Source organism: Apteryx mantelli, chromosome 20 (assembly GCF_036417845.1).
Source record: "Apteryx mantelli isolate bAptMan1 chromosome 20, bAptMan1.hap1, whole genome shotgun sequence".
Classification (NCBI taxonomy): domain Eukaryota; kingdom Metazoa; phylum Chordata; class Aves; order Apterygiformes; family Apterygidae; genus Apteryx; species Apteryx mantelli.
The window spans coordinates 12,253,391-12,541,748 of NC_089997.1; the positions used below are offsets into that span (position 1 = coordinate 12,253,391).

Consider the following 288,358-nt stretch of genomic DNA (forward strand, 5'->3'; position numbering starts at 1 on the left):
CAGTTACTGCAGCAGGAATGACCTCAAAAGCACATGTCCCACCCATGTGCCTGCTGCTGGCCTATCAGTTACTGCAGCAGGAATGACCTCAAAAGCACCTGTCCCACCCATGTGCCTGCTGCTGGCCTATCAGGCACTCCGGCAGCGGTGACCTCACAATCAGTATCCAAGCCGTGTGCCTGTTGGGAAGGGAAGGGAAGGTGAATAAGTTAAATGCAAAGAGCTCCTGAGAGGATAAGGACAGCATCCCATGGAAGGGGAACATAATGCAGTAATGTGAGAAAAGAAAGGCACAATGATATTCAAAGAGCCTAATACAATGCCCAAGCTTTTCTGAGTAGAAAACCACTGAGTAAGTGGAAAAGTAAAATACATGACCATATGTGACAGTCTAATGGCACTGAAATGCATGAAGGTGTGCAATAGCAGCATGGTGGGGTGGTGTAAGATGCAGCATCACTAATGAGAAACTGCAGTGAAATGTGTGTTCTGCTTTGCATAAGTGGTGGTGTGCAATGGACGGGAGTTACAGAGAGATGGCGAGGTGCCAAGTGCCGATGGCCCTGGGCTGTGGTAGTGCTGTGAGCTGTGAGTACTGAGACCCTGCTGCACAGGGGACACCCGTCCCCCTGCCCAGCCTTGAGTGCAGGGCCCCAGGAGTGGTTTGGTCACCTGCGAGGAAAAATCCCCCTCTAGGAGCTGTGCCCAGCAGCCGTGTCTGCAAAGGCAGCAGGAGCAGCCCCTGCAGCGCCATCCCTGGGAGCAGGTTTGGGGCTGGAGCTGGCACAGCGGCTCCATGCAGTGACAGTGCTTGGGGAAGCAAGCCCAGAGAGAAACCACCGTCTTTCTGGCTTGGGCGCTGCTGCAGGGAGAGCGCGGCGCAGGCTGCCGAGGTCACGTGGGCTGTGGTTTGTGCACCTGCAGGCGAGGCTTTGATCTCCCGATCAGCCCCTGCAAGGGAATAACGGGCTGTGGGGTGAACATGCTGAGAGTCGGGGGGGTCTGAACGCCTGGGCTGCCCTGTGTGCTGTCAGAGGAGTGAAATGGCCCAGCTCCCTGCTCCTGACCAGGGCACCCACCGCGGGGCTGTCCAGGAAGTAATCGACGAGCCCGCACTCATGGGATGGGGCTCTGGCCATGGCAAAGAGGCCTTTCACCGCTGCTGCTCCCGGCACAGCAGGGCTGTAGCAGGGTGAGGGGCTGTTTCTGTTTCCTTCCCTTCCTGACACAGCCCGTCCCAGGGGCAATCCCAGCTCCACGGTTCCCATGGTGCGGAGACAGCTGGGCACTCGCACCTTGGGCACTCGGGCAAACACAGCGTACGACATGCCCAAAGCTCCCGGTCCCCACAGTGGGGTACAAGGGGCAACAGACCCATTTCCCCACCATGATCTGCCCTGTCCCACTGGGATGGGCCCCGTGATGATGCCCCAGAGCAGCGACCGTGACATCCGCAGTGGAGCCGTGCCTCATATATGGTCATGAAGAGCGCTGGAGAAGTTCATTGGAGGGCTGGGCTGTGTCAGAAGGGAGATAACCCCTGATAATGTCTAAAAAGGTGCCTGCTGCTTCGATTGGCTCCTCCTGCAGCTGAGCCAGCACCTGCAGATATATATTGGCCTCCCATCTTTGTTGTCCCCTGCGAGTCCCCAGGAACTGTGTCAGGGAGTGGGGTGCATCAGGGCAGTGCTGTCAGGGCAGGAGGCTGCAGATGGAGGCAGAGGGACTCCTGGTCCATCGGGTGCTGTGGCTGCTCCTCTGGGTGCAGCTCTGCTGGGGTAAGTGCCTGCTTCCTTGTCCCACAGCCCTGGGTCCAATGGGCACCAGTGGGGTTATGGGGATCCCTCTGGAAAAGGGGTTTCATCCCAGAAAGCAGTGAGACAAGGCTCAGAAGGTGCTCAAGTCCATCGACCCTGTGCTGCTCTGGATGGGAGAAGGATGTTTGTGCTTCCAGGGCTCCTGTGCTTATGGCAGTTGGTGCCTGGGTGTGCTTGTAGACACCTCATCCTTGGGCACCCTTTGGGGATCCCTGTTCCCCCCAGTGCTGTGCCCCTGGAACTGGCGGTGGGTCAGCTGGTGACTGCAGAGCTCAGTGATCCCCAGGACACAGCCAACCCCCAGGGTGCCCAGGAGGGTTTCTGTGCTGTTCGCTGCCCTGGGGTCAGGGTGTGCCTGGCCCAAGGAGGGGCAGTTTGTGCTCTGCAGAGAGAAGGGGACCAGGGCATCTGCATCCACAGCCCAGCAGAGAGGTGTCCTTCCCAGGGGCCCTGGCTAATGGCAGGGGCTGGGCTCATACCCCATGGGCAAGGAAGGAATAAGCACTGGAAGGATTGTGGGGTCATCTTGGTTCTCCCTTGGGACCTGGAAAGCCCTGGGGGAGGTGGGTGGGCTTGGGTGGTGCCCGGGGCAGGTGGTGGACAGGGGGCTGGGGTCATGGGGGATGCAGCAGTGTGGGGAGGCCTGGGGGTCTGGGGCTGCTCACAAGGTGCCGTGCTGGGAAGGAGCGGGTGCCCTGTGCAGAGCCTGGCATGGTGTCTGGGTGGGCATGGGCAGGGTGCAGGGTGCAAGGAGGTGCCGAGGTCCCTGGAGTGTGAATGGCCCAGAAGGGCTGGAGCTGGGTGTCTCCCAGCCCAGCCCAGCCCAGCCCAGCGGAGCCCACAGGGAGAGGAGGGACCCCGACACTGCCCCTGGGACAGCCCAGCGGGTAGAGGGCTCACAGCCCCCGTGCCTGGGTCTCGGCCCTGGGCAGGGGACCTTGCACAGCTGCAGCGTGGGGCCTCGGCACTCTCCTGACCATCCCCATGTCTTTGTTTGAAGGTGCTGCAGAGGTGAGGCTGGAGGCTGGAGGCAGGCGCTGTGCTGGGAGAGTGGAGGTGAAACACCAGGACCAGTGGGGGACGGTGTGTGATGATTACTGGGACATGAAAGACGCTGCTGTAGTTTGTAAGCAGCTGGGCTGTGGATCTGCTCTCCAAGCTCTTTCGGGTGCACCTTTTGGCCCAGGATCTGGCCAGATTTGGCTGAGCGATCTTGAGTGTCAAGGCACCGAGACGGCCCTGTCTGAGTGCAAACATGCTGGTTGGGGTGGACATAACTGCTATCATGCTTGGGATGCTGGAGTGGTTTGTTCAGGTAAGGAGTCAGCCAGTTCCTCACCTTTGGGGCTGGGCCTGGGATCGGGGACTAACCGGGCTGTGCCCTGAAGGAGAAATGCATGGGTACCGGAGCAGGCCCTGACGTGACTGCTCTCGCTGCCAAGCTGGGACTGTTGCTGCTGCTGTCCCTGGGGAAAGCCCGGGGTGAGCCCACCGCGGGTGCACAGACCCCGTCAGGGTCGCGGGGGCTCAGCCCACCCTCAGGCTGAACCAAAGGGGCTTTTCAGAGAGGAGAAGAGCAGGGCCTGGGGCAGAGGAGCAAGGTGACGGGCAGCACCTTGCACCCCGTGCCCAGGGCCGCCCCATGAGGACCAGCCCCATGCAAGTTTGGGGCCTGGCAGCTGCGAGGCCCCTGACTGCTCCCTCCCACATCACCGCACGCACAGGCCGGCCCTGCAGGGTCCTTGGGGCTGTCACAGCCCTGCGGGGAACGCGGCCTGTCCAGGCAGCACTGACCCGCTGTCCAGCTGCTCCTGCCGGCCCTCGGCTCCCCACGCTGCCCCGTGTCACAGGGCTTTGCCAGCACTTGCTGACCCTCATCTGCACCTGCTTTTGCAGCGTGCGCCGGTGTCAGCCCAGGGCTGCACATGGATCTCCTGTTCCTCTGCCCGGTCGCTGGCCGTGACGTGCACAGCCCCAGCAGTGTGCTGTGGCCCTGCCTGGGGACACCTCTCCCCAAGCACGTGTCGGAGGAGACAGCTGGCCCAGACACCGACCCGGTTACAGCTGCACCATTTCTGTGCCTGGGACGTGTCTCCCCTCACAGACACCCCAATGCCCCAGGACACCCCCGGGAACAGGGAGCATTTTGGGCTGCTCTGAGGCGATTCCCCAGCCTGCCTCTGAGCTCTGCAGCACCTGGGCCTGTTTTCCTAGTCCAGGCACTGTGGTGCTGGGGGCCTGTGCCAGGCAGCGCTGGGCTCCTGGGGCAGCAGTATTTGCCTGAGCAGTGCCTGTGGCTGTGGGTCCAGGATAGACACAAGCCCTGGAGTGCGGTGTGGGTGTGAGAGGAGGTGCAAGGGGCCCCGAAGGGTTTGTGTCATCAACACCCACGGACAGCTGCTGTTGGGATGTTCATGGGTCATTTTGGATGTGGCTGCCTTGGGAATCATGTGGGATGCAGGTATGTAACTGTTGGAAGCCTCTGGGAACTGCCTGTCATTGGTGTTTTCTCCAGGATTTGTCCAGCTGGTTGGAGGGGCCAACCCCTGCTCAGGACGTGTGGAGATCAGAGATGGAGACCAGTGGAGAACAGTCTGTGACTCACACTTTGGTCTCGAAGCTGCTGACGTTATCTGCAGGGAGCTGCAGTGTGGCACAGTCCTGTCCATCCCTGGGGCAGCTCACTTTGGAGAGGGAGTCGGTGCCATCTGGGACGAAGAGCTGCAGTGTGTGGGGAATGAATCCGTCCTCTCCTCCTGCCCCAGGATGTCCCTCAGCAACCAGACCTGCACCCACGCGAACGACGCTGGTGTCACCTGCACACGTGAGCATTCAGGGAGGAGGTGTGAAATGCCTCCTGTGAGCTGTGCGCTGCAGGGTAGGGGAGCAGGGAAGTGATGGTGCTGAGCATGGTGTGAGTGCAGGAGGGGTGGAGTTGTTGTCTGTAATCTTAAAATGACATGGAAGGAGCAGAAAGGACTGCTATCCCTTTGGCATCTCCTTCAACACCTGAGGGTGCAAGAGTACAAAGCCACTGTTAAAATTATCTGTTCTCATTTGTTCATTCACGTTACCGGTAATGAGCAGCAGGAGTCAGATTTCAAAATTTTTAAAGTTTTATTGCTAGCAATAAGGTACCTCTTGGCTGGGAGCACAAGAAGGGACCCAGCAGCTTTTTGTTACAACTTTTAAGCGATAGTAAGTTGTTACATATTCAATACTTCAGTTTACATAACCAACCAGATCTATCCACGATTCTTAGGTCTACCAATTCCCTTCCCATGTTACAGTACGAGGTAGTTCTGTGCCAGCCTTATATGGTTCATCTTATAATTATTCATTAGCTGATTTGCACCTCTTCTGGTGTTACCTTTGAACAACTGTTGTACTGCTGGCTGGATTTTAGTGGCTTCTTTGCAGATCTTCAACTTTGTACAAAAAACAGGGCTAAGGCAAGGTCAGATAAGATGTTCTGCTTGGAAGGCACCCTGACCTTGCATGTTCTTTCTCTGCAAAAGTGGAGTATAGTGAAAATTTTCTTAACACCATCTTCACTTTTCCTCCTCTTTCCCCAGAGTTCACAGGATTCAGGCTGGTGAATGGCAGCACTGTGTGTTCGGGGCGGGTGGAGATCCAGGTGCAGGGGACCTGGGGAACCCTCTGTGACTCTCACTGGGACATCTCCGACGCCCACGTTCTCTGTCATCACCTCAACTGTGGATTTGCCGAGTCTGTTCCTGGAGGAGGGCATTTTGGGAGAGGAACCGGCCCTGTCTGGAGAGACACCTTCCACTGTGATGGGACCGAATCCCATTTGGTACAGTGCCCTGTGACTGCCCTGGGGGCCTCCTCATGCTCACGTGACAACGATGCTGGTGTTTTTTGCTCAGGTGAGTGCAGGGAAAATGGAGGATTAACTAAACTTGCCCCTTGTGTGTGACATGGCAACCCAAAGCTGGGGAGCCCATGGCAATGACAAGCTGAATGTTCTTCCTGGAGAAACCCTGGCTTCCCATGGAGGGATTCAAAGGGCTTTGCCGGCTCAGGTCTCTGCCTCCCCAGGGCAGCTGGTTCAAGACCTGCAGACTGTCGCCAGGCCTGGGCTCCTCTGCTGCCCTCCTGCAGCACAGGCACAGGATGGGACTGTGGGACACAGCTCCACTCACTGCAGCTGTGAAGGACCCTCCGCTCCCTCCTGCGGCACACAGCCCCGTCCCAGACCACAGAGAGCCCTGCAGACCCTGATGCCACCGCCTGCAGGGGCTGCTGTGGGTGCGTCCAGCAGGAGCAATCCCTGAGGCCGAGCTGCAGAGCGGGGCTGGGATTTGCCCTTGCTTCTTGTCAGTATGAACCCCAAACTCATCCTGTTTTTTAAGAAAGGCCCTCATCCCTCTACTTCCTGCCAAGGACACAAGCTCCACATCCCTGATCCCTAGGGATGCAGAGGGGTAGAGACATGTGGGTTCTCCCCTGGGTGTCTCAGCAGGGGTCAGTCCCAGCATGGAGATGGAGCAAGGCTTGTGCTCATCCTGTCCGTCACCCAGGCCGTTGCACAGGCCAGTGCTTCCTCCTGCTGAAGCTGCTCCACATTCATCATTAAGGACATGTCTGGTGGCTCTGGGATTTGCCCTCACCTCCCATGCTTCCCTAACCCTGTCCCTTCCTGAGAAACAACATTTGTAGTCAGCAAGGTTTAGTGACTGGAGGAAAAAAAAAACTTGGAAAACTTCCATCCTCAAGTTCCTCACTGTGAGCCAGCTACAGATGGGTGAGTCCCTGGGTGTCCCAGGGCATCAGAAATGGGAGACACGTGGCAGGGTGCAGGGCTCCCCGGTGTCACAGAGGGTCCAGGGCACTTTGCCTGTTTCCGAGCAGGATCCTCTGAATCCCTGTGGCTGGTGGGTGGAGGGAGCCGCTGTGACGGGCGAGTGGAGATGCTGCTGCACGGGACGTGGGTCAGAGTCCTGGATGACCAGTGGGATGTGAACGATGCCAGCGTGGTGTGCCGGCAGCTCCAGTGCGGAGAGGCAGAGCGAGCCTACAACCCGCCAAAGTCTGAGCGAGGGACGGGTCCCGTGGGGCTGAGAAGGGTCCAGTGTGCAGGGAAGGAGACTCGCCTGACCCTCTGCAACACCTCCCTGCCTGAGGCAGTGCCAGAAGGAATTGCGGAGGATGTGGGAGTGGTTTGCTCAGGTGAGTCACTGACAGTCCCCAACACACTGTGCTCCCCGGGGCCGCGAGGCCCTGACAGCTGGGGTTTCTCCCGGCTGCAGGGAGCCGGCGGGTCCGGCTGGTGAACGGGACAGGGCGCTGTGCCGGGAGAGTGGAGATCTACTATGAGGGCACCTGGGGGACCGTCTGCGATGACTCCTGGGACCTGTCCGACGCCACCGTTGTTTGCCGCCAGCTGGGCTGTGGGGTGGCCACGGAGGCGCCCGGCTCTGCTCATTACGGGGAAGGCTCCGGGCAGATCTGGCTGGATGAGGTGAACTGCTCCGGGGGTGAAGCTGCTCTCTGGGACTGCCCTGCCGAGGCCTGGGGGCAGCACGACTGCAGGCACAAAGAGGACGCAGGAGTCGTCTGCTCAGGTCTGTGTGGGGAGCAGTGGTGGGAGCCTGGTGCTTGGGGAGGTAGGGATGCAGGGAGAGCAGGGCATGGCCGAGCCTGTCCCTGGCTGCCCTGAGCCCCCTTCCTGCCCCCATCCTGGGGACATGCGTGCACAGTCCTCACTGGAGCTAGTCAGGGTTATAGGGAGAGCCCAGACGTCCCCAGGGCTTAGAGGGGAGGGTAGTGCTGCACATTGGGGACTTCTCTCTGCTCCCTTGGTGAAACAGTGACTTGCTGGCAGTGCCCTCTGCCTGTCTGAGCCCTGGGGTGTCCAGAAGAGTTCCTGCTCCTTGCAGTAAGCCTTCCTGCCCATGGATGCCATAGAGTAACCTGGGGGATTTTCATGGATGCTTCAGGTTTCTCTCTCCTCACCCCAGGACCAGCTTGTTCCCCCCCACTTTGTGCCTTTCCTTCCAGAGTTCACGGCCCTGAGGCTGGAGAAGAGCGACGGCTGCTCTGGGCGCCTGCAGGTGTTCTACAATGGGACATGGGGGAGTGTTTGCTCCAACTCGATGACTCGTGACACCATGTCCCTGGTGTGCAAAGAGCTGGGCTGTGGAGATGAAGGGTCCCTTGAAGCAGACCTGCCGTATGGCAGGATATCTGGCCCCACATGGCTGGATCATGTTGAGTGTGGGAAGATGAACAGCTCCTTTTGGCAGTGCCCCTCTGCTCCCTGGAAGCTGCAGTCATGTGATGACCAACGAGAAGAGACTCGCATCATCTGCAGTGGTAAGGCTGGAGCCACCTGGACACAAAGGCTCACAGCAGGTCTTGCTCCCTGTTCAGCAAGGTGCAATGCAGAGAAAGAGCTTGGAGTGGCTTTTATGTTCCATTTCAGACCACTGTGCTGTCAGTGACACAAACAAGACTTCATCTCTCAGAGTGACACATGTCCATCAGCAATAGCTGTCCTGAGTTCCCTGCATAGCCCAAGGAGGGGCAGAGGCACCTCCAGGCAGGGTCTCCTCCAGCTCCCCTTGCACACCTCTTGGAGGTGCCTGTTGCTCTGTTGCCCATAGAGAGGGCCCAGACAACCACCTTTTAGCTTGGGAAGTCCATGCAGAGCATCCTGCTCATGGCTGTGTTTTGCTGAGGGAACGGGAAGGGGGAGAGTGAAACCAGTCCTGGTGGCTGAGGGTTATGCAGGAAACAGGCAGCATGCAGGGCACTGCTGGCAGCAGAGCTCAGAGAAGCCTCCCCTCTGGGAACATCCTTCTGCTCCTCTGCTAACCAGGGAGCCTTTGGGGGTGAGCAGGCAGGGGTAAGCCTTCAGTGCTGTGCTGTTCTCCCCTGAATTGCCAGGGATCCAGCTGTGTCCATGAGCAAGGAGGCACTGGGAGGTTCAAGCACAGGTCAGTCCTGCTCCTGTCCGCATGACTCCCATGAAGCAGCCCCTTCACCACAGCATTTCCTTCTGCAGGGAGACAACCAGAAGCCACTCCAGCCCCGGTGGCCAAATGTCCCAACTCTACGAACTGCACAGGTAGCTGCTCCTCCATGTGCCCTTCTCACTTGGCCAGGCTCTCCCAGCTGCCCCAGTGACATGGGGGGTTCTGCATTTTCCAGAGATGGAAAAGATTCGTGCTGTGGGAGGAGAGGACGGGTGCTCAGGCAGAGTGGAGGTTTGGCACCGCGGCTCCTGGGGGATGGTGTGCGATGACTCCTGGGACATGAAGGATGCCGAGGTCGCCTGCAGGCAGCTGGGCTGTGGCCCTGCTGTGTCTGCCCTGCGGAAGGCTGCATTTGGGAAGGGGACAGGTCCCATCTGGCTGGAGCGGGTGGAGTGCAGAGGGACAGAGCGATCTCTCTGGGACTGCTGCACCCAGCCTGGGGACAGCGGTGCCTGCCAGCACAAGGAAGATGCTGCTGTGAATTGCTCCGGTGAGTGGCAGTGCTTCGTCCCCTTGTTCCAGGACATGTTTCCCCAGCTGTGTCCTCACAAGGCCCCTGAGCTCCTCAGAGCAAGGATGCCCCTGGGGAGGTCAGGTGTCTGGTGTCAGGTGGGGAGCAGCTGTTGTGGGTCTGGGTGTCCTCAGGCCTCTGCCCGTGGGACTCCTGCAACCCCTGTAAGCACATCCCCTGGTCTGACGGTGCTGTCCTCCCTATGGCCCAGAGCAGAGGACCCTGGGCCTGTTATGGGGACCCAGAGAAGGACAGTTCAGATGGGACTTTAAGGGGATGTCCACATACACACACACACACGCACACCCCTCTATCTCTCTCTCTCTGCTCTGCAGCTGCACCGATGACGACAACGTCACCTCCTCAAGCAGGTAACCTCCCCTCCTCCCTGGGGTTGATCTCTCTGGGGCAGGTTGTGACCTGCAGCCCGAGGGAAGGGGCTCTGTGCTGGGGTGCGAAGCCCCGGATAGGAGGCCCTGGGGTAGGAGCAGGTGGCTTTGGGGAGGGCTTTGATTCACCCAGCAGGGTGGGAACTGCCCTGTGACCCAACCCGGTGCCCCCACCCCCTGCTGCCGTGTGTGTGGGGGGGGGTCAGGACTGGGATGTCCCTGGACCCCCACTTCCACCAGGCCAGGGGCTGCCTCGTCCATGTCCCTGCCCATGCAGATCCCATCCAGGGCCGTGCAAGGGACAGCGGGAGAATCTCGGTGCCTGTTGTCATCTGCATCATCCTGGGGGCCCTGCTCTGCCTGCTGCTGGCCCTCCTGGTGGGGCAAGTGCGAAGTGCCAGGGCTCAGCGCAGAGGTGAGTCCTTCCCCATCGGTCCCAGGGTGGGCGATGCCTCTTGGCAGCCCCGCGGGTGCTGTGGGGTGTCTGTGAGGGGCAAAGATGGAGCTGGGGTGGGGGTGCTGCCTCCTGCCCTATTCCCTGCCCCTCCACTGTTGGGCTGTGGGACGCCAACAACCAGGGGAGGAGAGAGTCCAGATGCAGGAGGAGATGGTGATGGGTGAGGAGAGAAATGGCAGCAAGAGGCTGGGGGAGACGGGAGCAGCAGGAGACATCTGAGGATGCTGCTGGCTGTGCTGTGGGCAGCGCTGGAGGGGAGGCTGTGGGGCAGGAGCGGTGCCGGGAGGAGCCCAGGGCAGGGGGTCTCTCAGTGCGGGTGTCTGGTCCCCAGGCTGCTCTCTCTGCCCAGCCCTTTCCACCCCTTGCAGGGCAGGGCCGTGTTATGGACCCATCTGGTAGAGAGCAGGGAGCTCCCCAGAGAGAGGAGCTGTGGGAGCTGCTCCAGGATCAGACCAGGGACCAGACTCGGGACCAAAAGGGGCATGGGGCTGTCTCTGAAGGGACAGGGTGAGGGTGACGTTGTCCCAGACCATCTCCACAGGGATGTTGCTGTCACTGGGGACGTGGCAGTGGTGCCTGGACAGAGCAGTGGGGCTGGGCTGTGGGGTCAGTGCTGGTCTGGTCTGGGGGGAAGGGCTGGGTGACCACATCGGAGTCTGGTCTCCTGTCTCCACGTCCCTGTGCCGACCCTGCCTCTGTCGCCAGGCTCCAGGAGGTCTCTGGAGCCCTTCTCTGAGGCCGTGTACCAGGAGATCGACTACAGCTTGACATGGGAGAAGCAGGCGATGTTCGGTCGCTCAGGTCGGTGTGGGTCCACTTTGGAGGGAGCACATCTGCAGGGCCCTTTCCCCCAGCCCTGACCCAGGATGGGACCTTGGCAGCCCCCAGGCCAGTGGTCCCCACAGTGCTGGGCCACGGGGTCTGTGGGGAGAGCAGCCCAGGGAGGAGCTTCCTCCTCACCAGCTCTGCCCATCCCAGCCTGGGGCACAGCTCCTCCCTGCCTGCCGGGCTGCCTGTCCAGGTTTGTACCTGGTGGGTGAGGGAAGGGGCTGTTCCAGGGCAGCTCCGAAAGGCCCTTTGAGATGGGGTTTGTCCCATGGGAGCAGGACGAGCCCCGAGCCCTCCTCCCCATGCAGTCCCTGCTGTGTGGGTCCCCGTCCCCAGCAGTGCTGGCCATGAGCAGGGTCAGCAGGGCTCACCCCAATAACACCCGCTGCTCCTCTCGCCAGGCTCCTCTTTGGAGGGGTCCCTGACCAAACTGCAGCCCGAGCCTGGGGACAGCGAGGAGGAGGATGGTCCTGGGTCAGCACCAGGTAATGGAGGGTGAGGCAGAGGAAGGGTTGGTCTCTCCTCCCTGTAGCTGTGTGACCAACAGTGGTGTCACTGAGTATCACCATCAGGGTGGGGAGGAATCGCCCTTGGGAGTGACTCCAGAGCCATGCAGAGCATGTGAGGGTCACACATGCCTGTCTGAGCTGGGTGTCTGCAGCCCTGAGCCCTGCGGGGTCGCAGGGGGACTTCCTGGGCTCAACCTGTCCTGCCTCCGGCAGGCCCTGAGCTTACCTCAAGGAGCCATGCCTCAAGGCACCAGTGTCTCCACAGCCAGCTCCAGTGCAGAGCCCAGCACTGCCAACCCCGTGGCTGGGCGAGAGGGATCCCCGCTGCCATATGCATGCTCCCACAACCCTGGGGGAAGTGGGACGGATGCTGGGTCTCCTGTGGCCCTGCCAACACCAGCATCTCAGCCCCTTGTTCCTGCACATCCTTCCTTCCTCCACTCTGCAGGAGGGCTCTTCTCATTGCCACCAGCTCCCCTCTCCTTTCAGATGTCCCTGTCCTGCCCAGAGGTGACCCAGCAGATGGCTATGATGATGCCAGAGAAGTCTCTGACCCCGGGGAGGATGTTGTTCCTGGGCAGCGAGACTGGGAAGGGCCCAGGGAAGCAGAGGAGGGAAACAGGCCTGGGGAGGCTCAGAGAGGTGAGGGGGAAGTGCAGTGCTGCCGGCTCCTGGGGTGCCGTCCCCAGTGCCCAGAGAGTCACTGCATACTGAGAGCCCGACCTCCCGGGACAGGGAGGGAACCTGCGCCAGGAGTTTTCCTGGTGGGGAAACTGGGGTGGGATAAGGGGCTGGACATCTCGGGACAGTAAGAGGAGGGAGAGGAAGGGGATTTACAGCCCAGGAGGGGCACGTGCATGGGGCCAACTGCAATGCACCGGCCTTGCTGCTTCCAGAGGGGAGCCTGCACTCCTGGGGAAGTGATGGGGCCCCAGGAGCCAAGAGAGATGCCCCATCCCTGCTCCCCACAGACACAGGGTACGATGATGCTGAAGAGGCAACTCTGACACATCCCCAAGAGGACACCAAGGCTGAGAGACTGGACCCTGGTGCCCAAAGGTCCCTGAGCCCGGGGCCAGGAGAGCCCACCCCTGCCATGCAGTTGGGTGCACCTGGGATGGAAGAGAGGTCTGTGCAGCTGGGAGAGCCGTGAGTGCCAGAGACCAGTCTCCCTTCTCCCACTGGTAGTGGAAAGAGCTGGGCATTTTGTCTATTTTTATTTGTCTACTTCTATGCCATGCATTGGTATTTGTTCTTATTAAAACCATTTGGGAGTTTGATCCAGAGCTGGTGCTTCCCTCCCCAGGTGTCAGGGTGTCTCCCCGAGGCTGATCAGGGAGGGTGAAGCACCAAGAACCAGCAGTGGGGAAGGGACACGTCTCAGGACCAGCAGGCTCTGAGACAGGCTGTGCGCCTGCAAATGCCCATGGACCCTGGAGTGCGGGAATAGTGAACAGTCCAGCTGGAGGATATTCCTGCTGGCAGAGACATTTCCATCCTGCAAACCACACGCAGAGCTTCCAGCCAAACTGGGTCTCTCTGCAGGGTCCTGTAATGCCCCCCTGGGCAGGGAGGTCCAGTCTCCTCACCCTGGGAGTGCCGCTGCTTGCTCTTTTCCCAGGGGCTCTGCCTGGACCACCCTGGTCCCAGGCAAGGATGCCACCACCGAGAGGCAGTGACAGGGTTGGTCCTGGGCTGTGGCCCCACAGCAGTGAGCCTGGAGGTGACAGCAGAGCCCTGAACACCCCAGCTAGCCCCAGAGGGACTCATTGCCTGGGGCTCATCTCCCCACAGCAGTTGGGAGGCAGCTGTGCTTCCCACTGACCCTGCACATGGTGCAGAGCAGCTTGTTGGGGTGCCAGAGGCTGGGATTTCCCCTCCTGTGGCTCCACAGGGTCTCCCATTTCCAGGGGCTGCTCCTGGCTCCCGTGGCCCTCACGGACCCCCAAGCACTCCTGGCACAGCCCAGAGCTGGCTCCTTCCTGGCAGGGGCTGTGAGGCACCAGGGCTCGGGGAAGCCCTGGGATGCCCCCCTGCTCCCATCCACCCCCAGCCCTCTGCCCTCCCACTGATGGGCTGCAAGGGTAGAAGAAGGAGCCGCCTCAGCTGGGGCACCAGTTTGGCTCTGTGCAGGGGAATATCTGCGTGCAGACGCAGGGGACGGGAGCAGTCAGTGACAGGAGAGGACATTTCCTTCAGCAGGGTGGGAGGCAGAAGAGGGAGAGGGCAGTGGGCTGGAGAAGGGACCACCACAATATGCGGGCTCCAGCCCAAAGTCACGGTTCAGCGCCTGGCCTTGGAACAGGCCCATCCCTGAGGATGCTCACAAGGGCATATTTCCATGGAGAGAAGATTTCATGTCCACTCCTAAAGCAATTGCTGATGGGAGCTGAGAGAGGATCCCTGGTCCTAGGCCGGGTTTTAACCAACTGTGCCCCAGCGCCCACAGGTGAGAAACCCCTCACACAGGAGCTGAGTGGGGAGGAGGGTTCAACAGCTGTGCAGCATCTGGCACCCAAACTGCCCTCCCTCCTCCAGCCAGGGGGGGTGTCTCCACACCCCACTGGCTCTTCCTGATGGGTTCCCCATGCCACACACTGATGGGCAGTGGGGCTAAGGCCAAGCACACAAAAACACACTCCGCCTTCACCCTGGCTCATTTCTTTTCCTGCACTGAGCTGACACCTGAGCTACTGGGAGAGATCTCCTGGAATGGGGAGGAGTCACCAAATGCATCTGTATCTGTATCTATATGATCTATATCTATATGTAAAAAACATTGGGATTCTGTGACTAAACTGGCAGTTTCTGATAGTAGCATTTTTTTCCTGCTTTAACTTTCCTTTCCTACACTGAAATTATGTTCCCTACTTTTTCCCTTGCATTTTTCCTCTTTCCTTCCTTTTATCATCCCCCCACCCCACCACTTATGCATCCATCCTCCACTCATTTACTGATTTCAGCCTTGGCAGGCACAGGAAAGCATGGGGCCATGCGACTGCCATCAGCTCTCCCTGCCCAGCTGCCCCAGCACAGCTCGCCTCTCCCCCGCAACGGGCACCATCAGGCCGGGAGACAAAATCAGATGTCTCTGCCCAGGGTCTGGTGCCTCTCTCGGGGAGGCAGAGGATAACGTCCCCAGCCCCAGTGCTGCCCAGCGCTGGCTCTGCTTCGCAGGAGGGTTTCAGCTCTGGGTCCCAGGAGGGGCAGCTCTCCTCTGCCCCAGCAGCCAAGCCACAGCCCGGCAGTGGGGCTGTGTGAGCCCCCTCCATCCCCCCAGCCAGGGCAGGGCAAAGCCAGGCTCCCTGCTGGGAACAGCCACAGCTCGGTAGTGCTGCAAACAGCAGGACCCTGCCCTCGAGGAGAGGAGGGAGCCAGCAGCTGTCACCAGCACCCTCTCCATGGTAGTGTTTCCCCATGTCGTGCTGGGAGCTCCTCCAGCCCCAGGCCCTGTACTGACCCTCCATGGGCAGCAGCATGTCCCAGGGCTGGGGACATCTTGGCTTCTCTCCAGGACAGAGTGCTGGTGCTGGGGACCTTGCAGAATGGCAGGGCCGTGTGTGCAGAGCTGAGAAGGGATCGCGAGAGGAGCCTGGACCCACAGTGTAGGTGGGAGGGAAAAGTACCAGCACTGCTCAGCGAGGGGTCTCAGACATCTCTGTCCCACTGACCTCAGGGCTCAGCCCCAGCAGCACTGCATGTGCCAGGGCAGGGGGACACTGGGGCACAGAGGGGCTCTTGCTCTGGGGCAGACACCTCCATGCTGGAGCACCCGCTCTGCAGGGACCTCGTCCTGCACCAGGTGCCCCCAACCAGCCTCTTCTGCCCTGGAGCTCTGCCCACACTGAGCTGTGGCAAAGATGGAGATTTACACCTCAGGACCATAGCACAGTGCAAGCAAGGGCCGGATCCTGCTCCTTCTCCTTGCTGCTCCCAGACCAGCCGCTCTGCCCTTGGGGCTGGGCAGGGGCCCTGCATGAGCCCTGGGCTCTGGGACTTGCGCAGCTGCGAGGAGCGCAGGGCTCAGCTGGCGCTTGGTGCCATGTCCAGCCCTCGGCTGTGCTGCAGGAGAGCTGGGCTGTGCCGGCCCCGCTCAGGGTCTGCCCTGCCCTCCTGCCCCTTCCCGGGAACACGGCCCTGCTCAGCCTGGCTCTGGCCCCACATGTACTGCTCTCTGCCAGGGACACCCATGGTGTCACCAGCACAGCCCCAGGGCGGTGGGCAGGGCAGGGGTGACCCTGGGGGCTCTGGGGGGAGCTGGGGCTCAGATATCACCTCTGTCCCCAGGACCTGGTGACTCCCTGCTGGCAGCCCCTGCCCTGAGACAGCCCCCTCCCTCCCCAGCCCCTGGCCCATCTCTCCCTGTGGGAGATGCAGGGCTGAAGCCTGAGCCTGGTAGGAGTGGAGGTTTCCTGTGCGGCGGTGTGCATGGGCATGCGGTGCCCATGTGCGTTACCCACCTCCACGGGGGTCTCACTCTGCGAACACCCTTCTCCCATAGGCTTCCCAAAGTGTGGTTGGGGACAAGTGGTTCCTCCACCATGGGGTTAGCACCTGCTCAACCTGTCCTGGGGCTGCATCAGGCCCTGCCCTGCCCAACAGGGACATGCAGGGCTGGGCTCAGCCCTCACATGAAGGACCTGCTCTCCCCAAAGGGCTGGAGCACGAACCTCTCTGCTCAGCTGCAGAAATATCACTACACTCACATCCATGGACATGGGCCAGAGATGGACAAAGAGTGACAAAATGAAGACATGCCTGTTCTATCCCTCAGATGATGTTTTTGGCATGCCCAGCAGATATTTGCCAGGTCCAAATCTCTCACCCTGGCTGCAGGAAATGGCATGCCTGCTCTGAAGCTCCATGCAGAGCCCACAGCAGGGGCAGAGGGGCACAGCACAAGTGCCCGGGTCCATAACCAGAAGGTGATGAATCAAAATGATTTATTTGCTTCACAGACTTTCAGAGACAAAGTGTTTGTTAAAAAAAAAAAAAAAAAATCTAATTCCTTTGGATATTTTGCTTAGATAATGCTCATTTGGGGAATCCAAACCTCTTGAACAAGATTGTTTGGTTGCTGACCAGCTGTTGATGGTATTCTCTGTCACAAGTGTCCTTGCAATAGCATCTTCACCTGGGTCAGGTGACAGTCCCTCAGGGGGGTGTTTCAGTGAATCCTGATAATCCAGCTGGCCTGTGGTCCCATGTAACCACTCCAGAGCACGCACGATCCACTCCCATTGATATAGGACTATATCGGATAAATTTGAATGTCATCCTTGTATCACAGGCATAACTTCAAATCCAAAGATCTTGCCACACTGCAAAAGAAGTGACATCCTCAACCCAGTGTTGTCTCCCTTTACCTGCCTTCCCTCTCCCTGAGGTCTCCTTTCAGCTCGGGGGAGTTTTCTGATGTTCTTGATGACCTCACAACACCTCCCTGCTGACCTACATGCTAATGGCCAATGCAGCTGATGCAAGGAATTGACCTCACAATAAACATCCAACACATCGCTCTAACTCATCTCTCCCTCTCCCCTCCCCTGAGCTCTCCTCTCCATGGGGAAGGTTTTCTGACCTGCTTCATGACCTCACAGTGCCTGCCAGCTTGCTGCCCAATCAGATTGCTGCAATAGAAGTGACCTCACAAACCAGCTCCCAGTCATGCTACATCTACATCTACATCTACATCTACATCTACATCTACATCTACATCTACATTTCCCTGCCCCTGCCCCTGCCCCCTTCAGGAGCTCTCATCTCTCCTGGGGGCTTCCTCCTGCCCTTCATGACCTCACAGTGCCCACCCACCTGCCTGCTGCTGACCAGTCAGGCTGCACTCATAGAGGTGACCTCACAATCACTATGCCAGCAGTATCATGGTCATCTGCCTCTCCCTCCTTCCTCCCTCCAGGCTCTCATGTCTACCTCAAGGACTTTGTCATACCCCTGATGACTTCACAGGCCTGCCCACCTGCTGCTGGCCAATCAGCTGCTGTGAAAGGAGACACCTCACAAACAAAGCCACCAATGTCACCTTCACCTGTCCCTCCCTCCTGCCTCCTCCCAAGCTCTCCTTGCTGATGGGCAGCCTCTGTGATGCTGTTCATGACTTCATAATGCCGCCTGCCCGCTGCTGGCCAATCGGGGAAGTGTAATGGAAGTGACCTCACAACCAACACACCAGCCATTGTGCTCTTGCCTGCCTCTCCCTCTCCTGCTCCCACTCCTGCTCCCACTCCCACCTCCTCAGCTGCTGAATCAGCTCCTGTCACCTGCAGTGACCCCAGTGCCTGCTCACCTGCTGCTGGCCAGGAGCTGCTGGGACAGGAGTGACTCACCAGTGATGTCCCAGCTGGCACCTCCACCTGCCTCCCCTCTCCCCTCCTGCTGAGCTCTCACTTCCTGTGGTCAGGTGCATCTGATGAGCCTGATGCCCTCACAGTGCCTGTCTGCCTGCCCAGGGCAATCCTGCTGCTGCAGCTGAAATAACCTCCCAGCCAGCATCCAGTCCTCTCACCTTCATGCATGCTGCTGACCCTTGTCTTGCAGGGCTGTTATCTCTCCTGACCTCTCAGCTCCTGCCTGTTTGCCTACTGCTGGCCAATCAGGTTGTTGCAATAGTAGCAACATAATGATGTCATTTCACCTGGGCAGGCTTTCTGATGATCTGCCTGGGCTCCTCCCACATGGGAGCCTCCACTTCCCACAGGACACCCTGTCAGAGGGCAAGCCTGCAAATTCTGGAGAGGAGTAATGCACCCTGTTCCCAGCCCTCACCCTTATTGCAGGGGAATGGAGATTCAGAACAAAAGCTCCCCTGGAGATGCTGGGGATTGAACCCAGGACCTCCTGTATGCAAAGCAGGTGCTCTTCACTGAGCTACATCCCCTAAGAGCCTGCTGAGGGGTGGGACATACTCTTGTCCCATGATGTGCCTCTGACAAGCTGATGTGCCCTTGACAAGCACAGCCCTGTTGGCCCCTGGTGCCCTGAGAGCCTCAGCAGAAAGCAGCATTTGAACCCTCCTGCTGGGCCACAGGCTGGGATGGGGGAAGTTGAGATCGCCTCTCAGCTGGGACTGGTCCTGGAGCAGGGCTGCATCATGGAGTGCTGCCCCTTCAACATCTCTGTTGTTGATGGGGGCAGGAGGAGACTCTTGCTGCAAGTGCTGCTCCCACGCTCTGGCCCTCCCAGGGAGGGCTGATGGAGAGGAGCAAACCCAGAATCACAGAATCACAGAATCGCTGAGGTTGGAAGGGACCTCTGGAGATCATCTAGTCCAACCCCCCTGCTCAAGCAGGGTCACCTAGAGCACATTGCACAGGATCGCATCCAGGCGCGTTTTGAATATCTCCAGAGAAGAAGACTCCACAACCTCTCTGGGCAACCTGTTCCAGTGCGCTGTCACCCTCACAGTGAAGAAGTTTTTCCTCATGTTCAGATGGAAGCGTCTGTGTTTCAGTTTGTGCCCGTTGCCTCGCGTCCTGTCACTCAGCACCACTGAGAAGAGTCTGGTCCCATCCTCTTGACACCCTCCCTTCAGATACTTGTACACGTTGATAAGATCTCCTCTCAGCCTTCTCTTCTCCAGGCTCAACAGGCCCAGCTCTCTCAGCCTTTCCTCATAAGAGAGATGCTCCAGTCCCCTAATCATCTTTGTAGCCCTTCGCTGGACTTGCTCCAGTAGTGCCACATCCCTCTTGTACTGGGGAGCCCAGAACTGGACGCAGTACTCCAGATGTGGCCTCACCAGGGCTGAGTAGAGGGGGAGAATCACCTCCCTCCACCTGCTGGCAACACTCTTCCTGATGCACCCCAGCATACCATTGGCCTTCTTGGCCACAAAGGCACATTGCTGCCTCATGCTTAACTTGGTGTCCACCAGCACTCCCAGGTCCTTCTCAGCAGAGCTGCTTTCCAGCAGGTTGACCCCCAACCTGTACTGGTGCATGGGGTTACTCCTCCCTAGGTGCAGGACCCTGCACTTGCCTTTGTTGAACTTCATGAGGTTCCTCTCTGTCCAGCTCTCCAGCCTGTCCAGGTCTCTCTGAATGGCAGCACAGCCCTCTGGTGTATCAGCCACTCCTCCCAGTTTTGTATCATCGGCAAACTTGCTGAGGGTGTACTCTGTCCCTTCATCCAGGTCATTGATGAAGAAGTTGAACAAGACTGGACCCAGTACTGACCCCTGGGGGACACTGCTAGCTACAGCCCTCCAACTAGACTCTGCGCTGCTGATCACAACTCTCTGAGCTCTGCCATTCAGCCAGTTCTCAATCCACCTCACTGTCCCCTCATCTAAACCACACTTCCTGAGCTTGTCTATGAGGATGTTATGGGATACAGTGTCAAAAGCCTTGCTGAAGTCAAGGGAGACAACATCCACTGCTCTCCCCTCATCTTAGTCATCTAAGCATGACTTCACAAACGGGAAGTCATGGTTAACCAACCTGATATGTTAGGATGACTGGCTGTGTGAACAAAGGAAGTACAGTGCATGCTATACACCTCGAATGTAGGAAGACCTTTGACATGCTCTTCCATAACATCTTTGTAGCCAAACTGGGGAGATGGGGAAAGGAGGAATAAACAATGGAGGGTGTAGGAAATGAGCTGTAGGCTGCCTGGCTGAAAGAGTGGAGAACAGTGGTGCAAAGTCCAAATGACTAATGGTTACCAGTGACATTCTTCAGAGGTCAGTACAGGAGTCAATACTGTTTGGTTTTATGAATGATTTAAATGGTGAGACAAGAGTGTGCTCTCAGCTAGTTCATGGATGATACCAAGTTGGGGTGAGTGGTTGACATGCTGCAGGGCAGGGCTGCTAAGCAGAGGGGCAGTGACAGGCTGGTGATACAAGCTGACAGGGACATGGGGAGTTCAAGCAAGTCCTGTCCCTGGGGTGAAATAAGCCCATGCAGCAGGACAAGGTGGGGCTGACTGGCTGGAAAGCAGCTTTGCAGGGAAGGACCTGGGAGTCCTGCTGGACAAGTTGACAAAAAGTCAGCAAGGCGCTCTTGTAGCAAAGACACCCACCCTTATCCTGGGTTGCATTAGCAAGAGTGCAGGCAGCAGGGCGAGTGCAGTGGCACAGACGAAATATCCTGGCAGCATTGACCAAAGAGAAGGAAAGTAAAGAAAGGGCAGAACTGGCAGACTACCAATCTCGGAGAGAGAGGTATGATCCATGGAGTGCCCAGGTACTGCAAACACTTTAAAACAACCAAAAAAGGGCATTTCTGCCAGTTGCCGAGTGGCTGGAGCTGGATGTGCCCAGACTTGCTCAAGAGGGAGAGCTCCAGATGGACTTCTGATTTACTCTACCTCTAAAAGCATGGCCGTGATTATGCTTTTTTAGTGATAGAACATGATTTTGCAAGTCTAACTTTTTAATTAAAGCATTAGAACAAACATTCAAGCACACCAATGAGGGGAAAAAAAAAAAAGCCAAAAAACTCATTTCCATTGGCTTCAGTGCCTGTAGGATGAAGCCTGAGTTTGGTCTGAAAGAGAAAAGATTAGGACTGGATGTCCTGAGGGTGTCTATTAACTACTTGATGCCTTCTGTGCTCTCCAATCATATCTCCCCTCTATTCAGCCCTGGTGAGGCCACATCTAGAGTACTGCGTCCAGTTCTGGCTCCCCAGTAAAAGAGGGATGTGGCACTACTGGAGCAAGTCCAGCGAAGGGCTACGAAGATGATTAGGGGACTGGAGCATCTTTCTTATGAGGAAAGACTGAGAGAGCTGGGCCTGTTTAGCCTAGAGAAGAGAAGGCTGAGAGAGGATCTTATTAACGTGTACAAATATCTCAAGGGAGGGTGTCAAGAGGATGGAACCAGACTCTTTTCAGTGGTGCCCAGCAACAGGACGTGAGGCAACGGGCACAAACTGAAACACAGACAGTTCCATCTGAACATGAGAAAAAACTTTTTCACTGTGAGGGTGACAGCGCACTGGAACAGGTTGCCCAGAGAGGTTGTGTATTCGCCTTCTCTGGAGATATTCAAAAGCCGCCTGGACGTGATCCTGTGCAATGTGCTCTAGGTGACCCTGCTTGAGCAGGGGGGTTGGACTAGATGATCTCCAGAGGTCCCTTCCAACCTCAACCATTCTGTGATTCTGTGATTTCCTAGGGTGACACCTCAGTCTACGTTGACTATTTTTTCCCTTGCATAATAAAGCAGAACTGTGAAGAACTGAATCTAGGGAAATATCATGCCGATAATCTGGACAGCCTGGGGAGCCCACTGAAAAAGTAAGTGGATGTGCAAGAGCTCACAGCAAAAGCCTGGAAAAGCCAAGTGGCAGTGACCCTCCCAAGGTGCCAAGGATCCCAATCCTTGAGCCACAGGGTTGGATGAGAGAGAGAGGTGGATGAAGAAAGCAGAAACAACTCATAAGAGGGGGAATGCAGGCCAGGAGTCCCACTGGGTAAACATCTCCAAATACAGGTGGATTTTACCCCCTCTCTGGCAAGGCTGTTTCTTCCATGATGAGCAGCACCTGGGGGAAGGAGGGTCTTTTCCTGACTCCCCTCATGGGATAGAGGGAAGCAGGACTGAGACAACTCTTCCAGCCAAGGCAGAGTTTCTGGGCCCTCAAAGATTTCAGTCTGGGACCTTAAAGTCCTGGATGGCTGAAGACTCTGAGATGCCTCTAATGTGTGGCTCACAAGGGACTTGAGTCACATCACAGCCACCATTGAAACACCCCCAGAAGCAGATCCCATAACATCTGGCCTGAATGAGACCTTCAGTATTTCTCTGCCTTTCTCCCTGCGCCTAGAACTTTATTTTTAGCTCCTTAGCCCTTGGGAGAAGTCTCGGCTGCTGGACTGGGGAAGAAGGCACCAGTGACTGCCAGCCCTGCCGCTACACTCGGGATTTCCTTCTGTTGAACTAAACCAAGTCCCCAAGTGACCAATTCCGCAGTGTAAGTGCCCGTGTATCCACACTTTTCTCCAGTCCAGGAAAAGGGACTGCAGGTGGGAAGGAGCCATCTCAGGACAGGTGTAGAAATGCCTCCGGTCACCACCATCTGCCCCAGGGATGGGTATGAAAAGAGGCCCTGGGGCCAGTGCCCACTGACTGTGCACGTTTCCCTGCAAATACCTCTTTTCTGTTCCAGGCTGTGGGGATGGAGGCCAGCCTGGACACACGGAGTGGCAGAGCTATGGGAGCAGCGGCCAGGTCCTCCCCGCTGAACAGGGACAGATGGGGCCTGGCCTTTCCTGTTCCTCCCAAGCATGTCATTTGAGCAAGTGCTGGAAGAACAGGCCTGGAGGGATCCTCATGGCACTGCACTGCCTGAGGTTGTGACAACTAATCGTGCCCCTACTGCAAATGCTTTCCAGGCCAGGCACTTGGGGACAGGCAGGCGGCAGTGTTTATGGGAGTCCATCAGGACCATGACCTCTGGGTGAGCAAGGAGGCCTTGGGCTCTTTCCACCCTGTAGGAGAGGACTTGGAGAACTGGAGGGAGGTAAGAGAGGTCCCATGGCTCATGAGATGAAGGTACTGACATGTGCCTGGGACCAGGGCCATGCAACCTCCTAGGCCCTCTCCCAGCCCCTGGGAAGCCACTGCAAAAGCAAGCAAATCCTGGAGAACAGCCTTCCTGTCATTCCTGGGAGTCAATGACAGGGTCATTTATGTGTGAGAACATGACAGGCCAGCAGCAGGGACAAGGCCTGGAAGTTGATCGTGAGGTCACTTTTGCCTGACTACTGATAGCCCAGAACTAGGCACATTCCTGGGATACTTATTCTGAGGAAAATTCTTCTTTTGGCCGTGATAGGCCAGCAAAAGGCTCTTGACTCAGGCAGGTTGTTCTGATGTCACCTCAGTTTTTGACAGAGATGGGCAAGAAACAGTCTAATGGCATGGATGTTGATTGTGACGTGGTTTCTGCTTCAGGAGCTGATATGCCAGAAGCAGGCAAAAAAGTGGGCTTTGTGCTTGTGAGCTCACTTCTGCCTGAGAACCTGATAGGCTAGCAGCAGGCTCAGGTTCACAAAAGTGGCTGTGAGGTCACTTCAGTCTTAACAGGTGTCACGCTGTCATGCTATGAAGGTTCGATAGCAACGACTGAGACAGTAATATAATAATAATAAAAAAGATGTTTATTTCCTCACACAAGTTCTTGGATTAGTAACATCCATTAAAATAATGCGATTACTAATTTAGGAAGGATAACACAAAACCATCAGTTACTAATTTAGAAAGGATAACCTGAAACCATCGATTACTGCGTTATTAATTGGAAGGACTGCTTATCCCTACTTGAAAGCTTTCTTGTTCACTCTCCTAGTGAGAGGGCTCTCAACCTCGAGGAGTTACCTTAACCCAGCGTCCCAGGAAAAGGGGAGGGGGGGGATACTCAGGGTCCAGCCGGAGAGGATGATCAGGTCACGTTCCCGTCCCTGCTCCAACTCTCCTAGCTCCCAAGTCTCTTTTTATACGGCTGGGGCTCTGGGCAAACACTGCTTTTGCTGACTTTTGCGAGTTTCACAGTCACAGGACTGTCTGTTTGTCTGCTTGGGGGGACCCTGCTAGCGAGGCAAGACCACAACACCTCCGTATTGCTTCTTCCCTCCCCGGGGGTCCGTGCAGATTCCAGGTGGCAGACTTCTTCAGTCTTGTTAATGCTGCCATTCCGCAGCCTTGCGCATATCAATCCTTGCGCATATCGGTTGGTAGACGACTTTAGTCCTGTTAAGTCCTCTGTTCAGCAGCTTTGTGCACGTCAGCTCTTGTGCTATCAGTTCTTCTGCGTATCAATTGACAAACTTCAGTCCTGTTAACTCTTCACTCGCCCGTCAACAGGTGATAGGCCAGCAGCAGGAACACGGCTGTGAAATTGATTGTGAGGTCACTCTCTCTCTGAAGATGATAGGCTGGAAACAGGCTTATGACTTGGATTTTGATTGTGAGCTCACTTCTTCCTGAGTACGTGATAGGCCAGCACCAGCCACATGGCTCGGATGTTGATTGTGAGGTCACTGCTGCCTGAGTACATGATAGGCCAGCACCAGCCACATGGCTCGGATGTTGACTGTGAGGTCACTTCTCTAAATACCTAGCAGGCCAGCAGCAGGCACAAGACTGATTCTGACTGTGAGGTCACTTGTTTCTCTGGAGCTGATAGGTCAACAGCAGGCTCTTGGCTCATGTACGTTCTCCTGATATCACCTCTTTCTCTGCTCCTGACAGGCCAGCAACAGCCTCACAGCTTAGATGTTGATTGTGAGGTTGCTTCTGCCTCAGCAGCTGGTATGCCAGAAGCAGACAGACAACTGCAGTTTGTGCTTGCAGGGTCACTTCTGCCTGTGCACCGGATCGGCCAGCAGCAGGAGCAGCGTCAGCAAAGCAGCTGTGAGGTCCCTGCTGCCTGTGCACTGGATCAGCCAGCAGCAGGAAGAGCATCAGCAAAGCAGCTGTGAGGTCACTGCTGCCTGTGCACCGGATCGGCCAGCAGCAGGAACAGCATCAGCAAAGCAGCTGTGAGGTCACTTCAGCCTGAGCAGCTGAGCAGCAGCAACAGGGCTGTGAAATGGCTTGTGAGGACACTGCTGTCTCTGAAGACGACAGGCCAGAAACGTGCTGGCCTTGCAGGGCTGGTCCCTGCTGGGCTGGGGCTCTCCAGAAGGCCTGAGCCACCCCAGGCTGCGCTGGGCAGGGGGCTTGTGCCGGGCTCCCACTGCCGTGGATCCAGCAGGGTGCCTGGAGTCCACTGAACAGCCTCATCACCAAGTTCACACAAGCAGGGATTTGGTTGCTTTGTTTGGGATATTTTGCACGCCGAAAGAAAGAGCCTGCTGTTGCCTTTAAAAACAAGTATTTATCAGCCTGTACAAAAGACCTATGAAAATACAGTTCATGGAATTGTGTGGTGACTCTGTTGTTCCACGCAAGTGCTCTGTCATGAAATATGTATATATACATATGTGCATATAGATGTATATATAAATACACACACACATATATGTATATACATATACACATTATATATATAGTGTAGGGGTCTAGGAACTACAGAATGCATTCCTGATCATCATCTACTTTTATTCTTAGGAGAACAGACATTTTCAGCACTGGAGAAATATACTGAGGAAAATCATGATATTTAGGAAAGCTTTGCAGAGACTTCAAGAAATGCAAGAGAATGTATTTCAGCACTAATTGAGAAGGTGTACTAGTGCAAGTGGGGGATATGGACTATTTAGGGACTATGAGGACATGTTGATTTAATCCATAGTATTCCTTCCGTGACTCAAGACCAAGGAAACATGTTGTCTAGCCTTTTAGATAAAAAAATATATATATGAGTTTGTGTAGCCATCTCTGCCTTTCTAGGATTGTTAAAACAGCAATGAATTATGTAGCAGGAACAAAATTGAGAAAGAGTTTGTTAAAACAGCATAAGAAAAAGCTTGAAACAATGTCAGCATTTGTTACCTCTAAGCCTCTAAGCTTATGTTAATTTTTTTGATATTTCAATGTGGAAGTCATTTAAACCCTCAGCTGAAAAGTGAGGTTGGGTTGTTCCACTTGGGTCAATCATTTATCTCCATTTCTGTTACTGTGCTGGTCTGGAAAGCCTCTGACCTACTGAACTCAGTTAAGTCTCTAGGATCTTTGACTTGAGCTGGTAAAGGTACCGCAGTGCTGTGGTGGCAAAAAGAAATGCTGTCCACAAATGTATTTCCTAATACTAAAGCAGCATAGCTAGAAAGCTTATTTGCAGTCCAGGTTAGCAATCAACACACAAGGAAAGATGAAACCAGTGGAATGGCTGAACAAAATAAGTATCTTTCATGCACTTATGGTAATGCTGTAACTTCACCTATCCAATTTGCAATTCTTTAGATACAGCTCACGTGTTTCAATGCTGATGCTTTTTTCTAAAAATGTTATTCTGCTCCTTCTTCCCCTCCCACCTTCTTTGATAACTGTTGACCAATTTCAGCTGAACATGACAAATGTAGAGATTGCAATGTTTTTGAACTCCTGGCATCACAAAAATTAGCGTCTTGGTGGTGAAGAGATACCCATGGGTGTGTGCTGAGAGAGAAAGCTGTAATTCTCCCCCATAGCAGCTACCTGACCCCTTGCCCTGCATGCATTTGGCTGGCCAGTGCCCATGTGTGATGGGAGAACCATCACTTGCCCAGCCAACATGGTGGGGACCAGCAGACATGGTGGGGATCAGCAGCATTGCTTAGGGGAGGGATGGTACGAGTCAGCAAGGAAATGGGCTTTGGGAGTCGTCCTGATCACTGAACAGCTTATTCCTTGCTGGAGGACAGAGAGTATTAACAACAACAGCAACAAGTGTTGGGGAAGGGGAAAGAAAAGACAAGAACGTTAACATCTTTGTCTTCCTTGGTCACTTTATTTTTAAAATTCTTGCTTGATAACTATTGTTCTAGAAATGCTTCTTGCCAGCCACCATAGTACAGGCCAGGGTTCAAAACATCTGGAGAGCCAGGATACAGGCAAAGGTCTCTCTTGGAGCCTGCAGGAATACATGCTCAGGAAAAGCTTGCAGTTCATACCCTGGACCTGTCAGCTCTGTTTTTTAGCACCACATCCCCTGAAGAAAGATGCACACAGGTCTCTCTTCACTGCTTTAATCTCACAGGATTAACTGACTCAAGTGAGGTAGGTGGAATCCATGGTTAAGGAAGTGGCCTGGTTTTGATGTCCTTTGTGTTATTTTCGCCTGAAAATCCACATTTCTTTTAGATTGAATGAAATAGAGCAAGGATGTTGTGCATGGCCATATTTTCCATTCCAAATTAAACAGTCAGAAGGTTGCTGGCAGCTCAGGCAGCTGGAAAAAGCTGCTCATAAACCTCTCTCCATGGCCAGAACTCCTGCTGACCTCAGTGGGATTCAGACCGTGGTTTTCATGAACTCGTAAGACGCTGTAGCTCCCAGTACAGCTCCCAGTAGCTCCATCAGCCTGATGGCATGGCATGCACTTTTTCTAACTTTTTTTTATAATGGTGTAATGCAACCAAGGATTTTTTGCACAAACAAATCTGTTTTTTTTTTCCTCCTGTCGTTGTACTGAGGAGGAAATATTATAACACACCCGTCAGTTAATATAAACATTTCCTTTAGTTGAGTACATTTACCAAGCACAGACAATGCCACAGCCTGCAATGCTGCACTGTAGGCACTAAAAGCATTTCAACTCTCAGAACACTTCTATCTGCACATGTGTGTCTTTTTCTTAAGGAGAAAAAGCATAAATAGACTCAGTGCTGTTTTGTTCCTTTTTACTTTTAGGCAGGAAATCCATTCTGTTGTTTCACACCCCTGTATTACAGCATCTGGGCCTTCAGTAGAAGCATTTGAGAGCTGTGACAGTATGGACAGACATGTTACATGGTTGAGGGCTCATCTGTCACATAAGAGGAAGATCTCCATTCGGGTTATGTGATGGTTGTCCCTATGGTCATCTACCAATAATGTCTAGTCAGTGCCCACATGTACCAGCAGCATGTGCTAATGTGCTTGAGGCACCACGTACAGGCAATGGCTTGTGATGTTCCTGACCAAGAAACCTGGTCTGAAGGAGCCTCTGGAAATGAGGCAGCAGCCTGTGAGCTGGGGAGCTCTTCAGACAGCTTGAAGGCTGGTCACCTCTGACAAAATGACCTTTGAAATTATGATTCATGACCAGGCGAATAGCACAGTGCCTGCCCTCACCTTTCCTGCCTTGCGCTCCAGACTGACTTGGGCACAAGCCCACCCTGACCTGAAAACTCAGCAGTCCCAGGGGTGCAGCAGTGCAGCCAGGCTCATCCACCTTGCTGAAGGGCTCAGCTTCTTTTCTCAAGCACACGCCCACACGAACCGAGCTGTGAGACTCCTTAGGAGTGACCTTACATCTCAGGAGCTCTGAAGTCACGCAGAGGTTAAGGTCCATTTCTGTCTCTGTAGCTATGTCTGTAATTTAATCAGAGTAGAAATTATACCCTATTATAAAGTAATTGTTTTGTCTTGGCAGGTGTGTTCTGACACTTTGTCTCTATGTACTCTCTGGTTGATACAGTTTTCATCAGTTTACATTTTACATCCTGTTTACATGTGTTTACATGTGTTAGTTTGCATAGATACATAGTTATTAGTTACATAGCAGCCTGTTCTACATGGCTCAATATTCTCCTACAAACTTCCTTTTCACCAGCACGTGGGAAGCCCAGAGGACAGCACCAACTATCATTTATGATCCACATGTCCCTGTGTGCTGGGAGGCTGTTGGAGTCTCATGGGAAGCTACATTACCACATTATTACAGAACAGTCCAGCATATGCACCAGTTTTGTTGCTTGCAACTTCAGATGGATGGATACGTATATTTTCCAGTTTCATTTCATTATCCTTTTCCAGTTTCATTTATGTGCCCTTGAAGCACCTGAATACTGCACTTTCCCAAGCAACTGGATACTGTTATCACAAGGGCACCTACCTGAAGATCTTAAAAGTTGCTTAGGCAGAAAACAAGACTGAAAACATTTGTCTAAACTGTTTTCTGAGTCAAGAGATTCACTGGGACCCAGCCTTCTCCTGCTTCCCACACACACAGGCTTATTAGACAGACCTCTAAGTTTGCCTAGGAGAATCATGCCAGTGATTTTGAGATGGCTATTTATATCCTGCGCCCAGTGTATGCAATGAGTGCAATGTAAAAGGCAACCAAGATGTGTTCACTCAAAGCATACCTTCCCAGTCTGCCACTGCAAAGTATAGGTGCTACACTGTTCATCAGAGAAATCACTGAGCATTTCAACGCCTTTTTACAAGCTTTAAAAAATTACAAAATTTAAAAAATTTACAAAATTACAAAGATCAATCCCATCTTGTGTTTTAGTGACTTTAGGAAGACAACTACCTCGATTTCTATCAGCAGACGTCAGGAGGAGTACAGCCTTCACTTTCCAGACATCTGAGAGTTGGCCTTAAAGGAAGGTGTTTAAAAGATGAAACAGGTTACTCTCCAGCTGGTGATGTCTTCCTGAATATGGAAACACAAACCCTAACTGGATGCGTTTACCATCAAATGCTTTGAAAGTGCATAACTTGGATACTGTTGGTAAATTCCTTCTAAAATTGAATACGGAAATTCCAGCATGTCAACAGTTTCTGGCATCAAAGTGGGTCCATTTTCTCACAGAAGACGCAAGCAGTTCAGGGCTAAGTCCCCAGGTCAGGGGTCAGTGCTGGCCCTGCAAACAGTCCTCCATTTCCTCAGGATGGGGGAAGTCATGTCGCTCTCTGATGTCCAGTAGCCAAGGTGCAAAGGTTCCACCTTATCTTTCCAAAGAGGATGAGAAAAAAATGGATTTAGGATATAATAGTTAACATAGGCCTCCTCAAAGAATTCAAAGCCCTCAAAGAGTTCAAAGCAGTACCTCAAACACTGACATCTTTGAGCCTCTGCCTGAAGCCATTCTTGCAGTTCCTTCAAATGATATCACCAAATATCATGACTCATGCTGTCCTGCTAGCTAAAGCCTTGCAGCTTCTCCAGAAACTTTTGCTGCTTCCCCACAGTCCATCTGCCTCCTCCCATTTCCACTTCATATCTTTAGCAGTTCACTAAACTCAGTCTACTAGTCCATGTATCCAATCTATCTCCAGATAGACAAACTGGACTTGATAGGAAAGGCTTTCATTCCTTCTTAAAAAGTTGCAAGATATTGGATTTTGTCTCCCAGAATTGGTCGGCAATAGCTGAGGAGAAAAGGTAAAGGTGGGAGGAAGAAAAAGGTATTCTGCATTTCCAGGTAATACTTAAATACCAACTAGCAAAGCTAACCTACTGTTGTTTAGAAGAGAATGTCAATGAAGAAAGCAGCAAAACATTTGAAGGTTTTGGTTTCCTTAATTGCAGTACTTTTAACCTTACTGAAAGAGAAGAATTTAAAGTTCTATTTCATCATGCTGTGAATTGAGTTTTGCTGATGATAGAGAATATATACAGCTAACTCTTAAATCTTCAGATATTGTGCCCACAAAGGGAACCACCTGGTCTTTCAAGCAAAAGATTACAATTGACTTCTAACAGATAACCCTCTCCTGCTTATACACTAATCAAGGTCACATGTACATGAAACACTCAAAGACGACAAAACCCCAAAGCACCTTTTTAAACCAGGACACTTTTGGAGTATACTTTCCTTTGATCACACAAGTCACTAAGCCTTTAACTATGGCAAGGAATTCCCTCTACCTTGAATCTACATATAGTCTGCATTTTAAAAATTCTTAAGAACTGGCTTTTTACTACTACTATAAAAGCTCAGTGTTGGCAGAAGTTTTTCAAGCACACAAATGTATTGCTGCCTCAGTTTACCTAAAGATAAATTCAACAGAACCCATGTCCTAGGTTAAAGGAAGGCAAAGAAACCCCATCCTTGCCTCTATTTATACATTTTCTGTTAGGGGGGTTTTCTTTCTGAATAGCCTACTGTAAAGCGCAGGGGCAGCAGAATTTTACATAAAAATATTTAGAGTTTACGCCTAACCTCTCCAAAGAAATCCAATTGCTCTTAAAGAATCAATTCTAAAAGTCCAATGGTAGAGAGCCCAGTTAAGAGCCACCAGTGCCAACAACTTACATATTATGCCAACGCATTAAGTATTGCCACTGTATAGACTCTCTACAAGAGCAGGGAGGAGAATGCTTCACAGTCGGGCACTTGCTCCTCCTCTGCAGTAGATTCCTGCGCAAAATGTTGCTCATCATCATCAGCGGAGGATGGGGAATTGCTGCTGTAGACTGCGTGTTTCCATCTGCAAGCATTTCAAAGGCAATAACAAAAACAAGATTAGGTCACACTAAGTCAAAAATCAAGTGCAATCTACCTCAGAAGGTACTGTGAGATCTATGACATTTCCAGCCCATTATATGTATTTGTCGTGCATCTGATTTCAAACTGCATTACATGTTCTTCCTGGGGAGAGCAAAATTCCATCTTTGTTGGGAAGTTAAAAAAAAAAAAAAAGGCACATGGTACTTATATGCAGCTTGACTTTGGCATATGATAGGCCAGAGCCTTGCAAAGTAACTGTAAAGCCTTGCAAAGTAACCATATTTGTGAATCTATTGCCCCTGATTTCCCCTGAACTTCATGTTCACAGCTGTTACCAAAACAGCAGGACAAGTCAAGAAGGGAGCTCCTGAGAGAGCTTCAATTAGTTACGATGCATACAGGAGGATAATTATGATGCATACAAGTTTTGGCTTGAACGTTTTCATAGGTTTTTATTCCCCTTGTTCAAGTCTTGCACAGGCTGCAGAACATGGGCGAGGTACTGCCTTCACGAGGTATTGCATAATTACCCCTCTTCCTCAAGGCATGATCAGCTCAACTACTGCAACATCCTCTTCTGTCCTGAAATACAGCCTTGCCCCACTCAGATCCATTCAGAAAGTTGCTCTAAAGATCATCTTCTGAACTTATTCCCTTCATCACAAAGCGCATTCTCCTGAAACCCTTCAAGTGTCTTCTCTCACAGCAAACAGAGTTGCTAAGGCCTTTCATGAATTACCCTCCTTCCTACATTATTTCCCACTGAGTGCCCAGAAAACAGCTCTGAATTCTGAGCCAGCCCTGACAGCACCTCTCACTGACTAACCCCTCAATACAAAAATGCAGAAGCATGTTCTCTTCTCACCTGCCACCTTCACGCTTGGCAAAAGGTTTTCATATGCACCTGGCAGTCTTCCTTACCTCCTGAAAATTCTTGCTGGGCTGCTCAAAACTCATGAAAACTGTCAGGCTACTGCTGCAGTGAGAGCAGTGCTCATCATTCAGAGTAGCACTGTGCATTTCCTTGTATTCCCACCTCTTGACAGCCATCTCTTGCCTTTTCTCTTGTGCTTGGTTATAAGCATTTTGGAAAAGGACTGGTTTTGTTTGCTGACTCTCTGTCCGGAGCTTACCGGCAGGGCCCTGGAGTCCCTGACTATGGCTTCTAAGCACTAAGGCTATACAGAAATGTGAATAGATAAAAAAACATCCAGTAGTTCAACTCATTTCAGCTGTTTCAGAGGAGGCTTTTGGCCAAAACACAGTAAAGAAAATTGAAAGCCAGAACTAACCTGCACTGCCATCTCGAGTGTCAGCGATTTCCTCATCAGTTCTCCTCGGGAGTACGTATCCAAGTTTTCCTAATGACAAGAAACAAGGAGGGTCAGTCACAAACACGCAGAAAATCTGACGTATGCACACTTGGTGCCTACACAGTAACTTTATCAAGGCTCTGCATGGACACAAAAGATGAGCACGCAGTTCTACGATGCAGAAAGCAAGGAAGCATTGCTGGAATCCAACCATCTAGTTTTACCTATTTTCACAAGAGGCACATTCTGTTTTAGGCCTATATCTGTCAGTCTAAGAGAGATGAGAAAATGGATGCATATTTTAAGACAAGAAGAAAACCTGTACTTTTAAATTTAGTTCATGGCCTACTTTGTCTCTCTGTTAACATGTTGATTCATGGCCCAGGACAAGTTTTTTTTTTTTTTTTTTTTTTTTTTTTTAAAAAAAGACATCCACAGAGATTCCTGAAGTATATGAATTTATCTTTGCTTTTTATCCTAGAGTTCACAGAATCACAGAATGGTTGAGGTTGGAAGGGACCTCTGGAGATCATCTAGTCCCACCCTCCTGCTCAGGAAGGGGCACTTAGCACATGTTGCCCAGGACTGTGTCCAGATGGCTTGAATATCTCCGAGGTAGGAGCCAACCACAGCAGGCATTGCCCACACCAAGGCACCTAGGACAGGAGCCTGGAAGGTCTTGAAGGTGCTGAGCTTCAAAGGGAGCTGAGCTGACAACACAAGGGGAAACAGATGACAACACGAATCAGGCAATCGGAACACCATGGTGTGCGTTCGACTAGCTGCAATACGGCTGTTGGCATCCAAGTGTGCTTAAGGAAGGCAAAGCGTTAAGAGAAAAAGCACGAGTCAACTTTCAAGGACAATTAGATGTACAGGGCTGCCAGTTTATGGGGGACAGTGCAGACAGCTTCCTAACACTCACTGCTGAGCAGGAAGCCCAACTCTGACAAACAGGCCTTTCAAATATCATGTGAAAGTTCATGAGCACGGAAGCAAGGCAGCTGCTAGGGGTTTAATGTCCACACTCCACACTGGACCAAATTAGGCCCCTAATTCCAGCACCTACTCAAAAATAATTACAAAACCCATATATCTGCATAATAACATCAGACACGAAAAAGAAGTACTTGTGAACTATTCTTTAAATAACAAACAGGGTTAAAAAAAAAAAACCCTCTTTGGGGCAATAGTAAATGTACACACATGACATTCTTACAAAGTGCAGGCTACAGAAGAAAATTGTTTGTCAGCAAACCAATTTAACCTGACCTCTCTGCAGGGCACAGTTCAGGACACCCTCACAAGTTACATACCTCCAATTTTCTAGAGAAGGTCCAGAAAAGAAACTACCTTGATAAAAACAGTGGAACGGGCCTTGTCCAGAAAAGATGTGATTTGCTTACTTGGTTTGGAAGCTCTGCCAGCATAAAACAAACAAACAAGAAAACAAACAAAAAAAACATACACACACACACACCAAAGAGTTACAAAGGGATTATTTAAGAGTCTTGTCTAAACTCTACCTTAATTTAAGTAAAGGGCTCCTAAGGGTGCACAAGGAATTTATCTTCCACCATTACTGCAAACGGCAGGACTCTACAAAGGTCACCCCTAGGAGAAGTGAGTTCAGACTACGCCTAAAACAGTCACTGGCACACTGAAGGCTCTCATTCACTTTCAACATGCATTTTCCCTTTCACAAAAACCTTACAAAGCCACTTCAGCCAGTAACTAGCCAGGAGGGTTGTTTCCCCGAACCCCCTTTTTTTTCCTTTCTTTCCAGAGAGAGCTTGCTGTATCCTACAGCTTCCGACAGAAGCTATATTAGCATAAATGCTCCTGCTGATTTAGACTTCCTCGACCAAAAGATCTTAGACTTGCGGCTGAAATGCTCTCGCTGCTGCCCATGGGGAGAGGCACAGAGCCAGAAAACAATGCCTGGAGTCCAGGGCACTCTGCTGACGTGGGCATCTCTCCTGCTGGCACTAGAAACAGAGCATCCCGTCACATTCACTTTGCACAGATTATATGTGACTTCACAACCACAAATTCACAACCACAAGTGACCTCAAAAGCACAAACTGCAGCCACATGACCTGCATTGGCCTATCAGGCACTGAGCCACAAGTGACATCACAACCACAAACTGCACCCACAGGACCAGCACTGGCCTATCAGCCACTGAGCCACAAGTGACATCACAACCACAAACTGCAGCCACATCACCAGCACTGGCCTATCAGGCACTGAGCCACAAGTGACATCCCAAACAGAAACTACAGCCATATCACCAGCATTGGCCTATCAGGCACTGAGCCACAAGTGACATCAAAACCACAAACTGCAGCCACATCACCAGCACTGGCCTATCAGGCACTCAGACACAAGTGACATCACAACCACAAACTGCAGCCACGTGACCAGCACCGGCCTATCAGGCATTGAGCCACACGTGACACCACAACCACAAACTGCAGCCACAGGACCAGCACTGGCCTATCAGGCACTGAGTCACAAATGACATCACAACCACAAACTGCACCCACATCACCAGCACGGGCCTATCAGGCACTGACACACAAGTGACATCACAACCACAAACTGCACCCACATCACCAGCACGGGCCTATCAGGCACTGAGCCACAAGTGACATCACAAACACAAACTGCAGCCATGTGTCCAGCACTGCCCTATCAGGCACTGAGCCACAAGTGACATCACAAACACAAACTGCACCCACAGGACCAGCACTGGCCTATCCGCCACTGAGCCACAAGTGACATCACAAACACAAACTGCACCCACATCACCAGCACGGGCCTATCAGGCACTGAGCCACAAGTGACACCACAACAACAAACTGCACCCACAGGACCAGCACTGGCCTATCAGCCACTGAGCCACAAGTGAAATCACAAACACAAACTGCACCCACATGCCCAGCACTGGCCTATCAGCCACTAGAGCCACAAGTGACATCACAACCACAAACTGCACCCACAGGACCAGCACTGGCCTATCAGGCACTCAGACACAAGTGACATCACAACCACAAACTGCAGCCACATCACCAGCACTGGCCTATCACGCTCTCAGCCACAAGTGACCTCACAAACACAAACTGCACCCACGTGATTAGAACTGGCCTATGAGGCACTGAGCCACAAGTGACATCACAACCACAAACTGCAGCCATGTGACCAGCACTGGCCTATCAGGCACTCAGCCACAAGTGACATCACAACCACAAACTGCACCCACATCACCAGCACTGGCCTACCCAGCACTGAGCCACAAGTGACCTCACAACCACAAACTGCAGCCACATCACCAGCACTGGCCTATCAGGCACCGAGACACAGGTGACCTCACAACCACAAACAGCAGCCATGTGCCTAGCACTAGCCTATCAGGCACTCAGACACAATGACATCACAAGCACAAACTGCACCCACAGGACCAGCACTGGCCTATCAGGCACTGAGCTACAAGTGACCTCACAAACACAAAATGCACCCACGTGACTAGAACTGGCCTATGAGGCACTGAGCCACAAGTGACATCACAACCACAAATTGCAGCCACATGCCCAGCACTGGCCTATCAGGCACTCGGACACAAGTGACATCACAACCACAAACTGCACCCACATCACCAGCACTGGCCTATCAGGCACTGAGCCACAAGTGACCTCACAAACACAAATAGCAGCCATGTCACCAGCACGGGCCTATCAGCCACTGAGCCACAAGTGACATCACAAACTCAGACTGCACCCACAGGACCAGCACTGGCCTATCAGGCACTCAGACACAAGTGACATCACAAACAGAAACTACAGGCACATCACCAGCACGGGCCTATCAGGCACTCAGACACAAGTGACATCACAAACACAAACTGCACCCACGTGATTAGAACTGGCCTATCAGGCACTGAGACACAAGTGACATCACAAACACAAACTGCAGCCATGTGACCAGCACAGGCCTATCAGGCACTGAGCCACAAGTGACATCACAACCACAAACTGCAGCCACATCACCAGCAATGGCCTGTCAGGCACTGAGCCACAAGTGACGTCACAACCACAAACTGCACCCACAGGACCAGCACTGGCCTATCAGGCACTGACACACAAGTAACCTCACAAACACAAACAGCAGCCATGCAACTAGCACTGGCCTATCAGGCACTGAGCCACCAGTGACCTCAAAACCACAAACAACAGCCACTGGACCAGCACTGCCCTATCAGGCACTGAGGCACAAGTGACCTCACAACCACAAACAGCAGCCGTGGGACCACCACTGGCCTATCAGGCACTGAGCCACAAGTGACCTCACAACCACAAACAGCAGCCACATGACCAGCACTGGCCTATCAGGCACTGAGGCCCAAGTGACCTTAGAATCGCAAACAGCAATATCGTGTTTCCTTGTTCCCTGTCATTTATAGATGTAGAACTGGCTTAAGAGTGTGTATCAAAGGAAGTTCCTTGCTGCTTGCCTATCCCATTCCAAGGAAGTAGTGACTTCACAGGCTTCATCAAAGCCACGTCCCATCTGCTGGCCTATTATATAGGAAGGCCAGAAGGACCTCACAGGCGAAAAGAGCAGCCAATTGCCTACCCCTGCCCTCTCAGTACTGAAACAAAAGTGACCTCACAGTCTGCAGTGAAGCCACGTGCATGCTGCTGGCCTAGCATGGACTGAGGCACACCATCCCCAGAAACACAAACACCATTAACCTCCATACTGCTGCTCTACCAGGTGCTCATGCACCTGTACAAAAAGGAGCAATGTGCCTGCTGGTGGCCTAGCAGATACTGAGGCCGAATGACTTCACAAACACAAACAGCAGCAATATGCATCGAGCTGGACTGTCAGGTGCTGAGGCTGAAGTGAGGGGAGAGGAGAAGCTCACCTGGGCCTCTCGCATGTCCCCTGATTATGCTGTGATCACTCCATACAGAAAAGTCTTCTGCAAACCGCTTTCATCTCCTGGCAAGACTCTCTCCACATCATGGGACAGCTCCACTCTGGCACCCTGCGCACAAATCACAAAAAGCAACGATTGATCTTGCTTTTCCTTTAGTGCCATCAAGTCCCAGCTGGGAGCCTTTGCACTGCAGCACCTGCACAATGACAGCAGCATGCCACTTCCATTTCTAGTGCATTTCTAGGGACAGAGATCAGCTGAGGGAGCAGCTGCACTGCAAAGGGTTTCTGACACTGTCACATCAACTCAGCACTGCACCAGCCATCAACCTGATGTCAGACCTCTGCTCTGCCACCTACTCTACAAACACACTGTCTCGGACCCACAGACCTGGCTCTTCTGCTCGATACAACCAAGTGCCAGCAAGAAGAGATGCATGCAGGACACTCACCACTTGCACACTCCCCAGCCACTGCTCTGCTCACTGCCTTCTCTTGTCTCCTCAACCCAGACACACAGCAAAGCTCCTGCAGTAACCCCACAAGGTGGCCAAGGTACTCTAGGCTCACAAGGCCTCTGCAAATGAGCAGCACAAGATCAGGCACAGAGATGGCCCCTTGCGCGATACTGCTCTTTTCGGAGGGAAGGATCCTGCTTGCTTTGGGCACAGCAGGATGCCGCTTTCCACGTCCATCCGCTCAGGAACCTCCACCTAGGGATGGGGGCATGGGGATTTTCTGTAGTAATACAAAAGATACAGATAGAACGCAGAAACAGTTGAGAGTCCTGAAGGCCTCCTGAGCCCTAAGTAACCTCGCTTCCTTTCCTTTAGTTACTTACACAAGGAGCCCCAGGGAAGGGAAAAAGGGTGCAGAGGCTTTGACATGAGGCCCAAGCAATGAGACAGCCCCACACTGGACGGCTGCTGAAATGACAGCTGTCCTGGCTGTGCAGCCTTTGCAGCAGCAGTCCAGGCTCCACAGCTGGCTTCACAGAGCACTGAGGGCTGGGTGCCACGGACAACCTGGCCCTGGGCACATCTTCACCCCTCGCAGAGCCAGCAGCCCAAGAGCTCTGAGACTTCCTCAGGTCAAGCCACAGAGGCTTTGGGGCACTCACACAAACGCACTCAGGACATGCTGGCATTTAGTATAAGGGTCTTGGACTCATCCTATATGGCATCACAAACTTTGAGGAAAAGGAGGGGACACAGCAGCATTTGCCGAGTGGGCTGGCAGTAACAGCATTTGTGGGACATGGAATTTGCAGCACAGCAGAGGTACCAGGAGGTGAACCCACACCCCAAGTCACCCACGGAAGCCAGGCGCATTTATGGAAGCCTTCGCATCCATATGTAGCCTCATCTCAGTCACTTGCAGCTGCTTTCACAGAGGGCTCACGATGTTGGCAAAGATGTTGACAGGTACAGGGACACACCCTGGCATCCTGCCTCCACCCTCAGGGGCTCTAGCACTGCACTGGGAACCTCATGAGTGGAGCAACCTAGAAAGAAAGAAAGAAAGAATCGAGTGTTACTGGCAGTTCTGCTGGCCTTACATAGTCACAAAGCAGGGGCAAATGTCTCCCCTCTGTGCTGAGCTGTATTGGTGAGAACACAGCCAGCAGGGCCACCAAGACATTCAACCCCTCTTTTTGGCACAGGGGAGACCATGTCCGTATACCAGCTCCCAGTTGGGCTCTCCAGTTCTGCACAGGCACTAACACACAGCAGGGAGTCCAGCACAGGGACACCAAGATGGTCAGGGGCTGCAGTGTGGGGCATATAAGGAGAGGCTGTGAGAGCTGGGTTTCTCCAGCCTAGACAAGACAAGGCCACGGGGGATCTTCATGGTGTGCACAGCTACCTTATGGAGGGCACAGAGAAGACAGAGCCAGATTTTCCTGGAGGTGCACACTAACAGCACGAGAGGCAACAGGGACATATTGGACAATGGGAAATTCTTCTTAGATGTTAACAAGAAACCTTTTTCTCCATGAGGAGAAACTCAACTGTGGCACAGGGATCCAGAGAGGTTCTCAGATCTCCATCCTTGGAGATAACCAAACCTTCACTGGACAAGGCCCCAAGATACCTCCTCTACTGGCACCTGCCTTGAGCAGGGCATTGGAGCCCTACCTCCAGATGTCTCCCCCATTGCAGTCTCAAGGAATCTGCTATTCTGAGACTCTTGACAAAGGGACCAAGGCTTTGGAGATGCCGCCTCCACCACTCACCAAGGACAGGCTTCTCAGAGCCACCCATTGCCCTCAGAGGCCTGACTTCTTGTGAGGTGGCACCTCCCCTCTCTGCAAGGGTCTGCGTAGGCACAAATTCGATTTGCTTTGATTAACTACCCCTCTCTCTGAGGGACTGGAATGGATTAGCGTCTGAGATGGGAACATGCAATGATGATCCAGCTTCAACAGAAAGCCTTTAAGGAGGGAGAAGATAACTTTCTCCAGCAGAGTCAGGAAAATCCCAAAGACTCACGGAAGCATCAAACCCTTCCCAAACTGCAAGCCTGAACCTCAGCTGACAGAAAACACCAGACTGCAAGCAGCCTTGGCTTGCACCACGATGCTCCAAGGATGCAACACGGTCACCAACAGTCCTCATCCAGGTCTCCCAGAAGGACACCATGATGGCAGGCTGGGCTCTGGGAGCAGAGCACTGCTCTCTCCAGCCACCTCCTCCCAGGCTGAGCAGAAAAACACTGGGACCACCACCTGGCTCCATCACAGGACATCTTGCACTGTAACATGCCGCTACCCCTGCACATCACAGAGGCTTCGCAGACAACACACACCTCTGCATCAGCGACACACAGGTCACAGCTCCACACATGGCAGCACACAGGGCACCCACAAGCACCACAAAACACAAAGCCCAACTCTGCAGACCTTCCATTCCCTTCTAGGCCTCCAAGGGCTTGCAACAGGCACTGCCTCTGAACAGCCACTCACAGCCTGGGGCCTGCTCACTTCCCACCTCCAGAAAGCAGAGAAGAAGTGCTCTCACAGCGGCTGATCAGGCTGCTCTTGCCTCTCGCTTGTGCCTCAACTTCTCTGAACAAGAAACCTCTTTGAAAATGTGGACCGTACCTTTTTTTGTGGGGGGGGGGGGGTGACATTCCTTCTGTCTCCTCCAACAGCCTTTGTACCCATTCTCCAATGAATGCATACGTGGACAGAAAATCAGACACCTCTAACGCATTACAGTTCCAAGTGTGTCACAAAAGCAGGTAGACACCTCAAAGACAGAGACAGCATTCGGACCTGGCAGGAAAATCTCACAAGCTCCCTGCTCTTTTGACAGAGACAATTTCTAAAGCACACACAGCCTGGCAATAAGACATTACTAACACCACTGCTCACACCAGCACTAGATTCATTTAGCAGCCTATAAAGTCTACTTGGACTCCCTAGCTGACTGGGAAGAGGCTGCAAGCTTCCACTTAGCAACAAGTGGAAAGTCAAACTCCATCTCCATGTTCACCACAGAACATCATCCACATTTGAAATGTAGCAGTACTAATTCATGATGATGGAGTGGAATAAAATGTGTGTCAGATGATGGGGAACATCGACTTCTGCTTGATTAATGAGTTGCATTTCTGTATTGCTGGAGAGCTCTGCAGGGGTCAATCCCTCCTCTGAGCACATGCAACAAACCCAGAACTGACCTCACCACCAACATCCAAGACATGGGTCTTCTCCTCACCTCCCACCTGCTCACATAGAGGTGACCTCACAAGTCCATAACCCCACCACATGCCTGCTGCTGGCCTATGCCCTTCAGAGACAGAACTTTCCTCCAAATAACTTCCCCAGCCATCAGCTACTGCTGGCCTAGCAGCTACTCTGACAAAAGAGACCTCACAAGCAACGCCCATGCCTAACTGCCTGCTGCTGGCCTAGCAGGGACTCAGAAAGACATCACCTCACGCTCACCTTCACAGCCACGTCTCTGTCACTGGCCTAGAAGCCTCTGAGACAGAAATTACCTCACTATAACTGCCCCAGCCATGAACCAAATCCTGCCTTATCAGCTGCTCCTCAGGCAGAAATGATCTCAAAAACACAGACCCCAGACGTGGACCTGCTGCTGCCCTATCAACTGCTCAGGCAGAAATGACGTCATCATCAATAGCTGAGCCATGTGCCTCCTGCTGACCTGTCAGCTACTTACAAAGAATTGATTTGACACTGCTGATTTTCTGGCACAGTTCTCATAGATGGTGGTGACCTCACTACCCACACTCTGACCATGGGGCTGGTGCCACCTGCAGCTCCCCCTGCCTTCCCCCAAGGCTGAGCCAGCTCCTCAATGGCCTCTGCGATTCACCTCGTGGATTCACAATGCTCACAGTGCACCAAAACACCCATTACGTACTAGTTACTACCCCCCAAAAAAGATAAGCTTTTGCCTAGGTAGTCTCTACATGTAGCCCATAAAAATTAGGAAGTGGAAAAAGGCCTGCAAGTAATTCTTGGCAACATTTTCTAACAGGAGGATTGCTTGGGATGAGCAAGTATGAACCTGAAGACAGCAGGGCCTCATGTCCAAGGCAGAGGGAGAAGCCTTCCCACAACTCAGAAGTCTGGTTCCTTCCCCAATGCTCAACAAAAGCAGAAAATCCTCTACACATCAAGCGCAACCAGCATTCTCCTGTTTTATGCCCTGACAATCTGAAGACACGCAGAAGGACTCAGGCCAGGGCATTTCAATTGGTGAAACCAGCAGAGACACAATTCAGCAACTCTTCACCCTGACCTAGGAGCATGGAAAGAACAACAGCAAGTGCAAGCACTGGCTGGTCATCAACTTTCAAGGCCCTTCACAAGCAAAACAGCTCACACTTACAGAGCTCTTCTGCAAACACCCTTCACCCTGCTGCCAGGCTCACAGGTCTCAGGGCAAAGCAAGAGGCAGGGAGCAAAAACAATGGCTAAGGCACGACATGACATGCAGGGACAGCCTCTCTCAGAGCTACTTGGAAATGCCATTTTCACAACAAAAGACACCACTGGGAAGGGCACCTCGCGAGGACACCAGCAGCCTGCTCACACTTTGCCCAGCACCTCCCAAACGCAGCTACAAGCAGCACCTGGGGGCTGCGGTGGCAGCAGCAGCTCAGGGAAACGCTTTAACAAGGATCCCAGACCCACCACAGGGCCAAAGGTTCCTGCCCCCAAACCTCACCGAGCCGCCCCGGCCCAGCTGCTCGGGGCAGGCCGCCACGTCTGGCTGCAGGGCAGCTCCCCCCTCTGGCCCACGTCGCTCTGGCCCCTGCTCACGGCCCCACCAGCCCCTGCTGCAGCTCCTGCAGCAAAGCAGCCCCAGCGCCAGCACCGCTGCCCCCGCCCCAGCGGGAGGGCACCGCCGCCATTTCAATGCGCCCGCAGCCCCCACCAAACCCACTCGCTTCTCGCCTCCTTTGCTCCCGCTCCGCTTTCAGGTCCCTTTTTTTTTTTTTTTCACATACTGGACTGCAATTGGCTGACAGAGCCATCAGTGAAATCGGTGCCCGCCCTCCTCCTCCTGACAGCCAATAGGAGGGCTGCACTGGGCGATGCCATGGCAACGCTGGGCCCTCCTGCCCTGGCGGCCAGCTCTGCCCCCTCCCCCGCGGTCGGGCGCCATGTTGTGGGCGGCAGCGCGGGGCGCGGCGGGGCCTGGGGGCAGAGCGACACCGTGTGGGCGGGCAGTGCGGGGCCCCGGGGCTGCTGGCTGCCGCGGCGTGGCTGGGCTGTGCGGCAGGGTCCCCGCGGGGCTGCTGGCTGCCCTGCGCCCTGGGTGGCAGCGCTGGGGCGTGTGCTGGTGGCAGCCGTGGCGCCAGTGTGGGGGCCCTGGGGCTGGCTGGGGCACCGGAGCCCGCGGGCAGCGTCCTGCTGCCCCCAGGGCAGGGCAGGGCAGTGTCCTCTCGCCCCTCCTGCCTGGCCCCCTGCCCACAGCAGCCCCGGGGCTCGGCTAGGGAGCGGTGGTGTGGGGTCGTGAGGGGGCTGGGGGAGATGGCTGTGTTGGGCTCACCCCAGCACTGCCCAGCACAGCTCAGAGAAAAATCTTTGGGGTCAGCCAGGACTTGTGCACTGGGGATGGTGTCCCCCACCTGTTTCCAAGATGCTTTCCCAAACATGCTATCTTTTGGGTGTAGATATATGAGCCCAATTTGCAGGAGGACAGGGGCTGTGGCCATCTGAAGATGGCATCTGCGAGCCCAAAACACGCTCTGCCAAGCTGGAAGCATAAAGGATGCAGGGGGAAGGAACAGAGGTTTTCCCAAACATGGAGAACTTGAGGTTATTACAAGGTGAAGGTTTCATTTCCTATATGGACATTTCCATCAGGCTCCTGAGAGCCGCACAGGAGCTGCAGGACACCCCAGCCTCTGGGATGCAGGACCCCTTTCCTCTCAGAGCCAGATCACAATGGGGGACCCAATCCCAGGGAAATCTGACTATGGATTCCCCCCTCCTGTTCTTCCCCACACACACAGCCACACCCCCACAAGGGGATGGAGCTGGCCCAACAGGAGTTTTGGGGCTCAGGGCAGCCCCAGTCCCAGGACCCAGGAGTCCTGGCTGCCACATTGTCCCCCAAGCCAGAGGGGACCCTGAGGCAGGACTCTTGTTGCAGCCCTCAGCCCTGACCAGCCACCGCCACAGCCCAGGATCCACAGCAGTTTTTGCAGCTAACAGTCTCTGTGCGACACCTCAGGAAGGATCTCCCAAAGCCCTTACCCTTGGTGGAGAGCTGCAGGAGCGCTGGGAGCAAGGAACCTTGGTCTAAGCAGATAATATGGGCCCAGCATTCCTCCATCTCGCTTGCCCCCTTGCCCTCAGCTCACCTCTCCAGCCGGGGAGGAGGAAGGACTGTCTTCCCATCTTGTCATCCAAAACTCCTCTCCGATGTACCGCTGCTCCTCTGCCTGTCAGTGAGGGACCCCAACATGGCTCCCGTCCCCCCTCCTTGCCACAGATGACTCCAAAGGGCAGCAGCAGGGAGCATGTGAGCAGTGCCCAGCAGCAGCAGGGCCTCACAGGGAAGTGAAGGCCACCTGCCACGACACCGGGGAGACCTCCCTGTGATGGGGCACATTCCACTGTGACCTCAGCTCGTGTCATCTGGGGACTCAGTAGGTCACTGCCATGGAGATGGCACAGCCAGGGCGAGAGCAGAGAGATTTTCCCCTCATGTCCTGGAAAGCCAACACCTCCTTTCACCACAGTTATTTTCCATAATTCTCTGATAAATCCTTCAGGAATGTCTCCAGATGGTGTCAAAGACTGTGAAATATCTCAAACGGGGCACTGGAGAAGTCACTTTTGCTCCCCTGCACTGACAGGTCTCTGCACTGGGCAGACCTGTGCAGGAATCTGGGGTTTGGGGGTTGCTTTGGGGGTTGGCATTTTTACAGGATCCAAGTCATGTGGGATGAAACAGTGCAAAATGTGGCCACAGGCTGAGAAATGCTTTGGTGATCTTCGAAACAGATTTCTCCTGTGGATCACTCTTTTTGTAGAAGCTGGTTGTAGGACAATATGGGTCAGGATGGAGACTTGCTCCTTTAGGCACCAAAGCAGGCTCTTTGCTTTTAAAAGCCCTCAGCAAGGTTTCTTGGTCTGTGATGCTTGAGAAAGGGATGATCTGCCAGAAGAGAGCAAACATGCCATTAACACACTTCATCCAGAGGGCTTTCTCCAGGACCCGGGTTCCTGCCAGCCTCCAATACTGTGGGTCAGGCTTGATAGCAAACCTGGGGAAGTTTTCCCATTTCCCATGAAATTTGCCCAGCTTTCCGTCTGACTGAGGCTGGGGAAACCCATTTCTCATCTGTGGGCTTCAATTGGTCCTTGTACTTTTCAGTGTCACCTCAGAGCAGTGTTTCTCCCCTGGGAACAGTCCCTGGCACCCTGGATCTCCCACATTTTTGACCCTGGGCTTCTCAGGACATGCCCACGTACTGCAGTGCTGCTGTCCGGGTTCTGGTGTGGAGCGTATAAGACAGTGGAATGTCTCAGGACCTGCATTTTGACTTTTTCAGAAGTTTGTGAGATGACCAGCTCCCAGCTCTGCAAATCTTGCAGAAGGGAGTCTCCATCCCCCTTGAATCCTGTCAGAGATGTGGCTTTCCAAGTCACTGCAAAAGGAAGGACTTGTTTAATTCTTTGGGTTGTTTATTCAATCTGTGGCACCCAATCTAAGACACTGTGAGTCCCAGTTCTGCACCCCAGGGTCTCTGCCCTTTCTCTCCCCTGTCTCCTGTGTGTCCACCCAAAGTCTTCTCTATGCACCAGGGGCATGGGAAGTGTTGCTTTAGGGAGCTCACTTGAAGCTATGACATGTTGTGGAGCTGCAGGCCTGATGGAGGCAAGTCTGGGACGTGGCTGTGCCCCCATGTCCCCTCCTGCTCCCAACCTGAGGATCCAGGAAGGTCTCTGGGGAGAGCAGTGGCTTTGGTGTGGATGGGATGGGTTTCTTGTGACATGCCGTGAGTCCTGCCTGGGTTGCTCTGAACACTTCGGAAAATCCCTCTTCTCTAGGGGCTTCCATCAAGGCTTTTGCATACTTTTGTACAGAAGCACAGCCTGGTCCGGGATCCCCAAGAGCAGCATGGCCCCCACCACAGCCTGGGATCCCCAGGAGCTGTATGGCTCTTCCATTTCCATATGCCCTGACTAATTTGACAATTTTTAACATCACCTTTACAGCACACTATCTGGACATTGTAACATTGTGACTTTGTGACTCCTCCCATTACTCTTTGTTCACTCACATTCCCAGCTGCTGGTTTGCACTTCAGGGAGTTCAAAGCTTGCTCCATCTTTCAGTAGTCTGTCCCTTTAGCCAAAACCTTAATTCTCTTTACATCTAGCCTTTCCTGTCTCTCAAAAAGATTTCTAGTAAGGCTGTCCCTTGCAGACAGTGGACCTCATTGGAGGCAGCTGGGACTTCGCATACAGTCAAAGAGGGTAATTCTTTTTTTATGAAACTATATCAGGCTTTATTTTTTGTTTCTTTGCAGTTAAAAGAAAATCTTTCTGTGTCTGTTTGCAGCTAGTTGTCTAAGTACAGCAGGTGGGAATTGGGGCAGATGAGCTGTAACATTCAGACGTCAGTGGAATAAGGGTAGCTTTTAACCAGAGTGATATAAGTCCCAGGTGGCTGGTGAGAAAAATGGCAGGGTTGGGGAGATGGGGAGGAAGATTGTCCATAGAGTGCCTGACCTCTGGGACACTGCTTTTCCTACATGTCCAGACTTCATCAGGAGACACGCTGGATTGATATCAATTGGAGAATGTTGCCTTCACTTATTCTGAAAGCTGGATAATAATAATAATAAAGTATAAAAGCAGAAGTACTTGTATATTATTGAAGTCTCCACCTTTTAGCTACACTGTTTCAGAGCAGAAAATTGTAATCGCTGATTACGGGAAGGAAGAGAAAATGTGCAGGTGGCTCTGATGCCATGTAAACCCTTCAGGAGCCCTGGGGCGCACTCAAGGGCACACGGAGGGCCCTGGGGTGCACTGAAAGGCACACAGATGGGTCCTGATGGGACCGTGGGGCAGATCACGCACCTTCAGATGCCCCAGAGGTGGCTGTGAGTGCACCGGCCTGCTTGCTTTGCCTTGGGGTTTGCCGCAGGGCCCCACAAAGCATGCACACTCCCATGCCTCTGTCACCTCCTGCTCTCCAGCTGCATCCACCTCCTCTCCACGGCATCCGCGCTCCTCCTCCCGCCCTCACCCTGCAGCCCCCACCAGTCCCAGCTGCCCCAGCCTTCCAGGTGAACACAAGAAAAAGCCATTTTTAATAGGGGCATGGGCAAACACAGAAACAGGATTTCCCAGGCAGGTTGTGGAGTCTTCACCCTTGTGCAAGTCCAATGGGATGTGGCCTGGAGCCACCTGCTTGGCTGAACATGCTCGGCGCAGGGGGCGGACTGGCGATTTGGGAATGCCGAATTCAGAGGTGCTCAGGCCGCACCGGCCCCTGGGCCTGAGCGCCACCACTGCCAGGCTCTCCGCAGGCGGGCGCACAAAGCTCGCATGGTGAAGCCTGCCGGGGATGCTCTCCTGGGGTTTTGGAGGACGAAGAGCGTGTACGTCCCCACGAAGCGGACCGTGGGGCTGCTGTCATTCTCCAAGCGCTGAAGGACTGTGGTGGGAGGAAGGAGAGTGGTGATCGAGCCCTGTATGAGTGGAGACCCCATGCCCTTCCTCAAGAGAGGGCCAAGGGGGAGCAGGGCACGAGGGGATCTGTGTGGGCTCAGTGATAGCCCAAATGTCCCCCAAATTCCCTTCAGGAAGGTCTGCAAGAGCCCTCCGGCCTTGCGCAGGGCATGGGCTCTCTCTGCCTGCCCCAAAACATTGGACCTTCTCGAATGCCCCAGAAATTCCCTCTGTCTCCAGGCCCGGCCTCCTCCCACCAAGCCCAGCCAACCCTGCGCGCCCTACGCACGGCTGCACATCTCCTCCAGCTTCTCCCCACACCAGTCCAGGAGCCGCCCAGCGAGCCCTAGGTGCACACAGCCCATCACAATGCGAGACCCAAGCCAGGGGAGAGGGATTTGGGCCTGGGGAGAGGGACCTGGCACTGAGGAGAGGGACTTGGGGTCTGGGGAGAAGGAGCCAGGCGTTATGGAGAAGCACCTAGGGACTGGGAAGAGGATGCCAGGTGTTGGGGAGAGGGATCCAGGCATTCAGGAGTGGGTGCCAGGAGGTGGGGAGGGGGATGCAGGGGCTTGTGAGAGGGACCTGGTGCTGGGGAGAGGGTCCCAGACATTGAGGAGAGGGACGTGGGCACTTGGAAGAGGGATATGGGGGCTGGGGGGAAGGAGCCAGGCGTTATGGAGAAGGACCTAGGGACTGGGAAGAGGGTCCCATGTGCTGGGGAGAGGGATCGAGGCATTCAGGAGTGGGTGCCAGGAGGTGGGGAGGGGGATGCAGGGGCTTGGGAGAGGGACCTGGTGCTGGGGAGAGGGTCCCAGACATTGAGGAGAGGGACGTGGGCACTTGGAAGAGGGACATGGGGGCTGGGGGGAAGGAGCCAGGCGTTATGGAGAAGGACCTAGGGACTGGGAAGAGGGTCCCATGTGCTGGGGAGAGGGAGCCAGGCATTCAGGAGTGGAGTCTGGGGAGAGGGACCCAGTGCTGGGGAGAGGGTCACACACACTGAGGAGAGGGATGTGCAGGCTGAGAAGGATCTCGGGCCGAGGAGAGGGTCACGGGCACCTGGGGGGTCTCACCGATGAAGTATGCGGCCTGCTCGCGCAGCGGGGTCCGCGGATCTTCCAGGTACCGGCTGCTGCAGTGCACGTATTCGCTGGCCATCGGCCCGGCCTTCTGCACCTGCAGAGACCCCCGGTAGAGGTGTTGGCACCGCTGGGCCTGCTCCCCTCCATGGGACACCCGGCCCCTCTCTAGGACAGGCGTTGGCAACACTGGGCCCATCCCCCCTCCCAGGAGAGGCGCGGGCACAACCGGGACGGGGCTGGTCCAGCTGGGACAGGTGTTGTCACTGATGGAAAAGGTGCTGGCACAGAAGGGACAATGGCTGGCACTGCCAGGACATGGGTTGGCACCTCCAGGACAGGGGCTGGCACTGCTAAGAGAGGAGCAACCTCCAGGACATGGGTTGGCACCTCCAGGACATGGGTTGGCACCTCCAGGACAGGGGCTGGCACCTCCAGGACAGGGGCTGGCTCCCAGAAGAGGTGCTGGCCACACCGGGACAGGGGCCAGCACCTCCAGGACAGGCCTGGCACTGTTGGGGCCTCCTCACCAGGTACGCGCCAATGCGCCAGATCTGCGCTGTCTCGGCCAGCTTCCGGAGCTGCCTCCAGCTGAGGAGCTTTGCGGCATCCACGAGGGCTGCCTGGGCAGCCTGGGGAGGAGCAAGGAGACTGGTGATGGCACCACGGCCAGGCCAGGGATGGCCCCCGGCCGCTGCCCACAGTGTCCCCCGGTCGGCCGTATGGTCCGCCACGGTGCCCTGTACCTGTGCCACGCCGGGGCGTGGGTCTCTGAGATGGAGGAAGAGGGGCAGCAGCCCCAGGCGTGCCAGCTGCTTCATCTGCTGCCTCTCCCTGCCTACTGCCCGGCCCAGCAGCTCCCCGAAGAGCCGCATGGCCAGCTCCCGCACCACACCGACCTCCTGCTGGGGCAAGCGTGGCAACCTCAGCAGTGGTGGTGGTGGGGGGAACCAAAACGGGCCCCCTACCAGCTCCCTGCCACCATCCTCACGTTGGGGAAGAGGTACAGGAGGTCATGGGCCAGATGCACCATGAGGTGGCTGCTTTGCCGTGGGTCAGCGTGGCGCAACACGTTGCGCAGCACCGCCACCGCCTTGGCATTCATCTCTCCGTCAGCATCCTGCAGCTGCTCCACCACGGGCAGGATCAACTTCTGCATCTTCCTTGCCTGCAGGGAGACACGCAGCATTTTCCTCAGACCACTGATGGGGGAAATGCTCTGGACACAGGCACCGGTGGCAAGCGCTCGCTCACCGTGGCGGGTCTCTCGGAGAGGAAGAGGAGGCCGCGGAGCGCCAGCCAGCGCATGATCTGGCACTCATTGCCCAGCCGTGCCCGGCACAGGCTCAGCGCCATCTCCTCGGCTGCTGCGCACAGATCAGGGCACTGCAGCAGCTGCAACAGCACAGGGCCAGGGTGGCATGGGGACCGGTGGCCACACCTAGGACCGGGACCTCGGCACGTGGCATGGCATTCCCACTGCCACCTCCCGCTTGGCCCCAGCCCCAGCCCCTAGTCCTTGTCCTCATCCTCATCCCCCGGCCCTGGCCATGGCCCCATGGCCCCAGCCCGGGCCGCAGACCCTCACCTCCAGCCCCATCTGAATCCCCTCCTCATTGTCCCCTTGTCCACCACCCCTCCACCCCAGCCCTGTCCCCTCATCACCATCCCCACGTCCCCAGCCCCTAGTCCTGCCGCCATCTGGAGCCCTCCATCCGTTCTTCAGAGCACATGGAGTGCTGAGGGCCGGCACGGAGGGTGCTTGAAACACAGGTGACACCTGGGGACTAGCAGAGGCACCAGCAGAGCCCTAGTTCTGCCGCCACCAGCCACCCCTTCCCACTCATGCCAGCACCCCACATCCTACCTCGATGAAGAAGGCCATAGAGGGGATCTCCTGGCATTTGTTCTTGCCCCTCAGGGCCAGGATCAGGTTCAGGATGATCTCAGCACGCTCGCCCAGAGGGTTCCCCCGCACCTGCCTGGCAATGGATGGGAGAGGCACCGCGGTGGCCAAGTGAGGTGGGCAAACTGCACCGGGACCCCATGGGACCCCCAGGGTGGGATGTGGGGCCAAGGAGGGCAGGGGGCTTACCTGGCCAGCAAGGCAACCCCCGTGAGGTGGGTCTCGGCCCGGCTGATCATCTCCCAGCCCCCCCGCCGCTGCATGGCAGTGACCTGCTCCCTGTAGCCGCTGCAGCACAGCAGCGCCTGCATGGCTTGCACCGCCGTCCTGCTCGGAGAGAAGAGCGCTGCTTGGTCACCCCATGCTCCGGCACGGGCAGCGGGGGCTGCACCAGGGCGATAGGGTACCTGACAGGCCTGGGAGGCATGAGTTTGCCCTCGTGGCTGAAGGTGGGGATGTCCTCTTGCGCGTGGACGAGGGTAAAGGACATCTGGAAGAGGAGGGCCACGTAGAGGCGGGGGAAGAGTGCCTTCACCTCCTGCTTGCAGGTGTGCTGCAGGAGGACGATGTTCAGCACCCGGGTCACCTGCAAAGACGGCAATGGCAGCCCTCGCCGGTGCCACAGCTGCGTGCACGGGGAGGCCTCCCTCGCCCAGCGAGCCTGTGGGGCCACTCACGGTCAGGGGCAGGACGCAGGTGAGGTCCCGCACGGTGGTGCCCGGCTTGCAGAGGGGCTGCTCCTGCAGCACACAGAGCAGCTCCTCCAGCACCTTCTCAGCTGCCGACGACTGGGAGACCATCACCTCCCACATGGCCGCAGCAATGCTGGGAACCCGAGCCAGAAAGGGTCAGGTCAGCATCCCAGCATCCCACAGACCCTTGCCACGTGGCTCTGGGAGGCCTGCAGGGAGCCCAGCTCCAGCCCTGGGGCTGCTGCCCTCAGGCTGGCAGCAGGCCAAGTGTACCTGTCACAGGTCGGGGAGCAGCTCAGCAGGCCAACGACCACCTCCCTTGGGTAGCGGCATGTCAGGAGGAGAAGGAAGGCCTTGAGGATGTCCTGGGTTGCGGCCTCACTGATCCATGGCAGGTTCTCGTAGATATGTGCCACGGTCAGCTGCAGCTGGAAGGGACACGCGTTGGCACCAGCATGCTGCCACAGGGAAACCCCTGCCAGGCTCAAATTGTGCTTGAGAGCCCTGGGTTTGGGGACCGTCACCAGCGGGCTGGAGGCTTACGTGCTCTGGCTTGGTGGTGCAGTAGCCCATCATATCCTCTAGCACGCGGGTTGCCGCTGAGGTGTCGTAGGCACTCCTGTCCTTCACACCCTCGATGGCCATGAGGACCACATCTCTCTGTTCAGCCTCCTCACAGGCCTCCACGAAGCAGCTCAGGGGTCCGTCCTCCTCCTCGACCCAGGTCCTCATGGAGAAGCTGGGGCATCTGTCCCCATCCTCAACCCAAGCCTCCTTGGGGCGGCTGGGGGGGTTCGCTCCTCCTCCTTGACCCAGGTCCTCATGGAGAAGCCGGAGCATCTGTCCTCATCCTCAACCCAGACCTCCTTGGGGCGGCTGGGGGGTTGCTCCTCCTCCTTGACCCAGGTCCTCATGGAAAAGCCGGAGCATCTGTCCTTATCCTCAACCCAAGCCTCCTTGGGGTGGCTGGGGGGTCGATCCTCCTCCTTGACCCAGGTCCAGGAGCGGCCCCGGCAGGGCAGGGTCATTCCCCATGCAGAGGGGCTGCGTGGGGCAGGCTGCTCACAGCTCCCGCTCGCCCCCACGACACTTCCCCAGGGGCTTCTCAGCAGGAAGCTCCAGCCAGGGATGACACCAAAGGCAAGGAGCTTCCTGAGCCTCTGCTTCCAGCTCGCTGCTGCTGGCGTGGGGGGAAGGGAAAGGAGCTGCCAAGCCTGCACAAGAGCCCCAGACGCCGAAGCCCACGGAGAGACCAGCAGGTTTGTGAGGAAGCTCAGAAAGCGCCTTCACCCCGCTCTGCCCATGGGCAGCACCAGCAGCACCTCTGCTGGCCCCACCACGCCTGCTGTCACCTCCAGCCTGGAGCCGCCACGAGCCCAGCTGCACCCGTGCCCTCCCCTCGCCGCCGGGACGGCGCTGACAAACAGCCACCGCAGCCGGCACCAAGCTGCCGGGCCGCCAGCACAAGGGCCGCAAGAGCCGGGGGCTTCCGTGGGGCCGGAGGTGGCCCAGGCCGGGCCGCACCTTCCCCAGCAGCTGCTCACACACACCGGGCCGCGGCGCCTCCGGCTGCCCCCGCACGCACAGCCGCTCGCTCTGCCCTGCCCAGCCCAGCCCAGCCCAGCCCAGCCTGCGGCCCTCGGCCCCCGCGTGGCAGCTCCCGGCGCTGCGGCTCGAGGCTCCGGGCGGCCCCGCGCCGGGAGACGTTGCCCCACGCGGCACCAGCCGCCTCTCGCCCCCTCCCTCCCTCCCCGCAGGGCCCGGGCAGCCCCGCCCCTGCCCCGCCCCTCTCCGCCCTCCTCTGCGCCAGTGCGCATGCTCTGAGGGAGGAGGCGGCACTTCCGGCCCTGTGGGGGCGGGGCCTGTGTGTCCATGGCCACCGCCTCTGGTGCCGCCGGCCCTGGCCCCGCCCCCGCCGGGCCCCGCCGCGGCACCACTCTCGAGGCCAAGGAGAAGCAGCTGCGGCAGCGGCAGGTGTTGGCGGCTGCTGCGCAGGGAGCCCGGAGCGACGCTGTGGCCCAGTGTGTGCTCGTGTGGCTGGAGCCTGCGGCGGCTGCCGGCCAGGACCGGGGCCGGGGCCGGGGCTGGGGCAGAGGGCGGTGAGCGAGGGGGAGCGGCGCCAGGCTGGCCCTGGGCTGCGGCAGTTGTGCTGCAGGGGAGCGTCGGCGGGGAAACACTGCTGCCGGGACGCTGCTGCCACAGGATCCCGCTCTGCCCCAGGGCCCGGGCGAGGCTGCGCCAGGGGATGCACGCGCACATGACGGGAGCCCCGGAAGGCCGCGGCCTTTTGTTCAGAAGTGGGCGAACAAGCCAGGGGCCATCACAGCCCTTGGCATTATCTGCCATGAGTGGGTGGCCCTGAAATTTTGTCTCCATCAGCAGCCCAAGAAAGGGGAGACCATAGAGAAGCGCTGGAGGCCGGCCCAGAGGAGCCACCTGACCATAGAGATGGGCTGTCCCCTCCAGGTGACCATAGAGATGTGGCATGGTGTGTCGCAGACCGTCCCTCTGCCGCAGAGACCATGGAGCCAGCGCTGGCGGAGCCAACCCCAGAAAGTGCCCGAGACTCGTGACCCTCCTGAACTCCCATTCTCACCGCGCTTTCCTTTCCACCCCTTCTTCATCCCACGCTACTTCCAGTGCTACCTCCAGGAGAGAAACGTGATTTGTCCCAGTTTCCTGCACATGTTACGTATCACAGCAAATACAGCCCTTCCCTGTTTCTGGGGTTCGACCACAGGTGTGAAACACTGGTGCTGGCTGACGTTCAAGATCTTTTCACGGTACAAAAAGCATTCCCGGCTTTTACATTTGTGCTGCTTTTCCATGCAGACTGGGCACCTCTCTCACAAAATCCTGGACAAACCATTTAAAGACTAACAGCCCGGGCCTTGTGCTGGCCCAGATCTACACATCAGCTTGCAGTCAGGGCACCTTATTCTTGTGCCCATGTTATCTTGTGCCCAGTCTCACAGCAGGCAGAAATGGCAATAATACAGCTATGGAGATGTTTGTGCAATGCCTGACAGAGCTCAAAAATGTTTCTCCACCCAAATACCTTCCTGCCATCCTTAACATGAGAATAATGTTTGTTGTGCAAAAGGAGAAAAGAGATTTGGGATATTTGAGATAGTTGTTTGGCTTAAATATCCCCCAGCCTTTTCTTACCCTTGGACACAATGAAGATGTGTTTAGTAATGTGTAGCAGATCCTCACACAATGGAGTTTTGCTCAGCACGACTGTCCTGTTTATGCACCACCAACAAAACAGTGGCCATTGCCCCTGCTATTTAGCTTGACTAAGTAGTGCTACTTTCTGTGGATGGTTTAGAAATGGAGGGTAGATCATATGGCACTTTCTGTCCCACCCCAGCCACTTTTACGATAAAGGTTGGCAGATGGAAAGTCTGATCAAAAAAAACAAAACAAAACTCCCTTTGACTCTAGGGGATCACTGACCCAAACACTTATAAAATCTCTGTATTTGTATTGCTTAAATCAATAGTGGGGAACTAGAACGATGTGTGCCACAGCTGGTCCTTCACGCTGCAACCCCAAAGCCTAAGCCTCTGTGCCCTTTGGGAACCAAAAGGTGATGGAGAAGCAGGACCTCAACATCAAGACCAAGTGGCTGCAGCACCTCCAGGGCCTGCACTGTTAAAGGACGCTGGATCCAGTGGATTTTTGAATAAAGGGATTCCTGCTTCCTGGTCCACTGCAAGGGATACTGCTGCAGTTCTCTGTTCCCTGGTCCTGCCAGCAGCGAGACGGAGCATGTACTTCCAAGAGGCATACACACACTCTGTACGGACATGGTCGACCACCAAAAAATCACCTCCGGCAGGGGCACAGTACCTTTACAGGCACCACGGAGACATGAGCAGCACTCATAAACATGAACGATACAAATGGCCTGGTCCTGTTCTTGCTCACCAGCTAATCAGACTCAGAGCTTGCAGGAGACCTCACAGGCACCCTTGCACGGGTGTCTCTGGTAGCTGGCTGCCTTGACGTCTGCACGCCTTCCACACATGCACTCACGCAGAACAGCGAGCATGCTCACCCAGAAAAGAGCTAGGAAAAGGATTTAATACAATGATAGGCTACACTGCAGAGAGCAGGTACACAGCCTGGCCAGACAAGTGTCCCTGCCAGCAGCTTGCTTACACATGACTGGCCCCTTTTATTCCCTCTGCCTCCATTTTCCCATGCTTCTTCTTACATGATGCAGCTTGATCCCTCCCTTTCTCCAGCTTTATCCCCTTTGAAATAAACAGCCCATCTCTGAGTACTTTTTTCTTCATTGGTGCCAGTTTTACTGCCTACGTACTCAAGTTTAATATTTCTGGTCCGGTTAGCTAGGTAACCCCTGGTTCATATGGTGCTTCTGATATCGTTACCTCGGTACTGCTGGTGCTGCAAGAGTCTACTCCCCGGAGGATCCCCAATACGCCAGTTATGTGTGACGCTTGTCCTTTTCTCATATAACTCTCCCTTAACCACCGCTGAAATGCAGCCATCGCTCACCGTGCTGTCTGGAACTTGGCAGGGTCTCATTCTGTTCCCTGCAGTGTCCAGTGATTTCTCATAGCCACTAGTTTCTCACACCCTGTTCAGTTATCTCAACCCCGAGGCAGAGCCTAGGCGTCTGCCTGCATCCCCTAACCCTGTGTTGCCGGTGGAGCTGCGGGCCTGGATGGGAAGACCCAGGGCCACCACATCCTTCACTGTGGTGCACAAGGACCCAGCCAGAGCAAGATGACTGAGCTGCCCAGGAGCGGCCAGGTGCTCTGCTGGGCTGAGCTTTGGTCACCCAAAATGCCGTCGCTTCCCTGGGGTCCCACATGAGGAGACAGGCTGCAGAGCTGAACTGGACCCAGTTTTCCTAAAAAGAGTTCCGCCTTGTAGAATTCCCTTTGGAAATGGGATGCTCACACACAAAATTTAAAAGAGCTGTTAACAGTAATTCTGCCCCTCAGAAGCCCTAACAAAATGAAATGCTGATTAGAAACAACTGCCAAGGAGTAAAGCAATGGCAGTGCTTTCCCTTCCCCTGTGCTTTGTTTTTCCCTGTGGACTGCAAAATAGAAGGAGAAAAGGGATCTCTGTGTGCTGATTATTTCTCTAAAAGATGTTTCCTTTTATCAATTGTACATGCTTCTGCCCCTCACTTTGCCATGTAAAGATATGGATAGAGACAGAAGTGTAAAATAAGGTGGGAATATATAATTTCATTGATGGACAAGAAGAAAAAAGTGTGATAGCAGCATACATAGTTTATTTGAAAAAAATCTTGATGATGAAATAATCCTTCAGGAAAGAAAAGGAAGGTAGAAAATGCCTAATTCTCCAAGAAGAAATATGATGTTCTTTTTTTTCCCTCAGGAGAATGCATCCTAGAGTCATCAGTGGAGATAAAGCAGGGCTTTAAACAGTGGACATGCTGACCGTATGTTACAAAACTATGAATTTTTAAAAAATCTCCCTCCAAAGTGAGTAATAAAACTATCGTCTGCAGGCTATCATTGACAAATCAATGAGGCTGTCTTCATCACACTAATGAAACTGAGAAGTGTATTGTGGATTTGAATCCAATGAATTTGAGCCCATTGTAGTGTCTGAGATTAATTTTCGTGCTTAGCATCTTCTGTTATCAGGAAGAGAAGGTGTTTTGAGCTTTTCTCAACAGCCCTTGGACATTGTCCCCAGAGTTTTCAGCTAAGTTTCCTGAGATGACTTATGAAAACTTCCTTGTGTCAGCATGCACTGGCAGTCAATGTCCCAGCCCGAGCAAAGTGTGTGTATGTGTGTGTGTGTGCAACATTTTATCAATATTTTTTGGATTTTCTTTATAATAACCCCCTGCAACCAAGGTGTGTGATATAATACATGATACATAATTAGAATTGCTGTCATGAAAAGCATCATGACTGGGGGAAAAGCCAAACCTTTGCACGGCCAAGGGCTTCCTTCAGGGCCAGCTTCACAGTCTTGTTTCTGAAACTGTAGATGAAGGGGTTTAAGAATGGGTACAGGACAGTGTTCAGCAAAGCTACAATTCTGTTGGTCTCCAAGGAAACCTCTTCTGAGGGCTGTGCATAGAGAACAATGCAGCTTCCATAGACAATGGCTAAGGCAGTGAGATGGGAAGAACATGTAGCAAAAGCTTTCTTCCTCCCAGATGCTGCTGGCATGTGCAGAATACAGTGGAAGATGCACATGTAGGACACCAGGATTAAACATAAGGAACCCAGCACTACAAATGATATCAGAATGGAGTCTGCTTTCCAAAGCAGGCTGGCGTCAGAGCAGGACAGTTTGAATAAGGGGGAGTTGTCACAGAAAAAATGCTGGATCTTGTTGGGGCCACAGAAGGTCAGCTTTGAGAGGAGGACCAGGTGGTAACTCGAGAGTGTGAAGCCTATGACCCACCCAGCACCAACCAGACGGGTGCAGAGCTGCTGCTTCATGATGGCAGCATAATGCAAAGGTTGGCAGATGGCAACGTAGCGGTCAAAGGACATGACAACAAGGAGAGAGAACTCTGTAAAACCCAGGGCAAAATAGAAATAGCATTGGGCAAAGCAGCTGCTAAATGGGATAGTTCTCCTACCAGAGCTCAGAATCACCAACAGTTTGATGGTTGTGGAGGATGTGAACCAGATTTCCAGGAATGCCAGATTGCTGATGAAGAAGTACATGGGGGTTTGCAGGCGGTGATCCACACACACGAGGAAAATGATCGTTGTGTTCCCTGTCACTGTTGTCAGGAATATGAGTAGAAGGATCAGGGAGAGAAACAGCTGCAGTCTTTGATCAAGCCCTGAGAAACCCTCCAGGGTGAACTCAGCAACCACAGTTTCATTTCCTGCTCCCATGCCCAATTTCAGTGCATCCTGCTGAGACAGGAGCATGAAGAAGCAAGTGTGAGAATTTCACAGTCTCAACAAGTCCTCAGAGATTTTACTGTCTTCTTTCTACCTTTTCCAAACACTCACAAAGGATTCTTTCTCACAAGCACAGTATTGTAAAGAGGTTGTGAACTAGTTCATGCCATGCCTGGGAAATTCCCTGTTCACTTTGACTTATTGCAAACATCCATCACATCTGTGTTTCAAAAGGCAACCTAATCTCCCAGCAAAAGTGCTTACTAGTATCTGCAGATGCCAGTCCATCCATGTAAATAAGTATGTTGAAAGTTATTCCTTCTACTTTTCAGTACTTGCCTTTTTTGACTTGGCACTTCTGTGAGGCTGTTGCTTTCAAAACAAGCCAGTACTGAGCATCTCTTCTGCAATCCCCTGCTTTCTTCCACAGCTTCTTCCTCTCTGTTTCTTCAGAAGCACTGAGGAAACATTGTTATTAAATGTCCTGACCTAAATGCCTCGCTTTCCCTTTAGGGGAAGGGGGAAATCTTCTCCTCTTAAAGAACTTAAAGGCTGTCCTGTTGATTATTTGAAATAGGAAGGGTCTGGAACAACAACAACAAAAAAATACTAAGCAGGGTTATATTTTAGAAGTTGGGCACTTCAGTTTGAGCAAGTTAGCTTCCTCCCATCTTGTCAGTGCAGAGAGAGAGAGAAGAGTGTCTGGAAGAGACTGGTAACACTTCTTTCACCTGTCAATTACAGTCTGGGAGGACCCAACCTCTAGAGCTCTCTCTTTGTTGACTATATAGGGACCAAGGGAAAACGAGTACAGACACCAGCTGCTCACAGACACCTCTAATGAAGTCAATAAAACTCACTATTTCTGTCTCCACCCTCTTAATTTATTTAGTAGCTAATTTCTTTTTCAAACCAAAGAACATGTCCAACAGAAGGAAGCCCAAGGAAAACATAGGCAATAAATGCTGACATTATCCCTCCACCTTTGCATTTGGTTTTAGACATATAAAGGAAAGGAGCAGATGACTCCACAAATAGGATGTTTCAAGAGTGCAAGGGCAGGAGGAGGAGATGATGGGTTTTAAGCAGTGAAACAGAGCTTCTCCACAGACTGTGTTCTTAGTCTGCTGGCTGTCACCTAAAATCATGCTTCTCCTGAATGTGCTTTCTTAGAGGAATCTGAAAAGCTGCTGAGAGCTTACAGCAAAGCAGCTTCTCTGCTCACCACAGAGGTAACCCTCTGTTGAACCCTTTTATCAGGCTTTGGTTGGTGCAAAGGATTTGCTGTATTCAGGCCCCACATAGCCAACAATGGAGCTACCATATGCAATAATGACTATGGCAGTGTGAGATATGCAGGTGAAGAAGGCTTCTTACGGCTTTCCCAGAGGGTATTCTCAGGACAGTGCATCCAGTGCAGGCATAAGACACAGGGGTCAGTGTGAAGCTCAGCAACACAGTAGAGGAGAGAGCAAAGCTCATGTTTGAAGGTAGCTGGTGCCCATGCAGGTTGCTCTCCTCAAAGGGATGAGGCCACAGAAGAAAGAGTCTCTTTACTGGGGACACAGGGTACCTTGGTATGTAAGATGGTGGGGCTGAGCAAGGATAGAGATGCCATCACCCAATGGATAAAGATGAGTGTGGAGCACAGCCAGGGCTTCATAAAAATGATACAGTGCGATGGGTTTCAAATGGCCCCACAGCAATCAAAAGACATCACAACAAGCAGGTTGAACTCAGCTGTGCCCAGGAGGATGGAAAGGAAGGTCTGGAACCGGCAAGCAGCCATGGGATGGTCTTAATCTCCAAGATGAGGCCGACAAACCTTTTAGGGGCAAAGGGAACCAAATATCTGGGAAGGAGAAGCTGCTGGGGAAGAGATACGCTAGGGGTGGAACTGGTTGAGCCAAATGATGGCTATCATGACCATATTGCCCATGGCAGTGAGCAGATAAATCACCCATGACAGCATGAAGAAGAGGATTTGCATTTCATGAGTGACTGAAAAGGCCTTGAGGAAGAACTTGCTCACTATGGTACAGTTGGGAGGATCCATTTCAGAATGTAGTCAGCTGAAGGTGTGACAAGACTAACTAATGTCATGCGTGGTGAAATTTGAAACCTGTGTATCATGGATTAGACAGCATGCTGCCCGAGGAGAAGAAAGCAATTGCTGGCATGACAGAAAGTGAACGAGGGGAAGATCTCTGACGTGCAGAAAGGACTGTGCTACTATAGCCAAGAAGATATGAAAATTTTGAGGGAAGGGAGATTGTCAATTAGGGACTAAAATGTAGCTATGGGTTTGACTGCAAGTGTTTAAGTGAGGAGGAAAGAGGCTCCTGGTATCTTGTTGTGAAGGCTTGTGAGTCTGGAGGGCTTGGTGAGGTCTCACAGCATTTATTCTGCCATGTTGTCCGGTGCTGAGGCAATAATTCTCCACATACACAGGTGTGTAGCCAGTCTCTGGTGAGCTCCTTCAAACCACGACTCTGCTTATGGCCTCAGGAAGAACCATGCACCTAATTCTTTATAGATTGCTGCGCTGCTAGCTGTGACCGAAGCTGTGCCAAAAGCTTTGCCCAGCCCAAGTGCGCGGCATTCTCGGTAACAGCATCGCTGTCTGCACCCAAACACGCCTTGTCACGGGGACCTGGTGCACACGCTTGAGGGAGCTCTCTCAGGGCAGTGCTCACAGCCTTCATGTGGATGAAGATAACTTCTGCAGAGGGAGATGTGCTGGAGGGTGGTGGGGGAAACGGAGATGAAAGTTCAGCACCTATGTCTTGTGCAAAGCCATGTGGTACCTCAGCAGAGGGGCATTTGTGGCTCATCTCAGTGCTTGTTGTTTTGGTCTCCTGTAAAACCTTTGGCAGTTGTCTCCATCTGTAGGGGTGTATATGTGACTGAAGACAATGTTTCTCCCAACGACCCTTCATCCTAATGGTTGATATATTCTCTCCTGACCGTGGCACTCAGACTCTCTGCTGATGATCACCCTTTTGGCATCTGTATATGCCGAGGTTTCAAAGCTATACTCTTGAGGATGCCAGAGAAGCTGGAGTGAATAATTCTGGTGGCCAACACAATCTCCTCAGGAGAGGTTCACTTGTTCTTTGAGAGGCTGTAGGTCTGGATTTTGGGGTGCTGAGAACTCACTTCACACTGCAACAGCTGAATGTGCAGTCGTTTCAGAAGGCCGTGCTTCAGCATGTCAGGCACAGAAATCTTGGGATGCGGGAAACACCATGCTGATTATTCCATTGCCCTTTTGTTTTAAAATGGTGTTAGGAAAAACACTGCCCAGGGGCTGTGAAGGCCTTGGCACTGGTTTGCGGGTTGGCCAAGGCTTGCCATGTTCCTTGCACGTTAGGGCTTGCAGGCACAAGGCCATGAGAACAACAAAAAAACACATGAGAAGGAAAAAATCCCGCCATGCAGTCTCTGGAAAACACTGCTTCAGTGGCTTCAGTGAAGGGGTACAGAGCTGCAGTTATCAGGCCCCTCTCATTACCATGATTGACCACAGCATTGCAAAGAAAGCAGAATTTATCTCATTGCAAAGGGAGCTGGAGGGTGGCCCTTGTTTTAGACAAACAGCTATATCCGTTGAGTGGAGCAACTGGCTTTGTGTGACCACAAGGTGGGAAAGGGAGGATTGGATACCGGTGAACAGAGACACTGCAGGTTCATGAGGGGTTAAACAGAATAGGTTTAATGAAGGACTTGCACTCCAAACTGCACAGGGAGCCCCAGGAACCGCGCAGAAGGGTTGATGATGGGAGGCTGCTGGACACCCGGGTCAGACCCCAGGCAGGACTCAGCTTGTTGCATCCTAAGGTCCCCTTACATCTACTCAAACTATTTCCTTGTCTCAGCTGTGCTAAGCTTGAGTAGCTACTGTCCAGGAATCAGCTGGGCGTTGTTGACAAAAGGAAATGTGCCTGCCTGGCCCTGATGGGAATTTGGTCAGTGTGTAGTTTCACACGCTGGGGCTGCTACCATGTGCGCTGCCCATCACTGACTCCTGGCCAGATCTTCCACAGGTGTTCTCTTCTCCACTCCACCCCCTGACTGAGAGAGACGTGGTGTTGGTGCCACCAGTGTGCAGACAAGGTTTGGACATGCTTTTTAGGTATTAGCTTAACTAACAGCTAAGTTGCACAAACAACTATATTCTAGTAAATAGATGGTACATTATAACATATATGCACGCAAAAATAATCAGCTCAAAAGACCAGGAGTATAATGTGTTTTCCCATAGTCCTAAATCCAACAGCCATGATGACAGTCACTGCCAGGGGTTGTACCATGCTCGTTCTTTGGATCTGACATTGTGTGGTAGTTGGAGTAGACTCATCATCTTGTGGACTTCCATTTCCATGGGCTTACTGCAGTGTTGTCGGCATCCCAGCTACCATCAGTGCATGGGGTTAGGATGGAGAGCAGCAATGTTGCGGCTCTGCTCACCACATTCATCAGGTCACAGTTCTCTGGGAGAGAGTCTCCGAAAATGAAGCAAACCACAACATTGCTTTTGGACCCTGAAAATCATCGCCTGATGCTCAAACACTTTCCTGCAAGTCAGCAAGAAGCACATGAAGGGTCGTAGTTGAGACTCAGCTTGCAAAATTGAATTTTTTTTATGCAAATAACTCTGCAAGACCCTTCAGTGTTATGGTCCTCACCTTCCCACATGCTCCTCTCATCCCTAAGGGAGTCATTTCTAGCCTGACAGTTCAGGTGTCCATCTCAGCTGAGCACATTTTGCAATGTGTCACTAGGTTGGTTGAGGCCTGCAGTTTCTGAAGTTCTTGCCAGGATCTCCAGCCAGGATGCTAACTCAACCCCCGTGTTCAGCTGAGCACATACAACTGACCTCACCACCATCATCCAAGCCATGTGCCTGCTGCTGGTCTATGAGCTGCTAAGGCAGGAGTGACCTCACATGCCCATGCCCCAGCCATGAGGCTGCTGGTAGCTTATCAGAGGCTGAGTCAGAAGTGACCTCCCAAGCAAGAACACAAGCCTTGTCCATCAGAGAAGAGGAAAGGCCATCAGCAGCCATGTGGGCTTGCTAGATGATTGTAAGGTCACCTCTACCTGAGCAGCTGATAGGTCAGCCTTTGGCTCATGCCTAAGGTAATTGTTTGTGAGGTCACTTCTGCCTGAGGACCTGATAGGCCACCAAGAGGCACAGAGCTAGGATGTTGATTGTGAGGTCATTCAGAACTGAGTAGCTGATAGGCCAGAAACAGTTACATGGCTTGGATGGTGACTGTGAGATCACCTCTCTCTCAGCCTCTCATAGGCCAGCAGCAGGCCCATGGCTCAGGTGATGATTGTGAGGTCATTGCTGCATGAATACCTGACTGGATGGAAGCCAAGACCATGCTGAGGTCATTTCCATAAGGGCAGGTGAAAGACCAGCAGCAGGCCCATTGGCTTGGTGGGTGATTATGAGGTCAGTTGTGTCTGATCAGCTGATAGGCCACCAGGAAGCTGATGGCTGGGACATTTTTATGAGATTAATTGTGTCTCAGAAGCTCATAGGACAGTAGGAGGCACACAGCCATGAAGGTGCCTGTGAGGTCACTTCTGTCTCTGCATGGACCGTGAACAGGCACATGGGTGGGAAAGTGGCTGTGAGGTGACTTCTATGTGTGTAGTTGATAGGGCAGCACTTGACTCCTGTCTGGGGTAAGAAGTTGTGAGGTCCTGTCTGCCTGAGGACCTGATAGACCACCAACAGGCACAGGGGTAGGATGTGGGTTTTGTGGTTACTCCTGTCTCTGGTGAGTGCCACTCGTGCTGTACAGAGTGAGAAGTGACATGGACAGCCCTGGGTCGTGAGTGGTTTTGGGCCACCGGACTCTGTGTGAGACACGGAAATATCTTTTTTAGTGGTGCAGGCCTGATAATACCAGAGATATTTAGAAAATGTCAATAAAAAATGAAAGAAGAGAGAAATTAAGAAAATGATCTAAAGTGGACAAATGTTTTGTTACACTTTCCAGCTTTTAAATATTTGTGTTCTTATTGTCTTTCTTTGCTTTGTTGTCTTTTTTCTTAATATCCTGGTCTTTTTTTTTTTTTTTGGAAAAGGAAAGTAATTTCCAGAACTGGGGTGGAATGCAATGACAGAGTCACCGACAGCTGGTGCCACTGAAGGTACCCTGGTCCCCTCTGCCCAGCCTCCATCTGCAGCTCCAAGGGGCTCTGGTCTCCCCCAGGTCCCCTGTGAGAGCTGCCAGGCCCAGGCAGGTACCTCCGATACACCAGGACCTCTCCAATTGCCACTGGATGCTTGTGGTGAGACGCCTGAGCTCTGCCTGAAAAGGTGAAGAACCGTTTTCAACATTTAAAGAAAAAAGGGGAGCATCTTTTCCTCAGCTGAAGTGGTAGAATATTTTTAATAAAATGTCAACATTTCCCATGAAAAAATAATGGAAAATTTCAGGAAGGGTATGAATCTCAGGAGAAATAGTGACCTGCCCCTGGCTTCACATTAGCACTGCTCTGTCTATTATGCTGTGGATGTAATCTCACTAATCTTTCACGTATTTTCACCTGTTCTCATTAAAGTGATCATTTATAAAGTTTCCTTTATATCAGACTATCTGGACTATCTGGAAAATTTTCTGTAATTTTCCAGTCTTCCTCCTCCCCTTGCTCTTTATCCATCAGATACCTCTCAACTCTCCAGTTGCTGCTCTGAGCTTCGGGGAGTCTGAAGCTTGCCTCGTCTTTCAGGAGTCTGATGGTCTCCTTAGACAACTCCTTAGTTGTGTTTCTGTCTATCCATTCCTATTTATCAGTCAGAAACAGTTCAAGGAAGGTTATTCCTTGTGGAAAGTGGCCCTCACTGGAGGCAGCTTGGATTTAACATACAGCTGAGGAGTGTATTTGACTTTTTATTAAACTGTATCATATTCTATTTTTGCTTGTTTGCAATTAAGAAAAATCCTCCTGTGTCTGCAAGTAGTTGTCCAAGGAAAGCAGATGGGAATTGGTGTGTAGGAGCTGTAACATTCAGCTACAGACTTGAGTGGAAAAAGGTTAGGTTTTAACAGGAGTGAGGTAAGTCCCCAGTGGCTGATGAGGGAAATGGCAGGGTTGGGGAGGTGAGGAGAAAAGTTGTCCTTAAAGGTGTCATATTGAAAATACTGCTTTTCCTGCATGTTCAGACTTCATTATGGTAGAGACCCTCTGGGTCAGTATGAATTGGAGAATGTGGATATCACTTATTCTGTAAGCTGAAAAATAAAGGAAGCTTAAAAAGCAGAAATCCTTTCTTTTTCAGGTGCTCATTGAAATCTTGCTCTTGTAAATACACTCCTGAATCCTCTCCAATTAGCCACACAAGAGCTGAAGAACTGAGGAAAATTATGGGGAGTGAGATTGGTTGTTAGGGCTTTCTGCATTTTAATGGTGCCTCTGGTGTATTTGGTGCTGAGTCCGTGAACCTCAGGTACTGAGAGGGCATTGAACAAGGCTCCCAAGAAGTTAAAGTCAGAAGCAAATACCAAAGTTTCTTGGAGTGTTAATGGGTCCCACTGAGGGTCGTTACTCACAAAGCCTCCCCAGAGGCTGATTACAGCAGAAAGTTGGAGGCACTAATTGCAAGTAGGCAAAGGGAACATGCAGGTGGCTCTGATGCCAAGTAAACCTGGATGAGTTTTGTCAAGCAGAATGGCCAGGCACTGACAGCCAGCCCCTGGGTAGGATGATCCTTTCCCTCACGCTGTGCTCAGGGCTCTTCCTGGGGCAGTGTGAATGTGGGGGTGTGCACTCCCACCCCAGGATCTCCCTACCTTTACTGATGTCTCTCTGCCCTCACTTGCTTTTCCTTGAGACACAAAGCCAGCAGCTGATCACAGACTCCCTCTGGGTGACCTGTAGCACCACAGCTCTACCCTTCAAGTGACACTTCCTTTTCCTGAAGTCACATCTGAAACACGTGAGCTACAGTTTGTGGCTGTTTCCCCTTCTCACGCTGTTTCCCACTTTCCATCATCTCTGAAACTGCCTTTCAAGCACTCACAAGCTACTACTCTCCTGCCCTTCACCTCCACTTCAGCAGGCTAAAGAAGCCCAGGTCCCTCAACCTCTCCTGCTGGGTGCGGTTCTTCCCCCCTAGGTGCAGGACTGGACACTTCTCTTGTAAATCTTCATGAGGTGCCTGTTGTCCAAATCACTCAAGTTTCTCTCAGTCCTTGTGAACTGAAGTTCCTCTGTGTAAACAAAACAAAACAAAACAAAACAGTACAAATGGGGAAAGGGTAAGCAGAGGTGGGCTGATTGTATGGGAGGAGATCAGCATGGTAAAAGAGAGAAACTTAAAAGAGGGAAGAGAAATAAAAGGTGGAAATGAAAAGTGAAGCGAAGGATTGATCAGGGCTGTTTTGGAGATTTCTGCCAGGAAGCCCTGCATCTCAACCATTCTGACTGGAGGAAGACAAGAAAGCTGACCTCCTTCCACTGTTATGGGGAACCCGTGTGTTTTCTGTGACATTGACTAGTGAAGACCCAGAGGGAAAAGAGTCAGAGACTCCATCAGGGTGGAAGGGACCTCAGGAGCTCTCTAGCCCAATCTCCTTGCTCACAGCAGGGTCAGCTCTGGGGTCAGACCAGGTTGCTCTGGGCTTGATCCAGTCTGGTCTTGGAAACCTCCAAGGGAGGAGACTGCACAGCCTCCCTGGGCAAACAATTCCAGTGCTTGACCATCCTCTTAGGGGTAAAGCTTTTCTTATCTCCTGCATGAACCTCTCTTGTTTCAACTTATGCCCATTGTCACTTTTCCTCCCACCATGCACCATGGTGAAGAGCCTGCCACCATCTTCTTGGTGACCTCCTCGTAGCCATTTGAGGGCTGCCATGAGATCCCTCCAAAGCCTGGAGTTCAGGCGCAAGTTCCCTGTTTAGCCAAGCTGGTCCCCTGACATGTCTGCTAGCTTTACTGAGTATTGGGATGGACCATTCTTGTGCTTGGTGGGTGCTGTCCTTAAAGGCCTGCTGGCTCTCCTGGGCTCTTCAGAGCTGCCTCCCATGGGATTCCCCACCAGGCCCCTGAAGAGGCCAAAGTCTGCTCCTCTGAAGTCCAGGGTCTGTACTCTGCTGCTGTCCTTCCTCATGCCCCTCAGGATCTGGGACCTCACTTTTTCATGGTCACTGTAGGCAAGGCTGACACTGACTTTCCCATCCCTGATCAGTTCCTCCGTGTTTGCAATTTCCACATCCAGGAAAGCATCACCATTATTGAGCAGTCTTAGCTCTGCTAAGAAGTTGTTCCTGACACCCTGCAGAAACCACTGGTCTCCTCGCACTCTGTTGTTTTCCCTTCCAGTGAATGTTAGGGCCATTAAGGTCTCCCCATAAGGACCAGGGCCTGTGACACACAGACTTCCTTTGCCTAAAGGCAGTGGTGGGATGCAGTTGTTTGGGCTCAGGTAGGAAACTTGAGAGGTCCTGAGCTGTTTGTCCAGCAACCACTCCAAAAGGACATGGTTTTCCTGTAGGTCCCATGCTGTATTTGCTGGAAATGTGTGCTTGTGCTGGACACCCCAGGCATCTGACATGGCCCTGCCTATGGCCTGTTTTTATGGCATTAACTCAAGCCTCTGCACTGAATTACATGAACTGTTTGCAATGTAGAGATGTGCATGAGTCTCAGCTCCCTAGTGAGTGGAGCTCTAGGAGCAGTAGTAGGCATCTAGTGTCATTTCAGATGGCCAAGAAAATCCCCCACCTGGCCCCAACTTCATGCTCTAGAAGGACGCAGGTCTCCTAGTTGTTCCATCAGAGCAAGCAGACCCTGACACATGCCTCGCACCACCTCTGTCTCTTCAAATGTCGCCAGGCGTTTGTGTGTGAGCAACTGACTCCGATCCTCCATCTCCACTGATTCTAATGGGAGCTTAGATAAGGCACTCGCATGCAGACATGTCTGTTGGGCACCCTTCAGCTTTGGCAAGGGCAATCCCACCTCCTGTGTGTTTGTGGAATTCAGGGGAGGAATCTGAATCCCACTCCAGCCCAGAGGTTTCTAAACTGGCATAAGATGCCCAGATTGACTCATCTGAATCAATACCTGAACCATGGGTAAATGATCTCCTTTCTTGTCCCTGTCTAGGTGTCCTGCCTAGTAAAGAGGTGGGAATACGGGCTTCCAGAGTGGGACGCTTCCACCTCTAATAGATAACCATCTTCTGATGAGACAAATTGCAATGCTGGAATCAGTCTCTCTTCACTGTGTTGAGAGAGACATCATAGATGATTATTTTAGTCCACCTCAGTGAACATTTCCCAAGAGGAGGGAGTACAAAGGAGAAATGAAGTCACACCTTCAGCTAGGCCACTGTTCCCGAGTGGGGCCAGTCTACTGGGACAGAGGGAGCTCATGGCAACCGGTCAGCACTGCCGAGAGACAGCTCTGTGCAAGAGCATCTCCTCTGCAAAGAGCAGCAGGGCTCCAGGCACTGCCTGCTCTTGCTGACATGAGCTGAGACAAGACAGAGAGAAGCAAAAGGCAGTGTGGAGACAGAGGAGAGCTCACTGTAGAAGAAATCTTCACAGCCCCTGACACAGTAAGTCTCTGGCTGCAGGGCAATGCTACTGAGGTTTCTGGACAGGTCCTCTAAACCCAGTCCATGACTGACAGGATTTTTAAGGATCGCTCTCGCGGCTTCTCCAGTGCAGAGGAGAAGGAGATGCTTCCGAGCAGGGATTCCCTGATACACTGTCAGAGGGACAGGTCATGCTGCTACCTTCTCCCAGAGATGCTGCAGGGGTGTGAAGCCAGGGAGTGCACCCAGGTCTGCATGGGCTGTAGTTCAGAGCAGTGTCCCTGCACCCCAGGGTGCTGTGTGCCTGGGGCACTGACTCTTCTGCCTGCGAGGGTCAGCACTCAGCCTGCCTGGGGAACTCCCCTTGGTGTTGAGAGAAGATGTTCCTGGTGAGAGGACTGACCCCCGGCAGGGCAGGTTCATTCTCCTGTTGAGAGGGTGCTTCGTGGATCAGGGCTGCTCACAGGTCTAGCTCATGCACAGGACATTTCAGAGGGGACTTTTCAAGAGGAAGGTGAAGGCAGGGATTACCTGAAAGAGAAGCCAATTTCCTGAGATGGTGCTTTAAGTGTCCTGCCACCTGGCAAGGGGAAAATGGAGATGGAGCTGTCAGCTTTGAACAAAGGACTGAAACTCCTTAACAGTTTCAATGAGCACTCAATGGGTCTCCTAGAAACTTCTGAAAGTCCCTGCATCCATCCCTTAATCTATAGACAGCGCCAGCTTCCCCTTTGCTGGTCTCATCAGCGTTTATCTGCCCTGCTCCTTAGCACCTCCAAAAATGGGAATGCTCCTGGACAATGCCCTGCTGCTGGGAGGTTTCTGCAGGGCAGAAGTGAGCACACTGGGGAAGGTGTGGGCATTGCAGGGACTGACCATGACTTGTCCAAATCCATCCTCCCACGATGTTTCTAGAAGCAGTTCCCTCTCATTCACTGCCCAGCTCTGATGCCTGGAGCTGTCCCTGCTGGGAGCTGTTTCTCTGTCCCAGTGTCTTTTCCTGGTTGGTGCTTACAGACCCCATCCCATGCTCTGTGCACTTGGTTCTGCCCTACAGAAAGCTCCCACAGGCAGGGCACTGTCCAGGGGCATCTCTGTGCTTGCAGGTCCTAAGCAGCAGATCAGACAAACCCTCATGAGGCCAGAGAAGGTGATGCTGGTGCTGTATGTAGGCTGAGGTAGAGATGAAGGGACTTCCTGAGGTTTCTCTCAGACCTTTTGATCTCTCAGAATTATGGGAGCGCTCAGCTGCAGTTAAGACACCAATCCTGTGTGTCCTGCGTGGTGTGGTCTTCATGGCAGTGAGAAGTGCCAGTCCCTTTCCAACCTGTGAGGCTCCTGGCAATGCATTTCATCAGGTTGGGTAATCAGCTGGCTCTCCTTTAAGGAGAGTCCACCTTTGGACCCTTGACTGTTTCTCTGGGGTGATCTGCCAACTTGGAAGCTGCCCTCCAGCAGAACACAGCTTCCCTCTAGCATTTCTGTGATAGGTGAGTCAGATACACTCTTCACTCTCTCCATCTCTGGGCTGAGAGAGAAGAATTTGGAAATCTTCACTGTGAAACTGAGCAGATCTGCTCTCAGCTCAGTCCGCTTTCTTTCTCAGAGGAACTTGTGAGTGTGATTGTCCTTTAGCTGAGGGAGGTGCAAGTGCAGCACAGCGAGGGGAAAAACTTATTGACAGATCAGATCCTGTGACTCTGTACAAAGTCTCAGCGAGACCTTTATTTCCCCTTGGCATGCACAAGTGCTCATGCTGAGAGCAATTGAAATGCCAAAGATTTCTACCCCGTCAGAGAATGCTCCCACAGTAAGATGGAGGCACCTAAAAACTAAATAAATATATAAACTGACCCCTCCACTGAAGATCATTTTCTGAAGAAAATGGGTTCAAAATGTTGAACAGCCCTTTCGCAGAAGGAGTGGACGTAATCTGCTGCAGGATGTGCACATCAGAGCTAGTCACTTCCCATTCCCACTGCAGTGCCTGGAGGAAGGGTGCGGACGGTAAATTGACATGAGGACAGAGTCTATCTCATTGGAACAGAGACGTCCAGAAAGTGTGAGGTCACCCCCTGCCTTCACTTGACTGCTTCTCTCCCTTGCTAGAGTGGGCGACGGTGTGACTGGTTCAGCTACAGACACCTCTGTTCAAGAGGGCAAGGCTGGGGGAGATGAAGCCCTCACGAGGGTCTTCTCTTTCCGAGACAGCTGGCATGAGCGCTGTATTCACCTCTCATTATGGCAAATAGAGAATAGTCCCACTGGGTCACTAGACCAAGTTCCCTCTGCTGAGCTCACGGCACCGATCCCCAGGTATCCCACCTGTCTGACATTACTGTCTGACACCTCCATTTACACCCCTGGCAGAGCAGAACAGACACTTCTGGAGACCATGGGCATGGGCCCCTGCTCAGCATGGCACACACAGCCAGCACAAACAGAGCTCAAGCAAGGATTCTGAAAGAAGGTGAAGGACAGAGGAAATATGGGGGTACTATGAGAAATGGAATGGGTTTGGCTCGGAGAAGCCTGCTCTAACTTTTTACTGTCTTTTCCTCCTCAGACAGACCCCCATGCCCAGGGGGAGCAAATGTTCAACAGCAGCTCCCCAAACGAGTTTCTCCTCCTGGCATTTGCAGACACGCAGGAGCTGCAGCTCTTGCACTTCTCACTGTTGCTGGGCATCTACATGGCTGCCCTCCTGGCCAACAGCCTCATCATCACAGCTGTAGCCTGTGACCACCGCCTCCACACCCCCATGTACTTCTTCCTCCTCAATCTCTCCCTCCTCGACCTTGGCACCATCTCCACCGCTGTCCCCAAATCCATGGCCAATTCCCTGTGGGACACAAGGGCCATTTCCTACTCGGGATGTGCTGCCCAGCTCTTTCTGTTTGTCTTTTTCATTTCAGCTGAATATTTTCTTCTCACTGTCATGGCCTATGACCGCTTCGTTGCCATCTGCAGACCTCTGCACTATGGGATCATCATGGGCAGCAGAGTTTGTGTCAAAATGGCAGCAGCTGCCTGGGCCAGTGGTTTTCTCTTTGGTGTCCTGCACACTGGGAACACATTTTCAATACCACTCTGCCAAGGCAATGTCGTGGAGCAGTTCTTCTGTGAAGTTCCCCAGATCCTCAGGCTCTCCTGCTCAGACTCCTACCTCAGGGAAACTGGGATTATTGTGGTTGGTGCCTGTTTATTCTTTGGGTGTTTTGTTTTCATTGTGCTGTCCTATGTGCAGATCTTCACAGCTGTGCTGAGGATCCCCTCTGAGCAGGGCAGGCACAAAGCCTTTTCCATGTGCCTCCCTCACCTGGCTGTGGTCGCCTTGCTTATAAGCACCTCATTTTTTGCCTACCTGAAGCCCCCCTCCATCTCATCCCCAGCTCTCAGTCTGGTCGTGGCTGTCCTGTTTGCGGTGGTGCCTCCAGCAGTGAACCCCCTCATCTACAGCATGAGGAACAAGGAGCTCAAGGAGGCCCTGAAGAAACTGATTCAGTTGCTGGTATTTTAGCAGCAAGAAGCTGCCCATCTCTAGTCACAAGCAATATCCAATCTCTCTCAGGCAACTCATGTCTTTTGGGCATTCTGTCTGTGACACTCATGCTTGTACACAACTGCTGGAATTCATCTCCACAGGCACAAAGTCCATCTGTCTGACCCAGAGGCCTTCTGTTCATCTTGAGCTGGCCTCCCAAGTAGCATCTCTGTAATAAAAAGGGATTTCCTCAGTACACTGCCTGAAGGTTGGGCTCTTCTTCCAAAGCAGAGGCCAAGAATGCGCTGAGGGAGTTGCACCCAAAAAGGCCTTTTGCTGCACATGAGTTCTCCATGGGCTAAGGGGGACGCACTCATAGGGTGATGTGTTAGGAAATGAGGGCAGGATTCTGCCCTCACTTGTGGGTGCCGAGTACCCCTGGAGAGGGTGAGTGGTATCTGCCGGGGACTGTCTCACTTATTACAGGGCTGGTGACAGATGCCGGTTCTTCTGGAAGGGAATATGGAGTCACCAGGGGAGCACAGGGCATCCCCAGGGTCAGCGTGTGCCTGGGATGGGCAGTGAGTGGAGACTCACAGAAGCAAGTGCAGGCACCCAAAGCAAAGGGCTAAACCAAAGAATGCACTGAGTGAGGGCTCTGCAGGCTCAGCAGAGCCAGCAGGGACTCAGCAGGCCCAGGGAAGGGACACTCCAGAGCGGTTCTTGTCACCTACCTACAAACCATGGGCTGGGTGCAACGACACGTCTGAACCCATCCTGAGCCATTTGAAATACCGTGTTTGCTTTGAGCATCTTCCACAGCCACAGACCCTGGGGAGGGGGGTGTCAGGTGCAATGCTGCTGGGCCAGCTGGCTCTGCCATGGCCAGCGCAGAGTCACCCCATGGCCCCACAGGCTGCTCATGCTGCAGAGAAGCACTGACAGCCCAGGGCCCTGCGGGGAGCCGGGGAGGGGTGAAGGAACAGCCGGGCAGGCCAGCACAGGCACATTCACCTGGGGAAAGGCTCTCTGGGAAGCAGGGAACCCTGAGCAGGGCTGCTCACCCTGCCCTGAAACACCCCACACTCCCTGTCCCCCCGTGCCCTGTCCCAGCCCTGGTGCTGGCCAGCTGCCCTGGGCTGGGGCAGCTCCAGCCCCCCAGGAGGGGGAAGGGGCATGGGGGGAGCAGTCCAGGGAGTTGAGGGGAGGTCAGCATCCCACTCTCTGGCTGGGAATGGATCTCCAGCTTGGGCAGAGGTGGGGATCGATATGTGGATCATTAACAGGATGAGCACAGGATGTAACATCAATCACAATACGGTGGTAGCTTTTGGTGACCAACCTTTAGAGATATCATACCCATGATGTTCAGCAAGGCTGGTTTCCACTTTTGCTAACCAAATCCATTAACTCTTATAACAGATCATCATTCCTTCTCTTTCTTCTAAGCATTTTCCGATTTCAGACAGATGCTTGGTGTTCTGTTTGAGAAAACTGTCTAGTTGAGGGAAGGTTACTCCAAGTGTTCCTGATGCTTTAAACAGTGCAAAAATAAGACATCATTTGTTCAGTCATATGAGAAGTTAACTAGTAGGTCTGCTTCGTGATTGGGGCAAAAACATATGTCACATTACAATGGCAACTGCTGCCTTACTGTTATGGACAATATTAGGCTCGTCGGCCACCATAACAGGGTCTGATCCTAGGTTCCCACTGAGACAGAAGTTTGAAGTCAGACTGGACTGAAATAAAATTTAATGACACACATGCGGTAATTACAGCTCGAGCTGGGTGCCTCCAAAGAGGGACCCCGTTTGAACAAATCCCTGGGTAATTATACCCTTCCAGTCTAGTATCCACCCCATAGTTCTGAACCAATCATAATATTAGAGTTCAGGATCTTCAAGCTCCCAGTTGGTCCTTTCTGGAGTTTCCAGGTGTGTTCTTTACTTCTTATCACACTTCTGCATAGGTGTCAATGGCCCTTTTACACCCTTTCTTGTCCCTCCCGAATCAGTCTTGTGGTTCCTTTGTTTCTTTCTTCTGCGCTCATCAATGCTAAACTGCTTATTTCTCTCTACAGCCCCCCCACCCCCTTATCTCTCCAACTTGAACTGGCTCTGGGCCTTCTTTTACTTAATATCTAGGTGAATGTTCACAGCTTGCGGCCTAAAGCTTCAGCAAATTTAGCTATTAATGCTAAGCAAATTATGCTAGGAGATTAATTCTAGACAGCTTCAGTCCAATATTCTCTAACAGTCCTCCCTTTGTTTTTATTAAGCATCCCTGCTAATATGCTAAGCAGGGTTCCCCATGTCTTTCGAGGCGTACTAACATTCTCCATAATTTTAGTAGAATTACAAACACTCAAATCACAAAACACACATATTTGAGTGATTACTTGTGTCTACAGTACTGTTATCTACGAATATAAGATCACAGAGGGTTCTCATACAAACACATCCTTTTCCACTATATACAAGTACAGTTTCAGGGATTTCAGCCGGATGTATTTCAAAATGACATTTTGTTCAGTGTCAAGACAAATGTCTTCAGCTTTGATAGTGTTACTCTCACAAATAAATATATATTTTTTAGGATTTTCAAACCTTTTTTGCATACCTAGAACATACTGGCTTAGCCGTTCATCTCTGTCCAACAGGCTGCTCTTAGCCGGGATATAAGTTCCTGGTATAGCCAACTGATGCCCAAATAAGACTTCTGCTGGGCATAATCCTACCGGTTGTCTAGGGGTTGTTCTAATTTCCCACTGCACTAAGTTTAAGGCATTAGGCCATTTGAGACTTGCCTGTGTACATACCCATGCTAACTTGTTTTTAATAGTTCTCTTCTCTATGAGTTCCTAGCATTTGATATAATCTCCCTAAAACTCCTGCTGAAAAGTGAGAACCCCTATCTGAATCTATAGTTTTCTGGTACTCCATACCTAGGGACAATTTCTTTTAACAAGGCTTTAATCACTGCAGTCGTATCTGCTTTGTGGGTAGGAAAGGCTTCCACCCATCTGCTTAGTTGATCAACTGTCACAAGGAGATGTTTAAATCCTTCTGCTGCTGGCATGTCAGCATAGTCAATTTGTAGATGCTGGAATGGAAAATAAGCCCATGGGCGGCATTCCTCTGTTAATCTTTGGATGAGTATTGTTAAATTTTTGGCAAGTTGGGCAGGTTGTTGTTATGCGTTTTGCAACCACATGCACTTCGGGAGCTGCCCGGGTTTGCAGAATACATGAGGCGACACTCAATGCTCCTCCATGTCCATGATCATGGTACCTCCTAACCTTAGAAAGTAAATACCTTAAGGGAAGGATGGGCTTACTCCTGATAGTCCAAATTCCTTTTTTCATCTTGAATCACTTCCCACTTTTTCCATTTCTCTTTCTCCTTCTGTGGCGTATCTTCATATACTTCTGCTGGATTCAATACATCTGGCCATTCTCATACTGCAACTGCAGCAGCTACAAGGAGAGGCTGTCTAGCAATGGCTTTAGCTGCCTTGTCCACCAAGTCCTTTCTTTTAGCTACATCACAGGCTTCTTCTGTATGAGCACGACAGTAAATAACAGCAATTTCTTTGGGGAGTTTCATCACCTTTAATAATTCCTGTACTTCTTGTCCATTAGCGAGTGCTTTCCCTGCAGATGTGAGGAATACCCTTTCTTCCCACAGCATTCCCTTTGCTTGACATACTCCAAATGCCTATTTTGAGTCAGTATATACATTTACTCGCAGGTTCTTACCTATCTTTGCTGCTTGGGTTAATGCTATTAATTCTGCCCCTTGAGCGCTTGAGACAAAGATAAGGAATTAGCCTCAAGTACCTCAAAGAGGCTGGTGACAGCATAGCCTGAATGGCGTTTTCTCTCCAAATAATAGGATGATCCATTGATCCATCTGTAAACAGAACTAAGTCTGGGTTTCCTAAAGGTTCATCTTGGAGATCCTCCTGGGGCTTGCTCGAGTTGACAACCACCTGTTCACAGGAATGATGAGGCTCTCCATCTTCAGGAAGGGGCAATAGCGTCACTGGATTTAAGATGTTGCATCTCTTTAAGGACACATTATCTGCAAGTAATATTATTAGTTCATAGCGATGAGCCCTCTGTGGGGATAGTGCCTGAGTAGCGTATTGTTTCATTAACAGTTCCACTTCATGTGGCACATACACAGTCATTGGGTGACCCAAAACTACAGGTCGTGTTTTTTCAATAAGGGCTGCTGTAGCTGCTATCGCTCTGATGCATCCTGGAGTGCCTTTGATTACCGCATCTAGCCGGGTGGAGTAATAGGCCACTGGTCTACGGTGAGGACCTAGTTTTTGAGTGAGTACTCCACTTGCTACTCCCTGTCATTCATGAACAAATAATTCACATGGCTTACTATAATCTGGTAGTCCTAGAGCTGGGGCTGAGACCAATGCCCTTTTTACAGATATGAAAGCTTTCTCTTTTTCTGGACTCCAGATCAAAGGCTCTGTCTCCTCCTTCTTTGTTGCCTGGACCAAAGGTTTAGTAAATTCTCCCAACCCAGGAATCTATGGTTGGCAAAATCCTACAGCTCCTAAAAATCCCCTAAATTGCTTTTTTGTTATAGGATAAGGCATATCAAGAATTGTCTTTACTCATTCTGGATCAATTAACCTGTGCCCTCCCTTTAAGATAAACCCCAAATATTTTACCTCTTGTTGACACAGCTGGAGCTTGGACAGAGATACTCAATGCCCCTTCTCTGCAAGAACATTACATAGAGAAATAGTGTCTTTCAAACACGTCTCATAATCTTTACTTGCTAATAACAAATCATCCACATATTGTAATAACACTGAACGTCCTGGAAGTTCGATAACAGCAAGATCATTTTTAAGTATATGCAAAAAAATAGTCGGAGACCTAGTAAATCCTTGTGGTAGTCTAGTCCAAGTTAATTGTTGTCCCTTCCAAGTGAAGGCAAAAAGACCTTGGCTGTCCTCAGCTACCGGTATACTAAAAAAGGCTGCTGTTACATTAATCACAGTAAAATAAGTTGCCCAATGGGGTATTTCTAATAATATAGTTGACGGCCAGGAACTACTGGATGTGGAGCAATTACATGTTGGTTTATAACTCTTAGGTCTTGTACAAACCGATAGTCTGGATCGCCATCAGAATCCTGCCTATTCTTTTTAACTGGCAGAATCAGGGTGTTGTATGGGAATTCACAAACTCTAAGGATACCCAATTTTAAATAGTGATCAATTTGCTTTTGGATACTCTTCTCTGCTTCCTTTGGGATAGGGTATTGTTTAACCGTGAGAGGTAATCCTCCCCTTGTTTTGATTGAGACTGCACTAGCTGATTTCAATAGTCCAACATCCATTCCTGAAGAGCTCCACAGCTTTCCAGGAACTGATTCTAAACCTGTTGGAATTTGCAGATTAGTTGACTCTGGTTCTGGTGTCTCAGCCAGAACACATGAGCCCATTAGTATTAATTTCATCCCTTCCAGCTGTAAGCAGATCTGAGTATCCAAGGCTTGTAAGAGATCTCTCCCTAAAAGGCAAAAGGGTGAATCCATAGAAATTATGAAACGTCCCCACATTTCTTTTCCTCCAATAGAGAGCAACAAGGGCTTAGTCAACATTCGTTTGCCTTTTCCCATTACTCCCTGTATTGTTATTTTACCTGACGACTTACATCCTTTAGGCTCAAAATTCAGAAGAGAAAGGGTAGCTCCAGTATCCACTAAGAAGGGAATTTCTTGACCTGCTATATTTGCCATTACCCGCCCCCTGAATTCCAAATCTATATCCCATGAATTTACCCCAATTCCCACAGTATTTTCTGGGTCTCCCATCTCCTGTCATTATGGACTGGCTGGGAATTGCCTGGTGTCATTCCCAGTACTCGGCTGTCTCATGCTGTCCCCTCTATTCCTGGGCATGCAGGGTCTCACTGGGCATTCCTGCTTCCAGTGCCCTTGTTCACCACAATAATGACAATAATCATTAACTCCTAAGCATACAACATGTTTGCTTTGATTCCGTCTATCTTTTCTGGACCTTTCTCGCCCCCTTCCTATAGTTTCTTTAAACTCGTCTCTCAACACAGCCGCTAACACACTCACTTCCTCTTTCTTCTGTCGTCTCTTTTCTTTCACCTTCTCTTCATCTCGACCGTTATATACAAATGTGGCTAAGGATACTATTTCATCCATAGACTTCCCTGGCCAGTCAGGAACATGTTTAGAAAAATACTTCTTAATGTCAGAGGCCGTTTGATCTACAAACGTAGAAACTATTAGAGGCCTGTTAGCCTCGGCTTCTGGGTCTATCCCCCCTCCAAACATTCTGATTTGTTTAAATAGTCTGGAAAGGAAAGCTGAGGGGTGTTCCTCAGGTTGTTGCTGACACTCCCTTATTTTAGACCAATTCGCAGTCTTTTGTCCTGCCAAAAGTATAGTATAGCTTCTAAGTCTTGCCTGGCTGATTGCAACTGCCTGTAATCTGCCTCTGCATTATAATTCCACCCGGAGTCCACAGCCAGCCAGGCTGTTCGAGCAGCCGGAACACCCCCCTCTTCTGTCCAACGACAGTTTGCATCCAGAATTGAGTGTTTTTCATCTGGAGTGAACACGCCTTCAAGGAGCATTTGCACATCCCCCCACGTAGGATCATACGCCCCCAGTATTCTTCTTACAATTTGTAACACTTCCTTGGGATCTTCCCTAAGCCTGGCAGTTTGTTGACTCCATGCAATCCAATCTTGGGGCCCCCAGGGTCGGTAAATTCGCGTTGTAGCTACCCGAGGTGCCCTGTCCGGACCTGGCGGGGGCACTCCTGGCACAGGAACAACATGCAAAAGGGGCTTGAAAGGCAGAGGGGGAAGGCAAGGGGGGTATAGAGAACTTGAAACAGAGGATGGCGCATAGGGTGGAGCAGTTTCCACAAGCGTTTTAGCAGCTGCACTACTTTCAATACTCTGAGAAAATTTTTCTTTGCTCAACTGTCCCATACATACCAATAATCCATTTGTCCGGGGAAACCTATCCTGCAAATGGTGATGCAGGAAAGTTTTAACTCCTGATGATCAAAGGTTCCCTGTGGCAGCCATCGTTCCGCTGGGTTACCAGCCTTTGTCAGGAACAGCCAATCCTCCTGACATAGTTGGATCAACCCCCCACACTTTTTTTTTTTTTCTTTTTCTTAGGTTCTTGGTACCATCAATCTTACTCTAGTTTTGCAGAATTTCAGCTAAAGGCGTCCCCTTTTCTATGCCGAACTTATTTCCCATATTGAGTTCCTGAAAAGTGCGTCTTATGCTGATCAGGCAGCGCTCTTCCTTATAATATACCTTTTGTTTTTTCTTTCTTTTTTTTTTTCTCCTCAGCAACACCAGAATTTAAATTTTCATTACCCCCTGCAGCCGGCATGTTTACACTCTCTCTCACTCTCTCTCTCTGGGAACCGCACTCACACCACCCGAGTCTTTGACTGCTAGGACTGCCATTCCTTCGCAGTGGGTGGCTCTGTCAGCGGATGGGTGCCCCTTTCGGTTCCCAGGTCACACACACACACACACACACCAGTCACAGTACCGGTATCCACACTCACACTAGTCACAGTAACTCTAAGTTAGTCCTGCAGTGCGCCTTACGATGATCAGGCTGTGCACTCCCCCCTTCCGGCCAGAGTGAGACAGGACTCGAACCCTCTCAAATCCTGGCAGTGGGACTCAAACCCACCCCAAAACCCGGGAGTGGGACTCGAACCCACCCCAAAACCTGGTACACCTTACGGTGATCAGCCTGCATACCCCTTACAGTGCACTTTGTTACCAAACCAGAATTTAGAATTTAGGCAGGAATTTAAGACTCACCCTCTCGGTGCCTCCCGTTGCCAAAGATCCCAGGTGAACTCACCTGATGGCGCCAGATGATTGTTTGGAGACGAGAGGCCCTGACGGTGGTTGCCTAGGGTCCCATCTGGGTCGCCAAACTGTTATGGAAAAATCAAGGCTCGCCGGCCTCCATAACAGGGTCCGACCCTAGGTTCCTGCTGAGGCAGAAGTTCGAGATTGGAGAGAAATAAAATTTAATGATACACATGCGGTAATTACAGCTTGAGCTGGGCGCCTCCGAAGAGGGACCCCGAACAAAGAAATCCCTGGGCAATTATACCCTTACAGTCTAAATTCCCCACACCTTAAGCGATAGTTTGGACCAATAGTAATAGTTAGGTCTGGCTTCTTCCCCTTCTTCACTGGGCCCCTTCATTGTCTCTAGGCAGGCTGCTTCTTATCTTCAAGGTTGGCTACTCCTGCTGTCTGTGTAACTTCTTTATCCCTCCAGCTTGAACCGGCTCTGGGGCCCCCATTTACTAATCTAAGTAAAAGTTCACAGCCTGAGGCCTAAGGCTTCAGCAAATGTAGCTACTAATGCTAAGCAAGTTATGCTAAGCAATTAATTCTAGACAGCTTCGGTTCGATATTCTTTAACAGCCAGCACTGGCCTATCAGGCACTGACACACAAGTGACCTCACAACCACAAACAGCAGCCATGCGCCTAGCACTGTGAACATTCACCTAGATATTAAGTAAAAGAAGGCCCCAGAGCCAGTTCAAGTTGGAGAAATAAGGGGGGTGGGGGGGCTGTAGAGAGAAATAAGCAGTTTAGCATTGATGAGCACAGAAGATAGAAACAAAGGAACCACAAGACTGATTCTGGAGCGACAAGAAAGGGTGTAAACGGGCCATCGACACCTATGCAGAAGTGTCATAAGAAATAAAGAACACACCTGGAAACTACAGAAAGGACCAACCAGGAACCGGAAGACCCCAAACTCTAATATTATGATTGGTTCAGAACTATGGGGTGGATACTAGACTAGAAGGGTATAATTACCCAGGGATTTGTTCAAACCGGGTCCCTCTTTGTAGGCACCCAGCTTGAACTGTAATTACCGCATGTGTGTCATTAAAATTTTTTTCGCTCTGATCTGACTTCCAACTTCTTTCTCAATGGGAACCTAGGGTCAGACCCTGTTATGGTGGCCGATGAGCGTAATTTTCCGTAAGCTCTGCAAAGCTGCTTTCTGGACAGTCAGTACCCATCGTGTTCTGGTGCATGGGGTTATTCTTTCTCAGGGGCAAGACATTGCATTTCCCTTTGTGGAACTTCATGAGGTCCTCTCTGCCCATTTCTCCAGCCTGCCAAGATCCCTCTGAATGGCAGTGCAAACATCTATTGTATCATGGCCATATTTTAGAAGATTGTGTCTCAGATGCTTGTAGGCTCTTAGGAGGCACACGACCATGCAGGTGACTGTGGAGTCACTTCTGTCTTTGCAGGTGATGGGCTAGGAGCAAGCACATGAGTTGGAGGTCACTTCTACCTGAGTGCCTGATAGGCCAGAAGCAGGCACATGGGTTGGATTTTGAGGTCACTTTGTGAGGTCACTTCTGCCTTAGTACCTGACTGGATAGCACTAGGCACATACCTGGGTCATGTCCATCCGAGAAGCTGACATGCCAGCAGCAGGCACATAGGCTTGGAAGATGATGATGAGAGCACTGATTTCTGAGGGGTTGATAGGCTCCAAAGCTCAAAGGCCAATTTGAGGCACATGGCAATGAAGGTGACGGTGAACTCACTTCTGTCTCTGCAAGTGATGGGCAAGGAGCAGGCACATGGGTGGGAAACAGTCTGTGAGATGACTTGTGTCTCAGCACCTGCGGTGTGATTTTTCTACCTGTGTGGTTTGCACCTCTAAGTAGATGGTGCCATCCTCTCCTGTCTTTCTTTTCTGAAGCTCAGACATGTATGTTTTGGCATCAGGGGAGCTGAATCCCACCCATGACACTTAAACCCATGCCCTGTGTTCATCCAGAGGACTGCAGGGAGGGTTTTCTCCTGTTGGCTTTCTCCCATGCCACATGGACTCTTCAGCTGGAATTTGTCTCCCCTTGTTTTCGACAACCACCATTGGGAGGTCCATCCACTCTTGCTCGTACAGGCTTCTCTTACAGCTGACAGAGGGTCTCAATCTTTGTCCAGGGTAATTCATCCTTGCAGCACTATGAACTCACCTGGCTCCTTCATCCTCTCAGCCTCTGGGAGCCTGATCATCCCAGGCACAGCCTGGCTAATAGCTTACTCATGGACTCTTCTTTAGATGTGAACCCCTTCTGAGATTATATCCCAAGGCTCTGAAGCTAATTTGGACAAAGGTCCGCTCTTGACAGTGGGGTGTGGAAAAAAACAAGTGAGGTTCAATTCCTTCTAGAGTCATTCAGGGCTGTTCCAGCAGGCCTTGCACAGTTCAGCTCATCCACCCATCATAAAACTGTACATTAGAGCCTGCAGCATGACTCCTTCTTGGTATCACGCTATTAAAAAAAAACCCTGTGGCTGATAATAATACAGCATGCAATACTTTGGGAACGCTGAGCTGCAAAAGCAAACTTCCAGATAATGCCTGTGTTGTCCCTGGGCTACAGGGGCAGCACACTGGGCTTGGAGAAGACCTAGGTGAGGAGCTGTGTGCTGCTTGGTGGCAGGTCTGCTCCTGAGGGGCAAGACCCTAGCAAGGTGGCCATGAGCTCTGCCTGCCTGCCTGCCTGCCGGCCATGGGTTGGTGGGGTGGCTGCCACAGAGGTCCTCTCGCAATCAGCACCCAGACAGGTCCCTTTCACCTGCATCATCCCCTCCCCACCCCAGGACTGTCATTTCTGCTGGACAGGCTCTCTGATGCACTAGATGACATCACAATGCCTGCTGGCCAGCCCATCTCCTGAGGGCCAATGAGCTTCTGCAGTGGAAGTGACCTCACAATCTACACTGCAGCCACCTCCCTTTTGCCTGTCCCTCCCCGTCCTCCATTCAGAGTGTTGGTAGGAAATGTATTGAAATGAATAACTGTAAGTATATATATATATATATATATATACACATATATATATACTTACATATATATACCTGCATGTATATACTTCTGTGTATATATATGTGTGTGTGTATATATAAAATAAATGTATATAATAAAAAGAAATAAAAAATCATTCCAATTGATAAAAAAATTTTGAAGTTGTGGAAATGAGGAATTTTTTCAGCTCTTGCATAGAGTTATTTTTCAAATAGGTTTCACCTTATGACTAAAAGTTTGCATTCAGGCCTTTATTCATTTGCCAACATAGAAAGGCTATTGCTGTCCAAGATGCCCAGGGGTCTCTGTTTTCCCATGTAGTGCATGGGAAATATGACCCAGGACTTACGGGAACCTTTCTGGTGCATTAGCTGGTCACCAGGAGAAGAACCTCAAGACCTCTCAGGGAGACACCTTCACTGAAGCAGGTCACCCTGCTGTTCTCTGTCAGTCTAGAGAGCTCGGCACCTCGGAGTGTGACTCACTGTGTGCAAAGAGTGAGGCGTGACATGGACAGCATTGGGCAGGAAGTAGTTTTGGGGCACTGGGCTTTGTTTGAGACACAAAAATATCTTTTTTAATGATGCCGGCCTGATTATAACAGAAATGTCTAGAAAAAGTCAATAAAAAATGAAACAAGAAAGAAATTAAGAAAATGATCCAAAGCAACAAAATCTATGGTTACAGTTTTCAGCTTTTAAACTTCCTTGTGTTCTTATCATCCTTCCTTGCTTTGTTTTCTTTAATTTGGCGGTTGTTTAGGGGGTATTTGTGTTTTTTTGTTTTTTTTTTTCCCCAAAAGGAAAGCGATTTTCAGAACTGGGGTGGGATGCAGTCATAGGGTCATGGACATCTGGTGCCCCTGTAGGTGCCCTGTTCCCTTCTGCCCAGCCTCCATCTGCAGCCCCAAGGGGCTCTGGTCTCCCGCAGGTCCCCTGTGAGAGCTGCCAGGCCCAGGCAGGTACCTCAGATACACCAGGACCTCTTCAAATGTCCCTAGATGCTTATGGTTAGACATGTGAGCTCTGCTGGAAAAGGTGAAGAACTGTTTTCAACATTTTAAAAAATATGAACACCCTTTCATCATCTCATGATGAAATAGTGGAAATTTTCAGGAAGGATATTAATCTCAGGCGAAGATATATTGATTTGTCCCTGTCAACTTGTGTTACCACTGCTCCGTCTGCTATGCTGTGGATATGGTCTCAGTAATCTCTCACATATTCTCACGTCCTGATTAAATTGACCATTTCTAAAGTCATCTTTGCATTGGACTATCTGGACATATGCACTTCCCATTTCTTTCCAGTTTTTCTCCTCCCCTTACTCTTTATCCATTCAGATACCTCTCAACTCTCCAGTTGCTGCTCTGAGCTTAAGTCTGAAGCGTGCCTCGTCTTTCAGTAGTCTTACTGTCTCCTTAGCCAGCTCCTTAGTTGTGTTTCCATTTATCATTTCCTATCTATCTGTCAAAAACATTTCAGGGAAGGTTATGTCTTGTGGAAAGTGGACCTCACTGGGGGCAGCTTGGATTTAACATAGAGTTGAGGAGTGTATCTGACTTTTTAATAAACTGTATCATATTCTATTTTTGCTTGTTTGCAGTTAAGAAAAATCCTCCTTTGTCTGCAACTATTTCTCTAAGGAAAGCAGGTGGGAATTGGTGCGTAGGAGATATAACATTCAGCTACAAAGTAGAGTGGAAAAAGTTTAAATTTTAACAGGAGTGAGGTAAGTCCCCAGTGGCTGATGAGAGAAATGGGAGAAATGGCAGGGTTGGGGAGGTGAGGAGGAAGGTTGTCCATACAGGTTTCATATTGAAAATACTGCTTTTCCTATATGTACAGACTTCATTAGGAGACCCTCTGGGTCAGTATGAATTGGAGAATGTGGATATCACTTATTCTGTAAGCTGGAAATTAAAATTTAAAAAGCAGAAAACCTTGCTTTTTTTTTTTTTTTTGGGTGCTCATTGAAATCTTGTTCTTTTACATACACTCCTGAAACCTTTCCAATTAGCCACACAAGAACTGATGAAAATTATGGGGAGTGACATGCCTTGTTAGGGCTTTCTGCATTTTAATGGTCCCTGTGGTGTATTTGGTGCTGAGTCCATGAACCACGGATGCTGAGAGGAGACTGAACAAACTTCACAAGAAGTTAAAGTCAGAAGTAAATGCCAAAGTGTCTTGGAGTGTTAATGGGTCCCACTGAGGGCCATTACTCACAAAATCTCCCTGCAGGCTGATGAGAGCAGAAAGTTGGAGGCCCTGACTGCAGGTAGGCAAAGGCAATGTGCAGGTGGCTCTGATGCCAAGTAAGCCTTGATGTGTTTTATCAAGCAGAATGGCCAGGCACTGACACCCAGCCCCTGGGTAGGGTGATCCTTTCCCTCACACTTTGCTCAGGGCTCTTCCTGGGGGCAGTGTGAGAGTGGGGGTGTGCAGCACCAAGTGCAGGACAACAATACGGCACCTCCTGAACTCCCTGGGGATGAGGAGGCATTGAGGCTACCATGCTTTACGGAAACAGCATCTTCTCCTAGGCCTTGGTGGTAGAGACAACAGCCATAGCCGGGGGACAAAGACCTTTGGAGGCTTTCAGCCTTGGCAGCGCCCTTTGTTGTCTCCACCACAGGCTGTCCTGTGTTGTCCTAATCCTCTGCCTGTTTCCCTGCAGACTATAGACACCCAGCCTGCTTCCCCACCTTGATCTCACCCTGGCATCTCCCCACTTTTACTGATGTCTCTCCACCCTTCCTTGAATTGCAAAGCCAGGGCCTGATCACAAACTCCCTCTGGGTGATCTGTAGCAGCACAGCACTACCCTTCAAGTGACATTTCCTTTCCCAAAGTCCAGTCGGAACCTGTCAAGCTGCAGTTTGTGCCTCTTTCCCCTTCTCATGCTGTTTCCCACTGCCAAGAAAAGCTCCATCATCTCTGGAACTGTTGGGGCCCTTGCGGTACTTCAGAACAATAATCTATATGAAATATAGAGTATGGAACTACACTGTTTAGGATTAGTTGCTTAGCACAACTTGCTTAGCATAAGTAGCTAAATTTGCTGAAGCCTTAGGCCTCAGACTGTAGCTGCTGCTATGTGCTTTGAAGTAGTTTACCAAGGACACTGGTGCAGCTGGGAATGATACATCCTGAGAAAGTACAGATAAACTAGCAGAAGCCAGTGGGAACCAAGGTTAAGGGCTAGACAGCTTTGCTAAACAAGCAGCAAGGTACAAGGCATGACCGCTGTGTGCGTGATCGGTGCAATGATTGGCTACCTGTGACATAATCTGTATGAACCACAAATCAAGGGCCAGAGCGCCGAATACTTGTACTTATAAAATAGGCAAATTGCTGAATAAAGATGGAATTGAACCTGCATTCTGTGAATGCGTATGATTCATTCCCGTCACTCCCGCGGACCGCGACATGGAACCACCTTTCGAGCAGTCACAGGCTACTACACTACTGCCCTTAGTCTCCACTTCACCAGGCTAAGGAAGTGCAGGTCCCTCAGCTTCTCCATATAGGCCATGTGCTTTAGGCCCCTAACCCCATCTTGGCAGACCTCCTCTGCACTCTCTCCAGTTCCTCCCCATTTCTCCAGCATTGGCCATCCCACACTGGGACACACTATTCCAGATGTGGCCACACCAGTGCTGAGTTGAGGGGGATATTAATTCACCTTGTCTGGGTGGCCACTCGCTTCCTAATGCAGCCCCATATGAAGCTGGCCTGATCTGTGGTGAGCACGCATCACCGGCTCATATGGCACCCCTCGTAAGGTCCAGGCCCTTCTCCTCAGGGTCACTTCTCTACCAGTCAGGTCCCAGCCTGTCCTGATGCACGGGCTATTCTACCCTCCAATGCAGGACCTGCCACTTCTCCTTGTACAATGTCATGAGGTTTCTGTTAGGCAAATCCCCAAGTCTTTCAAGGCCCCTCTGGACCAAAACTCCCTTGTGTCAGCTCTTAATGTGTGTGTGGGCATGGAGATGGTTCATCCTGTCTTGCAGTGCCTCTGACAGGATGACAGTATGAGGAACTGCAGGACACTGCACACAATAAAAGGAGATACTAGTTCAATGGAGTTGCTAGCAAAGGTAGAAATTAGTATGGCAAGCATCTCAGAAAAGATACCCTCTACCCAAATGAGGGTAGAAAGCACGCAAGACCAGGGCCAATGGGGAAAGTGCACACAGGGATGGCTGGTTGTATGCAATGGGATCAGGATGGTAAAAGAGAAGACCTTAGAAGGTAGAAAAGAGGGAAAAAGGAATAGAACATGAAGCAAAAGAAAAATCAGGTCTATATTTGGGGGTACCTGCCAAGCAGCCCTCATCTGAACTCCTCTGACTGGAGCAGGACAAGAAACACGCACTTGATCGGATAATACTTCTGTCTGGCTTACTCCATGGTCATGGGGAAGCTGAATGTTTTCCCTAAGATCAGCAAGAGAAGACCTGGGATCAAAGGAATGCGGAATCATTCAGGCTGGAAGGGACTGTAAGGGATGAGACCCAAATGGCTGTGCTGTGAGCCCGAATAATGCCCTGGAAAAAGGTTCCTGAAACGGGAGAAAGCCCCAGAAAGTCACGGGGAGGGGCCTGGTGTCACATCTCTTGACTGACTGGTGTCTCAACCACTCCTGGAACCGGGGCAGGGGAAGGTTCTGGAAGCCCAGGAACTGGGTCAATAACTGGGGGCATGCACAAGCACAGGGTGGGCGCTTTACACTGAACACCCCTGTTGGCATGTCTGATCCTGGACCCAGGACTGCTGATCTCCCTATCTCTTTTTTTCTTTCTCTCTTTCTCTCTTTCGCTCTTCTTCTCTTCTCTAAGTAATGCAAAGCCTACTTTGGTTTAGATATAACTGTGAGAGGGCCAATGTTTGCAGGATATTTGTTCCATTAAAGTTGATGCTTATGTAAGGACCTCGAGCGTTATCTCGCCTTAGTCCACACTGAAGGAGATTTGCAAATCTGAGTTACTCTGCCCCCCCGCCCCTCCTTTTCAGAGGTGGGATGTGACAGGGACCTCAGGAGGTCTCTAGCCCAACCTCCTTCCCACAGCAGGGTCAGCTATCAAGTCTGACCAGGTTACTCAAGGCTTTATTCATTTATGACTTGAAAACCTCTGAGGATGGAGATGGCACAACCTCTCTGGGCAACTGGCCCCAGTGCTTAACTGTCTTGATTGGTTAAAATGTGTTTTCTTATCCCCAGCCTGAATGTCTCTTGTTTTAGCTACCGCTCAGTTGGGCCTCATCCTTGCATCATGCACAATGGTGAAGAGCCTCATTTCATCTTCTTGATGACCCCCTGGTAGTTATGGGTAGGTTGTTATTAGGTCTCCCCAAAGCCTTTTCTTCTCCAGGCTGAACAAACTCAGCTCCCGCAGCCTCCCCTAGTGACAAAGTCAACCGTACAAATATGTGCCTAGGATGTTTAAGGCTCTTCCAGTCCTTCTGGATTTTGCTGGCTCTGCAAAGGACCTTAGACATGTTAGAGTGCAATCACCCTCATGCCATGACTTTCCGCTGGTCACCTTCTTCATGGGCCCAGGAATGTGATGCGAGAGGATTGGCTCCATGACACACTCCTCACCAAAGTGAGACTGAACAGCCTGCAACTCCTGGGGTTGTTCTTGTGGCCTTTTTTGAAAATGGGCACAACATATTCTTTTTTCTGGTCAGTGGGACCTCTCCTGATCTCCAAAACCTTTCAAAGATGACAGAGAGTGGCCTTGCTATGACAAGATGCAGCCCATCAATCCCATAGACTTGTAGGGATTGAATTCTTGCAAGTAATCCCTTACTCAACCCTCATCTACAGCTGGTTGTTTTTCTCCTCTGGAGTCCTGAATCTAGGCACAGCAGCCCAGGAGACCTTGTTGGTGAAGATGGAAGTCAAGAAGGACTTGAGTTCCTCAGACCTACCTGCATTTGCTGTTTCTGGATTCCCTGCCCCATTCAGCAGTGAGAGCACATTTCCTTTGTTTATTCTTTCACTGTAATTGAAGCATTAGCAGCTCTTCTTCAGGCCCTTGGCATCCCCTGCATGTGTGTATCCTAGGGGAGCTTTGGCTTCCCCAGCACCATCCCTACTTCCCTGGACAATGGTGCCATGCTTAGTCAAGGTGGTCTCCTGAGATGTTTACTAGTATTACTGAGCAGCGGTATGAACCATCCTTGTGCTTGGTGGCTGCTGTCCTCATAGACTGGCTGGCTTTCCTAAGCTCCATTGTCCTTCCTAGCTGCCTCCCATGGGATCCCACAGCACTCCCCAGAAAAGATCAAAGTCTGTTTCTCTGAAGGCCAGAGTCTGTACCCTGCTATTGTCTTTACTCACCGCCCTTACAATCTGGGACTCCACTATTTCATGGTCATTGCAGCCAAGGTTTCCACTGATGACTGCATCCTTGATCAGTTCTTCCTTGTCTGCAAATACTAGAGCCAGGTGAGCATTGCCCTTATCGGCCCATCAGAGAGCTGTGCTTAGAGGCTATTCCTGACACCCTCCAGAAACCTCCTGGACTGCTGGCACAGTGTCCTGCTGTTTTCCCTTCCAGTGAATGTCAGGGAGATTAAAGTCCCCCCTCCTGTAAGAACCAGGCCCTGTGATCCACAGACTTCATCAGGTTGCTTAAGGAGACTGTGCCCACCTCCTCACCCTGATCAGGTTGTCTGAAACTCCCATCACAATGTCACGCTTACTCTGATGCTCACTCACAAGCTCTCACCCAGCTCCTTTCCATCCCTTGGAAGAGCTCCATATAACCAAACTGCCCCTTCACACAAAGGGCATCCTCTCTCCTCATCTTCCTTGACAGTTTCTTCTGAACAGCTTGTATCCTACAATCACAGCGCTCGAGTCACATGAGTGGTCCCACAACATCTCAGTTGTTCCTACAACGTGGCCATTCTGTGACAGCTTGTGCATCTCCATCTGCTCCAGTCTGTGCCCCAGGCTGCATGCACTTATGTATATTTGTGCTGCAAGACCTCCGCTGTGGCACAGAGAACAGATTTGTCGTGGTGAAACCTGTTATCAAGAGCCAAGGACACCATATGTGCAATGGCCCACTTCAGTGCAGGGACATGCCAGCATAGATAGCAGGTGGCAATGTAATGGTGAAAGGAGGTTCCCCCTAACAGAGCAAACTCTGCAGTACCTGAGGCCAGGGAGAAACAGAGCTGGACTGTGCAGAAATGGCAGGAGAGGTGTTTGCTGCCTGAACTGACTCTGCAGCACCTTGGGGCCTGTGACAGAGGTCAGCTGATCTCCAGGAAGGACAAGGTGCCACTGAAGAAGTCCCTGGGCCTGGACAGCCTGTGATACAGCCATCCTGGGGAGATCATTACCACAGTCCCTATTCATCTGGCAGTGAGAAGAGGTTCAGGGAGAGGAGAGCTGGAAGCTTTTAAGAGTGCAGGGACGTGAGTGGAGACCTTGGTGTGATGTGCCTCCCATTTATGCAGCACGCTTGGATGTAGACATGATGGACTTTACCTAATGGCAGAGGTGGGATTCAGCTGTTTGGGCACAGGTAGGAAACCTGAGAGGCCCTGGGGCACTTGCCCAGTAACCCCTCCAGAAAGACATGGTTTTCCTGTAGGTGCCATGCTGTATCTGCTAGAAACATGCGCTTGTGGAAGAAATCCCAGGCATCTGACATGGCCCTGCCAACCTATTTTTATGTCATTAAATCAAGGGTCTGCACTGAATTGCATTAGCTGTCTGCACTGTAGGGATCTGCTTGTTCCTCAGCTTGATCGTGAGTGGTGCTCTAGTAGTAGCAGTAGGCATCGAGGGTCATTTCAGATGGCCAAAGAAATTCCCCACCTGGCCCCCACCTGATGAAGGATGTGGGTCTCACACTTGCTCCATCAGAGCAAGCAGACACTGGCACATGTCTTGCACCACCTCTGTCTCTGCAGATGTCACCAAGGGGTTTGTGTGTGGGCAACTGGCTCCCACCCTCCATCTCCAGTGGTTATAATGAAAGCTTAAACAAGGAGCTTGCCTGCAGGCATCTATGTTGTGCACACTTCAGCTTGGGCAAGGGGAATCCCACCTCCCGTATATTTGTAGCATTCACAGGAGAGAGCTGAACCTCACTCCAGCTCAGGGGCTTCTAAACCAGCATGAGATGCCTAGATTGACTCATCTGAATCAATACCTGAATCATGGGTAAATCAGCTCTCTTCTTGCCTCTTCTTTTCTAGGTGTCCTGCCTAGTTAAGAGATGGGAATAGGGGCTTCCAGAGTGGGACATTTCCACTTCTCACAGATAACCATCCTCTGATGAGACAAATTGCAGTGCTGGATCAGTCTCCCTCCAGTGCTTAGAGAGGGACCATCAGTGATTATTTTGTCTACTTCAGTGACCATTTCCCAGGAGGAGGGAGTGCAAGAGACAGAGAAATTCATGCTTGCAGCTGGGCCTCTGGTCCTGACAGGCCCGGGCTCCTGGGACAGAGGGAGCTCATGGCAACCTGGCAGCACTGCTGAGAGACAGCTGTGTCCAGGAGCAGCTCCTCTGCAAAGAGCAGCAGGGCTCTGGGCACTGCCTGCTGTTGCTGACAAGATGAGAGAGGACAGAGAGAAGTGAAAGGCAGTGTGGAGTGGGAGGACAGCAGACAGCTCACTGTGGAAGAAACTTTAACAGCCCTTTACACGGTAAGTCTCTGGCTGGAGAGCGATGCTGGAGGGATCTTCTAAACCCATCCCATCCCATGATCGTTTTTTTTAAGGATCGCACTCCTGGCTTCTCCAGTGTGGAGGAGAAGGAGGTTCTTTAGAGCACAGATTCCCTGCCACACCGTCAGAGGGACAGGACATGCTGCTACCTTCTCCCAGGGACACTGCAGGGGTGTGAAGCTGGGTCGTGCACACAAGTCTGCTCAGGGCTGTAATTCTGAGCAGTGCCCTGCATCGCAGGGTGCTGTGTGCCCAGGGCAGTGACTCTGCCACTTGCGAGGGTCAGCACTCAGCCTGCCCGGGGAACTCCTCATGGCACTGTGGGGAGAAACTCTGGGTGGAAGGATCAGCCCCCATCCGGGCAGGTTCATTCTCCTTGTTGAAAGGATGCTGCGTGGGTCAGGGCTGCTCACAGCTCTAGCTCATGCACAGGACATTTCTGATGGGACTTTTCAAAAGAAAGGTGAAGGCAGGTGTTTAGTGAAAGAAAAGGCAATTCCCTGAGATAGTGCTTGAAGTTTCCTTCCACCTGGCAAGGGGAAAATGGAAATGGAGCTGTCACATTTAGGGCCTGACAAGGGACTGAGACTCATTAACAGTTTTAATTAACAATCAGGAGTTCTGCTAGGAACTTCTGGAAGACCCCTCACCAGCCCCTTAGTCTACAGACAGCACCAAGTTCCCCTTTGATGGTGGCCTCCTCAGGGACCTGCCCCTTCTCACCTGCACACAGAGGGATGCCCCTGGAAAGTGCCCTGCTGCTGGGAGGTTTCTGCAAGGCAGACCTGAGCACGCTGGGGAAGGCTTTGGTGCTGCACGACTGACCATGACTTGCTCATATCTATCTTCCCATGAAGTTTCCATTAGCAATTCTCTATCATTCCCTGCCCATCCCTGCTGTCTGGAGCTGTTCCTGACAAGAGCTTTTTCTCTGTCCCAACGTCTTTTCCCAGTTGGTACTCACAGACCCCATCTTACCCTCTGTGTGCTCAGTTCTGCTCTACAGAAACCTCTTAGGCCAGGGCCCTGGCCAGGGGCATCTCTGTGCTTGCAGGTCCTAAGGAGCAGATCAGAAAAACCCTGATGAAGCCATGAAGGTGATGCTGGTGCTGTCTGTAGGCTGAAGTGGGGAGGAAGGGACTTGCTGAGGTTTCTCACAGACTTTTTGATCTGTCTCTCTCTTAAAAGAGAGAACTGACTCTTCATGAGCTGTCTCCCTCTTAAGAAGAGCCCATCTTCAGGACCCTTGACAGTTTCTCTGGGGTGTCCTGCCAAGCTGCAAGCTCCCCTCCAGAAGAGCACAGCTTCCCTCTAGCATTTCTGTGATATGTGAGAGCCTGGTCCTGTGAGTCAGTCACAGTCTTCACTCTCTCCGTATCTGGGATGAGAGAGAAGATTTTGGAAATTTTCCCTTTAAAACTGAACTCCTCTGCTCTCAGCTCAGTCCTTTTTTTACTGAGAGGAACTTGTGAGTGTGAGTGTCCTTTAGCTGAGAGGTACAAGTGCAGAGCAGTTAGGGGCAAGTTAGGGGCTGTGACTCTGAACAAAGTCACAGTGAGCCCATTTTTCTTCTTGGAATGCACAAGTGCTCATGCTGAAAGCAATTGAAATGCCAAAGATTTCTACCCTGTCAAAGAAGGGTCCCACAGTGTAATGGAGCCATCTAAAATCTACATCAATATATAATCGGACTCCTCTGCTGCAGATTATTTTCTGGAGATAATAGGTATCAAAATGTTGAACAGCCCTTCCACACAAGGGGTGGACATAATTTGCTGCAGGATGTGTACATCAGAACCAGTCACTTGCCATTCCCACTACAGCTCCTAGACAGAGAGCACAGATGGTAAATTGATGTGAGGAGATGGTCTATCTCATTGGAATGAAGATGTCTAGAAAAAGTCAGGTCACCCCCTGCCTTCACTTGCCTGTTTCTCACCCTTGCTAGAGTGGGAGCTGGTGTGACTGACTCAGATACAGACATCTCTGTTTGAGAGGGCAAGGTTGGGGGGGATGAAGCCCTCACAAGGGTCTTCTTTTTCAGAGATAGCTGGCATGAGTGCTGTAATCCGCTCTCATTATGGTGAATAGAGAATATTCCCACTGGGGCACTGGACCAAGTCCCCTCCACCCAGCTCACAGTGCCTGTTCCCAGGTATCCCACCAAATCCCTGGGCCTGTTTGACACCTCCATTTGCACCTGTGGCAAAGCAGAACCGACTTCTCTGGAGCTATGGGCAGAGGCCCCTGCTGCACACGGCCCACTCAGCTAGCACAGACCAGAGCTCCGGAAAGGGAGCTGAAAGAAGGTAAAGGACAGAGGAAATGTGGGGGGTACTATGAGGAGTGGAAAGGGATTTGCTCAGAGAAGCCTGCTCTAACTTTTTACTTTCTTTTCTTCTTTGGACAGGCCTCCTGTGCCCCAAAGGACCAAATGTCCAATGGCAGCTCCCTCACTGGGTTCCTCCTCCTGGCGTTTGCAGATACACGGGAGCTACAGCTCTTGCACTTCTCCCTCTTCCTGGGCATCTACCTGGCTGCTGTCCTGGCCAACAGCCTCATCATCACAGCTGTAGCCTGCGACCACCGCCTCCGCACCCCCATGTACTTCTTCCTCCTCAATCTCTCCCTCCTCAACCTTGGCTCCATCTCCACCACTGTCCCCAAATCCATGGCCAATTCTCTGTGGGACACAAGGGCCATTACCTACTGGGGATGTGCTGCCCAGGTCTTTTTCCTCTTTTTCTTATTTTCAGCAGAGTATTCACTTCTCACAGTCATGGCCTATGATCGCTTTGTTGCCATCTGCAGACCACTGCATTATGGGACCCTCATGGGCAGCAGAGCTTGTGTCAAAATGGCAGCAGCTGCCTGGGGCAGCAGTTTTCTCTATGCTCTCCTGCATACTGTTAATACATTTTCAATTCCACTCTGCCAAGGCAATGTTGTAGAGCAGTTCTTCTGTGAACTTCCCCAGATCCTCAGGCTCTCCTGCTCTGACTCCTACCTCAGGGAAGTTGGGGTTCTTGTGGTTGGTATTTGTTTAGTCTTTGGGTGTTTTGTTTTCATTGTGCTGTCCTATGTGCAGATCTTCACAGCTGTGCTGAAGATCCCCTCTGAGCAGGGCAGGCACAAAGCCTTTTCCATGTGCCTCCCTCACCTGGCCGTGGTCTCCCTGTTTGTCAGCACCACAGTGTTTGCCTACCTGAAGCCCCCCTCCTTCTCCTCCCCAGCTCTGGATCTGGGGGTGGCTGTTCTGTACTCGGTGGTGCCTCCAACAGTGAACCCCCTCATCTACAGCATGAGGAACAAGGAACTCAAGGAGGCACTGAAGAAACTGATTCAGCTGGTACTATTTCAGCAGCAATAGGCTGCCCACCTCTCTTTACTCAGCTCTTGTGCTTCGGGTGTTCTGTGATAATCATGTTTGTACTCAAAGGTTTGAATTCATCCCATGTCTGGAGAAGAGTAAAGGAGCAATTGTGTGCTTGCAGGGAAGAATAAATGAAAACTTCTTTCTATGTGTGTCAACTCCGGGCAGGCTGCTCCACTGCTGGAGCAACTGGAGTTGCTTGAGGAGCCCTGGGACCAGGACTCTTGTGCCCTCCTGGGGAGAAGGGCTGGCACAGAGCGGCTGCATGTAGTCCGGGTTAAGGTCTCCCAGATGAGAGAGCAGTGGAGACAGGGTGACATCCCTCTCTGCCCCCCAGGAGCTGCTGTGCCCTTCAGGGGGGCTGCGGCTGTGCTGTGAGTGCCCAGAGCACTGCAGCACCCTGCGGTGGGCACTGCTGTGGTTCCACCCCCAGCCTGGGCTGCTCTGCTAGGCTGCGCTGGGGAGAGGGCAGGGGAGGTGGGGAGAGCCGGGGAGGGGCTGGTCTGATTTGATCCCTTAAGGAGAAAATGTTTTTCCTTCTTTCAAGTGGAATTCCCTCTGCTCCTGCTTGTGTCTGTTGCCTGTCGTCCTTCCACTGGGCATCTTCTAGCAGAGCCTGCCTCTGATTTCTCTACACCCTCCCAGCTGATCACTGTAAACAGCAATAATGTCTCCCCTGAGCCTTCCCTTCTCCAGGCTCAACACACCCAGGTCTCTCAGCATCTCCTAATGCCTGATGGGCTCCAGGCCCAAACCATCATTCTGGCCTCTGCTGCTCTCACTCCCATCTGTCACTGTCCTTCTTGCCTGGGGAGCCACAACTGGACATAGCACTCCACATGCGGCTCCCAAGTGCTGGATGGAGGGGCCTCCACCGCAGGCTGCTCCTCTGCAAACGGAGGAAACCCTGATGTTCCCAGCACAGAGCTGACATTGAAGCAGCATCCAGAACTTGGCCAGCCCCAGAGGCCTCAGCCCTCCCCAGCCCAGCAGCGGGGCCCCAAGAAGGCCTGCTTGCCTTCTCTCACTGCCCTCCATGTCCTGTCCCAGCCCTGGCGCTGGCCAGCTGCCCTGGGCTGGGGCAGCTCCAGCCCCCAAGAGGGGGAAGGGGCACGGGGGAAACAGGCTGGGGGGAGGCCAGCGTCCCACTGCCAGCCTGGGGCTGGATCCCTGGCATAAGGACAGGTGGGGATCAATACAGGGATCATTAACAGTACGAGCACAGGATGTAACATCGGTCGCAATACACTGGTAGCTTTTGGGGAAAAGCCTTTAAAGATATCATACTCGTGATGTTCAGTAAGACCGCTTTCCACTTTTACTAACAGAATGTGCTCATTATTATCATATATCATTGTTCCTTTTCTTTCTTCTAAGCATGTTCCTGTTCTAGACAGATGTTGAGTAACCTTGGTATTTTGTTTGCCAAAGTTGTTGAGTTGAGGAAAGGTTACTGCAAGTGTTACTGATGTATTAAATGGTGCAGAAATAACACATCATCTGTTCAGTCAAGTGAGAAGTTAACCAGTAAGTCTGCCTGGCGATTTGGTCAAAAATATAAGTCACATTACTATGGCAAATGCTGCTTTTCATGTCTGTAGTACCCATTTCACTCTACTGCAAAACCGTGTGCAGCTTCCCATCCAGTGTGTTATTACATATAGTTACATTTAGACATAAATGTAACTATAGTTAAATGAAAATATAGTTAAATGTAAATGTAAATATAGTTAAATGTAATCATAGTTAGTGTAACATTATTGCCTCCTCTCAGTCCTTGACCTCGTGCTATTACAGCTGGTATTCCTCTTGTTACTGTAGTTTTAAAGATGGGTTGCGACTTACCTTCAATACTTGAGTTCTCCCATGGGCCATGTGAAAAGGCAGAACCTGTGAGAGACAGGTTTCAGGTGTCTGTTGCAGTTATCAGTGTTCCCACAGTGAGAAGGTAACACCACGCTTCACTGCAAGAGAAGACACTTAGGTCTCGGACATCATCCAAGCCTCACTTATGGTTCACTTGCTTCCTTTAGGGTCTACAGCATCCCATACCCCTTTTCCTTTGTAAAACAGCAGAGTCACCCTGACTGATCCCTGAGTTGGGTGTTTAACCACAACCTCATCTCCAGAACTTTGAGAGAGTTTCACTTCTGTTTTAACAGGAATTCATGATGCAAACGCCTTATCTATGAGACTTCCCATGGGTGTTTGTCACTTATTTAGCCAACCTCCCACAACTGGGATCCCCACTTTCCACCCAGTATTCTACGAGAGAAGAGTTACTCTGGTGTAGCTGTTGTTTCCGTCGTCCTTTCCATCCTTCTACTACCCCACTACTTTGAGATCAATACGATAGGTGGAAAGTCTGCTGAACTCCATTTGAAGCACACCAGGTTTGCATTTCTTTATTCTTCAAATGTGATCCACTGTCAGATTGTATTTCTCTGGGAAAGTAGCGAGCCACTGGTTCAAACCAGCACTGCTTGCTAGATCACTTGCAGCTCTGGTAGGGTGCACGTTCCCTGTACCGATAATTATTTCTACTCCTGTAAGGATGCATTTCCAGCCTTCAGGTGGAATTTCCAGCCTTCACAAACCACAAACTGCAGCCATGGGCCTAACAGCGACCTGTCAGGCACTGAGGCACCAGTGACCTCACAACCACAAACAGCAGCCATGGGCCTAGCACTGGCCTGTCAGGCACTGAGCCACAAGTGACCTCACAACCACAAACTGCAGCCACATGACTAGCACTGGCCTATCAGGCACTGAGCCACAAGTGACCTCGCAACCACAAGCAGCAGCCAATTCCTGCTTCTGGTCTATCAAGTATTGATGCAATAGTTAACTCACAGTCAATTCCAAAGCCATATGCCTGAAGCTGCCCTACAAGCGTCTGAGTCACAAATGACCTCACAAGCTGCTTGGGTATCCAGTAATGAGGCACAAGTGACCTCACTATCAGCCTTGAAGCTATCAGCTAGCTGCTCGCCTGTAACATACTCAGGAAAATGTGACCTCACGAGCACAAAGAGCAACTGTGTCCCTGCTGCTGGCCTCCAAGGTACTCAGGGAGAAGGGACCTCACAATATGCCCCAAAACCATGCTCCTACTGTTGCCCTACTACGTACTGAGGCAGAAGTGAGCTCAGAAGCACAACAGCCACAATGTTCTTGTGGCCTGCCCACTCACACAAAGGCACTCAGGACATGCTGGCATCTATTATAAGGGTCTTGGACTCATCCCATATGGCATCACAACCTCCTAGGAAAAGGAGGGGGCACAGTAGCATTTGCTGAGCGGGTTGGCAGTAACAGCAGCTGTGGGACATGGAATTGGCAGCACAGCAGAGGTACCAGGAGGTGAACCCACACCCCAAGTCACCCAGGCAAGCCAGGCGCATTTATGGAAGCCTTCACATCCATACGTAGCCTCTTCTCAGTCACTTGCAGCTGCTTTCACAGAGGGCTCATGATGTTGGCCAAGATGTTGACAAGTACAGGGACACACCCTGGCACCCTGCCTCCATCCTCAGGGGCTCTAGGACTGCACTGGGAACCTCATGAGTGGAGCAACCTAGAAAGAAAGAAAGAAAGAAAGAAAGAAAGAAAGAAAGAAAGAAAGAAAGAAAGAAAGAAAGAAAGAGAAAAAGAAAGAAAGAAAGAAAGAAAGAAAGAAAGAAAGAAAGAAAGAAAGAAAGAAAGAAAGAATCGGAGTGTTACTGTCAGTTCTGCTGGTCTTACACAGTTGCAACAGTCAGGGGCCAATGTCTCCCCTCTGTGCTGAGCTCTGTTGGTGAGAGTACAGCCAGCAGGGCCACTAAGATGTTTTACCCCTCTTTTTGACACAGGGGAGACCATGTCTGCATACCAGCTCCCGTTTGGGCTCTCCAGTTCTGCAAAGGCACTAACACACAGCAGGGAGTCCAGCACAGGGACACCAAGATGGTCAGGGGCTGCAGTGTGGGGCATATAAGGAGAGGCCGCCAGAGCTGGGTTTGTTCAGCCTAGACAAGAGAAGGCCAAGGGGCATCTTCATGCTGTGCACAGCTGCCTTATGGAGGGCACAGAGAAGACGGAGTTGGATTTTCTTGAACGTGCACACTAATAGCATGAGAGGCAACAGGGACAAATTGGACAATGGGAAATGCTTCTGAGATGTTAAGAAGAAACCTTTTTCTCTGTGGGGGTGGCCGAACTGCCGCACAGGGATCGAGAGGTTCTCAGATCTCCATCCTTGGAGAGAATCAAAACTCCACTGGAAAAGGCCCCAAGATACCTCCTCTACTGGCACCTGCCTTGAGCAGGGCATTGGAGCCCTGCTACCTCCAGATGTCTCCCCCATTGCAGCCTCAAGGAATCTGCTATTTGGAGACTCTTGACAAAGGCACCAGCAGCTTTGAAGATGCCACCTCCACAGCTCACCAAGGACAGGTGTCTCAGAGCCACCCATCGCCTTCAGAGGCCTGACTTCTTGTGAGGGGGCATCTCCCCTGTCTGCAAGGGTCTGCGTAGGCATAAAGTGCAGAAATGGCTCTGACTGCTTTCATTAACTACCCATCTCTCTGAGGGATAGCAATGGATTAGCGTCTGAGATGGGAAGATGCAATAAGGGTCCAGACTCAACAGAAAGCCTTTAAGGAAGGAGAAGATAATTTTCTCCAGCAGAGTCAGTAAAATCCCAAAGACTCACGGAAACAGCAAGACCTTCCCAAACTGCAAGCCTGAACCTCAGCTGACAGAAAACACCAGACTGCAAGCAGCCCTGCCTCGCACCACGATGCTCCAAGGAGGGAACATGGTCACCAATAGTCCTCACCCAGGTTTCCCAGAAGGACACCGTGATGGCAGGCTGGGCTCTGGGAGCAGAGCACTGCTCTCTCCAGACACCTCTTCCCAGGCTGAGCAGAAAAACACTGGGGCCACCACCCTGATCCACCACAGGGCATCTCGCACTGGAACACGCTGCTACCCCCGCACCTCACAGAGAGTTGGCAGCCAACATGCACCTCTGCATCAGCGACACACAGCCCACAGCACCACACATGGCAGCAGACAGGACACCCGCAAGCGCCCCACAACACACAAAGCCCAACTCTCCAAACCTTCCATTCCCTTCTAGGCCTCCAAGGCCTTGCAACAGGCCCTGCCTCTAAACAGCCACTCACAGCCCGGGGCCTGCTCACTTCCCACCTCCAGGAAGCAGAGAAGAAGTGCTCTCACAGCAGCTGATCAGGTCAGCTCTTGCCTCTCGCTTGTGCCTCAACTTCTCTGAACAAGAAACCTCTTTGAAAATGTGGACCATACCTTTTTTTTGGGGGGTGACATACCTTCTGTCTCCTCCAACAGCCTTTGCACCCATTCTCCAGTGACTGCATATGTGGACAGAAATTCAGAGACCTCTAATGCATTACGGTTCCAAATGTGTCATCAAAGCAGGTGGACACCTCAAAGACAGAGACAGCAGTCAGACCTGGCAGGAAAATCTCACAAGCTCCCTGCCGTTCTGGCAGGGGCAATTTCTATATCACACTCACCCTGGCAATAAGAGATTACTAACACCACTGCTCACACCAGCACTACATTCATTTAGAAGCCTATAAAGTCTAGCTGGACTCCCTAGATGACTGGGACGAGGCTGCAAGCTTCTACTTAGCAACAAGTGGAAAGGCAAACTCCATCTCTATGTTCACCACAGAACATCATCTGCATTTCAAACGTAGCAGTACTAACTCATGATGACGGAGTGGAATAAAACGTGTGTCAGATCATGTGGAACATCAACTTCTGCTTGATTAATTAGTTGCATTTCTGTATTGCTGGAGAGCTCTGCAGGGGTCAATCCCTCCTCTGAGCACACACAACAAACCCACAAGTGACCTCACCACCACCATCCAAGACATCTGTCTTCTCCTCACCTCTCAGCTGCTCACATAGAGGTGACCTCACAAGTCCATACCCCCACCACATGCCTGCTGCTGGCCTATGGCCTTCAGAGACAGAACTTTCCTCAAAATAACTTCCCCAGCCATCAGCTACTGCTGGCCTAGCAGCTACTCTGACAAAAGAGACCTCACAAGCAACGCCCATGCCTAACTGCCTGCTGCTGGCCTAGCAGGGACTCAGAAAGACATCACCTCACGCTCACCTTCACAGCCACGTCTCTGTCACTGGCCTAGAAGCCTCTGAGACAGAAATTCCTCACTATAAGTTCCCCAGCCATGAACCAAATCCTGCCTTATCAGCTCCTCAGGCAGAAATGGTCTCAAAAACACAGATACCACTCATGGACCTGCTGCTGCCCTATCAACCGCTCAGGTAGAAATGACCTCAGAAACACCTTCTCAGTCACTTAGCTCCTGCTATCCAATCAGTTCATCAGTCAGAAGTGACCTCACAATCAACACCCAAGCCTTCTTCCTCCAGATGGCCTATCAGGTACTCTGGCAGAAATGACCTCATCATCAAGAACCGAGTCATGTGCCTCCTGCTGGCCTATCAGCTACTTACAAAGACTTGATTTGACAATGGTGATTTTCTGGCATAGCTTTCACAGACAGTGGTGACCTCACTACCCACACCCTGACCATGTGCCTGGTGCCACCTGCAGCTCCCCCTGCCTTCCCCCAAGGCTGAGGCAGCTCCTCAACGGCCTCCCTGATTCACATCGTGGATTCACAATGCTCATAGTGCAGCAAAACACCCATCACGTACCAGTTACTACCTCAAAAAAGGATTAGCTTTTGCCTAGGTAGTCCCTACACGTAGCCCATAAAGCTTAGGAATTGGAAAAAGGCCTACAAGGAATTCCTGGCAATATTTTCGAAAAAGATGATTTCATGGGATGAGAAATTATGAAACTGAAGACAGAAGGGCCTCATGTCCCAGGCAGAGGGAGAAGCCTTCCCGCAACTCAGAAGTCTGGTTCCTTCCCCAATGCTGAACAAAATCAGCAAATCCTCTACACGTCAAGGAAAACCACCATTCTCCTGTTTTATGCCCTGACAATTGGAGACATGCGGAAGGACTCAGGCCAGGGCATCTCAGCTGGTCAAACCAGCAAAGCCACAGTTCAGCAACTCTTCACGGATCTCTCGCCTGATCCCTTCTCGCCTCCTTTGCTCCCGCTCCTCTTTCGCGTCTTTTTTTTCCCCCCATGTTGGACTGCAATTGGCTGACAGAGCCATCAATGAAATTGGTCCCCGCCCTCCTCCTTCTTCCAGCCAATAGATGGGCTGCACTGGGGCAATGCCATGGCAACGTTGGGCCCTCCTGCCCTGGCAGCCAGCTCTGCCCCATCCCCGTTCCCCCGCGGTCGGGCGCCATGTTGTGGGCAGCAGCGTGGGGTGAGGTGGGGCCTGGGGGCAGCGCAGCGCCGTGTGGGCGGGCAGTGCGGGGCCCCAGGGCTGCTGGCTGCCGCGGCGTGGCTGGGCTGTGCGGCAGGGTCCCCGCGGGCCTGCTGGCTGCCCTGCGCCCTGGGTGGCAGCGCTGGGGCCTGTGCTGGTGGCAGCCGTGGTGCCGGCGTGGGGGCCCTGGGGCTGGCTGGGGCGCGAGAGCCCGCAGGCAGTGTCCTGCTGCCCCCAGGGCAGGGCAGGGCAGGGCAGTGTCCTCTTGCCCCTCCTGCCCCGGCCCCCTGCCTAAGGCAGCCCCGGGGCTTGGCTAGGGAGTGGTGGTGTGGGGTCGTGAGGGGGCTGGGGGAGATGGCTGTGTTGGGCTCACCCCAGCACTGCCCAGCACAGCTCAGAAAAAAATCCTTGGGCGTCAGCCAGGACCTTTGCAGTGATTGTGCCTCCACCTGTTTCCAAGCTGCTTTCCCAAACATGCTATCTTTGGGTGTAGATATATGAGCCCAATTATCAGGAGGACAGGGGCTGTGGCCATCTGTAATGGTATCTCAGCTCAAAACATGCTGTGCCAAGTTGGAGGCACAAGAGGATCCAGGAAGAAGGATCAGAGGTTCTCCCAAACAAGCAGACGACTTGGATTTATTACGAGGTGAAGGATCCATTTCCAGCAAAGGCATTTCCAGCAGGCTCCTGAGAGCCCTCCGGGAGCTGCAGGACACTGCAGCCTGTGGGATGCAGGACCCCTTTCCTCCCAGAGCCAGATCCCAAAGGGGGACCCACTCCCAGGGAAACCTGGCCATAGATTCCTCCCCCCCACCCAAGAGGCGATAGAGTTGACCCACAGAAACCTTGGGGCTCAGGGCAACCCCAGCTGCAGGACCCAGGAGTCTTGGCTGCCACATTGTCCCCCAAGCCACAGGGGACCCTCAGGCAGGGCTCTCGCAGCAGCCCCAAGCCCTGTTCAGCCACCCCCACAGCCTGGGATCCACCACAGCAGTTTTTGCAGTTAACGGTCTCAGTGCGACACCTCAGGAAGGAGCTCCTGAAGCCCTTACCTTCAGTGGAGAGCCACACAAGCGTTGGGAACAAGGAACTGTGGTCCAGGCTGATGGTGTCCATCCAGCAACCTTCCATCTTGCTTGCCCCCTTGCCCTCAGATCACCTCTCCAGCCAGGAAGGAGGGATGCTCTTCCCTTCTCATCACCCACAACTCCTTTCCAACATGCCCCTGCTCCTCTGCCTGTTGGTGAGGGACCCCAACGTGGTCCCACTGCCTCCTGTCCCCTCTGCTTGCCATGGAACCACTATGAGGGGCAGCCGTGGGGAAGGTGTGAGCAGTGCCCAGGAGTGCCTGGGCCTCACAGGGAAGTGAGGCCTCCCTGCCATGACACCAGGGAGATGTCCCTGTGATGTGGCACATCCCACTGTGACCTCAGCTCGTGTCATCTGGGGGCTCAGTAGGTCACTGCCATGGAGATGGCACAGCCAGGGAGAGAGCAGAGAGATTTCCCCTCATGTCCTGGAAAGCAGCCACCTCCCTTCACCGCAGTTATTTTCCATAGTTTTCTGCTAAATCCTTCAGGAATGTCTCCAGACACTGTCAAAGACTGTGAAATATCCCAAATGGAGCACTGTAGACGTCACTTCTGCACCCCTGCACTGACAGGTCACTGCACTGGGCAGACCTGTGCAGGAATCTGGGGTTTGGGGGTTGGCATTTTTCAAAGCTGAGATCAAAGTCATGTGGGATGAAACAGCACAAAGCGTGGCCACAGGCAGAGATGCTTTGGTGAGCCTCAAAACTGGTTTCTGCTGTGGGTCACTCTTTTTGTGGAAGCAGGATGTAGGACAATGTGGGACAGGACATAGCCTTCCTCCTTTAGGCACCAAGGCAGGATCTTTGCTTTTAGAAGTCCTCAGCAAGGTTTCTCGGTCGGCAGTGCTTGAGATAGAGATGCTATGCCAGAAAAGAGCAAACATATCCTTAACACACATCATCTGGAGGCCCTTATCCAGGACCCTGGTCCCTGCCAGGCTCCAAAGCCATGGGCGAGGCCAGGTAGCAAATGTGGGGAAGTTTTCCCATTTCCCATGAAGTTTGCCCATCTTTCCTTCTGGCTGAGCCTGAGGAAAGCCATTTCTCATCCCTGGGCCTCATTTGGTCCTTGTGGTTTTCAGTGTCACCTTGGGGCTGTGCTTCTCCCCTGGGTACGCTCCTCAGCCCCCTGCCCTCCTCCCCGCAGGCACCCTTGCTCTCCCGGGGTCTGTACGGCCCTGACATCCTGGATCTCCCACATTTTATGACTCTGGGCTTCTCAGGACATGCCCACACACTGCAGTGCTGCTGTCCTGGCTCCGGTGCAGAGCTTATGAGGCAGTGCAATGCCTCAGGACCTGCATTTTGACTCACTCAGAAGTGTGTGAGATGACCAGCTCCCAGCTCTGCAGCTGCTGAAGCTTGAGAGCGTCCCCACAACTGACCTTCCTGCTCTTCCTAGTCTCTGCACAGTCCTGGGGCAAATCTTGCAGAAGGAAGACTCCCTTCGCCTTGAATCCTGTCAGAAATGTGGCTTTCCAAGTCACTGCAGAAGGCATTGGTTTGCTTACTCAGCCTGTGAGACCACAGCTATGATGCTGGGAGCCCCAGCTCTGCACCCTGGCATCTCTGCCCTTTCTCCCCATTCTCTCCTGTGTGTCTACCTGAAGTCTTCTCTAAGCACCGAGGGCATGGGAAGTGTTGCTTTAGAGAGCTCACTTGAAGCTGTGACATGTTGTGGAGCTGAAGGCCTGATGGAGGCAAGTCTGGGACATGACTGTGCCCCCATGCCCCCTCTTGCTCCCAGCCCGAGGGTCAAGAAAGGTCTCCGGGAAGAGCAGTGAGTTTCATATGGGTGGGATGGGTTTTCCTCAACGTTCCTGGGTCCTGCCTAGGTTGCTCTGAGTGCCCAGGAGAATCCCTCTTCTCTAGGGGCTTGCACCAAAGGTTTTCCAGACTTTTCTACAGAAACACAGCCTGGTCCAAGATCTCCAAGAGTAGCACAGCCCCTGGCACAGCCCAGGACCCCAGGAGCTGCACATCTCTCTCTCCCATTTCCGCATGTCCTGATTAAATTGACAAAGTCTAACATCACCTTTACAGCACTAACTGGACATTGCAACATTGTAACATTGTGACTCCTCCCCTAACTCTTTGTTCATTCCCATGAGCTGTCGGTTTGCGCTTCAGGGAGCTTAAAGTTTGCTCTGTCTTTCAGTAGTGTGTCCCTTTAGCCAAGTCCTAAATTCTGCTTACATCTAGCCTTTCCTATCTATCAGAAAGATTTCCAGTAAGACAATCCCTTGTGGAAAGTAGTCCTCATTGGAGGCAGCTTGGACTTAGCATACAGTCAAAGAATGTAATTCTTTTTTATGAAACTATATCAGGCTTTATTTTTTGTTTCTTTGAAGCTAAAAGAAAATCCTTCTGTGTCTGTTTGCAGCTAGTTGTCTAAGTACAGCAGGTGGGAATTGGGGCATAGGAACTATAGCATTCAGTTGCAGACTTCAGTGGAATAAGGGTGGCTTTTAACCAGAGTGATGTAAGGCCCAGGTGGCTGATGAGAGAAACAGCAGGGTTGGGGAGATGGGGAGGAAGATTGTCCATAGAGTGCCTGACCTCTGGGACACTGCTTTTCCTACATGTCCTGACTTCATTAGGAGACACTCTGGATTGCTATCAGTTGGAGAATGTTGCCTTCACTTATTCTGAAAGCTGAATGATAATAATAATAATAATAATAATAAAACCCTTTAAAAGCAGAAATACGTGTGTATTATTGATGCCTCCACCTTTCAGCTACACGCCAGAAACCTCTCCAATTAGCCACACAAGACTTGAAGAAAGTTATAGGGAGAGACCTGGTTTGTCAGGGCTTTTTGCTTTTTAATAGGTCCCATGGTATATTTGGTGCTGAGTCCATGAACCTCAGCTACTGCCAGGAGACTGAACAAAACATCAAAGATATCAAAGTCAGAACTAAACCCCAAAGTTTTGTAGAGTATTAATGGTTCCCACTGAGGGCCATTAGCAACAAAGGCTCCCCAGGGGCTGATTAGAGCAGAAAATTGCAATCCCTGGTTACAGGTAGGCAAAGGCGATGTGCAGGTGGCTCTGATGCCACATAAACCCTTCATGTGTTTGATCAAGGAAAATGGCCAAGCACGGACAGCGAACCCCTGGAAAGGGAGATTCTTTCCCCCATGCATTGCCCAGGGCTCTTCCTGGGGTCAGTGTGTGGGTGAGGGTGCGCAATGCTGAGTGCAGGACAATGATGTGACACCTCTCAGGGTCCCCTGAAGGGTGAGGGGGAGCAAGGCCCTGGTGTCTCCTGGTAGGCCTCGGTGGCAGAGACAACAGCCATAGCCAAGAGGACAAAGACCTCAGTTCTGTCGGGGCCCTTCAGCCTTGGCAGCGCCCTTGGCCATCTCCACCACAGGCCATCCTATGCTTTCCCACACCTGCGCCTGTGTCCCTGCAGACTGTAGACACCCAACCTGTTTCGCCACCTTGCTCTCACCCCGAGATCTCCCTCCCTTCACTGATGTCTCTCCATCCTCACTGGCTATTCCTTGAAACACAAAGCCAAGGGCTGATCACAGACTGCCTCTGGGTGGCCTGCTGCACCACAGCACTAGCCTTCAAGTGATATATCTTCATCCTAATGTCCAGTCTGAAGTTCTCAAGCTGCAGGCTGGGGCTGTTTCTTTTTTTCATACTGCTTCCCAGTACCAAGAAAAGCTCCTGGCAGCCCCCAAATAGGACACACTAGTGCTGAGTTGAGGGGGATAATAACTCCCCCTTCTCTGGGTGGCCACCTTCCTCCTAATGGAACCCTGTAGGCATCTGGCCTTATTTGCAGTGAGCGTGCACCACTGGCTTGTATGGCATCCCTTGTAACACCCAGGCACTTCTCCTGAGGCCACTCTTTAGATGTTCGGATCCCAACCTGTCCTGATGCACAGAGTTATTCTTCCCCATGTGCAGGACTTGCCACTTCTCTTTGTAAAACTTCATGAGGTTTCTGTTGGCTGAATCCCTTAGTTTCTCAAGGTCCCCAGACTGAAGCTCCTTGTGTCAGCTGTTAATGTGTGTGTGTAGATGGCTCACCCGGACTTGTGGTGCCTCTAACAAGACAACAGCATGAGGTATTGCAGGTCACTTCAAGGACTAGTTTAATGGAACTAGGAGGTACTAGTTGAATGGAATTGCAGACATAGGTAGGAATTACCATGGCAACCATCTCAGAAATGCCAAGTGAGGGTACAAAGCAAGCACAACCAGGTCCTACGGGGAAAGGGTAAAGAGAGGTGGTCTGTTTGTATGGGAGAGTATGAGGATAGTAAGAGAGTATAACTTGGAAGGGGTAAAGGGGAGAAAAAGAGAATAAAAGGTGAAGCAAAGGAGTGATCAGGGTTATTCAGGGGAACCTGCGAAGCAGCCCTGCATCTGCACATCTCTGACTGGAGCAGGACAGGAAAGCTACTTGATCTGATCATACATGTGTCTGACTTACTTCCACAGTCAGGAGAACTGAGTGCTTTCACTAACATTGACAAGAGAAGATCCTTGGTGGAAGGAATGCAATAATGTTGGAGGCTGGATGGGACTTCATGTGGCCTCTAGCCCAACCTTGTGTTCCCTGCAGGGTCAGCTTTAGGGTGAGACCAGGTTGCTGAGGGCTTGATCCAGTCTTGAAAACCTCCAGGGATGGAAATGGTACAGCTCCCCTGGGCAACAGAGGCCCTGCAGTATCCAAGGCCAGAGAGAAACAGAGCTGGGCCATGCAGCTATGGCAGGAGAGGTGTTTGGCTCCTGACCTGACTCTGTAGCACCTTAGGGCCTGTGACAGAGATGACTGGATCTCCAGGAAGGACAAGCTGCCCCTGAGAAAGTCCCTGGGTCTGAACAGCCTGCAATGCAGCCATGCTGTGGGTGAACAAAGGTTTCAGGAGAGGAGAGCTAGTGGGGATTGAAAGTGTAGGCATACGTGTGGAGACCTTGGTGTGATGTGCCTTCCATCTTGGCAGCACGCTCAGATGTAGATGGGATAGACTTTGCCTAAAGGCAGTGGTGGGAATCCCTTGTTTGGGAACAGGTAGGAAATCTGAGATGCCCTGGGTTGTTTGTTCACCAGCCACTCCAAAAGGGCCTGATTTTCTTGTTGGTCCCATGCTGTATCTGCTAGAAACATGGTGGTTGTGTCAGACACCCCATGCATGTGACATGGCCCTGCAGGTCTATTGTCATTGCATGAAATCAAGTGTCTGCACTGAATTACATAAGCTATTTGCAGTGTCTGGATTTGCATAGGTCTGAGCTCCTTAGTGAGTGGAGCTCTGGGGGTAGTAGGCATTGAGTGTCATTTCAGATGGCCAAGGAGATTCTCCACCTGGTCCCCAGCTGATGCTCTAGAAGGATATGGGTCTCCTAGTTGTTCCATTAGAGCAAGAAGACAATTGCACATGTGTTGGACCACCTCTGTCCCTTCAGAAGTCCGAGGGGGTGTGAGTGTGTAGGGCTGACTCCCTCCCTCCATCTCCATTGATTACAGTGAGAGCTGAGACAAGGAGCTCGTATACAGACACCCACTGTGTGCACCCCAAAACTTGGGCAAGGGGAAACCTCCTGTGAGCTTGTGGAGTGCATGGGAGGGAACTGAATCCCACACTGTCCCAGGGGATTCTCAATGGGCAATAGATGTATTGATTAATTCCTCTAAATAAGTCCTTGAAGCACGAATAAATGAACTCCCTTCTCGTCCCTGTGCAGGTGTCCTGTCTTCTTATGAGATGGGAAAAGGGCCTTTCTAGAGTGGGACATTTCCACCTGTCTTAGATAACCATCCTCTGATGAGACCAACTGCAATGCTGGACTCAGTCTCACTCCACTGCTTACAGAGGGACCATCAGTGATTATTTTAGTCTACTTCAATGGACATTTCCCAGGGGTGACCCTGCTGCCTTTCAGGAACTGTCAGCCCTGGAGCCCTGGGAACACCTTGAGGGTGCACAGGGGAAAGAAAATGTCACATCTTCAGCTGGGCTCCTGAGCTGGGTCTGGCTCCTGGGACTGCGGGAGCCCATGGCAACCTGGCAGGTGCTGAAGAGAGATAGCTCTGTCCAGGTGCAGCTCCTCTTAAAGAAGCAGCAAGACTCAGAGCACTGCCTGCAGGCTCTAGGATGAGATGAACGACTCAGAAGTTAAAGACAGTTGGGAATGGGAGGACAGCTGAGAGCTCACTGCAGGGAGAAATCTTCACAGCCCTTCACACAGTAAGTCTCTGGCTGCAGGGCAACACTGCTGCAGTTCCTGGAGGGTTCTTCTGAAGCTGGCACCTTCCACAGCTGATAGGGTCTGTCAGGGTGGCTCTGCCAGCTTCTCCTGTTTGGCGCAGGTGGTGCTTTAGAGCAGGGATTCCCAGACACACTATCACAGGGGCAGGGCATCGCGGCTGCCTTCTCCCAGGGATGTTGGGGGGGTGTGAAGCCAGGGAGTGCACCCAGGTCTGCACGGACTGTAATTCAGAGCAGTGTCCCTGTGCCCCAGGGTGCTGTGTGCCTGGGATGGTGACTCTGCCTCCTGTGAGGGTCAGCACTTAGCCTGCCTGGGGACCTTCCCACAGTGCTGCAGGGAGAATCTCTGGGTGGAAGGAGCGACCCCTGGCAGGGCAGGTTCATTTTCCAGTTTAGAGGGTGCTCTGTGGGTCAGGGCTGCCCACAGCTCTAGCTCACCCCCAGAACATTTTCTGAACGAGCCTTTTCAAGAGGACAGTCAAGGCAGTGTTTACCTCAAAGATTAGGCGCTTTCCTGAATGTCTGTTTTCAGTTTCCTGCTGTTTCTGGGGGGGCGAGAGGGTGTGGAAAAGGAGCTGTCAGATTTGGACGAGAGACTGACACTCTTAGTCCTTTATACTGAGAGATCAGGAGGTCTGTGAGGAACCTCGGAAAGCCCTTTCCCCACTCCTCTGACTACAAAAAGCACCACCATCATCATCTTCTCTGGCCTCATCAGCATTTGTCTGACCTTCTCCTTACCACCTGCAAACATGGAGATGCTCCTGGACAGTGCCCTGCTGCCGAGAGACTTCTGTAGGGCAGACTGAGTGCACAGAGGGTGGGATGGGGTCTGTGAGCACTGACAGGGAAAAGACATGGGACAGAGAAACAGCTGCCAGCAGGAAAAGCTCCGGGCAGTGGAGATACAGTCAGTGAATGGGAGGAAAATAGAAGCATAAATGCTGTGGGAGGGAAAACTTGGAACACTGCCAGTCAGTCCCTGCAACGCAGACATCTTCCTCTAAGCAAAGCCCCATGTCTCCTCTCCCACCCAGCAGAGCCTCTGCCCTCAAGGCCATGAGGTCCAGGCCATGAGCCCCCTCCTTGGTAGAAGAGGGGGTGCATCTCTCCTGCGATGTGCCCATTTCCCTCTGCAGGACAAAGGGACTGAGAGTGACTGTGTCCTGAGATGTTGCTGTCTAGGAGGTGGTGTGCACAGCTGGGTGAGGTGAAGGCTTTCCTGAGTGCTCGTCTGTCTGTCACTCCTTACTTCCTCTTGGTAGAAGGATCATAGAATTGCTCTTCATTTCTCCTCCTCTCCGTGCTGGTCTGGTTCTTGCTCTCTGGAGTTAAGGAGGGGCTTCAGCTGCAGTTAAGGCAGTAACTTCCCACTCCCACTAAATCGCCTGAAGCAGCAGTGAAGACAGTAAACTGATGTGAGGACAGGGTCCATCTCAGTGGGACAGAGATGTCTAGGAAGGGACAGGTCAGCCCCTGCCTTCACTGCACTGTTTCTCTCACTTGCTGGAGTGGGAGCTGGTGTGACTGATTCAGATACAGACACCTCTGTTCAAGAGGACAAGGCTGGAGGGGATGAATCCCTCACAAGGATCTTCTCTTTCAGACACAGCTGGCATGAGTGCTGTATTCATCTCTCACAATAGTAAACAGAGAATATTCCCACTGGGTCACTGGACCAAATCCCCTTCACTCAGTTCACGGTGCCCATCCACAGGTATCCCCCAAAAATACAGAGGGCAGTTTGACACCTCCATTTACACACCCCAGTAGAGCAGGCCTTACTCCTCTGAAGTCCGTGTGCAGAGGCCCCCACTCTACAGAGCACACTCAGTCAGCATGAACCAGAGGTCAGGAAACGGAGCTGAACAAAGGAGAGAGGAAATGTCTGTGCACTCAGAGAGAGGAAATGTGGAGGGTACTGCGAGAAGTGGAATGAGTTTTGCTCAGAGAACCCTGCTTTAACTTGTCAATGCCTTTTCCTCCTTGGACAGTGCCCTGAACTAAGAGCAAATGTTCAGCTGCAGCTCCTTCAATGAGTTTGTCCTCCTGGGGTTTGCGGACACACAGGAGCTGAGGCTCTTGCACTTCTCACTGTTCCTGGGCATCTACCTGGCTGCCTTCCTGGGCAACAGCCTCATCATCACAGCCATAGCCTGCGACCACCGCCTCCACACTCCCATGTATTTCTTCCTCTTCAATCTCTCCCTCCTCGACCTTGGCTCCATCTCCACCACTGTCCCCAAATCCATGGCCAATTCCCTCTGGAACACCAGGACCATTTCCTACTCAGGATGTGCTGCCCAGGTCTTTTTGTTTGTCTTTTTCATTTCAGCTGAGTATTATCTTCTCACAGTCATGGCCTATGACCGCTTTGTTGCCATCTGCAGACCCCTGCACTATGGGACCCTCATGGGTAGCAGAGCTTGTGCAAAAATGGCAGCAGCTGCCTGGGCCAGTGGTTTCCTCCATGCTGTCCTGCACACTGCAAACACATTTTCGGTAACATTCTGCCAAGGCAATGTCGTGGAGCAGTTTTTCTGTGAAATTCCCCAGATCCTCAAGCTCTCCTGCTCAGACTCCTACCTCAGGGAAGTTGGGGTTATTGTGGTTAGTATTTGTTTTGCTTTGGGGTGTTTTGTTTTCATTGTGCTGTCCTATGTGCAGATCTTCACAGCTGTGCTGAGGATCCCCTCTGAGCAGGGCAGGCACAAAGCCTTTTCCATGTGCCTCCCTCACCTGGCTGTTGTCTCCCTGTTTCTCAGCACCTCATTTTTTGCCTACCTGAAGCCCCACTCTGCCTCCTCCACACTTCTGGATCTGGCGGTGGCCATTCTGTACTCAATGCTGCCTCCAGCAGTGAACCCCCTCATCTACAGCATGAGGAACAAGGAGCTCAGGGACGCACTGAAGAAATTGATTCAGCTGGTACTAGTTCAGCAGCAATGAGGTGCCCATCCCTCTTCACAAGCGATTTCTAATTCATCTCAGACAATTCCTGTGCTTTGGGCATTCTCGCTGTGATAATGATGTTTGTGCAGAAGTGTTTGATTTCATCCCACTTCTCCAGAGACACAAACCCAGTCGGTCTGACCCAGAGGCCTTCTGTGAATTTGTCTATCACTGTGTCAGAGCTGGCCTTTTTGTAATAAAAGGGGATTTCCTCAGTGCAGTGCTTGAGGTTTGGGCTCCTCTTCCAAAGCTGGAGCCCAGAATGCGCTCAAGGACTTTCAGCTGGAAAGGGCCTGTTGCTTTTCTGGGGCTCTCCATGGGCTCAAGGCAATGAGCTCATGGGGTGATGTGTTAGGGATTGAGGGCTGGATTCAGCTCTCACATGAGTGAGTGCCCAGTGCTCCTGAGAGTGGTGAATGGTCATGTGGTATCTGCCTGGGACTGTCTCCCATATGACAGGGCTGGTGACAGATACCCACAGTGCAGACCCTGCAGGCACAGGGAAGGGTGCCTGCAGAGTGGTTCATGTACACCTTCAATGAAAAACCACAGGTTGGGTCTAGGGAAACACCTGACCACAGCCTGAGCCATTTGAAATGCCCTGTGATTGCTCAGAGCATCACTTTTGGCCACAGACCCCTTGGCAGGGGGTTTTCAGGTGCAGTGATGCCTGTCCATCTGGGTCTGCTTCCTGTCCTGCCCACCAAGGGCAGTGCAGCATCACCCCGTGGTCCCAGGGCACCACAGCCCACTCGCTCTGCAGAGCAGCACCACCAGCTTGACACCCTGCAGGGAGCACAGGAGAGGGTCTAGAAACGGCTGAGTAGGCCAGCACTGATGCACTCATTTGGGGAAAGGCTCTCCGGGGAGCAGGGACATCCCTGGAGAAGAGGAAAGGAGCAATTGTGTGCTTGGAAAGAGGAAGAAATGAGAAAAAGGAATCTGTTTCTATGTACATCAACTAAGGGCAGGCTGCTGCATCCTTGGGGCAACAAGAGCTGCCTGGGGAGCCCCAGGGCAGGGACTCATATGCTGTCCTGGAGAGAGGGGCTGGCACAGGGGGCTGCAGGCAGTCTGGGGGTAGGGAATCTCCTGGACACAAGAACAAGGGACATGGAGTGTCACTGTCCTCTGAGTTCTTGTGCCACAGGGGCCAGTTCCAGCTTGGAGGCTGATGGGGCAGCTGACACACACCCCTGCCCCCCGGAGCTGCTGTGCCCACAGTGGGGCCTGGGTTATGGTGCGAGTGCCCAGAGCTCTGCAGCACCCTGCGTTGGGCACTGCTGCAGGGCCACCCCAGCCTGGGCTGCTGTGCTGGGTGGGCTGGGGAGAGGGCAGGGGAGGTGGGGAGAGTCAAGGAGGGGCTGGGCTGGGCTGGGCTGGGCTGAGCTGAAAAGGGCCCCAGAGAGGAAAACAGCAGTGTTAGCTAATCTATGCGAAGAGGCAGGGTGAGGACATGCACTGGTGGGTTTGTGGTGCAGAGCTAGGTCTTGTGGAGGGGAACCAAGACATGCCAGGCACAGAAGAGAGGAGGCCAGTCTGTGCCTTTGGTTGCATGGGCCAACCAGGAAGGCTCCCCTGGGCATTTGTCACACACAAGCCTCTCACATCATCTGTTTCTAGCCCTGGTGGTGCACCCCAGGTTTCGGGGTCCATCTTGCTGCATGGCCAGCTCCATCCTGCTGGGCTCAGTGCTGTATTGTGGGGAATGGCCAGCCTTGCTTGGCCTCTCTCCTGGCCGAGACCCCGGCAGACCCTGGGGATGGCAGTGTGCTAACCCCTGAGTGGGACGCAGCCAGGCTGGGCAGGGGCTGGGTGCTGGGGGAGGCTGCCAAAGCAGGAGGGCTGTGGAGGGATGGGGCACAGAGGGCCCCGTCATGGGGATCGCACTGGGGGGATGTTTCTCCAGCCCAGAATGCACCTTGTCCTATGTGGTGCCTGCACAGTCAGGCCATGGGGCTGTATGTGGGGCAGGAAGGCTGAGTGGGCACAGGGATGGGACACACATGGGAGCCATGATGCTCCTTACTGCTCCTCTGCAAAAGAGAAAATCCCAGGGGAGCTCTCCCAGCCCTGCCCAACGAGCTCTTGTCCCGGTTCCAGGCATGGCAGAGCAGAGGCCGAGGACCAAGAGGTCCCTCAGGCAAAGCTGTGACAGCCTCGGGGAGCTTCCCTGAGTACCATGAGGTGCCCTCCTCATATGTCACCATCCTGCTGGGAGGGTGGCACGGGCACCAGGGATATAGCCTGTTTCTGCCTGGGGTCAGCGTGAGACTTTTGCATGTGAGGTGAATGCGACAGCCACTGCACTGCAGAAATGCTGGCCCCAATCCCTCGCTGCAGCCCCCACTGCCCCCTGCCCCTGCTGACCTGCTGCCACCCCTGTGCTGCCCCATCTCCTGTCCCCTCTCCCCACACTGCAGGGACCTGTGGTGCAGCAGAACCATCACAGCCCCACAGCCACTTCCTGGCCCCTGACACTCTCCATCCCCCTCCCAAGCACTACATCCATCTTCAAGAAGGAAAGAGGATGTGGGGAATGACAGGCTGGTCAGCGTCACTCCTGTCCCTAGGAAGCAAATCTTCCTGGAAGCTAGTTCCAGCCACATGAAGGGATTGGGAACAGCCAGCGTGAAATCCTCAAGGGCAAATGGTGCCTGACCAACCTGATTGCTTTCTGTGATGGGGTGACTGGCTGTGTGGACAAGAGGAGAGCAGTGTATGCTGTATACCTTGAATTTCAGAAGGCCTTTGGCATGCTCTTCCATAACTCCTTTGTAGCCATACTGGGGAGATGTGGAATGGAGGAGTAGGCAATGGAGGTGGGGGAAATGAGCTGGAAGCCACCTGGCTCAAAGGGTGGAGAACAGTGGTCCAAACTCCACCTGAGTAATGGTTACCAATGCTGTTCTTCAGAGGTCAATACTGGAGCCAATGCTGTTTGTTTTTATGAATGATTTAGATGATGGGATGGAGTGCACTCTCAGCCAGTTCATGGACGATGCCAAATTGGGGTGAGTAGCTGATATGCTGCAGGGCAGGGCTGCTAAGCAGAGGGGCAGTGACAGGCTGTGATACGGGCTGAGAGGAACATGGGAGGATCAATCAAGTCCTGTCCCTGGGATGAAATAACTCCATGCAGCAGGACCAGGTGGGGCTGGCTGGATGGAAAGCAACTTTGCAGGAAAGGGCCTGCAGGGTCCTGGTGGACATCAAGTTGACAAGTCCTCAGGGTGCTCTTGTAGCAAAGACAACCACCCTTATTTTGGGTTGTATTAGCAAGAGTGCAGGCAGCAGGGCGAGTGCAGAGGGACAGATGAAATATCCTGTCAGCCTTGAAGAAAGAGAAGATAAAGAAAGGGTAGAATTGGCAGACTACCAATCTTGGAGAGAGAGGTATGAGCAACGGAGTGCCCAGGTACTGCAAACATTTGAAAACAGCCTGAAATGTGGCATTTCAGCCTGCTGCCAAGGGGCTAGAGCCAGATGTACCCAGACTTGCTCAAGGGCGGGAGATCCAGGCAACTTCTGATTTACTCTACCTCTAATAGCATGGCCAGGATTATGCTTTTTTAGTGACAGAACATGTTTTTGCAAGTCTAACTTTTTAATTAAAGCATTAGAACAAACGCTCAAGCACACCAATGGGGGGGGGGGGGACGGGACACTGTTTCCATTGGCTCCAGCGGCTGTGGGATGAAGCCTGAGTTTGGTTTGAAAGAGAAAAGATTAGGACTGAATGTCCTGCAAGTGACTATAAACTACTTGATGCCTTCTGTGCTTTTCAGGGATATTTCTTCTGGTTGCTACTCAGTCTACAACACACTCTAATTTTTCCTTTGCATAACAGATCAGATGTGTGGAGAAAGAATGGAATCCAGGGAAACAACATGCAAATAATCTGGGCAGCCCACTGAAATGGTACGTGTGTGTGAGAGAGCTCACAGCAAAGGCCTGGAAAAGCCAGTTGCCGTGGGGCTGGATACGGCCTCCTCTGATTGCTCATGACACGGGCTCATGACACACCTCACAGAGTCAAATAAATTTCTGTGGGAGAATAGAAGGAAGAAAGTAGAAATGAATCAAAAGATGGGAAATGGAGGGCAGGAGTCCCACCAGTAAACATCTCCAAATACAGCTCTCCAGCAAAGCTGTTTCTTCCATGACAAGCAGCACCTGGGGGAAGGAGGGTCTTTTCCTGACGCCCCTCTCGGGATGGAGGGCAGCAACACTGGAGAGACCCCTTCCAGCCAAGGGGGAGTTGCTGGGCACTCAAGCAAAGATTTCAGTCTGGGACCTTAAAGTCCTGGGTGGCTGAAGACTACAAGATGCCTCCAACGTTTGGCTCACCTGTTTTAAACCAGAGTCTCTGCTCTCTCAGAGGATCAAAACCAAGATGCCTTTCCCTGGGGGTCAATACCTGCTCAGACCAAGGTTTCAGCCCTGCAGGTTTCAGCCCCAGGCTGATAAGCTGCACACGGGACTGTGTAACTGGCTTGGTCACAAGGGACCCGAGTCACATCACAGTGACCATTGAAATACCCCCAGAAGCAGATCCTGTGACATCTGGCCTGAACGAGACCTGCTGTATTTCTCTGCCTTTCTCCCTGCACCTAAAACTTTCTCTTTAGCTCCTTAGCACTGGGGAGAAGACTCGGCTCCTGGACCAGCAGGGAAGGCACCAGTGCCTGCCAGTCCTGACGCTATACTCACATTTTCATTCTGTTGAACTAAACCAAGTCCCCAGGTGACCAGCTCTGCAGTGTAACTGTCCATGTGTCCACACTTTTCTCCAGTCCAGGAAAATGGGCTGCAGGTGGGAGGGAGCCTGTGCAGGGCAGGCATAGAAATGCCTCTGCTCACCACCACCTGGCCTGGGGTCAGGGAGGAAAAGAGGCCCTGGGGCCAGTGCCCGCTGCCTGCGTGGCTTTCTCTGCAATTGTCTCCTTTTCTGTTCCAGGCTCTGGGGACGAACGGGCTCGCTGGCTGCAGCCAGCCTGGACACATGGAGTGGCAGAGCTACAGGAGCAGTGGCCAGGTCCCCCCTGCAGGCAGCTGGACAGGCACAGATGGGACCTGGCCCTTCCTGCTCTTCCCAAGCATGTCATTCGAGGAAGTGCTGGAAGAACAGGCCTGGAGGGATCCTCATGGAACTGCAATGCCTGTGGCTGTGATAACTGACCAGCCCACTCCTGCAAACGCTTCCTGGGCCAGGCGTTTGGGGACAAGCAGCTGGCAGTGCTTCTGGGAGTCCATCAGCACCATGCCCTCTGGGTGGGCAAGGAGACCTCAGGTTCTTGGTACCCTGTTGGAGAGGAGCTGGCTGCCGAGAGGACTGAGGGGAGGTGGGACAGGTTCCGTGACTCACGAGGTGAAGGTGCTGGCACAGGCCTGGAGCCAGGGCCCTGCAGCCTCCTAGGCCTCTCCCAGCTGCTGGGAAGCCACTGCAGAAGCAAGCAAATCCCAGAGAACAACCTTTCCCACGTTCCTGGGAGCCAATGACAGGGACACTTGTGTGTGAGAACATGACAGACCAGCAGCAGGGAGATGACTGGGGTTTGTGCTTGTGGGGTCCCTTCTGCCTGAGGAAATGATAGGCCAGTGCTAGGCACATGCTCAGCTATGGGCCTGTGAGGTCACTGCTGCCTCAGCACCTGATAGGCCAGCAGCAGGCACATGGCTTCAATGCTGATTGTGAGGTCACTTATTCCCTGGAGCTGATAGGTCAACAGGGGGCCCTTGGCTCATGTAGGTTCTTCTGATGTCACTTCAGTCTCTGCTGCTGATAGGCCAGAAACAGGCTTCATGCTAGGATGTTGATTGTGAGGTCACTGCTGCCTCAGCACCTGATAGGCCAGCAGCAGGCACATGGCTCAGATGCTGATTGTTAGGTCACTTCCTTCTCTGTGGACTGTCTGCCATCAGCAGGCTCTCGGTTGCTGTGGTTTCTTGTAAAGTCCCCTCTGTCTCTGCTGCTGACAGGCCAGAAGCAGGTTGATGGGTCCAGTGCAGACTGTGAGGTCCCTGCTGCCTGTGCACTGGATCGGCCAGCAGCAGGAACAGCGTCAGCAAAGCAGCTGTGAGGTCACTTCAGCCTGAGCAGCTGAGCAGCAGCAACAGGGCTGTGAAATGGCTTGTGAGGATGCTGCTGTCTCTGAAGACGACAGGCCAGAAACGCGCTGGCCTTGCGGGGCTGGTCCCTGCTGGGCTGGGGCTCTCCAGGGAGGCCTGAGTCACCCCCAGGCTGCGCTGGGCAGGGGGCTTGTGCCGGGCTCCCGCTGCCGTGGATCCAGCAGGGTGCCTGGAGTCCACTGAACAGACTCCTCACCGAGTTCACACAAGCAGGGATTTGGTTGCTTTGTTTGGGATATTTTGCACGCCGAAAGAAAGAGCCTGCTGTTGCCTTTAAAAACAAGTATTTATCAGCCTGTACAAAAGACCTATGAAAACACAGTTCATGCAGTTGTGTGGTGACTCTGTTGTTCTATGCAAGTGCTCTGTCATGAAATATGTATATATACATATGTACGTATATATAAATACACACACACACATATGTATATACATATATACATTATATATATTGTGTAGGTGTCTAGGAACTACAGAATGCATTCCTGATCATCACCTACTTTTATTCTTAGGAGAACAGGCGTTTTCACCACTGGAGATATATACTGAGGCAAATCATGATATTTAGGAGAGCTTTGTAGAGACTTGTACAGCCTCTTTTGCTGTGTGCTACAATGAAGACTTCAGAATATAGTGTGTTCCCATTAAATCAAGAAATGCAAGGGAATGTATTTCAGCACTAATTGAGAAGGTGTACTAGTACAAGTAGGGATATGGACTATTCAGGGACTACTAGGACATTTTGATTTAATCCATAGTATTCCTTCAGTGACTCAAGACCAAAGAAACGTTGTCTATCCTTTTAGATAAAAAAACTGTATGTGTTTCGGTAGCCATCTCTGCCTTTCTAGGATTGTTAAAACAGCAATGAATTATTTAGTGGGAACAAAATTGAGAAAGAGTTTGTTAAAACAGCATAAGAAAAAGCTTGAAACAATGTCGGCATTTGTTACCTTTAGGCCTCTAAGTTTATGTTAATATTTTGACATTTCAATGTGGAAGTCATTTAAACCCTCAGCTGAAAAGTGAGGTTGGGTTGTTCCAGTTGGGTCAATCATTTATCTCCATTTCTGTTACTGTGCTGTCAGGAAACCTTCTGACCTACCGAACTCAGTTATGGCTCTAGGATCTTTGACTTGAGCCAGGAAAGGTAGTGCAGTGCTGTGGTGGCACAAAGAAATGCTGTCCACAAATGTATTTCCTAATACTAACATGAGATCACTACAAAGTTTATTTGCAATCTGGGGTAATAATCAACACACAAGTAAAGATGAAACCATTGGAATGGCTGAAATAACAAAAATAAAAATCATATATATACTTATGATAATGCTGTAACTTAAACCATCCAATTTGCGGTTCCTTAGATACAGCTTGTGGTTCAATGCCCACGTCAATTTTTTTTCTAAAAATGTTGTTCTGTTCCTTCCTCCCTTCCCACCTTCTTTCATAACTGATGACTACTTTCAGCTAAACTTGACAAATGTAGAGATGTCAAAGTTTTCAAACTCTAGTCATCATGGAAATTAGGGTCTGGGTGGTGAAGAGATCCCCATGGCTGTGTGCTGAGAGAGAAAGTTATATTTCTCCCCCATATCAGCTAACTGACCCCTTGGCCTGTGTGTATTTGGTTGGCCAGTGCGCAGGTGTGATGTGAGATGATCACTTGCCCAGCCAACATGGTGGGGACCAGCAGGCATGGTGGGGATCGGCAGCATTGCTTGGGGGAGGGATGGTATGAGCCAGCAAGGAAATGGGCTTTGGGAGTCGTCCTGATCACTGAACAGCTTATTCCTTGCTGGAGGATGGAGAGTATTAACAACAACAACAAAAAGTGGTGGGGAGGGGGAAAGAAAAGACAAGAACGTTAACATCTTTGTCTTCCTTGGTCACTTTATTTTTAAAATTCTTGCTTGATAAACATTGTTCTAGAAGTGCTTCTTGCCAGCCACCATAGTACAGGCCAGGGTTCAAAACATCTGGAGAGCCAGGATACAGGCAAAGGTCTCTCTTGGAGCCTGCAGGAACACACGCTCAGGAAATGTTTGCAGTTCATACCCTGGACCTGTCAGCTCTGGTTTTTAGCACCGCATCCCCTGAAGAAAGATGCACACAGGTCTCTCTTCACTGCTTTAATCTCATAGGATTAATTGACTCAATTGACTCATGGTTAAGGAAGTGGCCTGATTTTAATGTCCTTTTTGTTATTTTTGCCTGAAAACTCGCATTTCTGTTAGCTTGAATGAAATAGAGCAAGGATGTTGTGCATGGCCATATTTTCCATTCCAAATTAAACAGTCAGAAGGTTGCTGGCAGCTTAGAGAGCTGGAAAACGCTGCTCATAAACCTCTCCATGGCCAGAACTCCAGCTGACCTCAGTGGGATTCAGACCGTGGTTTTCATCACCTCTTAAGACTCTGTAGCTCCCAGTAGAGCTCCCAATAGCTTCATCAGCCTGATGGCATGTCCTGCACTTTTTCTACCTTCTTTTATTTTTATAATGGTGTAATGCAACCAAGGATTTTTTGCACAAACCTGTTTTTTTTTTTTTTCTGTTGTTGTATGGAGGACAAAATATTATAACACACCTGTCAATTAATATAAATATTTCCTTTAGTTGAGTATATTTACCAAGCGTAGACCATACCGCAGCCTGTAATGCTGCATTGTAGGCACTAAAAGCATTTCAGCTCTCAGAACACTTCTATCTGCACGTGTGTCTTTTTCTTTAAGGAGAAAAAGTATAAATAGACTCAGTGTTGCTTTGTTCCTTTTTACTTTTAGGCAGAAAATCCATTCTGTTGATTCACATCCCTGTATCACAGCATCTGGACCTTCAGTAGAAGCATTTGGGAGCTGTGACAGTATGGACAGACATGTTACATGGTTGAGGGCTCATCTGTCACATAAGAGGAAGATCTCCATTTGGGTTATGTGATGGTTGTCCCTGTGGTCATCTACCAATAATGTCTAGTCAGTGCCCACATGTACCAGCAGCATGTGCTAATGTGCTTGAGGCACCATGTACGGGCAATGGCTTGTGATGTTTCCAAGCAAGAAACGTGGTCTGAAGGAGCCTCTGGAAAGGAGGCAGCAGCCTGTGAGCTGGGGAGCTCTTCAGACAGCTTGAAGGCTGGTCACCTCTTACAAAATGACCTTTGAAATTATGATTCATGACCAGGCAAATAGCACAGTGCCTGCCCTCACCTTTCCTGCCTTGCGCTCCAGACTGACTTGGGCACAAGCCCACCCTGACCTGAAAACTCAGCAGTCCCGGGGGTGCAGCAGTGCAGCCAGGCTCATCCACCTTGCTGAAGGGCTCAGCTTCTTTTCTCAAGTACACCCCCATATGAAATGAGCTGTGAGGCTCCTTAGGAGTGACCTTACATCTCAGTAGCTCTGAAGTCACGCAGAGGTTAAGGTCTATTTCTGTCTGTGTAGCTAGGTCTGTAATTTAATCGAAGTAGAAATTATTAAGTGATTTTTTTGTCCTGGTAGGTGTGTTCTGACACTTTGTCTCTTTGTCTCTACTATCTGGTTGATACAGTTTACATTTTACATCCTCTTTACATGTGTTTACATGTGTTAGTTTGCATAGATACATAGTTATTAGTTACATAGCAGCCTGTTCTACATGGCTCAATATTCTTATACAAACTTCCTTTTCACCAGCATGCGGGAAGCCCAGAGGACAGCACCAACTATCATTTATGTTCCACATGTCCATGTAAGGTGGGAGGATGTTGGAGCCTCACTGGAAGCTACATTACCACATTATTACAGAATAGTCCAGCATATGCACCAGTTTTGTTGCTTGCAACTTCAGATAGATGGATACGTATATTTTTGAGTTTGCTTTCATTTTCCTTTTCCAGTTTCATTTATGTGCCCTTGAAGCACCTGACCACTGCACTTTCCCAAGCAACTGGATACTGTTATCACAAGGGCACCTACCTGAAGATCTTACAATTTGCCTGCAAAAATCTTGACTGGATGCATTTACCATCAAATGCTTTGACAGTGCATAACTTGGCTACTGTTGGTAAATTCCTTCTAAAATTGAATACTGAAATTCCAGCATGTCAACAGTTTCTGGCATCAAAGCAGGTCCCTTTTCTCACAGAAGACGCAAGCAGTTCATGGCTAAGTCCCCAGGTCAGGGGTCAGTGCTGGCCCTGGAAACAGTCCTCCATTTCCTCAGGATCAGCTCTCTGATGTCTAGTAGCCAGAGGGCAAAGGTTCCACCTCATTTTTCCAAAGAGGATGAGAGAAAATGGATTTAGGATATAATAGTTAACACAGGCCTCCTCAAAGAGTTCAAAGCCATTCAGCCCAAGTAGCACTACCTCAAACAATGACATATTTGAACCTCTACCTGAAGCCTTTCTTGCAGTTCCTTCAAATGATATCACAAAATATCATGCTTAATACTGTCCTGCTACCTAAAGCCTTGCAGCTTCTCCACAAACTATTGCTGCTTCCCCACAGTCCATCTGCCTCCTCCCATTTCCACTTCATATCTTTAGCAGTTCACTAAACTCAGTCCTCTAAACTCAGTCCTCTAGTCGATCCCCATCCATGGATCTGATCTATCTCCAGAGAGACAGGCAGGACTTGATAGAAAAGGCTTTCATTCCTTCTTAAAAAGGTGTAACTTGTTGGATTTTGTCTCCCAGAATTGGTCTGCAATAACTGAGCAGAAAGTCTAAAGCTGAGAGGAAGAAAAAGGTACCTGCGTTTCCACATAATACTTAAATATCAACTAGAAGAGCTAATCTGCTGTTGTTTAGAAGAGAATGTCAATGAAGAAAGCGGCAAGACATTTGAAGGTTTTTGTTTCCTTCTTTGCAGTACTTTTAACCTTATTGAAAGAGAAGATTTTAGAAGAAGGCTTGGCTGTTGCTTGTGAGGTCACTTGTGAGTGCTGAACTGATTGGATAGTAGCAGAGATGTGGCTGGAAAGGTGACTGTGAGGTCACTTCTACCTGAGCAGTTGATAGGGCAGCATTTGGTTCATGGCTGGGGAAGTTATAGTGAGGTAACTTCTGTGTCAGAGGCTTCTAGGCCAGTGACAGAGACGTGGCTGTGAAGGTGAGTGTGAGGTCATGTCTTTCTGAGTCCCTGCTAGGCCAGCAACAAGCACATGGCTAGGAACTGACTTTGAGGTCACTGCTGTCCCAGCAGCCTATAGGCCTGCAGCATTGGTAATCTCTGATTTCCAGGGAATGTGTGCTATAGAAATTACCCCTGTCTAGCAGCAGGGAGCTTGTTAGATTTCCCTGCAAGGTCCGTACTGGGTCCCTGTTCTTCATGTGTACACCTGCTTTAATATCACCTTTGGGACTGTAACATGTTAGTGGTCTCCGATTCTCTGTCCAAGTATGTTCTGATTGGAGACTGGGTGCAAAGGCTCTTGGAGGAGACAGAGGTAATGTGAGCCCCAAAGAAAGGCATGAGAAAAATTCCCACAGAGGCCTCTCTTTGGCAGCAGAATAGGTACAAGAGAGAGGGAAGATTCAGCCAGGTGAAGCCCCTTGGGACCACTTCATCTGCTTCCTTGAGGTGGGAAGTGAACATGAGCAGGGCTGAAAATGGATGTTCCCAGAAAGTCCATTTTCAAAGCCTTTGGGAGAGTAAAAGCAACTTCCAGGGATGGAGAGTTGGCCTTGCTGTGTTTTCAGGCCCTTGGGGGGCCCTGCTTGGTGCCATGTCCAGTCATGTCCCCTCTGTGTCCCTGATGCACCATGCTAAGGCAGCAGTGACCTCAGAATCCAGATCCAAGCCATGTGCCTTCTACTGGCCTATCAGGTACTCGGGAAGAAGTGATGTCACAGTCAACAACCAAGCCATGTGCTTGCTCCTTGCCTATGAGGGACTCGGTCAGTAGTGACCTCACAATCGACATGCAAGCCAAGTGCCTGCTGCTGGCCTATCAGGCATTCAAGCTGCAGTGACCTCACAATCAGCATCAAAGCTATGTGCCTGCTGCTGGCCTATCAGGGGCTCTGGGAGAAGTGACCTCACAATCAACATCCAAGCGCTGTGTCTGCCGCTGGCCTATGAGCTATTCAGGGAGCACTGACCTGACAGTCGGCATTCAAGCCCTGTGCCTGCTGCTGGCTTATCAGTTACTGCAGCAGGAATGACCTCAAAAGCACATGTCCCACCCATGTGCCTGCTGCTGGCCTAACAGGCACTCCGGCAGCAGTGACCTCACAATCAGTATCCAAGCCGTGTGCCTGTTGGGAAGGGAAGGGAAGGTGAATAAGTTAAATGCAAAGTGCTCCTGAGAGGATAAGGACAGCATCCCGTGGAAGGGGAACATAATGCAGTAACGTGAAAAAAGAAAGGCACAATGATATTCAAAGAGCCTAATACAATGCCCCAGCATTTCTGAATAGAAAACCACTGAGTAAGTGGAAAAGTAAAATACGTGACCATACGTGAAAGTCTAATGGCACTGAAATGCATGAAGGTGTGCAATAGCAGCATGGTGAGGTGGTGTGAGATGCAGCGTCACTAATGAGAAACTGCAGTGAAATGTGTTTGCTGTTTTGCATAAATGATGGTGTGCGATGGACGGGAGTTACAGAGAGATGGCGAGGTGCCAAGTGCCGATGGCCCTGGGCTGTGGTAGTGCTGTGAGCTGTGAGCACTGAGACCCTGCTGCACAGGGGACCCCCGTCCCCCTGCCCAGCCTTGAGTGCAGGGCCCCAGGAGTGGTTTGGTCACCTGCGAGGAAAAATCCCCCTCTAGGAGCTGTGCCCAGCAGCCATGTCTGCAAAGGCAGCAGGAGCAGCCCCTGCAGCGCCATCCCTGGGAGCAGGTTTGGGGCTGGAGCTGGCACAGCGGCTCCATGCAGTGACAGTGCTTGGGGAAGCAAGCCCAGAGAGAAACCACCGTCTTCCTGGCTCGGGCGCTGCTGCAGGGAGAGCGCGGCGCAGGCTGCCGAGGTCACGTGGGCTGTGGTTTGTGCACCTGCAGGCGAGGCTTTGATCTCCCGATCAGCCCCTGCGAGGGAATAACGGGCTGTGGGGTGAGCATGCTGAGAGTCGGGGGGGTCTGAACGTCTGGGCTGCCCTGTGTGCTGTCAGAGGAGTGAAATGGCCCAGCTCCCTGCTCCTGACCAGGGCACCCACCGCGGGGCTGTCCAGGAAGGGATCGACGAGCCCTCACTCACGGGATGGGGCTCTGGCCATGGCAAAGAGGCCTTTCACCACTGCTGCTCCCGGCACAGCAGGGCTGTAGCAGGGTGAGGGGCTGTTTCTGTTTCCTTCCCTTCCTGACACAGCCCGTCCCAGGGGCAATCCCAGCTCCGCGGTTCCCATGGTACGGGGACAGCTGGACACTCGCACCTTGGGCACTCGGGCAAACACAGCGTACGACATGCCCAAAGCTCCCGGTCCCCACAGTGGGGTACAAGGGGCAACAGACCCATTTCCCCACCATGATCTGCCCTGTCCCACTGGGCTGGGCCCCGTGATGATGCCCCAGAGCAGCGACCGTGACATCCGCAGTGGAGCCGTGCCTCATATATGGTCATGAAGAGCGCTGGAGAAGTTCATTGGAGGGCTGGGCTGTGTCAGAAGGGAGATAACCCCTGATAATGTCTAAAAAGGTGCCTGCTGCTTCGATTGGCTCCTCCTGCAGCTGAGCCAGCACCTGCAGATATATATTGGCCTCCCATCTTTGTTGTCCCCTGCGAGTCCTCAGGAGCTGTGTCAGGGAGTGGGGTGCATCAGGGCAGTGCTGTCAGGGCAGAAGGCTGCGGATGGAGGCAGAGGGACTCCTGGTCCCTCGGGTGCTGTGGCTGCTCCTCTGGGTGCAGCTCTGCTGGGGTAAGTGCTGCTTCCTTGTCCCACAGCCCTGGGTCCAATGGGCACCAGTGGGGTCATGGGGATCCCTCTGGAAAAGGGGTTTCATCCCAGAAAGCAGTGAGACAAGGCTCAGAAGGTGCTCAAGTCCATCGACCCTGTGCCTCTCTGGGTGGGAGAAGGATGTTTGTGCTTCCAGGGCTCCTGTGCTTATGGCAGTCAGTGCCTGGGTGTGCTTATAGACACCTCGTCTTTGGGCACCCTTTGGGGATCCCTGTTCCCCCAGTGCTGTGCCCCAGAGCTGGTGGTGGGTCAGCTGGTGGCTGCAGAACTCAGCAATCCCCAGGACACAGCCAACCCTCAGGGTGCCCAGGAGGGTTTCTGTGGTGTTCAGTGCCCTGTGGTTGGGGTGACCCCAGCCCAAGGTGGGGCAGTTTGTGCCCTGCAGAGAGAAGGGGACCAGGGCATCTGCATCCACAGCCCAGTAGAGAGGTGTCCTTCCCAGGGGCCCTGGCTGAGGGCAGGGGCTGGGCTCATCCCCATGGGAAAGGAAGGAATGAGCATTGGAAGAATCTTGGGGATCCTCTTGGTGCTCCCTGGGGACATGGAAAGCCCTGGGGGAGGTGGGTGGGCTTGGGTGGTGCCCAGGGCAGGTGGTGGACAGGGGGCTGGGGTCATGGGGGATGCAGCAGTTTGGGGAGGCCTGGGGGTCTAGGGCTGCTCACGAGGTGCCGTGCTGGGAAGGAGTGGGTGCCCTGTGCAGAGCCTGGCATGGTGTCTGGGTGGGCATGGGCAGGATGCGGGGTGCAAGGAGGTGCCGAGGTCCCTGGGGTGGGAATGGCCCAGAAGGGCTGGAGCTGGGCGTCTGCCAGCCCAGCCCAGTGCAGCCTGCAGAGAGAGGAGGGACCCCGACACTGCCCTTGGGACAGCCCAGAGAGGAGAAGGCTCACAGCCCCGGTGCCTGGGACTCGGCCCTGTGCAGGGGACCCTGCAAAGCCACAGCGCGGGGCCTTGGCACTCTCCTAACCAGCCCTGTGTCTGTGTTTGAAGGTGCTGCGGAGGTGAGGCTGGAGGCTGGAGGCAGTCGCTGTGCTGGGAGAGTGGAGGTGAAACACCAGGGCCAGTGGGGGACGGTGTGTGACGATGGCTGGGACATGAAAGATGCTGCTGTAGTTTGTAAGCAGCTGGGCTGTGAATCTGCTCTCCAAGCTCTTGAGTATGCACATTTTGGGCCAGGATCTGGCCCGATTTGGCTGAGTGATCTTGAGTGTCAAGGCACCGAGACTGCCCTGTCTGAGTGCAAACATGATGACTGGAGTAAAGATTACTGCTATCATGCTGAGGATGCTGGAGTGGTTTGTTCAGGTAAGGAGTCAGCCAGTTCCTCACCTTTGGGGCTGGGCCTGGGATCGGGGACTAACCGGGCTGTGCCCTGAAGGAGAAATGCATGGGTACCGGAGCAGGCCCTGACGTGACTGCTCTCGCTGCCAAGCTGGGACTGTTGCTGCTGCTGTCCCTGGGGAAAGCCCGGGGTGAGCCCACCGCGGGTGCACAGACCCCGTCAGGGTCGCGGGGGCTCAGCCCACCCTCAGGCTGAACCAAAGGGGCTTTTCAGAGAGGAGAAGAGCAGGGCCTGGGGCAGAGGAGCAAGGTGACGGGCAGCACCTTGCACCCCGTGCCCAGGGCCGCCCCATGAGGACCAGCCCCATGCAAGTTTGGGGCCTGGCAGCTGCGAGGCCCCTGACTGCTCCCTCCCACATCACCGCACGCACAGGCCGGCCCTGCAGGGTCCTTGGGGCTGTCACAGCCCTGCGGGGAACGCGGCCTGTCCAGGCAGCACTGACCCGCTGTCCAGCTGCTCCTGCCGGCCCTCGGCTCCCCACGCTGCCCCGTGTCACAGGGCTTTGCCAGCACTTGCTGACCCTCATCTGCACCTGCTTTTGCAGCGTGCGCCGGTGTCAGCCCAGGGCTGCACATGGATCTCCTGTTCCTCTGCCCGGTCGCTGGCCGTGACGTGCACAGCCCCAGCAGTGTGCTGTGGCCCTGCCTGGGGACACCTCTCCCCAAGCACGTGTCGGAGGAGACAGCTGGCCCAGACACCGACCCGGTTACAGCTGCACCATTTCTGTGCCTGGGACGTGTCTCCCCTCACAGACACCCCAATGCCCCAGGACACCCCCGGGAACAGGGAGCATTTTGGGCTGCTCTGAGGCGATTCCCCAGCCTGCCTCTGAGCTCTGCAGCACCTGGGCCCGTTTCCCTGGTCCAGGCACTGTGGTGCTGGGGGCCTGTGCCGGGCAGCGCTGGGCTCCTGGGTCAGCAGCATTTGCCTGAGCAGTGCCTGTGGCTGTGGGTCCAGGATAGACACAAGCCCTGGAGTGCGGTGTGGGTGTGAAAGGAGGTGCAAAGGGCCCCGAAGGGTTTGTGTCATCAACACCCACGGACGGCTGCTGCTGGGGTGTTCACAGGGCATTTTGGATGTGGCTGCCTTGGAAATCATGTGGGATGCAGGCATGTAACTGCTGGAAGCCTCTGGGAACTGCCTGTCATTGGTGTTTTCTCCAGGATTTGTCCAGCTGGTTGGAGGGGCCAACCCCTGCTCAGGACGTGTGGAGATCAGAGATGGAGACCAGTGGAGAACAGTCTGTGACTCACACTTTGGTCTCGAAGCTGCTGACGTTATCTGCAGGGAGCTGCAGTGTGGCACAGTCCTGTCCATCCCCGGGGCAGCTCACTTTGGAGAGGGGGTCGGTGCCATCTGGGACGAAGAGCTGCAGTGTGTGGGGAATGAATCCCTCCTCTCCTCCTGCCCCAGGATGTCCCTCAGCAACCAGACCTGCACCCACGCGAACGACGCTGGTGTCACCTGCACACGTGAGCATTCAGGGAGGAGGTGTGAAATGCCTCCCGTGAGCTGTGCGCTGCAGGGTAGGGGAGCAGGGAAGTGACCGTGCTGAGCATGGTGTGAGTGCAGGAGGGGTGGAGTTGTTGTCTGTAATCTTAAAATGATGTGGAAGGAGCAGAAAGGGCTGCTATCCCTTTGGCATCTCCTTCAACACCTGAGGGTGCAAGAGCACAAAGCCATTGTTAAAATTATCTGTTCTCATTTGTTCATTCACGGGCACGGGTAATGAGCAGCAGGAGTCAGATTTCAAAGTTTTTAAAGTTCTATTGCTAGCAATAAGGTGCCTCTTGGCTGGGAGCACAGGAAGGGACCTGAGCAGCTTTTTGTTACAACTTTTAAGTGATAGTAAGTTGTTACATATTCAATACTTTAGTTTACATAACCAACCAGCTCTATCCACGATTCTTAGGTCTACCAATCCCCTTCCCATGTTACAGTACAAGGTAGTTCTGTGCCAGCCTTATATGGTTCATCTTATAATTATTCATTAGCTTATTTGCACCTCTTCTGGTGTTACCTTTGAACCACTTTTGTACTGCTGGCTGGATTTTAGTGGCTTCTTTGCAGATCTTCAACTTTGTACAAAAACCAGGGCTAAGGCAAGGTCAGATAAGATGTTCTGCTTGGAAGGCACCCTGACCTTGCATGTTCTTTCTCTGCAAAAGTGGAGTATAGTGGAAATTTTCTTAACACCATCTTCACTTTTCCTCCTCTTTCCCCAGAGTACACAGGATTCAGGCTGGTGAATGGCAGCACGGTGTGTTCGGGGCGGGTGGAGATCCAGGTGCTGGGGACCTGGGGAACCCTCTGTGACTCTCACTGGGACATCTCCGATGCCCACGTTCTCTGTCATCACCTCAACTGTGGATTTGCCGAGTCTGTTCCTGGAGGAGGGCATTTTGGGAGAGGAACCGGCCCTGTCTGGAGAGACACCTTCCACTGTGAGGGGACCGAATCCCATTTGGGACAGTGCCCTGTGACTGCCCTGGGGGCCTCCTCATGCTCACATGACAACGTTGCTGGTGTTTTTTGCTCAGGTGAGTGCAGGGAAAATGGAGGATTAACTAAACTTGCCCCTTGTGTGTGACACGGCAACCCAAAGCTGGGGAGCCCATGGCAATGACAAGCTGGATTTCTCCCTGGAGAAACCCTGGCTTCCCATGGAGGGGTTCAAAGGGCTTTGCCTGCTCAGGTCTCTGCCTCCCCAGGGCAGCTGGTTCAAGCCCTGCAGACCACTGCCAGGCCTGGGCTCCTCTGCTGCCCTCCTGCAGCACAGGCACAGGACGGGGCTGTGGGACACAGCTCCACTCAGTGCAGCTGTGAAGGACCCTCCGCTCCCTCCTGCAGCACACAGCCCCGTCCCAGACCACAGAGAGCCCTGCAGACCCTGATCCCACCGCCTGCAGGGGCTGCTGTGGGCGCGTCCAGCAGGAGCAATCCCTGAGGCCGAGCTGCAGAGCGGGGCTGGGATTTGCCCTTGCTTCTTGTCAGTATGAACCCCAAACTCATCCTGTTTTGTAAGAAAGGCCCTCGTGCTTCTGCTTCCTGCCCAGGACACAAGCTCCACATCCCTGATCCATAGGGATGCAGAGGGGTAGAGACGTGTGGGCTCTCCCCTGGGTGTCTCAGCAGGGGCCAGTCCCAGCGTGGAGATGGAGCAAGGCTTGTGCTCATCCTGTCCGTCACCCAGGCCATTGCACAGGCCAGTGCTTCCTCCTGCTGAAGCTCTCCAGATTCATCATTAAGCACATGTCTGGTGGCTCTGGGATTTGCCTTCACCTCCCATGCTTCCCCATCCCTGTCCCTTCCTGAGAAATGACATTTGTAGTCAGCAAGGTTTAGTGACTGGAGGAAAAAAAAAACTTGGAAAACTTCCATCCTCAAGTTCCTCACTGTGAGCCGGCTACAGATGGGTGAGTCCCTGGGTGTCCCAGGGCATCAGAAATGGGAGACACATGGCAGGGTGCAGGTGTCCCCGGTGTCACAGAGGGTCCAGGGCATTTTGCCTGTCTCCGAGCAGGATCCTCTGAATCCCTGTGGCTGGTGGGCGGAGGGAGCCGCTGTGACGGGCGAGTGGAGATGCTGCTGCACGGGACGTGGGTCAGAGTCCTGGATGACCAGTGGGATGTGAATGATGCCAGCGTGGTGTGCCGGCAGCTCCAGTGCGGAGAGGCAGAGCGAGCCTACAACCCACCAAAGTCTGAGCGAGGGACGGGCCCCGTGGGGCTGAGAAGGGTCCAGTGTGCAGGGAGGGAGACTCGCCTGACCCTCTGCAACACCTCCCTGCCTGAGGCAGTGCCGGAAGGAATTGCGGAGGATGTGGGAGTGGTTTGCTCAGGTGAGTCGCTGACAGTCCCCAACACACTGTGCTCCCCAGGGCCGCGAGCCCCTGACAGCTGGGGTTTCTCCCGGCTGCAGGGAGCCGGCGGGTCCGGCTGGTGAACGGGACAGGGCGCTGTGCCGGGAGAGTGGAAATCTACTACGAGGGCACCTGGGGGACCGTCTGCGACGACTCCTGGGACCTGTCCGACGCCACCGTTCTTTGCCGCCAGCTGGGCTGTGGGGTGGCTGTGGAGGTGACCAGCTCTGCTCGTTACGGGGAAGGCTCCGGGCACATCTGGCTGGACGAGGTGAACTGCTCCGGGGGTGAAGCTGCTCTCTGGGACTGCCCTGCCGAGGCCTGGGGGCAGCACAACTGCATGCACAAAGAGGACGCAGGAGTCGTCTGCTCAGGTCTGTGTGGGGAGCAGTGGTGGGAGCCTGGTGCCCAGGAAGATAGGGATGCAGGGAGAGCAGGGCATGGCCGAGCCTGTCCCTGGCTGCCCTGAGCCCCCATCCTGGGAACATCCGTGCACAGTCCTCACTGGACCTAGTCAGGGTTATAGGGAGAGCACAGACGTCCCCAGGGCTTAGAGGGGAGGGTAGTGCTGCACGTTGGGGACTTCTCTCTGCTCCCTTGGTGAAACAGTGACTTGCTGGCAGTGCCCTCTGCCTGTCTGAGCCCTGGGGTGTCCAGAAGAGTCCCTGCTCCTTGCAGTAAGCCTTCCTGCCCATGGATGCCATAGAATAACCTGGGGGGTTTTCAGGGATGCTTCAGGTTTCTCTTTCCTCACCCCAGGACCAGCTTGTTCCCCCCCACTTTGTGCCTTTCCTTCCAGAGTTCACGGCCCTGAGGCTGGAGAAGAGCGACGGCTGCTCTGGGCGCCTGCAGGTTTTCTACAATGGGACGTGGGGGAGTGTTTGCTCCAACTCGATGACTCCTGACACCATGTCCCTGGTGTGCAAACAGCTGGGCTGTGGAGATGAAGGGTTCCCTGAAACAGACCTGCCGTATGGCAGGGTATCTGGCCCCACATGGCTGGATCGTGTTGAGTGTGGGAAGATGAACAGCTCCTTTTGGCAGTGTCCCTCTGCTCCCTGGAAGCTGCAGTCATGTGATTACCAACAAGACGAGACTCGCATCACCTGCAGTGGTAAGGCTGGAGCCACCTGGTCACAAAGGCTCACAGCAGGTCCTGCTCCCTGTTCAGCAAGGTGCAATGCAGAGAAAGAGCTTGGAGTGGCTTTTATGTTCCATTTCAGACCACTGTGCTGTCAGTGACACAAACAAGACTTCATCTCTCAGAGTGACACATGTCCATCAGCAATAGCTGTCCTGAGTTCCCTGCGTAGCCCAAGGAGGGGCAGAGGCTCCTCCAGGCAGGGTCTCCTCCAGCTCCCCTTGGACACCTCTTGGAGGTGCCTGTTGCTCTCTGTTGCCCATAGAGAGGGCCCAGACAACCACCTTTTAGCTTGGGAAGTCCATGCAGAACATCCTGCTCATGGCTGTGTTTTGCTGAGGGAACGGGAAGGGGGAGAGTGAAACCAGTCCTGGTGGCTGAGGGTTATGTAGGAAACAGGCAGCGTGCAGGGCGCTGCTGGCAGCAGAGCTCAGAGAAGCCTCCCCTCTGGGAACATCCTTCTGCTCCTCTGCTAACCAGGGAGCCTTTGGGGGTGAGCAGGCAGGGGTAAGCCTTCAGTGCTGTGCTGTTCTACCCTGAATTACCGGGGATCCAGCTGTGTCCATGAGCAAGGAGGCACTGGGAGGTTCAAGCACAGGTCAGTCCTGCTCCTGTCCACATGATTCCCATGAAGCAGCCCCTTCACCGCAGCATTTCCTTCTGCAGGGAGACGACCAGAAGCCACTCCAGCCCCGGTGGCCAAATGCCCCAACTCTACGAGCTGCACAGGTAGCTGCTCCTCCATGTGCCCTTCTCACTTGGCCAGGCTCTCCCAGCTGCCCCAGTGACATGGGGGGTTCTGCGTTTTCCAGAGATGGAGAAGATTCGTGCTGTGGGAGGAGAGGACAGGTGCTCAGGCAGAGTGGAGGTTTGGCACCGTGGCTCCTGGGGGACGGTGTGCGATGACTCCTGGGACATGAAGGATGCCGAGGTCGCCTGCAGGCAGCTGGGCTGTGGCCCTGCTGTGTCTGCCCTGGGGGAGGCTGCATTTGGGAAGGGGACAGGTCCCATCTGGCTGGAGCGGGTGGAGTGCAGAGGGACGGAGCGATCTCTCTGGGACTGCTGCACCCAGCCTGGGGACAGCGGTGCCTGCCAGCACAAGGAAGATGCTGCTGTGAATTGCTCCGGTGAGTAGCAGTGCTTCATCTCCTTGTTTGAGGACATGTTTCCCCAGCTGTGTCCTCACAAGGCCCCTGAGCTCCTCAGAGCAAGGATGCCCCTGGAGAGGTCAGGTGTTTGGTGTCAGGTGGGGAACAGCTGTTGTGGGGCTGGGTGTCCTCAGGCCTCTGCCCGTGGAACTCCTGCAACCCCTGTAAGTGCATCCCCTGGTCTGCTGGTGCTGTCCTCCCCACGGCCCAGAGCAGAGGACCCTGGGCCTGTCACGGGGACCCAGAGAAGGACAGTTCAGATGAGATTTTAAGGGGATGTCCGTGCGTGCGCGCACACACACACACACACACCCCTCTATCTCTCTCTCTGCTCTGCAGCTGCACCGAGGACGACAACGTCACCTCCTCGAGCAGGTAACCTCCCCTCCTCCCTGGGGCTGATCTCTCTGGGGCCAGGTTGTGACCTGCAGCCCGAGGGAAGGGGCTCTGTGCTGGGGTGTGAAGCCCCAGAGAGGAGGCCCTGGGGTGGGAGTGGGTGGCTTTGGGGAGGGCTGTGATTCAGCCAGCAGGGTGGGAACTGCCCTGTGACCCAACCTTGTGCCCCCACCCCCTGCTGCCATGTGTGGGGGGGTCAGGACTGGGATGTCCCTGGGCCCCCACCTCCCCCAGGCCAGGGGCTGCCTCGTCCATGTCCCTGCCCATGCAGATCTCACCCAGGGCCGTGTGAGGGACAGCGGGAGAATCTCGGTGCCTGTCGTCATCTGCATCATCCTGGGGGCCCTGCTCTGCCTGCTGCTGGCCCTCCTGGTGGGGCAAGTGCGAAGTGCCAGGGCTCAGCGCAGAGGTGGGTCCTTCCCCATCGGTCCCAGGGTGGGCGATGCCTCTTGGCAGCCCCGTGGGTGCTGTGGGGTGTGTGTGAGGGGCACAGATGTAGCTGGGGTGGGGGTGCTGCCTCCTGCCCTGTTCCCTGCCCATGGCAGGGCAGGGCCGTGTTATGGACCCATCTGGCAGAGAGCAGGGAGCTCCCTGGGGAGAGGAGCTGCGGGAGCTGCTCCAGGGTCTGAGAGGGACAAGACTCGGGACCAAAAGGGGCATGGGGCTGTCTCTGAAGGGACAGAGTGAGGGTGATGTTGTCCCAGACCATCTCCACAGGGACGTTGCTGTCACTGGGGACGTGGCAGTGGTGCTTGGACAGAGCAGTGGGGCTGGGCTGTGGGGTCAGTGCTGGTCTGGTCTGGGGGGAAGGGCTGGGTGACCACATCGGAGTCTGGTCTCCTGTCTCCACGTCCCTGTGCCGACCCTGCCTCTGTCGCCAGGCTCCAGGAGGTCTCTGGAGCCCTTCTCTGAGGCCGTGTACCAGGAGATCGACTACAGCTTGACATGGGAGAAGCAGGCGATGTTCGGTCGCTCAGGTCGGTGTGGGTCCACTTTGGAGGGAGCACATCTGCAGGGCCCTTTCCCCCAGCCCTGACCCAGGACAGGACCTTGGCAGCTCCCAGGCCAGTGGTCCCCATAGCGCTGGGCCACGGTGTCTGTGGGGAGAGCAGCCCAGTGAGGAGCTTCCTCCCCACCAGCTCTGCCCATCCCAGCCCAGGGCACAGCTCCTCCCTGCCTGCCGGGCTGCCTGTCCAGGGTTGTACCTGGTGGGTGAGGGAAGGGGCTGTTCCAGGGCAGCTCCGAAAGGCCCTTTGAGATGGGGTTTGTCCCATGGGAGCAGGATGAGCCCCGAGCCCTCCTCCCCGCGCAGTCCCTGCTGTGTGGGTCCCCGTCCCCAGCAGTGCTGGCCCTGAGCAGGGTCAGCAGGGCTCACCCCAATAACACCCGCTGCTCCTCTCGCCAGGCTCCTCTTTGGAGGGGTCCCTGACCAAGCTGCAGCCCGAGCCTGGGGACAGCGAGGAGGAGGATGGTCCTGGGTCAGCATCAGGTAATGGAGGGTGAGGCAGAGGAAGGGTTGCTCTCTCCTCCCTGTAGCTGTGTGACCAACAGCGGTGTCACTGAGTGTCACCATCAGGGTGGGGAGGAATCGCCCTCGGGAGTGACTCCAGAGCCATGCAGAGCATGTGAGGGTCACACATGCCTGTCTGAGCTGGGTGCCTGCAGCCCTGTGCCCCAGCGGGTTGCAGAGGGACTTCCCGGGCTCAACCTGTCCCTGCCTCCAGCAGGCCCCAAGCTCACCCTGAGGCACTGACATCTCCCTGAGCACACAGGGAGTCTCCATAGCCAGATCCGGTGCAGATCCCAGCACTGCTGACCCTGCAGCTGGGTGAGAGGGATCCCCGCTGCCATATGCACGCTCCCACAACCCCGGTGGAGGTGGGACGGATGCTGGGTCTCCTGTGGCCCTGGCAACACCAGCGTCTCAGCCCCTCATTCCTGCACGTCCTTCCTTCCTCCGCTCTGCAGGAGGGCTCTTCTCATTGCCACCAGCTCCCCTCTCCTTTCAGATGTCCCTGTCCTGCCCAGAGGTGACCCAGCAGACAGCTATGATGATGCCAGGGAAATCCCTGACCCCGGGGAGGATGTTGTTCCTGGGCAGCGAGACTGGGAAGTGCCCAGGGAAGCAGAGGAGGGAAACAGGCCTGTGGAGGCACAGAGAGGTGAGGGGGAAGTGCAGTGCTGCTGGCTCCTGGGGTGCCGTCCCCAGTGCCCGGAGAGTCACTGCATACTGATAGCCCGACCTCCCGGGACAGGGAGGGAACCTGCGCCAGGAGTTTTCCTGCTATGGAAAGTGGGGTGGGATAAGGGGCTGGACATCTCGGGACAGTAAGAGGAGGCAGAAGAAGGGGATTTACAGCCCAGGAGGGGCACGTGCATGGGGCCAACTGCAATGCACTGGCCTTGCTGCTTCCAGAGGGGAGCCTGCACTCCCGGGGAAGTGATGGGGCCCCAGGAGCCAAGAGAGATGCCCCATCCCTGCTCCCCACAGACACGGGGTACGATGATGCTGAAGAGGCGTCTCTGACACATCCCCATGAGGACACCAAGGCTGAGAGACTGGACCCTGGTGCCCAAAGGTCCCTGAGCCCAGGGCCAGGAGAGCCCACCCCTGCCATGCGGTTGGGTGCACCTGGGATGGAAGAGAGGTCTGTGCAGCTGGGAGAGCCATGAGTGCCAGAGACAAGGCCCCCTTCTCCCACTGGTAGTGGAAAGAGCTGGGCATTTTGTCTGTTTTTATTCGTCTACTTCTATGCCATGCATTGGTATTTGTTCTGATTAAAAGCATTTGGGAGTTTGATCCAGAGCTGGTGCTTCCCTCCCCAGGTGTCGGGGTGTCTCCCCGAGGCTGATGAGGGAGGGTGAAGCACCAAGAACCAGCAGTGGGGAAGGGGCACGTCTCAGGACCAGCGGGCTCTGAGACAGGCTGTGCGCCTGCAAGTGCCCATGGACCCTGGAGTGTGGGAATAGTGAACAGTCCAGCTGGAGGATATTTCTGCTGGCAGAGACATTTCCATCCTGCAAACCACACGCAAAGCTTCCAGCCAAACTGGGTCTCTCTGCAGGGTCCCATAATGCCCCTCTGGGCAGGGAGGTCCAGTCTCCTCACCCCAGGAGTGCCCCTGCTTGCTCTTTTCCCAGGGGCTCTGCCTGGACCACCCTGGTCCCAGGCAAGGATGCCACCACCGAGAGGCACTGACAGGGTTGGTCCTGAGCTGTGGCCCCACAGCAGTGAGCCTGGAGGTGACAGCAGAGCCCTGAACACCCCAGTCAGCACCAGAGGGGCTCATTCCCTGGGGATCACCTCCCCAAAGCAGTTGGGAGGCAGCTCTGCTTCCCACTGACCCTGCACATGGTGCAGAGCAGCTTGTTGGGGTGCCGGGGCTGGGATTTCCCCTCCTGTGGCTCCGCGGGGTCTCCCATTTCCAGGGGCCGCTCCTGGCTCCCGTGGCCCTCACGGACCCCCGAGCACTCCTGGCACAGCCCAGAGCTGGCTCCTTCCTGGCAGGGGCTGTGAGGCACCAGGGTTGCGGGCAGTGCTGGGACCCCTCTCCTGCTCCCACCCACCCCCACCCCTCTGCCTTCTTGCTGATGGGCTGCAAGGGCAGAAGAAGGAGCTGCCTCAGCTGGGGCACCAGTTTGGCTCTGTGCAGGGGACTATCTGCATGCAGACACAGGGGATGGAAGCAGTCAGTGACAGGAGGGGACATTTCCTTCAGCAGGGTGGGAGGCAGAAGAGGGAGAGGGCAGTGGGCTGGAGAAGGGACCACCACAATATGCGGGCTCCAGCCCAAAGTCACGGTTCAGCCCCTGGCCTTGGGACAGGCCCATCCCCGAGGATGCTCACAAGGGCATATTTCCATGGAGAGAAGATTTCATGTCCACTCCTAAAGCAGTTGCCAATGGGAGCTAAGAGAGGATCCCTGGTCCTAGGCTGGGTTTTAACCAACTGCGCCCCAGCACCCACAGGTGAGAAACTTCTCACGCAGGGGCTGAGTGGGGAGGAGGGTTTGACAGCTGTGCAGCATCTGGCACCCAAACTGCCCTCCCTCCTCCAGCCGGGGGGGGTCTCCGCACCCCACTGGCTCTTCTTGATAGGTTCCCCATGCCACACACTGATGGGCAGTGGGGCTAAGGCCAAGCACACAAAAACACACTCCGCCTTCACCGTGGCTCATTTCCTTTCCTGCACTGAGCTGACACCTGAGCTACTGGGAGAGATCTCCTGGAATGGGGACGAGTCACCAGATGCATCTATAGCTGAATCTATATGATCTATACCTATATGTAAAAAACATTGGGATTCTGTGACTAAACTGGCAGTTTCTGAGAGCAGCTTTTCTTCCTGCTTTAATTTTCCTTTCCTACACTGAAATTATTTATGTTCCCTACATTTTCCCTTGCATTTTTCTCTTTCCTTCCTTTTGTCATCCCCCCACCCCACCACTTCTGCATCCATCCTCCACTCATTTACTGATTTCAGCCTTGGCAGGCACAGGAAAGCATGGGGCCACACGACTGCCATCAGCTCTCCCTGCCCAGCTGCTCCAGCACAGCTCGCCTCTCCCCCGCAACAGGCACCATCTGACCGGGAGACAAAATTGGACGTCTCTGCCCAGGGTCTGGTGCCTCTCTCAGGGAGGCAGAGGATAACGTCCCCAGCCCCAGTGCTGCCCAGCGCTGGCTCTGCTTCACAGGAGGGTTTCAGCTCTGGGTCCCAGGAGGGGCAGGTCTCCTCTGCCCCAGCAGCCAAGCCACAGCCTGGCAGTGGGGCTGTGTGAGCCCCCTCCATCCCCCCAGCTGGGGCAGGGCAAAGCCAGGCCTCCCCCCCCCCCCCCCCACCAGGAACAGCCACAACTCAGTGGTGCTGCAAACAGCAGGATCCTGCCCTCGAGGAGAGGAGGGATCCAGCAGCTGTCACCAGCACCCTCTCCCATGGCAGCGTTTCCCTGTGTTGTGCTGGGAACTCCTCCAGCCCCAGGCCCTGTACTGACCCTCCATGGGCAGCAGCATGTCCTGGGGCTGGGGATGTCTTGGCTCCTCTCCAGGATGGAGCCCTGGTGCTGGGGACCTTGCAGGATGGCTGGGCCGTGTGTGCAGAGCTGGGGAGGGATCACGGGAGGAGCCCGGACCCCCAGGGTACGTGTGAGGGAAAAGTATCAGCACTGCTCAGCAAGGGGTCTCAGACATCTGTCCCAGTGGCCTCAGGGCTCAGCCCCAGCAGCGCTGCATGTGCCAGGGCAGGAGGACACTGGGGCACAGAGGGGCTCTTGCTCTGGGGCAGACACCTCCATGCTGGAGCACCCGCTCTGCAGGGACCTCGTCCTGCGCCAGGTGCCCCTAACCAGCCTCTTCTGCCCTGGAGCTCTGCCCACACCGAGCTGTGGCAAAGATGGAGATTTATACCTCAGGGCCATAGCACAGTGCGAGCAAAGGCCGGATCCTGCTCCTTCCCCTCGCTGCTCCCAGACCAGCCGCTTTGCCCTCGGGGCTGGACAGGGGCCCTGCACGAGCCCTGGGCTCTGGGACTTGCGCAGCCGCAAGGAGCGCAGGGCTCAGCTGGCGCTTGGTGCCATGTCCAGCCCTCGGCTGTGCTGCAGGAGAGCTGGGCTGTGCCGGCCCCGCTCAGGGTCTGCCCTGCCCTCCTGCCCCTTCCCGGGAACACGGCCCTGCTCAGCCTGGCTCTGGCCCCACATGTACTGCTCTCTGCCAGGGACACCCATGGTGTCACCAGCACAGCCCCAGGGCGGTGGGGCAGGGCAGGGGTGACCCTGGGGGCTCTGGGGCTCAGACACCACCTCTGTCCCCAGGACCTGGAGCCTCCCTGCTGGCAGCCCCTGCCCTGAGACAGCCCCCTCCCTCCCCAGCCCCTGGCCAATCTCTCACCTTGGCTGCAGGAGACAGCACGCCTGCTCTGAAGCTCCATGCAGAGCCCACAGCAGGGGCAGAGGGGCACAGCACAAGTGCCCGGGTCCATAACCAGAAGGTGATGGATCAAAATGATTTATTTGCTTCACAGACTTTCAGAGACAAAGTGTTTGTTAAAAAAAAAAAAAAAATCTAATTCCTTTGGATATTTTGCTTAGATAATGCTCATTTGGGGAATCCAAACCTCTTGAACAAGATTGCTTGGTTGCTGTCCAGCTGTTGATGGTATTCTCTGTCACAAGTGTCCTGGCAATAGCATCTTCACCTGGGTCAGGTGACAGTCCCTCAGGGGGGTTGTTTCAGTGAATCCTGATAATCCAGCTGGCCTGTGGTCCCATGTAACCGCTCCAGAGCATGCACGATCCACTCCCATTGATATAGGACTATATTGGATAAATTTGAATGTCATCCCTGCATCACAGGCATAACTTCAAATCCAAAGATCTCACCACACTGCAAAAGAAGTGACATCCTCAACCCAGTGTTGTCCCCCTTTACCTGCCTTCCCTCTCCCCTCTCCCTGAGGTCTCCTTTCAGCTCGGGGGAGTTTTCTGATGTTCTTGATGACCTCACAACACCTCCCTGCTGACCTACATGCTAATGGCCAATCCGGCTGATGCAAGGAATTGACCTCACAATAAACATCCAACACATCGCTCTAACTCATCTCTCCCTCTCCCCTCCCCTGAGCTCTGCTCTCCATGGGGAAGGTTTTCTGACCTGATTCCTGACCTCACAGTGCCTGCCAGCTTGCTGCCCAATCAGATTGCTGCAGTAGAAGTGACCTCACAAACCAGCTCCCAGTCATGCTACATTTCCATTTCCCTGCCCCTGCCCCTGCCCCTGCCCCTGCCCCTGCCCCTGCCCCTGCCCCTGCCCCCGCCCCCGCCCCCTTCAGGAGTTCTCATCTCTCCTGGGGGCTTCCTCCTGCCCTTCATGACCTCACAGTGCCCACCCACCTGCCTGCTGTTGGCCAATCAGGCTGCAGTCATAGAGGTGACCTCACAATCACTATGCCAGCAGTGTCATGATCATCTGCCCCTGCCCCTGCCTGCCTGCCTCCCAGCTCTCACCTCTACCTCATGGACTTTGTCATGCCCCTGATGACCTCACAGGCCTGCCCCCCTGCTGCTGGCCAATCAGCTGCTGTGAAAGGAGACACCTCACAATCAAAGCCACCAATGTCACCTTCACCTGTCCCTCCCTCCCTCCTGCCTCCTCCCAAGCTCTCCTTGCTGATGGGCAGCCTCTGTGATGCTGTTCATGACTTCATAATGCCGCCTGCCCACTGCTGGCCAATCGGGGAAGTGTAATGGAAGTGACCTTACAACCAACACACCAGCCATTGTGCTCTTGCCTGCCTCTCTCTCTCCTGCTCCCTCTCCTGCTCCCACTCCCACCTCCACAGCTGCTGAATCAGCTCCTGTCACCTGCAGTTACCCCAGTGCCTGCTCACCTGCTGCTGGCCAGGAGCTGCTGGGACAGGAGTGATTCACCAGTGATGTCCCAGCTGGCACCTCCACCTGCCTCCTCTCTCCCCTCCTGCTGAGCTCTCACCTCCCGTGGTCAGGTGCATCTGATGGGCCTGATGCCCTCACAGTGCCTGTCTGCCTGCCCAGGGCAATCCTGATGCTGCAGCTGAAATAACCTCCCAGCCAGCATCCAGTCCTCTCACCTTCATGCATCCTACTGACTCTTGTCTCACAGGGCTGCCATCTCTCCTGAGATGCACTTGATGACCTCCCAGCTCCTGCCTGTTTGCCTACTGCTGGCCAATCAGGTTGTTGCAATAGTAGTGACATAATGATGTCATTTCACCTGGGCAGGCTTTCTGATGATCTGCCTGGGCTCTTCCCACATGGGGAGCTCCACTTCCCACAGGACACCCTGTCAGAGGGCAAGCCTACAAATTTTGGAGAGGAGCAGTGTACCCTGTTCCCAGCCCTCACCCTTGTTGCGGGGGAATGGAGATTCAGGACAAAAGCTCCCCTGGAGATGCTGGGGATTGAACCCAGGACCTCCTGCATGCAAAGTAGCTGCTCTTCACTGATCTACATCCCCTAAGAGCCTGCTGAGGGGTGGGACATACTCTTCTCCCATGATGTGCCTCTGACAAGCTGATGTGCCCCTGACAAGCACAGCCCTGTTGGCCCCTGGTGCCCTGAGAGCCTCAGCAGAAAGCAGCATTTGAACCCTCCTGCTGGGCCACAGGCTGGGATGAGGGAAGTTGAGATTGCCTCTCAGCTGGGACTGGTCCTGGAGCAGGGCTGCACCATGGAGTGCTGCCCCTTCAACATCTCTGCGGTTGATGGGGGCAGGAGGAGACTCTTGCTGTAAGTGCTGCTCCCACGCTCTGGCCCTCCCAGGGAGGGTCGATGGAGAGGAGCAAACCCCTTCCCTGAGTCACCTCTGCCACCCCGTGCAGCACTGCTGTGTGTGTCACACCTGTCTTAGATGCCAGCAGCAGGAGCAAATGAGGTGAGGGAAATGCCCTCCCCAGGGTGATGTGCCCACAGCTCCAATTGCCCCCTGGCGTGTGCGTTGGAAGGGCCATGAAAGCAGGCAAAGCCGATCCTGGGCAGGGAGCTGCCCACAGCCCCTCACCTAGGTATTAGGCCTCCCTCTGCACTGCTCTGCCCACCAGCACCTGGCAGTGGGCAAATGGCAGTGCCCCTTCCCTGGGGCTGGGGACGTGCCTGGGATCAGGGACATTCCCATTCCTGCAGCACCGGGAACTGGACACTGGAGCTGCCCCAGGAGAGCACCAGGTGGGGGTCTCTGTGGCGCAGCAGGTAGCGCATTCGGCTGTTAACCGGAAGGTTGGTGGTTCAAGCCCACCCAGGGACGTTGCCCTGTTGGTGGGGTGCCTGGGGGATTGTGCTGCCCAGCACCCTGGGTTTTGCTCACAGTCACCATGTCCCAGCTCTGGGACAGCAGATCTGTTGCTGGCTGGGACATGCATCTTGATGTGGGACATCCTTTCTAGACCATGGGGGATGGCCAGAGAGGCTAGAGAGCAGCACGGAGGATGTACATGTGTCCTGTTGACCCTGAGCTGAGCTGACTTGTCCCATCCCCTTGCCTGATGGGAAGGACAGAAGAGGGAAGAGTGTGTGTCAGTGCCAGGTGGTTGTGTCTGTACATCTCATTAGTGAATGGGGAGAAGGGAGGGTGCAGTGCCATGGGGCAGGGAAAGAGCCCAGCTGAGTCCCTGCTCCACAGACTGTGTGGGGACGTGGGAGTGATTCACACATCTGCCTGATGTGCAGACAGCTCTGCCAGAGATCCCCCACCCTGTGGCAGGGTCAGTCCTTCATCTACCCCAAGCACAACACTGGGGTAGAGGACAGCGCTCTCCATCCAGGCTGTGCTTGATCCTTAGCCTGACTTGTTGGCTGGAGAGAGGCTGAGTCTGGAGACAGAGCAGGGTGTCCTGGGTCGCAGTCATAGCTGAGCTCCTGATGGGAGAGCAGGGTTCAGCAGCAGCAAGAGCTGCCAAGATGGCCAACGCAGCATGTGGGGCCACAGTAACAGGGCTTCTCCCTCTGTGCAGGGACAGGGGGCTGCAAGGTGCTGCAGCTGGGCTGGGCAGGGCAGCCTCATGGGTGAGTACATTTGGGTAAGGAAAGGGGTTTTTTTTGTGCCGTGAGCTGGTACTGAGGGGATAGAGAACACAAAAGCAAGTCTGTGTGCAATGTTCAGGAGATATTTAAAAAAAAAAAAAAAAAGAAAGTAAATTTGGAGAGCAAAACTGACTGCCAGTCTTTGATCTGGGACTGTTGTGAAGTCACGGTTTTACAGGCAGCTTTTAGCCTCCCTGCTAGACCCCAGGGGAGTCACTGCCTTTCTGCCCTGCCTTGCGCCCTTTCAGCAGGAAGGAGCTGATGCAGATGGATGTTCAGTAGGGGTCCCAGACAGGTCCCTCCGTGCTCTTCCTCACACTGAAGTCCCTGCTCCCTGCGCAGCTGGTTAAACAGCCCCCTCCCTGCCACTCGCATTCAGCGCTTCTCCCTCTACATCTGCTGGGCCAGGACGCCAAGGACAGACCCCACTCTGCACTCTGCTTAGTCTCTTGGCACACAAATCCCATCCTTTTCCACAAATCCGATCTTTCTGCCTCTCAGGCCCACTGCCCTTCGGAGGGCAAGGGCCAGGCTGCCTACTCACCCCTCCATCTCAGTCGGACATCTCCCATAGCATCGCAAATGAGGGGAAGAAATTGTCATGGGCAGAGCAGGAACTTTTAATGAAACCCTACTGGGAGGTTTGGCAGGTCAGATCAAATGACCTCAAACACCCCTTAGGACCTCAGCTTTTACTCTCAGCATTAGTGTTCATGGCCTCACTTGAGCTTCCCCAACAGCCGACAGCCCAACTATGGGACTTTAATAACGCTGGGACTTCACTTGGACTACAAGCCCCCTTCCTCATGGTTCCTTGCCTCTTACGGATGCTTCTGGAAAACAGCTCCAGAGGAAATACTGGGGTTTCTTCACATGAGTTCTCCAGAAGTGCTCTTCTCTCTTCACTTGCCTTGCTTGTCTCTTCAGCAAAAGGCACAGGAAAGGGAAATCTTCCCAGGGGTTCAGATTGGAGGAAAGACAAGAATCCCTTCCCCCATGATTCTGAAGTGATATTCCACCTGGAGGGCCACAGAAAAGAAACAGCAAAGATTATTACTGGCATCTGGTATTTTCCAGTGCACAAAGGTCATTTCTCATCCTCCCTTCTGCCCCTTGTCTTGAGCCTTCCTGTCAGTGCTCTTATGCCCCTAAGTTAATACTGGCAGGTCTGCAAATCGCATATTTGCTCGGACCAATGAGCTAAATGATCACTGAGCTAAACAGAAACTGTCCATCCCCTACCCCTGAAAGGCCCAGAAGGTACATTCCCACTAGAAACAGGGCCAAAGGGGAGGTGTTCTTCTGAGGTGTTTCCTGAGAATGCAGTATTGACAAATGCATGGCAAAACTAGAGCATGCCCTGCACCTTTTAAAGCAAGGCTCAGAGAAGGTCGGTCAATGGCCAAATGAACATGCAGGAAGGGGTCTTTCATACTCACTGCCCATAGAACTGCGCTTTTCCACAAGTCCATATGGCACAAGGAGGACCTCAGTCAGTAGCACATAACTCTCCTGGCCACCTCTGGATTCTTGTAACCAGTTTCTCAGGTGGCAGCATGCCTTCAGCACTGCCCTTCCTCCTGCCTCGCTCCACCTTCCTTGAGCAGCTCCCTTGGATGCCTGGGAGCACGCTGAAAATACACATTGTGGGGAGGTGGTACGAGCACAGGGGGAGTTTGGTCTCCGTCCTGTACTCACAAGCTGGGCAGAGACAGAGATCACCCCCAGCTGAAATGCCCAGGGCTGCATGATGTGCCCGCAGGAATGCTCAGCATGCCCAGATACAGGCTCTATCTTGATGTGGCAAGGAGAGCAGCAGGGTCCTTTATAAAGACAGCCTTCAAGAGACACAGTTACCCCATCCTCGCAAATATATTAAACACTGCTTGATGGTCCCAGCTGCTGTGTGTTTAGGTATGGAAAACTGATTGTTCCTGGAGACCCAGTGTCAAAGAAGGAGAAAGTGGTGTAAAGGCATTCTTGCCATCAAGGGATCAGGAGTCACTGCGACATATGATAAAAGATATTCAGAGCTGCTATGAACCTGGTGTCCAGAGGAAGCATCTCACCCAAACAAGCACAAGGGTCCAGGGTCACCCTCATCCATTCCTCCAAGGGTCTCACTTGCCATGAGGCGCTTTGCCCTCAGCTTTCTTCCCCTTTCCTTTCTGCATAGTCGGAGCTGTTATTTTGGCTGGAGGATCTCTCTCTCTCAAGAGGAGCTGCTTGGCAGGAAGATTTCCTGTAAGCAGGAGACAAGAAAACACCTCAGGATAGAATTGCAGAGACCTTTTGAAAAGGAAGGATATGCAGATCTGATCAAGCCTGTGATAAAACTGTGAGGCTTCCAGCTGATTCCTTTTATGCCTTGTTTCCTGGGTGGTCTTTGGCCCTTCCGGACACTGGCTTCTCTCTGTCTTTTAGATTTTACTGTGCAACATCATTTCTTGTGGTACTGTTTTTTCTGTTCTTTCATGTTCTATCCTAGTCACATTACGAAAAAGGAGGCTTGCTGGGATGTACTGGTGAATGAACAGAGTCTCTCTGGGGGCAACAATTTCACACAAGGGGAGCAGATCCTTGGATCTGTCTACTGATCTCATATGCCTGCAGTTCCTCTGGTGACACAGTCAACCCAAAGGCACTGTTTTGGGGATGTTTATGAGAAATTCGGAAAGAAAGGTAAGAACTCCTTGCTTTGAAAATGAAGGAAGTCTTGGCATAGGTTACCAGACTTTGTACCATCTACTCAAGGTGACTCTTCCCACCACTTGAAAACACACTGATTCCATGAAATAGCTCAGCCCCTCCATTACATACAGCTCCAGGCACAATTTAGGATTCACATTGCCCAAGGACAGTTCTCAAGCTTGCCTCTCTTCTGCACCAACGCCTCAAAAGGAAGAGCAGTTTGCAGTGCACGCCAGGGCACTGAGTCCCGTGCAAATGGGGGAAAGTTTAACTCGGAGCTATCAGCTGCAGGTGGGAGTGTTGGGCTGCCCCGAGGTATTGTTCCCTCAGGAGTCACTTGAGATTTCCCATATGGGGTAAGCAGCATCACCTCTAGTGCCTTCATGCTACATGAGACATCACACTGTCACCTTGGCTCCAATGCCCTGCCAAAGAGGACAGAGGGAGAAGACACAAACCCCTGCCAGGAACCAGCTGCTTCATTACCTTTCTTGACACTGGACCCATCTTTTCCCATCTCTTCTTCCCGTGTCGGCTTCACAGGTGCCACGGGTGGTTTTCTAGCTGTACTCTCAAACTTGTACCTGGAAAGAGGAAAAAGACACCAGTCTAAAGGGAGGGCACCACACTTCCTTTGCCCCTTGGGTGAATAATGGGGACACAGGGGCATTTGGGAGCTACTGGGAAGTCCATCTTTTTCCAAAGCAGAATATGAAGAATACGCCAGATGCTGGAGGAGTGCAGTAGCAAGCTGAGTGACATCGTGAAGACCTCCAGCACCTGGAGGGGCATGAGCTTCCTCATCAGGCCCTTTGAGAGCTTTCCTAGCCTTCCTATGAGAAAGCTCATTTTAACCCAGATCCTCTGTGCTGCTGTTGTGACCATCTCCCTTCTCCTGTTCATGTTCATGTCCAGGCAGAACACAATAGTCTCCTTTCCTACAGCTTTCCAGCACCATTTCTAATTCCCATCTCACCCTCCAAATCACTTGCAGGCCCTCCCAAGCTCATGTCCATCCATCTGTAAAAAGGAACCTCCATCACAGAATCACAGAATCGCTGAGGTTGGAAGGGACCTCTGGAGATCATCCAGTCCAACCCCCCTGCTCAAGCAGGGTCACCTAGAGCACATTGCACAGGATTGCATCCAGGCGCGTTTTGAATATCTCCAGAGAAGGAGACTCCACAACCTCTCTGGGCAACCTGTTCCAGTGCTCTGTCACCCTCACAGTGAAAAAGTATTTCCTCATGTTCAGATGGAATTCTCTGTGTTTCAGTTTGTGCCCGTTGCCTCGCGTCCTGTCGCTCAGCACCACTGAAAAGAGTCTGGCTCCATCCTCTCGACACCCTCCCTTCAGATACTTGTACATGTTGATAAGATCTCCTCTCAGCCTTCTCTTCTCCAAGCTAAACAGGCCCAGCTCTCTCAGCCTTTCCTCATAAGAGAGATGGTCCAGTCCCCTACTCATCTGCGTAGCCCTTCGCTGGACTTGCTCCAGTAGTGCCACATCCCTCTTGTACTGGGGAGCCCAGAACTGGATGCAGTACTCCAGATGGGGCCTCACCAGGCCTGAGTAGAGGGGGGATATGATTGGAGAGCACAGAAGGCATCAAGTAGTTAATAGACACCCTCAGGACATCCAGTCCTAATCTTTTCTCTTTCAGACCAAACTCAGGCTTCATCCTACAGCCACTGAAGCCAATGGAAATGGGCTTTTTGGCTTTTTTTTTCCCCCCCCCTCATTGGTGTGCTTGAATGTTTGTTCTAATGCTTTAATTAAAAAGTTAGACTTGCAAAATCATTTTCTATCACTAAAAAAGCATAATCACGGCCATGCTTTTAGAGGTAGAGTAAATCAGAAGTCCATCTGGAGCTCTCCCTCTTGAGCAAGTCTGGGCACATCCAGCTCCAGCCACTCGGCAACTGGCAGAAATGCCCTTTTTTTGGTTGTTTTAAAGTGTTTGCAGTGCCTGGGCACTCCATGGATCATACCTCTCTCTCTCCAAGATTGGCAGTCTGCCAGTTCTGCCCTTTCTTTATTTTCCTTCTCTTTAGTCAATGCTGTCAGGATATTTTGTCTGTGCCGCTGCACTCGCCCTGCTGCCTGCACTCTTGCTAATGCAACCCAGGATAAGGGTGGGTGTCTTTGCTACAAGAGCGCCTTGCTGACTTCTTGTCAACTTGTCCAGCAGGACTCCCAGGTCCTTTTCTACAAAGCTGATTTCCAGCCAGCCAGCCCCAGCTTGTCCTGCTGCATGGGGTTATCTCGTCCCAGGGACAGGACTTGCTTGAACTCCCCGTGTCCCTGTCAGCTTGTATCAGCAGCCTGTCACTGCCCCTCTGCTTAGCAGCCCTGCCCTGCAGCATGTCAACCACTCACCCCAATTTGGTATCCTCCATGAAGTAGCTGAGAGCACACTCTTGTCTCACCATTTAAATCATTCATAAAAACAAAACAGTATTGACTCCTGTACTGACCTCTGAAGAACGTCACTGGTAACCATTAGTCACTTGGACTTTGCAGCACTGTTCTCCACTCTTTGAGCCAGGCAGCCTACAGATCATTTCCTACACCCTCCATTGCTTATTCCTCCTTTCCACATCTCCCCAGTTTGGCTACAAAAATATAATGGAAGAGCATAGCAAAGGCCTTCCTACATTCAAGGTGTACAGCATGCACTGTACTTTCTTTGTCTCCACAGCCAGTCACCCCATCACAGAAGGCAATCAGGTTGGTCAGGCACAATTTTCCCTTGAGGACTCCATGCTGACTGTTCCCAAACCCTTCATGTGACTGTAACTAGCTTCCAGGAAGATTTGCTTGCCAGGGACTGATGTGATGCTGACCAGCCTGTCATTCCCCAGATCATTTTTCCTGTCCTTCTTGAAGATGGACGTAATGTTTGGGGGGGGAGGTGGGGAGAGTGGGGGGCCAAGCAGCGGCTACGGTGCTGTGCCAGCTCCTGCTGCACCACTGGTCCCTGTGGTGGTGGACCTCATTGTTAAACCACTCTCAATCATCTTTGAAAGGTCATGGCAATCAGGAGAGGTGCCTAAGGACTGCAGAAAGCCAATGTCATTACAGTTTTCAAAAAGAGAAGAAGAAGGACACAGGGAGGTCCAGTCAGCCTCACCTCAGTCCCTCGAAAGGTAATGCAAGAGCCCATCCTGGATGCCATCTTGAAGCATGTGAAGAATAAGATCAGGAGTAGTCAGCATGGATCCACAAATGGGAAGTCATGCTTAACCAACCTGATATGATAGGATGACTATCTGGGTAGATGAAGGGAGAGCAGTGGATGTTGTCTACCTTGACTTCAGTAAGACTTTTTGACACTGTCTCCCATAACATCCTCATCTAGCTCAGGAAGTGCGGGCTAGATGAATGGACAGTGAAGTGGATTGAGAACTGGCTGAATGGCAGAGCTCAGAGGGCTGTGATCAGTGGTGCAAAGTCTAGTTGGAGGCCTGTAGCTAGTGGTGTCCCCCAGGGGTCAAAACTGGGTCCAATCCTGTTCGGCTTCTTCATCAATGACCTGGATGAAGGGACAGAGTGCACACTCAGCAAATTTGCTGATGATACAAAACTGGGAGGAGTGTCTGATACCGCAGAAGGCTGTGCTGTCATTCAGAGGGACCTGGACAGGCTGGAGAGGTGGGCGGAGAGGAACCTCCTGAAGTTCAACAAAGGCAAGTGCAGGGTCCTGCACCTGGGGAGGAATGACCCCATGCAGCAGTACAGGTTGGGGGTTGACCTGCTGGAAAGCAGCTCTGCGGAGAAGGACCTGGGAGTGCTGGTGGACATCAAGTTAAGTATGAGGCAACAATGTGCCCTTGTGGCCAAGAAGGCCAATGGTATCCTGGGGGGTATTAGGAAGAGCATTGCCAGCAGGTCGAGAGAGGTGATCTTCCCCCTCTACTCAGCCCTGGTGAGGCCCCATCTGGAGTATTGTGTCCAGTTCTGGGCTCCCCAGCACAAGAGAGACATGGAGCTACTGGAGTGAGTCCAGCAGAGGGCTTCTCAGGTGATTAAGGGACTGGAGCATCGCTCTTATGAGAGGTTGTGGAGTCTCCTTCTCTGGAGATATTCAAAACCCACCTGGACACAATTCTGTGCAATGTGATCTAGGTGACCCTCCTTGAGCATGGAGTTTGGACTAGATGATGTCCAGAGGTCCCTTCCAACCTCAACCATTCTGTGATTCTGTGGGGAGAGGGGATGGGAGATGGGGCAGTGGAGGGGTGATGGCAGGTTGGCAGGGACAAGGGGGCAGTGCAGGCTGCAGAAAGGGGTCGTGGTCAGTGTTTCTGCAGCGCAGCAGCTTTCGCATTTCACCTCACATGTAAAAGTCCCTCACTGACCCCAGGCAGAAACAGGCCTTTTCCCTAGTGCCCATGCCACCCTCCCAGCAGGACGGGGACATACAGGGAGGGTATGCCTGTCCTGGTGTTCAGGACCAGCTCCCTGAGGCTGGCACAGCTTTGTCTGTGGGACCTCTCAGTCATCTGTCTCTGCTCAGGCATGGCTGGAGCAGGGAGAAGAGTTCGTTGGGCAGGGCTGGGAGAGCTCTCCTGGGAGTTTCTCTTTTGCAGTGGAGCAGTGAGGAGCATCGTGGCTCCCATTTGTGCACTGTCCTTGTGCCCACTCAGCCCCGTTGCCCCGCACGCAGCCCCATGGCCTCACTGTGCAGGCACTGCACAGGGCAGGGTGTGTTCAGGGGTGGGGAAACATCCCCCTGGCATGGTCCCCATGACAGCCCGCAGTGCCTTGTCCCCCACAGCCCTCCTGCTTTGGCAGCCTTCCCCAGCGCCCAGCCCAAGCCCAGCTCCAGCCATGTCCCATGTGGAGGTTAGCGCATAGCCATCCTCTGCGGTCTGCCGGAGTCTCGGCTGGGAGAGAGACTGTGCAGGGCTGGTCATTCCCCTCAATATAGGTACTGATCCCAGCAGGATGGAGCTGGTCACAAAGCAAAATGCATCCAGAAATCTGAAACCCAGAAGATGGCCTGTGACAAATGCCTGGGGACACCTTCCTGGTTGGTCCATGTAACTAAGGGCACAGACCGGCCTCCTCTCTTCTGCACCTGGCATATCTTGGTTCCCCTCCACATGACCTGCCTCTGCATCACAAACCCACCAGTGTGTGTCCTCACCCTGCCTGCTCACAAAGCTTAGCTAGCATTGACACTTTCCTCTCCTGGGCCCTTTCCAGCCCAGTCCTGCCGCTCCCTGGCTCTCCCCACCTCCCCTGCCCTCTCCCCAGTCCACCCAGCAGAGCAGTCCAGGCTGGGGGTGGCCCCGCAGCAGTGCCCACCGCAGGTTGCTGCAGAGCTCTGTGTACACATACCCCAGTCTGAGGCCCCCTGTGGGCACAGCAGCAGGCCCCCTCTGGAGGCCAGTAATGGCATGAGGGAACAGAGGCCAGGGACTCCTTGTCTCACCTTCTCTTGTGTCCAGGAGATCCTTTAACCTGGCTTCCTACAGCTGCCCTGTGCCAACCCCTCTTTCCAGGACAGCACAAGAGTCTCTACCCTGGGGATCCTCAGGCAGCTCCTACTGCCCCAGCATACATAGGAACAGATTTCTCTCATTTATTCCTTCTTGCCAGCACACAATTGCTCCTTTCCTCTTCTCCAGGGACATCCCTGCACCCTGGACAGCCTTTCCCCAATGAGTGCATTGGCACTGGCCTGCCCAGCTGTTCCTGGACCCTCCCCTGTGCTCCACGTGGAGCCCTGAGCTGGTGGTGCTGTTCTGCAGAGCAAGTGGGCTGTGGTGCCCTGGAACCACAGGGTAATGCTGCACTGGCCTTGGTGGGCAGGGCAGGAAGCAGACCCAGATGGGCAGGCATCACTGCACCTGAAAACCCCCTACCAAGGGGTCTGTGGCCAAAAGTGATGCCCTGAGCAATCACAGGGCATTTCAAATGGCTCAGGCTGTGGTCAGGTGTGTCCCTAGATCCAGACCATGGATTTTGATTGAAGGTGACACGGACCACTCTCCAGGCTCCCTTCCCTGTGCCAGCAGGGTCCACATTGTGGGCATCTCTCACCAGCCCTGTCATATGGGAGACAGTCCCAGGCAGATACCGCTTGACCATTCACCATCTCCAGGAGCACTGGGAACCCACAAGTGAGAGCTGAATCCAGCCCTCATTCCCTAACACATCACCTGTTATAGGTAAACGTGACAAATTGACAACCACTCGGGCCGGGTTGCATAAATTCCAATTTAATAGAATAATTGAGCAAGTTACAAGTAAGCAAAACAGTGCTGGGCGGCCGGGGAAGTCTCCTGCTCCACCAACGGCGCGCGCAATCCCCCCCTCACAGTCTCCTTATATGCGATTCCAGTTCCATGTATACATGGCACTTCCTGTAACTTCTACGGTTGCGCCGGCTGTTGCTAGGGGGTCTTCTTCAGCCCTCTGGTGGTCGTGGGGATGAAGGCTGGAGTCTTCCTCTGCATTGTGTGTGGTGACCCTCAGGTCACGCATATATTTTACAACTGTGTGACCTCGCCATTGCCATATTAGGCTATCTAAACTAACATCGCCGCCTCGCTGGCTCCACTCAATTATCTCAGGCGGGGTACATGCCCTCATTACAGGATGTTGTGGTTTTAGCCCGTAATTAGCGCCTAGTTTCATTATATAATCACTTCCCCAGTTGATGTAACAAATTAGCACCTATCACATCACCCCATGAACTCATTGCCTTGAGCCCATGGAGAGCCCCAGAAAAGCAACAAGCCCTTTCAGGGTGAAAGTCCTTGAGCACATTCTTGGCTCCAGCATTGGAAGAAGAAACCAACCTTCAAGCACTGCACTGAGGAAATCCCTTTATTACAGAAAGGCCATTTCTGACACTGTGACAGACATATTTAGAGCAGGCCTCTAGGTCATACAGACTGGGTTTGTGCTTCTGGAGAAGTGGGATGACTTCAAACACTTCTGCACAAACATCAGTATCACCAAGAGAATGCACACAGCACAATAGTTGTCTGAGATGAATTAGAAATCACTTGTGAAGAGGAATGGGCACTTCATTGCTGCTGAACTAGTACCAATTGGATCAGTCTCTTTAGTGCATCCCTGAGCTCCTTGTTCCTCATGCTGTAGATGAGGGGGTTCACTGCTGGAGGCACCACCGAGTACAAAATGGCCAGCACCAGATCCTGAGCTGGGGAGGAGATGGAGGGGGGCTTCAGATAGGCAAATAAGTCAGTACTGACAAACAGGGAGACCACAGCCAGGTGAGGTAGGCACATGGAAAAGGCTTTGTACCTGCCCTGCTCAGAGGGGATCCTCAGCACAGCTGTGAAGATCTGCACGTAGGACAGCACAATGAAAATGAAACACCCAAAGGCTAAACAGGCACTAACCCCAAGAGCCCCAGCTTCCCCGAGGTAAGAGTCTGAGCAGGAGAGCTTGAGGATGTGGGGAATTTCACAGAAGAATTGGCCCAGGGCATTGCCTTGGCAGAATGTTACTGAAAATGTATTAGCAGTGTTCAGCACTGCACTGAGAAAACCACTGGCCCAGGCAGCTGCTGCCATTTTGACACAAGCTCTGCTCCCCATGAGCGTGCCGTAGTGCAGGGGTTTGCAGATGGCAATGTAGCGGTCATAGGCCATGACAGTGAGAAGAGAATACTCAGTTGAAAGGAAAAAGGCAAACAAAAATATCTGGGCAGCACATCCTGAGTAGGAAATGGCCCTGGTGTTCCAGAGGGAATTGGCCATGGATTTGGGGACAGTGGTGGAGACAGAGCCAAGGTCGAGGAGGGAGAGGTTGAAGAGGAAGAAGTACATGGGTGTGTGGAGGCGGTGGTCGCAGGCTACAGCCATGATGATGAGGCCGTTGGCCAGGAGGGCAGCCAGGTAGAGGCCCAGGAAGAGTGAGAAGTGCAAGAGCTGCAGCTCCCGCGTGTCTGCAAATGCCAGGAGGAGGAACTCATTCAGGGAGCTTCTGTTGGACATTTGCTCTGGAGAAAAAAGCATTGACAAGTTACGACAGGTTTCTCTGAGCAAATCTCATTCCACTCCTCATAGTATCCCCCACCTTTCCTCTCTCCTTTACCTTCATTCAGCTCCATGAGAGACAAATACAGCACTCATGCCAGCTGTGTCTGAAAGAGAAGACCCTTGTGAGGGATTCATCTCCCCCAGCCTTGTCCTCTTGAACAGAACTGTCTGTATCTGAGTCAGTCACACCAGCTCACACTCTGTCAAGGCAGAGAAACAGTGCAGTGAAGGCAGGGGCTGACCTGACCCTTTCCAGGCAACTCTGTCCCTGTCAGATGAACCCTGCCCTCTCATCACTTTACCATCTTCGCTGTTTCTTCAGGCAATGTAGTGGGAGTGGGAAGTTACTGCCTTAACCACAGCTGAATCCCCTTCCTTAACCCCAGAGATCACAAGAGCAAGAACCAGACCAGCACAGAGAGGTGAAGAAACAAGGAGCAATACTTACAGTCACTCCCAGCCCTTTGTTGTGCAGTGGGAAATGGGCATGTTGCAGGAGGGATGCTCCTCTCCTCTGCTGATGCCCAGGCTTCTGGGGAAGGGGCTCATGTCCTGGATACCATGGCCATGAGGGCAGAGGCTCTGCTGGGTGGGAGAGCAGACATGGGAGCTTTCTTAGAGAAAGATATCTGCGTTGAGGGGGGTAACAGGGAGTTCTTCAAATTCCCCCTCCCCCAGCATTTCTGTTTCTAGTTTCCTCTCGTTCACTGATTGTATCTTCACTGCCTGGAGCTTTTCCTCCTGAGAGCTGTTTCTCTATCCCATGTCTTTTCCCTGTCAGTGCTTACAGACCCCATCAGAGTGGGGAAAGGGTATTCTGAGGTCCCTCACAGACCTCTTGACTTCTCAGTGTAATGGTCTAGGAGTGTCAGTACCTTTTCCAAACCTGACAGCTGCTTTTCCACTCCCTCAGCCCACAAACAGTAGGAAACTCAAAACATAGGCTTAGGAAAGCTCCTTATCTTTAAGGCAACCCCTTCCCTGACATTCTTCTTGAAAAGGCCCCTTCAGAAAATGTTCTGCAGGGGAGCTAGAGCTGGGAGCAGCCCTGACCTATGCAGCACTCTCTCAACAGCAGAATGAACCTGCCCGGCCAGGGGTCACTCCTCACACCTAGAACTTCGCCCTGCAGTGCTGTGTGGAGGTCCCCAGGCAGGCTGAGTGCTGACCCTAGCAGGTGGCAGAGTCACTACCCCAGGCACACAGCACCCTTGCGTGCAGGGACACTGCTCTGAATTACAGCCCATGCAGACCCGGGTGCACTCTCTGGCTTCACACCCCTCCACCCTCCCTGGGAGAAGGTAGCCGTGATGCCCTGTCCCTCTGATGGTGTGGCAGGGAATCCCTCCTCTAAAGCACCATCTGCTTCAAACAGGAGAAGCTGGCAGAGCCACCCTGACAGACCCTATCAGCTCTGGAAGGTGCCAGCTTCAGAAGAACCCTCTGGGAACCCCAGCAGCGTTGTCCTGCAGCCAGAGAATTACTGTGCCAAGGGCTGTGAAGATTCCTCCCTGCAGTGAGCTCTCAGCTGTCCTCCCATTCCCAACTGTCTTTAATTTCCGAGTCGCTCATCTCATCCTGGTGCCTGCAGGCAGTGCCCTGAGTCTTCCTGCTCTTCTAAGAGGAGCTGCACCTGGACAGAGCTCTGTCTCTTCAGCACCTGCCAGGTTGCCATGGCCTCCCACAGTCCCAGGAGCCAGGCACAGCTCAGGAACACACACCCCGCTGAAGACGTGACTTTCTCTGTCCCCTGTGCACCCTCAAGATGTTCCCAGGGCTCCAGGGCTGACAGTTCCTGAAAGGCAGAAGAGTCACAACCAGGAAATATCCACTGAAGTAGTCAAAAATGATCACCGATGATCCTCTAGTAAACAGTGGAGAGAGACTGAGTCCAGCATTGCAGTTGTCTCATCAGAGGACGGTTATCTAACAGAGGTGGAAATGTCCCCCTCTAGAAGGCCCTGCTCCCATCTCATAAGAAGACAGGACACCTGCACAGGGCCAAGAAGGGAGTTCATTTCCTCATGCTTCAGGGATTGATTTAGAGTAGTTAATCAAAACATCTAATGCCCACTGAGAAGTTCCTGCAATGGTGGATTCAGTTCCCTCCTGTGCACTCCACAAACTCACAGGAGGTTTCCCCTTGCCCAAGTTTTGGAGTGCACAAAATGGCTGTCTGCAGGCGAGCTCCTTGCCTAAGCTCTTACTGTAATCAGTGGAGATGGAGGGAGGGAGTCAGCTGTAGACACACACACCCTCTTTGGACTTTTGAAGGGACAGAGGTGGTCCAAGATGTGTGCCACTGTCTGCTTGCTCTGATATAACAACTATGACCCACATCCCTATGGAGCATCAGCTGCGGACCAAGTGGAGAATTTCCTTGGCCATCTGAAATGACACTTGACACCTGCTACCCCCAGAGCTCCACTCACTAAGAAGCTCAGACCTATGCAAATCCCGGTATTGCAAACAGCTCATGTAATTCGGTGCAGACACCTGATTTCATGCAATGACAATAGGAGTGCAGGGCCACATCACATGCATGGGGTGTCTGACACAACCACCATGTTTCTAGCAGATGGAGCATGGGACCAACAAGAAAATCATGCCCTTTTGGAGAGGTTGCTGGGCAAACACCCCAGGGCATCTTGGATTTCCTACCTGTTCCCATACAAGGGATTCCCACCACTGCCTTTAGGCAAAGTTTATCACGTCTATATCCGAGCATGCTGCAAAGATGGAAGGCACATCACACCAATGTCTCCACACATATGCCTACACTTTCTAACCCCACTACATCTCCTCTCCCTAAACCTTTTCTCACCTCCTGATGATATGAACAGGGACTGTACTAATGATGCAGCCACAGAGTGGCAGGCTGTTCAGGCCCAGGGACTTTCTCAGGGGCAACTTGTCCTTTCTGGAGATCCAGGCACCTCTGTCACAGGCCCCAAGGTGCTGCAGAGTCAGCTCAGGAGCCAAACAGCTCTCCTGCCATAGCTGCATGGCCCAGCTCTGTTTCTCTCTGGCCTTGGATACTGCAGGGTCTCTGTTGCCCAGGGGAGCTGTGCCATCTCCATCCCAGGAGGTTTTCAAGACTGGATCAAGCTCTCAGCAACCTGGCCTCACCCCAAAGCTGACACTGCAGGGAGCACAAGGTTGGGCTAGAGGCCACATGAAGTCCCATCCAGCCTCAAACATTATTGCATTCCTTCCACCAAGGGTCTTCTCTCTTTGATATTAGGGAAAGCACTCAGTTCTCCTGACTATGGAAGTAAGTCAGACGCACGTATGATCAGATCAAGTAGCTTTCCTGTCCTGCTTCAGTCAGAGACATGCAGATGCAGGGCTGCTTCACAGGTGCCCTGAACAGCCCTGATCACTCCTTTGCTTCACCTTTTATTCTCTTTTTCTCTCCCTTACCCCTTCCAAGTTCTACTCTCTTACTGTCCTCATACCCTTCCATACAAACAGCCCACCTCTCTTCACCCTTTCCCCATAGGACCTGGTTGTGCTTGCTTTGTACCCTCACTTGGCATTTCTGAGATGGTTGCCATGGTAATTCCTACCTAGGTCTGCAATTCCATTCAACTAGTACCTCCTAGTTCCATTAAACTAGTCCTTGAAATGAGCTGCAATACCTCATGCTGTTGTCTTGTTAGAGGCACCACAAGTCCGGGTGAGCCATCTACACACACACATTAACAGCTGACACAAGGAGCTTCAGTCTGGGGACCTTGAGAAACTAAGGGATTCAGCCAACAGAAACCTCATGAAGTTTTACAAAGAGAAGTGGCAAGTCCTGCACATGGGGAAGAATAACTCTGTGCATCAGGACAGGTTGGGATCCGAACATCTAAAGAGTGGCCTCAGGAGAAGTGCCTGGGTGTTACAAGGGATGCCATACAAGCCAGTGGTGCACGCTCACTGCAAATAAGGCCAGATGCCTACAGGGTTCCATTAGGAGGAAGGTGGCCACCCAGAGAAGGGGGAGTTATTATCCCCCTCAACTCAGCACTAGTGTGTCCTATTTGGGGGCTGCCAGGAGCTTTTCTTGGTACTGGGAAGCAGTATGAAAAAAAGAAACAGCCCCAGCCTGCAGCTTGAGAACTTCAGACTGGACATTAGGATGAAGAAATATCACTTGAAGGGTAGTGCTGTGGTGGAGCAGGCCACCCAGAGGGAGTCTGTGATCAGCCCTTGGCTTTGTGTTTCAAGAAACAGCCAGTGAGGAGGGAGAGACATCAGTGAAGGGAGGGAGATCTTGGGGTGAGAGCAAGGTGAGGAAGCAGGTTGGGTGTCTGCAGGCTGCAGGGATACAGGAGCAGGTTTGGGACAGCACAGGACAGCCTGTGGTGGAGATGGCCAAGGGTGCTGCCAAGGCTGAAGGGCCCCGACAGAACTGAGGGCTTTGTCCTCTTGGCTATGGCTGTTTTTTCTGCCAAAAAGGCCTACCAGGAGACACCAGGGCCTTTCTCCCCCTTCCCATTCAGGGGACCCTGAGAGGTGTCACATCATTGTCCTGCACTCAGCATTGCGCACCCCCAGCCGCACACTGACACCAGGAAGAGCCCTGGGCAATGTGCAAAGGAAAGGATCTCCCTTTCCAGGGGTTCGCTGTCCATGCTTGCCCGTTTTCCTTGATAAAACACATGAAGGGTTTATGTGGCATCAAAGCCACCTGAGTATTTCCTTTGCCTACCTGTAACCAGTGACTACAATTTTCTGCTCTAATCAGCTCCTGGGGAGCCTTTGTTGCTAATGGCCCTCAGTGGGACCCAGTCCTGCTCTGTGAAACTTTGGGGTTTGCTTGTGACTTTGATTTCTTCAATGTTTTGTTCAATCTCCTCTCAGTAGCTGAGATTCATGGACTCAGCACCAAATAAATCCATGGGGCTCATTAAAATGCAGAAAGCCCTGATGAAACACATCTCTCCCTGTAATTTTCTTCAAGTCTTGCATGGCTAATTGGAGAGGTTTCAGGAGTGTAGCTGAAAGATGGAGACTTCAAAAAGATACAAGTACTTCTGCTTTTAAAGGTTTATTATTATTATCATTCAGCTTTCAGAATAAGTGAAGGCAACATTCTCCAACTGATATCAATCCAGCGTGTCTCCTGATGAAGTCTGGACATGTAGGAAAAGCAGTGTCCCAGAGATCAGGCACTGTATGGACAATCTTCCTCCCCATCTCCCCTACCCTGCCATTTTTCTCATCAGCCACCTGGGACTTACATCACTCTGGTTAAACACTATCCTTATTCCACTGAAGTCTGAATGTTACAGCTCATCTGCCCCAATTCCCACCTGCTGTACTTAGAAAACTAGCTGCAAACAGATGCAGAAGGATTTTCTTTTAACTGCAAAGAAACAAAAAATAAAGCCTGATATAGTTTCATAAAAAAGAATGACGCTCTTTGACTGTATGCTAAGTCCAAGCTGCCTCAAATAAGGTCCACTTTCTGCAAGGGACAGCCTTACTAGAAATCTTTCTGAGACAGGAAAAGCTAGATGTAAAGAGAATTAAGGACTTGGCTAAAGGGACAGGCTGCTGAAAGATGGAGCAAGCTTTGAACTCCCTGAAGTGCAAACCAGCAGCTGGGAATGTGAGTGAACAAAGAGTAATGGGAGGAGTCACAAAGTTGCAATGTTGCAATGTCCAGACAGTGTGCTGTAAAGGTGATGTTAGAAATTGTCAAATTAGTCAGGGCATATGGAAATGGAAGAGCCATACAGTTCCTGGGGATCCCAGGCTGTGGCGGGGGCCATGCTGCTCTTGGGGATTCCGGACCGGGCTGTGCTTCTGTACAAAAGCATGCAAAAGCCTTGATGGAAGCCCCTAGAGAAGAGGGATTTTCCGAAGTGTTCAGAGCAACCCAGGCAGGACTCATGGCATGTCACAAGAAACCCATCCCATCCACACCAACCCACTGCTCTCCCCAGAGACCTTCCTGGATCCTCAGGTCGGGAGCAGGAGGGGACATGGGGGCACAGCCACGTCCCAGACTTGCCTCCATCAGGCCTTCAGCTCCACAGTGTGTCATAGCTTCAAGTGAGCTCCCTAAAGCAACACTTCCCATACTCCTGCTGCATAGAGAAGACTTTGGGTGGACATACAGGAGACAGGGGAGAGAAAGGGCAGAGACCCTGGGGTGCAGAACTGGGACTCACAGTGTCTTAGATGGGGTGCCACAGACTGAATAAGCAACCCAAAGAATTAAACAAATCCTTCCTTTTGCAGGGACTTGGAAAGCCACATCTCTGACAGTATTCAAGGGGGATGGAGTCTCTCTCTTCTGCAAGATTTGCAGAGCTGGGAGCTGTTCATCTCACAAACTTCTGAACAAGTCAAAATGCAGGTCCTGAGACATTCCACTGTCTTATACGTTCCACACCGGAACCCGGACAGCAGCACTGCAGTGTTTGGACATGTCCTGAGAAGCCCAGGGTCAAAAATGTGGGAGATCCAGGGTGCCAGGGCTGCACAGTCCCTGGGGAGAGCCGGGGTCCCAGGAGTATCCAGGGTGCCAGGGAGTGTACCCAGGGGAGAAACACTGCCCTGAGGCGACACTGAAAAGCACAAGGACCAATTGAAGTCCACAGATGAGAAATGGCTTTCCCCAGCCTCAGTCAGACGGAAAGCTGGGCAAATTTCATGGGAAATGGGAAAACTTCCCCAGGTTTGCTATCAAGCCTCACCCACGGTATTGGAGGCTGGCGGGAACCAGGGTCCTGGAGAAAGCCCTCCGGATGACGTGTGTTAAGGGCACGTTTGCTCTCTTCTGGCAGATCATCCCTATCTCAAGCATCACAGACCGAGAAACCTTGCTGAGGGCTTTTAAAAGCAAAGAGCCTGCTTTGGAGCCTAAAGGAGCAAATCTCCATCCTGACCCATATTGTCCTACAACCAACTTCTACAAAAAGAGTGACCCACAGGAGAAATCTGTTTTGAAGCTCACCAAAGCATTTCTCAGCCTGTGGCGACATTTGCACTGTTTCATTCCACATGACTTGGATCCTGTAAAAATGCCAACCCCCAAACCAACCCCCAAACCCCAGATTCCTGCACAGGTCTGCCCAGTGCAGAGACCTGTTGGTGCAGGGGTACAGAAGTGACTTCTCCAGTGCCCCATTTGAGATATTTCACTGCCTTTGACACCATCTGGAGACATTCCTGAAGGATTTATAAGAGAATTATGGAAAATAACTGTGGTGAAAGGAGGTGTTGGCTTTCCAGGACATGAGGGGAAATCTCTCTGCTCTCTCCCTGGCTGCGCCATCTCCATGATAGTGACCTACTGAGTCCCCAGATGACACGAGCTGAGGTCACAGTGGGATGTGCCACATCACAGGGACGTCTCCCTGGTGTCGTGGCGGGCGGCCTCACTTCCCTGTGAGGCCCTGCTGCTGCTGGGCACTCCTCACATGCTCCCCGCCGCTGCCCTTTGGAGTCATCTGTGGCAAGGAGGGGGGGCAGGAGCTGCATTGGGGCCCCTTGCTGACAGGCAGAGGAGCAGCGGTACATCGGAGAAGAGTTTTGGATGACAAGATGGGAAGACAGTCCTTCCTCCTCCCCAGCTGGAGAGGTGAGCGGAGGGCAAGGGAGCAAGCAAGATGGAGGAATGCTGGACCCATATCATCTGCTCAGACCAAGGTTCCTTGTTCCCAGCGCTCCTGCAGCTCTCCACCAAGGGTAAGGGCTTTGGGAGATCCTTCCTGAGGTGTCGCACAGAGACTGTTAAGTGCAAAAATTGCCGTGGATGCCGGGCTGTGGTGGTGGCTGGTCAGGGCTGAGGGCTGCAGCAAGAGTCCTGCCTCAGGGTCCCCTCTGGCTTGGGGGACAATGTGGCAGCCAGGACTCCTTTTTCCTATGACTGGGGCTGCCCTGAGCCCCAAGGCTTCTGTCGGGCCAGCTCCATCCCCTTGTGGGTGTGTGTGGGGGGAGGGGGAGGACAGGAGGGGGGAATCCATAGTCAGATTTCCCTGGGATTGGGTCCCCCATTGTGATCTGGCTCTGAGGGGAAAGTCGTCCTGCATTCAAGAGGCTGGGGTGTCATGCAGCTCCGGTGGGACTCTCAGGAGCCTGATGGAAATGTCCATATAGGAAATGAAACCTTCAGCTTGTAATAACCTCAAGTTCTCCATGTTTGGGAAAACCTCTGTTCCTTCCGCCTGCATCTTTTTATGCTTCCAGCTTAGCAGAGCATATTTTGGGCTCAAAAATACCATCATCAGATGGCCACAGCCCCTGTCCTCCTGCCAATTGGGCTCATATATCTACACCCAAAAGATAGCATGTTTGGGAAAGCAGCTTGGAAACAGGCGGAGGCACAATCCCCACTGCAAAGGTCCTGGCTGACCCCAAGGATTTTTCTCTGAGCTGTGGTGGGCAGTGCTGCCGTGAGTCCAACACAGCCATCTAACCCACCCCCCTTCACAACCCCACACCACCGATCCCTAGTTGAGCCCTGGGGCTGCCTTGGGCAAGGGGCCAGGCAGGAGGGGCGAGAGGACACTGCCCTGCCCTGGGGGCAGCAGGATGCTGCCCGTGGGCTCCGCCGCCCCTGCCAGCCCCAGGGCCCCCACGCTGGCGCCACGGCTGCCACCAGCACACGCCCCAGCGCTGCCCCCAAGCACCCACACGGCCCCCAGGGCGCAGGGCAGCCAGCAGCCCCGCGGGGACCCTGCCGCACAGCCCAGCCACGCCGCGGCAGCCAGCAGCCCCGGGGCCCCGCACTGCCCGCCCACACGGCGCCGCGCTGCCCACAGGCCCTGCCGCGCCCCGCGCTACCGCCCACAACATGGCGCCCGACCGCAGGGGACGGGGCAGAGCTGGCTGCCAGGGCAGGAGGGCCCAACGTTGCCATGGCATCGCCCCAGTGCAGCCCTCCTATTGGCTGGAAGGAGGAGGAGGGCAGGCACCGATTTCACTGATGGCTCTGTCAGCCAATTGCAGTCCAGTATGTGAAAAAAAAAAAGGGACCTGAAAGAGGAGCGGGAGCAAAGGAGGCGAGAAGCGAGTGGGTTTGGTGGGGGCTGCGGGCGCGTTCTAATGGCGGCGGGTGCCCTCCCGCTGGGGCGGGGGCAGCGGGGCTGGCGACAGGGCTGCTTTGCTGCAGGAGCTGCAGCAGGGGCTGGTGGGGCCGTGAGCAGGGGCCAGAGCGACGTGGGCCAGAGGGGGGAGCTGCCCTGCAGCCAGACGTGGCGGCCTGCCCCGAGCAGCTGGGCCGGGGCATCTCGGTGGGTTTTGGGGGCAGGAACCTTTGCCCCTGTGGTGGCTCTGGGATCCCTGTTAAAGCATTTCCCTGAGCTGCTGCTGCCAGCGCAGCCCCAGGTGCTGCTCATAGCTGCAATTGGGAGCTGCTGGGCAAAGTGTGAGCAGGCCGCTGGTGTGTTTGTGAGGTGCCCTTCCCAGTGGTCTCTGTCCCTGCGTGTCACGCTGTGCCCCAGCCGTTGTTTTTGCTCCCTGACTCTTGCTTTGCCCTGAGACCTGTGACCCCGGCAGCAGCCTGAAGGGTGTTTCCAGAAGAGCTCTGTAAGTGTGAGCTGTTTTGCTTGTCAAGGGCCTTGAAAGCTGATGAGCGGCCAGTTCTTGCACTTGCCGTTGTTCTTTCCATGCTCCTAGGTCAGGGTGAAGAGTTGCTGAATTGTGGCTCTGCTGGTTTCACCAAGTGAGATGCCCTGGCCTGAGTCCTTCAGCATGTCTCCAATTGTCAGGGCATAAAATAGGAGAATGCTGGTTGTCCTGGATGTGTAGAGGATTTTCTGGTTTTGTTGAGCATTGGGGAAGGAACCAGACTTCTGAGTTGTGGGAAGGCTTCTCCCTCTGCCTGGGACGTGAGGCCCTGCTGTCTTGCTATGTGTAGAGACTACCTAGGCAAAAGCTAATCTTATTTTGGTGTAGTAACTGGTTTGTAATGGGTGTTTTGCTGCACTATGAGCACTGTGAAGCCATGAGGTGAATCAGGGAGGCCATTCTGGAGCTGGCTCAGCCTTGGGGGGAGGCAGGGGGAGCTGCAGGTGGCACCAGCCCCATGGTCAGGGTGTGGGTAGTGAGGTCACCACTGTCTGTGAAAGCTATGCCAGAAAATCACCATTGTCAAATTAAGTCTTTGTAAGTAGCTGATAGGCCAGCAGGAGGCACATGGCTTGGCTGTTGATGATGAGGTCACTTCTGCCTGAGTACCTGATAGGCCATCTGGAGGAAGAAGGCTTGGGTGTTGCTTGTGAGATCACTTGTGAGTGCTGAACTGATTGGATATCAGCAGAGATGTGGCTGGAAAGGTGATTGTGAGGTCACTTCTACCTGAGCGTTTGATAGGGCAGCAGCAGGTCCATGGCTGGGATCTGTGTTTTGATCTGTGTTTTCATTTCTGCCTGAGGAGCTGATAAGGCAGGATTGGGCTCATGGCTGGGGAAGTTATAGTGAGGTAATTTCTGTCTCAGAGGCTTCTAGGCCAGTGACAGAGACGTGGCCGTGAAGGTGAGTGTGAGGTGATGTCTTTCTGAGTCCCTGCTAGGCCAGCAGCAGGCAGTTAGGCATGGGCGTTGCTTGTGAGGTCTCTTTTGTCAGAGTAGTTGCTAGACCAGCAGTAGTTGATGGCTGGGGAAGTTATTTGGAGGAAAGTTCTGTCTCTGAAGCCCACAGGCCAGCAGCAGGCATGTGGTGGGTTTATGCACTTGTGAGGTCACCTCTCTGTGAGCAGGTGAGAGGTGAGGAGAAGACACATGGCTTGGATGGTTGTGGTGAGGTCAGTTCTGGGTTTGTTGCATGTGCTCAGAGGAGGACTTGGCCCCTGCAGAGCTCTCCAGCAATACAGAAATGCAACTCAGTAATCAAGCAGAAGTAGATGTTCCTCATCATCTGACACACATTTTCTTCCACTCCATCATCCTGAGTTAGTACTGCTACATTTCAAATGTGGATGATGTTCTGTGGTGAACATGGAGATGGAGTTTGCCTTTCCACTTGTTGCTAATTAGAAGCTTGCAGCCTCGTCCCAGTCATCTAGGGAGTCCAGCTAGACTTCTGAGGCTGCTAAATGAATGTAGTGCTGGTGTGAGCAGTGGTGTTAGTAATCTCTTATTCTGAGGGTGTGTGTGCTGTAGAAATTGCCCCTGTCAAAAGAGCAGGGAGCTTGTGAGATTTTCTTGCAAGGTCTGAATGATGTCTCCCAAATGAGACCTGGTATACAGACATGGTGTCACCTGTGCCAAAAAGAGGGGTGGAACATCTCAGTGGATCTGCTGGCTGTGCTCTCACCAGTACAGCTCAGCATAGAGGGGAGACATTTTCCCCTGACTGTTGTGACTCTGTAAGGCCAGCAGAACTGACAGTAACACTCCGATTCTTTCTTTCTTTCTTTCTAGGTTGCTCCACTCATGAGGTTCCCAGTGCAGTGCTAGAGCCCCTGAGGATGGAGGCAGGATGCCAGGGTGTGTCCCTGTGCCTGTCAACATCTTGGCCAACTTTGTGAGCCCTCTGTGAAAGTAGTTGCAAGTGACTCAGATGAGGCTACATATGGATGCGAAGGCTTCCATGAATGCGCCTGGCTTCCATGGTTGACTTGGGGTGTGGGTTCACCTCCTGGTACCTCTGCTGTGCTGTAAATTCCGCGTCCCACAGCTGCTGTTACTGCCAGCCCGCTCAGCAAATGCTGTTGTGCCCCCTCCTTTTCCTTGAAGGTTGTGGTGCCATATAGGATGAGTCCTAGACCCTTATACTAAATGCCTGCATGTCCTGAGTGCCTTTGTGTGAGTGCCCCAAAGCCTCTGTGGCTTGACCTGAGGAAGTCTCAGAGCTCTTGTGCTGCTGGCTCTGCGAGGGGTGAAGATGTGCCCAGGGCCAGGTTGGCCGTGGCACCAGCCCTCAGTACTCTGTGAAGCCAGCTGTGGCACCTGGACTGCTGCTGCAGAGGCTGTGCAGCCAGGAGAGCTGGCATTTCAGCAGCCGTCCAGTGTGGGGCTGTCTCATTGCTTGGGCCTCATGTCAAAGCCTCTGCACCCTTTTTCCCTGCACTGGGGCTCCTTGTGCAAGTAAGTAAAGGAAAGGAAGCGAGGTTACTTTGGGCTCAGGAGGCCTTCAGGACTCTCAACTGTTTCTCCATTGTATCTGTATCTTTTGTATTACTAAAGAAAATCCCCATCCCCCCCATCCCTAGGTGGAGGTTCGTGAGGGGATGGAGGTGGAAAGCAGCAGCCTGCTGTGCCCAAGGAAAGCAGGATCCTTCCCTCTGAAAAGAGCAGCATTGTCCATGGAGCCATCTCTGTCCCTGCCTGATCTTGTGCTGCTCATTTGCAGAGGCCTTGTGAGCCTAGAGTGCCTTGGCCACCTTGTGGTGTTACCGCAAGAGCTTCCCTGTGTGTCTGTGTTGCAGAGCCAAGGGAAGGCAGCGAGCAGAGCAGTGGCTGTGGAGTGTGCAAGTGGCGAGTGTCCTGCATGCATCTCTTCTTGCTGGCACTTGGTTGTATTGAGAAGAAGAGCCAGGTCTGTGGGTCCGAGACAGTGTGTTTGTAGAGTAGGTAGCAGAGCAGAGGTCTGGTGTCAGGTTGATGGCTGGTGCAGTGCTGAGTTGATGTGACAGTGTCAGAAACCCTTTGCAGTGCAGCTGCTCCCTCAGCTGATCTCTGTCCCTAGAAATGCACCAGAAATGGAAGTGGCATCCTGCTGTCATTGTGTAGGTGCTGCAGTGCAAAGGCTCCCAGCTGGGACTTGATGGTACTAAAGGAAGAGCAAGACCGATCGTTCCCTTTTGTGATTTGTGCGCAGGGTGGCAGAGTGGAGCTGTCGCATGATCTGGAGAGAGTCTTGCCAGGAGATGAAAGCCATTTGCAGAAGACTGTTCTGTATGGAGTGATAACAGCGTAATCGAGGGACATGAGAGTGTCCCAGGTGAGCTTCTCCTCTGTGAAGGTTTGCACTTTTCAGATCCCTTGTGACTCAGTACCAGATAGGGCAGCAGCAGGCACATCGATGCCATTTGGACTTGTGAGGTGAGTTGTGCCTCTGAAGCTGGTAGGCCAACAGCATGGCCATAGCTTTGGTGATGATGGTGAGGTGCCTTGTGTCTCAAAGCCTCCTAAACCGGGAGCAGGCCCATTGCTGCTGTTTGTGCTTTTGTGATCAGTTGTGCATCAGTATGTGACTGGCGATCAGCATGCACGTTGCTGCTGTCTGTGCTGGTTTAGGGCAATTGTGCCTCAGTGCCTAAGAGGACATGAGCAGCTATATGGCTTCATGGCTGCCTGTGAGGTCATTTCAGCCTCAGCACCTGACAGTGCAGCTTGCTGCATATTGCTGCTGTTTATGTTTGTGGAGTCATTCGACCTAAGTATCTGCTAGGCAACCGGCAGCCACATTGGTCCTTTTTGTACTTGTGAGGTGTCTTTTGCTTCAGTATCTGATTAGACAGCATCAAGCACAGGGCTACTGTTTGTGGCTGTGAGGTCACTTGTGGCTCAGTGCCTGATAGGCCAGTGCTGGTTGTTAAAGAATATCGGACCGAAGCTGTCTAGAATTTATTGCTTAGCATAACTTGCTTAGCATTAGTAGCTAAATTTGCTGAAGCCTTAGGCCTCAGGCTGTGAACTTTTACTTAGATAAGTAAAAGGGGGCCCCAGAGCCGGTTCAAGCTGGAGGAATAAAGAAGTTACACGGACAGCAGGAGTAGCCAACCTTGAAGATAAGAAGCAGCCTGCCTAGAGACAATGAAGAGCCCCAGTGAAGAAGGGGAATAAGCCATACCTAACTATTACTATTGGTCCAAACTATCGCTTAAGGGATGGGGAATTTAGATTGTAAGGGTATAATTGCCCAGGGATTTCTTTGTTCGGGGTCCCTCTTCAGAGGCACCCAGCTCGAGCTGTAATTACCGCACGTGTATCATTAAATTTTATTTCTCTCCAATCTCGAACTTCTGCCTCAGCAGGAACCTAGGGTCGGACCCTGTTATGGAGGCCGGTGAGCCTGATTTTCCATAACAGTTTGGCGACCCAGATGGGTCCCTAGGCGACCACCGTTGGGGCCTCTCGTCTCCAAACAATCATCTGGCGCCATCGGGTGAGTTCACCTGGGATCTTTGGTGACGGGAGGCACCGAGAGGGTGAGTCTTAAATTCCTGCCTAAATTCTAAATTCTGGTTTGGTAACAAAGTGCACTGTAAGGGGTACGCAGTCTGATCACCGTAAAGCGTACCAGGTCAGGGGTACGCGGGCTGATCACCGTAAGGCGTACCAGGTTTTGGGGTGGGTTCGAGTCCCACTCCCAGGTTTTGGGGTGGGTTCGAGTCCCACTCCCAGGTTTGGGGTGGGTTTGAGTCCCACTCCCAGGATTTGAGAGGGTTCGAGTCCCATCTCACTCTGGCTGGAAGGGGGGAGTGTGCAGCCTGATCAGCGTAAGGCGCACGGCAAGACTAACTTAGAGTTACTGTGACTAGTCGAGTGTGGATACCGGTACTGTGACTGGTGTGTGTGTGTGTGTGTGACCTGGGAACCGAAAGGGGCACCCGTCGGCTGACAGAGCCGCCCACTGCGAAGGGACGGCAGTCCTAGCAGTCAGAGACTTGGGTGGTGTGAGTGTGGTTCCCAGAGAGAGAGAAAGAGAGAGAGTGTAAACATGCCGGCTGCAGGGGGTAATGAAAATTTAAATTCTGGTGTTGCTGAGGAAAAAAAAGAAAAGAAAATTAAAAAAAAAGTATATTATAAGGAAGTGTGCTGCCTGATCAGCATAAGACGCACTTTTCAGGAACTCAGTATGGGAAATAAGTTCGGCATAGAAAAGGGGACGCCCTTAGCTGAAATTCTGCAAAACTGGAGTAAGATTGATGGTACCAAGAACCTAAGAGGGGGAAAAAAAAAAAAAAGTGGGGACGTTGATCCAACCATGTCAGGAGGATTGGCTGTTCCTGACAAAGGCTGGTAACCCGGCGGAATGATGGCCGCTGCAGGGATCCTTTGATCATCAGGAGTTAACTTTCCTGCGTCACCATTTGCAGGATAGGTTTCCCCGGACAAATGGATTATTGGTATGTATGGGACAGTTGGGTAAAGAAAAATTTTCTCAGAGTATTGAAAGTAGCGCAGCTGCTAAAACACTTGTGGGAACCGCTCCACCCTCTGCGCTATCCTCTGTTTCAACTTCTCTATACCCCCCTTGCCTTCCCCCTCTGCCTTTCAAGCCCCTTTGCATGTCGTTCCTGTGCCAGGAGTGCCCCTGCCAGGTCCAGACGGGGCACCTTGGGTAGCTACAACGCGAATTTACTGACCCTGGGGGCCCCAAGATTGGATTGCATGGAGTCAACACACTCCCAGGCTTAGGGAAGATCCAGAGAAAGTGTTACAAATTGTAAGAGGAATAGTGCGGGCGTATGATCCTACCTGGGGGGATGTGCAAATGCTCCCTGAAGCCTTGTTCACTCCAGATGAAAAACACGCAGTTCTGGATGTAAACCATCGTTGGGCAGGAGAGGGGGGTGTTGTGGCTGCTCGAACGGCCTGGCCAGTTGTGGACCCTGGGTGGAATCATAATGTAGAGGCAGATTACCGGCAGTTGCAATTAGCTAGACAATGCTTAGAAGAAGCTATACATTTGGCAGGACAAAAGACTGCGAATTGGTCTAAAATAAGGGAGTGTCAGCAACAACCTGAGGAACAGCCCTCAGTTTTCCTTTCCAGACTATTTAAACAAATCAGAATGTTTGGAGGGGGGATAGACTCAGAAGCTGAGGCTAACAGGCCTCTAATAGTTTCTACATTTGTAGATCAAACGGCCTCTGACATTAAGAAGTATTTTTCTAAACATGTTCCTGACTGGCCAGGGAAGTCTATGGACAAAATAGTACGCTTAGCCACATTTGTATATAACGGTTGAGATGAAGAGAAGGTGAAAGAAAAGAGGCAACAGAAGAAAGAGGGAGTGAGTGTGTTAGCGGCTGTGTTAAGAGACGAGTTTAAAGAAACTAGAGGAAGGGGGCGAGAAAGGGCCAGAGGAGATGGACGGAACCAAAGCGAATGTGTTGTACGCTTAGGAGTTAATGATTATTGCCATTCTTGTGGGGAACAAGGGCACTGGAAGAAGGGATGCCCAGTGAAGCCCCGCATGCCCAGGAATAGAGGGGACAGCATGAGACAGCCGAGTACTGGGAATGACACCAGGCAATTCCCAGCCAGTCCACAATGACAGGAGATGGGAGACCCAGAAAATTCTGTGGGAATTGGGGTAAATTCATGGGATATAGATTTGGATTTCAGGGGGCAGGTAATGGCAAATATAGCAGGTCAAGTAATTCCCTTCTTAGTGGATACTGGAGCTACCCTTTCTCTTCTGAATTTTGAGCCTAAAGGATGTAAGTCATCAGGTAAAATAACAATACAGGGAGTAATGGGAAAAGGTGAACGAACGTTAACTAAGCCCTTGTTACTCACTATTGGAGGAAAAGGAGTGTGGGGACGTTTCATAATTTCTATGGATTCACCCTTTTGCCTTTTAGGGAGGGATCTCTTACAAGCCTTGGATGCTCAGATCTGCTTACAGCTGGAAGGGATGAAATTAATACTAATGGTCTCATGTGTTCTGGCTGAGACACCAGAACCAGAGTCAACTAATCTGCAAATTCCAGCAGGATTAGAATCAGTTCCCGGAAAGTTATGGAGCTCTTCAGGAATTGATGTTGGACTATTGAAATCAGCTAGTGCAGTCTCGATCAAAACAAAGGGGGGATTACCTCCCGTGGTTAAACAATACCCTATCCCAAAGGAAGCAGAGAAGAGTATCCAAAAGCAAATTGATCACTATTTAAAATTGGGTATCCTTAGAGTTTGTGAATCCCCATACAACACCCTGATTCTGCCAGTTAAAAAGAATAGGCAGGATTCTGATGGGGATCCAGAGTATCAGTTTGTACAAGACTTAAAGAGTTATAAGAGTTATAAACCAACATGTTTAACCAACATACTCCACATCCAGTAGTTCCTGACCCGTCAACTATATTATTACAGATGCCCCATTGGGCAACTTATTTTACTGTGACTGATTTAACGGCAACCTTTTTTAGTATACTGGTAGCTGAGGACAGCCAAGATCCTTTTGCCTTCACTTGGAAGGGACAACAATTGACCTGGACTAGGCTACCACAGGGATTTACTGGGTCTCTGACTATTTTTTTGCATATACTGAAAAATGATCTTGCAGATATCGAACTTCCAGGATGTTCAGTGTTAATACTATATGTGGATGATTTGTTATTAGCAAGTAAAGATTATGAGATGTGTTTGAAAGACACTATTTCTCTATGTAATACCCTTGCAGAGAAGGGGCATCGAGCATCTCCATCCAAGCTCCAGCTGTGTCAACAAGAGGTAAAATATTTGGGGTTTATGTTGAAGGAAGGGCACACGTTAATTGATCCAGAACGAGTAAAGACAATTCTTGATATGCCTCATCCTATAACAAAAAAGCAATTTAGAGGATTTTTAGGAGCTGTAGGATTTTGCCGACCATGGAGTCCCAGGTTGGGAGAATTTAGCAAACCTTTGGTCCGAGCAACAAAGAAGGAGGAGATATAGAGCCTTTGACCTGGCGTCCAGAAAAAGAGAAAGCTATCACATCTGTAAAAAGGGCATTGGTCTCGGCCCCGGCTCTAGGACTACCAGATTATAGTAAGCCATGTGAATTTTTCGTTCATGAACGACAGGGAGTAGCAAGTGGAGTACTCACTCAAAATATTCATACGGAGTATGTTGTGCAACTGGGATGTTATTGAAAGAATGAGAATTTTTTACATCATCAGGAAAGAAAATAGCTAATGGAGAAAAAAATACGCAATTTGCTATAATCAGTCCAACTGCCCAAAGAAATTGCCATAATACACTGCCCAACCCATACTAAAGGCACTAGAGAAATTAGTAAAGGAAATGCTTTAGCTGACACCACTGCAAAGGCAGCCGCCTGACAACCTTTGAGGGACTGTATGTTCGCAATTCCAATGATGGACCAGAGCGAATGGCCAAATTTAATAGACCCCAAAACCATGTATGGAGAAGATTGCTTAGCAGAAGAGAAAAAACAATGGGAAAAGTGGGAAGCAAAACAAAATGATGATGAAATATGGACAATTGGAGGAAAACCAATTCTACCAAAGAAATATGTAATTACCGTAGCTAGCTGATTCCACGATAAAGCTCATGTGGGAACAGAGGCAGTAGCTAACAAGATACAAAAGGTATGGGCAGCTCCAGGAATTTATGCTGTTGCAAAAAGGATAGCCAAGAGCTGCCCGACCTGCCAAAAGTTCTCAAGCAGCAAAGCAAGCTCAGAGTTAGGGGGACGACCGTGGGCCTACTTCCCTTTTCAAGGCTACAAATAGATTATGCGGATATGCCAGCTGCCAGTGGGTAAAAACATTTGTTAGTGATAGCAGATCAGTTATCAGGCTGGGTAGAGGCTTTCCCAACAAGGAAGGCCGACGCAGGAGGGGTAGTAAAAGCCTTACTAAAAGAAATCATACCCAGGTATGGGGTTCCAGAAGCCATTGATTCCAACAGGGGTGCCCATTCTACAGCAAACATAATCAACCAATTATATAAATCACTGGGAATAGAGAAAAACCTACATATCCCTTACCACCCACAGTCTTCAGGACAGGTAGAAAGAATGAACAGAACACTAAAAGAAAGAATAGCAAAAGTATGCACACACACTAACCTAAAATGGCCCGAAGCCCTAAATTTAGTCCTATGGGATGTCCAAAATGCTCCGCAACAACCCATAGGACTAACACCAGCAGAAATTCTCTTCGGGAGTCATTTAGCCATCCCAGGGACTTATATCCTGGCTAAGACCAGCCTGTTGGACAGAGATGAACAGCTAGCCCAATATGTTCTAGGTATCCAAAAAAGGTTTGAAAATCTTAAAAAATATGCTCGATGGTATCAGTGCACACCACCTGAAATACACATGCATGATATACAACCTGGAGATGGAGTACTGGTAAAAGTATTCTCACGAAAAACTAAGTTGGAACCAAAATGGGAAGGACCCTACACTGTATTGTTAAGTTCTTATTTTGCTGTTAAAGTTTTAGGAAAAGAGAATTGGATTCACCACTCACACGTGAAACAAACTGCAGACCAAGAAGCGAGCACAGCAGGTGTCACTACGGAGCAATGAAGACAACCACACATGCTCCCTGGATGTGCCTAATATTGTTTCTAACCACAAGTTCCAGATGGATAAGTATACAATTAATAAGATGAGATAATTATGATACACAAAGGTATTCTGAAAACAATACAAAAGGAAACCAAATTTGGTTTAATTATTCAGGGCTAGGAGTGAGTGAATTCAGTTTAACCTTTTGTTGTATGTCAGCAAATTTACATGAAACAGTATTGACAGAAGCTAAAAGCAAATTCTGTAAAAAAAACAGTGTAAAACTGACCAAAAGTGTTGTATATCTGTATCCGCCAAGAGAGAAATAGAAGCCCAGGTCTCCTGTGTTAGCTCGGATCAATCCAAACTGACCCCCCTGGATCAATCCAGAATGACTCCCTCAAGTAAAATGTCTCCCATAATAGTAAAGGCAGGACCATACGTAGTTAGAAATACAGGCCAACAACGAGTGTTATTTAAGCCATCTTGGTCTCTTAAACGAGTAGAACTATTGATGCAGATTAACATCTCTACAGTCAAACTGGCCTGTTCACCATTTCTAAGTACCTCCTATGCAGGATGGTCAGCACGGTTGCATAGGCGAACCCTCACCTCTCCAAAACGAACGAGGAGGGATGTGACCAGTATCAGAGGGGCAGGATTAGGAGTTTTAAATAGTATAGATGCCGAAGTGCTCATGAATAAACTAAGTACAGTGACAAGTGATTTGCACAAATTAGAACATCCATTGCGTTCCTCTTTATTAGCATTAGGAACTAACCAGTGGCTCTTATCTAATGTATTACCTCAATGGGAAAGAATTAATGAAAGAGACCACCAGTTAATTGTAAATGCACTTGGTGTAGCCCAATATAATGTTTCTCTAGCTCTTAGTTGTATCCAAGCTCAGCTGTGGATGCAATCTGTGGTAGCAGCAATTATTAGAGAAGGTGAAGAGGGCACCTTACCCACTGAAATTCGAAAGGTAATTTGAGATAATGCAACTAAATTTGAAAAGGAATTGCACTCTTGGTGGCGTCTAGTCAGTTTTACTTATGGCCCCATCAACAATAATGCTATAGCTTTTGTCTTAATGATACACAATGCTTCGATATACACCATATACCCCATCATTGCGCTGGGATTAAATCACAATGGAGCTGTACTGAATCCGATAGAACATAGAGTGTGGGCCCAGTGAAACAGAAATAAATGGCAAACTGTTGATGTTAACGCATGTGTTGTATGGGAACAACAAGGAGTTATTTGTGAGAGTAATACCATCAAAGCTCAAGACTTTTGTCTTCATACTGAACAAAATGTTTGTCATTTTGAAATACATCCCGATGAAACCCCTGAAACTGTACTTGTATATAGCGGAAAAGGATGTGTTTGTATGAGAACCCTCTGTGATCTTATGTTTGTAGATAACATTACTGTAGACACAAGTAATCACCCAAATATTTGTGTTTGTAATTTTGCTAAAATTATGGGATGTGACTTTAATTATTCAGCTCCTGTAGTGTCTTATCAATTATTACAATCTAATTATACCTTAAGTCAAGATTTATTGCCTACCCCCATTGGAATGAATCTTACATTGGTAAAGAAACTACTACAACATGATGACCTGTGTCAACTGCTAAAATGCACCCGAAACAATGGACAAAAAACTCTAATCATGATACAGAAGAGGTACAGCATATCTTGGAAAGAGTGAAGAAGGATTGAGAATATGATTGCTGGGAGACTCTTCTGGGATGGTCACCAACCGCAACAGGCATCTATAATCACATGTTGCACCCAGCAGTAGTTGTATTAAGTTTAACCGTGTTATACCTATTACCTACAACCATACTGTACATAAAATTATGGAAAGTGACAGTACACCTCAAAAGGCTTCGAGAACTCTGCTTAACATGTTAGCAGGGATGCTTAATAAAAACAAAGGGAGGACTGTTAGAGAATATTGGACTGAAGCTGTCTAGAGTTGATTGCGTAGCATAACTTGCTTAGCGTTAGTAGCTAAATTTGCTGAAGCTTTAGGCCGCAAGCTGTGAACATTCTCCTAGATATGTTGAACTTTTAGCTAGTTAAGTAAAAGAAGGCCCCAAAGCAGGTTCAGGTCGGAGAGATAAGGGCAGGAGGGGGGACTGTAGAGAGAAACAAGCAGTTTAACATTAATGAGCACCAGCAGGGAGATGGACTTTAACCTAGGACACAGAAGGAAGGAACAAAGGAACCACAAGACTGATTCTGGAGGACAAGATAAGGAAGTAGAAGAGCCAGACAACTATGCAAGAAAGAAGTAACCCCAAAGACTGGTTCTGAGGGACAAGATAAGGGAGTAAAAGAGCCTATGTAAAAAGAGTAAAAGACATCTATGCAGAAGTGCAATAAGAAGTAAAGAACACACCTGGAAACTACAGGAAAGACCAACTGGGAGCTGGAAGACCCCAAACTCTAATATTATGATTGGTTCAGAACTATGGGGTGGATACTAGACTGGAAGGATATAATTACCCAGGGATTTCTTTGTTCGGGGTCCCTCTTCGGAGGCACCCAGCTCGAGCTGTAATTACTGCATGTGTGTCATTAAATTTTATTTTGCTCCGATCTGACTTCGAACTTCTGTATCAGCAGTAGCCTAGGGTCGGACCCTGTTATGGTGGCTGGCAAGCCTAATTGTCCATAAGAATAAGGCAGCAGTTGCCATTGTAATGTGACATATGTTTTTGCCCCAATCATGAAGCAGACCTACTAGTTAACTTCTCATATGACTGAGGAAATGATGTCTTATTTTTGCACTGTTTAAAGCATCAGGAACACTTGGAGTAACCTTCCATCAACTAGACAGTTTTCTCAAACAGAACACCAAGCATCTGTCTGAAATCGGAAAATGCTTAGAAGAAAGAGAAGGAATGATGATCTGTTATAAGAGTTAATGGATTTGGTTAGCAAAAGTGGAAACCAGCCTTGCTGAACATCATGGGTATGATATCTCTAAAGGTTGGTCACCAAAAGCTACCACTGTATTGTGATTGATGTTACATTCTCTGCTCATCCTGTTAATGATCTCCACCTCTGCCCAAGCTGGAGATCCATTCCCAGCCAGAGAGTGGGATGCTGATCTACCCCCAGCTCCCTGGACTGCTCCCTCCATGCCCCTTCCCCCTCCTGGGGAGCTGGAGCTGCCCCAGCCCAGGGCAGCTGGCCAGCACCAGGGCTGGGACAGGGCATGGGGGGACAGGGAGTGTGGGGGGTTTCAGGGCAGGGTGAACAGCCCTGCTCAGGGCTCCCTGCTTCCCAGAGAGCCTTTTCCCAGGTGAATGTGCCTGTGCTGGCCTGGCCGGCTGTTCCTTCACCCCTCCCCGGCTCCCTGCAGGGCCCTGGGCTGTCAGTGCTTCTCTGCAGCACGAGCAGGCTGTGGGGCCATGGGGTGACTCTGCGCTGGCCATGGCAGAGCCAGCTGGCCCAGCAGCATTGCACCTGACACCCCCCTCCCCAGGGTCTGTGGCTGTGGAAGATGCTCAAAGCAAACACAGTATTTCAAATGGCTCAGGATGGGTTCAGATGTGTCCTTGCACCCAGCCCATGGTTTGTAGGTGGATGACAAGAACCGCTCTGGAGTGTCCCTTCCCTGGGCCTGCTGAGTCCCTGCTGGCTCTGCTGAGCTTGCAGAGCCCTCACTCAGTGCATTCTTTGGTTTAGCCCTTTACTTTGCGTGGCTGCACTTGCTTTTGTGAGTCTCCACTCACTGCCCATCCCAGGCACACACTGACCCTGGGGATGCCCTGTGCTCCCCTGGTGACTCCATGTTCCCTTCCAGAAGAACCAGCATCTGTCACCAGCCCTGTAATATGTGAGACAGTCCCCGGCAGATACCAACCACCCTCTCCAGGGGTACTTGGCACCCACAAGTGAGGACAGAATCCTGCCCTCATTTCCTAACACATCACCCTATGAGTGTGTCCCCCTTAGCCCATGGAGAGCTCATGTGCAGCAAAAGGCCTTTTTGGGTGCAACTCCCTGAGCACATTCTTGGCTCCTGCTTTGGAAGAAGAGCCCAACCTTCAGGCCCTGTACTGAGGAAATCCCCTTTTATTACAGAGATGCTACTTGGGAGGCCAGCTCAGATGCAGTGGTAGACAGATGGGCAGAAGGCCTCTGGGTCAGACAGATGGACTTTGTGCCTGTGGAGATGAATTCAAGCAGTTGTGTACAAACATGAGTGTCACAGATAGAACACCCAAAGCACACGAGTTGCCTGAGATAGATTGGATATTGCTTGTGACTAGAGCTGGGCAGCTTCTTGCTGCTAAAATATTAGCAACTGAATCAGTTTCCTCAGTGCCTCCTTGAGCTCCTTGTTCCTCATGCTGTAGATGAGGGGGTTCACTGCTGGAGGCACCACCATGTACAGGACAGCCACCACCAGATCGAGAGCTGGGGAGGAGATGGAGGGGGGGCTGCAGGTAGGCAAACCCTGCAGTGCTGACAAACAAGGCGACAACAGCCAGGTGAGGGAGGCACATGGAAAAGGCTTTGTGCCTGCCCTGCTCAGAGGGGATCCTCAGCACGACTGTGAAGATCTGCACATAGGACAGCACAATGAAAACAAAACACCCAAAAGTTAAACAAACACCAATCACAATAACCCCAGCTTCCCGGAGGTAGGAGTCTGAGCAGGAGAGCCTGAGGATCTGGGGAACTTCACAGAAGAACTGCTCCACAACATTGCCTTGGCAGAGTGGTAGTGAAAATGTGTTCCCAGTGTGCAGGACACCAAAGAGAAAACCACTGGCCCAGGCAGCTGCTGCCATTTTGACACAGGCTCTGCTGTCCATCATGATCCCATAGTGCAGAGGTCTGCAGATGGCAACAAAGCGGTCATATGCCATGATGGTAAGAAGGAAATATTCAGCTGAAATGAAAAAGACAAACAGAAAGAGCTGGGCAGCACATCCCGAGTAGGAAATGGCCCTTGTGTCCCACAGGGAATTGGCCATGGATTTGGGAACAGTGGTGGAGATGGAGCCAAGATCGAGGAGGGAGAGGTTGAGGAGGAAGAAGTACATGGGGGTGTGGAGGTGGAAGTCACAGGCTACAGCTGTGATGATGAGGCTGTTGGCCAGGAGGGCAGCCAGGTAGATGCCCAGAAACAGTGAGAAGTGCAAGAGCTGCAGCTCTCGCGTGTCTGCAAATGCCAGGAGGTGGAACTCATTGGTGGAGCTGCTGTTGGACATTTGCTTCCTCTGGTCTGTGGGGGTCTATCTGAGGAGGAAAAGACAGTGCCAAGTTAGAGCAGGCTTCTCCGAGCCAAACCCATTCCATTTCTCATAGTACCCCCACATTTCCTCTGTCCTTCACCTTCTTTCAGAATCCTTGCTTGAGCTCTGTTTGTGCTGGCTGTGTGTGCCATGCTGAGCAGGGGCCCATGCCTGTGGTCTCCAGAAGAGCCCGTTCTGCCTTGCTGGGGGTGTAAATGGAGGTGTCAAACAGTCCCAGATATTCGGTGGGATACCTGGGGATTGGTGCCGTGAGCTCGGCAGAGGGAACTTGGTCCAGTGACCCAGTGGGACTATTCTCTATTTGCCATAATGAGAGGTGAATACCGCACTCATGCCAGCTGTCTCGGAAAGAGAAGACCCTTGTGAGGGTTTCATCTCCCCCAGCCTTGCCCTCTTGAACAGAGGTGTCTGTAGCTGAACCAGTCACACCATCGCCCACTCTAGCAAGGGAGAGAAGCAGTCAAGTGAAGGCAGGGGGTGACCTCACAATTTCTAGACATCTCTGTTCCAATGAGATAGACTCTGTCCTCATGTCAATTTACCGTCTGCACCCTTCCTCCAGGCACTGCAGTGGGAATGGGAAGTGACTAGCTCTGATGCGCACATCCTGCAGCAGATTATGTCCACTCCTTCTGTGAAAGGGCTGTTCAACATTTTGAAACCCATTTTCTCCAGAAAATGATCTTCAGGGGAGGGGTCAGTTTATATATTTATTTAGTTTTTAGGTGCCTCCATCTTACTGTGGGAGCATTCTCTGATGGGGTAGAAATCTCTGGCATTTCAATTGCTCTCAGCATGAGCACTTGTGCATGCCAAAAGGAAATAAAGAGCTCGCTGTGACTTTGCACAGAGTCACAGGATCTGGTCTGTCAATAAGTTTTTCCCCTCGCTGTGCTGCACTTGCACCTCCCTCAGCTAAAGGACAATCACACTCACAAGTTCCTCTGAGAAAGAAAGTGGACTGAGCTGAGCGTGGAGGAGTTCAGTTTCACAGTGAAGATTTCCTTCTTTCAGCCCAGAGATGGAGAGAGTGGAGTGTGCTGGGGTATCTGACCACTCACATGACCAGACTCTCATACCACAGAAATGCTACAGGAAATCTGTGTTTGGCGAGAGGGCAGCTTCCAAGTTGGCAGATCACCCCAGAGAAACAGTCAAGGGTCCAAAAGTGGACTCTCCTTAAAGGAGAGTCAGCTGATTATCTAACCTGATGAAATGCATTGCCAGGAGCCTCACAGGTTGGAAAAGGACTGGCACTTCTCACTGCCATGAAGACCACACCACGCAGGACACACAGGATCAGTGTCTTAACTGCAGCTGACCACTCCCATCATTTTGAGAGATCAAAAGGTCTGAGAGAAACCTCAGCAAGTCCCTTCATCTCTACCTCAGCCTACATACAGCACCAGCATCACCTTCTCTGGCCTCATGAGGGTTTGTCTGATCTGCTCCTTAGGACCTGCAAGCACAGAGATGCCCCTGGACAGTGCCCTGCCTGTGGGAGCTTTCTGTAGGGCAGAACCAAGTGCAAAGAGCATGAGATGGGGTCTGTAAGCACCAACCAGGAAAAGATATTGGGACAGAGAAACAGCTCCCAGCGGGGACAGCTCCAGGCATCAGAGCTGGGCAGTGAATGAGAGGGAACTGCTTCTAGAAACATCGTGGGAAGATGGATTTGGGCAAGTCATGGTCAGGCCCTGCAATGCCCACACCTTCCCCAGTGTGCTCACTTCTGCCCTAAAGAAACCTCCCAGCAGCAGGGCACTGTCCAGGGGCATTCCCATTTTTGGAGGTGCTAAGGAGCAGGGCAGATAAGCCATGATGAAGCCAGCAAAGGGGAAGCTGGTGCTGTCTGTAGACTAAAGGAATGGGTGCAGAGACTTTCAGAAGTTTCTAGCAGACCCATTGAGTGCTCATTGAAACTGTTAATGAGTTTCAGTCCTTTGTTCAAAGCTGACAGCTCCATCTCCATTTTCCCCTTGCCAGGTGGCAGGAAAGTTAAAGCACCACCTCAGGAAATTGGCTTCTCTTTCAGGAAATCCCCATCTTTGCCTTCCTCTTGAAAAGTTCCCTCTGAAATGTCCTGTGCATGAGCTAGAGCTGCAAGCAGCCCTGACCCATGCAGAACCATCTCAACAGGATAATGAACCTGCCCTGCCAGAGGTCAGTCCTCTCACCAGGAACATCTTCTCTCAGCACCAAGGGGAGTTCCCCAGGCAGGCTGAGTGCTGACCCTCGCAGGCAGAAGATTCAGTGCCCCAGGCACACAGCACCCTGGGGTGCAGGGATACTGCTCTGAAATACAGCCCTGGGCAGACCTGGGTGCACTCCCTGGCTTCACACCCCTGCAGCATCTCTGGGAGAAGGTAGCAGCATGACCTGTCCCTCTGACAGTGTGGCAGGGAATCACAGCTCAGAAGCATCTCCTTCTCCTCTGCACTGGAGAAGCCACGAGAGCGATCCTTAAAAATCCTGTCAGTCATGGACTGGGATTAGAGGACCTGTCCAGAAACCTCAGTAGCATTGCCCTGCAGCCAGAGACTTACTGTGTCAGGGGCTGTGAAGATTTCTTCTACAGTGAGCTCTCCTGTGTCTCCAGACTGCCTTTTGCTTCTCTCTGTCTTGTCTCATCTCATGTCAGCAAGAGCAGGCAGTGCCTGGAGCCCTGCTGCTCTTTGCAGAGGAGATGCTCTTGCACAGAGCTGTCTCTCGGCAGTGCTGACCGGTTGCCATGAGCTCCCTCTGTCCCAGTAGACTGGCCCCACTCGGGAACAGTGGCCTCGCTGAAGGTGTGACTTCATTTCTCCTTTGTACTCCCTCCTCTTGGGAAATGTTCACTGAGGTGGACTAAAATAATCACTGATGGTCTCTTTCTAAACAGTGAAGAGAGACTGATCCCAGCATTGTAATTTGTCTCATCAGAGGATGGTTATCTACGAGAGGTGATAACATCCCACTCTGGAAGCCCCTATTCCCACCTCTTTACTAGGCAGGACACCTAGACAGGGACAAGAAGAGAATTCATTTACCTATGGTTCAGGTGTTAATTCAGATGAGTCAGTCTGGACATCTTATGCCAGGTTAGAAACCCCTGAGCTGGAGTGAGATTCAGATCCCTCCCCTGAATTCCACAAACACACAGGAGGTGGGATTGCCCTTGCCAAAGCTGAAGTGAGCACAACAGAGATGTCTGCATGCGAGTGCCTTGTCTAAGCTCCCATTGTAATCAGTGGAGATGGAGGATGGGAGTCAGTTGGTCACACACAAACACCTGGTGACATTTGAAGAGACAGAGGTGGTGCAAGGCATGTGCCAGGGTCTGCTTGCTCTGATGGAGCAACTAGGAGACCCACATCCTTCTAGAGCATGAGACTGGGGCCAGATGGGGGATTTTCTTGGCCATCTGAAATGACCCTGGATGCCTACCACTGCTCCTAGAGGTCCGCTCACTAGGAAGCTGAGACTCATGCACATCTCTATGTTGCAAACATTTAATGTAATTCAGTGCAGACCCTTGATTTAATGACATAAAAATCAGCCATAGGCAGGGCCATGTCAGATGCCTGGGGTGTCCAGCACAAGCACAGGTCTCTAGCAGATCCAGCATGGGACCTACAGGAAAGCCGTGTCCTTTTGGAGTGGTTGCTGGGCAACTGCCCCAGGGCCTCTCAGGTTTCCTAGCTGTGCCCAAATAACTGAATGCCACCACTGCCTTTAGACAAAGTCCATCCTGTCTGCATTCAAGCAGCTGCATAAATGGGAGGCACATCACACCAAGGCCTCCGCTGTAGTTTCTGCACTCTCAAACCCTTCAAGATCTCCTACTCCTGAACCTCTTCTCATCCCAGATGATATGAACAGGGACTGTGCTAATGAGCTCCACAGGAGGGCTGCATCACAGGCTGTCCAGGCCCAGGGACTTCTTCACTGGCACCTTGTCCTTCCTGGAGATCAGTTCACCTCTGTCACAGGCCCTATGGAGCTACAAAGTCAGCTCAGGCAGTAAAATCCTCTCCTGCCATTTCTGCACAGCCCAGCTCTGCTTTCCTCTGGCCTCAGGTACCGCAGGGTTTGCTCCCTTAGTGGGAACCTCCTTTCACCATTACATTGCCACCTGCTATCTATGCCGGCATGTCCCTGCACTGAAGTGGGCCATTGCACATACGGTGTCCTTGACTCTTGGTAACATGGCTCACCATGAGCAGTCTACGCTCTGTGCCACAGCTGAGGCTCTGCAGCCCAAATATGTGCATGTGAATGCAGCCTGGGGCACAGACAGGAGCAGATGGAGATGCACAAGCTGTCACAGGACTGAAACATGGTTGGAATAACTGAGATGTGGTGGGGTCACTCACGTGACTGGAGGGCTATGCTGGTTGGGTACAAGGTCTTCAGGAGAGACTGTGAGGGAAGACAGGGAGGGGGGATGCCCTTTGTGTGAAGGGGCAGCTCGGAGGTATGGAGCTCTTCTTCTGTGTGAGAGCTTGTTGGTGAGCATGAGAGTAAAGGTGACATTGTGATGGGAGCCACAGACCATCTGATGTGGGTGAGGAGGTGGCCGCAATCTCCTTTAAGCAACGTGAGGAAGTCTGTGGGTCACAGGCCCTGGATCTTATGGGGAGAGCTTAATCTCCCGGACATTCACTGGAAGGACAAACAGCAGAGTGCAAGGAGTCCGGGAGGTTTTTGGAAGATGTCAGGGACAACTTCTTAGCACATCTGCCAGATGGGCCAAGAAGGGTGATGCTTTCCTGAATGTGGAAATTGCAAACAAGGAGGAACTGAGCAGGGATGGGATAATCAGTGTCAGCCTTGCCTACAGTGACCAATAGTGTAGTCCGAGATCCTGAAGGGATTGAGGAAGGACAGCAGCAGAGTACAGACTCTGGCCCTCAGAGGAGCAGACTTTGGCCTCTTTGGGGGCCTGGTGGCGAATCCCATGGGAGGCAGCTCTGAAGAGCCCAGGAAAGCCAGCAGGCCTTTAAGGACAGCACCCACCAAGCACAAGAATGGTCCATCCCAATACTCAGTAAAACTAGTAGACATGTCAGGGGACCAGCTTGGCTAAACAGGGAACTCGTGCCTGAACTCCAGGGCAATAAGGCAGCGAATGGAAATGGGAAGGAGGGAGAGGCTGCAAAGGAGAAATTTAGAAATATTGTCCAGCGAAGCAGAGATGGTGTCAGGGAAGAAAAAGCTTCCCTAGCATTGACACTTGCAGGGGATGTCAAGGGCATGAGGATGAGCTGCTACCGCTTCAGTAAGAAGAAAAAGGAGAAGGTGGGCTCACTGCTGAATGGGGCAGGGAATGTAGTAACAGCAGATGCAGATAGGTCTGAAGAAATCAATGCATGGTTAGCTTCCGTTTTAAAAAACAAGGTCTCCCAGACTGTTGTGCCTGGAGTCAGGACTCCTGAGGAGAAAAACAACCAGCAGTGGATGACGTTAGCGAGAACAAACTATGCAAGTCAGTGGGGTTGGATGGGCTGCATATGAGGATGCTGTGAGAGCTGATTGCTGTCATAGCAAGGCCACTCGCTATCATCTTGGAAAGGTTGTGGAGACTGGGCGAGGTCCCAATAACTTGAGAAAGGCAAATGTTACATCCATCTTCAAGAAAGGCCAACAGCACTACCTGGGAAGCTGCAGGCAGTTCAGGCTCTCTTTGGTGAGGAGCATGTCATGGAGTGAATCCTTTTGGATCACATTTCTGGGCACATGAGGGAGAAGAATGTGATAGAGAACAGTCAGTATGGATTTACCCAGGGTAAACTGTGCCTCACCATCCTGATTGCCTTCTATGATTAAATAACTGTATCTGCGGCTGGAGAAGAGTAAATGACTTTTATCTGGACTTTAGCAAGGTGTTTGACACTGTTTCCCACAATATTCTTGTATGCAAGTTAGAACATTACTGTCTAGAGGGATAGACAACCAGATGGGTAGAAAGCTGCTTTGATGATGAGGCTCAGAGGGCAGTGGCGAATGGGTAGTACTCTTCCTGGAGCCAAAAGAGCAGTGGAGCACCACTGATCTCTCCAGGAACCAGTCCTGTTTATCATCTTTATTAGTGACACAGAGGAGGCAACACTCGCCATGCTGAAAGGGGGAGACCAGTCATATGCTTGAGGGCTGCCATTCAGAGGGCCATAGGTAGGCGGGAGAAATAAGCTTCAGAAACTTCACTAAATTCAGCAAGGACAAAGGCCAGGTCTTGCACCTGGGCTAGACCAACATCCCACAGTGTTACAAGCTGGGGCCTGAGTGCCTGGGGAGCGGCTCTGTGGAAAAGGACCTGAGGGTCCTGGTGGACAGGAGGCAAAATATGAGCCAGAATCATTCCTTGGCAGCAAAGAAGGCCAAAACACACTGTGGGCTGTATGACCAGCAGCACAGCCAGGAGGTGGAGGGAAATGATGATCCCCCTCTAGTCAGTATTCATTAGACCACGTCTAGAATGCTGCATCCAGTTTGGGTCCCCAGAAGAAGAAAGAGGTTGGTAACTGGAAGTGAGTTTGGCAGAGGGCCCTCAAGATAGCTTTCCCCATAGGTGCTGGTTTGTGTTTTGTGTTTTTTCCTTTTTTTTTGACACAGAGGAACTTCAGTCCAGAAGGCCCTTAAGAAACTTGGGTGATCTGGACAACAGACACCTCATGAAGATTTACAAGAGAAGTGTCAAGTCCTGTGAGCAGGGAGGAATAACTGTGCCCATGAGGAGAGGTTGGGGGACCTGGGCTTCTTTAGCCTGCTGAAGTGGAGGTGAAGGACAGGAGAGTAGGAGCCTGTGAGTGCTTGAAGGGTGTTTTCACAGATAATGGAGCTTTTCTTGGTAGTGGGAAGCAGCATGAGAAGGGGAAACAGCCACAAACTGCAGCTTGTTGGCTTCAGATGTAACATTAGGAAAAGGGAATGTCACTTGAAGGATAGTGCTGTGGTGCTACAGGTCACCCAGAGGGAGTCTGTGATCATCCCCTGGCTTTGTGTTTCAAGGAAAACCAAGTGAGGACAAAGAGACATGAGTAGAGGTGGGGAGATCCATGGGTGAGAACAATGTGGGGAAGCAGATTGGGTGTCTGCAGTCTGCAGGGAAACAGGCACAGGTGTGGGACAATGTAGGACAGCCTGTGGTGGAGACAGCCATGGGCACTGCCAAGGCTGAAAGATGCCAACAAAAATGAGTTCTTTGTCCTCTTGACTATGACTGTTATCCCTGCCACTGAGGCCCTCAAGAAGATGTTTCCTTAAAGCACTGTGACCTTGCTGCCTTCTTGTCCCCGGGGACTCAGGAGGTGCTGTATCATTGACCTGCACTTGGCATTGCACACCCCCACCCGCACACTGACCCCAGGAAGAGCCCTGAGCAAAGTGTGAGGGAAAGGATCACCCTACCCGGGGGCTGGGTGTCAGTGCCTGGCCATTCTGCTTGACAAAACTCATCCAGGTTTACTTGGCATCAGAGCCACCTGCACATTGCCTTTGCCTACCTGCAGTCAGGGCCTCCAACTTTCTGCTCTCATCAGCCCCTGGGGAGCCTTCTTTGGTAACAACCCTCAGTGGGACCCATTAACACTCCAAGAAACTTTGGCATTTGCTTCTGACTTTAACTTCTTGAGAGGCTTGTTCAATCTCCTCTCAGTATCTGAAGTTCGTGGATTCAGCAACAAATACACTTGAGAAGCCATTAAAATGCAGAAAGCCCTAACAAGGCATGTCACTCTTCATAATTTTCTTCAGTTCCTCAGTTCTTGGGTGGTTAATTGGAGAGGATTCAGGAGGGTATTTACAAGAGCAAGATTTCAGTGAGCACCTGAGAAAGAAAGGATTTCTCCTTTTTAAGCTTTCTTTATCTTTCAGCTTACAGAATAAGTGATATCCACATTCTCCAATTCATACTGACCCAGAGGCTCTCCTAATGAAGTCCAGACATGTAGGAAAAGCAGTATTTTCGATATGAGACCTTTATGGACAACCTTCCTCCTCACCTCCCCAACCCTGCCATTTCTCTCATCAGCCACTGGGGACTTAGGTCACTCCTGTTAAAACCTAACCTTTTTCCACTTGAGTCTGTAGCTGAATGCTACAGCTCCTACGCACCAATTCCCACCTGCTTTCCTTAGACAACTAGCTGCAGACACAGGAGGATTTTTCTTAATTGCAAACAAGCAAAAATAGAATATGATACAGTTTTAAAAAAAGTCAAATACACTCCTCAACTGTATGTTCAATAGAAGCTGCCTCCAATGAGGGCCACTTTCCACAAGGAATAACCCTCCTTGAAGTGTTTTTTGACAGATAGCTAGGAAAGGATAGATAGAAACAGAACTGAGGAGTTGGACAAAGAGACAATACAATTCCTGAAAGACGAGGCAAGCTTCAGACTCCCTGAAGCTCAGAGCAGCAACTGGAGAGTTGAGAGGTATCGGATGGATAAAGGGTAAGATATGTCCAGTTCGTCTGATGCAAAGATGCCTTTAGAAACGATCAATTTAATCAAGACTTGTGAAAATATGTGACAAATCACTGAGACTATATCCACGGCATAATAGGCAGAACAGTGGTAACACAAGTTCAGGGGCAGATTAGTATTTCTTCTCCTGAGATTCACACCCTGCCTGAACATCTCCACTATTTTATCATGGGAAAAGTGGACTTTAAAAGTAGTCAGTCCTTTTAGCTGCTGAAAGTGTGTTCATATTTTTTAAATGTTGAAAACTCTTCTTCTCCTTTTCAGGCAGAGCTCTGTTCTAACCACAAGCATCCAGCGGCACTTGGAGAGGTCCTGGTGTATCGGAGGTACCTGCCTGGGCCTGGCAGCTCTCACAGGGGACCTGCGGGAGACTAGAACCCCTTGGAGCTGCAGATGGAGGCTGGGCAGAGGAGACCAAGGTACCTTCAGTGGCACCAGCTGTCAGTGACCCTGTGACTGCATCCCACCCCAATCCTGGAAATCGCTTTCCTTTTCTAAATAAATAAATAAAAGACCTGTATATATTAAAAAGGGCGAACAAATAAAGAAAAACAATAAGAACACAAAATATTTAAAAGCTGGGAAGTGTAACAAAACATTTCTTCCCTTTAGATCATTTCCTTAATTTCTCTCTTCTTTCATTTTTATTGACATTTTCTAAATATCTCTGGTATTATCAGGCCTGCACCATTAAAAAATATATTTCTGTGTCTTGCACAGAGTCCAGTGGCCCAAAACCACTCACGGCCCAGGGCTGTCCATGCCACTCCTCACTCTCTGTACAGAGCAAGTGGCACTCACCAGAGACAGGAGTGACCACAAAACCCACATCCGAGCCCTGTGCCTGTTGGTGGCCTATCAGGTTCTCAGGCAGACAGGACTTTACAAACCCTTACTGCAGACAGGAGTCAAGTGCTGGCCTATCAGCTTCACCCATAGAAGTCACCTCACAGCCACTTTCCCACCCATGTGCCTGCTCCTGGTCCATCACCTGCAGAGACAGAAGGGACCTCACTTTCACCCTTATGGTCATGGGCCTCCTACTCTCCTATGAGCTTCTGAGAAACGATTAATCTCATAAAAATGTCCCCAGCCAACAGCCTCCTGGTGGCCTATCAGCTGATCAGACACAACTGACCTCATAATCACCCACCAAGCCAATGGGCCTGCTGCTGGTCTTTCACTTGCCCTTATGGAAACGACCTCAGCATGGTCTTGGCTTCCATCCAGTCAGGTATTCATGCAGCAATGACCTCACAATCATCACCTGAGCCATGGGCCTGCTGCTGGCCTATCAGAGGCTGAGATGGAGGTGACCTCACAGTCACCATCTAAGCCATGTAACTGTTTCTGGCCTATCAGCTACTCAGTTCTGAATGACCTCACAATCAACATCCTAGCCCTGTGCTGCTTGGAGGCCTATCAGGTCCTCAGGCAGAAGTGACCTCACAAACAATTGCCCCAAGCATTAGCCAAGTGCTGGCTTATCAGCTGCTCAGATAGAGGTGACCTTACAATCATCTACCAAGCCCACATGGCTGCTGATGGCCTTTCCACTTCTCTGATGGACAAGGCTTGTGTTCTTGCTTGGGAGGTCACTTCTGACTCAGCCTCTGATAGGCTAGCAGCAGCCTCATGGCTGGGGCATGGGCGTGTGAGGTCACTCCTGCCTTAGCAGCTGATAGAGCAGCAGCAGGCACGTGGCTTGGATGATGATGGTGAGGTCAGTTGTATGTGCTCAGCTGAACATGGGGGTTGAGTTAGTTAGCATCCTGGCAAGAATTTCAGAAGCTGCAGGCCTCCAACAACCTAGTGACACACTGCAAAATGTGCTCAGCTGGGAGGGACACCTGAACTGTCAGGCTAGAAATGACTTCCTTAGGGAAGACAGGAGCATGTGGGAAGGTGAGGACCAAAATATTGAGGGGGTTTGCAGAGTTATTTGCATAAAACCACTTCAACTTTGCAAGCTGATTCTCAGCTATGACCCTTCATGTATTTCCTGCCAACTTGCAGAAAAGTGCTTGAGCATCAGGCAATGATTTTCAGGGTCCAAAAGCAATGTTGTGATTTGCATCATTTTCAGCACAAAAAATAAGCTCAGGGTACTTGAGACTACTCACTGTTGTATGTGCATCTGGGAGAAGTGGTTGTAAGAGGCCAATTATTTTCTGAAGAAATACTTTGTCTTTGGACGTTTTCCTTGTTTGCCCATTTCAAAAGGTAATGACTGTGCCTTGCTGCTCGAAAGAGGACCTCTGAGCGCTCCGTCATGGCAAGACCATTTCCTTGTTAACTATGCCAGAGAAAAAAGTCCCACCATGTCAAAACTGCTCTCTGAGGCCTTCTTCTGGAAGTCAGCCCTGGATGTCTTGTTTCAGGGCCCAGGGCAGTGCACAGCATGCAGGTTGCAGCAAAGATTCCCAAGGCAGCGAGCCTTTGGCAGGGAGAGCTCAGGAACCCAACCTACCATATTTCACTGAGTGGGAGGGTTATTTGGATGGTTAATTATGGGCTAACTGGGGGATACTACTGCATTACAAGCAAAGAGTTCCTAGGATACTGCCACATTAGAAGAAAAGCGTGCCTACTGCTATACTGTATACCGGTAATATACTGGTAATATCCCCCAATTGACTTTTGCTCACAGGTAATAAAAGTATCTCTTCTCTTTTTTCATTTGTGGGCATCGGTAATGAACAGCAGGAGTCAGATTTTCTAAGTTTTATTGCTAGCAATAAGGTGCCTCTTTGCTGGGAGCACAGGAAGGGTCCCCAAGCAGCTTTTTGTTACAACTTTTAAGCAATAGTAAGTTGTTACATATTCAGTACTTCAGTTTACATAACCAACCAGATTTATCCACAATTCTTAGTTCTACTAATCCCCTTGCCGTGCTACAGTATGAGGTAGTTCCATGCCAGCCTATATGGTTTTTATAATTATCCATTAGCTGATTTGCACCTCTTCTGGTGTTACCTTTGAACAACTTTTGTAGCGCTGGCTGGATTGAACTGGTTTCTTTGCAGTTCTTCAACTTTGTATGAAAAACAGGGCTAAGGCAAGATCAGATAAGATGTTCTGCTTGCAGCTCACATGACCTTGCATGTGCTTCCTCTGCAAAACCAGAGTATACTGGAAATTTCCTTAATACAGGAGAGGAAGCTACTACACCTCTAATCTAAAAGAACTTGGGGTTGGACAGATCTCAGAAGTGTTATGTTTGTGACTCCAGTCTTCAAAAAGGACAAGAAGGAGGACCCAGGGAACTACAGACCAGTCAGCCTCACCTCCATCCCTGGAAAGGTGATGGAGCAGCTCATTCTGGAGGCCATCTCCAAGCATGTGGAGGAAAAGAAGGTGATCAGGAGTAGTCAGCATGGCTTCACCAAGGGGAAATCATGCCTAATCAATCTGATTGCCTTCTAGGATGGAATGACTGGCTGGGTAGATGAGGGGAGAGCAGTGGATGTTGTCTACCTTGACTTCAGCAAGGCTTTTGACACTGTCTCCCATAGCATCCTCATAGACAAGCTCAGGAAGTGTGGGCTAGATGAGTGGACAGTGAGGTGGATTGAGAACTGGCTGAATGGCAGAGCTCAGAGGGTTGTGATCAGTGACACAGAGTCTAGTTGGAGGCCTGTAGCTAGCGGTGCCCCCCAGGGGTCAGTACTGGGTCCAGTCTTGTTCAACTTCTTCATCAATGACCTGGATGAAGGGACAGAGTGCACCCTCAGCAAGTTTGCTGACGATACAAAACTGGGAGGAGTGGCTGATACACCAGAGGGCTGTGCTACCATTCAGAGAGACCTGGAGAGGCTGGAGAGGTGGGCGGAGAGGAACCTCCTGAAGTTCAACAAAGGCAAGTGCAGGGTCCTGCACCTGGGGAGGAATAACCCCATGCAGCAGTAGAGGTTGGGGGTTGACCTGCTGGAAAGCAGCTCTGCCGAGAAGGACCTGGGAGTGCTGGTGGACACCAAGTTAAGCATGAGGCAGCAATGTGCCCTTGTGGCCAAGAAGGCCAATGGTATCCTGGGGTGCATCAGGAAGAGTGTTGCCAGCAGGTGGAGGGAGGTGATCCTGCCCCTCTCCTCAGCCCTGATGAGGCCACATCTGGAGTTCTGTGTCCAGTTCTGGGCTCCCCAGGACAAGAGAGACATAGAGCTACTGGAGTGAGTCCAGCGGAGGGCTTCTCAGGTGATTAAGGGACTGGAGCATCTCTCCTATGAGGAAAGGCTGAGAGAGCTGGGCCTGTTTAGCCTGGAGAAGAGAAGGCTGAGAGGAGATCTTATCAACATGTGTAAGTATCTGAAAGGAGGGTGTCGAGAGGATGGGACCAGCCTCTTTTCAGTGGTGCCCAGCAATAGGACAAGAGGCAATGGGCACATACTGAAACACAGGCAGTTCCATCTGAATATGAGGAAAAATCATACTGTGAGGGTGACAGAGCACTGGAACAGGTTGCCCAGAGAAGTTATGGAGTCTCCTTCTCTGGAGATATTCAAAACGCGCCTGGATACAATCCTGTGCAATGTGATCTAGGTGACCCTCCTTGAGCAGGGGATTTGGACTAGATGATGTCCAGAGGTCCCTTCCAACCTCAACCACTCTGTGATTCTGTGGGGTGAGGGGACGGGAGATGGGGCAGTGGAGGGGTGATGGCAGGCTGGCAGGGACAAGGGGGCAGTGGGGGCTGCAGAAAGGGGTCGTGGTCAGTGTTTCTGCAGCGCAGCGGCTTTCACATTCACCTCACATGCAAAAGTCCTGCACTGACCCCAGGCAGAAACAGGCCTTTTCCCTAGTGCCTGTGTCACCCTCCCAGCAGGACAGGGACATACGAGGAGGGTGCTCTATCTGTCCTGGTGTTCAGGACCAGCTCCCTGAGGCTGGCACAGCTTTGTCTGTGGGACCTCTTGGTCGTCAGTCTCTGCTCAGGCATGGCTGGAGCAGGGAGAAGAGTTCGTGGGGCAGGGCTGGGAGAGCTCTCCTGGGAGTTTCTCTTTTGCAGTGGAGCAGTGAGGAGCATCGTGACTCCCATTTGTGCACTGTCCTTGCACCCACTCAGCCCCATCGCCCCGCACACAGCCCCATGGCCTCACTGTGCAAGCACTGCACAGGGCAGGGTATGTTCAGGGGTGGGGAAACATCCCCCTGGCATGGTCCCCATGACAGCCCACAGTGCCTTGTCCCCCACAGCCCTCCTGCTTTGGCAGCCTTCCCCAGCGCCCAGCCCAAGCCCAGCTCCAGCCATGTCCCATGTGGAGGTTAGCGCATAGCCATCCTCTGCGGTCTGCCGGAGTCTCAGCTGGGAGAGAGGCTGCGCAGGGCTGGTCATTCCCCTCGATATAGGTACTGATCCCAGCAGGACGGAGCTGGTCACAAAGCAAAATGCATCCAGGAACATGAAACACAGAAGATGGCCTGTGACAAATGCCCGGGGACACCTTCCCAGTTGGTCCATGTAACTAAGGGCACAGACCGGCCTCCTCTCTTGTGCGCCTGGCATGTCTTGGTTCCCCTCCACAAGACCTGGCTCTGCACCACAAACCCACCAGTGTGTGTCCTCACCCTGCCTGCTCACAAAGCTTAGCTAACATTGACACTTTCCTCTCCTGGGCCCTTTCCAGCCCAGTCCAGCTGCTCCCTGGCTCTCCCCACCTCCCCTGCCCTCTCCCCAGTCCACCCAGCAGAGCAGTCCAGGCTGGGGGTGGCCCCACAGCAGTGCCTGCCACAGGTTGCTGCAGAGCTCTGTGTACACATACCACAGTCTGAGGCCCCCTGTGGGCACAGCAGCGGGCCCCCTCTGGAGGCCAGTAATGGCATGAGGGAACAGAGGCCAGGGACTCCTTGTCTCATCTTCTCTCGTGTCCAGGAGATCCTTTAACCTGGCTTCCTGCAGCTGCCCTGTGCCAACTCCTCTTTCCAGGACAGCACAAGAGTGTCTACCCTGGGGATCCTCAGGCAGCTCCTACTGCCCCAGCTTACATAGGAACAGATTTCTCTCATTTATTCCTCCTTGCCAGCACACAATTGCTCCTTTGCTCTTCTCCAGGGATGTCCCTGCTTCCTGACAGCCTTTCCCCAGCGAGTGCATTGGCACTGGCCTGCCCAGCTATTCCTGGACCCTCCCCTGTGCTCCACGTGGAGCCCTGAGCTGGTGGTGCTGCTCTGCAGAGCGAGTGGGCTGTGGTTCCCCTGGACCATGGTGTGACTCCGCACAGGCCATGGTGGTTGGGGTAGGAAGCAGACCCAGATGGACGGGTATCATTGCACCTGACGACCCCCTACCAAGGGGTCAGTGGCTGTGGATGATGCTGAGCATCACAGACCATTCCAAATGGCTCAGGCTGTGTTCAGGTGTGTCCCTAGATCCAGACCATGGATTTTGATTGAAGGTGACATGGACCACTCTCCAGGCTCCCTTCCCTGTGCCTGCAGGGTCCACACTGCAGGCATCTGTCACTAGCCCTGACATACATGAGACAGTCCCTGGCAGATACTGATCGACCATTCACCACTTCCAAGAGCACTGGGAACCCACAAGTGAGAACTGAATCCAGCCCTCATTCCCTAACACATCACCTCGTGAGCTCATTGCCTTGAGCCCATGCAGAGCCCCAGAAAAGCAACAAGCCCTTTCAGGATGAAAGTCCTTGAGCACATTCTTGGCTCCAACCTTGGAAGGAGAGCCCAATCTTCAAGCACTGCACTAAGGAAATCCCTTTATTACAGAAAGGCCATTTCTGACACAGTGACAGACATATTTATAGCAGGCCTTTGGGTCATACACACTGGGTTTGTGCTTCTGGAGAAGTGGGATGATTTCAAACACTTCTGTACAAACATTATTATCACCAAGAAAATGGCTACAGCACAAGAGTTGTCTGAGTTATATTAGAAATCACTTGTGAAGAGAGATGGGCACCTCATTGCTGCTGAACTAGTACCAATTGGATCAGTTTCTTTAGTGCGTCCCTGAGCTCCTTGTTCCTCATGCTGTAGATGAGAGGGTTCACCGCTGGAGGCACCACCGAGTACAAAATGGCCAGCACCAGATCGAGAGCTGGGGACGAGATGGAGGGAGGCTTCAGGTAGGCAAATAAGTCAGTACTGACAAACAGGGAGACCACTGCCAGGTGAGGGAGGCATGTGGAAAAGGCTTTGTGCCTGCCCTGCTCAGAGGGGATCCTCAGCACGACTTTGAAGATCTGCACATAGGACAGCGCAATGAAAATAAAACACCCAAAGGCTAAACAGGCACTAACCCCAAGAGCCCCAGCTTCCCCGAGGTAAGAGTCTGAGCAGGAGAGCTTGAGGATGTGGGGAATTTCACAGAAGAATTGGCCCAGGGCATTGCCTTGGCAGAATGTTACTGAAAATGTATTAGCAGTGTGCAGCACCGCACTGAGAAAACCGCTGGCCCAGGCAGCTGCTGCCATTTTGACACAAGCTCTGCTCCCCATGAGGGTCCCATAGTGCAGCGGTATGCAGATGGCAATGTAGCGGTCATAGGCCATGACAGTGAGAAGAGAATACTCAGTTGAAATGAAAAAGGCAAACAAAAATATCTGGGCAGCACATCCTGAATAGGAAATGGCCCTAGTGTTCCAGAGGGAATTGGCCATGGATTTGGGGACAGTGGTGGAGATGGAGCCAAGGTCGAGGAGGGAAAGGTTGAAGAGAAAGAAGTACATGGGGGTGTGGAGGTGGTGGTCACAGGCTATGGCTGTGATGATGAGGCCGTTGGCCAGGAGGGCAGCCAGGTAGATGCTCAGGAAGAGGGAGAAGTGCAAGAGCTGCAGCTCCTGTGTGTCTGCAAATGCCAGGAGGAGGAACTCAGTGAGGGAGCTTCTGTTGGACATTTGTTCTGGAGGAAAAAGCATTGACAAGTTACGACAGGCTTCTCTGAGCAAATCTCATTCCATTCCTCATAGTATCCCTCACATTTCCTCTCTCCTTTACCTTCATTCAGCTCCATTTCCTGACCGTTGGTTTGTTCTGCGTGCTGTGCAGAGCAGGGGCCTCTGCATGGACTTCAGATGAGTCAGTGCTGCTCTACCAGAGTGTGTAAATGGAGGTGTCAAACTGCCCTGTGTATGTTGTGGGGATACCTGGGGATGGGCATCCTGAGCTGAGTAAAGGGAATTTTGTCCAGTGACCCAGTGGGAATATTCTCTTTTTACCACTGTGAGAGACAAATACAGCACTCATGGCAGCTGTGTCTGAAAGAGAAGACCCTTGTGAGGGATTCATCTCCCCCAGCCTTGCCCTCTTGAACAGAGGTGTCCATATCTGAATCAGTCACACCAGCTCTCGCTCCGTCAAGGCAGAGAAACAGTGCAGTGAAGGCAGGGGCTGACCTGACCCTTTCTAGGCATCTCTGTCCCAGTCAGATGAACCCTGCCCTCACATTAAGTTTACCATCTTCGCTGTTTCTTCAGGCAGTGTAGTGGGAGTGGGAAGTTACTGCCTTAACCACAGCTGAATCCCCTTCCTTAACCCCAGAGAGCACAAGAGCAAGAACCACAGCTGCACAGAGAGGTGAGGGAACAAGGAGCAATACTGTGACCCTCCTACCAAAGGGAAAGCAAGGAGAGAGAGACAGACATGCACTCAGGAAAGCCTTCACCTTACCCATCTGTGCATATCAGATCCCACACGGCAACATTGCTGGACAGTCACTCCCAGCCCTTTGCTGTGCAGTGTTAAATGGGCATGTTGCAGGAGGGATGCTCCTCTCCTCTGTTGGTGCCCAGGCTGCCGGGGAAAAGGTTCATGTCCTGGACCCCATAGCCTTGAGGGCAGAGGCTCTGCTGGATGGGGAGCAGACACGGGAGCTTTCTTAGAGAAAGATATCTACGTTGAGGGGGGTAACAGGGAGTTCTCCAAATTCCCCCTCCCACAGCATTTCTGTTTCTAGTTTCCTCTCGTTCACTGATTGTATCTTCACTGCCTGGAGCTTTTCCTCCTGGGAGCTGTTTCTCTATCCCATGTCTTTTCCCTGTCAGTGCTTACAGACCCCATCCAGAGTGGGGAAAGGGTATTCTGAGGTCCCTCACAGACCTCTTGATCTCTCAGTGTAATGGTCTAGGAGTGTCAGTCCCTTCTCCAAACCTGACAGCTGCTTTTCCACTCCCCCAGCCCACAAACAGTAGGGAACTCAAAACATAGGCTTAGGAAAGCTCCTTATCTTTATGGCAACCCCTTCCCTGACATTCTTCTTGAAAAGGCCCCTTCAGGAAATGTCCTGCAGGGGAGCAAGAGCTGGGAGCAGCCTGGACCTATGCAGCACCCTCTCAACAGGAGAATGAACCTGCCCTGCCAGGGGTCACTCCTCACACCTAGAACTTCGCCCTGCAGTGCTGTGGGGAGGTCCCCAGGCAGGCTGAGTGCTGACCCTAGCAGGTGGCAGAGTCACTACCCCAGGCACACAGCACCCTTGCGTGCAGGGACACTGCTCTGAATTACAGCCCATGCAGACCCGGGTGCACTCTCTGGCTTCACAACCCTCCACCATCCCTGGGAGAAGGTAGCCGTGATGCCGTGTCCCTCTGATGGTGTGGCTGGGAATCCCTTCTCTAAAGCACCACCTGCTCCAAACAGGAGAAGCTGGCAGAGCCACCCTGACAGACCCTATCAGCTGCGGAAGGCACCAGCCTTAGAAGAACCCTCCGGGAACCCCAGCAGTGTTGCCCTGCAGCCAGAGACTTACTGTGTGAAGGGCTGTGAAGATTTCTCCCTGCAGTGAGATCTCAGCCGTCCTCCCATTCCTGACTGTCTTTAACTTCTGAGTCGCTCATCTCATCCTGGTGCCTGCAGGCAGTGCCCTGAGTCTTGCTGCTCCTTTAAGAGGAGCTGCTCCTGGACAGAGCTGTGTCTCTTCAGTACTTGCCAGGTTGCCATGGGCTCCTGCAGTCCCAGGAGCCACGCACAGCTCAGAAGCAGAGGCCCAGCTGAAGATGGGACTTTCTCTGTCCCTTGTGAACCTTCAAGATGTTCCCAGGGCTCCAGGGCTGACAGTCCCTGAAAGGCAGAAGAGCCACAACCAGGAAATATCCACTGAAGTAGTCAAAAATGATCACCAATGGTCCTCTAGTAAACAATGGAGAGAGACTGAGTCCACCATTGCAGTTGGTCTCATCAGAGGATGATCTAAGAGAGGTGGAAATGTCCCACTCTAGAAGGCCCTTTTCCCATCTCATAAGAAGACAGAACACCTGCACAGGGCCAAGAAGGGAGTTCATTTCCTCATGCTTCAGGGATTGTTTTAGAGTAGTTAATCAAAACATCTAATGCCCACTGAGAAGTTCCTGCAATGGTGGATTCAGTTCCCTCCTGTGCACTCCACAAACTCACAGGAGGTTTCCCCTTGCCCAAGTTTTGGAGTGCACAAAATAGCTGTCTGCATGGGAGCTTCTTGCCTAAGCTCCTACTGTAATCAGTGGAGATGGAGGGAGGGAGTCAGCTGTACACACACACCTCTTTTGACTTCTGAAGGGACAGAGGTGGTCCAACACATGTGCCACTGTCTTCTTGCTCTGATATAACAACTATGACCCACATCCCTATGGAGCATCAGCTGCGGACCAAGTGGAGAATTTCCTTGGCCATCTGAAATGACACTTGACGCCTACTACCCCTAGAGTTCCACTCACTAAGAAGCTCAGACCTATGCAAATCCAGGTATTGCAAACAGCTCATGTAATTCAGTGCAGACACCTGATTTCATGCAATGACAATAGGAGTGCAGGGCCATGTCACATGCATTGGGTGTCTGACACAACCACCATGTTTCTAGCAGATGGAGCATGAGACCAACAAGAAAATCATGCCCTTTTGGAGAGGTCGCTGGGCAAACACCCCAGGGCATCTTGGATTTCCTACCTGTTCCCATACAAGGGATTCCCACCACTGCCTTTAGGCAAAGTTTATCACATCTACATCCGAGCATGCTGCAAAGATGGAAGGCACATCACACCAAGGTCTCCACACATATGCCTACACTCTCTAACCCCACTACATCTCCTCTCCCTAAACCTTTTCTCACCTCCTGATGATATGAACACGGACTGTACTAATGATGCAGCCACAGAGTGGCAGGCTGTACAGGCCCACGGACATTCTGAGTGGCAACTTGTCCTTTCTGGAGATCCAGTCACCTCTGTCACAGGCCCTAAGGTGCTGCAGAGTCAGCTCAGGAGCCAAACAACTCTCCTGCCATAGCTGCATGGCCCAGCTCTGTTTCTCTCTGGCCTTGGATACTGCAGGGCCTCTGTTGCTCAGGGAAGCTGTGCCATCTCCATCCCCGGAGGTTTTCAAGACGGGATCAAGCCCTCAGCAACCTGGCCTCGCCCCAAAGCTGACCCTGCAGGGTGCACAAGGCTGGGCTAGAGGCCACATGAAGTCCCATCCAGCCTCAAACATTATTGCATTCCTTCCACCAAGGATCTTCTCTTGTCAATGTTAGTGAAAGCACTCAGTTCTCCTGACCGTGGAAGTAAGTCAGACACATGTATGATCAGATCAAGTAGCTTTCCTGTCCTGCTCCAGTCAGAGATATGCAGGGCTGCTTCGCAGGTTCCCCTGAACAGCCCTGATCACTCCTTTGCTTCACCTTTTAGTGTGTTTTTCTCCCCTTTACCCCTTCCAAGTTCTACCCTCTTACTATCCTCATACTCTCCCATACAAACAGCCCACCTCTCTTTACCCCTTCCCCATAGGACCTGCTTGTGCTTGCTTTGTACCCTCACCTGGCATTTCTGAGATGGTTGCCATGGTAATTCCTACCTAGGTCTGCAGTTCCATTCAACTAGTACATCCTTTTAGCCCTTGAAGTGACCTGCAATGCCTCATGCTGTTGTCTTGTTAGAGGCACCACAAGTCCAGGTGAGCCATCTACATGCACACATTAACAGCTGATACAATGAGCTTCACTATGGGGGACCTAGAGAAACTTGGAGATTCAGCCAGAAAAAAACACAGGAAGTTTTACAAAGAGAAGTGGCAAGTCCTGCCCATGGGGAAGAATAACCCTGTGCATCAGGACAGGTGGGGACCTGACCAGCTCAGGAGTGGCCTGAGGAGAAGGGCCTGGGCTTTACGAGGGATGCCATATGAGCCAGTGGTACACGCTCACTGCAAATAAGGCCAGATGCCTACAGGGCTGCATTAGGAGGAAGGTGGCCACTCAGACAAGGGGAGTTATTATCCCCCTCCACTCAGCACTAGTGTGTCCTATTTGGGGGCTGCCGGGAGCTTTTCTTGGTACTGGGAACCTGCATGAAAAGAGGAAACAGCCCCAAAATGAAGCTTGGGAAGTTCAGACTGGACATTAGGATGAAGAACTATTACTCGAAGGGTAGTGCTGTGGTGGAGCAGGCCACCCAGAGGGAGTCTGTGATCAGCCCTTGGCTTTGTGTTTCAAGAAACAGCCAGTGAGGATGGAGAGACGTCAGTGAAGGGAGGGAGATCTCGGGGTGAGAGCGAGGTGGGGAAGCAGGTTGGGTGTCTACAGTCTGCAGGGACACAGGTGCAGGTGTGGGACAGCACAGGACGGCCTGTGGTGGAGATGACCAAGGGCGCTGCCAAGGCTGAAGGGCCCCGACAGAACTGAGGTCTTTGTCCTCTTGGCTATGGCTGTTGTCTCTGCCACCGAGGCCTACCAGGAGACACCAGGGCCTTGCTCCCCCTCACCCTTCAGGAGACCCTGAGAGGTGTTGTGTGTTTGTCCTGCACTCAGCATCGTGCACCCTCACCTGCACACTGACCCCAGGAAGAGCCCTGGGCAATGCATGGGGGAAAGAATCTCCCTTTCCAGGGGTTCGCTGTCCATGCTTGCCCGTTTTCCTTGATCAAACACATGAAGGGTTTATGTGGCATCAGAGCCACCTGCACATTGCCTATCTGTAACCAGTGATTACAATTTTCTGCTCTAATCAGCCCCTGCGGAGCCTTTGTTGCTAATGACCCTCAGTGGGACTCAGTCATGCTCTACAAAACTTTGGGGGTTAGTTCTGACTTTGATATCTTCGATGTTTTGTTCAGTCTCCTGGCAGTAGCTGAGGTTCATGGACTCAGCACCAAATACACCATGGGACCTATTAAAAAGCAAAAAGCCCTGACAAACCAGGTCTCTCCCTATAATTTTCTTCAAGTCTTGCATGGCTAATTGGAGAGGTTTCTGGCATGTAGCTGAAAGATGGAGACTTCAAAAAGATACAAGTACTTCTGCTTTTAAAGGTTTATTATTATTATCATTCAGCTTTCAGAATAAGTGAAGGCAACATTCTCCAACTGATAGCAATCCAGAGTGTCTCCTAATGAAGTCTGGACATGTAGGAAAAGCAGTGTCCCAGAGGTCAGATACTCTATGGACAATCTTCCTCCCCATCTCCCCAACCCTGCTGTTTCTTTCACCAGCCATCTGGGGCTTACATCACTCTGGTTAAAAGCTACCCTTATTCCACTGAAGTCTGCAACTGAATGTTACAGCTCATCTGCCCCAATTCCCACCTGCTGTACTTGGACAACTAGCTGCAAACAGATGCAGAAGGATTTTCTTTTAATTGCAAAGAAACAAAAAATAAAGCCTGATATAGTTTCATAAAAAATAATGACGCTCTTTGACTGTATGCTAAGTCCAAGCTGCCTCCAATGAGGTCCACTTTCTGCAAGGGACAGCCTTACTAGAAATCTTTTTGAGAGACAGGAAAGGCTAGATGTAAAGAGAATTAAGGACTTGGCTAAAGGGCCGCACTACTGAAAGACAGAGCAAGTTTTGAATTCCCTGAAATGCAAACCAGCAGCTGGGTATGTGAGTGAACAAAGAGTAATGGGAGGAGTCACAAAGTCACATGTTGCAATGTCCAAACAGTGTGCTGTAAAGGTGATGTTAAAAATTGTCAAATTAGTCAGGGCATATGGAAATGGAAGAGCCATACAGCTCCTGGGGATCCCAGGCTGTGGCAGGGGCCATGCTGCTCTTGGGGATCCCAGAACAGGCTGTGCTTCTGTACAAAAGCATGCAAAAGCCTTGATGGAAGCCCCTAGAGAAGAGGGATTTTCCGAAGTGTTCAGAGCAACCCAGGCAGGACTCATGGCATGTCACAAGAAACCCATCCCATCCACACCAACCCACTGCTCTCCCCGGAGACCTTCCTGGATCCTCAGGTCGGGAGCAGGAGGGGGCATGGGGGCACAGCCACATCCCAGACTTGCCTCCATCAGGCCTGCAGCTCCACAGTGTGTCATAGCTTCAAGGGAGCTCCCTAAAGCAACACTTCCCATACTCCTGCTGCATAGAGAAGACTTTGGGTGGACACACAGGAGACAGGGGAGAGAAAGGGCAGAGACCCCAGGGTGCAGAACTGGGACTCACAGTGTCTTAGATGGGCTGCCACAGATTGAATAAGCAATCCAAAGAATTAAACAAGTCCTTCCTTTTGCAGGGACTTGGAAAGCCACATCTCTGACAGTATTCAAGGGGGATGGAGTCTCTCTTCTGCAAGATTTGCAGAGCTGGGAGCTGGTCATCTCACAAACTTCTTAACCAGTCAAAATGCAGGTCCTGAGACATTCCACTGTCCTATAGGCTCCACACCGGAACCCGGACAGCAGCACAGCAGTGTGTGGGCATGTCCTGAGAAGCCCAGGGTCAAAAATGTGGGAGATCCAGGGTGCCAGGGCTGCACAGTCCCTGGGGAGAGCCAGGGTCCCAGGAGTATCCAGGGTGCCAGGGACTGTACCCAGGGGAGAAACACTGCCCTGAGGTGACACTGAAAAGCACAAGGACCAATTGAAGCCCAGAGATGAGAAATGGCTTTCCCTAGCCTCAGTCAGACGGAAAGCTGGGCAAATTTCATGGGAAATGGGAAAACTTCCCCAGGTTTGCTATCAAGCCTGACCCATGGTATTGGAGGCTGGCGGGAACCAGGGTCCTGGAGAAAGCCCTCTGGATGATGTGTGTTAAGGGCATGTTTGCTCTTTTCTGGCAGATCATCCATATCTCAAGCACTGCAGACCGAGAAACCTTGCTGAGGGCTTTTAAAAGCAAAGAGCCTGCTTTGGAGCCTAAAGGAGCAAGTCTCCATCCCGACCCATATTGTCCTACATCCAACTTCTAGAAAAAGAGTGACCCACAGGAGAAATCTGTTTTGAAGCTCACCAAAGCATTTCTCAGCCTGTGGCCACATTTTGCACTGTTTCATCCCACATGACTTGGATCCTGTAAAAATGCCAACCCCCAAACCAACCCCCAAACCCCAGATTCCTGCACAGGTCTGCCCAGTGCAGAGACCTGTTGGTGCAGGGGTACAGAAGTGACGTCTCCAGTGCCACATTTGAGATATTTCACTGCCTTTGACACCATCTGGAGACATTCCTGAAGGATTTATCAGAGAATTACGGAAAATAACTGCAGTGAAGGGAGGTGACTGCCTAGTTATACAAAAAGAGCAACCCACAGTAGAAACCAGTTTTGAGGCTCACCAAAGCATTTCTCAGCCTGTGGCCACGCTTTGTGCTGTTTCATCCCACATGACTTGGATCTTGTAAAAATGCCAACCCCCAAACTCCAGATTCCTGCACACATCTGCCCAGTGCAGTGACCTGTCAGTGTAGGGGCGCAGAAGTGACATCTCCAGTGCCCCATTTGAGACATTTCACAGCCTTTGGCACTGTCTGAGGACATTCCTAAAGCACTGGGCCATCTCCATGACAGTGACCTACTGAGACCCCAGACGACATGAGCTGAGGTCACAGTGGGATGTGCTGCATCACAGGGAGGTCTCCCCAGTGTCCTGGTGGGGAGGTCTCATTTCCCTGTGAGGCCCAGGCACTCCTGGGCACTGCTCACACCCTCCCCATGGCTGCCCTTCATAGTGGTTTCATGGCAAGGAGAGGGAACAGGAGGCCACGCTGGGGCCCCTCACCAACAGGCAGAGGAGCAGGGGCAAGTTGGAAAGGAGTTGTCGGTGACGAGACGAGAAGAGCGTCCTTCCTCCTCGGCTGGAGAGGTGATCTGAGGGCAAGGGGGCAAGCGAGATGGAGGACTGCTGGATGGACACCGTCAGCCTGGACCGCAGTTCCTTGTTCCCAGTGCTCCTGCAGCTCTCCACTGAGGGTAAGGGCTTCGGGAGCTCCTTCCCGAGGTGTCGCACATAGACTGTTAACTGTAAAAACTGCTGTGGATCCTGGGCTGGGGGGTGGCTGGACAGGGCTGGGGGCTGCTGTGAGAGCCCTGCCTGAGGGTCCCATCTGGCTTGGGGGACAATGTGGCAGCCAGGACTCCTGGGTCCTGGGGCTGGGGCTGCTCTGAGCCCCAAGGCTTCTGTGGGGACAGCTCCATCCCCTCGTGGGTGGGGGGGAGGGGGTGGGAAATCCATAGCCAGGTTTCCCTGGGAGTGGGTCCCCCTTTGGAGTCTGGCTCTGAGAAGAATGGGGTCCTGCATCCCAGAGGCTGGGGTGGCCTGCAACTCCCGTGGGGCTCTCAGGAGCCTGCTGGAAATGTCCATATAGGATAATGAAACATTCACCTTGTAATAACCTCAAGTTCTCCACATGTTTTGGAAAACCTCTGTTCCTTCCCCTTGGATCCTTTTATGCTTCCAACTTGACACAGCATGTTTTGGGCTCAGAGATGCCATCTTCAGATGGCCACAGCCCCTGTCCTCCTGCAAATTGGGCTCAAAATTGTGCACCCAAAAGAAAATATATTTGAGAGAGCAGCTTGTAAAGAGGTGGAGGTGTAATCCCCATTCAACAGGTCCTGCCTGACCCCAAGGATTTTTCTCTGAGCTGGGGTGGGCAGTGCTGGGGCAAGCCCAACACAGCCATCTCCCCCAGCCCCTCATGACCCCACACCACCGCTCCCCAGCACCAGCAGGCCCAGAGCTGATCTCCCCATTGCTGCCCCGAGCCCCTGTGGGGCTCCTCAGCCCTCCGGAGTGACCCCTCGGGGCACAGCCTGGCCCGCAGGGAGCAGCCCCTGCCTGGCCACGGCCCAGTCCTGCCGGGCGCAGCGCAAGGGCTGCCGAGCCCCGGGGCTGCCATGGGCAGGGGGCCGGGGCAGGAGGGGTGAGAGGACACTGCCCTGCCCTGTCCTGCCCTGGGGGCAGGAGGATGCTGCCCGTGGGCTCTGGCGCCCCGGCCAGCCCCAGGGCCCCCACGCCGGCACCACGGCTGCCACCACAGGCCCCAGCGCTGCCCCCCCGCACCCCGCACAGCCCCCAGGGCGCAGGGCAGCCAGCAGCCCCGTGGGGACTCTGCCGCACAGCCCAGCCATGCCGTGGCAGCGGCCGTGCCCCGGGGCCCCGCACTGCCCGCCCACCTGGCGCCGCGCTGCCCCCAGGCCCCGCCGCGCCCCGCGCTGCCGCCCACAGCATGGCGCCCGACCGCGGGGGAGGGGGCGGAGCTGGCCGCCAGGGCAGGAGGGCCCAATGTTGCCATGGCATCGCCCCAGTGCAGCCCTTCTATTGGCTGTCAGGAGGAGGAGGGCGGGCATCGATTTCACTGATGGCTCTGTCAGCCAATTGCAGCCCAACATGGGGGGAAAAAAAAGACATCAAAGAAAGAGGTGAAAGAGGAGCGGGAGCAAAGCAGGCGAGAAGCGTTTGGGAGAGAGAGCAGGGGCGAGTGGGTTTGGTGGGGGCTGCGGGCACGTTCACATGGTGGTGGGTGCCCTCCCGCCGGGGCGGGGGCAGCGGTGCTGGTGCCGGGGCTGCTTTGCTGCAGGAGCTGCAGCAGGGGCTGGTGGGGCCGTGAGCAGGGGCCAGAGCGACGTGGGCCAGAGGGGGGAGCTGCCCTGCAGCCAGACGTGGCGGCCTGCCCCGAGCAGCTGGGCCGGGGCGTCTCGGTGGGGTTTGGGGGCAGGAACCTTTGGCCCTGCCTTGCGTCAGTCGGGGGTAGTGAGGTCACCACTGTCTATGAGAGCTATGCCAGAAAATCACCAGTGTAAAATCAAGTCTTTGTAAGAAGCTGACAGGCCAGCAGGAGGCACATGACTTGGCTGTTGATGATGAGGTCACTTCTGCCTGAGTACCTGATAGGCCATCTGGAGGAAGAAGGTTTGTCTGTTGCTTGTGAGGCCACTTGTGAGTGCTGAACTGATTGGATAGCAGCAGAGATGTGGCTGGAGAGGTGACTGTGAGGTCACTTCTACCTGAGCAGTTGATAGGGCAGCAGCAGGTCCATGGTTGGGATATGAGCTTTTGAGATCATTTCTTCCTGAGGAGCTGATAAGGCAGGATTTGGCTCATGGCTGGGGAAGTTATAGTGGGGTAATTTATGTCTCTGAGGCTTCTAGGCCAGTGACAGAGATGTGGCTGTGAAGGTGAGTGTGAGGTGATGTCTTTCGGAGTCCCTGCTAGGCCAGCAGCAGGCAGTTAGGCATGGGCGTTGCTTGTGAGGTCTCTTTTGTGAGAGCAGCTGCTAGGTCAGCAGTAGTTGATGGCTGGGGAAGTTCTTTGGAGGAAAGTTCTGTCTCTGAAGCCTGTAGGCCATCAGCAGGCATGTGGTGGGGTTATGGACTTGTGAGGTCACCTCTATGTGAGCAGCTGAGAGGTGAGGAGAAGACAGATGTCTTGGATGTTGGTGGTGAGGTCACTTCTGAGTTTGTTGCGTGTACTCAGAGGAGGGATGGACCCCTGCCAAGATCTGCAGCAATACGGAAATGCAACTCTGTGGTGAAATATTCTGGGGTAAACATAGACATGGAGTTTGCCTTTCCACTTGTTGCTAAGTAGAAGCTTGCAGCCTCCTCCCGGTGAGCTAGGGAGTCCAGCTAGACTTCTGAGGCTGCTAAATGAATCTAGTGCTGGTGTGAGCAGTGGTGTTAGTAATCTCTTATTCCAAGGGTGTGTGTGCTGTAGAACTTGCCCCTGTCAAAAGAGCAAGGAGCTTGTGAGATTTTCTTGCAAGGTCTGAATGATGTCTCCCAAACGAGCACTGGTATACAGACATGGTGTCACCTGTGCCAAAAAGAGGGGTGGAACATCTCGGTGGATCTTCTGTCTGTGCTCTCACCAATACAGCTCAGCACAGAGAGGAGACATTTGCCCCTGACTGTTGTGACTATGTAAGGCCAGCAGAACTGACAGTAACACTCTGATTCTTTCTTTCTTTCTAGGCTGCTCCACTCATGGAGGTTCCCAGTGCAGTGCTAGAGCCCCTGAGGGTAGAGGCAGGATACCAGGCTGTGTCCGCGTACCTGTCAACATCTTTGCCAGCATCGTGAGCCCTCTGTGAAAGCAGCTGCAAGTGGCTGAGAAGAGGCTACGTATGGATGTGAAGGCTTCCATAAATGCACCTGGCTTTCCTGGGTGGCTTGGGTTGTGGGTTCACCTCCTGGTACCTCTGCTGTGCTGAAAATTCTGCCTCCCACAACTGCTGTTACTGCCAGCCCGCTCAGCAAATGCTGTTGTGCCCCCTCCTTTTCCTCGAAGGTTGTGGGGCCGTATAGGATGAGTCCAAGACCCTTATACTAAATGCCAGCATCTCCTGAGTGCCTTTGTGTGAGTGGGCGGGCCGCAAGTACATTGTGGCTATTGTGCTTCTGAGCTCACTTCTGCCTCAGTACGTAGTAGGGCAACAGTAGGAGCATGGTTTTGGGGCATATTGTGAGGTCCCTTCTGCCTTAGTACCTTGGAGGCCAGCAGCAGGGACACAGCTGCTCTTTGTGCCTGTGAGGTCACATTTTCCTGAGTATGTTACAGGCGAGCAGCTAGCTGATAGCTTCAGGGCTGATAGTGAGGTCACTTGTGCCTTATTACTGGATACCCAAGCAGAAGGCATATTGCTACTGTTTGCGCTTGTGAGGTCATTTGTGACTCAGACACTTGTAGGGCAGCTTCAGGCATACGGCTTTGGAATTGTGAGGTAACTACTGCATCAATACTCGATAGACCAGAAGCAGGAATTGGCTGCTGCTTGTGGTTGCGAGGTCACTTGTGGCTCAGTGCCTGATAGGCCAGTGCTAGTTGCATGGCTGCTGTTTGTGGTTGCGAGGTCACTTGTGGCTCAGTGCCTGATAGGCCAGTGCTGGTCATGTGGGTGCTGTTTGTGGTTGTGAGGTCACTGGTGCCTCAGTGCCTGATAGGTCGCTGTTAGGCCCATGGATGCTGTTTGTGGTTTGTGAAGGCTGGAAATTCCACCTGAAGGCTGGAAATGCATCCTTACAGGCGTAGAAATAAGTATCAGTACAGGGAACGTGCACCCTACCAGAGCTGCAAGTGGTCTAGCAAGCAGTGCTGGTTTGAACCAGTGGCTTGCTGCTTTCCCAGAGAAATACAATCTGACAATGGATCACATTTGAAGAATAAAGAAGTGCAAACCTGGTGTGCTTCAAATGGAGTTCGGCGGACTTTCCACCTATCGTATTGATCTCAAAGTAATGGGGTAGTAGAAAGATGGAAAGGACAACGGAAACAACAGCTACACCAGAGTGACTCTTCTCTCGTAGAACACTTCTAAGTGGGGATCCTGATTGTGGGAGGTTGGCTAAATAAGTGACAAACGCCCATGGGAAGTCTCATAGATAAGGCGTTTGCATCATGAATTCCTGTTGAAACAGAAGTGAAACTCTCTCAAAGTTCTGCAGATGAGGTTGTGGTTAAACACCCAACTCAGGGATCAGTCTGGGTGACTCTGCTGTTTTACAAAGCAAAAGGGGTATGGGATGCTGTAGACACTAAAGGAAGCAAGTGAACCATAAGTGAGGCTTGGATGATGTCTGAGACCTAAATGTCTTCTCTTGCAGTGAAGCGTGGTGTTACCTTCTCACTGTGGGAACACTGATAACTGCAACAGACACCTGAAACCTGTCTCTCACAGGTCCTGCCTTTTCACATGGCCCATGGGAGAACTCGAGTATTGAAGGTAAGTCGCAACCCATCTTTAAAACTACAGTAACAAGAGGAATACCAGCTGTAATAGCACGAGGTCAAGGACTGAGAGGAGGCAATAATGTTACACTAACTATGATTACATTTAACTATATTTACATTTACATTTAACTATATTTTCATTTAACTATAGCTACATTTATGTCTAAATGTAACTATATGTAATAACACACTGGATGGGAAGCTGCAGGCGGTTTTGCAGTAGAGTGAAATGGGTACTACAGACATGAAAAGCAGCATTTGCCATAGTAATGTGACTTATATTTTTGACCAAATCACCAGGCAGACTTACTGGTTAACTTCTCACTTGACTGAACAAACGATGTGTTATTTTTGCACCATTTAATACATCAGTAACACTTGGAGTAACCTTCCCTCAACTCAACAACTTTGGCAAACAAAACACCAAGGTTACTCAACATCTGTCTAAAACGGGAACATGCTTAGAAGAAAGAAAAGGAACAATGATATATGATAATAATGAACCCATTCTGTTAGTAAAAGTGGAAAGCGGCCTTAGTGAACATCATGAGTACGATATCTTTAAAGGTTTTTCCCCCCAAACTACCAGTGTATTTGCGACCGATGTTACATCCTGTGCTTGTACTGTCAATGATCTCTGTATTGATCCCCACCTCTCCTTATGCCAGGGATCCAGCCCCAGCCTGGCAGTGGGATGCTGGCCTTCCCCCAGCCTGTTTCCCCTGTGCCCCTTCCCCCTCTTGGGGGCTGGAGCTGCCCCAGCCCAGGGCAGCTGGCCAGCACCAGGGCTGGGACAGGGCATGGAGGGGACAGGAGTGTGGAGGGCAGTGAGAGAAGGCAAGCAGGCCTGCTTGGGGCCCCACTGCTGGGCTGGGGAGGGCTGAGGCCTCTGGGGCTGGCCGGGCTCCAGATGCTGCTTCAATGTCAGCTCCGTGATGGGAACATCGGGGTTTCCTCCTTTTACAGAGGAGCAGCCTGCAGTGGAGGCCCCTCCATCCAGCACTTGTGAGCTGCATGTAGAGTGCTATGTCCAGTTGTGGCTCCCCCAGGCAAAAAAGATGGTGAGAGATGGGAGTGAGAGCAGCAGAGGCCAGAATGATGGTTTGGGCCTGGAGCCCATCAGGCATTAGGAGATGCTGAGAGACCTGGGTGTGTTGAGCCTGGAGAAGTGAAGGCTCAGGGGAGACATTATTGCTGTTTACAGTGACCAGCTGGGAGGGTGTAGAGAAATCAGAGGCAGGCTCTGCTAGAAGATGCCCAGTGGAAGGACAAGAGGCAACAGGCAGAAGCGGGAGCAGAGGGAATTCCACTTGACAGAAGGAAAAACATTTTCTCCTTAAGGGATCAAACCAGTCCAGCCTGTCCCCGGCTTTCCCCACCTCCTCTGCCCTCTCCCCAGCGCAGCCTAGCAGAGCAGCCCAGGCTGGGGGTGGAACCATAGCAGCACCCGCCACAGGGTGCTGCAGTGCTCTGGGCACTCACAGCACAGCCGCAGTCCCCCTGAAGGGCACAGCAGCTCCTGGGGGGCAGAGAAGGGTGTCACCCTGTCTCCACTGCTCTCTCATCTGGGAGACCTTAACCCGGACTACATGCAGCTGCTCTGTGCCAGCCCTTCTCCCCAGGAGGGCACAAGAGTCCTGGTCCCAGGGCTCCTCAAGCAACTCCAGTTCCTCCAGCAGTGGAGCAGCCTGCCCTGAATTGACACATATAGAAAGAAGTTTTCATTTATTCTTCCCCTCAAGCACACAATTGCTCCTTTACTCTTCTCCAGACATGAGATGAATTCAAACATTTGAGTACAAATACGATTATCACAGACAGAACGCCCAAAGCACAAGAGCTGAGTAAAGAGAGGTGGGCAGCTTATTGCTGCTGAAATAGTACCAGCTGGATCAGTTTCCTCAGTGCGTCCTTGAGTTCCTTGTTCCTCATGCTGTAGATGAGAGGGTTCACTGTTGGAGGCAACACCGAGTACAGAACAGCCAGCACCAGATCCAGAGCTGGGGAGGAGATAGAGGGGGGGTTCAGGTAGGCAAACAAGCCAGTACTTACAAACAGGGAGACCACGGCCAGGTGAGGGAGGCACATGGAAAAGGCTTTGTGCCTGCCCTGCTCAGAGGGGATCCTCAGCACAGCAGTGAAGATCTGCACATAGGACAGCACAATGAAAATAAAACACCCAAAGACTAAACAAACACTAACCACAAGAACCGCAGCTTCCCTGAGGTAAGAGTCTGAGCAGGAGAGCTTGAGGATCTGGGGAATTTCACAGAAGAACTGTTCCACGACATTGCCTTGGCAGAGTGGTAGTGAAAATGTGTTAGCAGTGTGCAGGCCAGCATAGAGAAAACCAGTGCCCCAGGCAGCTACTGCCATTTTGACACAAGCTCTGCTGCCCATGAGGGTCCCGTAGTGCAAGGGTCTGCAGGTGGCAACAAAGCGGTCATAGGCCATGATGGTAAGAAGGAAATATTCTGCTGAAAATAAGAAAAAGAAGAAAAATATCTGGGCAGCACATCCTGAGTAGGAAATGACCCTGGTGTTCCAGAGGGAGTTGGCCATGGATTTGGGGACAGTGGTGGAGATGGAGCCAAGGTCAAGGAGGGAGAGGTTGAGGAGGAAGAAGTACATGGGGGTGTGGAGGCGGTGGTCACAGGCTATGGCTGTGATGATGAGGCCGTTGGCCAGGAGGGCAGCCAGGTAGATGCCCAGGAAGAGGGAGAAGTGCAAGAGCTGCATCTCCCGCGTGTCTGCAAATGCCAGGAGGAGGAACTCAGTGAGGGAGCTGCCATTGGACATTTGGTCCTTTGGGGCACAGGAGGCCTGTCCAAAGAAGAAAAGAAAGTAAAAAGTTAGAGCAGGTTTCTCTGAGCAAATCCCTTTTCATTCCTCATAGTACCCCCCACACTTCCTCTGTTCTTTACCTTCTTTCAGCTCCCTTTCCGGAGCTCTGGTCTGTGCTGGCTGTGTGTGCCATGCGCAGCAGGGGCCTCTGCCTGTGGCTCCAGAGCAGTCAGTTCTGCTTTGCCACAGGTGGATATGGAGGTGTTAAACAGGCCCAGGGATTTGGTGGGATACCTGGGAACAGGAACTGTGAGTTGGTGGAGGGGACTTGGTCCAGTGACCCAGTGGGAATATTCTCTATTCACCATAATGAGAGCGGATTACAGCAGTCATGCCAGCTATCTCGGAAAGAGAAGACGCTTGTGAGGGATTCATCCCCCCCAACCTTGCCCTCTCAAACGGAGATGTCTGTATCTGAGTCAGTCACACCAGTTCCCACTCTAGCAAGGGTGAGAAACAGGCAAGTGAAGGCAGGGGGTGTCCTCACCTTTTCTAGACATCTTCATTCCAATGAGATAGACCATCTCCTCACATCAATTTACCATCTGTGCTCTCTCTCTAGGAACTGTAGTGGGAATGGCAAGTGACTGGTTCTGATGTACACATCCTGCAGCAAAATAATGTCCACCCCTTGTGTGGAAGGGCTGTTCAACATTTTGATACCTATTATCTCCAGAAAATAATCTGCAGCAGAGGAGTCTGATTATATATGGATTTAGATTTTAGATGCCTCCATTACACTGTGGGACCCTTCTTTGACGGGGTAGAAATCTTTGGCATTTCAGTTGCTCTCAGCATGAGCACTTGTGCATCCCAAGAAGAAAAATGGGCTCACTGTGACTTTATACAGAGTCATGGGATCTGGTCTGTCAATGAGTCTTGTCCATCACTGCCCTGCACTTGCGCCTCTCCCAGCTAAAGGACACTCACAGTCACAAGTTCCTCTCAGAAAAAAAAAAAAGACTGAGGTGAGAGCAGAGGACTCCAGTTTTAAAGGGAAGATTTCCAAATTCTTCTCTCTCATCCCAGATGCGGAGAGAGTGATGAAGAGTGTGACAAGGTTTCTGACTCAGAGGATCAGACCAAGGACTCTCACAGAAATGGTACAGGAAAGTTGTGCTGTTCTGGAGGACAGCTTGCAGCTTGGCAGGACACCCCAGAGAAACCGTCAAGGGTCCTAAAGATGGGCTCTCCTTAGGAGGTAGACAGCTCATGAAGAGTCAGTTCTCTCTTTTAAGAGAGATGCAGATCAAAAAGTCTGTGAGAAACCTCAGCAAGTCTCTTCCTCCCCACTTCAGCCTACAGACAGCATCAACATCACCTTTATGGCTTCATCAGGGTTTTTCCGATCTGCTCCTTAGGACCTGCGAGCACAGAGATGCTCCTGGCCAGGGCCCTGGCCTAAGAGGTTTCTGTAGAGCAGAACTGAGCACACAGAGAGTAAGATGGGGTCTGTGAGTACCAACTGGGAAAAGACATTGGGACAGAGAAAAAGCTCTTGGCAGGAACAGCTCCAGGCAGCAGGGATGGGCAGGGAATGATAGAGAATTGCTAATGGATACATCATGGAAGGATAGATATGAGCAAGTCATGGTCAGTCATGCAACACCAAAGCCTTCCCCAGTGTGCTCAGGTCTGTCTTGCAGCAACCTCCCAGCAGCAGGGCACTTTCCAGGGGCATCCCTCTGTGTGCACGTGAGAAGGGGCAGGTCCCTGAGGAGGCCACCATCAAAGGGGAATTTGGTGCTGTCTGTAGACTAAGGGGTTGGTGAAGGGTCTTCCAGAAATTCCTAGCAGAACTCTTGATTGTTAATTAAAACTGTTAATGAGTCTCAGTCCCTTGTCAGGCCCTAAATGTGACAGCTCCATTTCCATTTTCCCCTTGCCAGGTGGAAGGAAACTTCAAGCACTATCTCAGGGAATTGCCTTTTCTTTCACTGAACACCTGCCTTCACCTTCCTTTTGAAAAGTCCCCTCAGAAATGTCCTGTGCATGAGCTAGAGCTGTGAGCAGCCCTGACCCACGCAGCACCCTCTCAACAGCAGAATGAACCTGCCCAGATGGGGGCTGATCCTTCCACCCAGAGTTTCTCCCGACAGTGCCATGAGGAGTTCCCCGGGCAGGCTGAGTGCTGACCCTCGCAAGTGGCAGAGTCACTGCCCTGGGCACACAGCACCCTGCGGTGCAGGGCACTGCTCAGAATTAGAGCCCTGAGCAGACTTGTGTGCACGACCCAGCTTCACACCCCTGCAGCGTTCGTGGGAGAAGGTAGCAGCATGTCCTGTCCCTCTGACGGTGTGGCAGGGAATTTGTGCTCTAAAGAACCTCCTTCTCCTCTGCACTGGAGAAGCCAGAAGTGTGATCCTTAAAAAATAAAAATCATGGGATGGAATGGGTTTAGAAGATCCGTCCAGCATCGCTCCCCAGCCAGAGACTTACCGTGTAAAGGGCTGTTAAAGTTTCTTCCACAGTGAGTTGTCTGCTGTCCTCCCACTCCACACTGCCTTTCACTTCTCTCTGTCTTCTCTCATCTTGTCAGCAAGAGCAGGCAGTGCCCGGAGCCCTGCTGCTCTTTGCAGAGGAGCTGCTCCTGGACAAAGCTGTCTCTCAGCAGTGCTGCCAGGTTGCCATGAGCTCCCTCTGTCCCAGGAGCCTGGGCCTGTCAGGACCAGAGGCCCAGCTGCAAGCATGAATTTCTCTGTCCCTTGCACTCCCTCCTCCTGGGAAATGTTCGCTGAAGTAGACAAAATAATCACTGATGGTCCCTCTCTAAACACTGGAGGGAGACTGATCCAGCATTGCAATTTGTCTCATCAGAGGATGGTTATTTGCGAGAAGTGGAAATGTCCCACTCTGGAAGCCCCTATTCCCATCTCTTAACTAGGCAGGACACCTAGAAAAGAAGAGGCAAGAAGAGAGCTGATTTACCCATGATTCAGGTATTGATTCAGATGAGTCAATCTAGGCATCTCATGCTGGTTTAGAAGCCCCTGAGCTGGAGTGAGATTCAGCTCTCTCCTGTGAACGCCAGAAATATACAGGAGGTGGAATTCCCCTTGCCCAAGCTGAAGTGAGCACAACATAGATGCCTGCAGGCAAGCTCCTTGTTTAAGCTCTCATTATAACCACTGGAGATGGAGGGTGTGAGCCAGTTGCCTGCACACAAACACCTGGTGACATCTGCAGAGACAGAGGTAGTCCAAGACATGTGCCAGCGTCTGCTTGCTCTGATGGAGCAAGTGTGAGACCCACATCCTTCATCAGGTGGGGGCCAGGTGGGGAATTTCTTTGGCCATCTGAAATGACCCTCGATGCCTACTGCTACTACTAGAGCACCACTCACCATCAAGCTGAGGAACAAGCAGATCCCTACAGTGCAGACAGCTAATGCAATTCAGTGCAGACCCTTGATTTAATGACATAAAAATAGGTTGGCAGGGCCATGTCAGATGCCTGGGGTTTCTTCCACAAGCGCATGTTTCTAGCAGATACAGCATGGGACCTACAGGAAAACCATGTCTTTCTGGAGTGGTTACTGGGCAAGTGCCCCAGGGCCTCTCGGGTTTCCTGCCTGTGCCCAAACATCTTAATCCTACCTCTGCCTTTAGGCAAAGTCCATCATGTCTACATCCAAGCATGCTGCATAAACGGGAGGTACATCACACCAAGGTCTCCGCTCACGTCCCTGCCCTCTTAAAAGCTTCCAACTCTCCTCTCCCTGAACCTCTTCTCACTGCCAGATGATATGAACAGGGACTGTGGTAATGATGTCCACAGGGTGGCTGGATCACAGACTGTCCAGGCCCAGGGACTTCTTCAGTGGCACCTTGTCCTTCCTGGAGATCAGTTCACCTCTGTCACAGGCCCCAAGGTGCTGCAGAGTCAGTTCAGGCAGCAAATCCCTTTCCTGCCATTTCTGCACAGCCCAGCTCTGTTTCTCCCTGGCCTCAGATACTGCAGGGTTTGCTCTCTCAGTGGGAACCTTGTTTCACCATTACATTGCCACCTGCTATCTATGCCAGCATGTCTCTGCTCTGAAGTGGGGCCATTGCACACATGGTGTCCTTGGCTCTTGATAACAGGTTTCACCATGACAAATCTGCATTCCGTGCCACAGCGGAGGTCTTGCAGCACAAATATACACAAGTGCATGCAGCCTGGGGCACAGACAGGAGCAGATGGAGATGCACAAGCTGTCACAGAATGGCCACGTTGTAGGAACAACTGAGATGTTGTGGTACCGCTCATGTGACTCGAGCGCTGTGTTTGTAGGATACAAGCTGTTCAGAAGAAACTGTCAAGGAAGATGAGGAGAGAGGATGCCCTTTGTGTGAAGGGGCAGTTTGGATATATGGAGCTCTTCCAAGGGATGGAAAGGGGCTGGGTGAGAGCTTGTGAGTGAGCATCAGAGTAAGTGTGACATTGGGATGGGAGTTTCAGACAACCTGATCAAGGTGAGGAGGTGGGCACAGTCTCCCTTAAGCAACCTGATGAAGTCTGTGGATCACAGGGCCTGGTTCTTATGGGAGGGGGGACTTTAACCTCCCTGACATTCACTGGAAGGGAAAACAGCAGGACACTGTGCAAGCAGTCCAGGAGGTTTCTGGAGGGTGTTGGGGATAGCTTCTAAGCACAGCTCTCTGATGGGCCAATAAGGGCAGTGCTCACCCGGATCTAGTACTTGCAGACAAGGAAGACCTGATCAGGGATGTGATCATCAGTGGAAACCTTGGCTGCAATGACTGTGAAATAGTGGAGTCCCAGACCGTGAGGGCGGTGAGTAAAGACAGTAACAGGGTACAGACTCTGGCCTTCAGAGGAACAGACTTTGATCTCTTCCACAGACTGCTGGGAGATCCCATGGAACGCAGCTACAAAGGGCAATGGAGCTTAGGAAAGCCAGCCGGTCTATAAGGACAGCAGCCACCAAGCACAAGGATGGTTCATACCGCTGCTCAGTAATACTAGTAAACATCTCAGGAGACCACCTTGACTAAACAGGGCACCATTGTCCAGGGAAGTAGGGATGGTGCTGGGGAAGCCAAAGCTCCCCTAGGATACACACATGCAGGGGATGCCAAGGGCCTGAAGAAGAGCTGCTAATGCTTCAATTACAGTGAAAGAATAAACAAAGGAAATGTGGTCTCACTGCTGAATGGGGCAGGGAATCCAGAAACAGCAAATGCAGGTAGGTCTGAGGAACTCAAGTCCTTCTTGACTTCCATCTTCACCAACAAGGTCTCCTGGGCTGTTGCGCCTAGATTCAGGACTCCAGAGGAGAAAAACAACCAGCTGTGGATGAGAGGGTTGAGTGAGGGATTACTTGCAAGAATTCAACCCCTACAAGTCTATGGGACTGGATGGGCTGCATCTTGTCATAGCAAGGCCAATCTCTGTCATCTTTGAAAGGTTTTGGAGGTCAGGAGAGGTCCCACTGACCAGAAAAAAGAATATGTTGTGCCCATTTTCAAAAAAGGCCACAAGAACAACCCCAGGAGCTGCAGGCTGTTCAGTCTCACTTTGGTGAGGAGTGTGTCATCGAGCCAATCCTCTCGCATCACATTCCTGGGCCCATGAAGAAGGTGACCAGCGGAAAGTCATGGCATGAGGGTGATTGCACTCTAACATGTCTAAGGTCCTTTGCAGATTCAGCAAAATCCAGAAGGATTGGAAGAGCCTTAAACATCCTAGGCACATATTTGTACGGCTGACTTTGTCACTAGGGGAGGCTGCGGGAGCTGAGTTTGTTCAGCCTGGAGAAGAAAAGGCTTTGGGGAGACCTAGTAGCAACCTACCCATAACTACCAGGGGGTCATCAAGAAGATGGAACCAGGCTCTTCACCGCTGTGCATGATGCAAGGATGAGGCCCAACTGAGCATTAGCTGAAACAAGAGACATTCAGGCTGGGGATAAGAAAACACGTTTTACCAGTCAAGATGGTTAAGCACTGGGGCCACTTGCCTAGAGAGGTTGTGCCATCTCCATCCTCAGAGGTTTTCAAGTCATAAATGAATAAAGCCCTGAGTAACCTGGTCAGACTGGATAGCTGACCCTGCTGTGGGAAGGAGGTTGGGCTAGAGACCTCCTGAGGTCCCTGTCACGTCCCACCTCTGAAAAGGAGGGGCGGGGGGGAGAGTAATTCGGATTTGCAAATCTCCTTCAGTGTGGACTAAGGCGAGATAACGCTCGAGGTCCTTACATAAGCATCAACTTTAATGGAACAAATATCCTGCAAACATTGGCCCTGTCACAGTTATATCTAAACCAAAGTAGGCTTTGCATTACTTAGAGAAGAGAAGAAGAGCGAAAGAGAGAAAGAAAAAAAGAGATAGGGAGATCAGCAGTCCTGGGTCCAGCATCGGACATGCCAACAGGGGTGTTCAGTGTAAAGCACCCACCCTGTGCTTGTGCACGCCCCCAGTTATTGACCCAGTTCCTGGGCTTCCAGAACCTTCCCTTGCCCCGGTTCCAGGAGTGGTTGAGACACCAGTCAGTCAAGAGATGTGACACCAGGCCCTGCCCCGTGACTTTCTGGGGCTTTCTCCCGTTTCAGGAACCTTTCTTCGGGGCATTATTCGGGCTCACAGCACAGCCATTTGGGTCTCATCCCTTACAGTCCCTTCCAGCCTGAATGATTCTGCACTCCTTTGATCCCAGGTCTTCTCTTGCTGATCTTAGGGAAAACATTCAGCTTCCCCATGACCATGGAGTAAGCCAGACAGAAGTATTATCCGATCAAGTGCGTGTTTCTTGTCCTGCTCCAGTCAGAGGAGTTCAGATGAGGGCTGCTTGGCAGGTACCCCCCAAAAGACCTGATTTTTCTTTTGCTTCATGTTCTATTCCTTTTCCCCTCTTTTCTACCTTCTAAGGTCTTCTCTTTAACCATCCTGATCCCATTGCATACAACCAGCCATCCCTGTGTGCACTTTCCCCATTGGCCCTGGTCTTGCGTGCTTTCTACCCTCATTTGGGTAGAGGGTATCTTTTCTGAGATGCTTGCCATACTAATTTCTACCTTTGCTAGCAACTCCATTGAACTAGTATCTCCTTTTATTGTGTGCAGTGTCCTGCAGTTCCTCATACTGTCATCCTGTCAGAGGCACTGCAAGACAGGATGAACCATCTCCATGTCCACACACACATTAAGAGCTGACACAAGGGAGTTTTGGTCCAGAGGGGCCTTGAAAGACTTGGGGATTTGGCTAACAGAAACCTCATGACATTGTATAAGGAGAAGTGGCAGGTCCTGCATTGGAGGGTAGAATAGCCCGTGCATCAGGACAGGCTGGGACCTGACTGGTAGAGGAGTGACCCTGAGGAGAAGGGCCTGGACCTTATGAGGGATGCCATATGAGCCAGTGGTGCGTGCTCACCACAAATCAGGCCAGCTTCATATGGGGCTGCATTAGGAAGTGAGTGGCCACCCACACAAGGTGAATTAATATCCCCCTCGACTCAGCACTGGTGTGGCCACATCTGGAATAGTGTGTCCCAATGTGGGAATGCCAGTGCTGGAGGAATGGAGAGGAAGTGGAGAGAGTCCAGAGGAGGTCTGCCAAGCTGGGGTTAGGGGCCTAAAGCACATGGCCTGTATGGAGAAGCTGAGGGACCTGCACTTCTTTAGCCTGGTGAAGTGGACACTAAGGGCAGTAGTGTAGTAGCCTGTGACTGCTCGAAAGGTGGTTCCAGAGAAGATGGAGCTTTTCTTGGCAGTGGGAACAGCATGAGAAGGGGAAAGAGACACAGACTCTTGAGAGCTTGACAGGTTCCGACTGGACTTCGGGAAAAGAAAATGTCACTTGAAGGGTAGTGCCGTGGTGCTACAGATCACCCAGAGGGAGTCTGTGATCAGACCCTGGCTTTGCATTTCAAGGAAGGGTGGAGAGACATCAGTAAAAGTGGGGAGATGCCAGGGTGAGATCAAGGTGGGGAAGCAGGCTGGGTGTCTATAGTCTGCAGGGAAACAGGCACAGGATTAGGACAGCATACGAAAGCCTGTGGTGGAGACAACAAAGGGCACTGCCAAGACTGAAGGCCTACAAATGTCTTTGTCCCCCTGGCTATGGCTGTTGTCTCTACCACCAAGGCCTAGGAGAAGATGCTGTTTCTGTAAAGCATGGTGGCCTCAATGGCTCCTCATCCCCGGGGAGTCCAGGAGGTGCCGTATTGTTGTCCTGCACTTGGTGCTGCACACCCCCACTCTCACACTGCCCCCAGGAAGAGCCCTGAGCAAAGTGTGAGGGAAAGGATCACCCTACTCAGGGGCTGGCTGACAGTGGCCTGGCCATTCTGCTTGATAAAACACATCAAGGCTTACTTGGCATCAGAGCCACCTGCACATTGCCTTTGCCTACCTGCAGTCAGGGCCTCCAACTTTCTGCTCTCATCAGCCCCTGGGGAGCCTTCTTTGGTAACAACCCTCAGTGGGACCCATTAACACTCCAAGAAACTTTGGGATTTACTTCTGACTTTAACTTCTTGAGAAGTTTGTTCAACTCCTCTCAGCATCTGTGGTTCATGGGCTCAACATCAAATACACCAGAGGTACCACTAAAATGCAGAAAGCCCTAACAAGGCATGTCACTCCCCATAATTTTCTTCAGTTCTTCGGTGGCTAACTGGAAAGGTTTCAGGAGTGTATTTACAACAACAAGATTTCACTGAGCACCTGGAAAAAAAAAAAAAAAAAAAAAAAAAGAAAGGTTTTCTGCTTCTTAAGTTTTAATTTCCAGCTTACAGAATAAGTGATATCCACATTCTCCAATTCTTACTGACCCAGAGGGTCTCCTAGTGAAGTCTGGACATATAGGAAAAACAGTATTTTCAATATGGAACCTGTATGGACAACCTTCCTCCTCACCTCCCCAACCTTGTCATTTCTCTCATAGCCACTGGGGACTTACCTCACTCCTGTTAAAATCTAACCTTTTTCCACTCTAGTTTGTAGCTAAATGTTACAGCTCCTGTGCACCAATTCCCACCTGCTTTCCTTAGAGAAATACTTGCAGACAAAGGAGGATTTTTCTTAACTGCAAGCAAACAAAAATAACATATGATATAAAAAGTCAAATACACTCCTCAACTGTATGCTAAATCCAAGCTGCCTCCATGAGGTCCATTTTCCACAAGGAATAACCTTCCCTGAAATGTTTTTGACAGATAGATAGGAAATGATAAATGGAAGCACAGCTAAGGAGCTGGTTAAGGACACAGTAAGACTACTGAAAGACAAGGCAAGCTTCAGACTCCCTGAAGCTCAGAGCAGCAACTGGAGAGTTGAGAGGTATCTGAATGGATAAAGAGTAAGGGGAGGAGAAAAACTGAAAAGAAATGGAAAGTGCATATGTCCAGATAGTCCAATGCAAAGATGACTTTAGAAATGGTCAATTTAATCAGGACGTGAGAATATGTGAGAGATTACTGAGACCATATCCACAGCATAGCAGACGGAGCAGTAGTAACACAAGTTGACAGGGACAGATCAATATTTCTTCGCCTGAGATCCTTCCTGAAAATTTCCACTGTTTCATCATGAGATGATGAAAGGGTGTTCATATTTTTTAAAATGTTGAAAACAGTTCTTCACCTTTTCCGGCAGAGCTCACATGTCTAACCATAAGCATCTAGGGACATTTGGAGAGGTCCTGGTGTATCTGAGGTACCTGCCTGGGCTTGGCAGCTCTCACAGGGGACCTGCAGGAGACCGGAGCCCCTTGGGGCTGCAGATGGAGGCTGGGCAGAAGGGAACAGGGCACCTACAGGGGCACCAGATGTCCATGACCCTATGACTGCATCCCACCCCAGTTCTGAAAATCACTTTCCTTTTGGGGGAAAAAAAAAAACAAAAAACCACAAATACCCCCTAAACAACCGCCAAATTAAAGAAAACAAAGCAAGGAAGGATGATAAGAACACAAGGAAGTTTAAAAGCTGAAAACTGTAACCAAAGATTTTGTCGCTTTGGATCATTTTTTAAATTTCTTTCTTGTTTCAATTTTATTGACTTTTTCTAGACATTTCTGTTATAATCAGGCCAGCACCATTAAAAAAGATATTTTTGTGTCTCACACAAAGCCCACTGCCCCAAAACTACCTCCTGCCCAATGCTGTCCATGTCACGCCTCACTCTTTGCACACAGTGAGTCACCCTCTGAGGTGCCGAGCTCTCTCGACTGATAGAGGACAGCAGGGTGACCAGCTTCAGTGAAGGTGTCTCCCTGAGAGGTCTTGAGGTACTTCTCCTGGTGACCTGCTAATGCTCCAGAAAGGTTCCCGTAGGTCCTGGATCACATTTCCCAGCACCACATGGGAACACAGCGACCCCTGAGCATCTTGGACAGTAATAGCCTCTCTATGTTGGCAAATGAATAAAGGCCTGAATGCAAACTTTTAGTCATAAGGTGAAACCTATTCGAAAAATAACTCTATGCAAGAGCTGAAAAAATTCCTCATTTCCACAACTTCAAAATGTTTTTATCAATTGGAATGATTTTTTATTTCTTTTTATTATATACATTTATTTTATATACACACACACACACAAGTGTGTGTATATATATATATATATGTAGGTATATATATGTAAGTATGTGTGTGTGTGTGTGTGTGTGTGTATATATATGTGTATATATATATATATATATATATATATATACTTACAGTTATTCATTTCAGTACATTTCCTACCAACACTCTGAATGGAGGACGGGGAGGGACAGGCAAAAGGGAGGTGGCTGCAGTGTAGATTGTGAGGTCACTTCCACTGCAGAAGCTCATTGGCCCTCAGGAGATGGGCTGGCCAGCAGGCATTGTGATGTCATCTAGTGCATCAGAGAGCCTGTCCAGCAGAAATGACAGTCCTGGGGCGGGGAGGGGATGACGCAGGTGAAAGGGACCTGTCTGGGTGCTGATTGCGAGAGGACCTCTGTGGCAGCCACCCCACCAGCCCATGGCCGGCAAGCAGGCAGGCAGGCAGGCAGAGCTCATGGCCACCTTGCTCAGGTCTTGCCCCTCAGGAGCAGACCTGCCACCAAGCAGCACACAGCTCCTCATCTAGGTCTCCTCCGAGCCCAGTGTGCTGCCCCTGTAGCCCAGGGACAGCACAGGCATTATCTGGAAGTTTGCTTTTGCAGCTCAGCGTTCCCAAAGTATTGCATGCTGTATTATTATCAGCCATAGGGTTTTTTTTAATAGTGTGATACCAAGAAGGAGTCATGCTGCAGGCTCTAATGTACAGTTTTATGATGGGTGGATGAGCTGAACTGTGCAAGGCCTGCTGGAACAGCCCTGGATGACTCTAGAAGGAATTGAACCTCACTTGTTTTTCTCCACACCCCACTGTCAAGAGCGGACCTTTGTCCAAATTAGCTTCAGAGCCTTGGGATATAATCTCAGAAGGGGTTCACATCTAAAGAAGAGTCCATGAGTAAGCTAATAGCCAGGCTGTGCCTGGGATGATCAGGCTCCCAGAGGCTGAGAGGATGAAGGAGCCAGGTGAGTTCATAGTGCTGCAAGGATGAATTACCCTGGACAAAGACTGAGACCCTCTGTCAGCTGCAAGAGAAGCCTGTACGAGCAAGAGTGGATGGACCTCCCAATGGTGGTTGTCGAAAACAAGGGGAGACAAATTCCAGCTGAAGAGTCCATGTGGCATGGGAGAAAGCCAACAGGAGAAAACCCTCCCTGCAGTCCTCTGGATGAACACAGGGCATGGGTTTAAGCGTCATGGGTGGGATTCAGCTCCCCTGATGCCAAAGCATACATGTCTGAGCTTCAGAAAAGAAAGATGGGAGAGGATGGCACCATCTACTTAGAGGTGCAAACCACACAGGTAGAAAAATCACACCGCAGGTGCTGAGACACAAGTCACCTTGCAGACTGTTTCCCACCCATGCGCCTGCTCCTTGCCCATCACTTGCAGAGACAAAAGTGAGTTCACCATCACCTTCATGGCCATGTGCCTCAAATTGGCCTTTGAGCTTTGGAGCCTATCAACCCCTCAGAAACCAGTACTCTCATCATCATCTTCCAAGCCTTTGTGCCTGCTGCTGGCATGTCAGCTTCTCGGATGGACATGACCCAGCTATGTGCCTAGTGCTATCCAGTCAGGTACTAATGCAGAAGTGACCTCACAAAGTGACCTCAAAATCTAACCCATGTGCCTGCTGCTGGCCTATCAGGCACTCAGGTAGAAGTGACCTCACAGACAGTTTCCAACTCATGTGCTTGCTCCTAGCCCATCACCTGCAGAGACAGAAGTGACTCCACAGTCACCTGCATGGTCATGTGCTTCCTAAGACCCTACAAGCTTCTGAGACACAATCTTCTAAAATATGGCCAGGATACAACAGATGTTTGCACTGCCATTCAGAGGGACCATGGCAGGCTGGAGAAATGGGCAGGGAGGAACCTCATGAAGTTCCACAAAGGGAAATGCAATGTCTTGCCCCTGAGAAAGAATAACCCCATGCACCAGAACACAATGGGTACTGACCGTCTGGAAAGCAGCTTTGCAGGGAAGGACCTGGGAGTCCTGGAAGACAACATGAAGCAGCATGAGCCAGCAAGATGTCCTCGTGGCAAAGAAAGCCAATGTTTTCCTGGGCTGCATTGGGAAGAGTGTTGTCAGCAGGCTGAGGGCTCTGTGCCTGCAGGCTCTGTGTCAGCAGGCTCTGTGCTTGCTGTCTAATCAGATCCTCAGGCACAAGGGACCTCAGAAGCACGTTCTCATGCTGTGAACCTGCTGCACAGGTGACCTCACAAACAGTTACCTTAGGCAAGAGCCAAAGGCTGACTTCTCAGCTGCTCAGAAAGAAGTTACCTCACAATCTCCCATCAAGCCCAGGTGCCTGCTGCTGGCCCTTCTGCTTCTCTGCTGGACATTACCAAGCTATTTGCCTGCTGCTATCCAGTCAGGTACTACAACAGAGGTGAATTCAGAATCAACATCCAAGCCATGTGCCTCCTGCTGGCCTATCAACAGCTGATACTGCAGTGACCTCACAGTCACCTTCACTGCCATGTACTTGGCACTGGACTATCAGCTACTCCTTTATAAGTGACTGCACAATGAACAGTCAAGCTGTATACTTGCTGCTGGCCTATAAGCTGCACAGACAGAGGTGACCTCACAGGCACTTCCACACCCACGTGCCTGCTGCTGGACCATCATCTTCAGAGACAGAAGTGACATCACTGTCACCTTCACAGGCACGGCCTATCACCTGCAGAGACAGAAGTGACCACAAAACCAACATTCTAGCCGTGTGCCTGTAGCTGGCCTATCAGGTACTCAGGCAGACAGGACCTCACAACCACTTACCAGAGACAGGAGTCAAGTGCTGGCCTATCAGCTTCACCCATAGAAGTGACCTCACAGCCACTTTCCTTCCCATGTACCTGCTCCTGGTCCATCACCTGCAGAGACAGACATAACCTCCCAGGCCCCTTCAAGGCTGTGTGCCTCCTACCATCCTATGAGCTTCTGAGACACAATTAATCTCATAAAAATTTCCCCTTCCATCAGCCTCCTGGTGGCCTGTCAGCTGACCAGATACAACTGACTTCATAATTACCTACCAAGACAATGGGCCTTCCCTTAGGGAAATGACCTCAGCATGGTCTTGGCTTCCATCCAGTCAGGTACTCAGGCAGAAATGACCCCACAGTCATCACCTGAGCCATGGGCCTGCTGCTGGCCTGTCTGAGGCTGAGATGGAAGTGATCTCACAGTCGCCATCCAAGCCATATAACTGTTTCTGGCCTATGAGCTACTCAGTTCTGAATGACCTCACAGTCAACATCCTAGCCCTGTGCCTCTTGGTGGCATTAGCCAAGTGCTGGCCTATCAGCTGCTCAGATAGAGGTGACCTTACAATCATCTACCAAGCCCACACACCTGCTGATGGCCTTTCCTCTTCTCTGATGGACAAGGCTTGTGCTCTTGCTTGGGAGGTCACTTCTGACTCAGCCTCTGATAGGCTAGCAGGAAGACCATGGCTGGGGCATATGCATGTGAGGTCACTCCCGCCTTAGCAGCTCATAGACCAGCAGCAGGCACATGGCTTGGATGATGATGGTGAGGTTCCTTGTATGTGCTCAGCTGAACGTGGGGGTTGAGTTAGCATCCTGGCTGGAGATCCTGGCAAGAACTTCAGAAACTGCAGGCCTCCAACAACCTAGTGACACACTGCAAAATGTGCTCAGATGAGATGGACACCTGAACTGTCAGGCTAGAAATGACTCCCTTAGGGAAGAGAGGAGCATGTGGAAAGGTGAGGACCATAATACTGAGGGGTCTTGTAGAGTTATTTGCATAAAACCACTGCAACTTTGCAAGCTGATTCTCAACTATGACCCTTCAAGCATTTCCTGCCGACTTGCAGGAAAGTGCTTGAGCATCAGGCGATGATTCTCAGGGTTCAAAAACAATGTTGTGCTTTGCAACATTTTCAGCACAAAAAATAAGCTCTGAGCCCTTGAAACATCACTCACTGTTGTATGTGCATCTGGGAAAACTTGTTGTAAGAGGCCAGTTCTTTTCTGAAGAAATACTTTGTCTTTGGACATTTTCCTTATTTACCCATTTTTGAAAGGTAATGCCTGTGGCACTACCACTCAAAGGAGTACCTCTGAGCTCTCCATCACAGGAAGACCATTTCCTTGTTCACTATGCCAGAGAAGAAGTCCCACCATGTCAAAACTGCTCTCTGAGGCCTCCTCCTGGAAGTCAGCCCCGGATGTCTTGTTTCAGGGCCCAGGGCAGTGCACAGCGTGAAGGTTGCAGCAGAGATTCCCAAGGCAGCGAGCCCTTTGGCAGGGAGAGCTCAGGAACCCAGCCTACCATATTTCACTGGACTGGGGGCATTATTTGGATGGTTAATTATGGGCTAACTGGGGGATACTACTGCATTACAAGCAAAGAGTTCCTAGGATACTGCCACATTAGAAGAAAAGAGTGCCTACTGGTATACTGGTAATATCCCCCAATTAACTTTTGCTCACAGGTAATAAAAGTATCTCTTCTCTTTTTTCATTTGTGGGCATCGGTAATGAACAGCAGGAGTCAGATTTTCTAAGTTTTATTGCTAGCAATAAGGTGCCTCTTGGCTGGGAGCACAGGAATGGACCCCAAGCAGCTTTCTGTTACAACTTTAAGCAATAGTAAGTTGTTACATATCCAGTACTTTAGTTTACATAACCAACCCGATTTATCCACGATTCTTAGTTCTACCAATCCCCTTGCCATGCTACAGTATGAGGTAGTTCCGTGCCAGCCTTAAATGGTCTATCCTATAATTATCCGTTAGCTGATCTGCACCTCTTCTGGTGTTACCTCTGAACAACTTTTGTAGCGCTGGCTGGATTAAACTGGTTTCTTTGCAGTTCTTCAACTTTGTATGAAAAACAGGGCTAAGGCAAGATCAGATAAGATGTTCTGCTTGCAGGGCACATGACCTTGCATGTTCTTCCTCTGCAAAACCAGAGTATACTGGAAATTTCCTTAATACAGGAGAGGAAGCTACTACACCTCTAATCTAAAAGAACTTGGGGTTGGACAGATCTCAGAAGTGTTATGTTTGTGACTCCGGTCTTCAAAAAGGACAAGAAGGAGGACCCAGGAAACTACAGGCCAGTCAGCCTCACCTCCATCCCTGGAAAGGGGATGGAGCAGCTCATCCTGGAGGCCATCTCTAAGCGTGTGGAGGACAAGAAAGTGATCAGGGGTAGTCAGCATGGCTTCACCAAGGGGAAATCATGCCTAACCAATCTGATAGCCTTCTATGATGGAATGACTGGCTGGGTGGATGAGGGAAGAGCAGCGGATGTTGTCTACCTTGACTTCAGCAAGGCTTTTGACACTGTCTCCCATAACATCCTCATAGGGAAGCTCAGGAAGTGTGGTTTAGATGAGTGGACAGTGAGGTGGATTGAGAACTGGCTGAATGGCAGAGCTCAGAGAGTTGTGATCAGCAGCACAGAGTCTAGTTGGAGGCCTGTAGCTAGCGGTGTCCCCCAGGGGTCAGTACTGGGTCCAGTCTTGTTCAACTTCTTCATCAATGACCTGGATGAAGGCACAGAGTGCACCCTCAGCAAGTTTGCTGACGATACAAAACTGGGAGGAGTGGCTGATACACCAGAGGGCTGTGCTGCCATTCAGAGACACCTGGAGAGGCTGGAGAGGTGGGCGGAGAGGAACCTCATGAAGTTCAACAAAGGCAAGTGCAGGGTCCTGCACCTGGGGAGGAATAACCCCAGGCACTAGTACAGGCTGGGGGCAGACCTGCTGGAAAGCAGCTCTGCGGAGAAGGACCTGGGAGTGCTGGTGGACACCAAGTTAAGCATGAGGCAGCAATGTGCCCTTGTGGCCAAGAAGGCCAATGGTATCCTGGGGTGCATCAGGAAGAGTGTTGCCAGCAGGTGGAGGGAGGTGATCCTGCCCCTCTCCTCAGCCCTGCTGAGGCCACATCTGGAGTACTGCATCCAGTTCTGGGCTCCCCAGTACAAGAGGGATGTGGCACTACTGGAGCAAGTCCAGCGAAGGGCTACAAAGATGATTAGGGGACTGGAACATCTGTCTTATGAGGAAAGGCTGAGAGAGCTGGGCCTGTTTAGCCTGGAGAAGAGAAGGCTGAGAGGAGATCTTATCAATGTGTACAAGTATCTGAAGGGAGGGTGTCGAGAGGATGGAGCCAGACTCTTTTCAGTGGTGCCCAGTGACAGGACACGAGGCAATGGGCACAAACTGGAACACAGAGCATTCCATCTGAACATGAGGACAAACTATTTCACTGTGAGGGTGACAGAGCACTGGAACAGGTTGCCCAGAGAGGTTGTGGAGTCTCCTTCTCTGGAGATATTCAAAACCCGCCTGGATGCAATCCTGTGCAATGTGCTCTAGGTGACCCTCCTTGAGCAGGGGATTTGGACTAGATGATCTCCAGAGGTCCCTTCCAACCTCAGCGATTCTGTGATTCTGTGATTCTTGGTAGTGGGAAACAGCGTGAGAAGGGGAAACAGCCACAAAGAGCAGCTTGTGGGGTTCAGATGTGACTTCAGGAAAAGGGAATGTCACTTGAAGGGTAGTGCTGTGGTGCCACAGGTCACCCAGAGGGAGTCTGTGATCAGCCCCTGGCTTTGTGTTTCAAGGAAAACCAAGTGAGGACAGAGAGACATGAGTGGGGGTAGGGAGATCCATGGGTGAGAGCAAGGTGGCAAAGCAGGTTGGGTGTCTGCAGTCTGCAGGGAAACAGACACAGGTGTGGGACAGTGTAGGACAGCCTGTGGTGGAGACAGCCATGGGCATTGCGAAGGCTGAAAGATGCCAACAAAAATGAGTTCTTTGTCCTCTTCACTATGACTGTTATCCCTGCCACTGAGGCCCTCAAGAAGATGTTTCCTTAAAGCACTGTGACCTCGCTGCGTTCTCATCTCTGGGGACTCAGGAGGTGCTGTATCATTGACCTGTACTCGGCGTTGCACACCCCCACCCGCACACTGAGCCCAGGAAGAGCCCTGAGCAAAGCGTGAGGGAAAGGATCACCCTACCCAGGGCTGGGTGTCAGTGCCTGGCCATTCTTCTTGACAAAACTCATCCAGGTTTACTTGGCATCAGAGTCACCTGCATGTTCCCTTTGCCTACCTGCAGTCAGGGCCTCCAACTTTCTGCTCTCATCAGCCCCTGGGGAGCCTTCTTTGGTAACGACCCTCAGTGGGACCCATTACAACTCCAAGAAACTTTGGCATTTGCTTCTGACTTTAACTTCTTGAGAGGCTTGTTCAATCTCCTGTCAGTACCTGAGGTTCATGGACTCAGCACCAAATACACTCGAGAGGTCATTAAAATGCAGAAAGCCCTAACAAGGCATGTCACTCTTCATAATTTTCTTCAGTTCTTCAGTTCTTCTGTGGTTAATTGGAGAGGATTCAGGAGTGTATTGAAAAGAGCAAGATTTCAATGAGCACCTGAAAAAGAAAGAATTTCTGCTTTTTAAGCTTGCTTTATTTTTCAGCTTACAGAATAAGTGATATCCACACTCTCCAATTCATACTGACCCAGAGGGTCTCTACCATAATGAAGTCTGAACATGCAGGAAAAGCAGTATTTTCGATATGACACCTTTATGGCCAACTTTCCTCCTCACCTCCCCAACCCTGCCATTTCTCTCATCAGCCACTGGGGACTTACATCATTCCTGTTAAAACTTAACCTTTTTCCACTCAAGTCTGTAGCTGAATGTTACAGCTCCTACACACCAATTCCCACCTGCTTTCCTTGGACAACTACTTGCAGACACAGGAGGATTTTTTTTAATTGCAAACAAGCAAAAATAAAATATGATACAGTTTAATAAAAAGTCAAATACACTCCTCAACTGTATGTTAAGTCCAAGCTATCTCCAGTGAGGGCCACTTTCCACAAGGAATAACCATCGCTGAAGTGTTTTTGGACAGATAGATAGAAACAGAACTAAAGGAGTTGGCTAAAGAGACAATGAGACTCCTGAAAGACGAGGCAAGCTTCAGACTCCCTGAAGCTCAGAGCAGCAACTGGAGAGTTGAGAGGCATCTGATGGATAAAGAGTAAGATATGTCCAGTTCTTCTGATGCAAAGATGCCTTTAGAAATGATCAATCAGGACATGTGAAAATATGTGAGAGAGTACTGAGATTACATCCACAGCATAATAGACAGAGCAGTAGTAACACTGGTTCAGGGGCAGATCAATATTTCTTCTGAGATTCACACCCTGCCTGAACATTTCCATGATTTTATCATGGGAAAAGTGGACTTTAAAAGTAGTCATTCATTTTAGCTGGTGAAAGTGTGTTCATATTTTTTAAATGTTGAAAACTCTTCTTCACCTTTTCAGGCAGAGCTCTGTTCTAACCACAAGCATCCAGTGGCACTTGGGGAGGTCCTGGTGTATCGGAGGTACCTGCCTGGGCCTGGCAGCTCTCACAGGGGACCTGCGGGAGACCAGAGCCCCTTGGAGCTGCAGATGGAGGCTGGGCAGAGGGGACCAGGACACCTACAATGGCACCAGCTGTCGGTGACTCTGTCATTGCATTCCACCCCAGTTCTGGAAATTACTTTCCTTTTCAAAAAAAAAAAAAAGACCAAGATATTAAGAAAAAAGACAACAAAGCAAAGAAAGACAATAAGAACACAAATATTTAAAAGCTGGAAAGTGTAACAAAACATTTCTCCGCTTTAGATCATTTTCTTAATTTCTCTCTTCTTTCATTTTTTATTGACATTTTCTAAATATCTCCGATATTATCAGGCCTGCACCACTAAAAAATATATTTCTGTGTCTCGCACAGAGTCCAGTGGCCCAAAACCACTCACGGCCCAGGGCTGTCCATGCCACTCCTCACTCTGTACAGAGCAAGTGGCACTCCCCAGAGACAGGAGTGACCACAAAACCCACATCCGAGCCCTGTGCCTGTTGGTGGCCTGCCAGGTTCTCAGGCAGATAGGACTTTACAACCCCTTACTGCAGACAGGAGTCAAGTGCTGACCTATCAGCTTCACCCATAGAAGTCACCTCACAGCCACTTTCCCACCCATGTGCCTGCTCCTGGTCCATCACCTGCAGAGACAGAAGGGACCTCACTTTCACCCTTATGGTCATGGGTCTCCTACTCTCCTATGAGCTCCTGAGAAACAACTAATCTCATAAAAATGTCCCCAGCCATCAGCTTCCTGGTGGCCTATCAGCTGATCAGACACAACTGACCTCATAATCACCCACCAAGCCAATGGGCCTGCTGCTGGTCTTTCACCTGCCCTTATGGAAATGACCTCAGCATGGTCTTGGCTTCCATCCAGTCAGGTATTCATGCAGCAATGACCTCACAATTGTCACCTGAGCCATGGGCCTGCTGCTGACCTATCAGAGGCTAAGACAGAGGTGACCTCACAGTCACCATCCAAGCCACATAACTGTTTCTGACCCATCAGTTACTCAGTTCTGAATGACCTCACAATCAACATCCTAGCCCTGTGCTGCTTGGTGGCCTATCAGGTCCTCAGGCAGAAGTGACCTCACAAACAATTGCCCCAGGCATTAGTCAAGTGCTGGCACATCAGCTGCTCAGATAGAGGTGACCTTACAATCATCTACCAAGCCCACATGGCTGCTGATGGCCTTTCAGCTTCTCTGATGGATAAGGTTTGTGTTCTTGTTTGGGAGGTCACTTCTGACTGAGCCTCTGATAGGCTAGCAGCAGGCTTATGGCTGGGGCATGGGCATGTGAAGTCACTCCTGCCTTAGCAGTTGATAGACCAGCAGCAGGCACATGGCTTGGATGATGATGGTAAGGTTAGTTGTATGTGATCAGCTGAAAGCAGGGGTTTAATTGGCATCCTGGCAGGAGATCCTGGCAAGAATTGCAGAACCTGCAAGCCTCCAGCAACCTAGTGACACCTTACAAAATGTGCTCAGCTGAGATAGACACCTGAACTGTCAGGTTAGAAATGACTCCCTTAGAGAAGAGAGGAGCATGTGGAAAGGTGAGGAACATAACACTTAGGGGGGTTGCAGAGTTATTTGCATAAAGCCACCTCAACTTTGCAAGCTGATTCTTAACTATGACCTTTCAAGTATTTCCTGCCGACTTGCAGGAATGTGCTTGAGCATCGGGCAACAATTTTCAGGGTCCAAAAGCAATGCTGTGATTTTCTTAGCTTTCAGCACAAAAAATAAGCTCTGAGCCCTTGAAACATCACTCACTGTTGTATGTGCATCTGGGAAAACTTGTTGTAAGAGGCCAGTTCTTTTCTGAAGAAATACTTTGTCTTTGGAAGTTTTCCTTATTTGCCCATTTTGAAAGGTAATGACTGTAGCACTGCTGCTCAAAAGAGTACCTCTGAGTGCTCCGTCATGGCAAGACCATTTCCTTGTTCACTATGCCAGAGAAAAAAGTCCCACCATGTCAAAACTGCTCTCTGCCGCCTCCTCCTGGAAGTCAGCCCTGGATGTCTTGTTTCAGGGCCCGGGGCAGTGCATGGTGTGCAGGTTGCAGCAGAGATCTGCAAGGCAGTGAGCCCTTTGGCAGGGAGAGCTCAGGACCCCGCCCTCCCTCCTTCCCCCTTATTTCAGTGGATTGGGGGGGGTTACTTGGATGGTTAATTAAGAGCAAAGAGTTTCTAAGATACTGCCATATTAGAAGAAAAGAGTGTCTGCTCCAATTACATTTATTGGTAGTACCCCCCCAATAAGACTTTATTAGCAGGAGATAGAGGCAACTACTATGCCTTTACTCTAAGAAAACTTGAGATTTAAAGGTCTCAGAAGTGTTATCTTCAAGAAACTCCTCCAGTGAACCCTTTCTGAAAGATGACCTCTTATAATCCAAATATTCTAAGCTGCATATTTATATGTATTTCACAAGAGATCTGGGCTATCTTATGTCTTTGGTTAAACATGGGACAGGAAAGCCCAAATCAAATAAGAGAGGGAAATCATGGAGAATATATATATTAAAAAAAAAAAAGACAAAGCATTCTGTAAACATTTAAATTTATTTCACTTTTCTTTGTATCTCCCAGTACCTGTGAATTACCTTTGATATTAGCTTCCATGGGTTTTCTTTCTCAGATAGCCTATATTTCACCTGCAGAAGATGGTGCTTCTGAGTCCTTGGTTTTATGCTTTCCAATTTTAGTTGTATAAAGAAGTTACCATCAAACAAAAATGCATGTTTTTTTGCTTCATACACTGTCATTCTAAAAGTAGTACAGACCTACATTAACTTTGGATCAGTATACCTGTTATTGAAAATTAAGCTCACCGGCCACCATAACAGAGTCCGACCCTAGGTTCCCGCAGAAGTCTGAAGTCAGATCAGAACAAAATAAATTTTAATTACACGCGTGCAATAATTACAGCTCGAGCTGGGTGCCTCCAGAGAGGGACCCTAAACAAAGAAATTCCTGGGCTATTATACCCTTACAATCTAAGTTCCCCACCCCTTATGCAATAGTTTGGACCAATAGTAATATTTAGATCTGGGGTCTTCCCCTTCTTCATTGCGTTCCTTCATTGTCTCTAGCAGGCTGCTTCTTATCCTATTTTCAAGGTTGCAGCTTCTGCTCTTGGTTGTAACTTCTTTATCTTTCCAGCTTGAACCAGCGCTGGGGCCCTCTTTCACATAACTAGGTAATATCTAGGAGAGAGTTCACAGCTTGCAGCCTAAGGCTTCAGCAAATTTAGCTACTAATGCTAAGCAAGTTATGCTAAGTGATCAACTCTAGACAGCTTCAGTCCAATATTCTCTAACAGTCTTCCCTTTGTTTTTATTAAGCATCCCTGCTGATATGTTAAGCAGAGTTCTCCAAGCCTTTCGAGGCGTACTATCACTCTCCATAATCTTATGTGCAATATGATTGTAAGCAATAGGCATAGCACGGTTAAACTTAACACAACTACTACTGGGTGCAACACGTGATTATAGAACCCTGTTGTGGCTGGTGACCATCCCAGAAGAGTCTCTCACCAATGATATTCTCCATCCTTCTTCACTCTTTCCAAGATGTGGTGTATCTCTTCTGCATCATGATGAACAGTGATTAGAGTTTTTTGTCCATTGTTTTGGATGCGTTTTAACAGTTGACACAGGTCATCATGTTGTAGTAGTTTCTTCACCAATGTAAGATTCATTCCGATGCGGGTAGGCAATAAATCTTGACTTAAGGTATAATTAGATTGTAATAATTGATAAGACTGTCACACTATGAAAGTTCGATAGTAACAACTGAGACAGTAACATAATAAAAAATTATGTTTATTTCCTCACACAAATTCTTGGATTAGTAACATCCATTAAAATAATGCGATTACTAATTTAGAAAGGCTAACCCAAAACTGTTGATTACTGCGCTATTAATTGGAAGGACTGCTTATCCCTACTTGAAAGCTTTCCTGTTCACTCTCTTAGTGAGAGGACCCTTAACCTTGAGGAGTTACCTTAACCCAGCGTCCCAGGAAAAGGGGGGGGGGGGAATACTCACAGTCCAGCCAGAGAAGACGATCAAGTCACGTTCCCGTCCCTGCTCAAACTCTCTTAGCTTCCAAGTCTCTTTTTATACGGCTGGGGCTCTGGGCAGACACTGCTTTTGCTGATTTTTGTGAGTTTCACAGTCACAGGACTGTTTGTTTGTCTGCTTGGGAGGACCCTGCTAGTGAGGCAAGACCACAATACCTCCGTATTGTTTCTTCCCTCCCTGGGGGTTCATGCAGATTCCAGGTGGCAGACTTCTTCAGTCTTGTTAATTCTTCCATCCCGCACCCTTGCGCATATCAATCCTTGTGCATATCGGTTGGTAGATGACTTTAGTCCTGTTAACTCCTCTGTTCAACAGCTTTGCGCACATCAGTTCTTGTGCATATCAATTGCCAAACTTCAGTCCTGTTAACTCTTCACTCATCCATCAGGCTCAGTGCCTGATAGGCCAGTGCTGGTCCTGTGGGTGCAGTTTGTGGTTGTGATGTCACTTGTGGCTCAGTGCCTGATAGGCCAGTGCTAGGCACATGGCTGCTGTTTGTGGTTGTGAGGTCACTTGTGGCTCAGTGCCTGACAGGCCAGTGCTGGTGATGTGGGTGCAGTTTGTGGTTGTGATGTCACTTGTGGCTCAGTGCCTGATAGGCAAGTGCTGGTCATGTGGGTGCTGTTTTTACTTGTCAGGTTACTTCCACCTCAGCACCACATACTGCCACGTTAGGCACATGGCTCCTCTTTGTCGTTGTGAGGTCATTATGCCCCTGTACCTTATAGGGCAGCAGGAAGCACATGGTTTTGATGCAGATTCTCAGTACATGGCTTGGAGCATAAGAAGGAACTTATTGCCAGCAATAATACTTAAAAACTTAGAAATAAAACTCCTTTTTCTCATCACCAGTACCCGAGAGCAAACAAAACGGAACAGATTATCTTACTTGTTTGGCACCCCAGATAGAACACAGCGAGGTTCCCATGTGGTGAGCACTGGCACTGGTCTTGCATGCCTACGTTTATTGGCCATGGGCTCCTGGAGATCTACTTCAATGGGCACAGCAAATGGCCCGGGTGTGGGAGGACCCGGAAAAGGCAGCCCCACTCTTTTGTACAAGAGTAGAGGGACATTCCATTTGTTAGGGGGATGTTCAAGTATTGTTTCAACAGATATTTCAGCCAGGGGATAGAGAATGGATATTGAAAGAAGGACAGGGAATTGGCAGACTGAGATGATAACCGACAGCCTTGACCACGAGCAGATCTGAATTAGGATTATAATAATACAAATGATTGGGCAGCATGTGAAATGGCATGCCAAAATCTGGTTTTAGCTCTAAGAACTGCCGGGCAAATGGGGGTTATCTCAGAAAAGGTACTAGTGTTAGCAAAAGTCTGAGGAACACTCGATTTTTGGACTAGTTTGCTTGCGGCAAATTATGCTCTTATGCTATGGAGGGATGTCTGTGGAAAATGTTAATGAAAGGCTGGCAGTGAGCCTATTGGTCCAGCAAGCGGCACCAGCTATCCATGAGTATTTTAGAAACCATGTTCCAGGGTGGCAGGGAGAGAATTTACAGAAGATTCACTGTATTACAGCAGCTGGACCTTTACTAGAAACATTTGAGAGCTGTGACAGTATGAGCAGACATGTTACATGGTTGAGGGCTCATCTGTCACACAAGAGGAAGATCTCCATTTGGGTTATCTGAAGGTTGCCTCCCTGGTCATCTACCAATAATGTCTAGTCTGTGCCCCCATGTACCAACAGCATGTGCTAATGTGCTTGAGGCACCACAGACAGGCAATGGCTTGTGATGTTCCCGAGCAAGAAACCTGGTCTGAAGGAGCCTCTGGAAATGAGGCAGCAGCCTGTGAGCTGGGGAGCTCTTCAGACAGCTTGAAGGCTGCTCACCTCTTACAAAATGACCTTTGAAATTATGATTCATGACCAGGCGAACAGGACAGTGCCTGCCCTCACCTTTCCTGCCTTGTGCTCCAGACTGACTTGGGCACAAGCCCATCCTGAGCTGCAAACTCAGCAGTCCCGGGGGTGCAGCAGTGCACCCAGGCTCATCCACCTTGCTGAAGGGCTCGGCTTCTTTTCTCAAGCACGCCCCACACAAACCGAGCTGTGAGGCTCCTTAGGAGTGACCTTACATCTCAGTAGCTCTGAAGTCAGGCAGAGGTTAAGGTCCTTTTCTGTCTGTGTAGCTACGGCTGTAATGTAAGCGGAGCAGAAATTACACCCTAAGTCATCGGTTTGTCTTGGTAGGTGTGTTCTGACACTTTGTCTCGATGTACTATCCATCTGGTTGATACAGTTTTCATCAGTTTACATTTTACATCCTGTTTACATGTTTTTGTTTACATGTGTTTGTTTGCATAGATACATAGTTATTAGTTACATAGCAGCCTAGTCTACATGGCTCAATATTCTCATACAAACTTCCTTTTCACAGCACACAGGCAGGCCAGAGGACAACACCAACTCTCATTTATGTTCCACATGTCCACGTAAGGTGGGAGGCTTTTGGAGTCTCCTGGGAAGCTCCATTTACAACATTACTACAGAACAGTCCAGCATATGCACAAGTTTTGTTGCTTGCAAATTCAGATGGATGGATAGGTATTGTTTTGAGTATCCTTTTCCAGTTTCAAGGGCACTTAAGTGAAGATGAAGCACCTGAATGCTGTGCTTTCCCAAGCAACTGGATACTGTTATCACGAGGGCACCCTACCTGAACCTATTAACATTTGCTTAGCCAGAAAACAATACTGAAAACTTTTTTCTGAAGTGTTTTCGGAGTCAAGATTCACTCGGACCCAGCCTTCCCCACGTTCTCACACACACAGGCTTGACAGATCTGTAAGTTTGCCTAGGGGAATCATTGCGGTGACTTTGAGATGGCTGTTTATATCCTGCGCCCAGTGTATGCAATGCGTGCAATGTAAAAGGCAACCAAGATGTGTTCACTAAAAGCATACCTTCCCACAGTCTGCCACTGCAAAGTATAGGTGCTACATTGTTCATCAGAGAAATCAACTGAGCAGTTCAATGCCTTAACTACAGTGTCAGCTCTTTCTTCACAAAGGCCAAAGTTTGAAAAATTACGAAGCTCAATCCCATCTTGTGTTTCAGCGACTTTAGGAAGACAACAACTACCTCCATTTCCATCAGCAGACTTCAGGAGGAGTACAGCCTTCACTTTCCAGGCTTCTGAGAGCAGGACTTAAAGGAAGGCGTTTAAAAGATGAAACAGGTTACTCTCCAGCTGGTGATGTCTTCCTGAACATGGAAACACAAACCCTAACTGGATGTGTTTACCATCAAAGGCTTTGCAAGTGCTTAACTTGGATACTGTTGGTAAATTCCTTCTAAAATTGAATACTGAAATTCCAGCACGTCAAGAGTTTCTGGCAGCAAAGCAGGTCCCTTTTCTCACAGAAGGCTCCAGTAGTTCAGGGCTAAGCCCCCAGGTCAGGGGTCAGTGCTGGCCCTGGAAACAGTCCTCCATTTCCTCAGGCTGGGGGAAGCCATGTCGCTCTCTGATGTCCAGTAGCCAAGGTGCAAAGGTTCCACCTTATCTTTCTAAAGAGGATGAGAAGAAAATGGATTTAGGATATAACAATTAACGTAGGCCTCCTCAAAGAGTTCAAAGCCCTTCAGCCCAAGTAGCAGTACCTCAGACATCATTGACATCTTTGAGGCTCTACCTGAAGCCTTTCTTGCACTTCCTTCAAATGACATCATCAAATATCACGACTCATGCTGTCCTGCTATCTAAAGCCTTGCAGCTTCTCCACAAACTTTTGCTGCTTCCCCCAGTCCATCTGCCTCCTCCCATTTCCACTTCATATCTTTAACAGTTCACTAAACTCAGTCTACTAGTCCATGGATCTGATCTATCTCCAGATAGACAAACTGGACTTGATAGGAAAGGCTTTCATTCCTCCTTAAAAAGTTACAAGAAACTGGATTTTGTCTCCCAGAATTGGTCGGCAATAGCTAAGGAGAAAAGGTAAAGGTGGGAGGAAGAAAAAGGTATTCTGCATTTCCAGGTAATACTTAAATACCAACTAGCAAAGCTAACCTACTTTTGTTTAGAAGAGAATGTCAATGAAGAAAGCAGCAAAACATCTGAAGGTTTTTGTTTCCTTATTGGCAGTACTTTTAACCTTATTGAAAGAGAAGATTTTAAAGTTATATTTCATCACACTGTGAACTGAGTTTTGCTGAGAGAGAATATATACAGCTAATTATTAAATCTACAAATATTGTGTCCATAAAGGGAAACACCTGGTCTTTCAAGCAAAAGATTACAATTGACTTCTAACAGACAACCCTCTCCTGCTTATACACTCATCAAGGTCACATGTACATGAAACACTCAAAGACGACAAAACCCCAAAGCACCTTTTTAAACCAGGACACTCTTGGAGTATACTTTCCTTTGATCACACAAGTCACTAAGCCTTTAACTATGGCAAGGAATTCCCTCTACCTTGAATCTACATATAGTCTGCATTTTAAAAATTCTTAAGAACTGGCTTTTTACTACTACTATAAAAGCTCAGTGTTGGCAGAAGTTTTTCAAGCACACAAATGTATTGCTGCCTCAGTTTACCTAAAGATAAATTCAACAGAACCCATGTCCTAGGTTAAAGGAAGACAAAGAAACCCCATCCTTGCCTCTATTTATACATTTTCTGTTAGGGGGGTTTTCTTTCTGAATAGCCTACTGTAAAGCAGAGGGGCAGTAGAATTTTACATAAAAATATTTAGAGTTTACGCCTAACCTCTCCAAAGAAATCCAATTGCTCTTAAAGAATCAATTCTAAAAGTCCAATGGTAGAGAGCCCAGTTAAGAGCCACCAGTGCCAACAACTTACATATTATGCCAACGCATTAAGTATTGCCACTGTATAGACTCTCTACAAGAGCAGGGAGGAGAATGCTTCACAGTCGGGCACTTGCACCTCCTCTGCAGTAGATTCCTGGGCAAAATGTTGCTCATCATCATCAGCGGAGGATGGGGAATTGCTGCTGTAGACTGCATGTTTCCATCTGCAAGCATTTCAAAGGCAATAACAAAAACAAGATTAGGTCACACTAAGTCAAAAATCAAGTGCAATCTACCTCAGAAGGTACTGTGAGATCTATGACATTTCCAGCCCATTATATGTATTTGTCGTGCATCTGATTTCAAACTGCATTACATGTTCTTCCCTGTGAGAGCAAAATTCTGTCTTTGTTGGGAAGTTAAAAAAAAAAAAAAAAGGCACATGGTACTTATATGCAGCTTGACTTTGGCATATGATAGGCCAGAGCCTTGCAAAGTAACTGTAAAGCCTTGCAAAATAACCATATTTGTAAATCTATTGCCCCTGATTTCCCCTGAACTTCATATTCACAGCTGTTACCAAAACAGCAGGACAAGTCAAGAAGGGAGCTCCTGAGAGAGCTTCAATTAATTACGATGCATACAGGATGATAATTATGATGCATACAAGTTTTGGCTTGAACGTTTTCATAGGTTTTTATTCCCCTTGTTCAAGTCTTGCACAGGCTGCAGAACATGGGCGAGGTAGTGCCTTCACGAGGTATTGCATAATTACATCTCTTCCTCAAGGCATGATCAGCTCAACTACTGCAACGTCCTCTTCTGTCCTGAAGTACAGCCTTGCCCCACTCAGATCCATTCAGAAAGTTGCTCTAAAGATCATCTTCTGAACTTATTCCCTTCATCACAAAGCGCATTCTCCTGAAACCCTTCAAGCGTCTTCTCTCACAGCAAACAGAGTTGCTAAGGCCTTTCATGAATTACCCTCATTCCTACATTATTTCCCACTGAGTGCCCAGAGAACAGCTCTGAATTCTGAGCCAGCCCTGACAGCACCTCTCACTGACTAACCCCTCAATACAAAAATGCAGAAGCATGTTCTCTTCTCACCTGCCACCTTCACGCTTGGGAGAAGGTTTTCATATGCACCTGGCAGTCTTCCTTACCTCCTGAAAATTCTTGCTGGGCTGCTCAAAACTCATGAAAACTGTCAGGCTACTGCTGCAGTGAGAGCAGTGCTCATCATTCAGAGTAGCACTGTGCATTTCCTTGTATTCCCACCTCTTGACAGCCATCTCTTGCCTTTTCTCTTGTGCTTGGTTATAAGCATTTTGGAAAAGGACTGGTTTTGTTTGCTGACTTCTCTGCCCTGAGCTTACTAGCAGGGCCCTGGAGTCCCTGACTATGGCTTCTAAGCACTAAGGCTATACAGAAATGTGAATAGATAAAAAAACATCCAGTAGTTCAACTCATTTCAGCTGTTTCAGAGGAGGCTTTTGGCCAGAACACAGTAAAGAAAATTGAAAGCCAGAACTAACCTGCACTGCCATCTCGAGTGTCAGCGATTTCCTCATCAGTTCTCCTCGGGAGTATGTATCCAAGTTTTCCTAATGACAAGAAACAAGAAGGGTCAGTCACAAACATGCAGAAAATCTGACGTATGCACACTTGGTGCCTACACAGTAACTTTATCAAGGCTCTGCATGGACACAAAAGATGAGCATGCAGTTCTACGATGCAGAAAGCAAGGAAGCATTGCTGGAATCCAACCATCTAGTTTTACCTATTTTCACAAGAGGCACATTCTGTTTTAGGCCTATATCTGTCAGTCTAAGAGAGATGAGAAAATGGATGCATATTTTAAGACAAGAAGAAAACCTGTACTTTTAAATTTAGTTCATGGCCTACTTTGTCTCTCTGTTAACATGTTGATTCATGGCCCAGGACAAGTTTTTTTTTTTTTTTTTTAAAAAAAAGACATCCACAGAGATTCCTGAAGTATATGAATTTATCTTTGCTTTTTATCCTAGAGTTCACAGAATCACAGAATGGTTGAGGTTGGAAGGGACCTCTGGAGATCATCTAGTCCCACCCTCCTGCTCAGGAAGGGGCACTTAGCACATGTTGCCCAGGACTGTGTCCAGATGGCTTGAATATCTCCGAGGAAGGAGCCAACCACAGCAGGCATTGCCCACACCAAGGCACCTAGGACAGGAGCCTGGAAGGTCTTGAAGGTGCTGAGCTTCAAAGGGAGCTGAGCTGACAACACAAGGGGAAACAGAGGACAACACGAATCAGGCAATCGGAACACCATGGTGTGCGTTCGACTGGCTGCAATACAGCTGTTGGCATCCAAGTGTGCTTAAGGAAGGCAAAGCGTTAAGAGAAAAAGCACGAGTCAACTTTCAAGGACAATTAGATGTACAGGGCTGCCAGTTTATGGGGGACAGTGCAGACAGCTTCCTAACACTCACTGCTGAGCAGGAAGCCCGAACTCGGACAAACAGGCCTTGTGAATATCATGTGAAAGTTCATGAGCATGGAAGCAAGGCAGCTGCTAGGGGTTTAATGTCGAGGCTCCACACTGGACCAAATTAGGCCCCTAATTCCAGCATCTAGTCAAAAATAATTACAAAACCCATATATCTGCATAATAACATCAGACATGTAAAAAGAAGTACTTGTGAACTATTCTTTAAATAACAAACAGTATAAAAAAAAACCCTCTTTGGGGCAATAGTAAATGTGTACACATGACATTCTTACAAACTGCAGGCTACAGAAGAAAATTGTTTGTCAGCAAACCAATTTAACCTGACCTCTCTGCAGGGCACAGTTCAGGACACCCTCACAAGTTACATACCTCCAATTTTCTAGAGAAGGTCCAGAAAAGAAACTACCTTGATAAAAACAGTGGAACGGGCCTTGTCCAGAAAAGACGTGATTTGCTTACTTGGTTTGGAAGCTCTGCCAGCATAAAACAAACAAACAAGAAAACAAACAAAAAAACCATACACACACACACCAAAGAGTTACAAAGGGATTATTTAAGAGTCTTCTCTAAACTCTACCTTAATTTAAGTAAAGGGCTCCTAGGGGTGCACAAGGAATTTATCTTCCACCATTACTGCAAACGGCAGGACACTACAAAGGTCACCCCTAGGAGAAGTGAGTTCAGACTACGCCTAAAAGAGCCACTGGCACACTGAAGGCTCTCATTCACTTTCAACATGCATTTACCTTTCATAATAACCTTACAAAGCCACTTCAGCCAGTAACTAGCCAGGAGGGTTGTTTCCCCGAACCCCCTTTTTTTTCTTTCTTTCCAGAGAGAGCTTGCTGTATCCTACAGCTTCCGACAGAAGCTATATTAGCATAAATGCTCCTGCTGATTTAGACTTCCTCGACCAAAAGATCTTAGACTTGTCGCTGAAATGCTCTCGCTGCTGCCCATGGGGAGAGGCACAGAGCCAGAAAACAATGCCTGGAGTCCAGGGCACTCTGCTGATGTGGGCATCTCTCCTGCTGGCACTAGAAACAGAGCATCCCGTCACATTCACTTTGCACAGATTATATGTAACTTCACAACCACAAATTCACAACCACAAGTGACCTCAAAAGCACAAACTGCAGCCACATGACCTGCATTGGCCTATCAGGCACTGAGCCACAAGTGACATCACAACCACAAACTGCACCCACAGGACCAGCACTGGCCTATCCGCCACTGAGCCACAAGTGACATCACAACCACAAACTGCAGCCATGCAACTAGCACTGGCCTATCAGGCACTCAGACACAAGTGACATCACAAACACAAACTGCACCCACATCACCAGCACTGGCCTAACAGGGACTCAGCCACAAGTGACATCACAAGCACAAACTGCAGCCACAGGACCAGCACTGGCCTATCAGGCACTGAGCCACAAGTGACATCACAACCACAAACTGCACCCACAGGACCAGCACTGGCCTATCAGGCACTCAGCCACAAGTGACATCACAACCACAAACTGCAGCCACATCACCAGCACTGGCCTATCAGGCACTCAGCCACAAGTGACATCACAATCACAAACTGCAGCCACAGGACCAGCACTGGCCTATGAGGCACTGAGCCACAAGTGACATCACAACCACAAACGGCACCCACAGGACCAGCACGGGCCTATCAGGCACTCAGACACAAGCGACATAACAAACACAAACTGCAGCCATGTGACCAGCACTGGCCTATCAGGCAGTGAGCCACAAGTGACATCACAACCACAAACGGCACCCACAGGACCAGCACGGGCCTATCAGGCACTCAGACACAAGCGACATAACAAACACAAACTGCAGCCATGTGACCAGCACTGGCCTATCAGGCAGTGAGCCACAAGTGACATCACAACCACAAACTGCACCCACAGGACCAGCACTGGCCTAACAGGCACTGAGACACAACTGACCTCACAACCACAAACAGCAGCCTTGGGCCTAGCACTGGCCTAGCAGGCACTGAGCCACAAGTGACCTCACAACCACAAACAGCAGCCTTGGGCCTAGCACTGGCCTATCAAGCACTGAGCCACAAGTGACCTCACAACCACAAACTGCAGCCACAGGACCAGCACTGGCCTATCCGCCACTGAGCCACAAGTGACATCACAACCACAAACTGCAGCCACATCACCAGCACTGGCCTATCCGCCACTGAGCCACAAGTGACATCACAACCACAAACTGAAGGCACATCACCAGCACTGCCCTATCAGGCACTGAGCCACAAGTGACATCACAAACACAAACTGCACCCACATCACCAGCACGGACCTATCAGGCACTCAGACACAAGTGACATCACAAGCACAAACTGCAGCCATGTGACCAGCACTGGCCTATCAGGCACTGAGCCACAAGTGACCTCACAAACACAAACTGCAGCCACATCACCAGCACTGCCCTATAAGGCACTGAGCCACAAGTGACATCACAAACACAAACTACACCCACAGGACCAGCACTGGCTTATCAGGCACTGAGCTACAAGTGACCTCACAACCACAAACTGCAGCCATGCAACTAGCACTGGCCTATCAGGCACTGAGCCACAAGTGACCTCACAACCACAAACAGCAGCCATGGGCCTAGCACTGGCCTATCAGGCACTGAGCCACAAGTGACCTCACAAACACAAACAGCAGCCATGGGCCTAGCACTGGCCTATCAGGCACTGAGCCACAAGTGACCTCACAACCTCAAACAGCAGCCAAGCACCTAGCACTGGCCTATCAGGCACTGAGCCACAAGTGACCTCACAACCACAAACAGCAGCCATGGGCCTAGCAATGGCCTATCAGGCACTGAGCCACAAGTGACCTCACAACCACAAACTGCACCCACAGGACCAGCACTGGCCTATCGGGCACTGAGCCACAAGTGACCTCACAACCACAAACAGCAGCCAAGCACCTAGCACTGGCCTGTCAGGCACTGAGGCACCAGTGACCTCACAACTGAAAACAGCAGCCACGGGCCTACCACTGGCATATCAGACACTGAGCCACAAGTGACCTCACAACCACAAACAGCAGCCATAGGCCTAGCAATGGCCTATCAGGCACTGAGCCACAAGTGACCTCACAACCACAAACAGCAGCCATGCAACTAGCACTGGCCTATGAGGCACTGAGCCACAAGTGACCTCACAACCACAAACAGCAGCCAAGCACCTAGCACTGGCCTATCGGGCACTGAGCCACAAGTGACCTCACAACCACAAACAGCAGCTATGGGCCTAGCACTGGCCTATCAGGCACTGAGCCACAAGTGACCTCACAACCACAAACTGCACCCACGTGACCAGCATTGGCCTATCAGGCACTGAGCCACAAGTGACATCACAAACACAAACAGCAGCCACATCACTAGCACTGGCCTATAAGGCAAAGAGCCACAAGTGACATCACAAACACAAACTGCACCCACGTGATTAGAACTGGCCTATCAGGCACTGAGCCACAAGTGACATCACAAACACAAACTGCAGCCATGTGACCAGCACTGGCCTATCAGGCAGTGAGCCACAAGTGACATCACAAGCACAAACTGCAGCCACAGGACCAGCACTGGCCTAACAGGCACTGAGACACAACTGACCTCACAACCACAAAGAGCACCCATGGGCCTAGCACTGGCCTAGCAGGCACTGAGCCACAAGTGACCTCACAACCACAAACTGCACCCACAGGACCAGCACTGGCCTATCCGCCACTGAGCCACAAGTGACATCACAAGCACAAACTGCAGCCATGTGACCAGCACGGGCCTATGAGGCACTCAGACACAAGTGACCTCACAACCACAAACTGCAGCCATGTGACCAGCACGGGCCTATGAGGCACTCAGACACAAGTGACCTCACAAACACAAACTGCACCCACGTGACTAGAACTGGCCTATGAGGCACTGAGCCACAAGTGACATCACAACCACAAACTGCAGCCACAGCACGAGCACTGGCCTATGAGGCACTGAGGCACAAGTGACCTCACAACCACAAACAGCAGCCACATCACCAGCACTGGCCTATCAGGCACTGAGCCACAAGTGACATCACAAGCACAAACTGCACCCACGTGACCAGCACTGGCCTATCAGGCACTGAGCCATAAATGACAGAAAAACCACAAACTGCAGCCACAGGACCAGCACTGGCCTATCAGGCACTGAGCCACAAGTGACCTCACAAACACAAACAGCAGCCTTGGGCCTAGCACTGGCCTATCAGGCACTGAGCCACAAGTGACATCACAACCACAAACTGCACCCACAGGACCAGCACTGGCCTATCCGCCACTGAGCCACAAGTGACATTACAAACACAAACTGCAGCCACATCAACAGCACTAGCCTATGAGGCACTCAGACACAAGTGACCTCACAACCACAAACTGCAGCCATGTGACCAGCACGGGCCTATGAGGCACTCAGACACAAGTGACATCACAAACACAAACTGCACCCACGTGACTAGAACTGGCCTATGAGGCACTGAGCCACAAGTGACATCACAACCACAAACTGCAGCCACAGCACGGGCACTGGCCTATGAGGCACTGAGCCACAAGTGACATCACAACCACAAACAGCAGCCACATCACCAGCAGTGCCCTATCCGCCACTGAGCCACAAGTGACATCACAAGCACAAACTGCAGCCACAGGACCAGCACTGCCCTATCAGGCATTGAGCCACAAGTGACCTCACAACCACAAACAGCAGCCACATCACCAGCACTGCCCTATAAGGCACTGAGCCACAAGTGACATCACAACCACAAACTACACCCACAGGACCAGCACTGGCCTATCAGGCACTCAGCCACAATTGACCTCACAAACACAAACTGCAGCCACATCACCAGCACTGCCCTATAAGGCACTGAGCCACAAGTGACATCACAAACACAAACTGCAGCCACATGACCAGCACTGGCCTATCAGGCACTGAGCCACAAGTGACATCACAAACACAAACTGCACCCACAGGACCAGCACTGCCCTATAAGGCACTGAGCCACAAGTGACATCACAAACACAAACTGCACCCACAGGACCAGCACTGGCCTATCAGGCAGTGAGCCACAAGTGACATCACAAGCACAAACTGCAGCCACAGGACCAGCACTGGCCTAACAGGCACTGAGACACAACTGAACTCACAACCACAAAGAGCACCCATGGGTCTAGCACTGGCCTAGCAGGCACTGAGCCACAAGTGACCTCACAACCACAAACAGCAGCCACATCACCAGCAGTGGCCTATCCGCCACTGAGCCACAAGTGACATCACAACCACAAACTGCAGCCACATCACCAGCACTGGCCTATCAGGCACTCAGACACAAGTGACCTCACAAACACAAACTGCACCCACGTGACTAGAACTGGCCTATCAGGCACTGTGCCACAAGTGACATCACAAACAAAAACTGCACCCACAGGACCAGCACTGGCCTAACAGGCACTGAGACACAACTGACCTCACAACCACAAAGAGCACCCATGGGCCTAGCACTGGCCTAGCAGGCAGTGAGCCACAAGTGACATCACAAGCACAAACTGCAGCCACAGGACCAGCACTGGCCTAACAGGCACTGAGACACAACTGACCTCACAACCACAAAGAGCACCCCTGGGCCTAGCACTGGCCTAGCAGGCACTGAGCCACAAGTGACCTCACAACCACAAACTGCACCCACAGGACCAGCACTGGCCTATCCGCCACTGAGCCACAAGTGACATCACAAACACAAACTGCAGCCATGTGACCAGCACGGGACTATGAGGCACTCAGACACAAGTGACCTCACAACCACAAACTGCAGCCATGTGACCAGCACGGGCCTATGAGGCACTGAGACACAAGTGACCTCACAAACACAAACTGCACCCACGTGACTAGAACTGGCCTATGAGGCACTGAGCCACAAGTGACATCACAACCACAAACTGCAGCCACAGCACGGGCACTGGCCTATGAGGCACTGAGGCACAAGTGACCTCACAACCACAAACAGCAGCCACATCACCAGCACTGGCCTATCAGGCACTGAGCCACAAGTGACATCACAACCACAAACTGCAGCCACGTGACCAGCACTGGCCTATCAGGCACTGAGCCATAAATGACATAAAAACCACAAACTGCAGCCACAGGACCAGCACTGGCCTATCAGGCACTGAGCCACAAGTGACATCACAAACACAAACTGCAGCCACAGGACCAGCACTGGCCTATCAGGCACTGAGCCACAAGTGACATCACAAACACAAACTGCAGCCACGTGACCAGCACTGGCCTATCAGGCACTGAGCCATAAATGACATAACAACCACAAACTGCCGCCACGTGACTAGAACTCGCCTATCAGGCACTGAGCCACAAGTGACCTCACAACCACAAACTGCACCCACATCACCAGCACTGGCCTATGAGGCACTCAGCCACAAGTGACATCACAAACACAAACTGCAGCCACAGGACCAGCACTGGCCTATCAGGCAGTGAGCCACAAGTGACATCACAGGCACAAACTGCAGCCACAGGAGCAGCACTGGCCTAACAGGCACTGAGACACAACTGACCTCACAACCACAAAGAGCACCCATGGGCCTAGCACTGGCCTATCCGCCACTGAGCCACAAGTGACATCACAAACACAAACTGCACCCACATCACCAGCACTGGCCTATCAGGCACTGAGCCACAAGTGACCTCACAAACACAAACTGCAGCCACATCACCACCACTGGCCTATCAGGCACTCAGACACAAGTGACATCACAACCACAAACTGCAGCCACGTGACTAGAACTTGCCTATCAGGCACTGAGCCACAAGTGACCTCACAACCACAAACAACACCCACAGGACCAGCACTGGCCTATCAGGCAGTGAGCCACAATTGACCTCACAAACACAAACTGCACCCACATCACCAGCACTGGCCTATCAGGCACTGAGCCACAAGTGACATCACAACCACAAACTGCAGCCACGTGACTAGAACTTGCCTATCAGGCACTGAGCCACAAGTGACATCACAACCACAAACAACACCCACAGGACCAGCACTGGCCTATCAGGCAGTGAGCCACAAGTGACCTCACAAACACAAACTGCAGCCACATCACCAGCACTGCCCTATAAGGCACTGAGACACAACTGACCTCACAACCACAAACTGCACCCACAGGACCAGCACTGGCCTATCCGCCACTGAGCCACAAGTGACCTCACAACCACAAACTGCAGCCACAGCACGAGCACTGGCCTATGAGGCACTGAGCCACAAGTGACCTCACAACCACAAACAGCAGCCACATCACCAGCACTGCCCTATCAGGCACTGAGCCACAAGTGACATCACAAACACAAACTGCACCCACAGGACCAGCACGGGCCTATCAGGCACTGAGCCATAAATGACATAACAACCACAAACTGCAGCCACAGGACCAGCACTGGCCTATCAGGCACTGAGCCACAAGTGACCTCACAACCACAAACTGCAGCCACGTGACCAGCACTGGCCTATCAGGCACTGAGCCATAAATGACATAACAACCACAAACTGCAGCCACAGGACCAGCACTGGCCTATCAGGCACTGAGCCACAAGTGACATCACAACCACAAACTGCAGCCACGTGACCAGCACTGGCCTATCAGGCACTCAGCCACAAGTGACATCACAACCACAAACTGCAGCCACATCACCAGCACTGGCCTATCAGGCACTCAGACACAAGTGACATCACAACCACAAACTGCAGCCATGTGTCCAGCACTGGCCTATGAGGCACTCAGACACAAGTGACCTCACAAACACAAACTGCACCCACGTGACTAGAACTGGCCTATGAGGCACTGAGCCACAAGTGACATCACAACCACAAACTGCAGCCACAGCACGAGCACTGGCCTATGAGGCACTGAGCCACAAGTGACCTCACAACCACAAACAGCAGCCACATCACCAGCACTGGCCTATCAGGCAGTGAGCCACAAGTGACATCACAAACACAAACTGCAGCCACAGGACCAGCACTGCCCTATCAGGCACTGAGCCACAAGTGACATCACAAGCACAAACTGCACCCACAGGACCAGCACTGGCCTATCAGGCACTGAGCCACAATTGACCTCACAAACACAAACTGCAGCCACATCACCAGCACTGCCCTATAAGGCACTGAGCCACAAGTGACATCACAAACACAAACTGCAGCCACAGGACCAGCACTGGCCTATCAGGCACTGAGACACAACTGACCTCACAACCACAAACTGCAGCCACAGGACCAGCACTGGCCTATCCGCCACTGAGCCACAAGTGACATCACAACCACAAACTGCAGCCACAGCACGAGCACTGGCCTATGAGGCACTGAGCCACAAGTGACCTCACAACCACAAACAGCAGCCACATCACCAGCACTGGCCTATCAGGCACTGAGCCACAAGTCACATCACAAACACAAACTGCACCCACAGGACCAGCACTGGCCTATCAGGCACTCAGCCACAAGTGACATCACAATCACAAACTGCAGCCACAGGACCAGCACTGGCCTATGAGGCACTGAGCCACAAGTGACATCACAACCACAAACGGCACCCACAGGACCAGCACGGGCCTATCAGGCACTGAGCCACAAGTGACATCACAAACACAAACTGCAGCAACATCACCACCACTGGCCTATCAGGCAGTGAGCCACAAGTGACATCACAAACACAAACTGCACCCACAGGACCAGCACGGGCCTATCAGGCACTCAGCCACAAGTGACATCACAACCACAAACTGCAGCCATGTGTCCAGCACTGGCCTATGAGGCACTGAGCCACAAGTGACATCACAACCACAAACTGCAGCCACAGCACGAGCACTGGCCTATGAGGCACTGAGCCACAAGTGACCTCACAACCACAAACAGCAGCCACATCACCAGCACTGGCCTATCAGGCAGTGAGCCACAAGTGACATCACAAACACAAACTGCAGCCACAGGACCAGAACGGGCCTATCAGGCACTCAGACACAAGTGACATAACAAACACAAACTGCAGCCATGTGACCAGCACTGGCCTATCAGGCACTGAGCCACAAGTGACATCACAACCACAAACTGCACCCACAGGACCAGCACTGGCCTATCAGGCCCTGAGCCACAAGTGACATCACAACCACAAACTGCAGCCACATCACCAGCACTGGCCTATCAAGCACTCAGCCACAAGTCACATCACAAACACAAACTGCAGCCACAGGACCAGCACGGGCCTATCAGGCACTGAGCCACAAGTGACATCGCAACCAAAAACAGCACCCACATCACCAGCAATGGCCTATCAAGCACTGAGCCACAAGTGACATCACAACCACAAACTGCAGCCACATCACCAGCACTGGCCTATGAGGCACTGAGCCACAAGTGACATCACAAACACAAACTGCACCCACAGGACCAGCACTGGCCTATCAGGCACTCAGCCACAAGTGACCTCACAAACACAAACTGCAGCCACAGGACCAGCACTGGCCTATCAGGCACTGAGCCACAACTGACATCACAACCACAAACTGCAGCCACATCACCAGCACTGGCCTATCAGGCACTGAGCCACAAGTGACATCACAACCACAAACTGCACCCACAGGACCAGCACTGGCCTATCAGGCACTCAGCCACAAGTGACATCACAAACACAAACTGCAGCCACATCACGAGCACTGCCCTATCAGGCACTCAGCCACAAGTGACATCACAAACACAAACTGCAGCCATGTGTCCAGCACTGGCCTATGAGGCACTGAGCCACAAGTGACCTCACAAACACAAACTGCAGCCACACCACCACCACTGGCCTATCAAGCACTCAGCCACAAGTCACACCACAAACACAAACTGCAGCCACGTGACTAGAACTGGCCTATGAGGCACTGAGCCACAAGTGACATCAAAACCACAAACAGCAGCCATGCAACTAGCACTGGCCTATCAGGCACTGAGCCACAAGTGACATCACAAACACAAACTGCAGCCACATCACCAGCACTGCCCTATCAGGCACTCAGCCACAAGTGACATCACAACCACAAACTGCACCCAAAGGACCAGCACTGGCCTATCAGGCACTCAGCCACAAGTGACATCACAAACACAAACTGCAGCCATGTGACCAGCACAGGCCTATCAGGCACTGAGCCACAAGTGACATCACAAACACAAACTGCAGCCACATCAACAGCACTGGCCTATCAGGCACTGAGCCACAAGTGACCTCAAAACCAAAAACTGCAGCCACATCACCAGCACTGGCCTATCAGGCACTCAGACACAAGTGACATCACAACCACAAACTGCAGCCACAGAAGCAGCACGGGCCTATCAAGCACTCAGCCGCAACTGACATCACAACCACAAACTGCAGCCACATCACCAGCACTGGCCTATCAGGCAGTGAGCCACAAATGACATCACAAGCACAAACTGCACCCAAAGGACCAGCACTGGCCTATCAGGCACTGAGCCACAAGTGACATCACAAACACAAACTGCACCCACAGGACCAGCACTGGACTAACAGGCATTGAGCCACAAGTGACATCGCAACCAAAAACAGCACCCACATCACCAGCACTGGCGTATCAGGCACTCAGCCACAAGTGACATCACAACCACAAACTGCACCCACAGGACCAGCACTGGCTTATCAGGCACTGAGCCACAAGTGACATCACAAACACAAACTCCACCCACATCACCAGCACTGGCCTATCAGGCACTCAGCCACAAGTGACATCACAAACACAAAATGCAGCCACATCACCAGCACTGGCCTATCAGGCACTGAGCCACAAGCGACATCACAACCACAAACTGCAGCCACATCACCAGCACTGCCCTATCAGGCACTGAGCCACAAGTGACATCACAACCACAAACTGCAGCCACGTGACCAGCACTGGCCTATCAGGCACTGAGCCATAAATGACATAAAAACCACAAACTGCAGCCACAGGACCAGCACTGGCCTATCAGGCACTGAGCCACAAGTGACCTCACAACCACAAACAGCAGCCACATCACCAGCACTGCCCTATCAGGCACTGAGCCACAAGTGACCTCACAACCACAAATTGCAGCCATGTGACCAGCACTGGCCTATCAGGCACTGAGCCATAAATGACATAACAACCACAAACTGCAGCCACAGGACCAGCACTGGCCTATCAGGCACTGAGCCACAAGTGACATCACAACCACAAACTGCAGCCACGTGACCAGCACTGGCCTATCAGGCACTGAGCCATAAATGACATAACAACCACAAACTGCAGCCACAGGACCAGCACTGGCCTATCAGGCACTGAGCCACAAGTGACCTCACAACCACAAACTGCAGCCACGTGACTAGAACTCGCCTATCAGGCACTGAGCCACAAGTGACATCACAAACACAAACTGCACCCACAGGACCAGCACTGGCCTATCAGGCACTCAGACACAAGTGACATCACAAACACAAACTGCACCCACATCACCAGCACTGGCCTATCAGGCACTCAGCCACAAGTGACATCACAAACACAAACTGCACCCACAGGACCAGCACTGGCCTATCAGGCACTCAGACACAAGTGACATCACAATCACAAACTGCAGCCACAGGACCAGCACGAGCCTATCAGGCACTGAGCCACAAGTGACACCACAACCACAAACTGCAGCCATGTGTCCAGCACTGGCCTATCAGGCACTCAGACACAAGTGACATCACAAGCACAAACTGCACCCACAGGACCAGCACTGGCCTATCAGGCACTGAGCCACAAGTGACATCACAAACACAAACTGCACCCACATCACCAGCACTGGCCTATCAGGCACTCAGCCACAAGTGACATCACAACCACAAACTGCACTTACATCACCAGCACTGGCCTATCAGGCACTGAGCCACAAGTGACCTCACAAACACAAACTGCAGGCACATCACCACCACTGGCCTATCAGGCACTCAGACACAAGTGACATCACAAACACAAACTGCAGCCACGTGACTAGAACTTGCCTATCAGGCACTGAGCCACAAGTGACCTCACAACCACAAACAACACCCATGCGCCTAGCACTGGCCTATCAGGCACTCAGACACAAGTGACATCACAAACACAAACTGCAGCCACATCACCAGCACTGGCCTATCAGGCACTGAGCCACAAGTGACATCACAAACACAAACTGCAGCCACAGGACCAGCACTGCCCTATCAGGCACTGAGCCACAAGTGACATCACAACCACAAACTGCACCCACAGGACCAGCACTGGCCTATCAGGCACTGAGCCACAATTGACCTCACAAACACAAACTGCAGCCACATCACCAGCACTGCCCTATAAGGCACTGAGCCACAAGTGACATCACAAACACAAACTGCAGCCACAGGACCAGCACTGGCCTATCAGGCACTGAGACACAAGTCACCTCATAACCACAAACAGCAGCCATGCAACTAGCACTGGCCTAGCAGGCACTGAGGCACAAGTGACCTCACAACCACAAACAGCAGCCATGCAACTAGCACTGGCCTCTCAGGCACTGAGACACAAGTGACCTCACAAACACAAACAGCTGCCACATCCTAGCACTGGCCTATCAGGCACTGAGCCACAAGTGACCTCACAAACACAAACTGCAGCCACATGACCAGCACTGGCCTATCAGGCACTGAGCCACAAGTGACCTCACAAACACAAACAGCAGCCACATGACCAGCACTGGCCTATCAGGCACTGAGCCACAAGTGACCTCACAACCACAAACAGCAGCCACATGACCAGCACTGGCCTATCAGGCACTGAGACACAACTGACCTCACAACCACAAACTGCAGCCACATCACCAGCACTGGCCTATCAAGCACTCAGCCACAAGTCACATCACAAACACAAACTGCAGCCACAGGACCAGCACGGGCCTATCAGGCACTGAGCCACAAGTGACATCGCAACCAAAAACAGCACCCACATCACCAGCAATGGCCTATCAAGCACTGAGCCACAAGTGACATCACAACCACAAACTGCAGCCACATCACCAGCACTGGCCTATGAGGCACTGAGCCACAAGTGACATCACAAACACAAACTGCACCCACAGGACCAGCACTGGCCTATCAGGCACTGAGCCACAACTGACATCACAACCACAAACTGCAGCCACATCACCAGCACTGCCCTATCAGGCACTGAGACACAAGTGACATCACAAACACAAACTGCAGCCACAGGACCAGCACGGGCCTATCAAGCACTGAGCCACAAGTGACCTCACAACCACAAACAGCAGCCATGCAACTAGCACTGGCCTATCAGGCACTGAGCCACAAGCGACCTCACAACCACAAACTGCAGCCATGCAACTAGCACTGGCCTATGAGGCACTGAGCCACAAGTGACCTCACAAACACAAACTGCAGCCACACCACCACCACTGGCCTATCAAGCACTCAGCCACAAGTCACACCACAAACACAAACTGCAGCCACGTGACTAGAACTGGCCTATGAGGCACTAAGCCACAAGTGACATCAAAACCACAAACAGCAGCCATGCAACTAGCACTGGCCTATCAGGCACTGAGCCACAAGTGACATCACAAACACAAACTGCAGCCACATCACCAGCACTGCCCTATCAGGCACTCAGCCACAAGTGACATCACAACCACAAACTGCACCCAAAGGACCAGCACTGGCCTATCAGGCACTCAGCCACAAGTGACATCACAAACACAAACTGCAGCCATGTGACCAGCACAGGCCTATCAGGCACTGAGCCACAAGTGACATCACAAACACAAACTGCAGCCACATCAACAGCACTGGCCTATCAGGCACTGAGCCACAAGTGACCTCAAAACCAAAAACTGCAGCCACATCACCAGCACTGGCCTATCAGGCACTCAGACACAAGTGACATCACAAACACAAACTGCAGCCACAGAACCAGCACGGGCCTATCAAGCACTGAGCCACAAGTGACATCACAACCACAAACTGCAGCCACATCACCAGCACTGGCCTATCAGGCACTGAGCCACAAGTGACATCACAACCACAAACTGCACCCACAGGACCAGCACTGGCCTATCAGGCACTGAGCCACAAGTGACATCACAACCACAAACTGCACCCACAGGACCAGCACTGGCCTATCCGCCACTCAGCCGCAACTGACATCACAAACACAAACTGCAGCCACATCACCAGCACTGGCCTATCAGGCAGTGAGCCACAAATGACATCACAAGCACAAACTGCACCCAAAGGACCAGCACTGGCCTATCAGGCACTGAGCCACAAGTGACATCACAACCACAAACTGCACCCACAGGACCAGCACTGGACTATCAGGCATTGAGCCACAAGTGACATCGCAACCAAAAACAGCACCCACATCACCAGCACTGGCGTATCAGGCACTCAGCCACAAGTGACATCACAACCACAAACTGCAGCCACAGGACCAGCACTGGCTTATCAGGCACTGAGCCACAAGTGACATCACAAACACAAACTGCAGCCACAGGACCAGCACTGGCCTATAAGGCACTGAGCCACAAGTGACATCACAAGCACAAACTGCAGCCACATCACCAGCACTGGCGTATCAGGCACTCAGCCACAAGTGACATCACAACCACAAACTGCAGCCACAGGACCAGCACTGGCTTATCAGGCACTGAGCCACAAGTGACATCACAAACACAAACTGCACCCACATCACCAGCACTGGCCTATCAGGCACTCAGCCACAAGTGACATCACAAACACAAAATGCAGCCACATCACCAGCACTGGCCTATGAGGCACTGAGCCACAAGCGACATCACAACCACAAACTGCAGCCACATCACCAGCACTGCCCTATCAGGCACTGAGCCACAAGTGACATCACAACCACAAACTGCAGCCACGTGACCAGCACTGGCCTATCAGGCACTCAGCCACAAGTGACATCACAACCACAAACTGCACCCACAGGACCAGCACTGGCCTATCAGGCACTGAGCCACAAGTGACCTCACAACCACAAATTGCAGCCATGTGACCAGCACTGGCCTATCAGGCACTGAGCCATAAATGACATAACAACCACAAACTGCAGCCACAGGACCAGCACTGGCCTATCAGGCACTGAGCCACAAGTGACATCACAACCACAAACTGCAGCCACAGGACCAGCACTGCCCTATCAGGCACTGAGCCATAAATGACATAACAACCACAAACTGCAGCCACAGGACCAGCACTGGCCTATCAGGCACTGAGCCACAAGTGACCTCACAACCACAAACTGCAGCCACGTGACTAGAACTCGCCTATCAGGCACTGAGCCACAAGTGACATCACAAACACAAACTGCAGCCACAGGACCAGCACGGGCCTATCAGGCACTGAGCCACAAGTGACATCACAAACACAAACTGCACCCACATCACCAGCACTGGCCTATCAGGCACTCAGACACAAGTGACATCACAAACACAAACTCCACCCACAGGACCAGCACTGGCCTATCCAGCACTCAGCCACAAGTGACATCACAAACACAAACTGCAGCCATGTGACCAGCACGGGCCTATGAGGCACTCAGCCACAAGTGACATCACAAACACAAACTGCACCCACAGGACCAGCACGAGCCTATCAGGCACTGAGCCACAAGTGACACCACAACCACAAACTGCAGCCATGTGTCCAGCACTGGCCTATCAGGCACTCAGACACAAGTGACATCACAAGCACAAACTGCACCCACAGGACCAGCACTGGCCTATCAGGCACTCAGCCACAAGTGACATCACAAACACAAACTGCACCCACATCACCAGCACTGGCCTATCAGGCACTCAGCCACAAGTGACATCACAACCACAAACTGCACTTACATCACCAGCACTGGCCTATCAGGCACTGAGCCACAAGTGACCTCACAAACACAAACTGCAGGCACATCACCACCACTGGCCTATCAGGCACTCAGACACAAGTGACATCACAAACACAAACTGCAGCCACGTGACTAGAACTTGCCTATCAGGCACTGAGCCACAAGTGACCTCACAACCACAAACAACACCCATGCGCCTAGCACTGGCCTATCAGGCACTCAGACACAAGTGACATCACAAACACAAACTGCAGCCACATCACCAGCACTGGCCTATCAGGCACTGAGCCACAAGTGACATCACAACCACAAACTGCACCCACAGGACCAGCACTGGCCTATCAGGCACTGAGCCACAATTGACCTCACAAACACAAACTGCAGCCACATCACCAGCACTGCCCTATAAGGCACTGAGCCACAAGTGACATCACAAACACAAAATGCAGCCACAGGACCAGCACTGGCCTATCAGGCACTGAGACACAACTGACCTCACAACCACAAACTGCAGCCACAGGACCAGCACTGGCCTATCCGCCACTGAGCCACAAGTGACATCACAACCACAAACTGCAGCCACAGCACGAGCACTGGCCTATCAGGCACTCAGCCACAAGTGACATCACAAACACAAACAGCAGCCACATCACCAGCACTGCCCTATCAGGCACTGAGCCACAAGTGACATCACAACCACAAACTGCAGCCACGTGACCAGCACTGGCCTATCAGGCACTGAGCCACAAGTCACATCACAAACACAAACTGCAGCCACATCACCAGCACTGGCCTATCAGGCACTGAGCCACAAGTGACCTCACAACCACAAACAGCAGCCACATCACCAGCACTGCCCTATCAGGCACTCAGACACAAGTGACATCACAACCACAAACTGCAGCCACAGAACCAGCACGGGCCTATCAAGCACTGAGCCACAAGTGACATCACAAACACAAACTGCACCCACAGGACCAGCACGGGCCTATCAGGCACTGAGCCACAAGTGACATCACAACCACAAACTGCAGCCATGTGTCCAGCACTGGCCTATGAGGCACTGAGACACAAGTGACCTCACAAACACAAACTGCACCCACGTGACTAGAACTGGCCTATGAGGCACTGAGCCACAAGTGACATCACAACCACAAACTGCAGCCACAGCACGAGCACTGGCCTATGAGGCACTGAGCCACAAGTGACCTCACAACCACAAACAGCAGCCACATCACCAGCACTGGCCTATCAGGCAGTGAGCCACAAGTGACATCACAAACACAAACTGCAGCCACAGGACCAGAACGGGCCTATCAGGCACTCAGACACAAGTGACATAACAAACACAAACTGCAGCCATGTGACCAGCACTGGCCTATCAGGCAGTGAGCCACAAGTGACATCACAAACACAAACTGCACCCACAGGACCAGCACTGGCCTATCCGCCACTGAGCCACAAGTGACATCACAACCACAAACTGCACCCACAGGACCAGCACTGGCCTATCAGGCCCTGAGACACAAGTGACATCACAACCACAAACTGCAGCCACATCACCAGCACTGGCCTATCAAGCACTCAGCCACAAGGCACATCACAAACACAAACTGCAGCCACAGGACCAGCACGGGCCTATCAGGCACTGAGCCACAAGTGACATTGCAACCAAAAACAGCACCCACATCACCAGCAATGGCCTATCAAGCACTGAGCCACAAGTGACATCACAACCACAAACTGCAGCCACATCACCAGCACTGGCCTATGAGGCACTGAGCCACAAGTGACATCACAACCACAAACTGCACCCACAGGACCAGCACTGGCCTATCAGGCACTCAGCCACAACTGACATCACAACCACAAACTGCAGCCACATCACGAGCACTGCCCTATCAGGCACTCAGCCACAAGTGACATCACAAACACAAACTGCAGCCATGTGTCCAGCACTGGCCTATGAGGCACTGAGCCACAAGTGACCTCACAAACACAAACTGCAGCCACACCACCACCACTGGCCTATCAAGCACTCAGCCACAAGTCACACCACAAACACAAACTGCAGCCACGTGACTAGAACTGGCCTATGAGGCACTGAGCCACAAGTGACATCAAAACCACAAACAGCAGCCATGCAACTAGCACTGGCCTATCAGGCACTGAGCCACAAGTGACATCACAAACACAAACTGCAGCCACATCACCAGCACTGCCCTATCAGGCACTCAGCCACAAGTGACATCACAACCACAAACTGCACCCAAAGGACCAGCACTGGCCTATCAGGCACTCAGCCACAAGTGACATCACAAACACAAACTGCAGCCATGTGACCAGCACAGGCCTATCAGGCACTGAGCCACAAGTGACATCACAAACACAAACTGCAGCCACATCAACAGCACTGGCCTATCAGGCACTGAGCCACAAGTGACCTCAAAACCAAAAACTGCAGCCACATCACCAGCACTGGCCTATCAGGCACTCAGACACAAGTGACATCACAAACACAAACTGCAGCCACATCACCAGCACGGGCCTATCAAGCACTGAGCCACAAGTGACATCACAAACACAAACTGCACCCACAGGACCAGCACTGGCCTATCAGGCACTGAGCCACAAGTGACCTCACAACCACAAACTGCACCCACAGGACCAGCACTGGCCTATCAGGCACTGAGCCACAAGTGACCTCACAACCACAAATTGCAGCCATGTGACCAGCACTGGCCTATCAGGCACTGAGCCATAAATGACATAACAACCACAAACTGCAGCCACAGGACCAGCACTGGCCTATCAGGCACTGAGCCACAAGTGACATCACAACCACAAACTGCAGCCACAGGACCAGCACTGCCCTATCAGGCACTGAGCCATAAATGACATAACAACCACAAACTGCAGCCACAGGACCAGCACTGGACTATCAGGCATTGAGCCACAAGTGACATCGCAACCAAAAACAGCACCCACATCACCAGCACTGGCGTATCAGGCACTCAGCCACAAGTGACATCACAACCACAAACTGCAGCCACAGGACCAGCACTGGCTTATCAGGCACTGAGCCACAAGTGACATCACAAACACAAACTGCACCCACAGGACCAGCACTGGCCTATAAGGCACTGAGCCACAAGTGACATCACAACCACAAACTGCAGCCACATCACCAGCACTGGCGTATCAGGCACTCAGCCACAAGTGACATCACAACCACAAACTGCAGCCACAGGACCAGCACTGGCTTATCAGGCACTGAGCCACAAGTGACATCACAAACACAAACTGCACCCACATCACCAGCACTGGCCTATCAGGCACTCAGCCACAAGTGACATCACAAACACAAAATGCAGCCACATCACCAGCACTGGCCTATGAGGCACTGAGCCACAAGCGACATCACAACCACAAACTGCAGCCACATCACCAGCACTGCCCTATCAGGCACTGAGCCACAAGTGACATCACAACCACAAACTGCAGCCACGTGACCAGCACTGGCCTATCAGGCACTCAGCCACAAGTGACATCACAACCACAAACTGCACCCACAGGACCAGCACTGGCCTATCAGGCACTGAGCCACAAGTGACCTCACAATCACAAATTGCAGCCATGTGACCAGCACTGGCCTATCAGGCACTGAGCCATAAATGACATAACAACCACAAACTGCAGCCACAGGACCAGCACTGGCCTATCAGGCACTGAGCCACAAGTGACATCACAACCACAAACTGCAGCCACAGGACCAGCACTGCCCTATCAGGCACTCAGCCACAAGTGACATCACAACCACAAACTGCACCCACAGGACCAGCACTGGCCTATCAGGCACTGAGCCACAAGTGACCTCACAACCACAAATTGCAGCCATGTGACCAGCACTGGCCTATCAGGCACTGAGCCATAAATGACATAACAACCACAAACTGCACCCACAGGACCAGCACTGGCCTATCAGGCACTCAGACACAAGTGACATCACAAACACAAACTGCACCCACATCACCAGCACTGGCCTATCAGGCACTCAGCCACAAGTGACATCACAAACACAAACTGCACCCACAGGACCAGCACTGGCCTATCAGGCACTCAGACACAAGTGACATCACAATCACAAACTGCAGCCACAGGACCAGCACGGGCCTATCAGGCACTGAGCCACAAGTGACATCACAAACACAAACTGCACCCACATCACCAGCACTGGCCTATCAGGCACTCAGACACAAGTGACATCACAAACACAAACTCCACCCACAGGACCAGCACTGGCCTATCCAGCACTCAGCCACAAGTGACATCACAAACACAAACTGCAGCCATGTGACCAGCACGGGCCTATGAGGCACTCAGCCACAAGTGACATCACAAACACAAACTGCACCCACAGGACCAGCACGAGCCTATCAGGCACTGAGCCACAAGTGACACCACAACCACAAACTGCAGCCATGTGTCCAGCACTGGCCTATCAGGCACTCAGACACAAGTGACATCACAAGCACAAACTGCACCCACAGGACCAGCACTGGCCTATCAGGCACTGAGCCACAAGTGACATCACAAACACAAACTGCACCCACATCACCAGCACTGGCCTATCAGGCACTCAGCCACAAGTGACATCACAACCACAAACTGCACTTACATCACCAGCACTGGCCTATCAGGCACTGAGCCACAAGTGACCTCACAAACACAAACTGCAGGCACATCACCACCACTGGCCTATCAGGCACTCAGACACAAGTGACATCACAAACACAAACTGCAGCCACGTGACTAGAACTTGCCTATCAGGCACTGAGCCACAAGTGACCTCACAACCACAAACAACACCCATGCGCCTAGCACTGGCCTATCAGGCACTCAGACACAAGTGACATCACAAACACAAACTGCAGCCACATCACCAGCACTGGCCTATCAGGCACTGAGCCACAAGTGACATCACAAACACAAACTGCACCCACAGGACCAGCACTGGCCTATCAGGCACTGAGCCACAATTGACCTCACAAACACAAACTGCAGCCACATCACCAGCACTGCCCTATAAGGCACTGAGCCACAAGTGACATCACAAACACAAACTGCAGCCACAGGACCAGCACTGGCCTATCAGGCACTGAGACACAACTGACCTCACAACCACAAACTGCAGCCACAGGACCAGCACTGGCCTATCCGCCACTGAGCCACAAGTGACATCACAACCACAAACTGCAGCCACAGCACGAGCACTGGCCTATCAGGCACTCAGCCACAAGTGACATCACAAACACAAACAGCAGCCACATCACCAGCACTGCCCTATCAGGCACTGAGCCACAAGTGACATCACAACCACAAACTGCAGCCACGTGACCAGCACTGGCCTATCAGGCACTGAGCCACAAGTCACATCACAAACACAAACTGCACCCACAGGACCAGCACGGGCCTATCAGGCACTGAGCCACAAGTGACCTCACAACCACAAACAGCAGCCACATCACCAGCACTGCCCTATCAGGCACTCAGACACAAGTGACATCACAACCACAAACTGCAGCCACAGAACCAGCACGGGCCTATCAAGCACTGAGCCACAAGTGACATCACAAACACAAACTGCACCCACAGGACCAGCACGGGCCTATCAGGCACTGAGCCACAAGTGACATCACAACCACAAACTGCAGCCATGTGTCCAGCACTGGCCTATGAGGCACTGAGACACAAGTGACCTCACAAACACAAACTGCACCCACGTGACTAGAACTGGCCTATGAGGCACTGAGCCACAAGTGACATCACAACCACAAACTGCAGCCACAGCACGAGCACTGGCCTATGAGGCACTGAGCCACAAGTGACCTCACAACCACAAACAGCAGCCACATCACCAGCACTGGCCTATCAGGCAGTGAGCCACAAGTGACATCACAAACACAAACTGCAGCCACAGGACCAGAACGGGCCTATCAGGCACTCAGACACAAGTGACATAACAAACACAAACTGCAGCCATGTGACCAGCACTGGCCTATCAGGCAGTGAGCCACAAGTGACATCACAAACACAAACTGCACCCACAGGACCAGCACTGGCCTATCCGCCACTGAGCCACAAGTGACATCACAACCACAAACTGCACCCACAGGACCAGCACTGGCCTATCAGGCCCTGAGACACAAGTGACATCACAACCACAAACTGCAGCCACATCACCAGCACTGGCCTATCAAGCACTCAGCCACAAGGCACATCACAAACACAAACTGCAGCCACAGGACCAGCACGGGCCTATCAGGCACTGAGCCACAAGTGACATCGCAACCAAAAACAGCACCCACATCACCAGCAATGGCCTATCAAGCACTGAGCCACAAGTGACATCACAACCACAAACTGCAGCCACATCACCAGCACTGGCCTATGAGGCACTGAGCCACAAGTGACATCACAACCACAAACTGCACCCACAGGACCAGCACTGGCCTATCAGGCACTCAGCCACAACTGACATCACAACCACAAACTGCAGCCACATCACGAGCACTGCCCTATCAGGCACTCAGCCACAAGTGACATCACAAACACAAACTGCAGCCATGTGTCCAGCACTGGCCTATGAGGCACTGAGCCACAAGTGACCTCACAAACACAAACTGCAGCCACACCACCACCACTGGCCTATCAAGCACTCAGCCACAAGTCACACCACAAACACAAACTGCAGCCACGTGACTAGAACTGGCCTATGAGGCACTGAGCCACAAGTGACATCAAAACCACAAACAGCAGCCATGCAACTAGCACTGGCCTATCAGGCACTGAGCCACAAGTGACATCACAAACACAAACTGCAGCCACATCACCAGCACTGCCCTATCAGGCACTCAGCCACAAGTGACATCACAACCACAAACTGCACCCAAAGGACCAGCACTGGCCTATCAGGCACTCAGCCACAAGTGACATCACAAACACAAACTGCAGCCATGTGACCAGAACAGGCCTATCAGGCACTGAGCCACAAGTGACATCACAAACACAAACTGCAGCCACATCAACAGCACTGGCCTATCAGGCACTGAGCCACAAGTGACCTCAAAACCAAAAACTGCAGCCACATCACCAGCACTGGCCTATCAGGCACTGAGCCACAAGTGACATCACAACCACAAACTGCAGCCACAGAACCAGCACGGGCCTATCAAGCACTGAGCCACAAGTGACATCACAAACACAAACTGCACCCACAGGACCAGCACTGGCCTATCAGGCACTGAGCCACAAGTGACATCACAACCACAAACTGCACCCACAGGACCAGCACTGGCCTATCAGGCACTGAGCCACAAGTGACATCACAACCACAAACTGCACCCACAGGACCAGCACTGGCCTATCCGCCACTCAGCCGCAACTGACATCACAAACACAAACTGCAGCCACATCACCAGCACTGGCCTATCAGGCAGTGAGCCACAAATGACATCACAAGCACAAACTGCACCCAAAGGACCAGCACTGGCCTATCAGGCACTGAGCCACAAGTGACATCACAACCACAAACTGCACCCACAGGACCAGCACTGGACTATCAGGCATTGAGCCACAAGTGACATCGCAACCAAAAACAGCACCCACATCACCAGCACTGGCGTATCAGGCACTCAGCCACAAGTGACATCACAACCACAAACTGCAGCCACAGGACCAGCACTGGCTTATCAGGCACTGAGCCACAAGTGACATCACAAACACAAACTGCACCCACAGGACCAGCACTGGCCTATAAGGCACTGAGCCACAAGTGACATCACAAGCACAAACTGCACCCACATCACCAGCACTGGCGTATCAGGCACTCAGCCACAAGTGACATCACAACCACAAACTGCAGCCACAGGACCAGCACTGGCTTATCAGGCACTGAGCCACAAGTGACATCACAAACACAAACTGCACCCACATCACCAGCACTGGCCTATCAGGCACTCAGCCACAAGTGACATCACAAACACAAAATGCAGCCACATCACCAGCACTGGCCTATGAGGCACTGAGCCACAAGCGACATCACAACCACAAACTGCAGCCACATCACCAGCACTGCCCTATCAGGCACTGAGCCACAAGTGACATCACAACCACAAACTGCAGCCACGTGACCAGCACTGGCCTATCAGGCACTCAGCCACAAGTGACATCACAACCACAAACTGCACCCACAGGACCAGCACTGGCCTATCAGGCACTGAGCCACAAGTGACCTCACAACCACAAATTGCAGCCATGTGACCAGCACTGGCCTATCAGGCACTGAGCCATAAATGACATAACAACCACAAACTGCAGCCACAGGACCAGCACTGGCCTATCAGGCACTGAGCCACAAGTGACCTCACAACCACAAACTGCAGCCACGTGACTAGAACTCGCCTATCAGGCACTGAGCCACAAGTGACATCACAAACACAAACTGCACCCACAGGACCAGCACTGGCCTATCAGGCACTCAGACACAAGTGACATCACAAACACAAACTGCACCCACATCACCAGCACTGGCCTATCAGGCACTCAGCCACAAGTGACATCACAAACACAAACTGCACCCACAGGACCAGCACTGGCCTATCAGGCACTCAGACACAAGTGACATCACAATCACAAACTGCAGCCACAGGACCAGCACGGGCCTATCAGGCACTGAGCCACAACTGACATCACAAACACAAACTGCAGCCACATCACCAGCACTGCCCTATCAGGCACTCAGACACAAGTGACATCACAAACACAAACTCCACCCACAGGACCAGCACTGGCCTATCCAGCACTCAGCCACAAGTGACATCACAAACACAAACTGCAGCCATGTGACCAGCACGGGCCTATGAGGCACTCAGCCACAAGTGACATCACAAACACAAACTGCACCCACAGGACCAGCACGAGCCTATCAGGCACTGAGCCACAAGTGACACCACAACCACAAACTGCAGCCATGTGTCCAGCACTGGCCTATCAGGCACTCAGACACAAGTGACATCACAAGCACAAACTGCACCCACAGGACCAGCACTGGCCTATCAGGCACTCAGCCACAAGTGACATCACAAACACAAACTGCACCCACATCACCAGCACTGGCCTATCAGGCACTCAGCCACAAGTGACATCACAAACACAAACTGCAGGCACATCACCACCACTGGCCTATCAGGCACTCAGACACAAGTGACATCACAAACACAAACTGCAGCCACGTGACTAGAACTTGCCTATCAGGCACTGAGCCACAAGTGACCTCACAACCACAAACAACACCCATGCGCCTAGCACTGGCCTATCAGGCACTCAGACACAAGTGACATCACAAACACAAACTGCAGCCACATCACCAGCACTAGCCTATCAGGCACTGAGCCACAAGTGACATCACAACCACAAACTGCAGCCACAGGACCAGCACTGGCCTATCAGGCACTGAGCCACAAGTCACATCACAAACACAAACTGCACCCACAGGACCAGCACGGGCCTATCAGGCACTGAGCCACAAGTGACCTCACAACCACAAACAGCAGCCACATCACCAGCACTGCCCTATCAGGCACTCAGACACAAGTGACATCACAACCACAAACTGCAGCCACAGAACCAGCACGGGCCTATCAAGCACTGAGCCACAAGTGACATCACAAACACAAACTGCACCCACGTGACTAGAACTGGCCTATGAGGCACTGAGCCACAAGTGACATCACAACCACAAACTGCAGCCACAGCACGAGCACTGGCCTATCAGGCACTGAGCCACAATTGACCTCACAACCACAAACAGCAGCCACATCACCAGCACTGGCCTATCAGGCACTGAGCCACAAGTGACATCACAAACACAAACTGCAGCCACAGGACCAGAACGGGCCTATCAGGCACTCAGACACAAGTGACATAACAAACAAAACTGCAGCCATGTGACCAGCACTGGCCTATCAGGCAGTGAGCCACAAGTGACATCACAAACACAAACTGCACCCACAGGACCAGCACTGGCCTATCCGCCACTGAGCCACAAGTGACATCACAACCACAAACTGCACCCACAGGACCAGCACTGGCCTATCAGGCCCTGAGACACAAGTGACATCACAACCACAAACTGCAGCCACATCACCAGCACTGGCCTATCAAGCACTCAGCCACAAGGCACATCACAAACACAAACTGCAGCCACAGGACCAGCACGGGCCTATCAGGCACTGAGCCACAAGTGACATCGCAACCAAAAACAGCACCCACATCACCAGCAATGGCCTATCAAGCACTGAGCCACAAGTGACATCACAACCACAAACTGCAGCCACATCACCAGCACTGGCCTATGAGGCACTGAGCCACAAGTGACATCACAACCACAAACTGCACCCACAGGACCAGCACTGGCCTATCAGGCACTCAGCCACAACTGACATCACAACCACAAACTGCAGCCACATCACGAGCACTGCCCTATCAGGCACTCAGCCACAAGTGACATCACAAACACAAACTGCAGCCATGTGTCCAGCACTGGCCTATGAGGCACTGAGCCACAAGTGACCTCACAAACACAAACTGCAGCCACACCACCACCACTGGCCTATCAAGCACTCAGCCACAAGTCACACCACAAACACAAACTGCAGCCACGTGACTAGAACTGGCCTATGAGGCACTGAGCCACAAGTGACATCAAAACCACAAACAGCAGCCATGCAACTAGCACTGGCCTATCAGGCACTGAGCCACAAGTGACATCACAAACACAAACTGCAGCCACATCACCAGCACGGCCCTATCAGGCACTCAGCCACAAGTGACATCACAACCACAAACTGCACCCAAAGGACCAGCACTGGCCTATCAGGCACTCAGCCACAAGTGACATCACAAACACAAACTGCAGCCATGTGACCAGCACAGGCCTATCAGGCACTGAGCCACAAGTGACATCACAAACACAAACTGCAGCCACATCAACACAACTGTCCTATCAGGCACTGAGCCACAAGTGACCTCAAAACCAAAAACTGCAGCCACATCACCAGCACTGGCCTATCAGGCACTGAGCCACAAGTGACCTCACAAACACAAACTGCACCCACGTGACTAGAACTGGCCTATGAGGCACTGAGCCACAAGTGACATCACAAACACAAACTGCAGCCACATCACCAGCACTGGCCTATCAGGCACTCAGACACAAGTGACATCACAACCACAAACTGCAGCCACAGAACCAGCACGGGCCTATCAAGCACTGAGCCACAAGTGACATCACAAACACAAACTGCACCCACAGGACCAGCACTGGCCTATCAAGCACTGAGCCACAAGTGACATCACAACCACAAACTGCACCCACAGGACCAGCACTGGCTTATCAGGCACTCAGCCACAAGTGACATCACAAACACAAACTGCACCCACAGGACCAGCACTGGCCTATCCGCCACTCAGCCGCAACTGACATCACAAACACAAACTGCAGCCACATCACCAGCACTGGCCTATCAGGCAGTGAGCCACAAATGACATCACAAGCACAAACTGCACCCAAAGGACCAGCACTGGCCTATCAGGCACTGAGCCACAAGTGACATCACAACCACAAACTGCACCCACAGGACCAGCACTGGACTATCAGGCATTGAGCCACAAGTGACATCGCAACCAAAAACAGCACCCACATCACCAGCACTGGCGTATCAGGCACTCAGCCACAAGTGACATCACAACCACAAACTGCACCCACAGGACCAGCACTGGCTTATCAGGCACTGAGCCACAAGTGACATCACAAACACAAACTGCACCCACATCACCAGCACTGGCCTATCAGGCACTGAGCCACAAGTGACATCACAAACACAAACTGCACCCACATCACCAGCACTGGCCTATGAGGCACTGAGCCACAAGCGACATCACAACCACAAACTGCAGCCACATCACCAGCACTGCCCTATCAGGCACTGAGCCACAAGTGACATCACAACCACAAACTGCAGCCACGTGACCAGCACTGGCCTATCAGGCACTCAGCCACAAGTGACATCACAACCACAAACTGCACCCACAGGACCAGCACTGGCCTATCAGGCACTGAGCCACAAGTGACCTCACAACCACAAATTGCAGCCATGTGACCAGCACTGGCCTATCAGGCACTGAGCCATAAATGACATAACAACCACAAACTGCAGCCACAGGACCAGCACTGGCCTATCAGGCACTGAGCCACAAGTGACATCACAACCACAAACTGCAGCCACAGGACCAGCACTGCCCTATCAGGCACTGAGCCATAAATGACATAACAACCACAAACTGCAGCCACAGGACCAGCACTGGCCTATCAGGCACTGAGCCACAAGTGACCTCACAACCACAAACTGCAGCCACGTGACTAGAACTCGCCTATCAGGCACTGAGCCACAAGTGACATCACAAACACAAACAACACCCACAGGACCAGCACTGGCCTAACAGGCACTCAGCCACAAGTGACATCACAAACACAAACTGCACCCACAGGACCAGCACTGGCCTATCAGGCACTCAGACACAAGTGACATCACAATCACAAACTGCAGCCACAGGACCAGCACGGGCCTATCAGGCACTGAGCCACAAGTGACATCACAAACACAAACTGCAGCAACATCACCACCACTGGCCTATCAGGCACTCAGACACAAGTGACATCACAAACACAAACTCCACCCACAGGACCAGCACTGGCCTATCCGGCACTCAGCCACAAGTGACATCACAAACACAAACTGCAGCCATGTGACCAGCACGGGCCTATGAGGCACTCAGCCACAAGTGACATCACAAACACAAACTGCACCCACAGGACCAGCACGAGCCTATCAGGCACTGAGCCACAAGTGACACCACAACCACAAACTGCAGCCATGTGTCCAGCACTGGCCTATCAGGCACTCAGACACAAGTGACATCACAAGCACAAACTGCACCCACAGGACCAGCACTGGCCTATCAGGCACTCAGCCACAAGTGACATCACAAACACAAACTGCACCCACATCACCAGCACTGGCCTATCAGGCACTCAGCCACAAGTGACATCACAACCACAAACTGCACTTACATCACCAGCACTGGCCTATCAGGCACTGAGCCACAAGTGACCTCACAAACACAAACTGCAGGCACATCACCACCACTGGCCTATCAGGCACTCAGACACAAGTGACATCACAAACACAAACTGCAGCCACGTGACTAGAACTTGCCTATCAGGCACTGAGCCACAAGTGACCTCACAACCACAAACAACACCCATGCGCCTAGCACTGGCCTATCAGGCACTCAGACACAAGTGACATCACAAACACAAACTGCAGCCACATCACCAGCACTGGCCTATCAGGCACTCAGACACAAGTGACATCACAACCACAAACTGCACCCACAGGACCAGCACTGGCCTATCAGGCACTGAGCCACAATTGACCTCACAAACACAAACTGCAGCCACATCACCAGCACTGCCCTATAAGGCACTGAGCCACAAGTGACATCACAAACACAAACTGCAGCCACAGGACCAGCACTGGCCTATCAGGCACTGAGACACAACTGACCTCACAACCACAAACTGCAGCCACAGGACCAGCACTGGCCTATCAGGCACTGAGCCACAAGTGACATCACAACCACAAACTGCAGCCACAGCACGAGCACTGGCCTATCAGGCACTCAGCCACAAGTGACATCACAAACACAAACAGCAGCCACATCACCAGCACAGGCCTATCAGGCACTGAGCCACAAGTGACATCACAAACACAAACTGCAGCCACATCACCAGCACTGGCCTATCAGGCACTGAGCCACAAGTGACCTCACAAACACAAACTGCACCCACGTGACTAGAACTGGCCTATGAGGCACTGAGCCACAAGTGACATCACAAACACAAACTGCAGCCACATCACCAGCACTGGCCTATCAGGCACTCAGACACAAGTGACATCACAACCACAAACTGCAGCCACAGAACCAGCACGGGCCTATCAAGCACTGAGCCACAACTGACATCACAAACACAAACTGCACCCACAGGACCAGCACTGGCCTATCAAGCACTGAGCCACAAGTGACATCACAAACACAAACTGCACCCACAGGACCAGCACTGGCCTATCAGGCACTCAGCCACAAGTGACATCACAACCACAAACTGCACCCACAGGACCAGCACTGGCCTATCCGCCACTCAGCCGCAACTGACATCACAAACACAAACTGCAGCCACATCACCAGCACTGGCCTATCAGGCAGTGAGCCACAAATGACATCACAAGCACAAACTGCACCCAAAGGACCAGCACTGGCCTATCAGGCACTGAGCCACAAGTGACATCACAACCACAAACTGCACCCACAGGACCAGCACTGGCCTATCAGGCACTGAGACACAAGTGACCTCACAACCACAAACAGCAGCCATGTGACCAGCACGGGCCTATGAGGCACTCAGACACAATTGACATCACAAACACAAACTGCAGCCACATCACCAGCACTGGCCTATCAGGCACTCAGACACAAGTGACCTCACAACCACAAACTGCAGCCACGTGACCAGCACTGGCCTATCAGGCACTGAGCCATAAATGACATAACAACCACAAACTGCAGCCACAGGACCAGCACTGGCCTATCAGGCACTGAGCCACAAGTGACCTCACAAACACAAACTGCAGCCACAGGACCAGCACTGGCCTATCAGACACTGAGCCACAAGTGATCTCACAAACACAAACTGCAGCCACGTGACCAGCACTGGCCTATCAGGCACTGAGCCACAAGTGACATCACAACCACAAACTGCACCCACATCACCAGCACTGGCCTATCAGGCACTCAGCCACAAGTGACCTCACAACCACAAACTGCAGCCACATCACCACCACTGGCCTATCAGGCACTCAGACACAAGTGACATCACAACCACAAACTGCAGCCACGTGACTAGAACTTGCCTATCAGGCACGGAGCCACAAGTGACCTCACAACCACAAACAACACCCATGCGCCTAGCACTGGCCTATCAGGCACTGAGACACAAGCAACATCACAACCACAAACAGCAGCCACATGACAAGCACTGGCCTATCAGGCACTTAGGTACAAGTGACCTCACAGACACAAACAGCAGCCACATTACCAGCACTGGCCTATCAGGCACTGAGCCACAAGTGACATCACAACCACAAACAGCAGCCACATCACCAGCACTGCCCTATCAGGCATTGAGCCACAAGTGACCTCACAACCACAAACTGCAGCCACAGGACCAGCACTGGCCTATCAGACACTGAGCCACAAGTGATCTCACAAACACAAACTGCAGCCACGTGACCGGCACTGGCCTATCAGGCACTCAAACACAAGTGACATCACAACCACAAACTGCAGCCACGTGACTAGAACTGGCCTATGAGGCACTGAGCCACAACTGACATCACAACAACAAACTGCAGCCACAGGACCAGCACTGGCCTATCAGGCACTGAGCCACAAGTGACATCACAACCACAAACTGCACCCACAGGACCAGCACTGGCCTATCAGGCACTGAGCCACAAGTGACCTCACAACCACAAACTGCACCCACAGGACCAGCACTGGCCTATCTGCCACTCAGCCACAACTGACATCACAAACACAAACTGAAGCCATGTGACCAGCACTGGCCTATCAGGCAGTGAGCCACAACTGACCTCACAACCACAAACTGCAGCCACGTGACTAGAAAAGGGCAATTAGACACTGAGCCACAAGTGACATGACAAACACAAACTGCAGCCACAGGACCAGCACTGGCCTATCAGGCCCTGAGACACAAGTGACATCACAACCACAAACTACAGCCACAGGACCAGCACTGGCCTATCAGGCACTCAGCCACAAGTGACATCACAACCACAAACTGCAGCCACAGGACCAGCACTGGCCTATCAGGCACTGAGCCACAAGTGACATCACAAACACAAACTGCACCCACAGGACCAGCACTGGCCTATCAGGCACTCAGCCACAAGTGACATCACAAACACAAACTGCAGCCACAGGACCAGCACTGGACTATCAGGCACTGAGCCACAAGTGACATCACAAACACAAAATGCAGCCACATCACCAGCACTGGCCTATCAGGCACTGAGCCACAAGTGACCTCACAAACACAAACTCCACCCACAGGACCAGCACTGGCCTATCAGGCACTCAGCCACAAGTGACATCACAAACACAAACTACAGCCACAGGACCAGCACTGGCCTATCCGCCACTCAGCCACAACTGACATCACAAACACAAACTGCAGCCATGCAACTAGCACTGGCCTATCAGGCACTCAGACACAAGTGACCTCACAAACACAAACTGCAGCCATGCAACTAGCACTGGCCTATCAGGCACTGAGCCACAAGTGACCTCACAAACACAAACTGCAGCCATGCAACTAGCACTGGCCTATCAGGCACTCAGCCACAAGTGACCTCACAACCACAAACTGCAGCCACATCACCAGCACTGGCCTAGCAGGCACTGAGCCACAAGTGACATCACAAACACAAACAGCTGCCACATGACCAGCACTGCCCTATCAGGCACTCAGCCACAAGTGACATCACAAACACAAACTGCACCCACAGGACCAGCACTGGCATATCAGGCACTGACACACAAGTTAAAGCAAAACCACAAACTGCACCCACAGGACCAGCACTGGCCTATCAGGCACTCAGCCACAAGTGACATCACAACCACAAACTGCAGCCACATCACCAGCACTGGCCTATCAGGCACTGAGCCACAAGTGACCTCACAACCACAAACTGCAGCCACATCACCAGCACGGGCCTATCAGGCACTCAGCCACAAGTGACATCGCAAACACAAACTGCAGGCACATCACCAGCACTGGCCTATCAGGCACTCAGACACAAGTGACACCACAAACACAAACTGCAGCCACATGACCAGCACTGGCTTATCAGGCACTGAGACACAAGTGACCTCACAACCACAAACAGCAGCCATGTGACCAGCACGGGCCTATGAGGCACTCAGACACAATTGACATCACAAACACAAACTGCAGCCACATCACCAGCACTGGCCTATCAGGCACTCAGACACAAGTGACCTCACAACCACAAACTGCAGCCACGTGACCAGCACTGGCCTATCAGGCACTGAGCCATAAATGACATAACAACCACAAACTGCAGCCACAGGACCAGCACTGGCCTATCAGGCACTGAGCCACAAGTGACCTCACAAACACAAACTGCAGCCACAGGACCAGCACTGGCCTATCAGACACTGAGCCACAAGTGATCTCACAACCACAAACTGCAGCCACGTGACCAGCACTGGCCTATCAGGCACTGAGCCACAAGTGACATCACAAACACAAACTGCACCCACATCACCAGCACTGGCCTATCAGGCACTCAGCCACAAGTGACCTCACAACCACAAACTGCAGCCACATCACCACCACTGGCCTATCAGGCACTCAGACACAAGTGACATCACAACCACAAACTGCAGCCACGTGACTAGAACTTGCCTATCAGGCACGGAGCCACAAGTGACCTCACAACCACAAACAACACCCATGCGCCTAGCACTGGCCTATCAGGCACTGAGACACAAGCAACATCACAACCACAAACAGCAGCCACATGACAAGCACTGGCCTATCAGGCACTTAGGTACAAGTGACCTCACAGACACAAACAGCAGCCACATTACCAGCACTGGCCTATCAGGCACTGAGCCACAAGTGACATCACAACCACAAACAGCAGCCACATCACCAGCACTGGCCTATCAGGCATTGAGCCACAAGTGACCTCACAACCACAAACTGCAGCCACAGGACCAGCACTGGCCTATCAGACACTGAGCCACAAGTGATCTCACAAACACAAACTGCAGCCACGTGACCGGCACTGGCCTATCAGGCACTCAAACACAAGTGACATCACAACCACAAACTGCAGCCACGTGACTAGAACTGGCCTATGAGGCACTGAGCCACAACTGACATCACAACAACAAACTGCAGCCACAGGACCAGCACTGGCCTATCAGGCACTGAGCCACAAGTGACATCACAACCACAAACTGCACCCACAGGACCAGCACTGGCCTATCAGGCACTGAGCCACAAGTGACCTCACAACCACAAACTGCACCCACAGGACCAGCACTGGCCTATCTGCCACTCAGCCACAACTGACATCACAAACACAAACTGAAGCCATGTGACCAGCACTGGCCTATCAGGCAGTGAGCCACAACTGACCTCACAACCACAAACTGCAGCCACGTGACTAGAAAAGGGCAATTAGACACTGAGCCACAAGTGACATGACAAACACAAACTGCAGCCACAGGACCAGCACTGGCCTATCAGGCCCTGAGACACAAGTGACATCACAAACACAAACTACAGCCACAGGACCAGCACTGGCCTATCAGGCACTCAGCCACAAGTGACATCACAAACACAAACTGCACCCACAGGACCAGCACGGGCCTATCAAGAACTGAGCCACAAGTGACATCACAACCACAAACTGCACCCACATCACCAGCACTGGCCTATCAGGCACTCAGCCACAAGTGACATCACAACCACAAACTGCAGCCACAGGACCAGCACTGGCCTATCAGGCACTGAGCCACAAGTGACATCACAAACACAAACTGCACCCACAGGACCAGCACTGGCCTATCAGGCACTCAGCCACAAGTGACATCACAAACACAAACTGCAGCCACAGGACCAGCACTGGACTATCAGGCACTGAGCCACAAGTGACATCACAAACACAAAATGCAGCCACATCACCAGCACTGGCCTATCAGGCACTGAGCCACAAGTGACCTCACAAACACAAACTCCACCCACAGGACCAGCACTGGCCTATCAGGCACTCAGCCACAAGTGACATCACAAACACAAACTACAGCCACAGGACCAGCACTGGCCTATCCGCCACTCAGCCACAACTGACATCACAAACACAAACTGCAGCCATGCAACTAGCACTGGCCTATCAGGCACTCAGACACAAGTGACCTCACAAACACAAACTGCAGCCATGCAACTAGCACTGGCCTATCAGGCACTGAGCCACAAGTGACCTCACAAACACAAACTGCAGCCATGCAACTAGCACTGGCCTATCAGGCACTGAGCCACAAGTGACCTCACAACCACAAACTGCAGCCACATCACCAGCACTGGCCTAGCAGGCACTGAGCCACAAGTGACATCACAAACACAAACAGCTGCCACATGACCAGCACTGCCCTATCAGGCACTCAGCCACAAGTGACATCACAAACACAAACTGCACCCACAGGACCAGCACTGGCATATCAGGCACTGACACACAAGTTAAAGCAAAACCACAAACTGCACCCACAGGACCAGCACTGGCCTATCAGGCACTCAGCCACAAGTGACATCACAACCACAAACTGCAGCCACATCACCAGCACTGGCCTATCAGGCACTGAGCCACAAGTGACCTCACAACCACAAACTGCAGCCACATCACCAGCACGGGCCTATCAGGCACTCAGCCACAAGTGACATCGCAAACACAAACTGCAGGCACATCACCAGCACTGGCCTATCAGGCACTCAGACACAAGTGACACCACAAACACAAACTGCAGCCACATGACCAGCACTGGCCTATCCGCCACTGAGCCACAAGTGACATCACAAACACAAACTGCAGCCACATCAACAGCACTGGCCTATCAGGCACTGAGACACAAGTGACCTCACAACCACAAACTGCAGCCATGTGACCAGCACTGGCCTATCAGGCACTCAGACACAAGTGACATCACAAACACAAACTGCAGCCACGTGACTAGAACTCGCCTATCAGGCACTGAGCCACAAGTGACATCACAAGCACAAACTGAAGGCACATCACCAGCACTGGCCTATCAGGCACTGAGCCACAAGTGACATCACAAGCACAAACTGCACCCACAGGACCACCACTGGCCTATCAGGCACTCAGACACAAGTGACCTCACAAACACAAACAGCAGCCATGCAACTAGCACTGGCCTATCAGGCACTGAGCCTCAAGTGACCTCACAAACACAAACAGCACCCACAGGACCAGCACTGGCCTATCAGCCACTGAGCCACAAGTGTCCTCACAAACACAAACTGCACCCACAGGACCACCTCTGGCCTATCCGCCACTGAGCCACAAGTGACATCACAACCACAAACTGCAGCCACATCACCAGCACTGGCCTATCAGGCACTGAGCCACAAGTGACCTCACAACCACAAACTGCACCCACAGGACCACCTCTGGCCTATCCGCCACTGAACCACAAGTGACATCACGAAGAAAAACTGCACCCACATCACCAGCACTGGCCTATCCGCCACTGAGCCACAAGTGACCTCACAAACACAAACTGCACCCAAAGGACCAGCACTGGCCTATCAGGCACTGAGCCACAAGTGACATCACAAACACAAACTGCACCCACATCACCAGCACTGGCCTATCAGGCACTCAGACACAAGTGACCTCACAAACACAAACTGCACCCACAGGACCAGCACGGGCCTATCAGGCACTGAGCCACAAGTGACCTCACAACCACAAACAGCAGCCACATCACCAGCACTGCCCTATCAGGCACTCAGACACAAGTGACATCACAACCACAAAATGCAGCCACAGAACCAGCACGGGCCTATCAAGCACTGAGCCACAACTGACATCACAAACACAAACTGCACCCACAGGACCAGCACGGGCCTATCAGGCACTGAGCCACAAGTGACATCACAACCACAAACTGCAGCCATGTGTCCAGCACTGGCCTATGAGGCACTGAGACACAAGTGACCTCACAAACACAAACTGCACCCACGTGACTAGAACTGGCCTATGAGGCACTGAGCCACAAGTGACATCACAACCACAAACTGCAGCCACAGCACGAGCACTGGCCTATGAGGCACTGAGCCACAAGTGACCTCACAACCACAAACAGCAGCCACATCACCAGCACTGGCCTATCAGGCAGTGAGCCACAAGTGACATCACAAACACAAACTGCAGCCACAGGACCAGAACGGGCCTATCAGGCACTCAGACACAAGTGACATAACAAACACAAACTGCAGCCATGTGACCAGCACTGGCCTATCAGGCAGTGAGCCACAAGTGACATCACAAACACAAACTGCACCCACAGGACCAGCACTGGCCTATCCGCCACTGAGCCACAAGTGACATCACAACCACAAACTGCACCCACAGGACCAGCACTGGCCTATCAGGCCCTGAGACACAAGTGACATCACAACCACAAACTGCAGCCACATCACCAGCACTGGCCTATCAAGCACTCAGCCACAAGGCACATCACAAACACAAACTGCAGCCACAGGACCAGCACGGGCCTATCAGGCACTGAGCCACAAGTGACATCGCAACCAAAAACAGCACCCACATCACCAGCAATGGCCTATCAAGCACTGAGCCACAAGTGACATCACAACCACAAACTGCAGCCACATCACCAGCACTGGCCTATGAGGCACTGAGCCACAAGTGACATCACAACCACAAACTGCACCCACAGGACCAGCACTGGCCTATCAGGCACTCAGCCACAAGTGACATCACAACCACAAACTGCAGCCACATCACGAGCACTGCCCTATCAGGCACTCAGCCACAAGTGACATCACAAACACAAACTGCAGCCATGTGTCCAGCACTGGCCTATGAGGCACTGAGCCACAAGTGACCTCACAAACACAAACTGCAGCCACACCACCACCACTGGCCTATCAAGCACTCAGCCACAAGTCACACCACAAACACAAACTGCAGCCACGTGACTAGAACTGGCCTATGAGGCACTGAGCCACAAGTGACATGAAAACCACAAACAGCAGCCATGCAACTAGCACTGGCCTATCAGGCACTGAGCCACAAGTGACATCACAAACACAAACTGCACCCACATCACCAGCACTGCCCTATCAGGCACTCAGCCACAAGTGACATCACAACCACAAACTGCACCCAAAGGACCAGCACTGGCCTATCAGGCACTCAGCCACAAGTGACATCACAAACACAAACTGCAGCCATGTGACCAGCACAGGCCTATCAGGCACTGAGCCACAAGTGACATCACAAACACAAACTGCAGCCACATCAACACAACTGGCCTATCAGGCACTGAGCCACAAGTGACCTCAAAACCAAAAACTGCAGCCACATCACCAGCACTGGCCTATCAGGCACTGAGCCACAAGTGACCTCACAAACACAAACTGCACCCACGTGACTAAAACTGGCCTATGAGGCACTGAGCCACAAGTGACATCACAACCACAAACTGCAGCCACAGAACCAGCACGGGCCTATCAAGCACTGAGCCACAACTGACATCACAAACACAAACTGCACCCACAGGACCAGCACTGGCCTATCAAGCACTGAGCCACAAGTGACATCACAAACACAAACTGCACCCACAGGACCAGCACTGGCCTATCAGGCACTCAGCCACAAGTGACATCACAACCACAAACTGCACCCACAGGACCAGCACTGGCCTATCCGCCACTCAGCCGCAACTGACATCACAAACACAAACTGCAGCCACATCACCAGCACTGGCCTATCAGGCAGTGAGCCACAAATGACATCACAACCACAAACTGCACCCACAGGACCAGCACTGGCCTATCAGGCACTGAGCCACAAGTGACATCACAACCACAAACTGCACCCACAGGACCAGCACTGGCCTATCAGGCACTCAGCCACAAGTGACATCACAACCACAAACAGCAGCCATGTGACCAGCACGGGCCTATGAGGCACTCAGACACAACTGACATCACAAACACAAACTGCAGCCACATCACCAGCACTGGCCTATCAGGCACTCAGACACAAGTGACCTCACAACCACAAACTGCAGCCACGTGACCAGCACTGGCCTATCAGGCACTGAGCCATAAATGACATAACAACCACAAACTGCAGCCACAGGACCAGCACTGGCCTATCAGGCACTGAGCCACAAGTGACCTCACAAACACAAACTGCAGCCACAGGACCAGCACTGGCCTATCAGACACTGAGCCACAAGTGATCTCACAAACACAAACTGCAGCCACGTGAACAGCACTGGCCTATCAGGCACTGAGCCACAAGTGACATCACAACCACAAACTGCACCCACATCACCAGCACTGGCCTATCAGGCACTCAGCCACAAGTGACCTCACAACCACAAACTGCAGCCACATCACCACCACTGGCCTATCAGGCACTCAGACACAAGTGACATCACAACCACAAACTGCAGCCACGTGACTAGAACTTGCCTATCAGGCACGGAGCCACAAGTGACCTCACAACCACAAACAACACCCATGCGCCTAGCACTGGCCTATCAGGCACTGAGACACAAGCAACATCACAACCACAAACAGCAGCCACATGACAAGCACTGGCCTATCAGGCACTTAGGTACAAGTGACCTCACAGACACAAACAGCAGCCACATTACCAGCACTGGCCTATCAGGCACTGAGCCACAAGTGACATCACAACCACAAACAGCAGCCACATCACCAGCACTGGCCTATCAGGCATTGAGCCACAAGTGACCTCACAACCACAAACTGCAGCCACAGGACCAGCACTGGCCTATCAGACACTGAGCCACAAGTGATCTCACAAACACAAACTGCAGCCACGTGACCGGCACTGGCCTATCAGGCACTCAAACACAAGTGACATCACAACCACAAACTGCAGCCACGTGACTAGAACTTGCCTATGAGGCACTGAGCCACAAGTGACATCACAACAACAAACTGCAGCCACAGGACCAGCACTGGCCTATCAGGCACTGAGCCACAAGTGACATCACAACCACAAACTGCACCCACAGGACCAGCACTGGCCTATCAGGCACTGAGCCACAAGTGACCTCACAACCACAAACTGCACCCACAGGACCAGCACTGGCCTATCTGCCACTCAGCCACAACTGACATCACAAACACAAACTGAAGCCATGTGACCAGCACTGGCCTATCAGGCAGTGAGCCACAACTGACCTCACAACCACAAACTGCAGCCACGTGACTAGAAAAGGGCAATTAGACACTGAGCCACAAGTGACATGACAAACACAAACTGCAGCCACAGGACCAGCACTGGCCTATCAGGCCCTGAGACACAAGTGACATCACAAACACAAACTGCACCCACAGGACCAGCACTGGCCTATCAGGCACTCAGCCACAAGTGACATCACAAACACAAACTGCACCCACAGGACCAGCACGGGCCTATCAAGAACTGAGCCACAAGTGACATCACAACCACAAACTGCACCCACATCACCAGCACTGGCCTATCAGGCACTCAGCCACAAGTGACATCACAACCACAAACTGCAGCCACAGGACCAGCACTGGCTTATCAGGCACTGAGCCACAAGTGACATCACAAACACAAACTGCACCCACAGGACCAGCACTGGCCTATCAGGCACTGAGCCACAAGTGACATCACAAACACAAACTGCACCCACATCACCAGCACTGGCCTATGAGGCACTGAGCCACAAGTGACCTCACAAACACAAACTCCACCCACAGGACCAGCACTGGCCTATCAGGCACTGAGCCACAAGTGACATCACAAACACAAACTACAGCCACAGGACCATCACTGGCCTATCCGCCACTCAGCCACAACTGACATCACAAACACAAACTGCAGCCATGCAACTAACACTGGCCTATCAGGCACTCAGCCACAAGTGACCTCACAACCACAAACTGCAGCCACATCACCAGCACTGGCCTATCAGGCACTGAGCCACAAGTGACATCACAAACACAAACAGCTGCCACATGACCAGCACTGCCCTATCAGGCACTCAGCCACAAGTGACATCACAAACACAAACTGCACCCACAGGACCAGCACTGGCATATCAGGCACTGACACACAAGTTAAAGCAAAACCACAAACTGCACCCACAGGACCAGCACTGGCCTATCAGGCACTCAGACACAAGTGACATCACAACCACAAACTGCAGCCACATCACCAGCACTGGCCTATCAGGCACTGAGCCACAAGTGACCTCACAACCACAAACTGCAGCCACATCACCAGCACGGGCCTATCAGGCACTCAGCCACAAGTGACATCGCAAACACAAACTGCAGGCACATCACCAGCACTGGCCTATCCGCCACTGAGCCACAAGTGACATCACAAACACAAACTGCAGCCACATCAACAGCACTGGCCTATCAGGCACTGAGACACAAGTGACCTCACAACCACAAACTGCAGCCATGTGACCAGCACTGGCCTATCAGGCACTCAGACACAAGTGACATCACAAACACAAACTGCAGCCACGTGACTAGAACTCGCCTATCAGGCACTGAGCCACAAGTGACATCACAAGCACAAACTGAAGGCACATCACCAGCACTGGCCTATCAGGCACTGAGCCACAAGTGACATCACAAGCACAAACTGCACCCACAGGACCACCACTGGCCTATCAGGCACTCAGACACAAGTGACCTCACAAACACAAACAGCAGCCATGCAACTAGCACTGGCCTATCAGGCACTGAGCCTCAAGTGACCTCACAAACACAAACAGCACCCACAGGACCAGCACTGGCCTATCAGCCACTGAGCCACAAGTGTCCTCACAAACACAAACTGCAGCCACGTGACCAGCACTGGCCTATCCGCCACTGAGCCACAAGTGACATCACAACCACAAACTGCAGCCACATCACCAGCACTGGCCTATCAGGCACTGAGCCACAAGTGACCTCACAACCACAAACTGCACCCACAGGACCACCTCTGGCCTATCCGCCACTGAGCCACAAGTGACATCACGAAGAAAAACTGCACCCACATCACCAGCACTGGCCTATCCGCCACTGAGCCACAAGTGACATCACAAACACAAACTGCACCCAAAGGACCAGCACTGGCCTATCAGGCACTGAGCCACAAGTGACATCACAAACACAAACTGCACCCACATCACCAGCACTGGCCTATCAGGCACTCAGACACAAGTGACCTCACAAACACAAACTCCACCCACAGGACCAGCACGGGCCTATCAGGCACTGAGCCACAAGTGACATCACAAACACAAACTGCAGCCACATCACCAGCACTGCCCTATCAGGCACTCAGCCACAAGTGACATCACAACCACAAACTGCAGCCACATCACCACCACTGGCCTATCAGGCACTCAGACACAAGTGACATCACAACCACAAACTGCAGCCACAGGACCAGCACTGCCCTATCAGGCACTGAGCCACAAGTGACATCACAAGCACAAACTGCACCCACAGGACCAGCACTGGCCTATCAGGCACTGAGCCACAATTGACCTCACAAACACAAACTGCAGCCACATCACCAGCACTGCCCTATAAGGCACTGAGCCACAAGTGACATCACAAACACAAACTGCAGCCACAGGACCAGCACGGGCCTATCAAGCACTGAGCCACAAGTGACATCACAACCACAAACTGCACCCACATCACCAGCACTGGCCTATCAGGCACTCAGCCACAAGTGACATCACAACCACAAACTGCAGCCACAGGACCAGCACTGGCTTATCAGGCACTGAGCCACAAGTGACATCACAAACACAAACTGCACCCACAGGACCAGCACTGGCCTATCAGGCACTGAGCCACAAGTGACATCACAAACACAAACTGCACCCACATCACCAGCACTGGCCTATGAGGCACTGAGCCACAAGTGACCTCACAAACACAAACTCCACCCACAGGACCAGCACTGGCCTATCAGGCACTGAGCCACAAGTGACATCACAAACACAAACTACAGCCACAGGACCAGCACTGGCCTATCCGCCACTCAGCCACAACTGACATCACAAACACAAACTGCAGCCATGCAACTAACACTGGCCTATCAGGCACTCAGCCACAAGTGACCTCACAACCACAAACTGCAGCCACATCACCAGCACTGGCCTATCAGGCACTGAGCCACAAGTGACATCACAAACACAAACAGCTGCCACATGACCAGCACTGCCCTATCAGGCACTCAGCCACAAGTGACATCACAAACACAAACTGCACCCACAGGACCAGCACTGGCATATCAGGCACTGACACACAAGTTAAAGCAAAACCACAAACTGCACCCACAGGACCAGCACTGGCCTATCAGGCACTCAGACACAAGTGACATCACAACCACAAACTGCAGCCACATCACCAGCACTGGCCTATCAGGCACTGAGCCACAAGTGACCTCACAACCACAAACTGCAGCCACATCACCAGCACGGGCCTATCAGGCACTCAGCCACAAGTGACATCGCAAACACAAACTGCAGGCACATCACCAGCACTGGCCTATCCGCCACTGAGCCACAAGTGACATCACAAACACAAACTGCAGCCACATCAACAGCACTGGCCTATCAGGCACTGAGACACAAGTGACCTCACAACCACAAACTGCAGCCATGTGACCAGCACTGGCCTATCAGGCACTCAGACACAAGTGACATCACAAACACAAACTGCAGCCACGTGACTAGAACTCGCCTATCAGGCACTGAGCCACAAGTGACATCACAAGCACAAACTGAAGGCACATCACCAGCACTGGCCTATCAGGCACTGAGCCACAAGTGACATCACAAGCACAAACTGCACCCACAGGACCACCACTGGCCTATCAGGCACTCAGACACAAGTGACCTCACAAACACAAACAGCAGCCATGCAACTAGCACTGGCCTATCAGGCACTGAGCCTCAAGTGACCTCACAAACACAAACAGCACCCACAGGACCAGCACTGGCCTATCAGCCACTGAGCCACAAGTGTCCTCACAAACACAAACTGCAGCCACAGGACCACCTCTGGCCTATCCGCCACTGAGCCACAAGTGACATCACAACCACAAACTGCAGCCACATCACCAGCACTGGCCTATCAGGCACTGAGCCACAAGTGACCTCACAACCACAAACTGCACCCACAGGACCACCTCTGGCCTATCCGCCACTGAGCCACAAGTGACATCACGAAGAAAAACTGCACCCACATCACCAGCACTGGCCTATCCGCCACTGAGCCACAAGTGACATCACAAACACAAACTGCACCCAAAGGACCAGCACTGGCCTATCAGGCACTGAGCCACAAGTGACATCACAAACACAAACTGCACCCACATCACCAGCACTGGCCTATCAGGCACTCAGACACAAGTGACCTCACAAACACAAACTCCACCCACAGGACCAGCACGGGCCTATCAGGCACTGAGCCACAAGTGACATCACAAACACAAACTGCAGCCACATCACCAGCACTGCCCTATCAGGCACTCAGCCACAAGTGACATCACAACCACAAACTGCAGCCACATCACCACCACTGGCCTATCAGGCACTCAGACACAAGTGACATCACAACCACAAACTGCAGCCACAGGACCAGCACTGCCCTATCAGGCACTGAGCCACAAGTGACATCACAAGCACAAACTGCACCCACAGGACCAGCACTGGCCTATCAGGCACTGAGCCACAATTGACCTCACAAACACAAACTGCAGCCACATCACCAGCACTGCCCTATAAGGCACTGAGCCACAAGTGACATCACAAACACAAACTGCAGCCACAGGACCAGCACGGGCCTATCAAGCACTGAGCCACAAGTCACATCACAAACACAAACTGCAGCCACATCAACAACACTGGCCTATCAGGCACTGAGCCACAAGTGACATAACAAACACAAACTGCAGCCACGTGACCAGCACTGGCCTATCAGGCACTCAGACACAAGTGACCTCACAAACACAAACTGCAGCCACATGACCAGCACGGGCCTATCAAGCACTGAGCCACAAGTGACATCACAAACACAAACTCCACCCACATCACCAGCACTGGCCTATCAGGCACTGAGACACAAGTGACCTCACAAACACAAACTGCAGCCACATCACCAGCACTGACCTATCAGGCACTCAGCCACAAGTGACATCACAACCACAAACTGCAGCCACATCCCCAACACTGGCCTATCAGGCACTGAGCCACAAGTGACATCACAAACACAAACTGCAGCCACAGGACCAGCACGGGCCTATCAAGCACTGAGCCACAAGGGACATCACAAACACAAACTGCAGCCACATCACCAGCACTGGCCTATCAGGCACTCAGACACAAGTGACCTCACAACCACAAACTGCACCCACAGGACCAGCACTGGCCTATCAGGCACTCACACACAAGTGACATCACAACAACAAACTGCAGCCACATCACCAGCACTAGCCTATCAGGCACTGAGCCACAAGTGACATCACAAACACAAACTGCAGCCATGTGACCAGCACTGGCCTATCAGGCACTCAGCCACAAGTGACATCACAACCACAAACTGCAGCCACAGCACGAGCACTGGCCTATGAGGCACTCAGCCACAAGTGACCTCACAACCACAAACTGCAACCACATCATCAGCACTGGCCTGTCAGGCACTGACACACAAGTGACATCACAAACACAAACTACACCCACGTGACTACAACTGGCCTATGAGGCCCTGAGCCACAAGTGACATCACAAACACAAAGTGCAGCCACATCACCAGCACTGGCCTATCAGGCACTGAGCTACAAGTGACATCACAACCACAAACTGCAGCCACATCACCAGCACTGGCCTATCAGGCACTGAGCCACAACTGATCTCACAAACACAAACTGCACCCACGTTACTACAACTGGCCTATGAGGCACTGAGCCACAAGTGACATCACAAACACAAACTGCAGCCACAGGACCAGCACTGGCCTGTCAGGCACTGAGCCACAACTGACATCACAACCAGAAACTGCAGCCACACGACCAGCACGGGCCTATCAGGCA

At 51.9% G+C, this 288,358-nt stretch overlaps 4 protein-coding genes across 4 annotated transcripts; 2 read left to right on the forward strand and 2 right to left on the reverse strand.

Moving 5' to 3' along the window:
- The first annotated feature begins 1,043 nt into the window (after nt 1–1,043).
- Nucleotides 1,044–137,593, forward strand: LOC136993800 (scavenger receptor cysteine-rich type 1 protein M130-like). Its single transcript, XM_067308747.1, has 18 exons — nt 1,044–1,192; nt 2,750–3,132; nt 4,333–4,641; nt 128,013–128,336; nt 129,537–129,845; nt 130,599–130,913; nt 131,403–131,408; nt 131,897–132,214; nt 132,295–132,609; nt 133,035–133,349; nt 134,043–134,105; nt 134,189–134,503; nt 134,864–134,899; nt 135,192–135,329; nt 135,802–135,890; nt 136,340–136,409; nt 136,930–137,072; nt 137,423–137,593. The coding sequence occupies exons 1-18, from the start codon at nt 1,044–1,046 to the stop codon at nt 137,591–137,593; spliced, it is 3,768 nt and encodes a 1,255-aa protein (XP_067164848.1).
- Nucleotides 57,498–57,950, reverse strand: LOC136993840 (olfactory receptor 226-like; the record flags this gene model as incomplete). The annotated part of the gene is made up of 1 exon (XM_067308789.1): nt 57,498–57,950. A coding segment is annotated over one exon (453 nt), but the record flags the coding sequence as incomplete, so codon positions are not given.
- LOC136993825 (olfactory receptor 14A16-like) lies at nt 112,087–113,022 on the forward strand. Its single transcript, XM_067308772.1, has one exon. It carries the CDS (start codon nt 112,087–112,089, stop codon nt 113,020–113,022), a length of 936 nt encoding a protein of 311 aa, XP_067164873.1.
- Nucleotides 137,594–195,014: 57,421 nt separating the features above from the next.
- On the reverse strand, nt 195,015–196,066 carry LOC136993801 (olfactory receptor 14A16-like). Its single transcript, XM_067308748.1, has 2 exons — nt 196,051–196,066; nt 195,015–195,955 (listed from the first exon to the last, which is right to left on the reverse strand). Exons 1-2 carry the CDS (start codon nt 196,064–196,066, stop codon nt 195,015–195,017), a joined length of 957 nt encoding a protein of 318 aa, XP_067164849.1.
- Between the last annotated feature and the right edge of the window lie 92,292 nt (nt 196,067–288,358).

What these genes read in the sequence shown, in the direction of transcription:
- LOC136993800 (XM_067308747.1), top strand. Translation starts at nt 1,044, where the DNA reads ATGGCCCAGCTCCCTGCTCCTGACCAGGGCACCCACCGCGGGGCTGTC. An exon ending in GACTCGCATCACCTGCAGTG is followed by an intron (nt 133,350 to 134,042) that starts GTAAGGCTGGAG and finishes TTCCTTCTGCAG; the next exon opens with GGAGACGACCAGAAGCCACT. An exon ending in TGCCAGGGCTCAGCGCAGAG is followed by an intron (nt 135,330 to 135,801) that starts GTGGGTCCTTCC and finishes CTCTGTCGCCAG; the next exon opens with GCTCCAGGAGGTCTCTGGAG.
- LOC136993825 (XM_067308772.1), top strand. Translation starts at nt 112,087, where the DNA reads ATGTTCAGCTGCAGCTCCTTCAATGAGTTTGTCCTCCTGGGGTTTGCG.